Consider the following 238,129-nt stretch of genomic DNA (forward strand, 5'->3'; position numbering starts at 1 on the left):
TGGAAAATAAGCTATAGTCCTGGGCCGGATCACCCCTGGATGATCTGATAAAGGCTGTGTTCTGACCACACGAGGGGGAGCGCCAGACGGGCAGTGAACCAACCCCCAGGCCAGCGCGGTTTCCTGCCTGTATTTATCGTGCTTCAGTAGCCACGAATGAAAGGGAGAGAAATGAAATGCTCACCATTAAGATTTCAACGCTGAGAGGCTTTGGTGTCTTACTGCATTTCAGTACCACCCACAGAAACCCAGGCGGTGTTTAGACCCCAGGGAAAGCAAATGTCCCTTGGTCCCTATAAAACCTGGCAAATCCAGCAGCCGCCTTAGAGAAGACCTTGGCAAGTGTCTGCCTTCCCTGTTATAGCAGAACACTTCCCATCAAGCCCGTGGCGAGCTTTTGTTTTGTTAATTAATGGAACCTGTTGAGCCTTCTCAGGAACTTCTCAGAGGGTAGCGCTGCTTACTCTTCCCTCCTTAGGATTTCTGCCCTCAAACCCCCAACAAGCGGGCCGCTGCCCTGTGTCCCACATTGACACTTTCCCTGGCCACGCCCTCCATGGGGGTGGAGTCAGCAGGACCAAAGGGACACGCCCATTAGTGCTACCCCGTGCTCTGGAAATCCAGGACTCCGAATTTCCTGCCCCAACAGCTGCTGACCCACTTTTGGTGTCCGTGCAGCTTCTTCCCGGAGCTCATCTTCCCAAGGACTTGGAGCACGGCCAGAGCGTAGCTGTCTGCCCAGAGGGTGTGTACAGAGCCTGGACGTGAGGTCTAGGTGTCCCTACATGTGCACACAATGCCACTTGTGGCATGAACTGGACCCCACATTGGGAGCAAAAGGCTCAGACTAGTGGTTAGAGTCTGGGAATCATACGCCCCCCACCAGTGTCATTTTTGTGTGTGTCCCACTGGGGACTCCAGTGAGTCTTAAGAATTCTAAATTTGAACTTGGCCTTCCATCCTATTATGAATGTATATTTATAAAAGCAGGAATTTAGAATCAATTTAACTTAAAATGTTTAGCTATATAGGATGTGAGCTTCCAGTATACTCTGGCCTTGTACCCCAAACGTCCAGAGCAGTTACAGTGGTCAGGGAGGCCCCTTGTTGGCCCTGCAGAGATTGTAGGAGGCAAAGACCACTTTTAGAGAGGAGGGGCTCTGTTTCACTCTCTGAAATCAGGATCTTCTGAACGGATAAAACAATGGAAACTGAGGACATCGAGTTTATTTAGCATGATCCCAGAGGTGTGTGAGTGTGTGTGTGTGGTTGCTTTATGTGTGAAGGGTTATGTGGGGTTGAGTGTATTTCCCTGTGTGTTTGTGAGTGTGTCTCCATGCATTAGTTTCAAGAATAGTAGAAACTGTCCTTTAGAAGTCTGAGGTAGTGAAAATTTTATGGTGTCCCTCACTGTATGAGTCAAAATCACAAGTCACCCCAAATTAGTCCCCCCAAATTTTTTCATTTTAACAGATGTAGAAGCTGTTGCTTAGAGACGATGAGTGACTTGCCCAAGGGCACAGAGCTCATGAGCCCAGGGCCAGGATTCAGTCCAAGCAGTGTGATTCCAGGGCGGTGGGATCCTGCTCACTATTGTGGGTGGCCTCCTGGCCAGGAGAACAGGTTCTGATGAGTTGGGCCAACGTGCAGGCTGCCCAAAAGGTGTGGACTCCGGAAACCAGGCAGTGAGTACTAGATATTAATAAGTGTTAAGGGCTGCTCAGAAATCAATATCTTAGGTCTTTGATGAGTCAGGAGGCTCACTGCTCAACCCTGATTCCTTTGCTGTTGACTGAAGGGTACTAAAGCCCAAGACAGCACGGCTTGGGGCTGCCTGGCAAAACATGGAACAGTGCTGCTTGGAGCTGTTTCTTCATGGGAAGCCGAGAAAGGAAACGTCGCCTCCTAGTGGACATATTTGGTAGTGAGCATAGGAGACCTAGCAGACTGCAGTTATGGGGCGGGAGGAAAGGCAAGGTAGCGTTCTTGTTTTAGTGAATGATGATTTTCAAGTGTCTTAAAAATTCCTGTTTCATATATTTTATTCATTTCTTTTTGGGTTTTTTTAGGAAAGATAATTGTCTCTGTTACTCCATCTTAGCTGGATTCTTAATGATTCACTTTTTTTTTTTTAGGAAAGATAATTGTTACTCCATCTTAGCTGGATTCCTAATGATTCATTTTCTATTGTTATTTTTCTATTCAATAATTTGGAAGCTTATATGGCCTTTTAATGAAGACTATTTCTAAATTTTTATAAATCATCTCTAAGTTCATAACCTTATATGTAATTGAACCAGTATTTCCATAACGGTCTTAAAAATGAAATAACCTATTAGATCCCTTTCATCAATAATGATTAATTTAGCATATTGTACTTCTCTGATGTTCCAAGTGTGTGTTTGTGTGTGTGTGTGTATTCCAATAACTACTTTTTAAACAATTGCTTCCAGTTTGTTAAATTGACAATGGAATATTAGACTTAGGTATAAACTTATTTAATTGCTCACGACCATTTTTTAATCCCATGTCCTTCCATTCTTGAGTTATTTACTTGTACTAATTTCCCAATCAACTGGACACGATTGGCTAATTTTTTCTAATGCTGGACTTGGGATCCTTCCCTGTCTGAACACTATGCTTTCCTCATTCATTGATGATATTCAACCTTTGACTGCCCATGCCTCATTTTAGAATATGGCATTGTTTTTCATCATCAAAATTTATTTTTCTTGATTTAAAGTGCTCCCTTTTCATGACTGGCTGGTCTTCTCTAATAAGTGGATATTAATAAAGATTTTCTTAACCTCTTCCTGCTTTTTGTAGTAATTCAGCTTCACTGAGGAGTACATCTTCCCATTTCTCAGACTGGTTCCTGCATTTGAACTGCTAAATCACTACCACACTGTTATTCTCCCTGTTTATTGCTGGAAGAGTGAGATCTTAAGCTGATTAAAGACAGTCCCATCAGAGGTGCGTGGCTCTCTGTCCAAAGGTCCAAAGGAAGAGAAAAGGAAAGATTTTTGCATCTAAAGGTTACGTTTTGTCAGATTCGTGGTCTAGTTATCTGTGTGGCACAGTGGACCATGCAATAACTTGACTGAAAACTTCCTTTTTCATATTTATTAGGGTGGCCAGCACTAGCTGGGGTCCCAGCACTCTAACCCTTGTCAGGATCCTGGTTGAGGCATCTCTTCTTCCCTTGTTACTGAGACCTTGCAAATAGGGTTCCAGCTGTGTGAACCCTGGACCTGGCTCTCTGCCTTGAGGCCAGGTCCCCGGTCCCCTGTCCCCCGACCCCGGCCACATCTCCTCCTCCTGTGTCCTGGGCATCCCTCACTGCTGTCAGTTATCTGGCTTCCACTGTGGGTCCCTTCCCTCTCCTCAGCAGGCCGGTTCACCTTTCACACATGGTTGGTTAACCTTAAATCTTCCTTCTTGCACTTTGTTTCTTGTTGTTCAGTTGCTAAGTCATGTCTGACTCTTTCCAATCACATGGACTGCAGCATGACAGGCTCCTCTGTCTTCCACTGTCTCCCAGAGGCCACTGAAATTCATGTTGATTGAGTTGGTGATGCCATCCAACTGTCTCATCCTCTGCCACCCCCTTCTTTTGCCCTCAATCTTTCCCAGCATCAGGGCCTTTTCCAGAGAGTTGGCTTTTAGCATCAGGTGGCCAGAGTCTCGGAATTTCTGTATCAGTCCTTCCAGTGAATATTCAGGGTTGATTTCCTTTAGGATTGACTGGTTCGATCTCCTTGCAGTCCAAGGGACTCTCAAGAGTCTTCTGCAGCACCACAATTTGAAAGCATCAATTCTTTGACCCTCAGCCTTCTTTATGGTCCAACTCTCACATCCATACATGACTACTGGAAAAACTATAGCTTTGACTATATGGATCTTTGTTGGCAAAATGATGTCTCTGCTTTTTGACATGCTGTCTAGGTTTGTCATAGCTTTCCTTCCAAGGAGCAAGTATGTTTTCATTTCATGGTTGCAGTCACCATCCGCAGTGATTTTGGAGCCCAGGGAAATAAAATCTGTCACCGCTTTCACTTTTTCCCTATCTATTTGCTATGAAGTGATGGAACGGGATGCCATCTTAATTTTTTGAACATTGAGTTTTAAGTCAGCGTTTTCACTCTCCTTTTTCACCCTCATCATTAGTTCCTCTTTGCTTTCTACCATTAGAGTGGTATCATCTGCATATCTGAGGTTGAGGTTGTTGATATTTGAAGAAAATCCTCAGTGTTTCTAACTAGTGGAGGGCACTCTGCCCCCATGTTTGGATGCCTTTAGTCACCACAATGGAAATTTAGGAGGAGGAGGTGCTCATGGCTTTGGGCCAGGGGAGAGCCTCAGCTCCTGGGGGAAGCCCGTGGGGACTTTGGGGCACCTGGATAAAAAAGAGGCTGCGTTGTGGAAATAGTGGGCCTGAAGAGTGGTGATTGAGTCTGTCTCTGTGGAGGTCTCTTTGCTCAGGACACTGGGTAGTGAGCAGTGGGGAAGAACTTGGGTTACCTAGAAGAACTTGGTTTGCTTTTGAGCTTTACATATTTACCCATGGCCCAAAACAATTTCTGAGGCTGTTTCCTCATCTGTGTAATGGGTAATATTAATAGGATGGTGCTCTTATTTTATGGGGATTAAATGAGGTGCTATAAGTTGCTTAAACAGAACCTGACTGATGTGTGTGGACCTTCAACAAACACCGGGCCCCTTATTTGAGTAAAGATGAGCTGGGAGGGGCAAAACAGTTCTTCCCTCCTCTTCTTTTTCCCCTAGTATCTGTTCCCCTTTCACTCTTCAAGGTGACACATTAGCTCCCCCCCCCCACACCCTCACTGTCTCTGATTCTGGAACCTCTTTCTGTTCCAGCCTGTGAATTTGTTCCCTGCTTCCCTGTGGGGCCCACCCACAGGTTTGTTTCTGCCACTCCCTCCCATCCAATCCATCTGAATGGACTGTCCTCCACAGAGCTATTCACAAATCCACACGGCCTTTCCCTTCTCAGAAGACTGTAGCATTTTATCACCTCCCTCCCCAGTCAGAACTCAATGATTCATACATCCAACTTTCCACACAAGAGATCTCTGGGATAAAAGTTCCCACGTAGGGGAACTACGTAGCATCCCACGTAGCACCCCTCTGGCTTCTGAGCCCCACAGAGCCGGAAAAACTGGGTAGCCGACAGAGAGGGGTCACACACTGGGAAGCCAAGCATGGTAGATTTACTAGGGTAATATCTGCAGGTGAGAAAACAGCACATACATACAGAAATCCAGGGGCAGAGATATCACCCGGCACCACAAACACCAAAGCAGCGGGGGCTCAGCAAGTGGCTTTGGAAAGTTCTCTTGAAAATCCAAGGGCAGCTTTGGTGCTCAGAGATTCAAACAGAAAACTGTACAAAACCAACCCATAAATATATATATATTATATATGTGTGTGTGTATATATATAAAAATTGCAAAATAAAAGCCCAAGAAACTAGTCAATCTGCACACCAGTGGCTCAAAAAGTGTTAGCGTAAAGGCAAAACCCTTTGTGGGGAGGATGCACAATCCGGGGGCTGGCATTTCAGTAGCAGAAAGAGTATTTACATGGAACCCCTATTTGAAACCTCACAATACTAGGAAAAGCCAAACACAGACCAGGTATGTACAAGGGGAAGACGATTGTCAGACACAGACGTATCACCGAGACCATCCACAGCTTTAGAGAACACTGCACTCCGCCAGGGCCCCTGTGCCCTGCCAGGCCAGCCGGGCTCAGGACTAGTTCTGCACCCCTTCTCCCCGCACCGGGAGAGGGCTGGGCTCAGCGGTGTAGCATAGTTTATAGAAATTTAAAGGTGGAGCAGCCTGTGGAGATCAATCACCCACAAAGCAGGACTGATAGGCAGGGGGTAGAGTTGAAATGTAGGGGCTGGGGTCCCCAAAATCTATTCCCATTTTATGAAGGCTTTGATGTACTTAATGCAGCCCCTGTCCTTGGTCCACCTGTCTTCCTCCTTCTGGTTCACTTTCAAAGAGAAGATCTGGCCTTTGTATGTCTCCGAATTATACAAGATTCTGGGGAAAAGAGATTAGGGCTTTTCTTGCTATTCTCCTACCAACCCCCTCAAGGCCTCATTTTCTTCACACTACTAAGAGAGAGGGGGGTTTACCCATCACTGCTGCTTGGGAAGAGTGGGTGAGAAATGTCGGGGGCTGACTACCCGGGGGCAGCCACTGGTGCTTCCCCAGGCCAGCCTCGCCCAAGTCCCTCCTCACGTCAGTAATGGCGACCACTCCTCCTCTGCCTTCAGGCCCCAATGTCTCACAGTGATGACTCAACTCTGGGGGCAATCTTGAAGGCAAAGGTCACCAAATATCAATTTGGCAAAACTTCATACCACCTAAGTACAAACCAACACGAACCACAACTTCTACACTTCTAAGAAAACCCTAACCGAAGGTTCTCCCTCATCATTCCCAAAAGGAGAAGCCTGTCTGTATGAAAAGACTGCAAGGCGCTTTCTCGGGTCGAGAGGGACACCCCGCCTGAAACCCTCATACTGTGGGAGGCTGAAGAGGGATCGGTGCGCATGGGTGACAGGCCTCTACCTGTGCACTCAGTTCTGGTAAAAATGAGGTCACGTCCATGCCTAGACAGGACGTCTGGAGCTCATCACCCTCCTGTGTACTGTGCACATTTTTTCATATTGTGGCACCCGTGGACCTGCCCACAGACAAACAGCCAACGAGCACATGAGTCAGTTCAGGCCTCTGACACTCTAAAGCGCCCCTCTCAGAACAGATGTGGAGCTGTGGTGACAGAAAGTCCCTTCAGGTTTTGAACTGTGAGGATCCCTGTCGTTTCTGAGGAGGTGGAGAGCACAGATGTGTCCCCTCCTTCATTCCTTCTCAGACTCTTTGAATGTTATCATCTTAGGCTTGAGCTCATGTGGTACAGAAGATATAAAAGGACCTGCTGCTTCTGCGTTCAGAGAGACAACTGCAAAGTACAGCCACCTCGAGGGTTGCCACTGACCCATACGAGGATCCTGGGGGAAGGTAGTAACTTTTTTCATTTGTTCAATAGACAAAAACTGCATACTCCTGCCTGGAGCTACAGCATAAAATGTATCCTCATGCAAAAGATGGCACAGAGGCTGAGGGTGGGCTATGTGTCCATCGGCCCCTCTGCCTACCTCCGTGGAAAAATCCACCCTTCTTTTCCATCTTCTAGGCTTTCAGAAGTGAACTGTGCTGTTGGGTGAATGGTTCTCTCAAACCCACAGCAACCGGAGAAGTGGCCCCATGGCCCTTCTCCCTATGTTGATGGTAGGAGCCCTCTGTGATGACAGCCCCGAGCCACATGCATGACTGTCTTGCCCCATTCAGGAATGACCGACATACCACTGGGCAGGGGGCAGAGGCTGGGCTCCATGGACAATCAGTGGCATAAGAGTGATGCTCCCCAGTGGGGTTCCTACTGGACCAGGCTTCTTATCCAGCTCCCTCCCACCAAGTCCTTCAAAAAGAATTCATCTGTTTATAGAAGAACCCCATCTTCTTTACAGGAGCATAGAGGGAGGTTACTTTTATCTGTATAACCTGGCCAAAGTCGGACAGTGACTTGGGTCAGGTCTGGGGGTTCCTATGGAGCACAGATCTGGGCTGGTCTCTTGGCAGCGCTTTTTGCAAAGTTTCAGGAAAGTTTGCGCATGCTCTCACACATCACTGCTGGGTACCAGCCCGTGCACAGAGAGCCACTGGCGCTAAGCTTGTGTCTCTATAAGCATCTCTCCCTCCGCCTCCTCACTCCCACACCTGCCCATCTTCCCAAGGAAACAGGCTCAGAAACCATCCCGCTCCCCAGTTCAGCATCCAGACCACAGCTTGCTTGTCTACACTTTCTCATCCTTTTCCATGGTATAGCTATACTTTACTGGAAACTGTCCTATGGCCTAACAATTCTGAGCTCCCCATATGTACATTTTCTCCAGACAGACAACTGGTCAAAGTATTCAGCCAAACTTTTATTCAGAGCCAAAGAACATGTCCCTTCTTCTCATCCTAAGAGCCTGTGGTCTTGTTTGGACCCCACGCCTGCTTCTGTAGCACTCAGAGCATGGCCTCTGAGCCCCACCAGGCATTTCCTACACTCGTGAGGGGAGGAGAAAAGGACTGGGGGACGCGACGGCTCTCCTAGCAACTCTAGCCCGAGACAAAACAGAACCCAAAACTGCACTGAGCATTAGCTCTTTGACTATCCCTTCTCCTCACTGTAAAGTTCTCATCAGATGCCTTCGCCAGAGAATTTCATGGGAATGAATTCTGCACTACAAGCTCACTATCTGCTATAAAGATAAAGGCAGTGTAAGGCAGCTCACCACACCTGTTTCAGAAAGGCCTCCTCATGGAGCCCTCCCAATCCTCCAGCACTGTCCCCCCCGCCCTCCACTCCATTCTCCACTCAGCCACCAAAGGAATTTTTCTAAAATGCAACCTGCTCTTGATCTACTCTGACCACAGCCCTCAGCAGCGCCAGACACTGTACATGAGGAAGTCTAGCTCCCCCACACCTTCTACCAGTTTCTTTACAATCCACCTTGCTCACCCATGAACTGAAGCCCACCACCCACCTCACACTGTCTGTCCCAGCAACATTGAATCACTCCATGGACGCACCTGGCATTCCAAACTTCTAGGCCTTTGCACATGCACTTCAACTATCACCAATGTCCTGCTCATCCTCTTGTCCTCCTGGAAAATTTCTCTTTGTTCTGAAAACCTAACTCAAGCATCACTCCTTGCAGGAAGGTTTCTCTGGCCTGGAAGATAGTAAATTGATGCCTCCTTATGCCACCTCCACACCCTTGCCTATTCCGTAACATGCCTCCTAGACTCGGAGACCTCCTCTGGGCAGGGACAGTCCTCAGGCCTGGCCCATGACCCAAGCTCATGCATGGTTTTTGAACACATGAAGAAGGAATAGATGGATGGATATGAGGTGGCCCCATGGCATAAACTCCTGCAAGGCACGTTCATCTAAATGAGGCCTCCCTGTTGTAAAGAGAATAGAGAGAATTTGTTGAAAGCAAAGAGTCAGTCGAGATTATTTCTGAGCCACAGTCACTCAAACACAGAAAGCTGCACCAGTGGCTGTGTCCATCCTACCTTGCTCTTAACACCACCTGCCACTGACTATTCTAGTCACAACGATTATTTTCTTTTAATGTCAGCACAGTGCCTGCCGCTGAGTGGATCCTTAACAAATATCAGGATGAATGGATGGATGTGAAATAGTTTTCTTTAAAAGAAGGCATCAAAGGATTGGCTTTGAAAGGCATTTCCCACATCACAGACGTTTCTGACCTGGGTCGTCCATCCCAAGATCTGACTCAGAACTAAAACAGAGGAGTCTGGGCAGCAGTTAGGAATCTGCTCTAGGGACACTCAGTACTGGGCTTTCTTTAGTAATGTGTCAGTTTCATTTCTTCGCCTCATCCTTACCAACTATGGATGGTACTCCTGGCCCCAACCAGAAGGCTCTGGCCTCTCCTTTGTCAGAAGTCCACATTGGACAGCCACAGCCGACAGTCACCAGGAACTTACTTTGCACTGCAGTGGAGAACCAGTTGCAGAAACGAAACAGTCCTGGACTAAAACAACCACTCTTGGGAATTAAAGTTTTCTGATCATCACAGCTGCTAAGTGCAAAGGCTCTGATTCTGACAGACCTGGATTCAATCCAGGCTCTGGATCTTTCTAGCCAAGTCACTGAAACAAGTCAATTATCTTTTGGGGGTCTCAGTTTTCATACCCATAAAATGGGAATAATCTGACCCACATCACAGTACTGTCTCAAGAGTTAAAGGATATAGTGTATGTGAAGCCTGCATAGTGTGTGTGTATGTGTGTGAGTGTGTGTGTGTGTGTGTGTGCAGTAAGTGCTCAAAAGCGGAAAACTATGATTAAGAACTTTCAAAAATACTTTGACAATATTCAGGACAGAAAGGGAAAATATTCTTTGAAGACACTGTGCTTAAAAGAGAATGGATTGTCTATTTTTTAGGAGCCAACAATGCTCATAGATCAATGTCCCACTGAAAGGTATGAAAGATAGTGATGGCATTTCAAAAATAGCTGTGGCCCTTACAGGCCCTAGGATGGATGGACAGACAGTGACAAGACCAGGGACACCCAAGCCTTTCTCTGAAAGCTGATCCAAGAGGATTAATCCTGAAGAGCTCACCTCATTCTCCTCTGCTGGACCCATAACCCAGAGGAGTCAAGGTCAAGGGGCCAAGGGTAAGATGCCAGTTCCAGGCTATGAGCCAGGGTTTCTAGGTTTGAGGGAAAGTCAGGGGACCCCTAATGCTGGACCGGAGGCAAACCAGACAAGCAGTGTTGCTCAAGTGTCAGGAATGCTGGAAAGGCGTCACATATCCACACTGTCCTGATCCTCCTTGTACAACCCAAAGCTAACAGAAGATCAAAATTTCCCCAAATTTCAGCCCTGAGCATGAGATGAGTTTTTTTCTAAGCTAAATTTGGTTTTAGTTTTCAAGCGCCTGAGATGCACAATTCAAATGTGATAAGTCCCTGGCTTCTTATATTGATCAAACCATCCCCTGCTTTGTGGTTGACCTGGCTGCCCTCATGCCTGCCCACTCTTACAACTGTTCCGGCCATCATTCCAGAGGTTCCATGAAGAAAGCTCAGGGTTAGTGGTTGGGGAAGCACAAGCTAAGCCATCAGCCCTTGGGAACAGGGATTAACTTCTGGAGGAGGGGAGAGGTCCATTTGTCTGGGTACTGTGAGCAGCAGGGCCATTACCCTACAGGAAAGAGAAGAGAGATTTCTAAATATAGTGATAGCTCCATCAGCAAGAGACTGGGTTCCCACAAGGACAAGGACCTTGCTCTGGGAAGCCTCAGCCTGTCTGAATGGGGCCTGGTTGGTGAGAGCTAGCGGCCGGCTTTGGCCCCTTGCCCTGGGCTCAGATCAGGGGCAGCATCCTTGTGAGGGTGGCCCACGACTAGGCAGTGTTGTGTCTGGAAGGAGCACAGGACCGCGAGCCAGAAGACATGAATTCTAGTGCGAGCTCTGCCTTGAACTAGCTGAGTGACCTTGGGAAAGTCACCTGGTTTCTGTGGGGCAGAGGGACAATGAGGGGCTGGGGGGGACAATCTCTAAGTTCCCCATCGGAGTGTGATCCAGGGCCTATTCGATCCCTCCTCGGCCCCACGCCTCCAGGGTCAGAGATGGGAGAAGGCGGGGCAGGGGTAGGGGAGACACAGATGGGAGCCCCAGGGGACTGCGGATCAGGACTCCACTTTCTCCTTCTTTTTGCTCTTCTTCAGGAAGGATGGGGTGCGGAATTTCTTCTTCTTCTTTGAGGGAGACTTGGAAGGCGAGCCCTCTGGGGACATGGGGCCGCTGGTGACAGACTCGGTTTTGTCCTTGGAGGTATCGACATCCGTGTCAGCATTGGTGGTCATCTGGCTGAGGCCTTTGCTGAGGGTGTCCTCCACCGTCTGCTCGTCCTCTCTCCCGTTGACCACCACTCCTTCCGGCTGCGTCACTTCCGGTTCTGTGGTGGCTTTGCTCGTTTCCGTCAGTTTAGGCTCTTCTAGAAAGAGATCCAAACACATGACCCATTAGATTTCATTCAGACAAGAGCTTCTGTCTGGGGCTAACAGAACCATTTGCAGGCAATTCTATATGGGAAATCTAGAGCCAGGGGAGTGGCAGGCTGGCGTTGTCAGGGGAGGGAGTGGCAGGGCTCTCTCCCAGACAGTAGAGAACAGGCCCTTGGCGGGCTGGGGACTCTGGGCTCTTGTCTACAGATGTAAATGGGTCATGATGTCCAAATGTGCTCTTTATACTGTGTGAAACTGAGAGGTGTGAGTGTATCTGTGTGTGAGAGTCATGTGTGTGAGTGCACACCTGTGTATGTGTGCACATGAGTGCACATGTGTGACTGTGGATGTTAATGTGCATGTGTGTGCACGTGTGTGAGTGTACGCTTCTGTAAGTGTGCAAGTGTGTGTGAGAGTGCACGCGTGTGCATGTGCATTGTGCATGTTTGCACATGTGTCATGTGTCTGTATGTGAGTGCACATGAGTGCTTGTGTGTGCATGAGTGTACATGTGTGAAATGTGCACGTGTGCATGTGAGTATGCACGTTTGAGTGAACATGTGTATCTGTGTGAGTGTGCACGTGCATGTGTGTGAGTGCACACCTGTGTGAGTCTGTGCATGAGTGCACATTTGTGACTGTGGCTGGGTGTTAGTATTCACATGTGTGAGTGTGCACTTCTGTGAGTGTGCAAGTGTGTGTGTGAGAGTGCATGTGTGTGTGCATTATGCATATGTTTGCACATGTGTCTGTATGTGAGTGCACATGAGCACTTGTGTGTGTGTGAGTGTGCATGTATATGTGTGAAAGTGAACATGTGTGCTTGTGAGTATGCACATATGAGTGAGCATGTGTATCTAAGTGTGTGAGCGTGCACATGTATGTGAGTGTGCACGTGGTATGCATGTGTTAGTGTACATGTGTGAGTATGCATGTGTGATTGCACACAAGTGTGAGTGTGCATGTTGAACACACACATGTGTACATGTTAATGTGTATGACTGTATTGTGTGAATGTGAGTGTGCATGTGTGTAAGTAGAAGGGATAGCTAGGGAAGGTGGGGCAGGTCACTTACAGAGTGGGACAAAACAGACATCTTGGGAAAGGGCTAGGGTTCTTGACAGGGTAAAGACTGAAGAAATATCTGGTTACACAGAAGAGGTGGGTAAATTTGGGAACAGTTAGAAAGCAGCAGAATGGGCTAGTTTAACTCTCTGGGCAAACCAAAGTCTTCTCCAATGACTCCTGAGGACTGTCCTCTCTTAGTACTGAGGGTCTTGGCCATGCCTCCCATCTTCCTTCTGTCTGGCCCACATCCTGCCATCATCCACCTACCAAGTCCTCTAAATCCCTTGACACCTATGGTCCTTACAGCCCGCTCTCCCACCGTGCATTCCCATGGTCATCACTGGCCATGCTCTTGAACACAGGAAAGCAGTCCAGACACAACCTTCCCCCTGACCACTCTCCTCTCCTCTCCTCACCTGCTTTTGGCCTCATCAACCGTCTGTCCCTGGACCCCTCTCTGCCATCACAGCCTGTTTTCCTCTGCCTGGACCACCCTTCTCTATCTTCTCCATGTCCCCAACCTTCACCCACACAATGAATCAGCTTGAGTCTTACCCTCCCCTTAAACTCTTTCCTGATCCCATTCCTGCTTCCAGGTAGAATGTGTCACTCCTTTTGGCCCTTACTATACAAATTTCCATCACAGCAACTATAAAACAATCACTTCTTTTTAATGTCTAACCCCTCCCTCAAAACTGGAATAAATTAGACAAGACTGTGTTTAATTACCTATGTAACTAGCTCATAGGAGGTACTCAAAAAGTGATTGTGGAATCCATGAATGGTTGAATGCATCAGCAAACAAATGAACATGTGAATGGTTTTATTCCAACCAAGCCAACACCACACATTGTCATCTTTCTTACTTGTCACAGCCTGAGCCAACCGTGTAAACAAAGAACAGCCTGTGTGCCGGCCTTTACCTCCTGAACCTCCTCCTCTGTCCCCACTCTCAGTCTCCTGGACTTTTGTTCCTTTCATGGCCCCTCACTTAGGTGACCCACGAGGCCGTGTTTCTCAAGTCTCACCCTCTCAGATGACTTTGTTACCTGCTTTCTAGCTCCATGAACACAACTGTGGATTAGAGGGCTCCCCATTTCTGTCCATGTACCACTTCCTGCCCTAGTGGTAATAGGTATCCTCACTCCAACAGCACCGTTCACCCATGCCCACCCCAGCAGCCTCATCCACAGCTGCAGCCTCTGCTGTGTCTTGCTTTAGGAGCACACACCCAGGTTCTTCTCCATCCAGAAAATGAGACCATGCTGAGAGATGCTGAGACCAAAGCTGAGAGACGCTGGCAGTATACAGAGCTCTCTCATGATGAACTGCTCAGGGAGCAGCAGAAAATACAAAGTGGGGCTGGGAGGCGACAGGCCTCGGAGAAGTAAGGTTCCAAATTAAGGTCATCACTCCCTCACCTGGAGGAAACCAAAAATGCTGAAGGGTGTGTCTGACCAAGAAAAGGGGCAGCAGGACAGGGCTCTAGTAAGACTTATTGGGCCCCAGTAAGAAAAGCATCAAGGACCAGCTCTGAGAGTCCAGATCCCTCCTCTGTTAAAAGCCCAAAACAGGTAAGATCAGAACTTGATGGGTCTTCAGCTATTTGAAGACCAGGTTGTGAAGAGCCCCAGTAACTAGAAGCAAATGGAAACTCTCCTTCTCACATCCCCTAAGGAGAATCACTGGCTTTCTCTCCTAGATGGGGCACTTGGAGCTCTGGGAGTAGGAGACAGATGTGGGAGTGGGTGGAATGAAGTAGAGGCTGGAAAATGGGGGTGTCTATCCAAGGATGGTGGTCAGGAAGCAGGAGGAAGAGGAAAGAGAGTAGGGAGAGTGTCCTTTCTCTTTCAGAGAAAGACTGGGCTTGGCAGTCACGGACAATATCTACACCCTCATGGGTTGGAAAGAGCTGAAAGGCTTGCAGAGGCTGGAGGAGGAACAGAGGTGCTTTGGGAGGGAGATGGCAAGCTTGTTTGGGTACTTACCTCTCAGAGTGGATTTCTCACTTTCCCTCAGCATCCAAACACTTGTCTCTCAGTCCTCCAGTGTCCCTTCCCAGAAAAGCCCACTTGCTGGAAAGCTCACTATACTCTTGTCTGCCAATCCAAGCATATATCTCCCCATGGTCTGGTTCAAGCCTCCCTTGACATTTGACAATGATCTTGCCCTTTTCTAAACCTACTACCAATATATTAATTTTACACTTGAGTGTGGCCCCCTCCCACACTGAGTATGGAATGGCCCTGTGACTTGGAAGAAGCAACAGAATGCAGAGGAAGTGCCACTAGAGGAAATGCCATTAGAGGAAGTGCCACTAACCAGCCTCAGGCTGAAGAATTAAAAGGCCTGGCAGCTTCTGCTAGCTTCTGTTTGGGGAGCCCTGAGGCACCATGTATAAAGTCCAACAACCTTGATGGGAACATAGATGGAGAGGCCACATGAAGAGTACCTACAATCACATGGAGAGAGACAGAGACAGACAGACAAAGAGGCCCAGCCATTCCACTGTCCCAGCTGAGCCCAGCCTTCCAGCTATTCCTGCCAAGGCACCTGACAGGTGAGTGCATTATCTTGGAAATTCTAGTTCAGTCAGGCACCCCGATGACTGCAGCTCCAACTGACATCAGTGGAGCAGAAGAACCAACCCACTGAGCCTATCAACCCACAGAAGAACTAATTTCCATAAACCAGTTCTCATTAAGTGCTATGATTTAATAATTATCTACTGCTACATAACAAACCACCCCAAAACTTAGTGACTTAAAACAGCAAGCAGTATAGTATCTCTCACACCCCTGGGAACACAGAAAACAGTGAGAGCTCATTTATGAAAGCACAGTACAGGATCCTTTTATATTTAGGAGCTCCTTTTATCCTGATAATGATGCTGTGAATTAAGAAAAGAAAGGATTTATGTTAGTTCCCCATTCTTTAGTGTTTTTAAGCAACTTATTTGAGATGGCTAAATTAGTCAGTGACAAAGCTGAACTTCTAATGTCAAATGCAGGGCTATTTCTTTGCAGGGCTAGCCAGTGCTCCTGGGGGGATGGAGTTGGCAGGGACAGGGACAGTCAGGAGCTGGTCAAAGAGAAGGTGATGACAGAGATGATAGAGGTGAGGGAGGAGGACTTGAAAGCCTCTTTCAGAGAGACTGGGAGGTAGAAGTCAAGGAGACAGAGGAAGAGTGACGGTGAGGTGATTTAGCACAACAGGATTTGAGAGTATGGTGACAGATGGAGAAAAGCCATTCCTGACCCAATAGGTGAGCTACACGTCAAAGTGCAGATGCTGCTTGGAGGGTTAGCCCTGTCACCCTGAGAAGCTGGGCAAGCCATCAGGCAGCATGGCCAAGCCACCCAGCCCCACCTCACAATAGTCACCCTAGACAGCTCCAACTGGGCCTCATCACATGAGGTCAGCTCTAAAGAGGTCCACATTCCCCAACTCTGTCTATTTCAGAAAGTCTCTTTTCTAACCACTCAACTGGGATGTGCCTCTCCATGGAGCTCAGAGTTGGGTCAGAGAAAAGCAGGAATTCAGGCAGTGGGAAAGCAGTGATCCCATCCCTTACATCCTCCTCCTCCTGCCCTCTGTCCCACTGGACAGCAGAGCTTGCTCTAAGGGGCTCCCAAGAGCTGAAATGGAAGCCTCCTCTCAGTGGCATCGCCTTCCTGCAGTTGGCTGCAGGGATGCTGCAGACAGCAGTCGGGCTGGGTGCTCTCTGCATCCAGATCAGGCAGTTGTGCCCCCAGGTCATTCAGGCTCTGGCCTCCAGCCCTAGAAGACACCATAGGCTCCTTAAATAGGCCCATGCATTAGGAATGGGCTCCAGACGTGCTCCTGAGGCCACAGGAACAGCCAGAGGGGAGCACCCAGCAGCTGGTCCCACAGTTCATTCACTGTGGGGGCTTGTTGCTTGTGGGTGGTGTGCTCCACGTGAATACCAGAGTGTGCATGAGTGTATCTATCTTAGAGAGAGCCTAGTCCATGCACAGCACATGTGGAATTGGTCATGGCATTTACACTTAGGAAACCTCCCAAAGGCAAGGTTGTGAACTGCAAATTAAAAATTGAGGAGAAACCTATTTCCTTTGAAAAAGTCCTCCCTCCCCACATTGTGAGTGTTGGAGTAAGTTAGTAAACAGCATCTCTATACTTCCAACAGAGACAGGTATTCAGAATCAGAGGAAACTCCTTTGATGAAGGCACAAATGGGAAGAGAGAGGAAAACATCGTGCAGACAGGCCGGCAACACTGTGACGAGACAGAGTGAACAGTCATGGGACATCCCCTCAGGCTCTGGCCTCAAGCAGATGGGTTTCCTCTGGCAGCGCTAGGCCTGTGGTCAAGGCAACAACTCATTTACAGAAGGAGCTCAGGATTGCGGTATGCAAGCAGCATCCACATGTCTGGCCATTCTACCCAGCAAGGGGAAGGTTCCATCAGGCCACCCAGCTGGTACCATCTGCATGGGGTCCAGCCCTCCCTGGTAAGGGCCTCGGGGGACCCAGGGAGGAGCATTCATTCCCCACAGTGATTCCAGAAGCTCACTAAAGACACTTTCATGATCTAGGAGGTGTGGACTATATTATTATTATCTACAAACCTATATAATTAATCATAACTACAATCAGATCTTATATTTAAATCATGCTTTTGCTCTTTCCAAGTATGTTTTCATCTATACCTTCCATTATACATAAAAGAACCTTAAAAAGCAATATTAGTAGCCCCATTTGACAGACAAGGAAACTGAGGCATGGAGACTGATCTTCTAAAATCAGCAGTTGAGTTCTTATTAGTTAGCAGTTAAGTTGGGCCTAGAGCTCTGTTCTATAAGCTAGTATCTAATGATGCGGTTTTCAACCTGGGCTATGTATTAGACTCACCTGGAGAGAGATCTTAACACTTCAGGCTGCACTCCTCCGCCCCCACTCCTAGACCACTGAACTCAGAATCACTGGGGTAGGACTCTGGCAGGTGTCAGGAACTGTGAAGCTCCCCAGGTGATTCCAACACACAGTCAAGGTTGACGGGGACATCATCAGCCTTACCTGGGAGCTTGCTGGTCATGCAGGGCCTCAGGTCCCACCCCAGACTTACTGCATCTTAATTTTAACATTTTAATCTTCACTTAAACCAGATGCCTAGGTGAATCCTGTGCACAGTAGGGTCTAAGCACTGGGCTGCTGCATCTAGAAAAGCCCACCAGCCAGTCTGGCCTGAGTTGGAGACGAGGCGGCTATGGGCCAATCATTAACCTACTCAGCATTGCTTAGACCGGGCTATACCCGTAAGGTGTGTTGTCACAGCTTGTGAATGGAACAAGCTTAAAACTGGTAACCTCTATTTCAGGATCCCTAGGAACAGCAGAGGGGAAGGAGTTTCTGGTAGGAAGGCATCATGTGTGAAAAGGCGGGGGCATTGCAGTGCACAACCCCTTGCAGACCCCTTTCTCGGTCTGTGGAGGTGCCTCCTCCCTGCCAGCGGCTCAGCTCGACTCACCGTCCACAGATTTGGGGGGAGAGCCCACAGGGCTCTTCGGCTCGGACTTGGCCGGGCTCTGAGCTGGAGAAGCAGGTGCAGACTTCACCGGGGAGCCAGGTTCCTCTGGGGCAGGCTCCTTCTCTCCTGGAAACACAGACAAGCAACTCAGGACAGAGGCCAGGGAGATGAGAGATGCGCAGACAGAGTGCTTGAAGGCAATGCTTTCTTCTACGTGGTCCTCATTTCTCCTAACTGGAATTAGCTGCTTCCCCATCCCCTCCACCCCCACACCAACACACACACTTTTTAAAATGTCTGCTACACTCTGGGCGAGGCAAATGGGAGAAGTCAGAGTCCAGTTCTGTTTCCTCCATCAAGTCACATCCTCGGATGGATTATATTACCCCTGATGTGGATGCAAGACTGCAGGGGAATTCCCGCCCACCATTTGTATGCAGCTCATATACTATTTATGTAATTCACATGTTCAGCCCAAACAGTCTCTAGAGACAAAAAGCACTGTATTTTTCTATCTACTTCTTCGACTGGCACGTGAGAACTCCAAGCAAGCTGGCAAGGGTTCTTCTAGTGCCTTTGTGCGGAAGATGGCTGACTTTGGGTGGCGAGGGGATGTGGAAGAAGGTCCTTCCCTGAGGGAATAAAAGCCTTTGATACCATGCAGGGGCCTGTGGGACTCCTGGGCACAAGGCCTCTCTGTCCCCCATTTCTTTGATTATAGGAAGCTACCTTCATTCAACCTCCATGACCTTCCCTGAGTTCCAATGGGGAGATTCAAGCTGTTGTTAATTATAAAAGGGACAGGAGGTGAGACGAGGGAGAAACAAACAGCAAGAGCAGCCTTGGGGCAAGGCCCATCAGAGGAAACACACACCATATCTTTGAGCTATTTTGCAGATACTGAAATGCCTTCCAAGTGGAAGAAGGTAATGATTAATAATGATATGCTGCCCACAAGCATGTAGACCCCAGATCAGTTGGAACTGAAGGTTGACAATGCTGACTCCTACTTACCTCACCACTAACCCATCCAAAGAATGTCCACAAGCTGATCACCCCTTCTTTGGACAATTAATACAAAATTTCTCACTATCTTCCCCAAGTTGGAACATACAGTTGTGAAGGCATTAGCCCACCATTGCCCCCTTGGCCTGGCAAAGCAATAAAGCTATTCCCATCTACTTCACCCAAAACTCTGTCTCCGAGATTTGATTCTGCACCAGTGCAGAGAGAAGCTGAGCTTTCAGCATCATCCTGTCTGGTGGACAAAATCAAGAGCTAAGTCCTGTGTCTTAGACCCCAAGTGCATCTAGAGCAAAGAGAAGGGACAGCTCAAGAGGGGAACAGAGAGGGCTTCCTAGATGGAGAGAAGTTTGCCACGGAGCCTGAAGTATAGACAATATTGAATAAGGTAGCCAAGAAGGGAAACTCTGCCAGGAAGGGACAAAAGCATGAACATGCTCTCAAGAGTCAGTGTGGACAGATGGGCTTGACTGAGATTCTGACATAAAGGCCTTGGCTGCTGACAGTTCTGATTGCCAGGTTTATACCAAACCAGATAGATCCGTCAACAACAGTGATCACTATAATAATGATCATATCATTACAACTAGCATTTGTCTGGTGCTTACTGACCTAGGCCATATTTATAGGCCCTACTCTAAGCAAGCACCACACGGATTAACTCCTTCCCAGGTGAGAGCGTCAGTGGGGTCACGGCAGCACTGCCGTGGTATGAGCCATGAGGGGCATTACTGGGGATTACAGTATTATGCTCATAAGAATATTGCTTGGTGATGAGGCAGGGAGGTCAAATTGAAGACATGAGAGAGAGGAGACACAGAGAAGCAAATGAAGATTGAAAACAAAGCAGAGAAGCCTGGACGGAGCCCTGAGGGCTCTGGTGGGCAGGAAGGAGTGGGGTCCGGCTGCTTGGATGGGGGCAGGGGGTAGTGACGGCCTCAGTTGCTCTGCTGCCTCCCGGGTGCCCCAAGCTCTCCCCTCCCTCCGGCAGGTCCTGAAGCACTGGCCCCCCCCACCCCCCGGGGTTATTTACCCTCCAGTTCCAGCTTCTTCCTCTCCACCTCCTTCTTGTACTCCTCCAGCTCCTGGTCCGTGAGTTGGCTGAAGGGGTTGGGCGCCGTCTCCTCGGATTCGTCTTTGGCATCCGCCTGGCCCTGGGACATCAGCTGGCTGTCTGTGGACTGAAAGTTAACCACAGAGCGTGTTGCCCTCTGAACGCCGCGCTCGGGGCCCAGGCCCCAGCTTCCTTTCAGACTCATGTGGCTGCCCATGGTCTTGCTAGGGACAGCGTGGCAAGCAGCTCCTTGGCAACAGCTCACGGCCTTGGGGTGGGGTTGCTCACTCCTTCCCACAGCTGTCTCACCCCAAGACCTGGATTCTCTGCAACTGCCTGGATGAATGCAGGGGTACCTCCCTCTGCCCCAGAAATAAAATCAAAGGATGCTCCCAAAGAAAAGGAAGATGCACCTTTATTGCAATCTCTCCTGTGGACACTTGCAAGCTGTCACTATGCAAATACAGTCAGCGGCCCACAGTCAGCCAGCCAAAACCCAGCAAGCAAAGCGTTGGCTCAACCAGCTTCAAGCCAGCCACTCCCCACCCACCACCCCTCTTCCCCCAGCAGCAGGACAAGCCACGCAGCACACAGCAGTAAGTCATATGCAAAACACACAGTGACTCCAGCATCCTCAGTCCAAACTGTTAGCTCTGTTGTGCACACAGTCATAAATTCAAGGAAGTCAAGGTCTTGAATCTTGGATCTTCAACCTACCTGCTCTGCAGGTCCCTGCAGGGACACTGGCAAAATCACTGTGTTTCACCTCCTCTGGGGAGCCCCTGGCTCTGGAGAGCTCACCGCTGGGCCTTATGCGAGCTCTGGGAATCCTTTGACCCCTCTAGCCCAGGACAGGGACTAATATTCAGACCCCACAGCCCTTTATCCCTTTATCCTAACTCAGCATCCTCCTCTTGGCCTTTGGGGATACAGTGCTCTGGAGCTGAGAAGCCAAAGAAAGTGAAGCCCAAGGGAGGTGAGCCAGAGCAGCTGACCCACGCCATGCACTCTGGGCCGGCTGTTTCTGGCCCATCAGGTATTCTGATGATGGGCCCTGGGCTCCTACCAAAAGAAGGGCAGCACTGGGCCTATCTTAGGGAATTATGGGGTTCACAAGAGAGTCCAACACCAAGATCCCAAGATGAGGGACTCCAAGGAGAGCACTTGGTATAAATGGCAGAGTTTTTAATAATTTTGCTCATTGTATCAAACTCTCACCTCCCCCCAATGTCATGGGGTGGGTATGTCTATCCTTGACCCTGTAGCATATTTGATGTCCCTCCTCTTGGCTGAGCTGGGGTGGGGTGGAGGGGATGGCATGACCTTCACACTTCCCTTGCCAACGGACACCCATCTTGTGAGTTGCAGCCCCATCTGCAATCATGACATCAGTTTGCTCTGCAGAGAGGAATGGTCCCTGAATCCTCCACACACCCAGCTCCGGCCCTTACTGCTAAGGAAGATGCCACTGTGACTTTGCAATGAGCAGCAATGATTTCCAACACAAGCCAGAACTCTGACCTTTACCCCTTTCGCTAAGCACTACACAAACACTGTTCTATCTCAAGCATGGAAACAACTTTGAATTTTCTAACGCCATGTGGGTTTTGTAGGCAACTCACTGGCCCTCCCCCTCCTGTGGAGCACCCGTCCTTATATACATGTCTGCGCTCTGAGAGCACATGGGCATCCTCTCAGAGCTGTGGCCTGATGATGCCATATTCAAGCACAGAGGACAGAACCATTTGGAGCAGGCAGCTATAGAGCCGCTGGGAGCGGCCAGCCATGCTCCTACGAGCCCGCCCTGCGGAGCACTGGCAGAGGGCAGAGAGGAGTTCCACAGGAGAACCGGGCAAGCCTATCACTCCGGCGGGTGGGCGGCTTGGGCTGCTCCCCGCTCCCTCTCCCGCCCTCCCGGCGCCCACAGGGGGCGATAAGACACTGTCCTCAGTCCTCACAGCATCCGTTTTGCAGCAAAAGCACCAGCGCCCAAGATCACAGGGAAAGCTGAGCATATAGGGGCTCAGGGGTCCTGCCGCCCAGCCCCGGGCACTGCAGACCCAGAAAGCAAACTCGTTTCCCCTGCAGGCGGGGGCAGCGTCTGCTGTACCGGGCTTCGGCTCTTCTCCGCGATGACGCTGGCCAGCAGCTGGGACTGGGGCCCTGCCGACTTCACATCCTGTCGGTTTTGTTCTCGAATCTGTGTGGAAAGGGAGGGGAGAGTGAGCTAGCAGTCCAGAAGCAGGGCGTACTTAGTAGGCCGCCCAGTGTGGTGTGAACATACACAGTAACACATCACGTCCACTCTAAGACAGTCTCCATGGCTTTTGCAGGGAATGAGTAGCTGATGTAAAACACCAGATTCTCATGAATTCTAAGAAGATCATTGTAAGCGATGAAGAGTGAAACGAGGCATGGCAGATCCTTGAGGGGGATTCTCAATTTTCAATATTCCTATAAAGCCCCTGAGGAATTGGTTTAAACCACAGATTTCTGGGGGAGAGGGACACCTCATACATGTTAAATCTCAAACCCGTGGGAGGAGGGTTGGGGGTAGCTCAGGAATCTGCATTCCAGAGGCGCACACATTGAAACACTGCTCTGAGAGCATGCCTGGCCTCTTGGAGGTGGTTCTGTTACAACTTAGGTATTTAATGTAACATGAAGAAAATAAGTGAGTGAACTGTAAAGCCAAGGTAGAGAAATAAATATAAAGGGTTTTGCAATTTTGAAAATGAGCCAAAGGGAAACAGCATAAAATTTGTAAAAATTCAATTTGGGGGCCTCTTAGATGCATCTACTGTCTGAAGCTAGCACCCCTCTCTTAGATGTTCACACATGATGAAAAAAGCACAGCACTTAGCATGGTGCCTGGAATGTGGCCAATAAATGATCGCTTCTTTCCTGTGTGGGCTCAGTCAGTAAAGAATCTGCCTGCAATGCTGGAGACCTGGGTTCAACCCCCAGGTCAGGAAGATCCCTTGGAGAAGGGAATGGCAATCCACTCCAGGATTCTTACCTGGGGAATTCCATGAATAGAGGAACCTGGTGGGCTATATTCCATGGGGTCGCAAAGAGTTAAACATGACTTGAAGGACTAACACTTTCTTTTTTTCTTTCCCATAAGAGGCATCTAGGGTGAGTCGGGCACATCCTGCGGACGTCCCTTCCTTACACTCATGGGAGGAGAGATGGGAGGCAGTTAGCTACACCTTACCTTATTGCGCATGTCCAGCACTTCTTGGGGGTCAGTATAGAGAGGCACAAATTGGTTTGGGTTTTCGATCCGTATGGGCATGCCACTGCTGGATTTCTCCACCTCGTCAGCCTTCATCCACTGAACACACACAAGGCCCGGTGGGTAAGACAAAGACACACAGCTCACCATCCACCCCAGTGGTCCACCCCAGGAGAGCTGGGCTGACTGGCCTGCATGGAAGGTCAGCAAGCCCAGACAAACACATTCCCTCCTCTTGGGGCACTTGGATATCTGTCTCCCAGAGCAGAGATGGGCAGCAGATGACCCAGCAACCAAACTAAGCCCTTGATCAACAGCCCTAAAAAACACTTCGGAGGGACAGAGCCTCGGTGACCAGTTTTGACAGACAGGCGGCCCCTCGCGTATTAAGAGGACTTGTGGATAGTTTCAGTTTTTAAATGCAGAGCTATTCTATTTGGCTGCCAGCTACTTACAAAGTAAGTAGTGAAAATCAAATTAAGGGTCAGTGGTATTTGTGTGAGGGAGAAAGAGGGAAAGAGCATAAAATTTGTAAAATTTCAACCTCTGGGCAGGTCTCTTCAACACATCTAATGCCTAAAGCAAGTCCACAGAAGAGGGTATAATGGGAGAGGACAATGTCATAGAAGCAAGTACCCACCTCCCTCCTGGTTTTGCATTAGATGGTCAGTTCAAATGTTGGATACCCATCCCCCGAACTTCCTGGAAGCCCTTCCAGATGTGGGAGCAAAAAGTTTTCATGTGGCTGAGAGTGACCTGGTTCAGCCACCCTCTGGACCCAGAAACTCAGCACAGAGGTACAAGAAGCAGGTGATCTGCTCTGTAGGCATGAGCGGCTGCTCCCAGACGCCCAGTAGGAAGCCCTGACCCCGATCTCCCCAGCAGAGCCCCTCTGCCCTCCTTACTGTGGTCTTGGGCCGAGGGCTGCCCATGCTCCTCTGGACCTCGTCAGCCACGTTGACCCGCAGGTAGGTGTTGGGCGTGTTGAGCCAGCGGGTCTTCTCCTTCTGCTGCTTCTGGGCATGCTGCCGCAGAGCAGGCACTGGGGCGCCGTCCTCCTCAAACACGAAGGCAGTGACCGTGGCTGGAATCTCCACCTCACTTTTGTGTTTGGTTTTCTCTTGAACGAAGGGATAGCGGTAGGTGTAGCCTGTTCTGTAACCCTAAAAAGAACAAAAATAGAACCACTTGAGGTAGGGAAAATCGTCAATAACATGCCAGCTGGCCAGCCCACACACTTCACCCCCTTCCATCTAAAGGACTCAATTTAACCCAAAGCCTCCATAATAAAATACAACCCAGGCCTTGCCACACCTCTGGAAGAAAGTGAAATTGTTAGTTGCTCAGTCGTGTCTGACTCTTTGTGACCCCCATGGACTGCAGCCCGCCAGGTTCCTCAGTCCACGGGATTCTCCAGGCAAGAATACTGGAGTGGGTTGCTATTTCCTTCTCCAGGGGACCTTCCCCACCTAGGGACTGAACCCAGGTCTCGCGCATTGCAGGCAGATTCTCTACTTGTTTCCTGTCTTGGTCCCCCAACCCCTCCCTTCCTCCACTCCAACAAGCCCTTTGATCAGGGGTGAGAAAGTCACCAAAATCTTGTGGACCAGACAGAGCTCCAGCTTTGGGTCTGGTCCAGTAGTTGTCAACACACTGGAATCACAAAGGAGCTTTGAAAATATGGATACCTGGGCTCACCTCAGAGTTGCCCATTTCATTGGACATTGGTGCCATCTGGGCTACAGGACTTTAAAAAGCTTCCCAGCTGCTTTGAACAGTAGCCCTCCCTTCCTCAACTCTGAAGTTTCTTGGCTATTTCTCTCTTGGGAACCCCTGAATTTGACTCAAGAACATCCCTATCTCCTAAGAAGGGCCATATCCCTCAAAGGTGGGCTGTTACTTAGAATGAATATTCAGAAATCTTAGCAGCTGCTGGAATAATTCTCAGCTCTGCCAGTCATCTTTTTTTAAGTTAAAGTGGCATTAAAAATTATGCAGATTACAGAAAAATACATAGCCATGTAGAAAAATTAAGCAGTATGAAAAAAACATAAGGAAAATATGGGTTTTATGCAAAATCTCATCCTGAGAGACAACCACTAAAAATCCTTTCAGTCATCTCTCCAAGCATACATATATAAATGCACATATGTAAATATACAGACTATATAATTAATGTATAATATACATAAAATATATAAAACACTATATAAATGGGACTGTACCACATAAGCAGCCTTTTAAAAAACTAAGATATAACTGACATGTAACATTACATTAGTTTCAGGTGTACAACACAGTGATTCAATATTCGTATGTATTCTATGCATAACTGAATCACACCTGAAACTAACACAGCATTGTAAATCACCTATGTCATTGTTTAGTCGCTAAATTGTGTCCAGGTCTTTTGTGACTCCATGGACTGTAGCCCGCCAGGCTCCTCTGTCCATGGGATTTCCCAGGCAAGAATACTGGAGTGGCTAGTACACTTCTATTAAAAAGAAACTGTATGTATTGTGAAATGATCACCATGAATCTAGTTAACATCTGGCACCTTACATACTTAAAACTTTTTTTCTTGTGATGAGAACTTTTAAGATCTACTTACTCTTTTAGCAACTTTCAAATACACAACACAGAATAACTACAGTCACCACGCTGTACATTACACCCCCAGGATCACTTATTTTATATATGGAAGCTTTTACCTTTGATCCTGTACCCATTTCTCTCTGCCCCATACCTGGCAGCTACCAATCTGTTCTCTGCATCTCCGAGTTTGAACTTTTTGGTTTGGGGGTTTGTTTTTTTTTCAATTCCACATATAAATGAGATCACACAGTATTTGTCTTTCTCTGTTTGACTTATATCACAGCATAATCCCCTCAAGTTCCATCTACATTGTTTCAAATGGTTAGACTTCTTTCTTTCCATGGCTGAATAATATTCTATCATATATAGAGAGAGAGATGATATATATATATATGCACCACTTTTTCTTTATCCATTCTTCCATCAGTGGATACTTAGGTTGCTTCCATATCTTGGCTATTTTAAGTATTATTACATAACCAGCTTTATAAGTTGCTTCTTTAGTTCATCAATGTGTCTTGGAGATTTCCTCATGTTACTGAACATAGATACACAGCAACCCTTAAACAACTGCATAATATGCCAGTGAATGTACATATCACAATTTATCTAACCAACACTGGAAGACACTTTTGTTAATTTCAAAATATTATAAACAACCCTAAAATGAGTAATTTTACACATTTTTCTTTAAGCAGTTAACATAAATGCCTAGTAATGAAAATGACTGAGTCAAACGGTGCACAGTTTTTACATATTTATTTTAAAAGTTTTTATATATTTATCATGTCCATCTTCCCAAGACACTGAGCCAGTTTGTACTTCTGCCAATTGTGCTGGAGTTCCCAGTGCTCATCTCCTTTCCCCACACTGAATATTGTTGAGGTTTAAAAAAAATCATTGGCAGTTAGATGGGTTAAAAGTAAAACCTTCTACTTTTGTTTTGTTCTTTTTTAGATTACTAGTAAGACTGGATATTTAATTACATTTAATGGCCTCAAATATCTTCCCTTGTAAACTGTGTCCTCAGTTCATTTTCCTATTGTGATGTTTATCTTTTTCATATTATTTCTTTTACAGTAAAGATATGGATCTTTTGACTGTCAGAGATGTTGCAAATATTTTCCCCATACTTTGTCTTTAGTTTTGTTCATGGCGGGTAAGGTGGTTTTTAAAAATGTAAAATTTGAATTTTAATGTAATCATAAATGTCAATATTTGTCATCATGATTTCAGACTTTCCTGCCATGCTTGACAAGGTCTTTCCCAGCACAAGAGCATCAAAAACATTCATCTTTGTTTTTAAATACCTATATGAATTTCCTTTTCATGTTTAAATTTTTGGCGAATGAGGGATCTATCTTGTTGAAAGGATAAAGCAGCAAGCCACCCTAGGTTCATTTCCCACAGGGCTAGGAGTCTATCTTTCCCCACAGATTTATAAGATGGCTGTTTCTCCTGTTAAATTTTCATGTATTGGGGATCTATTTCTGGACTCTCTAAGCTGATTCTGGACTCTCTAGCTCTGATTGGCCCGTCCCTTCTGGACTAATGCCCCTTCCTTCAATGACTAAAGCCTTATCGCACTTTACCATGTGGTGGTAATCACTATAGAATTTTCCAAGCCATTCTGAATTTCACCTGAAAGAACATGTTGCTAAGTCCTTATATCTTGCTCCACTTTTGAGGAAATTACATTGAGTTTATTGATTAACTTGGAAGCCTCTTTACCCTATTGAAGCTTTTAACCAAGAATAAATTATTATTGTTTATATCTGTTGATGGACATATAGGCTGCTTTCACGTCCTAGCTGTTGTAAACAGTGCTGCAATGAACACTGGAGTACATGTGTCTTTTTCAACTATGATTTTCTCAGGGTATATGTACCCAGTAGTGGGATTGCTGGGTCATATGGTAGTTTTATTCCTAGTTTTTTTAAAGAAATTTCCGTACTGTTCTTCATAGTGGCTGTATCAATTTACATTCCCATCAACTGTGCAGGAATATCTCCTTTTCTCCACTTCCTCTCCAGCATTTATTACTTGTAGATTTTTTGATGATGGCCATTCTGACTGGTGTGAAGTGATTCCTCATTGTAGTTTTTATTTGCATTTCTCTAATAATGAGCAATTTTGAGCAATTCATGTTTTATTGGCCATTTATATGTCTTCGTTAGAGAAATGTCTGTTTAGGTCTTCTGCCCATTTTTTGATTGTTTTTTGTTTGTTTGTTTGTTTTTCTGATATTGAGCTGCATGAGCTGCTTGTATATTTTGGAGGTTAATCCTTTGTCAGTTGCTTCATTTGCAATTATTTTCTCCCATTCTAAAGGTTCAGAGAAGGCAATAGCACCCCACTCCAGTACTCTTGCCTGGAAAATCCCATGGACGGAGGAGCCTGGTAGGCTGCAGTCCATGGGGTTGCTAAGAGTCAGACACGACTGAGCGACTTCACTTTCACTTTCCACTTTCATGCATTGGAGAAGGAAATGGCATCCCACTCCAGTGTTCTTGCTTGGAGAATCCCAGGGACGGGGGAACCTAGTGGGCTGCCGTCTATGGGGTCGCACAGAATCGGACATGACTGAAGAGACTTAGCAGCAGCAGCAGCATTCTAAAGGTTGTCTTTTCATCTTGTTTATGGATTCTTTTGCTGTGCAAAAGCTTTTAATTTTAATTAGGTCTCATTTGTTTGTTTTCATTTTTATTTCCATTACTTTAGGAGGTGGATCATAGAGGATCTTGCTGCAATTTGTGTCCAAAAATGTTCTGCCTATGTTTTACTCTAAGAGTTTTATAGTTTCTGGTCTTCCATTTAGGTCTTTAATCCATTTTGAGTTTATCTGTGTTTATGGTGTTAGGACACGTTCTAATTTTATCCTTTTACAAGGAGCTGTCAGTTTTCCTAGCACCAGTTATTAAAGAGACGATCTTTTCTCCATTGCATATTTTTGCCTCCTTTGTCAAAAATAAAGTGCCCACAGGTGCATGGATTTATGGGCTTTCTATCTTGCTCCATCAGTCTATATTTCTCTTTTGTGCCAGTACCATACTGTCTTGATGACTATAGCTTTGTAGTATAGTCTGAAGTCAGGAAGGTTGATTTCTCCAGCTCCATTGTTCTTTCTCAAGATTGCTTTAGCTATTTGGGGTCCTTTGTGTTTCCATACAAACTGTAAAGTTTTCTGTTCCAGTTCTCTGAAAAATGCCATGGAAATTTGATAGGTATTGCATTGAATCTGTAGATGGCTTTGGATAGTATAGTCATTTTCACAATATTGAGTCTTATAACCCAAGAAAATAATATATCTCTCCATTTGTTAGTGTTATCTTTGATTTCTTTGATGAGTGTCTTATAGTTTTTGGTATACAGGTCTTTTGTCTCCTTAGGTAGGTTTATTCTTAGGTGTTTTATTCTCTCTCTCTCTTTTTTTTTTGCAATGGTGAATGTGATTGATTCCTTAATTTCTCTTTCTGATTTTTCATTGTTCATGTGTAGGAATGCAAGGTACTTCTGTGTATTGATTTTTTACCCTGTGACTTTACTAAATTTATTGATTAGCTCTAGTAACTTTCTGATGGTATCTCACAGGGTTTTCTATGTATAGTATCATGCCATCTGCAAACAGTGAGAGTTTTACTTCTTCTTTTCCAATCTGGATTCCTTTTATTTCTTTTTCTTCTCTGATTGCCATGGCTAGGACTTCCAAAACTATGCTGAATAAAAGTGATGAGAGTGGGCATCCTTGTCTTGTTCCTGATGTTAGAGGAAATGCTTACAGTTTTCTACCATTGAAAATAACGTTTGCTGTGGGTCTGTCATATATGGCCCTTATTAAGTTGAAGTAGGTTCTTTCCATGCCCATTTTCTGAAGTTTTTGTCATAACTGGATGCTGAATTTGGTTGAAAGCTTTTTCTGCATCCATTAAGATTATCAAATGATTTTTATCTTTAAATTTATTAATGTGGTGTATCACATTGATGGATTGGTGTACACTGAAGAATCCTTGCAACCCTGGGATTAAGTTGATTTGATCATGGTATAGGATCCTTTTAATGTGTTATTGGATTCTGTCTGCTAGAATTTTGTTGAGGATTTTTGCATATATGTAATTTTCTTTTTTAGTAATTTTCTTTTTGTGTGTGTGTTTTGGTATCAGGGTGATGGTGGTTTCATAGAATGAGTTTGGAAGTGTTCCTTCCTCTGCAATTTCTTGGAAAAGTTTGAGAAGGCTAGACATTAGCTCTTCTCTAAGTATTTGATAGAATTAACCTGTGAAGACATCTGGCCCTGGGCTTTTGTTTTTGGGGAGATATTTGAACAGAGTTTCTATTACAGTGCTTGTAATTGATCTGTTCATAATTTCTGTTTCTTCCTGTTCAGTCTTGGAAGGCTAAACTTTTCTAAGAATTTGTCCATTTCTTCCAGGTTGTCCATTTTATTGGCATATATTGCTCATAGTAGGTCTCTTATGATCCTTTGTATTTCTGCATTGTCTGTTGTGACCTCTCCTTTATCATTTCTAATTTTGTTGATCTGAGTCTTCTCCTTTTTTTTTTCTTGATATGCACTCATTATTTCTAATTTTTCTTGGTTGATTCTTTTGAACCTTAGAGGCAGATAGATGTACTAACTATAAAGAAGAGTAATTTTGTTTTCTTTACAACATGTACACCTCTTATTTTTAGATCTCACTGCCTTGAATTGATTTTCAATATTAGTCTTGAACAACATTAAATAATAGTGCTGAGACCAGAATCATTGTTCAGTTTCAAAATTTAATGGAAATTCTTCTAGTGTTTCACCATGAAACTGGTGTTTGTTTTGACAAAAAAAAAGCAATTTTAATCATATTAAATAAATGACTTCCTATCCTACTTAACAGCTATTATTTTTATAAATAGAGATTACATTTTTATCAAATACCTTTTGATCTCAAAGTGATCCATAGGTGTTTATCCTTTGACTCATTGATATCATGAAATATATTTAGATTTATAATATTAAACCATCCTTCAATACAAGGAATGAGCCCTCACTTCTTTATCATGTATTATTATTCTAATATTATGCCAGATACTATTTGCTAGTTTTCATGCAGCATTTTTCATCAACTCAGAGTGAGATTTGTCTGAATGTGTTATAATTGTTAGGACCTGGTTTCCTTCTTTCACTCTTCTCTGCCACAGTTTAAACAGCATAAGAATAGTCTATTTCTTAAAGGTTTGAGGGAATTTCTGCATGAAACCATTTGGTCCTGGTGCTTTATTCAGCCACAGATTACTCTACACACAAATGTTAATAGTTGTATTTTCATTGTGAATTATACCTTTCAGTACTATAAAGTTACCCTTGTGGTCAGACCTGTAATAAACTGGTGATGATTTGGAGGAACTGGAAGCAAAAAGGAAAGGATTAATTATTGCAATGACCCAGACATAATAACGAAAGGGTCCAAATTAGTAGCAGTGAGGAGGAGGGGGAAAAATACAGAAATGTTGCAAAAATAGGGCACATCTTCACTCTTCTGAGCAATCTGGGAAGCCATAGCCTCTTCTTGCCCTTAGATCCTCACTGTATATGCTTTCCTCTTATTCTTGAATTGTTTCCTGTTTATGTCATATATCATCAATTAAACTGTTAGTTCCAGAAGGAAGGATGTCTTATAATGCTTTTGGATCCTTTAAAGCCCACTCTAGTCACATATCAGTTAATTTTTCGCCTGATTGTTTGGTTGATTCATCACAATAGGAATAGGGCTATAATGCTGTTTATTGGAAATAGGGAAATCAAAGCTATTATGTTTTCTGCATTAAAATCATGAGATTAGAAGGAAACACAGAGCTAACTGCAAAAGAGGAGTAAGCCAAGCCACAATATGATAGAGGGTCTTGGTCCTGATTTTTGCTGGATTACCACCTCACATGCCAACCAGTAGCTTCCTACCCCTTCTCCAAAAGGCACCCAGCAGGTATGACATCCACAGCCCTTGGAAAGGGAGTGGCAAAGGCCATCGTTTGAGAAGTCTCAAGTACTTTAGAATGACCACAAATTCTTAGCCAAGTTGCCACTCAAGGGCCTTTAACAGCTGAACTGTGATGCTGGCAGTTCTAACATCCACCGAGTGCTTCACACTGACTGGTTTTGGGGGGCTAAGCCACAAAGGACTGGCCTGGAAGGACAATGGCAGGAGACTCACCAGATTGTCCAGCATCCTCATGAGGGCCTCGAACTCGTGCTCCCCCAGCCGACTCTTCTGCATGGGCCCGAAGGTGCTTCCTGCCCACTGCACAGATCCCACCTCATGAGGCCGGCGCTTCTCCTGCTCCAGCAGAATGAGGTTCTCCACACCCCCCGCGCTGGACAGAGCAGACACCTGTGGCAAAGAGCAGAAAGCCGTCAGCTCACACACACGTGTGTGTGTATACACCCACAACCCTGTACACATCTCTGCTCCTGTGCGTAACAGAGAATGGGGATCAGGGAAGGTTAGAAACAGAAATTTCTGGAAAACTGAGTTGTATCTGGTTTTTTCCTCCCAGAGGAAAGCTGCTCCAAACTTGTAGGGCATGTGCCCATTTCCAAGGAAGAGGTATTAGTATTTCTTTCCTAATGTCAGTTTTTAGGGAGACATACCCATAGCAAGGGTTAAATCTTGAGAATAAAACAGCGCAAAAGACTGAAAAGTTACTTGGCACAGAGGCCAACAGGGAACAAGGGAATTTGAAAAAAAGAGACTTCAATTCTCATCTATAATATTTTACTTCTCCAAGAAGAAAAGGCTGTTGATATTTGTTAAATCTGGTGGGTGGAGAGTGGGTATTGTATTATCCTCTGTATTTTTCTGTGTCTGAAATATCTCCCCTTAAAAAACAAGTCTCTTGAAAGAAATAAGCTGGCTTCTAGAGGCCAACAAAATATGAGTGTGGCCTGTTGGATGAATTAACAGGTCTAAAGGAAGAATATCCTCCATAATGGGTTTAGCCAGTCAAGGAAGCCCAGAAAAAGGAGACAGATGAACAGCTGACAGGCACAGGCAGGCCCTGTATAGGGCTTGGAGAACTTTCATCCACAGGCTTAGAGTGTTTGCTCCACTATCAAGGCTCCATGGGGAGACAACCATACAGATAACCAGAAGCAATGGACTTTGGGTTTTAGCACAAGAGGTGTGTGTATAAAACAGGCAGTTTTAGAATGATCCTAAAAACATTCATGAATCCAACTAATCTTATTTTCTAATTCCATGCTCATCTGAAAGTACATTCTATTTATTCCCCATATCTGCCACCCAGATACAACTGGCTATGATTTGGCTTCTTGGGTAAGTCCAGACACAGAGAGAGAAATGGTGGATTCCAAGTATTGTAAGTACTGAAGCTGAAGTTTTGTACTGCATATCAAGACCCTTCCCCAGCAGCTCAGCTGGTAAAGACACCGCCTGCAATGCAGGAGACTCCAGTTCGATTCCTGGGTCAGGAAGATCCCCTGGAGAAGGGACAGGACACCCACACCAGTATTCTCAGGCTTCCCTGGTGGCTCAGATGGTAAAGAATCCGCCTGAAATGCGGGAGACCTGGGTTTGAGTCCTGGGCTGGGAAGATGCCCTGGAGGAGGGCATGGAAACTCTCTCCAGTGTTCTTGTCTAGAGAATCCCCATGGATAGAGGAGCCTGGGAGGCTACAGTCCATAGCGTCACAAAGAGTCGGACACAACTGAGCAACTCAGCACGGCATCAAGACCCTGGTGTTCTGATTAATATCTGTTATCTCCTGTAAACCTGCATGCTGTGGGGGAACAGCTCCAATTATTTAAACTTTCAGTGTTCCAGTTTTTATGTCAGTTATTGTTTTATTGAAGATGGAAGAAATCGATGTAGCCTGATGAGAAACCCAGGCTGATGAAGCCCTGAGGATCCTGGACATATTCCAGAGAGTATCAGAGTCACCAGTGTAACATACAGCCCCATGAGACTTCCTGGAGGTCAGCCAGGCTTCAGTGACCCCCAACACTCTGTGAAGAGGAAGAAGAACAAGCAGTTTCCACACCCTCTTCATCCAAGGCATGTGTCCCATAGCAAGCCTCCATTTTTAGGTTAAAAAGATAAATCCACACCCTGCAAGTATAGACACCTAGAGGCCATTTATTCCATACTCTCACAAAAAATAAGAGTCCTTATGTAATATTCCTAGAAGGTGTCAGTTCCATGCTTGAAGAGGTAGCCTAAAGTATTATTGTCCAAATGTTAGAAGGGTTACAATGAGATGATAGAGATTACATTGAGTTGAAATCTACCTTTTTATTATGTTCATTCACTGGTCCCAGTTCTGCCCTCTGCTGCCCTGTTTTCTAATTCTGAAGTCCCTGAGGCTTCTGAGGCTGAGCATATGGGAATACACTCTCAAAGACAGCGAATCCTAGCTGGTTGATCAATTACCACATTCATCCTGGGCTCCTACCTGGTCAAGGCAGGCTTTAGCCCTGGGACCCTGAAACCTTGACTTGAAGTGCCAGCTCCCTGGGGAGAGGCCCCAGCCTGTCAGCTGACCTTTCCCACCAGCTTTTACTGCCCTGAGAAGCAGTGCAATGTAGTGTTTAAGACACAGAACTTGGGTACCAGGCTGCCCGAGTCTGGATCCTGGCTCTGCCACCTACTTGCCGTGTAACTTTGAGCAGCTATTTACCCTCCCTGTAAAATGCAAATAGTATATTTACCTCATGAGGCTGATTTAAGGTATTCCTAAAGCTCTTGGAACAGCACGTGGTGCATAAACAGTGCCATAGAAACACTTATGATAAACAAACTCTGAGGCTTTACCATGGAACGCTGAGAAGCAGTACCCCGGGGACTGGTCATTTGTGGAGGAGGAGAGAACTGCCCACTTCCTTGCAAGAGCTGCCTCCCACCACCTCCCTCTTCCCCTATGCGTTTCCATGGCAATGGGTAGCAGATGGAGAGTTGCCCGAGCTTCTTCTCATCTGTCTGTAAGCAGAGCAGGTAGCCGCCTCTGTGAATAGAGGATGACCCAGTTTCCTGGAACCCCAAATGGATGCAAAGCAAAGAGAATGTTGTCCCCAGGAGAGGGGAACAGGCTCTTAGCCTTGAACTACTGCAATGACCACAGATACATTTGCTTATTTACCAAGGTCATTGAGGGAGAAAATTAGTCCCATGATGCAAGCAGAACTCCAGGGCAGCTCATCCATCTGGAAATGTCCCTTTCAGAGGCTGTAGTCCCAACAGCTCTGCAGGCTGCCGGTACCTGGTCTCTTCTGAGCCTTCATCCACCCACACCCTTCATCTATCTCTCCTGTTTTTCTTCTACTCCTTCCAGTTCACTTCTCCCTCTAGAAGCCTTCCTGTTCCACTCACTGGAAAAAGACACTGGAGCCTTTCTTGGGGTTATCTGCCCCATTGCCTGATGCACTTTATAAAAGTCACATCGAACCAGTCCCAACTGAAAAGAACGTGACAGCAGGCAGGGCCAAGAGGAGCAGCAGGGGCTGTCCAGGAGAGTGGCGGGCAGCTCGGCCCTCCATCTAGCCGAAGGCCCAGCTAGATGGCTTTCCTCCCTTTGGTTAAATAGCACAGGGGCCCTTTCTGGGGATCTAGAGCCTATGGAGGCGTACTCTATCCATTCATTTTTAGGGCTGGGCTATCTTTGCAAGGAGATAAGGCTTTATTATGAGCTATTTTCTCATAGAAGCCTCCTTCTGCAGAAAAATGGGAAACTCTTCAGAGTTCAGATGTGGAGAAGAGAAAGTGGGCTTATCAGAAGCTCTGCCGGGTTCTAACATCATCCAGGGGTCAGAGTTCAGAGCCGGCATCATTGGATGGGGGGAGGGGTCATCTCTTCATCACTGTCCTCTCAACTTATCCTTTAAAAACCACTGAGAAAGGTCCCACTGTACAGCCTCCACTAGTGATGCTTTGGGGATTACTTCCATTCTTCCGGCATAGCGACCAAGAAAAGGATGAGCGGTCTTCCTGGGACACTGCTCTGCCCAGGCATGCCAGGAGAGGGCAGACGGGACACCACAAGGGCTGCAAAAGCGCTGACTCACCCTGGAGCAGCTGGCCTGCCCTGTCAACTGAGTCCTGAAAATACCACCAGCAACACCTCTCCTTGTCTGAGAGGCCATCCTCACAAGGTCTCTATAGACCCAGTTCTACAGTTGAGGAAACAGGAAATGGAGGCTTGCAGGGGGCAAGTCCCTGACCCAAGGGCACAGAACCCAGGGCTGGGAAGGATGGAGCCCAGTCAGTTGTGCAGGTACCCCCTACTCACCTCTGATAGCTTGCTGCACTGGAAGGAGCATGTGCTTGGCTTATCCAACACCATCTTATTTGATAAAACTGCAGGATGTGTGTTTTCCTATTGCTTCTCCACCCACCCTCTATCTCATCCTTTACCAGTTAGGAGGACCACCACAGGCTCCCCGAAATTCACCCTGGGGCTTCCCTGGTGCCAGGCCTGCCATACCAACACTCCACCTGGGCCTTCTCTCCATTTCTCTTTCTGGACTGGACCACATTCAGGGTTGTTGCAAACTACCCTCCTCCAAGCAAAGAAAAGCAGACCTACCTGGGTGGTGTTTGTGAGGGGACACCCCAGGTAACACAGGAGCATGGGACAGACCTCCCACTGTCCTACTGATGCGCCCAGGCATCTTCCTGCCCTCAACACTGACCCCCAAGAGTTGGGTGCTGGTTGTTGGACAAGGGTGATAAAAAATTTTAAAGCTACAAAACTAAGTGTGAAACTTTAGAAGAATAAGGCAGAGAAACAGGGTAAGGCTCCACTTAAAGGTCTCCTTAAGTCACAGCTCATGGGGCCACCACCATTATCCCTTGGCCCCGATCGGAGCCCCTCCTGGGTCCGCTGTCCAGAGGAACGTGCTTACCTGTATCTCACACGCAGCCTGTAGGTGGAAGATCTTATAAAATGCCTCCTCCACAGTATCACCCAGAGCAACCACTCCATGGTTTCGTAGCACCAGGATCTGTACAGGAGCAAACAGCCAATTGAAACTTTCAGCCTTCTAAACTTCAATTAAGAGGGAAAGATTTTTCATTTTATTCAGATCAATTTCCATATCCCATCCTGGAACACCTGCCCCCTAGTTCCTCACTCACTCTCCCTATGCAAAAACCCAATGCTACCCCCATGAGTTTTAATATCCACCCAAAAGAATGCTTAAGGTATATACCCGAAGAAATGGAAGATGCTTTTTAAAACAGACTGAATAGCTTGATGGATTTCTTTGGGCAAGGCTTGGGTTTTTAGGCCCTGCGAGCTTAAAAGTCTGAAAAATGAATGGTTATGTTAAAGTGAATAAGTGTATTTGCTGTACACTTAAATAAGTGTATTTAAGTGTATTTAAATACAAGGGTCCAACTTGTCCCCTGTGACTGGGTTGACTTGTGAGTCACATTCAAGGGAGTGATCCCCGAGAGGTGACCCTGCAGACACAGGTGAGTTGGGTCACCTCTCCGGCCCCAGGCTTCTTCCCCATGAACTCTGTGGGGCCTGGCAGCTCTAAGATCCTACAGTTCCATGAAAGAGGCCATAGCAACCTTCTACTCTATCTCATTAAAGGAAATAAAAGCTTAAAGAAATTGAAAGTCTCCCAGCTAATTAGGGGCAGAGTTGGAACCAGAACCCAGGCTGTCCCTGATGATGCAGTGTTTCTGACTCAGCCAGGGGCAGGCAGATCTAAATGGGGGAAAACAGAAATCAATTTACACCAAAGTCCAGGTGCACCCTCCCTTCTTGGTTGGTTTCATCCTTAAGGATGCTGTGAGTAATACCCAAGTGACACCCACCTGGGGGCTGGGACGCAATCCAAGCATCAGATTCGTCCTTCCAGTACCTGGGCTGAGGCCCAGTGGCCTAGTCCTCACACCTGTTCTTGTTGAAAACAGCTGGAATTTTTTTTTCCTCTTAAGAGCCACAGAGATGGGAAGAGACTATGACTCTCGCTCACAAAAGATTTTACAGATAGCGAACGCCTCCTGTCTTTTTGTAGCATTTCAGGGTTGTGAACATCACCCCTCTCCTGGCTCTGCTCATGAGGTTTCAGAGGATGGCAGGAGAGGGTAGCAGGCATTTCTGCTCCATGTTAGAGATGGGAAGACAGGGATTCTCAAGTGGGAGATGACTCCAGCAGCAGCAAGGAAGGGGGCAAAGCACCCATCAAGCCAGGCTTGGCTCTGAAACTTCCCCTTCTAAGCTCACCAGCCCTGATTATGTGCTGTTATAAAATAGATCTTCAGACTTAAATCAAGCAATAATAATGAGATTCTGTTCTGTCAAGTAAGAAAAAAAAAAAGGGATAATACTCAAGTTTGAGGAAACTATAGAAAAATGGCATTCTCATACATACTAGCCTCGTCTGGACGAGAGGGCAGTCTGTTACTATGCGGTAATAAGTTAAACTATGCATCCTTTAGAAATTTATCCTAAGGAAAGCATCCCAGGCAAACACAAAGGTGTAGCAGAAGGAATTTTCATCATGGAATTGTTTATATTAAAGGAAAATTCAGGGAGAAAAACGTTTTCAATGTCCAACCATAGAGGACTGTTCAGGTAAATGATGGAACAGTCATTCATTCGGTGACATGTAATTTAAAATAGTGATTAGAAAGTATTTTAATAACTTACAGAGGAGTTGACTGTATATTGCTAAGGGGAAAGCAGAGTTTTACAATCCTAGTTTTGCAAATCTACGTGAATAGATATGGGAGTGTGCATCAAAATCGAAGGGTAGGGTGAAAGATTATTTCCTTTCTTTTGTTGCTTTTGTTTATCTGCAACTTTTTCCAATGAATATTTATCCCTTTTGTGATGTGGGTTTTTGACAACCCCTCCCAGAGCATCTTCTTAGAACAGCTGAGCCGAACCTTGCAGGTGGGTCCAAGGCACTTCTGCAGGTTGATCCGATCAGCTTCCTGCTCCATCTCACCATTGAAGTCATAATACGCCATGTCCCCCACCAGAAGGGCATCATGGGACACAGGCAGGAGGCCCCACTTCATGGCTGACACCTTCAGTGAGATAAGGAATGGTTAGCGCAGCAACTCCACCCCCACCCCCCCAACCCCTGCCCCTCTGTCATAGTCCCCTCTCCTCAGATGGCCAGTCAAGCTCTATCTGGGGACAGGCAGCAGTGAAACAGTGTCCAGGGTCCAGGGGGTGGCTTGGTAGAGACCTTCACCCTTGGCTGCAGTAACAGTCACAACTCTTTGCTAACAGGGAGGCCCATTGAGAAGCTCCCATTTTTCTAGCAATGGGGCAATGCAAGTGCCAGGAAAGATGATTAAAACCCAGGCTGTAACCACCATGTGCCAACTCTTGGCCTTTATTAAAATCAAGGAACGTGGAGAGATTGGGAGAGCCTCTCACCTTCCTTCAGTCATCTTGTCCCCCACATCAGCCCCCGCTCTGCAGAGATGCATACTTGGCACAAATACATCACGTAGCCTCAGTCTAACTTTTGGAATGTCTGAGTGCTTATAAACCAGTGTGATTTTGCAGAGAAAAATCACAAGTCAGTGGCAGGTCTGCTCTGCCCGTGTAGGTGTGTGGCCAGGGGATTGGTAAGTTGGGGACTGGGTATCTGCTCGTTCCAGATGCACTGCAGCACCTCAGGTAGACATAGAGAAATGTCCAGAGACCCTCAGGGGAAGCCTGCTCCTTGACGGTCTTCCCTCTGTTCTCTCCCCGTTCTCTTTGCTCCTGCCCCAGCTCTCAGCCCATCCCGTATTGTGAAAAGTGGACACAGTACAGGTTCCCACCATCTGATCTCATAGCAAGATCTGTCCATGCCAGAGCCTGGGCTAGGGCGCAGGTGCCAGCCTGACCTAAGCAGAGGCTCAGAAGGTGGCATCACCCGGGCGAGTGGGGCCAGTTTGCGTATGCAGCAGTTGGGGGACACAGGGGGGCCGACAGTACACACCTTCACCTTATCTCCCCTCACCGAGACTTCCACAGTCAGAAAAAATGGAGAGGAGGAGATTCCCACATCGGGTGTCCCTCCTCACCTTGGCCTGAGTTCCAGGGAATCTTTCCAGAACTGCATTAAATGGTGAGTTTGCTCCTAGCTTGTGGGGGCTCCCCGTGGGGAGACTCTCAGAGAGACATGTGCCATGGGTCTGCTGCCATGGGGGCTGAAATGCTGGCTGAAGAGCTGACACTCACCGCGGCCGTGGCTGGAGTGTGCAGGTGGATGATGCAACGCACGTCAGGTCTGGCAGCGTAGATGGCCGAGTGCAGGCAGAAGCCCGTGGTGTCCACAGGGAAGCAGCTACTGCCCTTCTCCACCACCTCTCCCAGGATGTTCACTTTGATCTGGGCCAGGGTAGGGGTGAGGAGGAAGAGAGACTTCTGACCACTAGAAGGCAGAGGCCTCTCACTCCCCTCCCTGCAGGTAGGCCAGGCATATGCCCACCCACCAGTGTCTACTCTCCACCACACCACGGGCAATGGATGTGCCTGGTGGTGGGGTCAGGGGAAGAGTTCCTTCCCAAAGGGTGAGCACACAGACTACTGGGAAACAATGGCGATTTTAATTCAACACAAAAACTGCAAGAGTTTCTCAAACTTCACTATGCATGAGGATTACCTGGAGATCCTATCAAAATGCAGATTCGAATTTGATAGGCCAAGAACTCAGCCTGGGAGTCTGCACTTCCAAAAAGAGTCCAGTGATACCCCTGCTGTTGGTCCATGGACCACAGTTTGAGTATCAAGGTGCAAGGAGAGAGTCATTCACAGAATTCTCTAGAAGCAGATAGGATGAGTCTTTAATCCCAGTGGAAACAGGAGAGCAGAGAAGCCTTCCTGGAGGAAGTAGCATCTAAACTGAGCTTTTTTCTTTTTTTCCAGCTTATTATTTTGAAAAAATTTAATCCCACGCAAAGGTAAAGAGGATAGTATAATGAACATCCATTTACCAGTCACCCAAAAGCTAGGTCTTAAAAGACAAATGAGAGAGCAGTCCCTAGTCTCATAATCTGCTTTTGACTCCAAGGGGTTGTGGGTGTTACAGTGAAAACACATGCATGCCCGTGCATGTACGCACGCCTGCACGCACACACACACAACTTTTGGCAGCCGTTGCTGGCCTGGCACACAGCTAAGCCATAGCACTTCCTGCTTAACATAAACAATCTCACAGAACATCATCATCAGAGAAGACCACTTTTGACTGTGACACAGAAGACAAAAGCTACTCCTTAATCATGTCTAAACAAAGGCAAAAATAAGTTTGCACAAATGCAAAAATGACCAACACAAAGGATCATAAGAGACTACTACAAGCAACTATTAATACATGCCAATAAAATGGACAACCTGGGAGAAATGGACAAATTCGTAGAGATAAACAACCTTCTAGACTGAACCAGGAAGAAACAGAAAATATCAACCGATCAATCACAAGTACTGAAAGTGAAACTATGATTAAAAACTTCCAACAAACAAAAGTCCAAGAACAGGTGGCTTCAGGTGTGAATTCTATCAAACATTTAGAGAAGAGTTAATACCTATCTTTCTGAAACTCTTCCAAAAAAACTGCAGAGGAATGAACACTCCCAAACTCATTCTATGAGGCCACCATCATCATGATACCAAAACCACAAAAATATATCACAAAAAAAGAAAATCACAGATCAATATCACTGATGAATATGAATACAGATTGAAGAATTCTCAACAAAATACTAGCAAACTGAATCCAACAACACATTAAAAGGACCATACAGACAGAGGATGAGATGGTCGGAGGCATCACCGATGAAATTGACATGAATTTGGGCAAACTCTGGGAGATAGTGAGGGACAGGCAAGTCTGGTGTGCTGCAGTCCTTAGGGTTGCAAAGAGCTGGACATGACTTGGTGACTGAACAACACACCATGATCAAGTGGGATTTATCCCAGGAATACAAGGATGGTTCAATATATGAAAACTAATCAGTATGATACAACACATTAACAAAGTGAAGAATGAAAACCATATATCATCTCAGTAGAGGACCAAGACTTCCTCCTTACTGCACCAATAGCGGCTTTGGCCTCATTCTGTGGCCCCCCCACCCCACCCCACCGAGAACTGCCCCCGGGCGGACACTGCACCACACACCACCTCCTTCTGTGTGTTAGTCGCTCAGTCATGTCCAGCTCTTTGCCATCCAACAAACTGTAGCCCGCCAGGCTTCCCTGTCCATGGGATTCTCCAGGCAAGAATACTGGAATGGATTGCCATTCCCTTCTCCAGAGGATTTTCCCAACCCAGGGATTGAACCCTGGGCTCCTGCATTGCAGGCAGATTCTTTACCGCTCGAGCTATAGGGAAGTCCCCAACACCTCCTTCTTAGATGCCAAATCACTCAACACAACCTAACCCTGAAACAGGCCCCTCCAGACACCCTTAGGCTGAAAACACCTCCTGCTCCACGAGCAGTGTCCCAGCAGCTGGTAGGTAGTTAATTTAGCCTAACTTATTGACTAGAGGTGGTTGCTGGACATTAGCAGGCTAGATTTTTCCTTTCTAAAAATCATGACAGCTTTGACATGCAAAATCATGACATGCAACCCTTAAAACTGCGGCACGGGGAGAGGCCGAATGCAGCTCACAGGGCGGTTCACACACACCTACCACACCCAGCCAGGGGCCCAGGCAGGCAAGTGGCACCAAAGCTAGGAACACGCTACTGACAACACTAGTTCCAGCAGAAGCATAAGGTGGTCAACAAGCCCTCTCTTACAAAATGCTATTTTAAGTGAATTTTACAGGATGAACATGACTTTCGAGTGGCCTGACCCATGAAAGTGGCAGCAACCCTGCCAGCTCAGGAACTTAAACCTGCAAGGGTCTGATGCAGACCCTGGTTTCCCGTCAGCCCAGCTCCCCAACCTCCTCGGCTGCGTGGCCCGCTCAGGCTTCCCTCTCTGCGATGAGCTCTCTCTGCTCTCATGTGCTCCTTATCTCGGCCTTGGATATGTGACCTGTTGTCACGCGAGATCTCTACTGAGTAACAGGACAGTTACTGTCCCATGCAGTGCCTTTGTCCAGTGAGAAAACAGTCCCCCCTCTTGAGGACAGCTCCAGGGCCATAGGGTGTGTGGGTACTGCCATTGCACAAATTTGAAAACTCAGCCCGGAAAGGGGACCCAGAAGCTCTCTCTCACAGCACTAGAAGAGCCTTGCGTTGCTTTGGGACAAAGCACAGGCTATTGTTCTTTTGTACCCCTGAGCCAGGAAGGCTTCCTGACTCCCAGCCTTTGAAGTCCAGTCCTGGGCTCAGAGGCCTCTAGGCTCATCTTTCCTTCCCTCTCCCTCCTAGAGTACTTTCTGCCTTCACCTCCCATTTGGTCTCTTGGTCACATCATGCTCTGGGCACAGTTTGTTTTGGTGTCCACGTGATTTCTCTCTCCCACCAGGTTGCAAACTGCATGAAGGGCAAGATGGCAGTGGCTAGCGCGGAGCAAAGATGGTACTGTCATTTCAACAAGAATTTGGTAGTGAGATGTCACACTGTACTTACCAGGCTGGAGGCTGTGACTTCGCTGCAAGAGACTCCCTTAGGGCTGATCAGGAAGTGGTCCTGCTCCTTGCTGACTCTCAGCTGGAGGAAAGACATGTGTTCCCAGTGGTGAGGAGGGGGAGGGGCCACTTCCAACGATGCTGTGCTTGAATCACCTTTACCCCTGAATCCACTGCATACAAACCTCCCCCCACCCCAAGAATGCTTACTTCCTCCTGACCCATGAGAGATGAAGAAGACTCAGCCTTTATTTGGAGTCAGGGAAATGGAGCTATAAGAGGAATCTCCCAATGGTCAAGGGTGGCCCTAGAAATAGGATCCAGGAATTCCTGGCTCCACATCCAGAGAAGTACCTAAGGGGCAGGTTGTCTATTTCAGGTAGCCAGAAACCTTGGAAGAGCTCACGGCCAGCACTGTAACAGCCACGCCAAGGGTCAGGAGGTCTCCCTCTGGATTTGGTGGGGGCCATAGGCAGAGCCCCACCCAGCCCCAGATGCTGTCCTTACTGTCACGTAGGTATCACTCAGCTGGGCCCAGCCATACAGGTCCAGGAGGCGGTAGACACTGCTGATCTTGCACCGCATGAGCCGCTCCCCCTTGGCCAGGTTCAAGGAGTCGGCTGTGTGGAGGTCATTGATGGGCGTCATCATAGAGAAGTCTGAAGGGGGACAGGGCGGCTTTCAGGTCAGGAGCTCACGTCTGTGCTCCCCTGCCTTGCCCCCACCCTCTCCAAATTCTCCTGGGTGCTACATCCATACACAAGACTCCCGTGGGCAGGAAATTCAACATCCTTTGACCCTGACTCCAGAGGAGAAAACCGTCCACAGAATGGATAGTTGTGCCCAAGAAAATCCTCTGCTCCTTTAGAGAAGAAAGGCATTGCTTTGGGTCAAAACCCATGGCCAGACTCAAGGCCACAAATGAAAGGTTCTCAGCTCAAGCTGACTATAAACCCTAGAAATAGACATTGAATAAAAGCAAAAATAAATTTCTGAGTGGAAACATGGGTACATTTTAATAGTTATTTTTAATGAAGAAGTTACTAAGCATTATCCTATTGTTTTAACTAACTTTTTCTCTGATTTGGAAAAGGGCAAACAGAAACCCAAGTCAACCAGGAGGTAAATTCCTCAACTTTTTCTGACAAGTCATAAACCTCCAAAAGCCAGTGTGGCTGTGGTGGGCTGAAGGGCCGGAGGCTGAGGGTGGACCACTTCTGATCCCCTGCGGACATGCAGTCGCTTGGTTCTTTATGGCTCTTTCTGGGAATTTGGTAATACGGAAATGAACCTAGAGAGTTTGATAGTCTTCTACTCAGGGCACCCAAAAGGTCTAGTCTGTTCCATGAACCATGCTGACCACTGCCTGCATGCCTTGGGAAGCCAGAAGAGGGGATCTGAGCCCCAGCCCTCCAATTAATCAGTGTCTAGGAAACAATAAAAGAATCAATAGGAAAGGGTTCTGGCTTAAAATGATGTCTGGCTGGGAGCCTCCCGATGCTGCCTTCCCCAGCATCCCACTAAAACCTTTAATGGATGAAAATGCTCTTCGGAAGCTTCCAGCATCACTGCAAACCTCTCTGCCACACCACATGATGTATGCCCCGTATCAGGGTTGCCATTAGTTGAAATGATAAGGTCTGTGAATATGAAGGTGGACTGAGAGCATAAAGCAAGCAGAGCAAGCCTCAAACACCCCGTGTCAGGAAGATGCCCCCAGAGGGCTTGTGCCCACCAGTGGTGGTAGGCCTCTAGGGCATGGGTCCAGTACAGGAAGGTGACAGGGATATAAGTGGTCCAAAGACCTGGCTGAACTGGCAAGAAAAACAGCAACAAAATCTCAAAATTAAGGATTTCTATTTCAAGCTGAATAGTCGAGGATCCTTGCCTCCTTTCTAGTTCCCCAGACAAGTATTTGCCCCTGGCAGCACGAAGGGAGGCACATCAAAAGCATAAGGCCTCCAAGCAAAGCTGGAGATGGGGGAAGCTGTTGTTGGGAGAGTTCTTTGAACCTTTCTTTTAGAAATAACTGTGGAGTCCCCAGAGATGATCAGGAGGCCAGAAGAGGTCTGAAAACACTTGCTATCATGTCTTCTGTGTCCTGTATCCCCTAAAAGTCCCCCTCCCCAACCCTGTGGGGCTTCCCATGAGGACTACCCACCCACAGGCCCAGAAGAGACCCGAGGGCTCCACAGGAGTCCCTGGTCCTCTGTCCTCAGGGTCTTCTTGGAAAAGATGCTTATTCTGATCAGCCTCACCAAGTGAAGATCTAACTGGGCCATTATTTCAAAGTACCTAAGAAAACACCGAGATGAAAATCCACCAAACCCCCAGAAAGCTATCTACACAATCTACAGGAGAAAAAAAAAATGAAACAAACAAAACCCTAAGGCGAATGGAGCTGGACAAAGAACAACCTCTCTGGGCTTGGACTCATGACACCTGGAATTTTCCTTCTCCACATTCCCTGACTCAATTACTGTGGCATGCACCAACCAGATTTTCAGGCATCCAATAGTTTTCCTGGCAGATGCCGATCAGTAAAGCAATGGAAATGCTGGTCAGCCCTATTTCTTTCCAGAAGTAGAGTGTAAGATCAGAGATGTGAAAATGATGAGCAAGAATTTGACAGACATGGGACAAAGACCAGAAGCCCTGGCATCTAAGCATATAAGTAGTCAGTACTGATACAATAGAAGAAAAAATTTTGAGTTGAAAAAAGGCGTGTGTGTGTGTGTGTGTGTGTGTGTAAACTATAAGGACTTACTGCCTTCCATCAAAAGAAAAATAACCCACAATTAAATGCTTTCTGACAACATTTCTGAAATATGAGGGTAAGGGGGAAATTCCACAAGCATCTAGGAAAAAAAAAAGGTTGCCAACAAAGGAACAAACAATAGACTGTTTTAGATTTCTCTGTTATGGCAACAGATGCCAAAAGACAATACTATAGGAGATTTACAAAAACAAACACTAAAAGTGACACAAAGCAGGTAAAAATAAAGAGACCATCAAAAGTAGCCCAGCCAACTATAAACAAAAAATAAACAGAGGTCATAATATGATCAAAGTAGAAGCCAAGGAAAATAATACTCTTTTGAACAAAAAAAGCCATTTTGTAGGTCATTTTATATGGAGTAAAAGCATAATCCATAATGGAGCTATAGCTATAAAAACATTTATGCTTTGAAAAACATTTTATCAAGATATACAAAGCAAAAGCAGTCATAAATACAGAGAAATGAACAGAAATCAAATACAGTGGGAGACAACACAACATTAATTTTTTGTAAAATCAAAAATGATAAATGAAGGTATAAATTAAATACTATGCCCCAGGGATAGAGTCTACATCCATGTATCATTTAAATATGATATTAAGCCACAAAAAAAAATCTAATAAATCCCCAACACAGACAATAAGTAGGCTACATTTTCTAAACGTAATGCAATAAAACTAGACATTATCAATAAACCTTTAAAAGAATACAAATTCTACCACTAACAAATGAGAAAGCACACTCCCAGAGGGTACTTATTTTATTTTAGAATAAAAATAAAGCCAAAACAGCAACTGCAAGCCACCTAGAAATTAACAATAAAGAAAATTCTACATGTCAAAATTTATGGGACAAGATCAAATTTATACTCAGAAAAAAATTCATAGCCTTAAATATCTTTATTATTGTATTAAATATGAAAATAAGTCAAATCCATTTTATTCTGTTGTAGAAAAAGATAAAGACTAAAATAAACCAAACAAAAGATATGGAAAAGAATTGACGAGTATAAAAACAAAATCAATGAATCAGAATACAAGGAAATTAGAAGAATCAATATGTAAATCCAAGAACTGGCTTATGTGAGAAGATCTATGAATAAACCAGTCTCTGGATTTGCCAGTAAGAAGGAAGCAGAAATACATAGCACCAGGAATGAGAATGGGATGTCATATCCACAGCAGAAAGTTTAAATGATAAAAATAATATTGTAAATCACACTAGTAGTTTTTAAAGCCATGTGAAATGAATTATTTTATATAAATATGACCAAAATTTACTCAAGAAGCAGAAAAACAAAATTTTAAAGAACTTTAGATGAAACAGAAAAAAAGATGTTATCCAAGTATTTCAGATCTGGATAGCTTAACAAGTGATTAATAAGTCTTCAAAGAGCAGAGACTTCCTACCTAATTTTTTTTGCTCTGTTAGGGCAAAGAAGTGGAGAAGGAAATGGCAACCCACTCCAGCATTCTTGCCTGGAGAATCCCATGGACAGGGGGGCCTGGTGGGCTACAGTCCACGGGCTCACAGAGTCGGACACGAATGAGTGACTGAGCCGCGGCAGGGTAAAGAAGAGGGTGGGGATCACCCTGATTCATCTTAGGAAATTATAGCCTTAATACCAGTACTAAACAAAGGCTGCCCCAGAAGTTAACTGCTTTTCATCATGTGTAACTACGGATGTAAAAATTAATAAAATTCCAGCAAATCAAATCCAGAAGAGTAATTCTTAAAGACTGCATCAAAATCACAAATGATTTATTTCAGGAATGAAGAGTTCAATATTCAGAAATCTGTTAATATAATTCACCCACATCAAGGAAAGAAACATCAATAAATACCAAAAATGCATTTTATAAAATTCAATACCCATTTCTGAGAAAAACCCATATTGAACCAGAATACAAAGATATTTCCTCAACATGATAAAGAATAATTATCTCAAACTCTTGTGGTAAAAGAATTGCTATTAAAGTCAGAAAAAAGACAAAGATGATTACTCTCTGACCTATTATTAAACATTGCTCTGAGAGTTCTAATGGATGCAATGAGAAAACTGGAAAAATAAACCAAAGGGTAAAATGTTGAAGAATGCAAAATGACTATGTGATCTCTTCCTATATACAAAACCCAAAAGAATTCATTGAGAAGATATAGAATTTAAGAGCTTAATAAGGGATTAGTCTATATATATATACATATATATAAAAAAACTCCAATGATATATAATATATATAACTCCAATGATATGTATATAATGTATATAAACATAATATACATAAATACACACACAGTTACATATATATATAACTCCAGTGATTTCCCTAGGTGACAGCTATAACCAGAAAAAGATCTGAATGGAGAATCACTTAAAATGACAAATTACATAAAATTTCCAGAATAAATTTAACAAGAAATTAGTGTCAATGTATGTCAAAAACCACCACAATATTGTACTTATCTTCCAATTAAAATAAATAAATAAATTTAAAAAAAAAGAAATTAGCAAGCACTACATAAAATTGGGAAAGGAGTATGTCAAGGCTGTATATTGTCACCCTGCTTATTTAACTTATATACAGAGTACATCATGAGAAATGCTGGACTGGATGAAGCACAAGCTGGAATCAAGATTGCCAGGAGATATATCAATAACCTCAGATGTGCAGATGACACCACTCTTATGGCAGAAAGTGAAGAGGAACTAAAGAGCCTCTTGATGAAAGTGAAAGAGGAGAGTGAAAAAGTTGGCTTAAAGCTCAACATTCAGGAAACTAAGATCATGGCACCCAGTCCCATCACTTCATGGGAAATAGATGGGGCAGAGGTGGAAACAGTGAGAGACTTTATTTTTTGGGGTTCCAAAATCACTGCAGACGGTGACTGCAGCCATGAAATTAAAAGATGCTTGCTCCTTGGAAGAAAAGCTATGACAAACCTAGACAGCATATTAAAAAGCAGAGACATTACTTTGCCAACAAAGGTCCATCTAGTCAAAGCTATGGTTTTTCCAGTAGTCATGTATGGATGTGAGAGTTGGACTATAAAGAAAGCTGAGCACTGAAGAATTGATGCTTTTGAACTGTGGTGTTGGAGAAGACTCTTGAGAGTCCCTTGGACAGCAAGGAAACCCAACCTGTCCATCCTAAAGGAAATCAGTCCTGAATATTCACTGGAAGAACTGATGCTGAAGCTGAAGCTCCAATACGTTGGCCACCTGATGAGAAGAACTGACTCATTGGAAAAGACCCTGATGCTGGGAAAGATTAAAGGCAGGAAGAGAAGGGGACAACAGAGGACGAGATGGTTGGATGGCATCACCGACTCCATGGAAGTGAGTTCAAGTAAGCTCCGAGAGCTGATGATGGACAGGGGAGCCTGGTGTGCCTCAGTTCATGGGGTTGCAAAGAGTCAGACACAACTCAACAACTGAATTGAACTGAACATAAAAATAGCTACTATCTTTTCTGATGGACATTAAAGAATTAAATAATAAAAGACAAATCATTTCTGAAAAGATTTAAAATTCATTCATGCAGATATTTTGTAAGCACCTGTTACATGCCAGCTACTTTTCTAAGTTCAGGATACTACTCTAACAGTGAATGAAACATACAAATATCCTTTCCCCAATGGAGCTGACATTCTAATATAAAATTGAACATTTATAAAGTCTCCACCAAATTAATCTATTCATTTAATGCAACCCCATTCAAAATCCCAGAAGGAATTTTTTTGAGGTGAATGAAGAGACTTGACAAAATACTTCTAAAGTTATTTTAAAGAATCAACTTGTATGATGGCTGAGAAAAATTGCAAATGAATAATTAAAAGTATTTTATTGGATGATAAAACATAGGGAAGGTGTTTCTAAGCATACAATCAAAAGCAGACAACACAAAAGAAAATAATAACAGATTCAACTCCATGGAAATTATTCTACAACACAAAAATATGAAAAAATTAAAAAGCAAAGGAGACACTGGAAAAAGTCTGCAGTGTATTTGATAGGGAGTAGAGAAATAGCCTTACTTTATGAAGATTTTTAAATCTGTAAAAAAAGAATATGCGTGCTCAGTTGTGTCCGACTCTTTGCTTCACCATGAACTATAGGCCATAGGCTCCTCTGTCCACAGGATAGTCCAGGCAAGAATACTGGAGTGGGTTGCCATTTCCTCCTCCAGGGGATCTTCTCAATCCAGGGATCAAACCCTCATCTGCTATGTCTCCTCTATTGCAGGCAGATCCTTTACTGCTGAGTCACCAGAAAAGCCCAAGAAAAGAATGTGCAAGTAAAAAATTGGCAAAGGGTGTGACAGGCAATTTACTATTGATCTGTAGTCTGTTACTATATTTCACTCTGATGATATGATAGGTGATAAACAGCACTTTGTGTTTTAGGGTGCTTTTATTTGATTACTAATAAGATTGAATATTTTCATATACATATTGGGCATATTGGGTTTTCTTTCTGTCATGCCCAATATATATACAAAAATATTCAAGATCAGGGTGAAGGAAATGGGCACTCTTGCATTTCTGGTAGCAAAGTAAATTCGTTCCATCTTTCTCCAGGGTAATTTGGCATTATGCATGATAATCTTTAAAACACGCATATAATTCAATCTAGCAATTCTACTTCTAGCAATTTATCTTAAGAAAATAGTCATGGATTTAATCACAGATTTATTGACAAGAATGTTTTTTGAATTGTCATTCATAATAGCAAAAAGTTGGGAATGACCTAAAAGTCCAAAAATGGAAAACAGATTAAAATAAACTATGGCATATTCAACCATGCATAGAATAGCATACATCTACCAAAAAGTATGTTATATAACCAAATTTCTTACATGAAAAATTAAGTCAAGATACGATAAGGCTATAAATTTGTGTGTATAATGTGATTGCATTTTTCGCATAGTCTCCATGTATTAAGAAAAAAAGGCTGGAAGGACACACACCAAAACATTGATAATAAGAAATTCTTGGTTGTAAGGATACAGTTCAGTGATTTTTAATTCCCTTTCTTGATTATTTTCAACCATAATCCTGTATTTATTTTATTGAGGGAAGTATTTTTCAATGTTTGTTTCTCAAAGATTGCGGGCAGAGCTTCACAGCCAAAGAAGATGGGTTTGTATCTAGCCTTGGCTGCTCTTGGCCCTTGTCTATGGAGTCAGGTTGGCGTATCCAGTGGGGCGTGGAGACATCAGCTCCAAAGGCCTCCTTGCGTCCCCTCCCAACTCCATCTCCAAAGGAGTGACTCCAGGGGACTGAGGAAAGAGCCGCCTGAGAGCTGGATGCTAGGAGGACACTAGGATTTTCTTAGGTTCTGTACCCAAAGCTAGAGCGACAGGGAGCTGAATTCTCACTCTCCACTGTCCAAGCCTGGGCCTCAGGCAGAGGCCATCTTGGGTTACAAAGCTCTTTCTTTATGCTAATCCCCTTATGAGGGGTGGGGGTGGTGGGGTCACACCTAGGTTGCCCTGCCTCTCTGCAGTGTACTACCCCCTCCCCCAGCAGAACCAGGACCAAGTTCTCCCTTCAGTCTCCACCACCCCCTGCCCTCCTAGTTCTGGGCATGAGGGATCATTCTCCGTGGGCCTTTACATCACAGCAGCATTAGAAGCGGAGCCAGGTGCTTCTTTCCCTGCTGCCCAGATCCCCCAGGTCTGCTAAGGCAGCTGTACCACTCACTTTGTAGCCTGGCAACCGAGCTGCTTATTACTGTGCCTTCCCCCCACCCCCCCCCCACTTCCTCCACCTCTGCTCCTGGCAGCTCCCCAGTTCCCCACGTACTCATGGAAGATGTTGGGAAGACTGCGTGGGAGGTGCTGGCCATGAAGTCCGCAATCTGCCGCAGGGCCCAGATGTTGGAGGAGTTGTTCCCCTTCTTCATCTGCTCCTGGATGAGGCCTTCCAGCTCCTCCCTGAAAGACTGAAGCAGGCCCCCGAGGCGTCCTCCCAGTGTTTCTCAAGCGGGAGGGATACTGATGGCCCCTCTTCTAAGTACCCACCCATGGCCCCTGGGTCAGCTAGATCAGAGCCACATATCTGGGACCTCAGGAGCCTCCCCAAACTGCTGTGTGGGGAGCAGCAAGGAGATGCTGGGAATAGATCCTATTCCCTTTGCCCTGGGGACAATACTCCAGAATCCAGGTCCTTCTGATGTCTTAGTGATAGTCTAGACCCCTCCCTCCATCAGACATAGCAGGACTTCACTTTAGTAATTAAAAGACATTTTAAAAAGCAGAATTGAATGCAAAAGTATGCCATCTTTCCTGTCCATTAGTCAGGCTGATGGCTCTTCTGGACCTCCGTTTCCTTATGAGGGGTGGGGGTGGGGGTGGTGGGTCCTATACAGAAGGAGTTGATGACCTCAGAGGTCACTTCTGATGTCCTGCTACTCTAAGCCTGGCTTTTCAGACCATCAAGCCATGGATAGGGCATGCCAGCCTACCAGGTGACACTCAGGAGGAAATAGGGAGCCACTTAGGTGTTGAGCAATCTACAAAAAAGGACAGAAGCAGCAAGACTGCCTCTTGGCCCGGTCTCCTGCCTGAGAATAGTCCCATCCTTCTGGTTCCCAAACTTCAGTTAGTACTAACTCTGCCTCCGCTCCTACCACACAACGGCCACCCCTTCTGGTCTCACATAGGGTTTCTGTCATCCCAACGCATTCTCCTCCAGACCCCCCAGCTCACTGTCACCTGTCACCAAGACCTGGGGCCCATCGTCCTTAGCATTCACTGTGTGCCCTCAGCCGGGTCACACACAGCCCACTGCATGCCCTGGCTCTCCAATACCTTGGTAGGGACTGGGGCAGAGCCCATCCTGGCCAGTAACTGGAGATGCCACTCTACCCTGGGCTTACCAACACTTAGGATCATGTACTGTTTCCTGAGGACCGCCCAGCTCTATTCCCTGAGAGACCCATTGCCTCTGTCCACACTGCTCTTCCTCCAGCTCGGAGGGCCTGCATCACCGTCCTGCTTCACTGGGCCAGGAGACCCACCCTCCATCCTTCTCAACGCACCACCTGAGGAAGAGCACTGTGTCCATGCCAGGCAGGTGCCAACTGACCTCAAGACTCTGGCCAGGGCTGGGTGACCCGGACTTGCCCCTCTGCTCTCTACTCCCCGCCTCCTGGGGCTTTCAGGCCCACTTCACTCCTGCCTTGATGTGTCAAAGCCTTATGTGCCAGGACAGAGTTCATTGCGGTGTGCAGAAAAAGGAGCCCCAGACCTCCCACGTGGCGCCTCTCGCTGGCCCCTGGTTTACCGGAATTAAGTTTTTGGTGAAGAGCGAGAGGAAGACTGGAAAGTGAGGCTTAGAAGGGGCACAAGGAACTGAAGTGGGGCTCCTGCTTCTCAGACCCACCTTCCCCAACCAGGGAGTCAAACACAAGCCATAAACTGCACATAAGCCAGGTTTTGCCATCTGCCAGCGACTAGGGAGAGACTCAAATACCGACGCAGCCGGAGCATCTTGCTCAAAGCTGAAAACTGCTCCGTGAAGAGGAGCAATTTCACTTTCGGGTTCACCGGGTGCACCAGCGTCCTCCGCACCCCTCCCCGCCCTCCTCCCTCCTCCCCCGCCCGCGGGGATCAGACCCCCACTCACCGGGCTCTGCAGGATCATGGTGACGCGCTTCTTCTGCTCCATCAGGTTGAAGTCCTGCCGCAGGTCGGCCGCGCGGTTGCGAAGGCGCAGGTACTCGGGGTCGTCCTCAGAGAAGCGGTCGAAGTACTGCTGCCCCTGCGCGGGCGGCGGGGAGGCGGCCTCGGGGACGGCCTCTTCACTCATCGTCTTTGCGGGTTTGCAGTCCACTCCTGGATCCCTGCCGAGTAGAAAGGAGGGTGCTCCCAGTCGGGGTGCACGCTTCCTAGGCCGTAGGGCTTGGATTGGTGGTGGGGAGTGGGATGAGGCTATTCCCAGGAGAGGGTGAGCGGGGAGGCGGGTTGGAAGGCAGGGCGCCGCGGCTGCCGGCCTGTAGGGGGCGCTGATGCATCGTCCGACTAAGTGAAGGTCTGTCTGTCACAGGCTCCGCTCCCCAGCCCTTCCCCGCCTGACTCCGGGGGCTTGAGCGCCGCACTCCGGTTCGGGTAGACTGGTCCCCCAGTGCGAGCGCGACCTGCAAGGCTTTAGGGACGTTTTGTGATGCTTATCCACACAGTGTAAAGCTATTCACTGCGAGTTCGTACTTGATCTAAAATGTAAACCCTCTAAGAAGCCTCCTAAAACACATGCGGTGGGAAATCCACGAAACTGAGAAGAGAACGGGGAACTTCTAACAGGCTGAGCGGTGGGTGCTTTTTTCCCCCACAACTTTGACTTTGCTCCCGCCTCGGGAAAAGAATTACTGGTGAATCTGTTTCAGCAAAACGTGTCTCATTGGAGAATCATTTCTTGTTATGAATTGAAAGGAGGTGTTCAATTTTTATTAGTGGAAAATGAGTTTCTCTAAACCCCAGTAAATGAATATTGAGAAACAGTGAAAGAAGGAATACTGATTGAAGGGCACGATACGCCGGGCTGCCCAGAGGCCTGGGTATCTGGACCTGGAGTGAGAACTAGGGCCATCCTTGGAAGGTTGGGCTGGGGACAAGTCACTAATTTTTTCCACTAAAGCAGGCTTTTTAAAATGCCTAAATGGTGAGTGAATGAATGTCCTTATTGGAGTCCTGCTGAAGCTACTCAGCCTTGGCTTCCCAGCTGTGGGACTGTGGCCACCAGTCTCCCTTTGTGTCAGCGCTGCCAGGCCCTCAAGTCTGGGTTATCTTGCTCTTTCAACATGCGGAGGGTGTGGGGGCTTACAGAGCTTCAGCCTTCTCCCAAGTGGCTGAGCCCCTTCTCAGCAGAAGAAGGCAAGTGCCTTGACTGAACAATAACTAGTTTTTGAAGTCAAATAGGAAGATACCAACAAAAGAGCTTTACCTGAGATCAAGGTACAAGGTTCCTTAATCTGCCCCTCCCTCACTTTGCCTCTGGGGGCTCCCTTCCCGAAGGAGGTGGGGCTGCCATTGTTCGATCAAAGCAGCTCCTGGCCTCCCGAGACCAGATCTGCTCTGCCCTTTAGGCTCATCCTGTTAGCCCAAGCCTTGGCCTTCATTCCAGTCAGCAGCTCATTATGGAACAGGCCTTGTTGACCACCAGATAGCATATTCTTGTTGTCTATGAGAAGTCTGTGACTTCTTCTTCCATCTTCTGTCAGCACTTTACTCCTCTACCTTACAGTCCTTCCGAGTAGTGTAGGCAGGGGCACACAGGCAAGAGACGTAAGTGGGAGTCCATCCCATCAGCCCAGAACACTCAGGTGATTGATATTATTGTTATTTGCATTCTTGTTCTTTGGGGAAGGCAAATAGCAAGTCCAAGGGAAGACAGATGGACAAGGTCCTTCAAGGGTCAGCTGAAGCTCCGAACCCTTGGGGTTCTCAAGCTTGGGTGCACCTTGGAATCATCTGGAGAACTTTGAAAAATACTGACATCAGAGATTTTAATATTATTAATCTTGGGTGTGACCTGGCTATCAGGATTTTTTTTAAGTTCTCTGGGTGATTCTAATGGGCAGCCATGGTTGAAATACCACGGATAAATGTTTGTGGTTGTGGCATTTAACAGAAGGCATTCATTCCAGGGCTTCCCTGCTGGCTCAGCTTGTAAAGAATCCACCTGCAGTGTGGGAGACCTGAGTTCAATCCCTGGGTTAGGAAGATTCCCTGGAGAAGGGAACAACTACCCACTCCAGTACTCTGGCCTGGAGAATTCCATGGACTGTATAGTCCACGGGGTTGCAGAGTCTGACACAACTGAGAGACTTTAAAAAAAAAACTCATTCCAGGAGCTTACCATTTCTAGCAAGCATGCCAAGATGGCACAAAGCCTCTAACGCTAGTGTTATGTACCACTTCCCATGGCTGTCCAGGCCCCTTCCTGCCACTCTAACTATACCATCTACCACCATACTCTTGACCTGGGCAGCAAGAGTGGTCCAAATGCCACCACAACCCACTTTTGCAAGTCTACAAAGCCATGACCTCTGGTCTTAATTCTGTCACTAATTAGTCAGCTCCTTGTGAAAGCTCTCAACAGATCTCCCCCAGTTAGCACCATCCTTACCAGCCATGTCAATGAGATGGAGGTGGGAGGAAGGAGTGGCCTGGGAGTGGCAGCCAGAAACAAACATTCTCTAAAGAGACATTTTGAAACATATTTGGCAGGTTGCTAGAATGTTTGAGATTGTACTTAGTGACATTTTAAAGCCAGATTCTTCATCTCAGTAAAGAGTGATTGAGTTTGTCAGGGATGTTTCTGGCTGAATTAGCTCTAGACAAGAAGGCTGCAGTGTTGCCCCAGTTCTGACATTCTCTTGTTCATGGACTCAGGTAAGTAATTTCCCTCTTTGGATCTCATTTTGTCCATCCTTAAATGGGGGAACGAACAGAATGGACCTTGGGGCCCCATCCAGCTCTGACGCTGTAGGGAGGGAAACAGACTCGTGTAGAAAAAGGCAGAAGAATGGAGGATCTAGGTTTCCTGGAGCAAAAGACCTTCTACCCACATCTCCCCAGTGCCTCTTCCTCAAGCCAAATGCCAAAAGAGAAACATCTGCAAAGAATACACATGACCTGCTGATGACTGCCTTGCGGTTTCAAGGCAATCCCATGCACATGGGTTGAGTTAAGAACACTTCACCCGCTTCATGCTCCCAGCAAGCCTCATCTCTGGAACTTGGGAAGAAGAGAGCACAAGGTCAAACATCATGGGACTGCAGCAGAGCCATGCAGACTTGGGGTCACCACCCAGATTCTTCTGGGCAAACTGCAGCAGACCAAAATTCTTCCAGAGGCATTGCCCCCACATACACACACCTATCCATTTTCTTTCTCTTTGGCACCGTCACAACCCCAAATCTTTGATGTTATTTTTAAAATAGCAACAGGGAGTCCCTCAATGGGTACTCTGGATGTGGGCATGGAGATCCCTGTGTTCCTTGTAACACCAAGTCACCCTAGCTCCAGATGTGTCTGAACTGTCAGCTTCTCTGGGACTGGCACCATCTGGTACTGAACCTGCCTGGCCTAAGTCCTTCTCATTCAGGCAGGAAAAGGCTGGTCCTCTCCCTTCCTTTTGGAGTATCTGGATTTTCCGGGAATCGATCTGTGAAGTCTCTGAAGTAGCTCTCTCCCACAAAGCATGAGGAATGAAGACATTTGGGGCCCAATGGACAGGAACCCCTAGGCCGGCCTTCACTTGTTAGAGGCCAGTCCCACAGGGCTGCTCCACCACGGGGTGCTCCAGTGGGCGGGGAGGAAATGGAACCCTGACTCCCTTACCATGACAGCAGGAGCCAGAGGCATCCTTTTGTGCTCCTTCCTTCCCTTCTCAAAATGTTGGGAGGTGATCAAAGCTGTGGGCAGCAGAACTTAGTGGTTAAAAGCAGGACTCTGGAACCAGACCATAAGTTTAAATCTCAGCTATGCCCTTTTTTAGCTGTGTGATCTTGGGCAAGTTACCTAACCTCTCTGTGCCTCAGTTCCCCAGCTATTAAACAGAGATTGCAACTATTTAGGGATTTTCTGGTGGCTCAGACAGTAAAGTGTCTGTCCATAATGCGGGAGACCCAGGTTCGATCCCGGATCTAACTCCTCCTTAGGTTGTTGTGTGGACTGGGTGAGTTAATGTACGTGAAGTAGTTCAAACAGTGCTTGGTGCAGAGCAAGTGCTATTAGCGCTTATTATGTGTCATTTAGGGGCTAGAATCATCGTAGCATGAGGAACGTGAGTAATGAGAGGCTTATGATTAAATTGTAAACAGGTGCATGCCAAATAACTGTAATTATATGTTTTAGTCCCCAAACTGATTCAATCTCAAGCTACATTAACAAAAAGAAAAACCAGAAAAAGACTGATGAGAATGCTTTTTACTCTGACCAGATAGTGGGAACGTGTCAACCTGGAGAGCGCAATAAAAGCATGTAAGCAGGGTGCTGAAGATCACAGAAGGCTGGTGCTTACAGGGCCAGGAGTGGCATCATAAAGAGTATATGGGGCCTCTGGCTCCAGTTCCTGGCACTTGGGATTTCTAAAATGTCCAAAAGGCATTAGGAGTGTTTTGTTGGTCATAATGGGCCCCTTTCACCAAGCCTGAGCTTTTATGCAAATGGGGTGACATGTGGACACTTAGATATTTCAAGGGAGGGACTGGCCACTGAGAAAGATCGTGCATATAATTAAGGGATTGGAACTCAGCCCCATCCCAACCACAGAGGGAGGAGAGGAGAGGTGCTGGAGATTGCTTTCAATCAAGTGGCAAATGACTAAATCAATTTTGCCTAGCAACAATGCACACCCCTATTAAAGAACCCTGGACGTCGAGGTCTGGGGGAGCTTCCTGACTGGTGAGCACATTTCTGGGCTGGGTGGTGACAGATCCCACAAGGAGCAGGCGTGGAAGCTCTGCACCATGCCCTCATCCCCCAGACCCTGCGCTCTTTCTTTTGACTATTCCTGAGTTAGATCTTCTACAATAAAACTGCAATTGCAGTTGCAAGCACTTTCAGTGACTTCAGTGAACTATTCTAGGGGATCATAGAAACCGAGAGGGAGGTTGTGAAAACCCTCAAATTTATAGTCAAGTCGGTCAGAAGTGCAGGTGGTCAGAGACCCACACCTGCAGCTCGCCTCTGACGTGGGCGGAGTCTTGTCCATGACTTTGCTTTTTCTTATGTGCCCTTTTCACTCAGGGTAGTGTCAGAATTGAGTTGAATTGTAGGACATCTGGTTGGTGTCAGAGAATTGGTGATGAAACAAGCAACTTCAACTTGTGATTTATTTTCATTCCCAGGACAACTCTGTGAGACATTGTCCCCACTTTACAGATAAAAAGACTGAATCAGAGAGGTTAACTAATTTGCTGAAGATCACACAGTGGAGTTGGGGTTTCAACCAGGCCTGTCTCTGGACCCAGATTCTGCATTCCTCCTCTCCAAATATCTGCTGGACTGCCATGTGGAAGAGGGATTAAGCTGATTCCTGAGAACCTCAGGGGGCCGGAACCAGGAAACCAAGTGGTTATTGCAGGCAGGCAGATTCTAGCTAAGGGTGCGAGGGTGAAATTTCCACCAGCAGGAGCTTCTCAGTAAGGAGAAGACGGGACGGGCTGCCTCGTTAGGTGGTGAGCGCTCTCCTTGGAGCCAGCGTAACCACAGGGTGCTATAGAGGGGCTCTGCCCTGTTGGCGTGGGACCAGTGACCTCCGAGGTCCTTCTGATGCCATGATGGCTCTTTTTTTGTCGTTGAAGCATCGCTGATGATTGTTGTGCCAATCTGCACTGTACAGCGAAGTGACTCAGTTTTAGACATATCTGCATGATTCTCTCAATATTCTTTTCCATTATGGTTTGGAGATTGGCTATAGTTCCCTATGCTATACAGTAGTTCCCAGTCCATCCTTTTCCCCCAACCCTCACTCCCTTGGCAACCACAAGTCTGATCTCTTTGTCAGTGAGTCTGTTTCTGTTTTGTAGATAAGTTCATATGTGCCATATTTTAGATTCCACGTATAAGTGATATCATATGGTAATTGCCTTTTTCTGACTTCCTTCACTTAGTATGATAATCTCTAGTTGCACATGGTTGCTCTTGAGTCATTGAGATCAGGGGAGTTCATGGCAGTGACCTGAGTGTCTGGAAACTCACCCTGGTGAAATGGACCCAACCAAAAACTGTGTCTCACCCCTTCCCCCTCCCCCTCACAACCAAAAACTGTGTCTCACCCCTTCCCCCTCCCCTTCACCACCGGAAACTACTGACTGATTACCAGGAGGCAGGAGCAGCCTTGCCCCAGGCTGCCTCTTCTCAGCACTCAGCCTGCACACTCCGCTCCACTGCCCGGCTCGATGACATCTATAGGACCTCAAACATCCGGGTAGAAACTGGAAAACACAAACATGACAGACATCAGGGTGTTTTCTGTACCACCACAGCTCTTTGCCCTGTTTTTGCAGCACCGTTAGGTGCTGGTTGATTTTAAGAACTGTTGGGGAATTCTTGAAAATGAACTGAAGATGAATTTTTATTTTAAAAGCAGATTCTGTCTATTCAAAGGTAAAGAAAGCTTCATTATCTTTAAAATTGGGGTCAAAATTCCTTTCAAAAAGAGTTGTTGGAAAAATCCCTTTGCTGAATGTTGGCCAAGGGACCCCAGGCTTTCCCAGTAGCTTAGCTGGTAAAGAATCTGCCTGCCAATGTAGAAGAGGCCAGAGATGCAGAGTCAATCCCTGAGTCGGGAGGATCGCCTGGAGAAGGAAATGGCAACCCCCTTCGGTATTCTTGCCTGGGAAATCCCATGGATAGAGGAGCCTGGCAGGCTACAGCCCATGGGGCCGCAAAGAGTCAGACATGACTAAGCACGTATGTACATACTACCGCCAAGGGGCCGCAGGGGAGAGTGGCTGCTCTGCATGGTGGAGGGAGCTGAAGGTGGAACTCCGAGCAAGCCCAGAAGTGCAGACACAGCTGGGCTGGGAGGGACTGACCCCTTCCTGACAACCCACTCCCCCAAATACTTCACTAACAGCTCCTAAACCCACACGTGCTGGGGTGACTGATTTTTGGATGCAGCCCAAAGAGGCAGAAGAGGCCTGAAGAATATCACACCCTGGGAAAGTGGGAGGGTTTTGAAGTTGCACAGACCATGAATTGGTGGATTTAAGCCAAAGTCACCTAGAGTTCAAAGGGAAGGAAGGCCCCAGCTAATATCTAAGTAACAGGTCATAAAGGACTACTGAAGGAGGAATGTAAAGTAGTTAATGTCTTATAAACAATGGCGAATTACTGATCCAAAAATCCTAGTCACTAATCCAAAAATCCTGAAGATCAAGGTCATCAAAGGGTTAATCATCAATATACGTTTTTTTAAAAATGTGATAGTTATGGTTTTTGTTTTGTTTTTTTTTTTTACTTGGGGGTCTGTTGTTCAGACCCAGAGTTGCTTACCTCACCCAGAGTTGGCGTCATCCCCACCCCCAGATCCACTTCCCCCCGTGGGTCTGAGGACCTGTGCTGTCCTGCCGGTCTTGTCTCATCCGCCAGGAAAGGAGGGTGCAAGGAGAATTCATCTTGGGAGGTCTGATATGCCTGTGGGAGTTCGGGATGCTGAGCGACCCCTGAGGCACCACTGACCTCTCGGTCTGTCTGGGCAACCTGGGCTCAGCATTCCAGGGCTGAGAAGGCCCCTGATGGGTCCAGTCCTGATGTTCACCCCTCTAGTTAGGGTCTTGACAGTTGTTTCCAAAAGCTCTTCTCTATGCTCTGCATGTCCAGCTGCCAGCTGCAGTTCTCCTAACCATGGGTCTTATTTTTAGCTAGAAAACAGGGTCAGTGCCAGAACTTAAGGCCACTTCCACCCATTGCCTAACAATATGGGAGCCCTGCCTCCCGGGGTTTGCTGATAAAGCTCTGGATGTGCTTCTTCCTGCGGGCAGCCACTGGCCTGCCTTAAAGACCAATCCTGCAGCCAGGTAAGTTGTCTTCTGTGAAGTGCCAGCTTCCTCCCCTTCACCAGCAGCCCCTGGCACAGAGATGAGGTTGCCCAGCCCTGCTAAGGCTTGGATTTTCAGAGTCTGAACTATTACTTGTATCCACAGAGAGAATTAATGTCCCCCAAAGGGACCTGCTCCATTCATGTAAGAAGACAGACATCTGTCCCACAGACAAGTATACCCTGAACACTGACTAATACCCATCCTATCTCCATCAGTGTTGATATTCCACTGTTAGAGCTCCATTCCTTAGGGTATAGTATTAACCCTTGTTTACAATGAAAATAGCCCTGAGAGGTATTATAGGCAAATGTGTTATTTTAAACATTCTCCTCTGTTACCAAACCTGTCAGATCTCTGATTGCAGAGTCAGGCTGGGCGGGGCCAGGACAGGTACCCGATCAGCAAGTCTCAGTGAGGGAAAAGGAAGAGGTCTGATGCCAGGGTCACTCAGGAGAGTCCAACACCTGGGGCAGAGCTGGGCCTCAGGGGACCCTGGTCTCGGAGACAGAACCCTCTGAGCTGTGCCTGCTGTGGTTTCAAGGACAGGGTCACGATCCACTCCACTCAGCCTTTGGCGTCCCCAGCATCTGCTTTAAGGGCCAAGCTCACCCAGGCCCCGTGGGAAGAGCTAAGCAAGGAGCTCCCCATGTAGTGAGAAGGCCTGACACCTCCTGGGAGGCCGCCCCTGTCCCATCCCCCCCACCCTCACCCCAGGACCACCTGCTCCCTACTCTCAGGGTGTAGCTAAGCTGGCTGGGAGGCAGAACAAGTTAGGACACTGGATTTCAGCCCTAGCTGGCTGCTCGCTAGACTGTGGCCTCTGTCCACCCCACCCCTAGATGGCCCACAGCCACCTTGAAAATGACCTGTCCAAACAGACCATCAGTCTAGCCAGCCCTGCACCAGAGCCTCCCTCCTCCAGCCAGCATCCCCTCCCTGCCCCCCCACCCAGCTGGCCATCCACCAAGGGCCCCAGAAGGCAGCCTTGACTCCTCCCTCTTCATGCCCTGTGTCCCTACTGTCACCAGATTCTCTGGTTTTATGTTCTAAATATCTTCCCACCCAGAGCACCACACCCTGAATCAAGCCAGTGTCAGCCCCATCACATTCATCAGTTCAGTTCAGTTCAGTCACTCAGTCATGTCCGATTCTTTGTGACCCTATGGACTGCAGCACGCCACGTTTCCCTGTCCATCACCAACTCCCAGAGCTTATTCAAACTCATGTCCATTGAGCTGGTGATGCCATCCAACCATCTCATCCTCTGTCATCCCCTTCTCCTCCCGCCTTCAACCCTTCCCAGCAACAGGGTCTTTTTATTTTATTTTTTTTATTTATTTTTATTAGTTGGAGGCTAATTACTTTACAACAGAGTCTTTTTAAATGAGTCAGTTCTTTGCATTAGATGGCCAGAGTGTTGGAGCTTCAGCTTCAGTATCAGTCCTTCCAATGAATATTCAGGACTGATTTCCTTTAGGATGGACTGATTGGATCTCCTTGCAGTCTAAGGGACTCTCAAGAGTCTTCTCCAACATCACAGTTCAAAAGCATCAATGCTTCGGCACTCAGCTTTCTTTATAGTCCAACTCTCACATCTATACATGACTACTAGAAAAACCACTGCTTTAACCAAATGGACCTTTGTTGGCAAAGTAACATCTCTGCTTTTTAATATGCTGTCTAGGTTGATCATAGCTTTTCTTCCAAGGAGCAAGCATCTTTTAATTTCATGGCTTCAATCACCATCTGCAGTGATTTTGAAGCCCAAAAAAATAAAGTCTGTCACTGTTTCCATTGTTTCCCCATCTATTTGCTGTGAAGCGATGGACCCGATGTCATAATCTTAGTTTTCTGAATGTTGAGCTTTAAGCCAACTTATTCACTCTCCTCTTTCACTTTCATCAAGAGGCTTTTTAGTTCTTCTTCACTTTCTGCCATAAGGGTGGTGTCATCTGCATATCTGAGGCTATTGATATTTCTCCCGGCAATCTTGATTCCAACTTGTGCTTCATCCAGTCCAGCATTTCTCATGATGTACTCTGCATATAAGTGAAATAAGCAGGGTGACAAGATTTGGCCTTGATGTACTCCTTTCCCGATTTGGAACCAGTCTGTTGTTCCATGTCCAGTTTTAACTGCTGCTTCTTGACCTGCATACAGATTTCTCAGGAGACAGGTCAGGTGGTCTGGTATTCCCATCTCTTTAATAATTTTCCACAGTTTGTTGTGATCCACACAGTCAAAGGCTTTGGCATAGTCAATAAAGTAGAAGTAGATGTTTTTCTGTAACTCTCTCGCTTTTTCTATGATCCAGTGGATGTTGGCAATTTGATCTCTGGTTCCTCTGCCTTTTCTAAATCCAGCTTGGACATCTGAAAGTTCTTGGTTCATGTACAATTGAAGCCTGGCTTGGAGAATTTTGAGCATTACTTTGCTAGCAGGTGAGATGAGTGCAATTGTGTGGTAGTTTGAACATTCTTTGGCATTGCCTTTCTTTGGAACTGGAATGAAAACTGACCTTTTCCAGTCCTGTGGCCACTGCTGAGTTTTCCAAATTTGCTCACATATGTGACTTTCACAGTGTCGTCTTTTAGGATTTGAAATAGCTCAACTGGAATGCCATCCCCTCCACTAGCTTTGTTCATGGTGATGCTTTCTAAGGCCCACTTGACTTCGTATTCCAGGATGTCTGGCTCTAGGTGAGTGATCACACCATCATGATTATCTGGGTCATGAACATCTTTTTTTGTATAGTTCTTCTGTGTATTCTTGCCACCACTTAATATCTTCTGCTTCTGTCAGGTCCATACCATATCTGTCCTTTATTGTGCCCATCTTTGCATGAAATGTTCCCTTGGTATCTCTAATTTTCTTGAAGAGATCTCTAGTCTTTCCCATTCTATTGTTTTCTTCTATTTCTTTGCATTGATCACTGAGGAAGGCTTTCTTATCTCTCCTTGTTATTCTTTGGAACTCTGCATTCAAATGGGTGTACCTTTCCTTTTCTCCTTTGCCTTTCACTTCTCTTCTTTTCACAGCTATTTGTAAGGCCTCCTCAGACAACCATTTTGCTGCTTTGCATTTCTTTTTCTTGGGGACAGTCTTGATCCCTGCCTCTGTACAATGTCACGAACCTCCATCCATAGTTCATCAGGCTCTCTGTCTATCAGATTTAATTCCTTGAATCTATTTGTCACTTCCACTGTATAATCGTAAGGGATTTGATTTAGGTCATACCTGAATGGTCTAGTGGTTTTCCCTACTTTTCTTCAATTTACGTCTGAATTTGGCAATAAGGAGTTCATGATCTGAGTCACAGTCAGCTCCTGGTTTTGTTTTTGCGGACTGGATAGAGCTTCTCCATCTTTGGCTGCAAAGAATTGCATTCATGATCTCAGCCTAGTCTTTCCTTTCTCATACACCCCATCCAATCAGTAGCAAGAGTCGCTGTTCTAAAAATGCAAATCTGACCCACTGCCCTGCATCCCCCTCCCCACCCCCAGCCCATCCATGGCTCCCCGCCATCCGGGCAGCATTCTTGCACCTTTTTTTTTTTTTCTAATTTCTCGCCTCTAGCCAAAATTTAGATTGTATTACAAAAGTGACAGCTCTCCTCTTTATACTTATCAAATATAAAATTTTAATTCTGAATTTGCTTTTTCAAACCAAATGTATTCTCCGTGTTGGAAATTGAAACCCACCCATTCCCCACCAGGAGACTGACGATCATGCCTTTCTGTCTCTGGCCACTCCCTTCTTTGAGGACTGCACCCTCCAGAATGAGGTCCCTCTTGGCTCGTTGGCAAAGCCCCCTGGGCCTCCCAGTGCCTGCCCCCTCCCTCCCAGACTATCACGCTTGCTGGGCGGCTGTTCCCAGGACCTGGAAGGCACTCAGCCAGTCCCCACCTTTGTCCTTGCTGGTCTCTGCCCGGAGCACTCTCTTCTTTGCCTTTTCCTTTCAGCTCAGGTTGTCTGCTCCTCCCAGAAGCCTTCCCTCCACACCCCTGTCCTTTACACTCCCATCACCATTATGCTCCTCTTTCATTCCACTTACCATCCAACAGCAACAGTCTATCACCACAAGCTCCTAGCAGGCAGGGCCTGTGTCTTTGTTTGACATGTCTCTATTCTTTGTGTTGCTGTAGGGCTGGGGTCACGTAGATGCTTAATAAATAGTTGAACTGAAACTCCACGAGCAGTGAATTAGGAGTTAAAATTGCTCAGCAATGCAACACTGCCCAGGCCCCTGGGTCCCAGAGGTGAGTAAGGGCCCAGGGGAGCTCGGAACAGTGTGGGGAGACCTACCCCTGAGCAGCCCATTTCAGAGTATGGTGCTGAGTGATAATGGGGCATGTGTGGCAGGCACCCTAGCGCCTAAATCATCTTCTCTAAAATAACATATCCTCTTGTTATGTAATCCAAATGACTGGACCTCTCTGACAGCCACTCTTCTTGTCTATTTTAAGACAGAATTCCAGCAATTGGTTGCAGCTCTAACAAAGCCAACTCCACAATATAACACGGATTGTGGGGAGACAGAGGAGAAGGGAATAGACACCCTTGGGTCAGCCTCACCCCCTTATCCCCACCCCCAACCTCTTCCCTTCAGCTCCCTCTGGGCATCTCCAGTTTGCACCCTCACACTCTGGCGCCTACTCAGCAAAGACTCTACTGGGATTCGCCCTCCTTGGAGAGCAGCCAGGGATCACAATCCTGAAACGCGCTCCCTGTCACGGGTCATTTTTGTCTCTGTCCCACTGAAGACCAGGTAAATGTAACCACTGGAGTATGAAATCACATTTCTGTGGGTCGTTCCTTGTAGCTATAAAAGGAACAGAAGGTCTAGAAGAGAATGCTCAAGTTGTCTGACTTTCTGTTAACATCCGTTTAAGCCCTGTGCGCACACAGGGAGGCAGGTGCCTGTCTCCTTCCACTTCCAGTGGGAGGCGTCCAGACAGGAGCAGACAGTCGGCATCACCCGCACCCCGAGCCCACAGCGGAAAGACATGACAAGTGGTCATTTCCCATCTGCTTCAACGTCTGCCACGGGCACGGCCGCCCCCTGGGTGGGGGTGCCTCTAAAGCCCCAGGCTCCCAGCCCCATGGGTCAGCTCCAGACAAGGACAGCAGGGCATTTGCTTCAAGCCTGAGACTTGAAGTCAGAGCCCAAACTCACCGATTCCTGAATGAAGCTTCCAGAAGTGAGGGAGGAACTGGTCAAGGCCTTGCTGCTGTTACTTTGCAGAGTAAATGGAGACAGTTGAGTAAGAGGTGGGACCACACCCTGCCTGTTCCCTTCAGATAAAGAGAAAGCTCAAGCCCCTGGGTGATGGGATTATGGCTGAGGCTTATCATCAGCTTCTTCACCTACTTCTGAATTTTCCACAGTTCTGTGTAAGGGATTAACCATTTAGGATGAAAAGAGTGTCAAAGAAGAAAGGAGGAAGTGTCTCTCTCTGTCCTTCTCCAGAAACCCCCTTGGCTACAGGAACCCTTTAACCCCCTGACTGCTGCAGCCTCAGAAGGAAGACATTATTTGAACCAAAAAATTGGAGCTGTTAAACCCAGATAGGTATCAGGGCTGTGCCTGGCCCTTCTCATCAGTGCCATGGCGAAGGACCCCTCATCCTGCTTTTCAGGTGAGGAAACTGAGGTTAAGGAAATGGAGTGACTTGATCAGAGTCACAGAGCTACTGGGGATCATGGCGTTACTGAGACATGCACAGAGACAGCATTTCAACCCTGTGTAGGGGTGAGGGCAGTGTTCCAGCACAAGCTAGTGAACTGTGGGGTTCAGGGAGGCCCCAATCTCAAGGCTCCAGCACGAGTTTAACCCACTTGCCAGATACCTCTGCCACCATCACAAGACCATGTGGACTTCAGGCCTTCAGTGAAGGGAAAGAAAGGGGGTTCAGGAAACCCCAGTGATGCAGGGACAGTCCTGAACTAGCAGGAGGGCTGTGCTCAGCAAATACGCAGTTCCTTTCTTCGGTGAGGAGGTGCCAGACTTGCATACTATGTGGATAAAAGCCTGTCTAATTGAACTGACACGTCCTCTGATTCACTGTTTCACACCTCAGGTTGTCCTAGAATCCAGTCACAGGGAACTTTTAAGTGGCCATCTTATCTACCTTTTGCCTTCAGGCCAGACTGTACCTAAAAACCAATGGAGCTATATTTTGAAAGGTTTCACCTTGGTCAAGTTTGAACATAAAACGGTTGGTTCTGCTTTGGGACCTAATCTGAGAGTATTTATCCTTCGTGTGGCAAGACTACCCTTACCCCCAACTCCACCTCCAGCCAAGAAGTCCAGGGAACAGCTATTGGATGCTGTGTCCTTCTATGTCTAATAAACTATTTTCTCGGCCACAGAGGTAGAAATAAATATTCCTTTAGCATATTAAGGTCAAGATTGTTATGTTGGGCTTTAAAAACTGGTTTTGTTGGTTTTATTTTATTTTATTTTATTTGCTTACTGAGCACAAGAGGAAATGATAAGAACACTTTGCATCTAGGACTAAAGGGAGATCTGACACCATCCCCCCCCTCTCCAGACTGAGGAAACTATAGAACTTCATAGATTCAATGGGACGTGGTGATTTGGGGAGGGAGAGGAGAGTCAATAGGCCCAGAAAGAGGGGATGGCGGGAACTGGAAGGAATATGCCACGTTGTGACAGGGTCCAAAGGCTCATGTGGGGAACCTACTGCCCCTGGAACATGCATCAAAGACAGCCCAAAGCCCGAGCAGTCAGGCTCACAGTGTCACAGTGTGTGAAACAAGACAGAAGAAAATAGCAGGTCCGTTGTTTAACTTTCCACTCCTCTCTGTGATCCTCCCTGTGATCCGGTATGGTATGGATCGTATCACAATTAAGGAAAGAGCTGGTTAAACGTGTTTGTATGTGTGTCTGCATATCCATGTGTCAGGAACAATGCCATGGACTCACCAAACTCACTTCCTTTTCTCCCTGGGACCCACCTTTCCTACCTGTCTTCCCTCTGAATAGGGCCAATGAGATGTCAGCCAATGAGATTAAGCGGAAGTGACTTGCGTCACCTGTTGCCCAGACAGTTAAGAGCGGAACTGCCCTCCACACTGTCCTTCCTTGCCGCCCTGCTGGAGGCGGAGGGTCCGGTGGAAGCTCTGGGACCTTTGAGGGTGATGCAGCCACCAGACGGAAGGCGGTGGGGTGTCACTGAAGGCAGCCCACTGAGCTCTGGATCAGGGAGGCTGAGGTGGTGGTTACGGTAGCAGGTAGCCCACCCTGAAAAACACATTCACACGTTTTCTTTAGCACAGGGTTGACTGCCTTCTATTAGCTCGATGGTTGTTTCCTCCATTTCACTTATTTGAGTGTCTCCTTTAAGATCAGCGGTCACCCATACATTGAATCTTTGCTCTCTGATTTTTTTCTCATATTTTTTTCTCTCACCAGTTTCCTTACTGCTATTTTCCTGGCATTCTGAATGTTTGTCATTACTATCATCATCTCCAATTTCGCTAATTTTAATTCGGCAAAATAGTGTGAATTCTAATTCCCACATTGAACATTTTATCTTTTGCACACTTTTCTTACTGTGTCTCCATTTCACCTCTGACCTTTTCATCTTAGTCTATCTTCTCCTATGACTGCCCTCTCCTGTTTCTTAGAAGCCACGCCTTTTTGAACTATTTTAAGGCTACTAAGTTTGGGAAGATCCCCTGGAGAAGGGAATGGCTACCCACTCCAGTATTCTTGCCTGGAGAATCCCATGGACAGAGGAGTCTGGCGGGCTACCATCCATGGGATCACAGAGTTTGACATGACTGAGCAACTAACACATACATACACACAAGGCTACTAAATAGTTTTCTGACACTTTTCTTCTGGTTCCTACAGCAGAGTATTATGAGATAAGTACTTCTTTTGAGTCTTCCACATCATTTATCTTCTCTGCAGTGTCTTTTCTCAAAACACATTTAATTGTTTTTCTTTTCCTTTATTCTCAAATAAGGTGAAATCAAGTCTCCTAAGATCCAACCTACAGTGGAACCAGCTTTTAGCAAAAGGTGATCAGGAAACCAGATTTCTAGAAATCAAATATGGTGCACACATAATTAACAGTGACTTATATTACCTTCAGGCAACTTCTGCACTAAGCTGGCCATAAAAGCAACCTCAATAATCAGTCCACTTAAGATCAGAGATATACAAGGACGAATATCAAGAAAAGCAGCTCAATCTCACATCCAGGTTATAAAATGGGTGTTCTTTTTATATAAATTTAATGAAGTTCAATCAAGCTCATTTCTAGGCAGATGATTCTAGTCTCTTAACATCGGACTCAAAGAAACAAACAAGTGAACCTACACTTGTTAAAACATGACCCTCCACTTAATAACTTCCTGAGAGTTTGTAAAACTCTTGATAAGATTTAGGAAGGAGGAAATGAAAGGTAAACATCAGGACAACAATTTGAGGGCTCTCAGATTCTGGCAACGCAAGTCAGCCTACTTCCAGGATGTCTCCTGCTTAAAGAAATAACATGAGAGGCTAGTCACACAGCAAGCCCAAAGAAGACTTTTGATACAGGCCTCAGAAGTGAAGGCAGAGAGACAGAAGTGCAGGTATTGATTTTATACTGAGAGATAAAAATAAACATCGGTATCACTGCATTTCTCCAGATCTAGGATATCATTGTTAATTGACACGTCATTATTTTAAATATTACTGAGAAAACCACTGCTAGTTATAATTTTGCCATCATTAATTGGAGCACATATCCCAATATGAGATGTTGAAATGTGGGGAGAAAATGTGTGCTTTAGAATTGATGAAGTATGAGAACCCATCTTAGAAGTCAGTGTCACCAACTTTGAGATTGCCCTTCACATGGAGGAGATAGGTTGTCCACCAAATTGGGAAGCCAAGGGATGAGGCAAGAGAAACAGGCCATGGGGCTTTGGGAGAGCCCCTTGACACTGAATCAAGGCTTATCAGCAGACGAGGTTTGTCGGCTCTCTGTCCTGCTTCTGGCGGGTATGCTGTTCCAGGATCTATGGAGCGAGGCAGATTGACATGGCCGGCTCCCAATCAGCGCACATCCATGATCTGCTGAGGAGGCAATCTTCCTCCTCTGTGAAACAGGACCGTATTATCACAAGGCGGGACCAGACTAGGATGAGAAGGCCAAACATAAAAGACATCAAGATGAGACAGAACGGAAATAGATCCACCTGAATTTCTGACTCACTGAGCCAGTGAAAACCTCCATGGCTGGAAGTGCTCTCCAGGGGAACTAGCACACAGTAAGTGCTCGACCAGCCCCCGTATCCTTACTCTAAGAACCCTCCCAGATCGGCCTTGGGGTCTGCCTGGCCTCTTTCCCAATGTTGGGAGCAGAGAGAAAATTAAGAACTATTAAGGGGAGTGGGCATAGGGTGAGATGGTAACTTAACTCGAAAGGAGTTCGTGCTGTGCTAACCTGCTTCAGTCCTGTCTGACTCTCTGCGACCCGTGGACTGTAGCCCTCCAGGCTCCTCTGTCCGTGGGATTCTCCAGGCAAGAATACTGGAGTGGGTTGTCGTTTCCTTCTCCAGGGGATCTTTCTGACCCAGGGACCGAATCCGAGTCTCTTACATCTCCTGCCTTGGCAGGTGGGTTCTTTACCACTAGCGCCACCTAAAGCCATCTTAATACATTAAACGCCCAGGAAACTGACCCCTCCGTGCAGCATTGTGGCTGAAGACCCAGGCTCTGGAGAGCATTAAGGGACCAAAATTGAATTCAAGCTCTGCATCTCTCCAGCTGTTATTTAGTTTCTCTCAACCTCAGTTTCTTCATCTGTAAGATGAAGAGAGGAAGAGTACCTCCTCGGAGGATCATATGAGACAATATATGTAAGCACAGGCTTTGCAAAGAGCCTGGTAGATAAGTGCTCACTCAATAAATGTTACATGCTTGCTGGTCATGGGGAGGGAGGTGGGAGGGGGGTTCAGGATGGGGAACACATGTAAATCCATGGCTGATTCATGTCAATGTATGGCAAAAACCACTACAATATTGTAAAGTAATTAGCCTCCAACTAATAAAAATAAATGGAAAAAATAAATAAATAAATGTTACATGCTTGTTGGTCAATGAGTCCTCTTGTGGTCCAAGACAGTGCAACAACTGCGTCTTTAAATCACAGTCTGGGTACCATCTTCCAGCAAGTGTATATCTGGGCTGACTGCCCCATCAGATGTTCTCAAGGGAATGCCAAAGAATCTGTGAAACTGAGCTTAATAAAATTAGGCAGGTTGTGTCTGCTGCTGAATTTCTATACTAAAGAAACAAGTGGATTTGGGGCTGGTGCGTTTGTAAATGGTGGGCTCCACTTTCCCCTCTGAGCTACTCATCTGGAACTTCTACTATTAGTTTATGGAAGCGTGTCCAACTGTTTGCGACCCCATGGACTGCAGCACACCAGGCTTCCCTGTCCTTCACTATCTCCTGGAGTTTGCTCAAACACATGTCCATTGAGTTGGTGAGGCCATCCAACCATCTCATCTTCTGTGGCTCCCTTCTCCTCCTCCTTCAATCTTTCCCAGTATCAGGGTCTTTTCCAATGTGTCGGCTCTTCCCATCAGGTGGCCAAAGTATTGAAGCTTCAGCTTCAGCATCAGTCCTTCCAATGAATGTTCAGGGCTCATTTCCTTTAGGATTGACTGGTTTGGTATATATATTTGATATATATAGTGACTGCTATGCTCAGGCACTGTACTCAGCACTTCCCTGCCATGAGCCTGCCATTCCAGAGCCCATACTATGCTGAGGGGTGAGGGACTGAGCAGCCATGAGACCTTGGGCATTGTGTGCCTCATCTCTCAATGGTGGCTGTAGCAGTACTAATCTCACAAGAAGTATCTCACCTGCATTCTGGGGGGCCTTTTCACAAGGTATTCGGAGCGTGGCTCAGCTGCCAGCATCCTAGCAAAACCACGCACCTGTCCAGGCACAGATGCCTCTGTGCACCCTGCCCCCCACAAACATACTCCATGCACATGGGCCTTCCAGAGCTCAAGTCGGGCTGTGTGCTGCCTGGGATGCTCCCCTGAGCACACCTGGAGGCGGCCTAGTGACATCTCCCTTGTGGTTCTCCCCCCTGGGCTCTTGGATTTTGCTTCTGGGTCTTCTGGACTTGGAGCTCCATCTCAGAGTTGCGGGGCTCAATTCTGTCGCCTCTAGAGATCTGAGCATCCATCCTTGGCAGGGCCATGGAGAGAGGCCCCGCCAGTCCCTGCCCCGAGCAATGTCCCTGGCCATGGCTATGCAGTGCTCCTTTGACACAGATGGGATGCACTGTTTCAGTCACTCACTGAACAGTAAAATGTGCTCCCCATCCTCCAGACACCAACAACTGGGGGTCCCCCAACCTCCAGGCACTGTGGGGTGGGAGCAGGAAGGCTCACACTGTGTCTCGGCCTTCTTTGTGCTCTGCCTCCCAGAAAAGTGAGACCTGGTGCCGTCTCTCTCCACCACCTCTTGAACCTTCCATAATTTCAGAGGCACTCAATAATGCTTCTGAATGGTGAAGTATATTGTGAAGAGCACAGATTCTGGGACAGACTGCTGGGTTTGTAGCCCAAGTTCAACTCTACTAGCTATGAGAGCTTAGGTGAGTTCCTGAACTACTCTGTGCCTCAGTTTCCTCATCTATAAAATAGGGCTGGTAATTACAGTTGCAGCCCTGAGGGGTTGTTGCAGTCAAATGGATTCATCCATGTAAAATATGTAGGGCAAGGTCTGTCATAGGAAAGGCATCAATAACGCTGGTACTGTTTGGCAGTGTTCAGTGGGTAAATCAGAGCACCAGGCTGGACCAGCTCCAGAGGGTGAGCTATGGCAAGGGGCTGGAAGCAGGCTGCCTGGGACTGTTCTAAGGGGGTCTGTCGTGGGTTGAAGAGTGGCCCCTCCCCTCAAAAAACACGTTCATGCCCCAACACCCAGAACCTGCAAATGTGACCTTATTTGGAAGATGGATCTTTACTGATGTACTTAAACTGAGAATCTAAGATGAAATCATCCTGAGTTATCCTGGTGGGCCCTGAGCCCCATTACAACTATCTTCACAAGCCACATGGAGACAAGGAAGCAGAGATCAGAGTGAGGCAGCCACGAGGTAAGGAATGCCAGAAGCCACCAGAAGCTGAAAGAGGACTGAGAAGATTCTCCCTTAGAGCTCTGGGGGGAGTGCAGTCCTGCTGACCCCTTGAGCTCACACTTCCGACCTCCCCCAGCTGTTTCAGGCTTCTGCCACCCTAACGTGCATACACATTGCCCGAGAGTCTTGCTAACCTGCAGATGCTGATTCAATCAGTAGGTCTGGAGTGAAGCCTCCAGATTGTGTATTTCTCCGAAGCTCTCAGGTGAGGCTGATGCTCTCCCACTTTGAGTAGCAAGGGTACAAGAGCGTATTGTCATCAATAGCACCATGTTGGCAAGGGGGCCCCCAGAACAAAAGTTTGGAATTTGTAGATGCGATCAGTCACCATGCAGGACCACTGTGGGAGTGGAGGAGCCTAGCTTTCAGCTGCAGCATAAAGAGTGGATGCAAGTCATTGAACTCTGATGGGATGTCTCCCTGGGCTCAGTCGATGCTTCTAAATTGAACAACAGCTCACCGGGCCAATGCTAATGGCTTCTGACTGTTCCAGTCCATCACTCTCTAACAGGGTCAACCAAGAAGTGGTCTCATTCTTTTGGATGAAAAAAAGAAGAAAGGTTTCCTTAGCCCTGTCATGCAAAGAACCCAAAACTATTCCTGGGAGAATGGAAACTATCATGACAGAATCCAAGTTTTCTAATTTCAATGAGCTTGATGGAGACTTCTGCTTTGGTACTTTTGCCCTAATGTTTTTATAGAGTGAAAAACACTTGGTCCAAAGAAGATGAGAATGTGCCTGGAATCTAGTCTGAGCTCTTACATGACTGGGTAACTAGAAGTTCAGTTTGATAGAGAGGAGAGGCCATTGCATGGGTGCCCAGGATAAGGGTGGGAGTGGAGGAGATTTACCCCCTTAAAAAAGCCTAGGTTTAAAAATGAAAACAAAAAACGCTGGCCCACCAAGTCCAGTGTAGGAATGGGCAGAACACACAGATGTCATTTGGCCAGAAATCTCAACATATTTGTCTCCCCACTTAGCTCTCTTTTCAGCGCTCACTCCTTCCATCCAGTCCACACCCATGGTTACATGTCTAAAATGCTTCATAAGAACCATCCATGTCTCCCTGTCCATAGCCAGACAGTCCCCAGGCTTTATGTCACGTACCAACAGTGATGGATCAGTGGCGCTGCTTGTAGAGCTTGAATCCCCTTCTGCCTTCAGTCGGAAAGAACATGAGGACTGGTTTCCCATGTCTGCCATAAGCTGGGGACAGGAGTGTGACTCTATGCCATTTCTTTCTGGACAGCAGCATAAGGTCATCTTGGCTTTCAAGCTCCTCAGTCTGGGACCAAGGCATCATCTCCCTGCTCCTCCTATATGAAAGGCCCAGCCCAGCCTGACGGACAGGCCTGTCCTTCTGCCCCAACCCTGCACACGTGCCGCTGCCTCTGTGGCCTGACTCAGGCCAGCCTCTCCTCTTCCCCTAGGCAAGATCTTTCTATTCTCGCCCTCTTCTCAGCTCCAGGACCTCTCATTTGTCATCAGACTAACATCTTTTCCAGCTATTGCTCATCTCTGAATACAAGTCAGGACAAAAATGACTAATGCATGAGTGTCCCCAGCTCTCCCCTCCCTGAGCGTCAGAGCCTGCCTCCTTGGTTCTCTGGGCTTCGTAAAGCAGCAGAGACAGGAAGAGAGGTGGGGGGAGAATGAGAGGTAAGTCCTTGAACATTGTCGGTCAGTTTGAAGGCCTCGTGTTGGGCGAGGAGAGCGTGTGAGGCCTGAGGGCAGCAGGCAAAAGAGCCCAGATCCACGGGAAACGTTGCCGTGCTCCACATGCTCCTGGCCTTACGGTCAGGAGTTTTTACAAAGGGTTTCAGGTTACTTAGTCCCCTCTTGAGCCACAGCCGCGCTCTTGCCCTCGGTTCAGACCTCCTGGGATGTGATTGTATGGGTGTCCTCTTCCTGACCTGGTAGAAGGGCCACCGCCTGCCCCCGTCTGCCAGGGCCTGGGGTGGATCCCAGAGAGCAGATCTAGGGGCCCTGAAAGCACATACCGACCCCTCACTTCATAGGCAAAGGGCTGGGGGCCTGTCGGCACCTTAGACTCCACTGCGGCGGACACCTCCGAGAGGACAGAGCTGACATCACTTCCCTTCTATGGGAACAGAACACCTTAGGTGAGGGGATGTCCAGTCGGCCCAGTCTGATGGATCCTGATTGAAAAAGGTGCCTTGTATGAAAATCAGTTAAACACTCCAGGAAAGCCTGCCATGGACACTGCCCTGTGTGAGTTACTTTATGACCGGAAGCATACTTTTGCAGACAGCGACCATCACTGGTCATGGGTGAAGCCCTTTGACCCCTTTCCCTTTGGGTTCAGCTCTCTACCCACAGGTATGAACCCTTTTCTGTCTCCTCCTTCTCATCCTTTACCCTCTTGGACCTACCCCTCCTCCTCACATCCAAAACACCTTCCCTGAGGTCTTGCCTTTTCTTCTCTCCATAAAGGCAAGTCCAGGGCAGAACAGAGCAGGTTCACCCTGGAGACATTTGTTTCTGATGATGGGATGGGGAGTCTCAATAAAGACCAGTGTGACCTTCACATAGAAAGCTATATTCATAATACAAGTCATTTGTGTCTAATGTTTTATTTATTGTGTCCCAACATATCTTGAAGAGTAGAGTTACAGAAAAAATAAAGTTGGCTACTTCCAAATGAGTTCCCTTTGCAGTATCTAGAACATATCACTCTAATAAATATTTTTATAATTGAATTTTTTAAAAAAAAAGACTAGTGTGACCTTATTGGCCTGATTTTCCCATCAGCACACCCTTGAGGACACATAGAACTTTTCACTCTCATTGAGCGTCAATTACAGGGATACTCCAGCCTGACCACGCCACAGCCTTCTCTGCTGACCCTGGCAGCTTCCTGCTGGGTTGGGGACAATTGCAGACACTGACCCAAGATCAGTTGGGGTGTAGGGTGAGGGTGAAGGGGGATGGAGGGAGTAGGGGTGCCAAAGCATTTCTTCCCTGGCTCTTTGCATCAAGCGGTATTCCCTCCATGGCCCCAGCTCTTGCTTCCAGAGTGGCCCCGGGCCCTGGACTGGGGTGACATCACCTCCTCACCTTCTCCCTCCAGCCTCTAGGAAGAGAAGATGTCCTGCTGGGGCTAACCTTGGGGTACCTCCCCTTCACTCCCTCCCCTTTGCCCCGTCTGTTTTACCTCCTCCATTACTTGTATAAATGCCCTGCATTCAATTCCCTTTCTTGAGATACTTGAAGAATTTCCTATTTTCCTTGTTAGACTCCGACTGATATACAGTATAACCCTACTCTCCCACTTCATTAAACCAATGAGAAAACTGAGGCCAAGAGGGTGAGATGTGTCCAAAGAAAGACACACTAATATTTAGTTGTCAGTGACTGGACTGGGTTCCAGACTCTATCCTCCTCATCTCTGCAGAATATGGCAGGGAGTGCTTGCTTTTCACTTTCAAGCCCAAAGAATCACAAGTCACTGGGATCAAGTATGAAACATGAAACTTCAAAGGAACAACCACAGTTGTAATTCATTCACATTCTAAAGACCTTCTGGAAATTAAGAACAATTTAAATCTTCACTCTGGGAGATGGAGGCACATCAATTAGAATAGCCCAGGAGGGTTTCCCAGGTGGTGCTAGTGGTAAAGAGTCTGCCTGCCAATGCAGGAGACACAAGAAATGTGAGTCCAATCCCTGGATCGGGAAGATCTCCTTGAATAGGAAATGGCAACACACTCCAGTATTCTTGCCTAGAAAATTCCTTGGGCAGAGGAGCCAGGCGGGCTACAGTCCATGGGGCCACAAAGAGTCAGACACAACTGAGCACACACACGGAGGTGATCACAGCCAGGTCACCACCTGCTTCCTGTGCCTCAGCTTTCATGTCTGAGGAATCAAAAGTAACACAGAATGACCGTTTCCAGAAACATTTAAACATCTCTCTTAATAGATGCAGCAAAATTCATCTCCTTAGATTTTTGGACCACATGGTGTCTCAACTCTGTAAAGTAGGTTTAACTTAATCGTTTTTTAAATATGCCCACATATTTTAAATACACAGAGCTTCTGCTAATTAACACTTCATAATTTCTCCAGAGTCCCACAGGCAATTGTCACCATTCTTAACCGGTGAAAGATAGTGTCAAGAAAATGAACCCTATTTCCTTTCCAAATTGCAGCCCTGGAATACTTCATGTGCAGCATCTCATCTCTTCTACCTTGTGTGAATGGAGTGGGAAAAAATGAGCGTGATCCCCTGGGGTTGGATGATGGGGACATGTGAGCTGGGCATCACCTAAGGTGCTTTGAACACTGATGTACTTCAAAAGGGCCAATGGACCAGTGTTAGTTACTCATGCTAAATCAATTCAGTAATGTTCAACTCTTTGCGACCCTATGGACTGGAGCCTGCCAGGCTCCTCTGTCCATGGAATTCTCAGGCAAGAATATTGGAGTGGGTTGCCATGCCCTCCTCCAATGGGTCTTCCCAACCAAGGGATCAAACCCACATCTCTTAATGTCTCCTGCATTGGTAGGCAGATTCCTTACCACTAGCGCCACCTAGGAAGCCCTGTTAGTTACACAGATGCACCTAAGTTAAACAGTGACCATGGGGACTTCCCTGGTCATCCAGTGGTTAGGACTCCATGCTTCCACTGCAGGGGGCACAGGTTTGATCCCTGGTCAGGGAACTAAGATCCCACATGCCCCGAGGTATGGCCAAAAACAAAAAACAAAAACAAAAGCAGTGACCTAACAAGAAGAAATAAACATGGACACACACAGTGCTTGTATGAAAAAGTCAGTCACAGAGCAAAATGAGTCCTGTCTGTGTGTGGGGCCACCTAAGCCACAGGTTTAGAGTGGGGGAGAGGAGCACTCTGCCCCCAAATCTCAGTAGGCTGCCTCAATATCCTCACCCCACTCCTCTGTGCCTGAGGCCCATTACTTAGAGGTTTATTTGTCTAATATGTCTCCTCCTTTTAAAAAGTCAGCTCTTTTCCCAATTGGAAAGCCAGTCGGTTATTTGTTAATTCTGTCTTCATCACTGTGACCTAAGGAGATGGCTTTCTGCCTGGAGTTTGCAGACATCTGAGGTTCAAGGAACCCAAGGAGAACACAGCACACTTAGGGAGATACAGGCTGCCTTAACTTATTGTAACAGGGCTCCTGGGCACCTGTGAGTGGAGAAAAGGGGTGGCCTACAGTTTTCTGGGGCACCTAAAAGGGAGGAAGGAGGCCACGTCTGCTTACCCAGGGCTCTTCCCAGGACAGGCTCCCACCCGCCATGCCTACCACAGCCTCAGGATGCTGTGGCTTTGAGGGGAAAGGAAAAGACATGAGCAAAATTTGAAACTGAAGCAGGGGATAAAAATAACAGGAAAGACTGCATATGATAGAAGAAAAGCTCGTGTGGAAATGTCTTTCTTGAAAAATCTAAAAATAAAGAACTGGAACAGGCTTCCACCTGTCACGAGGGTGGAAGTTCTCAGACGGAAGGATGCCCTCTGATTTTGCTCCTCGTTGAAGGGTTCCATAGCATAATAGTGAGCACTCTGGACTCTGATTTTTCTCCTCACTGTATCCCAGCACCAAGGACAGTGTCTGAGAGATGGGAGGTGCCCTTTAGGAACTGGTTATGTGGTTACGTGGAAGTGGAACAGACCATTACACAATGAAGCTCCTCCAGGCCCTCCAATCCCGTATCTGAAGGCCCACCAACCATCCGTGGCTGCACCATCTCTTGCTAGAGTTATGGATGGGCCTCTGGGGAAGAGGAAGTCGCGCCACAGAGATGGATGCTGAGCTTTCTGATGTGCCCTAGGTTGCTGCATTCATTAGGCAGCGTCTGCTAAAGGGCCAGCCCACCTGTCACATCCAGCAGCCCAGGCATCTTCCTGCTAACACCTATGACAGGAGGTGTCAACCAACCTTCCATTTCCCTGAACCAGACCTGTGGTTCAACAGGCAGCAGGCTCTGCGCCCTCACAGACTGAAGGGAAATTCTTGGGGGCAGTTTCCACACTTCATCTTTAAGGCACCACAGGCATCATAACACTGTTGATATTCTGTTGGACCCAGTGCCCCCAAGTGGTGTTACAGCCATATTTTCAACCTTCCCTTCCCTTCACTGGGTTCAGAGGATTAAGTGGCACAGGTACCAGATGAGGACGTGGCCACAATTCTGGAGGAAGGTAGAACAAAGTTAATGCTTTGTAAACAAGCCATGAAGCAGTGCGAAAATATATAGTATGAAACTTAAGGGTCTTTACAATTTGCAAAACTCTATTGTCAGTCAATCAAAAATGGCACTGGATTCTAGCCAGGGACACTCCTACCTAAGGCTCATCTCTAAAAATCCAGGATCCACAAAGAAGAATCTTGTTCAATGCGAGGCTCACGGTAAGTTCTCAATTAATTTTTGTGCAATTTAGAAACTTCTGAATGCAATGTATATCTGGCTTCATCGCAATCACATATGCATGTATGAAACCGAAAGCCTCCCTGATCACTGGGCATACACCTGACGTGTACAACACGCTGAGGACCCAGGGTGATAGCGGACATTCCAGGGGCTGGGCTGGGGAAGGAGCAATGGACAGACTCAAGAGACCAGAGCCCTGGTCCTGGATCTCCAACTAACTCTGTGATGGACAGCAAGCCATGGAAACTCTCTGGGCTTCTATTTCCCCAGCAGCAAAATAGAGTTCAGAGTTCCTGCCAGTCCCGAGGGGCTCTTTTGAGTCTGTGATTCGAACACAAGCATGTGATTTGCTTGGTCCATATAGGGGAAGGGCTGAGGCAGGAAACACAGCCCCTGGCCTCACCTCCTCCCCAGCTACCCTTAGATGGCCCGCAGGGATGTGGGAGGGGGGGCCGGGAGGAGAATCCTGTGCCATCTAGAGTCAGAGCGGACTTGGTCCCAGGGGCCAGGGAGCCTCCAAACAAAGAACTCAGCCTAGGAAGAGCCCACAGTTTGCGCGAGGGAGGTAGTGTCTTTCCTCTCAGAAAGACAAGGAAACAAAGGAACTTGAGAAGGGCTTTAGAATGACACAGCTCATCCCCTGGCTCCTGGGGGAGGGGGACAGGCAGGAGCTAAATCTGAGACACAGAACTGCGAAACTCATGAGGAAAGAGTCCCTCATAGCAAGGTACCAGTTTCCGGCCTCCATCTGTCTGTTCATACATTTGTCTGAATCCACCTTCCCCTGTTAATTAATTCCCATCTTGTCACAGTCACTCTTGGCCCATAAGTCCCCACTCACAATTTCCCATCTATATTAGCAAGCATTCAAGAACTCCATTCTCTGACATAGATACACAAAAAAATAAGACACATTTGAACAAATTAACAGCTTTTATAAACTCAGGCAGGGTCTGAGGGCTATCTTTATTAGATCTGCCATCAGCTGTTTTGCAAAATCTTTTCTCTGAGTTTTCTTTAGCAGCAGATGTCACTTCTTGCAGGAGATGTGAAATCACTGCTGGCAGGCTTCTCCCCTGCAATCCATAGACGGCTTTTTAAAAAGAGGTTTTAATAATGCATAGGCAGGGAGGGGCGGTGCATGAATTAAACACCAAGCCTCCATCAAGACAGGACGTGCTGCTTGAAATCAGGCCTGGTGGGCAAAACAAATGGACCTGCTTTTAGCCTGAGTCCTCTGGTTTGCATCAAGAATGAGGGTTTAGATCCCAAAGCCTTTATGAGGATGCCATCTGACAAATGTAGGTTTGAGCCAACATCAGCTTTTCATTCCCTCCCAGCAGCCTGGTCACACAAAGCATCGCTAGCTGAAGAAACAACAAATGCTTTTCATTTAGCCTCCAAGAGTGCTAGGGGTGAGCCCATGTTCATCTGACATCCTAAAACGTTATCAAAAAGGTGTTGCAAGTCTGGTAAAATAAGGATCAGAGGCAACGCAGTGGAAAGGAAAGGAAGATTCTATATCTGGAGTCCCAATGTGCAGATTACATAACTGGTGTTACTGTGCGACCTAGGAAGTTTTTAATATTGTTAATAATGCAGGAAGAGTTGGCGAGTTCTCAGAAATGGGCTGCTATACTTATAAAGAAAGGGTCGCCTTTCTTGTCCCCAAGTCCCTGTGCTTTTCACACACACACAGAGCCCACCCTCAGGAACAGATGAGCAGACTTCATCCCTGTTGTCAAGGAAACCGGTCTGTTCTGAGCTCTAGATTTAGAAAGTCTGGGTCTGGTGTCAGCACTGCCTTCTGCCTGCTTCTTCTGGTGGGCCTGCCATCTCTTCCCCACTCAGGACACCCTTTCACAAAATCATTAGCATTGGGTGGTAGAGTTGGGGCTCCATCAACAGTCCAAACCAGTCAACTGGTGATGTACAGGCCACATGAGCAAATCTATGGGAAAATATTAGTTTATCCACATGGAAAGGGAGAGGACAATTGACAAGGGCCTGGGACAAGTGCCAAGTGATTGACCATGCTACCGGAATAGCTTCACAAAGCAGGATCAACCATCCAAAGCCAGCCCAGTACTTCTCCCTCCGAGACATCTACCCCCACGTTTCTATAAACAGAAGGGTCACCCCACTGGGGTCCACCAATGGTTTAAGCCTAGTGCTCTACCTGAAGCAGGGTGGGGGGCCTAGGGAAGCCATCTGGGGTAAGGGGACTGGGTAAAATACTCCTGGGTGGATGGGGGCATTTGGAGAGTCAGGGGAAGGACAAGGGTCTGGGAGGAAGGTGGAGAATCTCAATACTGCTGCCACCATGGGAGGGGCTGCTGAGATGCAAAGGAAACAGGGAAGGACAGGAGAGAACTGACAGCCAGCAAGACAGGGAAGAGATCTACCAGTGACTTTAGGGATGTTCTCTGTGAGAACCAAGCATGGGAGATAAATTAAAGGGCCCTGAGGTAACATCTGTTAAGGACAATCTTGTCCCCAAAACAACCCATTGGCTTGATCTTCTGCACTCTCTGAGCCAATGCTATGTCAGTATCCCTTTCAGAAATGAGCACCTCAGAAGACCTAAATAGACATTTCTCCAAAGAAGACATACAGATGGCCACTAGGCATATGAAAAGATGCTCATCATAGCTTATTATTAGAGAAATGCAAGTCAAAACTACAATGAGGTATTACCTCACACCAGTCAGAATGGCCATCATTAAAAAGTCTACAAATAACAAATGCTGGAGAGAGTATAGAGAAAAGATTTTCCTCCTACACTGTCATGGGAATGTAAACTGGTGCAGCAAAAAACTAAAAATAGAGCTACCATGTGATCCAGCAATCCCACTCCTAGGCATGCGTGTTAAGCTGCTTCAGTCACATCTGACTCTTGGCAACCCTATGGACTGGAGCCCGCAAGGCTCTGTCCATGGGATTCTCCAGGCAAGAATACCAGACTGGATTGCCATACCCTCCTCCAAGGATCTTCCTGACCCAGGGATCAAACCCGCAGCTCCTGCATTGCAAGCAGATTCTTTACCGCTGAGCCACTGGGAAAGCCCAGACTCCTAGGCATATGCCCAGACAAAACTATAATTCAAAAAGACACATGCAGCCCAATGTTCACGCAGCACTATTTACAATAACCAGGACATGGAAGCAAGTTAAATGTCCATTGACAGATGAATGGGTCACACACACACACACACAGAGTGGAATATTACTCAACCATAAAAGAATGAAATAATGTCACTTGCAGCTACATGGGTGGACCTAGAGATTATTATACTAAGTGAAGTAAGTTAGAGACAGAAAGACAGCTACCATATATATCACTTATATGTGTAATCTAAAATATGACACAAATGAACCTATCTATGAAACAGAAACAGATTCCCAGACATAGAGAATAGACTTGGTGGGGGAGGTTGGACTGGGAGTTTGGGATTAGCAGATGCAAACTATTACGCATAGGGTGGACTACAACAAGATCCTATTATACAGCAAAGGGAACTACATTCAACATCCCATAAAGCATAAGGGAAAAGAATATGAAAAAGAATACACAGACACACACATATATATATATACTTCTGAATCAATTTGCCAGAAACTAACATAACATTATCAATCAACTATACTTCAATTTTTAAAAAAAGGAAGTGAGCAGCCTCTACCTTGAACTATACCTCCTGGGTACATGGTTTATCTGTCCTTTCATACCAAAATCCCTGAGGTGAGGGACCCATTTCTGACACCTTTCTCCATCCTCCACGGCCCTGGAAGGACAGTTTGCACACACTAGGACTGATGAGGATCTGCTGAGTTTTCGTGGATGAATGAATTCGTACTCTAGATCCTGTGAAATTACCTACACAAAGTGTTCACAATTCTGAAGTGACTACAGGAAATAATTTTTTGATTTCTGTCTCGAGAGTTCAGAGTATTAGTTGGGTTTTCTTTTCTAGCGGTGCTTTATCTGGCTGTCCCAATGATTGTGATTGTCTTATAGTTATGAATAATGATGATGATGGTATAGATTCTTGTCAGCATGGGGAAGCTACAGGAAGACCCCTGCCCTGCCTTCATCCCCCACTCTTCATCACAGAAGCCAGAAGAACAGGACAGCGGCAGAACGAACAAAGCTAGCCCTTGCACGGTGGCTTACAAAAGCAGCTTATTTATTCAAACTTGTCTGCCTGGGCAGTCATGCCTTCCCCCCCAGGAGGGTACAAGATGGCAAGGGAAGAAGCCGTGTACACAGAACTACAGCGTCTTCTTCAGCTGCCAGGGGAGCAGAGAGATTGAGGACAGTCAGATGGTGATGACTGTTGTCCCCTCACCCAAGAAAGACTACATCAGGGGAAGGAGCATCAGAGAGGCACGAAGGCATCAAGGAGAGTGTCCCAGGGGCAGTAGCTGGAGTGAAGGTGGGCCAGCTGGGCAGATGCCTGGAGCACTTGTCACCAACCAGCATCGCAATACCACTGTCGTCATGTATGTAGAGACACAGTGCCAGTTTTAACCAGATCTTCATAGAAACATTACCAGTTAACTCAGGCTTCCGCACGTGACTCCTCACATTATGGTGAAATGTAAACTGATTCTGCTCCCCTGGAGCAGACAGAAGACTTATGACAGCTCCTCAGCTGTGCTGACCAACAATTTTTAAGTATTTTTCTAAAATGCCCCTCCAGGTCTCATGGTAGAAGCATGACAGTCCCCTGAAGTCTGTCACCGCATTCAGTTGACATTTCTAAATTAAAGAAGATGTGATAGAGTGCTCTGTACAGAGATAAGTTATTTAGCTTATTATATAACTTCAAGAAATTTTCATATGCCTTCAGAGAAGCTGTCCATTTCAGAAAATCTTAGTGTTTTCTTTATTTTGGACATGAAGAGAATTTAATTCTCTTCACTCCTCCTTTTTAAAAAAATTAAATGAATACTTAAATGATATCAACTTGGAAGGAGGCAGAATCATTTCTCCACCCAGGATGCTCATAAAGGTACAACTTAGGAGAGAGACCATCCCAATTGTAAACAGACTACTCCAGACTCAGTACTTTTGTGAAACATTGAGTTAATCCAAGTTTCCCTGTTTTGACTCCATCTCCCTAATAGTTCTTCTGATTGTGATTCAGCTTCTCAAATCCATATGAGGCCAAAAGAGAGCAAATTCTGGTAAACAGACCACAGATTGCCTCTGATTTTCACTACCACTTTCTAGTGTGAATATTATTATCCCCATTTTACAGAAAAGCAAACTGAGGTCCAGAGAGTTTAAGTCACTTGCCCAGGAACGCACAGCTAATTAGTGGCAGAACTGAACACTGGACCTGCATTCATATGATACCAGAGTCCAGGGTACTACATATTGAACTATTATGCATCACAAAACAGTATTGGACTATAGATATAAAGCAAAAACTATTGGGAATTGGTGAGAAAATAACGGGATCCCAGTAATAATGGATGATATTAATATGTGTCTCAATCATGACAAGTGAAAGAGGCTAAAAAAATGGGTGAGGAAGTAAAGAACCCGAATAGGTTGGTTAATCAAACTTAAAAGAATCCCTCACTATCCCCATTCTCACAATACAAACTGAGAAACCCAGTAGATTTAGGTGGCAAAATGTATATTGTATATTAACATTATAAAAAACAATTTCACTGCAAGCAGCTAGAGCAGGGTAAAATGCCAGTTAAAACAGACATTTCAGGCAAACTTTTCTTTATTCTAAGAGAAGCATCGTTTATTCAGCAAGATAGTGGAGAGGGTGGATAGTTTTGTTCTATTTTTTGGCTTTTTAGCCTAGGAAATTCTTTGATGGGATCCTTAAAATGTGAAAAGTGAGCTTCTGTCTCCCTTGCTGTGAAATAATAAGAAATATATACAGTAGTCAGCACCCCCAGTTCCTGACACAGACCTCCTAAAACCCTGGAGTTTCCTAAGCGATGGCGGTGGGAAAAACATCTTACACAGGGTTCCTAAATCCCTTGGAATTTCCTAGGTTATGGGAGCATCTTTTGTCCTAATGAGATGACTGCTGACGGGCTCCTGAATGGGGGCTGAGCGCCAGAAAGAGCAAGCTGCGATTAGAACTTGGAACTTTCAACCCCACCCTTTACCCTCTGAGGTGGGGGGAGGAGCTGGAGGTCGCGTGGACGATCAGTCGATCATGCCTATGTGAGGAAACCTCCATAAACATCCCTAAAGTACAGGGTTGGGAGAGCATGAACGGATCCATGTGCTGGGAGGGTGGTGTATCCCAACTCCACAGACAGAAACTCTGCACTTGAGACCTTTCCAGACCTCGCTAAGTACCTCTTCATCTGGGTGTTCATTTTACCCTTTATTATAGGATAAACTGAAGGACTAAGTAAGTGATTCCTCACATTCTGTGAGCTAGTCTAACAGGTTGTTGAACCCAAGGAGGGGGGCTGTGGGAACCACTGATTTACAGCCCGTCAATCATAAGATGCAAAGACCAGGACTCGCGATTGGTATCTGAAGTGGGGCCAACCCTGTGGGACTCAGCCCTTAACTTGTAGAATCTGATGCCTCCTACTTCAGATAAATAGAGCCAGAATTGAATTGAATTACAAGACACCCAGCCAGGGTTAGAGAATTGGTCAGCTAGGGAAAGAAAAAGTCAGACATTTAGTGTCAGAAATGTTGTTAGTAAAGGACACAAGTGTTTTTCTTTTATTTATCAATCCTTACCAGCAATGTGGTAGAAAAAGATGATGAAACAAAGGGATAAACGACCCTGCAGAGGAAGTAAGTAGTGCGTTAATAGCGAACGCAGAAAGATGGGCGATGCAGGGACAGGCAGGGGCACTGGGACAGAACACGGCAAAGAACAGAGGCCTAGAGAAATAAGCAGATAGTGACAAATTCCCTGTGGTGGAGGATGACAAATAAATGTTGACAATCGTTGATGTCTGACGTTGAATGTAAAACCTGTTTCCAGCCCCGTGCTATAAATGCCTTCTGCCTACCTCATTCTGTGATTAAAAGTCTGACATGCAGAAAAGCCTTGTGTTTAGTGGTGCTTTGGGACAATAAAGGGAGACAGGACAGTGTTTAGTGAGGGCAAATTATTAACGAAGAGGGCAGCTCCTCTGGGAGGCAGGCTCTCAAGTGTGATGCTCCCCAGTATCCGTTTCCTCTCTACCTTTCGGTATGGGAGAGGATGATAATCTCCACTCTCTTCCAGTTTGGCTTTGCCATGTCTTTTTGTGGTTAATAAACTATGGACAAGAGTTCATCTAGAAATAAATATTTCAGAACCCTTCCTCCTGCTGCAGCCACCAGCCATTTCCAGATGGTGACAACTCCATCAGCTTAAGTCTCTGAGTGAGGAAGTCATGGGGCAGGTCCCCCCACCTAAATTCAATGGACATGTACCAGTAGCAAGAGAGAGATGTCAGTCAATCCAGCAAGCGGTGGGTGGGGCAGGGAGCAGGGATGGGTGGAGGGGTAATAGGAGGAAGGGAAGAATATGTGCTATTACTAAACAATGGCCCATTTTAGAAAATGGCTGCTTATTTGCAATGGATGTTAGTATTTAATCTGGCAGCTTCTAGGGAGAGTCATAGCTCCAACAAGCCCCAGGGATAACTAATCTGCAAGAAGCACAATTCTCATCATAGAAAGCAATCCAGCTCTAGCTTCCCCAGGAGGGAAGGAACAGATCTGTTTTCTGACTGGTTCACACACATCCCCTGGCTCAGGACAGCTGCTTCACACTAGGGCTGGCGTACAAAGTGCCACTATTTACTGGAGAGGTGGGAAGGAGCCATGACCCACCTGGGGACCAACCTGCCCCCAAGATATGGTACCAAAGGGATGTGGCGCATCTTTGTGGGAAAGTGGGAGGGGTAGCTGGTAGCTCAGCAGGTAAAGAATCTGCCCGCAATGCAGGAGGCCTGGATTCAATCCCTGGGTCGAGAAGATCCCCTGGAGAAGGGAATGGCAGCCCACTCCAGTATTCTTGTCTGGAGAATTCCACAGACAGAGGAGCCTGGCAGGCTAGAGTCCATGGGGTCACAAAGAACTGGACATGACTGAGCGACTAACACTTTCGGCTTTCAGCAACACCTTTGTGGGTCATGACGGTCAAGGCCCTACCTCTCTTTCCAGGGCCGGGTGAAGCCCCTTCTCCCACCTGAACCTTTACTTAACGGGACTGAGTTCTGATGTAAACTACAGGCTTTGAGTGACAAAGATGAGTCACTTCATCAAGCTCATCGACTGTCACAAGTGCACCATGCTGGTTGGGCATGTTGATAAGAGGATGCTATGCATGTGCGGGCATGCTCAGCTGCTCAGTCCTGTCCAACTCTTTGCAGCCCCATAGACTGTAGCCCTCCAGGCTCCTCTGTCCGTGGGATTTCCCAGGCAAGAATACTGGAGGGAGTTGCCATTTCCTTCTCCAGGGGATCTTACTGACCCAGGGATTGAACCCGAGTCTCTTGAATTGATAGGCGGGTTCTTTACAACTGAGCCACCAGGGAAGCCCATGGATCTTATTATGCCTGTGTTAAAATGAGAAATCTGCTATAAAATTACTAGTATTGCTGTCAGATAGCAATTCACCTGAGAATCCAGAGCTGTGTACTTAAGGAATTAGTTAAGCAGGTCAAAATTATCACCTCAAGGACTTCCCTGGTGGTCCAGTGGTTAAGAATCCACTTGTCAATGCAGGGGATACAGGTTCAATCCCTAGTCTAGGAGGATCCCACACGCTCAGGTGCAACTAAGCTTGTGCTCCACAGCTACTGAGCCCATGTGCTGCAACTACTGAAGCCTGTTTGCCTAGATGCTGTGTCCCACAACAAGAGAAGCCACCACAACAAGAAGGCTTAGCTCCACAACGAGAGAAAGTCCACATGCAGCAATGAAGCTCCAATACAGCCAAAAATAAAAATTCATTAATTTTTTTAAAAACAACTGTGAGTCATAAAAGAAAAAAAAAAAAAGAATCCACGCTTCCACTGCAGTGGAGCACAGGTTCAATCCCTGGTCGGGGAACTAAGATCCCGTGTGCCATATTGCACAGACTAAAAAATAAAAATTATCACCTCAAACTCACAGGCTATAATCAGTTAGTTTCCAAAGTCTACCAGTCAGGTCGAAATTGGTTAACCAAAATTATCCTTGAAGGTCTTGATGGCCGTGAAGAATAGAGCAAGGTTTTGTATGCATTGCCTGACATAGTAACGTGTACGTGCAATTGTATAATACGTACATTGTATGTATGATTCATAAACAGGTATGGGAAAAGTAGAATCTGGTTGTATTTTTACCCTGTCTCTCTGGGAGTCAGATTACCATGAGATACATGTGAGCATGAGGCATCTCTGCTCTACAGAAAATGTTTAGTTTCATTGATGGTGGTACATTTTGGTTCTCTTTATGCTGCCGCTTTGTACATTACAATCATCGAGGTAATCACCGACTCAATGGACATGAGTTTGAGCAAGCTCCGGGAGTTGGTGATGGACAGGGAAACCTGGCGTGCCGCAGTCCATGGGGTCACAAAGAGTCACATACAACTGGGCGACTGAACTGAGGTCATTTATAAGAGAGGATGACCACTTCAAAACTGAACATTGATACAAGAAGAGGAGGAAGGGTTTTTTCTTCTCAGTAAGTGTGTAGAATTGCAAATAAGTCTGTAAAATTCAGAAAGATTTGCAAGGTTTATTTTTTTAAGAACTTGGTTTAAAAAACACAGAAGTAAGTCCTTCTGGAAGCCATGACTGTAGCTTGTTTAAAGTCATCTCTGTGTACAGAAGAGACAAGCACAAGTTATTAGAAAGGCTGCAGTGCCTTTCAAATAAAGATTTTAATGTGCCAAGAAAATGAAGACATTGTCTTTAAATACTCCCTTCTCAGAATTACTCATAATACCTTGGGGAGTGAACTCCAGAATACTGGTTTTTCATAACGAAGTTTAAGGCAAAGTACTGGTTTAAATATTTCAAATGAAGCAAGAAAGTATTCTAAGTTTATTTTTCTGGTAAGAAACTTAGCTAGATTCCTCTGAAACATAACAGGACTACCCGAGCTTACAGATCTTGTTGGTATTTTTAATAAATTGAATGAGCCTCATTTGGCAATTTAGAGTCACAATAGAACATGCTTACAAGTCATTTAGCATTGAAACTGAAAGCATGTGGACTAAACCTTCCAAACAAAATGCATTTGACTACTTTAAAACTCTGGGTAAGTATCTGCAGAAGTAAAGGCTAAAGAAAAATTTAATAGCACTGTCAAACATTTCATAATATTAAAAGCACACTGACAAAAATTTTCTACCAAACAGTGAAGATTTAAATTGGCTGAGTTGCTCATTCAATTATCCCCACACAAATTGAAAACTCTCGCAGAAAAGGGACAAGTGTTATTGTTAGATGCTGGGTAATTCAACTGAGGAAATAACATTCAGCAAACACTGTGTAAAAGGTAGATGGGAGAATAAAACCAGGCAACATCCTGGCAAGCATGGAAGGCGGAAGTTGGTGCAGGAAACAGGCAATGACTAGTAGCCACAGAAACAATTGAACCTATACCTATGCCAGTGGCCCTGCCGGAGAGACACTGGGCTGGGACTCCCTATCATTAGATAATTTGGCCTCCTAGTAAAGCAGGCCACAGACAGCTCAGTTTCTGAAGACATCTGTGCTGACAGTGTAGGGAAGAATAAGAATCAATAATGAAACAGGGAGGAGAAAGTATTCCAGGATAGGCTATTAGCATGTGCAAAGGTCCTGTGGTGGACCAGAGCATGGCTATTGCTGTTGATCATTCGCTAAGTCATGTCTGATTCTTCACAACCCCATGGACTGCAGCATGCCAGGCTTCCCTGTCCTTCACTATCTTCCGGAGCTTGCTCAAACTCATGTCCATTGAGTCAGTGATGCCATCTAACCATCTCATCCTCTGTCACCCCCTTCTCCTCCTGCCCTCAATCTTTGCCAACATCAGAGTCTTTTCCAATGAGTGATCTCTTCACATCAGATGGCCAAAGTATTGGCGCTTCAGCATCAGTCCTTCCAATGAATATTCAGGGTTGATTTCCTTTAGGATTGACAGGTTTGATCTCCTTGCTATCTAAGGAACTCTCAAGAGTCTTCTCCAGCACCACAGTTTGAAAGCATCAGCTCTCTTCAATGCTTAGCCTTCTTTATGGTCCAACTCTCACATCCACATATGACTACTGGAAAAACCATAGCTTTGACTAGAGGGACTTTTGTCAGCAAAGTGGTATCTCTGCTTTTTAATACACTGTCTAGGTTTGTCATAGCTATTCTTCCAAGGAGCAAGTGTCTTTTAATTTTGTGGCTGCAGTAACAGTTCACATTGATTTTGGAGCCCAGGAAAATGAAATCTTTCCCCATTTATTTTCCACATTTTCCCCATGTATTTGTCATGAGGTGATAGGACTAGATGCAATGATATTTGTTTTTTGAATGTTGAGTTTTAAGCCAGCTCTTTCACTCTTTTCTTTCACCTTCATCAAGAGGCTCTTTAGTTCCTCTTCACTTTCTACCATTAGAGTGGTATCATATGCATATCTGAAGTTGTTGATATTTCTCCCAGCAATCTTGATTCCAGCTTGTGCTTCATCCAGGCCAGCATTTTGCATGATGTACTTTGTGTATAAGTTAAATAAGCAGGGGACAATATATAGCCTTGAAGTACTATGAGGAATCAAAGGAACATTAATGTGGTCAGAGCAGAGTGGAGGAACCCGGAGAGGCCAGAGGGGGTAACATGGGGGAAGCCACATGCTGCTGAGTCATATTCCTCCATTCAGTCATTTACATTCACTCATTCATCAGTAAAGAGCCTCTTTAGTTTCTCTTTGCTTTCTGCCATAAGGGTGGTGCCATCTGCATATCTGAGGTTATTGATATTTCTCCCAGCAATCTTGATTCCTGCTTGTGTTTCATCCAGCCTGGCATTTTACATGATGTATTCTGCATGTAAGTTAAATAAGTAGGATGACAGTATATAGCCTTGATGTACTTCTTTCTCAATTTGGAACCAGTCCATTGTTCCATGTCCAGTTCTAACTGTTGCTTCTTGACCTGCATACAGGTTTCTCAGGAGGCAGGTGAGGTGGTCTGGTATTCCCATCTCTTGAAGAATTTTCCACAGTTTGTTGTGATCCACACAGTCAAAGGCTTTAGCATAGTCAACGAAGCAGAGGTAGATGTTTTTCTGGAATTCTCTTGCTTTTTCTATGATCCAGTGGATGTTGGCAATTTGATCTCAGGTTCCTTGGCCTTTCCTAAATCTAGCTTGAACATCTGGAAGTTCTCGGTGAAAAAGCTGGCTTAAAACTCAACATTCAAAAAACTAAAATCATGGCATCTGGTCCCATCACTTCATGGCAAATAGATGGGGAACAATGGAAACAGTGACAGACTTTATTTTCTTGGGCTCTAAAATCACTGCAGATGGTGACTACAGCCATGAAATTAAAAGACACTTGTTCCTTGGAAGAAAAGCTATGACCAACCTAGACAGCATATTAAAAAACAGAGACATTACTTTGCCAACAAAGGTCCATATAGTCAAAGCTATGGTTTTTCCAGTAGCAATGTATGCATGTGAGAGTTGGACCACAAAGAAGGCTGAGCATCAAAGAACTGATGCTTTTGAACTGTGGTGTTGGAGAAGACTCTTGAGAGTCCCTTGGTCTGCAAGAAGATCAAACCAGGCAATTCTAAAGGAAATCGACCCTGAATATTCATTGGAAGGACTGATGTTGAAGCTGAAGCACCAATACTTTGGCCACCTGATATGGAGAACTGACTCATTTGAAAAAACCCCGATGCTGGGAAAGATTGAAGGCGGGAGGAGAAGGGGATGACAGAGAATGAGATGGTTGGATGGCATCACCGACTCAATGGACATGAGTTTGAGCAAGCTCCAGGAGACGGTGAAGGACCGGGAAGCCTGGAGTGCTGCAGCCCACAGGGTTGCAAAGAGTTGGACACGACTGAGCGACTGAATAACGACAACATTCATCAGTCAATATTACTGACTAGGTGTCAGACAGTGTTCTAGGCACTAGGGGAGATATACTAGAGGACAAGTAACAAACCTCCTTTCAAGGAGTTTACATCCTAGATAGATAATAAATAACTACCTACTTAAGACTCAGAGAGCGGTAGAGGAAGGATGGATTGGGAGTTTGGGATTAGCAGATGCAAACTATTGTGTATAGAATAGGTAAATAACAAGTCCTATTGTATAGCACACAGAACGATTATATTCAATATCCTGTAAGAAACCATAATGGAAGAGAATATGAAAAATGTACATATATAACTGAAGCACAGCAATCGTATAACTGTATAACTATACAGCAGTAATTATCACAACATTGTAAATAATTACACCTCAGTAAAATAAATTTTTAAAAAATCAAGAGTGGTAAGAGCTAAAAGAGGGCAATCACTGAATTGTACACCTAAAAAGGATTAAGAGGGGATGTTATCTATATTTTATCAGAATAAAAATTTTGAAAAAAAATAGAAAATAGGCTCTAAAGAAACAAACAAAAAATAGGTTGATGTTTTCACCGTTTGGAAACTAACATGGTAATAATTGTTTCAAGTAAGAAACATCACTGAAGCTAAATCTATAGGGTAAAACGATGATGACAAACAGGATGTTTACACAGTCTCAGAGCACTTCCCCACAAGGTAATTAATAATTACAAGGAGTGGATAGTAACGTTACAGTAGAGAAGACTGGCAGAAAACACTGCAGGGTGAACCAGCTGGGAGGATGCGTGGAGAACACTGCACCTAGACCTGCCAAGAATGCACAGCCTGAACCTAATCATGAGAACACAGCTGACAGATCCAAACGGAAAAACATGCAGCCAAAGAACTGGCCTGGATCCTTAAAAAAAAGTCAAGGTTACAAAAGATACATGAAGACTGTGGAACTATTCCAGGCTGAAGAAGTCCAAACAGCCATGATCCTGCAGGGAATACTGGATCAGGAAAAAAATTGTTTTGTTTTGCATAAGAGAATATTAGTGGAACAATGACAAAATTTTAATAGAATTTGTAGATTCAATAATAGGATTATACCCATGTTAATTTCCTGGTTTTAATAATTGCATTTGGTTATATAAGAGAATGTCTTTGTTTTTAAGAAACACACACAGAAGTATTTAGAGATAGATGAATTATGTTTGCACTTTACTCTCAAATAGTTTAAAAAATTATGTGTGTGTATAGATATAAATATATATCTGTATATTATATATGTAAATACACATATATGGAGAGATAGATGCCCTCTGAAGAGGCAATACTTGGGCTGAGGTATAAATGACAAGAAGGAACTAGCCAAGAAAAACCCTGTGAAAGGGCATTTCAGGCAGAGGACACAGCTAGTGCAAAGGCCCTGAGGCTGGAAGGCACTTGCTGAGTGTAAGGGGCAGAAAGAAGTCTGGTGTGGCTGATGCTAAGTGGGCAAGGGAGCAAGTGCTATGAGATGGGAGCAGACAGGAGTTTCACCTTTTTTTCTAAGAATAACAGGGTGCACTAATGTGCTTTAAACAAGAGGATAGCAAGGTCCAATCTGCATCTTGAGAGTTCACATTGGATTTAGTGTGTAACACAGAGCAGGGGGTGGGGCACAAGTGGGTAGGGGGATACCAGTTGGACACTGGGGCAGACGTCCACAGTGAAGTGATGGGGAAGATGAGGATTGGACTCAGAGCATGGGGGCAATGGGGAAAGTGAAGTGAAATTGTGAAGTCAAAGTTGCTCAGATATGTCTGACTCTTTGCAGCCCCATGGACTATACAGTCCCTGGAATTCTCCAGGCCAGAATATTGGAGTGGGTAGCCTTTCCTTTCTCCAGGGGATCTTCCCAACCCAGGGATCGAACCCAGGTCTCCCGCACTGCAGGTGGATTCTTTACCAGCTGAGCCACCAGGGAAGCCCAGGGAAAAAAATGTAAAAAAGGGAAGTGATGGAGAAAAGTACATGCATTTGGCATGGTTTAGGAGACTAGCAAATTAAACAGGACAAGGTGGGGACCTGGATGTGTGCTCTGGGTCTTGTCTTTCAAACTTTGGATCTGAAAGGAACTGAACCAAGATTTCAAGTGAATTACAAAGTGCCCCTATGCCATCCTTGCTATAGGTTTGCTGTTGCTTTCTTTATTATTCCCACACCCCTTTTCCAGACAGGGCCCCCAAGCACAGACCAGAGACAGGACAGATTTTTGCTGCTATGGAAGGAGCCCTCAGGAGTATGAAAATTTTACTTAGATGCAAGGGTGTTGGTCTCTCCAGAGGCCCCATCTCCAAGGTTAGCATGGCATTTCTAACATCCCAGCACAAAAGCAGGGAAATGCCATATGCTGGAGATCAGATCCCCCTCCACAGCCAGACCACCGCCTTCAAACATTTCTGTCCAAGGAGAGCAGCTATCTGTGCCCACTAGGAGATCGCCTGCCCCTCCCTCTCGAGAAAGAGAGCAGATGCTTTTCGATAATATCCAATTACTCCAAGGAACGTCATCATTTTTATGATTAATCAGTTGCATACACCCAGGGACATATGTCTGGTGAGTATCCAAGGACAACAAAAAACCCTGCAGACAGGAGATAAAATAAGTCCAACCCTGTAGCTGATAGTTAGATTAACCAGGTACATTACACAAACATCTCTCCATGTAGACTATGGACAAAGCAAGAACTATTTTAACCTAAGTTCTCTATCAAACAAATCCATTTTTAAAACTTACAGGCTTTGGAAATGGTGGGGGAGAGTTGTAAATAATAAATATCCCCTTGACAGAACTCAAATAATAATGAGCTGGGGAGCCTACACCTGTGATTGTCACTCATGAAATAGCATCCGATAAATTAAAAAATAGCTTTTGTGTTTAAAAGGACTCTTTCAAGAAGGAATCAAATCAAGCAGGAGTATTCTACTTGTGTTTTGAGGCCCAGTTCAAATGTCAACCCCTTGTGAAGTTTCCTCTGATGTCTCAAGCAGGATGAACAGGCCTCTCCTCCAAGACATTCCAGCATCATCAGTGGGGAATGGAATTATTTATCATGGTAAGTCTCTCTGATGATGTTCTTCAGTACCTAGCATACTGTTCAGCTTCCTTCCCATTCCAGAGCCTTAAAGATGATGCAAAATGAAAAGAATTAGTAGTAACAGAGCTGGGATGCTAACACTTATGGACAGTTCGTGGAACCAGACACTAAATCCACACAATCATTCCTTTAATCCTCATGACATCTTGAATGATGTAGGTGCCACCAAAATGAAGAAACTGAGCAAGAAAAGTGAAGATGTGTCCAAGTTCATGCTGTTAGTAAGTAGGGACAAGTAGGATTCTAATTCAGGCATTCTTACTCTGTCATCTCCCAGACTGAGATGGGAAGTCGCTGGCCTGAGAGTCAAAATACCTGGGGCCACATCTTTATTTGGTAGTTTACTAGCTGTGTAGCCCTAGGATACCCGCTGAGCCCTGCTGGCCTCTGGAATGTCCCTGCAATCCAAGTTCCAGGTCTCATCTGCACCTACCAGCAAGGCACAACTGCCCCCCACCCCGGCAGGGCTTCCCACAGCGAGCACAGCCTGAGGCTTCTGGTTTAGCTTTGGAGCCAAATGTTTTTGATGAGACAAGTGTTTCTGGATCAATTTACTTGGGCATCACTGAGTGATGACTTTACTCATAGCTTTTATTTATTTATTTATTTACTCATAGCTTTTAAAGACTAAATGAGGCACTGGGCTAAGTGCTAAGAGGCAGCAAAGATATAGCCAGTGGTCTCTGCACCCCAGGAATGAAGAATTCAGCAGTAGATGCAAACAAGGAAGCCAAGCCTCAAGATTACAATATGGAAATCTACGGCATGTGCTCTCCTACCATGCCCCTGTTCTCCTATCATAACTCAGTGTTCTCCCAACATGCCTCATGTTCTCTCATCATGCCTCGAGTTTTCCCATCATGCCATGTCACTCAAGCAGAAGAAACTCATCCTATCTTCTGCAACATTACCCTTCTCTTTATACCTTCTACACACATTTCATGTTCCAAGGACAGAGTCTCTTTATGGGTTGGTGGCTTTGAGCCACTTACAGTTTCAGATTGACCCTTCTAAAACATTAATCAATGATAAACAAATTATTTCCTCTGTACTAAAGGGGATTACAATTTGAAATTCAATTTTTCTTTGTATAGTAAATCAACTGAGAAACTGGGACAAGGGCATTTGCTCCTTTCAGCCTCTGCCTTTGTATCACGCTGGCTATGAGGCCACTGTGACCTGTGTTTTCTTAGAAATTCATAATGGCATAAAATTTTTATGAGTTAAAATAAAATTGTGACATGCTTTTGCTGATAGGAAAAACAGGTGTTTGACATCCCAGATTGGTTACTTTCACTCAGAATGGAGAGAGCTTGTAATCATAGCAGAAAATAGAGGATTGCATAGCAATCTCTGACAGTTTTCCCCCCAGGCCACTAGGCCCTCACTCGTGAAGAACATTCCTCCGCCTCACCCATCTGCAGAGGTAAGATTAGAAATGTCACAGATTCAAGCAGAGATCAAAAGGAAACCCCTTTTGGGATCTGTTGTTTGTCTCTGTGTTTCTATCTTTGACATTACTGTTGGCTGTACTCATCAGGCTAAGTTAGGTTACGCTGCAGTAACTCGCCTCCTTCCCTGCCTGTGCACCGTCTGACCACATCAAGTAGAGGAGGAGGCTCCGTCTCCTACGGGAGGCTCCTCATTGCAGATCCGACCTGGAAAAGAAGGCATGCTCCCCTGATGATTAGAATGTGTGGCCACAATGCGGACTCTGCCACTGATGAGGTTTCTTGAGCCACAAGGCAGCATCTACTGTCTCTGAGAAGACAGAAGCCTCTGTCTGTTCACTGATTTAAATGTTGGCCAGAAGAATTGGCAATGCTTCTAGAGTGTGTTCAGAGTATATTACTTTAAACATGACAGCTATATACTTAAGGGACTTAGGCTTGTTAGAAACAGAAGTTCCAAAATCTATTAGACCACATAGAAGAAGATGAAATTAGCTTAGGAGTACAAATACACATCAAGTCATTTAATAATTTAAAAGTGTAGCATGGCGCCATATAATTACAGGTGCTCTGAAACTGCTTGAGTTGTCCTAAGTGAAAACGTTTGGTGGGATTAAACTTGGAGGCTCATGCTAAAAACCTGAAATTCCACAGAAAGCATTTTCTTGTGAAAGACAGTAGGGACAAATTTTTAGCAAGGGCAATCTCCTGGTCACTAATGCCATGGGGAGCTCTGTGTGTGGCAGTCATTGCCAGCTGCCCATGCAATGTTCACCCCTTCTTCCTTCCTAACAGAACTTCAGTTTTATCCAAGATACAACGTGCATGTGTGCTAAGTCACTTCAGTCCTGTCTGATTCCTTATGACCCTATGGACTGTAGCCCACCAGGCTCCTCTATCCATGGGATCCTCCAGACAGGAATACTGGAGTGGTTGCCATAGCCTTCTCCAAGGGACCTTCCTGACCCAGGGATCAAACCTGCATCTCCTGAGCCTTCTGTATTGCAGGCAGATTCTTTACTGCTGAGCCACCAGGGAAGCCCCCAAGATACAATGTGCCCTCCAAACCTGCATTTCTCAGCTTTCCCTGAAGCTAAAAGTAATTATTTGATACAGCCCGAGTCAATAATGTATAAGCAGAAATCTGCTGGGAATTTCTGGGCAAGTATAATTTCCTGATAGAAATGCTATCCCTTCTCCCTTACCACTTCCTCCTCCTTCTCTCTGTCTAGAAGGCAGTTGAGAGATTGGAAATGGAGTAGCTGATCTGTAAACTTTCAAGAAAAAGAATACCGCCATGACAGAGCAGAGAGACAGAAGGAGGCTGGCACGTTGGTGCCATGATGAGCCACTGAGCCACCCTGCGCTGCCAAACTCTGACCTTTCTCAGTGAGGGATATAAACCCCTATTGGACTAAGCTACTGCAGTTGGTGTCCTGTTCCATGAAGATGGAGGAAATACTCCATCAACATAGTGTGTTAAAACAAAGAACTCACTGTCCAATCAAATTTGGGATTGGAAGGGTAAACCCAAGTCTTTGTTACAGAAATTTTCCCAACAATGTGTATCCTAGATATGTGATGTTTTGAGAGGAGGATAAAATAGAGGGTCCTCCCAATTGTCTTGACCATGGAAACTTTTGTTTCATGTAACATTCCCCGAGAATAGTGATAGACCAGGTATACTTTGGGAAAAAGTGATCAAGGACATTCTTCCCCCTACTTCTCTCCCCCTCCCTCCCTCCTGGGCTAAGGAAACAACATGTCTTTGTGGGGCATCCAAGTATAAATTCTTAGCAAAAGTTAAGATATAAGATCATTTAACTTTGCATGCTGGGTTGAATAGTGAGTATCTCCCCCAAATTCTACGACTGTGACCTTATTTAGAAATAGGGCCTTTGCAGAAAGTTAACACAAAGTCATAATGGATTAGACTAAATCCACTAAATCCAGTGGTGGGATTGTTGAGAAGGAAAAGGAGATTTGGACACGTACAGGCACAAAGGACACACAGACACAGAGGAGAAGGCTACGTGATGATGGCGGCAGAGCTGGGATAGATGTAGCTGCAAGCCAAGGTGCACCACGGATTGTGGGCCCCCAGCAGGAGGCAGGAAGAGGCAAGCAAGGCTCCTTCCATTCGAGGCTTCAGAGGGAGCAGGGCCCAGCTGACAACTTGAGTTCAGACATCACCCTCCAGAACTATGAGAGAATAAATCTCTGTTGTTTTAAGGCATCCAGTTTGTAGTACTTTGTTAAAGCAGGAAACTAATCTACTTTGCAATATTATAACAAAGTTTAAATTGTCATAATTTTCCCCTGTCCCCCCCACCTCGGACAGGACTGAAAATTAAGGCTCAAGATGGCAGCCTGGCCATCTAGAAAGCCGGCCTCAGCCCCACCCATTTCCTCTACCGTATTTTAAAGATTCTTGAAATGGATTTATATTCTTCTTGTCTCTTTTCCTGGAAATCAACTAGCCTCTTGAAAACTCTGCCACTAAAAAAAAAAAAAAAAGGAGAAGCTGACATTTAGAAAAAAATGCCCTGAAGAGCAGCTTGTCAGGAACCTGGATTTGCAGTAATTACAGCTATGCCCTGGGTGAGTTCCTTGGCTTCTCTCAACTCCATCTGCCTGAACCAGTGACTTCTGGAAGGTACGGGGGTGGTGGGGTGGGGTCGTGAGGCAGGGAGAGTGGACTGGTAGACCTCCATGGCCCTTCCACCTTGATAGGCTGGAATTCCAGCCTCAATGTTTCATGAATGTGACATCTGACACAGGTTACTTGGAAACATAAAAGACAGCTGAGTTCATTTATATATAAGAGTCTTAATTCCTAGGGTATTTCTTTTAACTGAACTAGAGAAAGGAATGCAATTGTATGTTTGGGGTAATGTTTGCCTTGGCATATGGATTCTTTAGAGAAAGGTGTAATAGGAGCGGCTAGGTAATGAATGTGTGTCTTCTTTTCTCACCCTTAAAAGAAACTCACACTTAAAAAAAGAATTACTCAAAACATACAAAATATGTTGTTGTTTTGAAAACAAGTTTACTAAAGATTTCCTTTAAAAAAACAGAGCAAAATTGTAATTTAACCTGCTCTTTTCCAACCTAAACAACCCAAGATCCTTCAGACTGTCTTCACCTGAACTACTTTCCATCTACTTGACTATGTACATTGTTGTTTCCTGAACCCCAGCCGCTTTTCATCATACTTTGAAAGTGTGATAACCAACACAGAGAATGATACTCTCTAAACTGAACAAGGCACAGGAAACCTAGGAAAAGTATACACCTTGGAGCTTGAAGGTCATTTCCTCAATGTATCCCGCAGGTTACAGAAAATTCAGTGATATCATGAGAAACGAAATAACACAAGGACACATAAGACACAGTGTCTGCATAAGGTGCCTCATGATATTGTAATTATCAGACAAAAATATTTCAAAATGTTTTAAATGCAAATAGGCCTTGTCAGAAATGGTCTGAGGAAGTCAAAGAGACTATAAATTCTGTAACGTACACACCCTTTGGACACTTGCCTGTGCACGTTTGCAGTAAGATTTGTGCTTTACCAAGGACACAGACACCTTAAAATAAGACACTTTCTCCTAAGTACCTAACTATATCAATAGCACTGTTGGCTAGCATGTTGACAACAAGGAGAAAAATGAACTAAAATAATGAATTAGGTTTTTTAGAGTAATAAACTGCAGGTCTACATAGGGTTACCTAGTTTTAAGTTTTTCTTATCCAAAAAAATGCAATTAATAATCCCATCAACCATATAGGGTGGTCATGATAACTAGAATGGTGGTGGTGGTTTAGTCGCTAAGTCATATCTGACTCTTGCGACCCCATGGGCTGTAGCCGGCCAGGCTCCTTTGTCCATGGGATTCTCCAGGCAAGAATACTGGAGTGGGTTGCCATTTCCTTCTCCAGGGGATCTTCCTGACCCAGGTATTGAACCCAGGTCTCCTGCATTGCAGGCTATAAGTGTATGGCATTGTCTTAGTTCACTTGGGCTGCTTAGACTGGGTGGCTTAGAAACAGCAGAAATTTATTCCTCACAGTTCTCGAAACTGGGAAGCTCAAGGTCACAGCACCAGCAGATTCGGTGTCTGGTGAAGGCCCATTTCCTGGTTCATAGAGAGCTGTCTTCTCACTGTGTCCTCATACGAAGGAAGAGACAAGGGAGCTCTCTGAAGTCCCTCTGAGGTCTCTTTTTTAACAGCACTAATCCCCATGCACAAAGGCTCTGCCCATTTGACTTAATCACCTCCTAAAGGTCCTCCCCCTCCAAACATCACCACATAAGGGATTCGGTTTCAACATGAGGCTTCCTGGGTGTCATCAGTGGTAAAGAATCCGCCTGCCAAAGGAGATGCTACAAGAGATGCAGGTTCAATCCCTGGGTTGGACGATCCCCTGGAGCAGGAAATACAATCCAATCCTATATTCTTGCATGGAAATCTCATGGATAGAGGAGCTTGGTGGGCCACAGTTCATGGGGTTGCAAAGAGTCAGACCCAACTGAGAGCACATGTACACACATGTGCATATGAACATTGGGATGACATAAACATTCCTTCTATAGCAGTTATTAATAAAGTCCAATGTGTAGAATATACTCAACAAATGCCAGCTGCCACTAACATTGTGGAGCCAAATGTAAAGGTTCGGGATACATTTTAGAGGACTAGGCCAATGGCATTTTCTGATGGATTGGATAAGCAAGTGAAGGAAAGATAGAAACCAAGGACAATTCCAAGATTTTTGGCATGAGCAACTGGGAGGATGATATGATGCAGAGAAAAGTGGGTTTGAGGAAAGAACTCAAGAACTCTAACAGGGTCATGTGAGGTTTGGTCTGAGATGCCTGTAGGACATCCACGTGGAAATGTCAAGGAGGAGGGGGATTACAAGTCTGAAGCCTCACCACTCAATACCACTCAAAAGACCAGCAGTGCCAGCATCACACAGGAGCTTGTTGAAAATGCAGAATCTTAGGACTTCCCTGGTAGCTCAGCTGGTAAAGAATCTGCCTGCCATGCAGGAGACCCTGGTTCTATTCCTGGGTTGGGAAGATCCCCTGGAGAAGGGATAGGCTTACCCACTCCAGTATTCTTGGGCTTCCCTGGTGGCTAAGATGGCAAAAAATTCACCTGCAATGTGGGAGACCTGGGTTTGATCCCTGGGTTGGGGGGATCCCCTGGAGAAGGGAACAGCCACCCATTCCAGTATTCTTACCTGGAGAATTCCATGGACAAGAGAGCCTGGTGAGTTACAGTCCATGGGGTCACAAAGAGTCGGACATGACTAAGCGACTTTCACTTACACTTTCACTTTTTTCACTAGGCCTCAGACTAATGAAATCAGAATCTACATTTTAACAAACTCCCCCGGTGATCAGTATGCACCAGTATGCACGTTAAAGTTTGAGAAGCACTAAGCTAGAGCTCTGGGGAGAGAGAGACTTTGGAGTCATCAGCATTTAAATGGAGTCTGAAGCTAAGGCCTGAATGAACTCTCCTATGGAGAGTTTATAAGAAGACTAAGTGGCCCAGGGTAGAGCTATGGGGCTCTTTATATTTAGAGGTCTGATAGAGGGGTGAGGGGAACCACACCGAGGAAGAGGAGGAACAGTCAGTGAGACTAAAGGAAAACCAGGGGACAAAGGGTTCCTGAAGGCCAGAAAATAGAATGTTTCAAGACGTGGTCAACTGTGTTGAATGCTGCTGATGGGGCAGGTAAGATATGAACAGGGTAGAGGTGATTAGGTGCTTCCCTGGAGGCTCAGACAGTGAAGTCTCCTGCCTGCAATACAGGAGACTCGGGTTTGATCCCTAGGTTGGGAAGATCCCCTGGGGAAGGGAATGGCTACCCACTCCAGTATTCTTGCCTGGAGAGGTTTTTAGATATTGCAACACGGAGGTCATCAATGACCTTGACAAGAGCCATCTCAGTGGTATAGAGAGAGCAGGAACCTGTGTGCAGACAGTGCAGAAGAGGAAGCCAGACAGGGAGCAAAAGCAACTCTTGCAAATTTGCTGAGAACATAGAGAAATGGGGTAGTAGCTGAGATGCATAGGTAGGAGATACTGGAACATGCCTGAATGCCAAGGGGAGTGTTGTAACTGAGAGAGGGAGAGAGAGAGGAAAGGTGATGATTCAGAAAAGGGAAAGACCAATTGCTAGGGAGATATTTTGAGGTGAAAGGGAAGGGGCAGAACATGGAAGCCTCTGATAGAAGCAGGGCCGCTCAGCTTGTTTCTCCACGAAGTCAGAGGCACCCAGCAAGGTGGGTGGGGTGGGGAGGGAAGGCGATTTAAAGAAAGGAGGAATGAATTAGTCACTTTGGAGAGTGAGAAAGTAAGCGATTCAGGACTGCCAGGTAGTCAGGGTGCTTTTTTGAGACGCTTGGCTAAGCATTTAAAAAAAACCTCACGCTTTTCCATAACATGCTTCATTCCTCCAGAAAACTTCCTGCCCTAATGCATGAGCCATCAATTACGAGAAGGTGCATTTTCTCCATCCATTCTCATTATTCTCATGAGCATTTTATTACGTTAAAGGTCACCGTCAGCAGAGCAAGGCTAGACAGGAATCATTGCAGAGCTGCAGCAAGACAGTGATATAAAAGGACAGATGCTTTCTGTCCCCTCCGTGAGATTTATGGCTGGGGGTGACACAGGAATCAATGACATGAACACACGAGATGTTTCAAGAGAGGAAGTTTTTCCTCCTCATCTCACAATTCACAAGACGGTCTAGGAGATCCCTCACGAGACGAGGACATTGGTAAACAACACCAGCTACTGTTAATTGCCTTTAATTGAGTTTTGAACAAGCCCCAAGTCAATAATGCCTCCGTGGTTACCGCCTTTCCTGCTTGGAAACCAATCTCATTGAACACTGCATAGTTCTTTGCAGCACCCCGTAGTTCAGCTTCACATACCTCCCTTCCTGTGACCCCCAAATCCCAAATCGAAAACCTGCCTCTCCCCTGACCACACAGCTCTCACAACACACACCTCACACATTCAGGGTCTGTGCATAGTGTAGACAGCCTCCTCGCGCCTGACAGCCACCTCCACCTATTTCCAGGGCTTCAAACACCCCACTGCCTTGGGAGAAAACACCCGCCTACTAGACTTCCCATGGCCCCTCCCTTTGGCTACCCTCCATCCCTCTCCTGGTCACTCCCCTGATTCACGGACCACTTCAGCTCCTTCCCCCTGACGGTCTTCCCCTCCGATGCTATTCTTACTCATTACTGATTTCCGCTTCAGTCTCCCCAGCCATGCAGTGATCCACCCAACACCCCACCTCACATTTTCTTGACCTCTGATGCCAGTTATTTCTCCTTTCACCCCAGCCTCAGCCACCTACTCCCATGGGCACATACTTTAGATCTTGCTGCCACCAGCAAGAGCATCACCTCCAACATCTGCAGTTCACACCCTACTCCCTGGCCACCCCCTTCCAGTCCCAACTACTCAGATACCCCTCCACCGGGAACTCAGGGTCTCCAAGACCTCCCACTCACTTTCTCTCTATCCATCTACTCCCAAACTCCACCCTTCACATTCCTCCTTATCTTGCTTAAATGAACTACTCCAGCTGGGTGACCACACCTTTGCAAAATGCCTCTGTCCCTCTGTCCTCCACTAGTCTCACGTCACAGAGCCTCCCTTTTGGTCAAACCCTACACGACCTTGCTTCCTATGTGCATCTGGGCAGTTGACCCTTGCACACAACCAAGCGGACTGGACTCATTTCAAAATTCCCTCCACACCTTTGAAATGATTTCTTAACCTTGCCAGGCAACCTGCTCTTCCCCTGTGTAGACTCTTCAAGGGGATCGTTTCCCACCTTTTCACCTCTCCTCAATTCTTCCCCACACCCACTCTCAGACAATGGTGTCATCTCAAATAGCACAATGAAATGCTTGCAATCAGCCAGCATTTCCCCATTCTCCAACCCAATCCCACTAACTCCCGTGAGTCAGCTCAATATCTCCTCCCCAGAGGCCTTCGCTGGCCTCTCTGGCTAAAGCAGCCTCCTCTGGTCACTCCCTCTCTGGTTACCTGAATTTATCTTGTGCATAACAGTATCAGTGCCTGGGACCATTCACTTGTTTTGTTAGCAGGTTTAGCATCTCTCTTGCCTTCCTAGAGGGTGATCTTCTAGTTTGCCCCAGCATTCCCAACACCCAGAACAGCAGCTGTGCAGTGAGGGCATTCAGTAAACCCTTCTCAATTGACTGAGATTTATAGTTAAACCACACAAACCTACCTACAACTGTGATAAATTACTCATTGTTGCTAGTTTACCTCAATCACAGTTTAAAAAAAAAAAAAAGTGCATCACCGTAAGATGCCCATAACATAAAATGTACTATCTTAACTGACAGTTCTTAAGAGTAAATTTTGGTGATATTAAATACATTTATAATGTTGTGCAGCCATCACCACCATATACTCCATAAATCTTTTCGTCGTGTAAAACTGAAACTCTGCAGCCATTAAACAATAACCATCCATTTCCCCTACCCCAGCCTCTGGTCACCACTGTTCTATTTTCTGTCTCTGATTTCGACTGCTCTCAGTACTTCATATAAATGGGATCATAGAGTATTTGTCTTTCTGTGATTGACTTATTTCACTTAATGTATGTCCTCAAAACCATGTTATATGCCAGAATTTCTTTCTAAGACGGAACGCTATTCCACTGTATGTATACACCACATTTTTCTTGTCCTTTCATCCATAGACAGACACGTGGGTTGCTTCCAAGTTTTAGTTAATGTGACTAATGTTGCTATAAACATGAGTGTGTCAGTATCTTTTCAAGTCCTTATGTCAATCAAATTTAAATATCCATTTCCTTGAATACCTTTTATTTAACTCTCCCCTCTTCCCCCAGTTATCAGTAGGGCTGCCATCTGGGCTAAAAGTCTCTCTTTTAAAGAGGTATTTATTTAGTGACTAAAAATATAAAGACAAGAACTTGAAGTAAGCAAATTTTTTAAATGGAATCAATATGATGGCTTGTTATAACTGTCTTCTTCCCTTCCTCTCTCCCTCTCTAAGGAGCAGCCCCTCACAGTACAGACCATATCACCCTCCAGAGAAGAGTTCCAGAAGCAGCCTGTGGTGGAAGGGAGGATCAGGTACCCAGCTGACATCACTCCCTGGCATCACCTTTCTCTTAGTAGCTCTCCCCCCGCCCCCCATTCACGTCCCCTGTTAAGTCTCTGCTTCCCCTCACTTCCCTGCTTACCTTTGAATGGCAGAGCACTGCTGACATGTAAAAGACAAGATGAAACAAAAAAGAGATACTGTGGCATCTAAGCAAATGAAAAGATGTTTAGCAGCACTGATCATCAGGGAAATGCGAATTAAACACACAATGGGATACCACCCCACACCTATCATGATAGATAAAATTTTGTTAAAAAACTAACAATACCAGATGCAGAGCAACTAGAACTCCCGTAAGTTGCTGGTGGGGATACAAAACAGTACTGTCATTTTGTAAACCACTTGGCAATTTTTTTTAATAAAGTTAAGCATACACTTGGCATACTGCAACGGACTCCTAGGTATTTAACCAAGAGAGCTGAAATTTTATGTTTATACGAAGACCGATAGGCCAATATATACAGTGGCTTTATTCACAAACATCAAAAACTGGAAATATCCAAATGTCCTTCAATGGGTGAATGGTTAAACAAATTGTGGCACAGCCATCCAAACAAATATTACTCAGCAATCAAAAGAATGGACTACGAACATTTGTAATAACATGGATGAATCTCAAAAACATTACACAAAGTGAAAGAAGTCAGACACAAAAGGCTACACTGTATGATCTTATTTATATGACATTCTGGAAAGGGCAAAACCAAAAACAGATGCATGGCTGTTGGGGGTTATAGGTGAGAGGAGAAGATTCACTTCAAAGGGCATGAGGGAATGTTCTTATATGGTGACTGTGGTGGCAGCTACATGACTATATGCATTTACCAAAATTCACGGAAGTATACGTCTAAGGAAGAGAATTTTATTATCCATATATTATATATAACATATATAATACCTTAGTAAGCTTGCCTTTTTTTAAAAAAAGCACAAGTAAGTGAAGTAAAATGTGACCATCTGCATATCACTGGGAGACACAATAGGAAATAATCACAGCAACACAAACAGAGCAAGCCATTTTTAAAGAACTGGTTTCCAGTCCTACACTACAGCCTTCCAGCCTTGCAAGAACCCGAATATGATGCAGTGCTTTGCCTGGCATTTCTAGATTCCTTTCAAGGTGCCAGCTAGGAGCCAGGCAAGCATCCATTTCAGCCCCTCTTTGAAAAGGGCACAAAAGACCTCCTGATCCATAGCCACCTGGGCCCTCTGGTTGGCAGAGTCAAAGTGACTGACATCCTGGAAGGCAGAGCCCACCCTGCTGCTTTGCCCCGCACGCCTCCCCTACACCACCTCACAAGTACAGCGGTAGACACATGACTAATCTGTGTGATGGTGTACCGTGGGGATTACAGAGCAGGAATGGAGACCTTCTTCTCAAAATCTGAGTAAGTCTGAAAGATTATTTTAACAGGTTATGGAGAACCTCAAATAGGACATCAAGCTAGGTACAGATCGGATTGTGGACTTGCTCTGCAAATCAAAGCCCCGCTTTCCTGGCCCAGCTCCTCGTTTCCCAATGGACTTGACCTTTCTTGTGACTGCAGTCACCCATCCATAAAATCTTGATGAACCCAATTCACAGTAATAAAAACAAGGCTCCCTTGCATAACTAAGGCTATAGATCTGCTTTATAACATTGTCAGCTTAATTAAGGATTGCCTTCTGCATGTCCCAGTTGCAGAATTTATGGATTTTTGTCCCACTATTTTAAGTCAACTAATAAATTTGTCATTTAACAGTGTTCTCTAGCTATTTTCATTTTGTGTTTGAAGTTGATTAATGTTTAACATCATGATTAAGATGAAAGTTTCCAATTTTAATAAAAGAGCAAAAAAATAAAAGACTTATCACCTAGCTTCAGAGTAGACTGCGGTTTGCCCAGGAGACACCTGGATATGCCTCTTGTTCCCTTGTAATTATTAACAGCACCTCCTTTAGCTCTAAAAAGGGCCAGTTTAGGTGATTAGTTACATTCAACCTCAACACTTGTCAACTCATGGGCTACTTCCAACCCTACCTCCAACCCCACCATCTGCCACAAAAAAAAGATTCTGTTGAGACAAACCCTAGACATTGTATCACATCCCCCATAAATATGATAGGCTTTGAAAATGAGATTTTAATTTTTTGACAGCCTTAACTTAATATAGCTTCACTTCAGAATTAAATATAACAGATAGTGGCTTCAAAGCTGGTGACAGTTTTATGGCCTGTAACTTTAACAGAGTTAAGATAGATGAAGTAAAATTCCCAAAACTGTTTTCAGTCTTGATGTTCATTGCTAAGGCTGAAAAATGAAGCAACAATTTCCAAATTAAATGAACACATGGAGACAACTGGAATTTCTTATGTCTTATAACTAGATTTACTTTCCGAACAAAGAACTGTTGGTACCCCCAAGTCCTTCCTTCTCAACCAGGTAAAAAAAAAAAGCCAGCAGCCCCTCCCCTGTAAGACAACAACCTATTACTTTCACTAAAAGAAAGTTCATTTACTTTCTCTGTGACTTCTTTACTTTCTGGGTCTGTATCAAACGTACTGTCAACTCTGACCAATGGTCTTCCGTAGCACTTGGGCAACAATTGTGATACAGGTTCCTAGAAGAACTTTTCATCTTCTCTTCATTTTTACCCCAATCTCTTTTAGACTATTAGCCAAGGTCTTCTTTCTAATTTGCCATTTCCACTTTTCTGGAGTGGCTAAAAAGAAACAACTGCATTCATAAGAATTGTGTATAAATTAAATGCTAATCATCTTTGAATAGAAGAATGCATCAATGTTTCTGGACTGTTCTAGAGAGCAGAAAATATTGGAATTGAGTTGATAAGTACTGTACAGATTTGAAAACATTTCTATAACAAGGAAAAGCAAATCTCACCAGGGTTTGAATTTAAATCATGGCCATGCCAATAGTTTACTATGCATGACTTGATTGAAAATTAATGTCCTTGGCTTCTAATTCAAGATGGCAAGACTAATCCCACCCATGTTTCTCTCTTTTCTTGAACTCCTTAAATTGATCATAAGGGAATAAAAATACATAAAATCCACAATGACAAAGTAAAAGCATATCATTAACAGAGAAGAGATTTCAACAAGTTTCTGGAGGACAAAAAGCAGATGGAGAACTGGTGACTAATGGTTGAAGGCAGAAGCCTAGATTTCAGGCACAGGATATTGGCGCCAAGGAGGCAGATGATCTGTCTGGCAGAGCCCTAAAAGTGTTCTGGATTCTGAGGTGGCAGGTGATATGGAGGGGAGGAATTAAAAAAGAGACTAAACACAAGGGCACAAATGCAGTCTCTATATGGAAGAGCAGATCCTGCCCATCCCCTCTCCCATCCCCAACACACTGGTTCACAGCTAGTCACCCAGCTATAGTTACCTCTGTATGTCAAAACAGTATACACATACCTCTGTTTCTGAATTTATCAACTTGACCTCTGGGTGAGTCTTCTTAGGAAACTCTCTGCACTGCAGGAGGGGAACTAGAGCAGCTCTGATGGTACTGGTGCTCTCAGAGTAACAGAATCCATTTGAACTTCACCCTGGAAGCATTTTCCACTTAGTGGTCCAAGGGTTGAGATATTGGAGCCCGTGAGAAAGAGATGAAATCCTAGCATGTTACTTATCATGCAGTGAGCAGTATCAACCCAGTTAGAAAATGAACACTGTAACAGCTTTCATCTTTTAGAATTACCTAATAGACAAATCATAAAGACCAGCTATGATGATGGAACAGTCAGTTCAGTCACTCAGTCAGGTCCAACTCTTTGTGACCCCATGGACTGCAGCACACCAGGCCTCCCTGTCCACCACCATCTTCCAGAGATTGCTCAAACTCATGTCCACGGAGTCAGTGATGCTATCCAACCATCTCATCCTCTGTCATCCCCTTCTCCTCCCACCTTCAATCTTTCCCAGCATCAGGGTCTTTTCAAATGAGTTAGTTCTTCGCATCAGGTAGCCAAAGTATTGGAGCTTCAGCTTCAACATCAGTCCTTTCAATGAATATTCAGGACTGATTTCCTTTAGGATTGACTGGTTTGATCTTGCAGTCCAAGGGACTCTCAAGAGTCTTCTCCAACATCACAGTTCAAAAGCATTGATTCTTTGGCACTCAGCTCTCTCTATGGTCAAACTCTCACATCCATACATGCCCACTGGAAAAACCATAGCTTTGACTAGACAGACCTTTGTTGGCAAAGTAATGTCTCTGCTTTTTAATATGCTGTCTAGGTTGGTCAGGGGTTCCCTGATAGCTCAGTTGGTAAAGAATCCGCCTGCAATGCGGGAGACCTGGGTTCGATCCCTGGGTTGGGAAGATCGCCTGGAGAAGGGAAAGGCTCCCACTCCAGTATTCTGGCCTGGAGAATCCCATGGACTGTATAGTCCTCGGGTCACAAAGAGTTGGACACGACTGGGCAACTTGCACTTTCACTTTCACTTTCACTAGGTTGGTCATAGCTTTCCTTCCAAGGAGCGAGCGTCTTTTAATTTCATGGCTGCAGTCACCATTTGCAGTGATTTTGGAGTCCAAGAAAATAAAGTCTGTCACTGTTTCCATTGTTTCCCCATCTATTTGCCATGAAGTGATGGGACTGGAATGAACAATTTCTTGGTTTTGATAATGCAAGTAAATGCACAACTAGAGGGAAGGAAGAAGTGGGCAAAGAAAGATAGTGGTGATACCCTTATCTTACAGAGTAGAGAGTCAAGTGACCCAACCAACAGTCTGTGGAATGAGAAACCTGGTTTTAACAAATGCATTGTCTGTCTGGTGTGACAGGTATGATGAGAACAAAGCTAGAGAGATGTAGGTGTGGCCTTAACTACATCCCTGACTTTCACGGCAGAAATTCACTACATGATGATCAAAGCTGATAAATTCAGAAACAGCAGTATATGCATATTATTTTGAGATACCAAAGTAACTATAACAGAACAGAAAACACAGCTAAAATTGGTTTGCCTGTGGATAAAGGATTTGGGGCAGGGCAGGGATTGTTGCTCTCTGTTAGAAACTCTTCAGTTCTATTTGATTTCTTAACTGTACATATGCATTGCCTTAGAAACAATAAAAATTGGGGGACAGGTGACAAAGGGAAAATAGTGGTACGTTTCATGAAATACAAGAAAGGAAGTTTCACACAATATAATATGCAGTCAGAATTAGCATGGAATGGGTTAAGCTGGATGCGGCATAACTATGGTAACAGATGTAGCTAATTTAGGGCACAAATGAGGATGTCGGAAAGATCTAAGAGAAGTGTAGTGTGGAGAGGGAAGGAGAATAAATTCTAAATAAAGGAATGCTGAGAAAACCAGGATAGAGGTTCCGCCACCTGGCGCTAGTAAAGAGGAAAAGAACTGAAGCTGCCCCTATTTTTCAGATGTCTTTCACCATAGATGTTTAAAAGTAAAAGCCAACAGATTTTTATATGGGTGCCATGCAGAGTAAAGAAAGCAAGCATAATGGTATTATACTCGATAAAATAATATAGAAGAAAATCATGTCTGTTAAATAAAATTCTCTCTTCATAAAGTCCCCATGCATTTCAAAGTTTAATAACTTAATCTGTTCTTTGAGAAAAACAATTTATAAATGACATTTAAATGCACAAGGATTGGCTTTCCCTTCAATAAAATGATTCACAATTGAGCATATGCAGTTAACTACACCTTTCAAGATTCCAAAGAAAAATAAAAATAGGAACAAATTTGCATCACTTTTGGTTACCAGGAAGACTGCCATCCACGCAACAGAATCTGTGAGGAACTGACATCGTTCTAACATTGATTCTTCCCAACCAGGAACATGGCATTTGATTTCTGGAGTAAATATTAGTAGTTCATATTCTGTTTGAAAACTGTCCATTTCATCAAGATTTTCACATGTTAGGATATAATAATTCCTAGTGTTTTTATGATTTCAAATCTCTTTTTTCTTCCATAAATCCTTTCTAGTATTGTTCATGTTTTTCTTTTAATTAGGCTTGCTAGAAGTTGTGTGTTTGATTGGCTTTTAAAAAGAGCCAACTTGCCAGATAAAAAGTAGGAGGAGGGCACGTAAGGTGGAAGGAAGAGCCTGTGGGGGATGGGTGGAGAAGGGGAATGTCCAGAAAGTCCAGCCTGCATCTCCAAAGAAGGAGAAGGAAAGCAGTCCAGGTAGGTAAGGAGTTTGGGGTTCATCCTAAAGGAGTGACAAGATTGGATTTTTGCTTTGGAAAGATGGAGGGGAGGAGGTCAGGTTGTATGTGGGGAAGAGAAGTGGGAAGCTCTGAAGAAAGCCGGATTTCTAGCCGACAGCATGGCTGACTGAAACAGAAGCCCAGGCAAATTAGACCAGCAGGATGGAGGGCAGCCACATCAACGTAGGGACCAAAGTCTAGCTGGGCTTCATGGAAGTTACAGAATTGGAATCACTGTGGCCACCTCAAGACAGCCAAGTGGCTCCTTCTATAAACTGGTGAGGGGTGTAGGGGATGACCTGTGATCTCTTCTCACCCTGACCCTCTTTGGCCTAACATGGCTACCAGCCCTGAGGTTCCAGGTCCTCACAGGCCCATACCTGGTCCAACCAGCTCTCTGTGTGGGAAGATGCAGCGAAGGGGGTCAAATGGTCCTTAGTGCTTCTATTCACAGAAACCCAAGGAATTTGCTACTTGGCTTGATAAGTTTTTTCCCGACACTTCTAGGCTGAGCCCAGGGAAGACAATTCCAAATATGATAGTGCTCAGTCACTCAGGCATGTCCGACTCTCTGCAACCCCATGGACTGTAACTTTCCAGGTTCCTCTGTCCATGGGATTCCCCAGGCAAGAATACTGGAGTGGGTTGCCATTTCCTTCTCCAGGGGATCAGCACTGAAATTTTTTTTCTGGCAAACGACATCCTAAATTCTCTGGCCTCCAGGTCCTGCCTGGGTTGCTTGAGAGTTGAGGCCCTGGGGCAATCAACTAAGTTAGGGATATTTAGTGCTGGACCAAGTGGCATTTATCTATATATTTATGTATCTTAATTTTTAGCTGCAAGTGTGCGGTTGATGCAAACCAACCTGGTTTGAAGCTTTACTGGGGGCTCCCTTGGCACATGTCAAGACTGGACGCCCTGTCACTCAAGGTAGAAGGTGCAGATAACATTCTTAGAGCCTTTTGACTTACACCTCACTCTCTCCCTAACACCATAACCCCTCCAGGCCTGGCGCGTTGAGCCTGGGGACTATTCTAGGAGGTAACTGGGAGAACATACCTGCCTCTTCCCAGGAGGATGCCTTACTGAATCATGGGATGGATACTGCTGGTTGGCACCATCTGCACCGTATCTTCTGAAGAATCCTTAAAGAATCTGGGCCTATGGTCTGTTTTCTCCCTGTTCTCTAAAACTAAAATAGATCTGTCTTCCTTTGCCTGGCACTATCCCAGTGTTTGCACTGAAAATGTTCCATCCCAGGAAATCCATCAGTCCTAAGCAATCAGATTCTAAGTAACACACCATCAAATATAATTCTGTGTATGTGTCTGTATAAATGCATATGTCTTTGATATGTGTATATCAACAGGAAGGCTATCAAAAATATGATTATAGTGGGACACTAACATATTTCTTATAATCTTTGACAGATCATAGGTATGGAGAAAGTTTTAAAATAGATTTGAATATAACCAGTAAACTTGTTTTAATCCAAACAAACATTGTACTCCACAGAGAATAGACTTTCGTTTCACCTCACTCAATAATATTGACAAAGCTTTCATTTGTAGCTTATCCTGGAAGATAGACCAAGATGAATTTTTGCTGGAAGCTTACCATTCCATAGATGCTCTTTGAATTCAAAGGATTTTGATGCTGTTGTTGAAGACAGAGGCAAGCTTTGGTATTACTGCCTTAAAATTCTTTCAAGCTAAAACTATGTCAGTCAAGGTATATGGAGTCAAATTTGGGGCCACAATCTCTCTTCTAGAAACTCAAAATTCTATTCCAAGAATCTTGGGTCTGTCCTTGAACCCAATTCGAAATGCTTGAATTTTATAGAAACCCTTTTTGAAAAAAAATCTTATGAACCAAAGGTTGACCTAAATCACTTTATTAAAATATAACTTAAATATGCACGTTCAAAAAGACCAGTTCTAAATACTTGAACTTTGTAACTTTTATATAAGTAGAATGCAAAAATGAATGTGGAAATAAATACAACTATCCAACTTTAAAATGTCAAATTAATAAATTTTATTTACTGCAACAGATAATATTGTTTTGATGAAACTAAAATACCATTTGGGTTTAACATACAGAAAGATGCAGCTTCAGGTCTAGTTACTACACGTTTGCGCTCAATTGCTTCAGTCGTGTCTGGCTCTTTGTGACCCTATCGACTGTAGCCCACCAGGCTCCTCTGCCCACGGGGATTCTCCAGGCAAGACTACTGGAGTAGGTTGCCGTGCCCTCCTCCAGGGGATCTTCCCAACCCAGGGATCAAACCCACGTCTCTTATGTCTCCAGCATTGGCAGGCGGGTTCTTTACCATTAATCTTAACCACTGGACCACCAGGGAAGTCCTACTACATGTTACCACTACCTAAATATTTACTTCAATGTACTAATGCAGACAATACATAAACAATGCAAAGCAATATTAATAACCTCAAAAGTGTGTTTCCTACTTGAAGATAATCAGGTATCATAATTAAAAATTCTGGTATCAAAAAAGAATGGATAGGACTTCAGGGACCCAGTGGTTAGGAAACCACCTGCCAATGTAGAGGACACGGGTTGCCCGTACATGTCTTGGGGCAACTGAGCCCACAACTGCTGAACCCACACTCTAGAGCCCCTGAGCTGCAATAAGGGGAGCCACTGCAATGAGAAGCCCGCGCACCACAGCACACCCCACTCACTGCAAATACAGAAAGCCCAGGGGCAGCAATGAAGACCCAGTGCAGCCCTTTATAATAAATAATAAATTTTTTTAAAGGATGGATTTATATGTTTATGTATAACTGAATCACTTTGCTGCATACCTGAAACTAACACGACATTGTAAATCAACTATATTCTAATATAAAATAAAAATTAAATTAAAAAAATTCTGACACCAAACCATCCTGGCACACTTCCGTAAATGAAGTGCCACTTCATTAATAAAAATAGTATGAATGCTAACATCCATTGAACATAGTTTTTCACATGTAATACCTCCAGTCCTCACAGTCTTACTGTGAAATCAATGCTGCATATTTATCCACATATAATCATAGGCATAGAGAGGTTGAGTAACTTGTCCAAAGTCTCACAGCTAAGAAGTGGAAAAACGGATTTGAAGTCAGGCTGTCTGGCTCCTCTTAACCATTATACCAAATTGCTGGTCTCATTGCTTTGGACATAAGGTACTTATTGAGAAATTACTAAATCTGCATTAAATCAAGATCTAATCCAATTATTCTAAAACCAGCAACAGCAACTTTTTCCTTGCATTTTTACTGCAACACCTGCTGCTAATAAATTGCTGCAACTTGGTCCATGCCAAAGTGGAATTGGCAGGAGAACTTCATTCCTGGCCAGTACAGCAGTGGTCGCCAGGAGCTGTTCTTTTGAATCTAGCAAATCTGTGCCCTGTGTAGACTCACACACACACACACACACACACACACACACACACACACACACACACCCACACACACCCGTCTTAGTTTAAACTCCCCTCCCCCTCATCTATGCTGTGGCCCAGCCACCAGGCCTGCCCCTGGCCCACCTGGGAAGACGCAGAGGCAAACAAAGGCCCCAGCATTGTTTTGGGGGTTGCCATGAAGATCATCTAGAACACAGTTTTAATATTCATTATGTAAGATCATCACTGAAATAAAGCCACTACATTTTAGAGAATATACAAGTCCCTCAAAATACAATATTTTCAGAACCCCAGGGGTTCAAGAGATCTGTGGGGGTGGTATCAGGATCCCTCACACTAAGGGACACTCTAAAAATGGCAAAGTGAAACCCATCTGACAAGGACATTATTTCTAACACTGCTTCATACCTGGAAAATGTTCCTTTCTGCTCTTAGAGTTAAGAATGGTTATGCTTATCTGCAGAAGTTTTTATTCTGTGTTTTTATGTCTGGACATGTGACATTTTGTATTTCATGCTTTTCCTGCACAGCTCTTCTCACATCTTGTAACCAGATATTCATTTGAGAGACATCTTCATGAATGTCCATCTCTTGCATTTGGCTATAAGTGTTGTCAGGGTAGAAACCACATGTGTCTGCTTCACTCCTTTTTTCCCAGTGCCTCACAGAACCTGTGCGTAGTAGGTCCTCAGTGAATACTTGTTGAGTGAATGAGTCCATGAATAAACCAAGCCTGCGAACCATGGGCTTGTCGACTCCCCTTGTGGTATGAGTTGCTAGGAAGTTCAGGGTTGGATTTGTTTGCCCCTCACATGTTTGCCTGGTGGCTCAGACGGTAAAGAATCTGCCTGCAATGCAGGAGACCCAGGTTCAATCCCTGGGTCAGGAAGATCCCCTGGAGGAGGGAATAGCTATCTACTCCAGTATTCTTGCCTGGAGAATTCCACCGACAGAGGAGGCTGGCAGGCTATATAGTCCATGGGATCACAATGAGTCAGAAACAACTGAGCAATGAACACTTTTCCCTTTTCCCTTTCAAATGTTTTTATTTTCCCATTAGCCTCATTCTTAACACAGTCTTATGTCTCTACCATTAGTTTCCTTTTTCTTTCCCATCTACTTCTAAGTCTGTCTTACTGTACTTTATGAATCTCTGTAAAGCGTCTTAAATTCCATGTAGAACAAGATAGGTGATAAATATATTTATCAGAGTCTTTTTCATAAGTATTCAAAATCTTAATCCTAAACCCTCTGCCAACAAACACATTAGATCATCTGCAAACTCTTAAGAAAAGCTGAGTTTTACTAATTCCAGCACCATGTTGATATTTAAAGCAAATTCAACTCAAGCTTAAAAAACACATACAATGCGTCATTTCAGGCAGTTTTGTATATTTTGTATGTGACAAGAACATTTCTAATCAGGTGAGATAACTGGGTGGACAAGAAAGAACACAGGGCTTGCTACAGAAATGGTATGGATTGTAGATCAAAGGGTGATTTATCTGTAGTGGTTCTCCAAAATGTATTGACATCATACTAACAATGAAAAGCTTTCTTTTACTGTACCCTTTTAGGATGAGGGGATGGGGAGTGAAAGTAAATTGGGGTATCTGGGCAAGATTCTCGTCCACAGGCAGAATGAAGGTAGAACATTATAAAGTAGAAATGTTAAATGGCTTAAACCCCTTTTTAAAATCTCCAGCATATATTCTTCCTATGTCGGTGGGAGGGGTGACTTGCAAGTCTGAAACTTCACAGCTATTTTCCCTAGTCCTACTCATTTATAATTCAAAGCGCTTTCACTTCAAGTGTTACCAACTATTTTCCCCTTAAAATGAAACATCATTTTCAAATGCCATTTATTAAGATGTCCCTCATTGCACAAGTTCAACGTCTCCTGCATCTCCACTAGATCCACACCCTAGATGTGAAAGGAGGGTGTTCACCTTTCCCATCATTTGTTCCTGCCAGGACGCTGGAAATCCCTCATTCCAGGTTAACCAGAAAGCACAAAACGTTCGTTTAGGAAACTGATTTGATTTCTAGTATTTATAAGGCTCATTTGAGTCGTTGAATCTTAGCCAACAAACTGCAAGAGGAGGGAAGAGTGGGCGTGAAGAAACAGATGGGTAATAATCATGTGTCAAAGATAAATGACAATTTTCAGAAGAATTTGATAGGGTGTGGGCTTGGGGCTTTTTTCCCCTCCTTCTTTTCTTGTCTCTCTTTCTCTCAGTCCTCTCGGTCTCTCTCTCCCCATCCTACCCCCTTTTTGTTCTTTTTTTTTTTTTTGGTCTGGGGGTGGAGATTAGAGAAGAAAAGAAAGGGGGAGAAAAGGCAAGACAATAGGCTAGACCCGAGCGCCTGATCAGCATCCTAAAGCAATCTGCCCCTCCCTTCCTCCCCAACACCAGGTAGGCTGGCTGTGGTCGCGATTTCAAAACAAGCAGACGCTGGCCCCCGCCTCCGGGTGGAGCGTGGCCTCCTACTGGGCGCGGGAAGGGAGAGGAGGCAGGGGAGGGGATGGGAAGGAAGACAAACTGTAATAGATAATCTGACTGGCCCGATCTTCTCGGGGACAGTGGCCTTTTTTTCCCTCCAAAGTGGTGCGGTCGCGTAAAAATTCAAACCCATTGGAGTCGGCTCACGTTCCAGCGCCCCTGCTCCCAATGCAGGCAGCTGCCGACGCCGCACCTGCCGACCCCTCAGCTACAGCGGCGCCACGGCGTTGGCGAGGCCGGGGGAGCGCGCCCAGCCCTGCCGAACGCGCCGGGCGGCTCCGCGGAGGGCGGCGGCCCAGAGCTGCGAGAAGGGAGGGGCGGCCCCATGCGGCGAGGCTCGCAGCCCGCCAGCCCGGCTGGACCGAGAAGAAAGCCCCACCCGGCAGGCGCTGCGCTCGGGGCGCGTGGGTCCGATGGCCCCCGAGCAGAGGCCAGCGATGGGCATCCCGCTTCCCAAAGAACCTCCGATGTTACATCAGCAACGGAAACCTTTAGGCATAAAGCACAGCCGCGGGGAAGGGCTGCCTCGCAGACGCACTCACTGACAGACGCTCACCGATCTGGACCAACCTGCTCCCGCCCGGTGGAAGGATGCTGTAAGGGTCGCAAATTCGATTAAAATAAGCAAAACCAAGCCCAGCCCGCGGCGTCCACTCCCAAGACGGGCTTACCTCCTGCAAGGCATCTTCTCCATCTCTGGTCCTCGGCTGCGGGTGGTTGGGGGCTTGTTTTGTTGGCTGGCTTTCTTTGGGAGAGCTGCTTGATAAATGCACTCAGCTAATCTGCAGAGCACTGTTTTCTACCCATCCTGCGGCCGCGCACTGGCCAGAGCTGCCTGGAATTCCACCAGCAGCGCAGCTTCTCCGCGTCAGTGGTAATCACAGACAACAGAGGCTGCCACTCCTTGACAAAAGGCTTTCGTTCCCGCTCGTCCCTTACAGCTCTGCTGTCAGAATTAAATCCATTTCCCGCACGAGGCTGAGAGGAAATGAGAGCTCTCCCGGCCGAGTGCGCTGACAAAAGGACGCTCGGCGGTGCCCACAGCGCCCCCTCTAGCGGGCCGCTGCCCGGCCGCCCGAGGGCCGCGGTGCTGCAGTGCCCCCGCCCGCTCGCCTGCGCTGCCGCAGTCCCGCCGCCCAGGCCCTCTGCCCACGGCCACTCCTGCACCACGAGCTGCCCGGAACAGCGGAGCCAATGTGAAGATGCTGTTACTAGGAAGAAAATCTGAAACATGAGCTCCAATGGAGGTTGCATCCCTTGGGATTAAAAAGAAATACAGTCTTGTAATATTTTTTTGGTCCAGGAAGGACGTTTTGCTTTAGAAGATTAATTATATTCGTCATTTTAATAGCAAATGATTGACTGTTTGAATTCGAAGCCAAAATTATCCTACTGTAATGCTGACTCCATTTCCCACAAGGGCAAAATGTTTGTTCTTACCGGACCCTCGGGATGATGGGCGCACCTTCCTCCAATTCTCACCACTTCTTTTCCTCTCACTCCCCTCCCCAGCCTCCCACCCTAGGGGGAACAGGTGTTTGGTGAATGGGCAACTGGATGGAGAACAAGAATACTTGGTTACAGTCTCAGACCTGCCATTGACTAACTAGCTGTGTGACCTTGATGAAGGCACTCAACCTTTCTGGGCCTCTCTGGGTCTTACTCTGTAAGATGATAGTATAGAGCTAAGACACCTCCCACTGCTACTTTCTGACAGTGTTTCTCAATGCGCAGGCTTCAGAGAGTAGAGATGTCAAGACCTAGCTTGGGACTTAGACCCCCATAATCTCCATCAACTCCCCAAAGCGTCTGTCTGTGTGTGTGTGTGTGTGTGTGTGTGTGTGTAAGCTGCACCATGCGGCATGGATCTTTGTTCCCCAACCAGAGATGGAACTCATGCCCCCTGCACTGGGAAAGTAAAAGTGAAAGTTGCTCAGTCATATCCGACTCTTTGCGACCCCATGGGCTATACAGTCCATGGAATTCTCCAGGCCAGAATACTAGACTGGATAGCCTTTCCCTTCTTCAGGAGATCTTCCTAACCCAGGGATCAAACCCAGGTCTCCTGCACTGCAGGCAGATTCTTTACCAGCTGAGCTGCCAGGGAAGCCCACGGGAGCATGGAGTCTCTTCCTAGTGATTCTTTGAAGACTAACGTATAAGAAAAGACACTACATCAGCTGCTACTGACATAGAAAAGGAGAAAATGCCCACATAACAACTCAAGGACACCCGGCAGGCATTGCATTTCAGACAACAGAGTAAATTTTGTCTTTCTGCTCAGCTCATCCAGCCCCTCCAGCCCCTGGTCTCTACTTCTTCCCCATTCAGAGCTTCTCATCTATTCCCACTTCATTTTCAGAATCACTGAGTCACAAGCTCTCTTCCTATTCCATTCTCACATCAAAACCTGCTAGAATTACAAGCAGCTCAGCCACCAGGACCTGAGGTCTTTCTGGCCAGATCCAGGAAACAATATGTTTATTGAGACACTTCAGGCAACTGTGCACTATTGGTGCTGAGCAATAATATCTGGGAAGTTGAAAATGCCTTCTCTGGAGCCCTGGAATCACAGGTATGGTAGGCCCTTTTCTGAAATAGAGCCCAAAAAGGGAATAGAGAATTTTTGTTTAGTCCAGAAATAGCAGGTTTCATAAATCCCCTTGATCATTGCCATCACTCAAAAATTTCTCTTCCTGGTGTGTTAGTAAGCTTTCTCAAACTAATAATAGCAAACTCTTTTTGGCTCCTGCCATTGTTCTGAGAGGCTTTACATGCATTTTTGACTCACTTAATCCCCACAAGAATCCTGCAAGGGTGGAAATAGTGTTACCCTCTTTAGTAGATGAAGAAATTGAAGCTCAGAGAGGTTAGGTAACTCTCTCAAGGTTTCATAGCTAGTGGATGGCCAAGACAGGATGCAAACTCAGCAACATGGCTCTAGAGCTGAGCCCTAACTTCTATCTTGCACATGCACTCTCAGAGGGGGCAAAAATTTGACTTTAAAAAGCAGAACTAGTATAAGATACTGATAAAGTCCACAAGGCTGATTCACTCTCCTTCCACCCACCAAAAAAAAAAAAAAGATTCTGCTTTGATTCTGCTCTTCTAGCCATGAGAATCTTAAAAAAAAAAAAACCTCCAGTTTCTCCCAGATGGCATCTGAATATGATGAGTGCTAGTTCAAATGTCAGACTTCAAACAAGACTTCATTGTATTAATTTCCATATTAATAGCCTATATGGAAATGTTAGTTGAAGTTCCAGAAGTTCTCACTCAATTCCAAATTCACTTTGAAATCCAACAAAGGAAATCAGAACTACTTGGCTCCATCAAGTATCATCAAAATTCCAAGCTCTCACTTGCAGAAAGCTCAAGATGCCTGGCTCTTAATAAGGAACAGAAAAGTATAGGAGACTCCATGTCAAACCCAGAAAATTACATTTGGATAGCCTCCAGTAGCCAGATAAAATTAGACTTTCTAACTGATATGCAATAAAATTATTTCTAATCTTCAAGTCTCTTGATGAAAATGTTTCTAGCCAGCAGTAACTTGTAAAGAGAGTGGATGGCAGTGTAACAGACACTGCCGTGTCTAACAGACCTACATGGTAAGGAACCGAGGGTGATATCTGGCAAAAAAAGAAAAAAAAAAAAAGCTAGAAACTGAGGCCATGAGCCCAAACATTCTAGAGGAGATGAATTCTGTTGATAGTCACATCACCTTGAAAACAGGACCTTCCCCAGCCAAGCCTTCAGCTGAGACCCAAGCCCAGACTGACACCTTTATTTCTGCCTGAGAGAAACCTTGAAGCAGAGGGCCCAGCTAAGCCATGCCCAAGCACAACTTCTGACCCACAGAAACTGTTATAATGAATGTGTTATTTTAAGTTGCAAAGTTTAGGGGACTTGGTTGCTCAGCAATCTATAACTAATCCAGGACTTTAGCACTCTCTTGAGCACTTTAGGCATTCTATCAGTGGCCTTCTCCAGAGCATGCTGGGGGTGCTGGAGGAATTGACACCCCAGAGCATCGGCTCTCAAGCAGTGACCATCAGGATTTAGTGGATGAAGAGGCCGACTCCGTGCTCCGGAAGTGTGGGGGGGACCCCTCTGAGGCATACTGTGCACAGTCTCCCAGGGTGACTGAGCCCCTCGCTCAGTCATGCCCACAGCATCACCACTCAGCATGCAGCTTTTATAGTCTGGCTTTTCTTCTCTATATAATTTTCCCACTCCTTGACTGGTGTTTCCTGGAGTTGCCTCCCAAATAAACTATAAATTATGGCCTACTTTTAGAGAAATTGAATTTAAGATAGAAGAGAGCAGGGAAGACGGTGCTTTCAAAGCAAGATCAATGGTAAATTCTAAGTCTGGATCTCTTGAAGACAACACGCTCCCCACAAGAGTAAGTTCAGCCAACCCTGTGGCTGAAGCCTGCTGTGTAAAGAGAATGAAACTGGGGGTGCAGGGCCTGGGATGCCAATCCTGGTCCCATGGACTGTGTGGCCTCAGGTTAGACTCTGACCCTAGGGCCAAGCTATGAACTGAGGGTAACAGCACTTGCCCTCTTGTATGGGCTGACTCGTGCCCCCAAATTCCTGTGTTAAAACGCTAAGCCTTAGTACCTCAGAATGTGACTGTTTTTGGTGTTAGGGTCTTCAAAGAGACAAGGAGATAAATTAATGAAATAACTAAGATATAAAACTAGGTTGTATGAAAGTGAGAGTCACTCAGTCATGTCTGACTCTTTGCGGCCCCATGGACTATAGAGTCCATGGAGTTCTCCAGGTTAGAATGTTGGAGTGGGTAGCCCTTCCCTTCTCCAGGGAATCTTCCCAACCCAGGGATCAAACCCAGGTCTCCTGCATTGCAGGTAGATTCTTTACCAGCTGAGCCACAGGAGTGAGCCCTAATCCAATAGGATGCTGCCTTTTTAAGAAGAGGAAATGTGCATACAGACTAACACAGGGAGAAGACAGTCGTCTACAGTCAAGAAGAGAGGCATCCAGAAAACAACTCTGCTGACACCTCCATCTCTTGATCTCAGATGAATTTCTGTGGTTCAAGCCCCCCAGTCTGCAGTACTTTGTCACAGCAGCCCCAGAAAATGAAGTCTTCAGCCACCCGGGGTTGTCATGAAGATCAAATGGGACAACAAGTGAAACTACTTATAGTCTTATTACTGATGCTCAAACCTCTGCCTCTATGCGCCAGTGTCAAATCAAATCTTGGAGACAAGAGTTTTGCATGAAGCAGAAAATAATAGCTTTATTGCTTCACAAGGTAAAGGGTGACACAGCTCCTGCTCTTCCAAACTTATGTGTCCCAACCCAGGAGGATTTAGTGAGTTTTACAGCAATAGTTCAAAGGTAGGGTTGCTGACAGATTAAGTTGTGTGCAAGGCCTGCTCTTCTCTAATCTGGTCTCAGGTAATCTTGATGAGTTTCTCTAGTTCATTCAACCTGGCCTCAGGTGGTCTTCTCTTGTATGAAGAATGCTGTGTTGTTCAGTTGTTAAGTCATGCCCAACTCTTTGTGACTCCATGGACTGCAGCACGCCAGGCTTTCCTGTCCTTCACAATCTCCTGGAGCTTGCTCAAACTCATGTCCATTGAGTCGGTGATGCCATCCAACCATCTCATCCTCTGTCGTCCCCTTCTCCTCATACCTTCAATCTTTCCCAGCATCAGGGTCTTCTCCAGTGAGCTGGCTCTTCACATCAGGTGGCCAAATTATTGGAGCTTCAGCATCAGTCCTTCCAAAGAATATTCAGGGTTGATTTTCTTTAGGATTGACTGGTTTGACCACCTTGCTAGCCAAGGGACCCTCAAGAGTCTTCTCCAGCACTGTAATTCGAAAGCATTAATTCTTCGGTATTCAGCCTTCTTTGTGGTCCAACTCTCACATCTGTACATGTGTGCAATGCATGTGTCCTAAGTCTTTTCAGTTGTGTCTGACTCTTTGTGACACTATGGACTGAAGCCCTCCAGGCTCCTTTATCCATGGGATTCTCCAGGCAAGAATTCTGGAGTGGGTTGCCATGCCCTTCTCCAGAGGATCTTCCCAAACCATGGATTGAACCCATGTCTCTTGTGTCTCCTGCATGTGCCACCTGGGAGGCCCATCCATATATGACTATTGGAGAAATCATAGCTTTGACTAGACACACCTTTGCTGGCAAAATGATATCTCTGCTTTTTAACACACTGTCTAGATTTATCACATCTTTTCTTCCAAGGAGCAAGCATCTTTTAATTTTGTGGCTGCAGTTCAGTTCAGTCTCTCAGTCATGTCCGACTCTGCGACCCCATGAATCGCAGCACGCCAGGCCTCCCTGTCCATCACCAACTCCTGGAGCTTACTCAAACTCATGTCCATCCAGTCGGCGATGCCATCCAGCCATCTCATCCTCTGTCATCCCCTTCTCCTCTTGCCCCCAATCCCTCCCAGCATCAGGGTCTTTTCCAATGAATCAACTCTTCGCATGAGGTGGCCAAAGTATTGGAGCTGGAGCTTCAGCATCAGTCCTTCCAATGAACACCCAGGACTGATCTCCTTTAGGATGGATTGGTTGGATCTCCTTGCAGTCCAAGGGACTCTCAAGAGTCTTCTCCAACACCACAGTTCAAAAGCATCAATTTTTTGGTGCTCAGCTTTCTTCACAGTCCAACTCTCACATCCATACATGACCACTGGAAAAACCATAGCCTTGACTAGACGGACTTTTGTTGGCAAAGTTATGTCCTGCTTTTTAATATGCTATCTAGGTTGGTCATAACTTTCCTTCCAAGGAGTAAGCGTCTTTTAATTTCATGGCTGCAATCACCATCTGCAGTGATTTTTGAGCCCAGAAAAATAAAGTCTGACACTATTTCCACTGTTTCCCCATCTATTTCCCATGAAGTAATGGGACCAGATGCCGTGATCTTAGTTTTCTGAATGTTGAGCTTTAAGCCAACCTTTTCACTCTCTTCTTTCACTTTCATCAAGAGGGTTTTTAGTTCCTCTTCATTTTCTGCCATAAGGGTGGTGTCATCCGCATATCTGAAGTTATTGATATTTCTCCCGGCAATCTTGATTCCAGCTTGTGCTTGGCTGCAGTAACCATCCACAATGATTTTGGAGCCTAAGAAAATAAAATGTCACTGTTTCCACTTTTTCTCCATCTATTTGCCATGAAGTGATGGGACCAAAAGCCATGATCTTCATTTTTTGAATGTTGTTTTAGGCCATCTTTTTCACTCTCCTCTTTCACCCTCATCAATAGGCTCTTTAGTTTCTCTTTGCTGTCTGCCATTAGAGTGGTATCTGCATATCTGAGGTTGTTGATATTTCTCTTGGCAATCTTGATTCTAGCTTGTGATTCTTCCAGCCTGGCACTTTGCATGATGTACTCTACATGTAAGTTAAATAAGCAAGATGACAATAGACAACCTTGATGTACTCCTTTCCCAATCTGCAACCAGTCCATTGTTCCATGTCTGGTTCTAGCTGTTGCTTCTTGACCTGCATACAGGTTTCTCAGGAGGCAGGTAAGGTGGTCTGGTATTCCCAACTCTTGAAGAATTTTCCAAGTTTGTTGATATCCACACAAAGACTTATGAATAGTCAATGAAGCAGATGTTTTTCTGGAATTCCTTTGCATCTTGATGTTCCAGCAGATGTTGGCAGTTTGATCTCCGGATCCTCTGCCTTTTCTAAATCCAGCTTAGATATCTGGAAGTTCTTGGTTCATACACTGTGGAAGCCTAGCTTGAAGGATTTTGAGTATGGCCTTGCTAGCATGTGAAATGAGCACAAATATGCAGTAGTTTGAAAATTCTTTGGCATTGCCTTTCTTTGGGATGGGAATGAAGAATGCTAACATCTTCCATTTGTTGGGTTTTAGTTCTATAAAGAGCTTGAAGATACTGCTGTGTGTATCCCTTGAGGTGGAACCAGGACCCTGCCCCAAGTTTGCAGTATAGTTTCTTGACTGTTCCTCCTTTGTCCCTTCATCCCCTCCCTTCCCCAGTTACCAACTGTCTGAATCTGCCCTAGGAAGTCAGGGAAGGTCCAGGAGGCTGGAGTCTGTTCCCCACAAGAAACAGGGGACACAGAAGGCTACCATGCCCAGGTGGTCCACAGGGTCCTGCTCAGTTTCATTATTATAGATTAAAACAAGGCCACCAGCAACTGTAACCCCATCCACACGAGGGGAGAACCACACAGAGAGAAGTGGAACCATATATGATTGGTGTGGCGAGGCCCCAGACTCCAGAGGAAAGACGATTCTTACTATAAAGTGCAAACAACTTGGCTAAATTTTATTCTAGTGTTTGTCAAAGGTAGAACTTGCAAATAATGACCTTAGATACATAGCAGAGGAGACTTTTAGGCAAAGCACTGAAGGTGCAACCTGGGTCCTCCTTACTGCTTATACTAAAATGCAAGAGGTGAGAGATGAATTAAAGGAAGAATTGTTAAACAAAAAGGAACCAGACTTTAGAAACTTAGAAAATACTCAGTGTGTCTATATTGCAAAAAGTGAGAAAGCTTGCTCTGAAGAGAGCCCTAAGGGTGTAGGTGCACGATTGTTTAAGAGCTCGTGGATGCAACTCATAGACTTAACCATCTCAGCAGAGGCCAAGAAAAGAGACAGGATTATGTAGCAGAAACTAGTTGAGGCACCCCATTATGTTAGTCCTTGAAAGTGAAAGTCGTTCAGTCGTGTCCGACTCTTTGCGACCCCATACAGTCCATGGAATTTTCCAGGCCAGAATACTGGAGTGGGTAGCCTTTCCCTTCTCCAGGGGATCTTCCCAACCCAGGGATCGAACCCAGGTCTCCCTCATTGCCAGCAGATTCTTCTCTAAAATTTTCAAGACTGCTGAGTCAGCAGGGAAGCCCATGTTAGCCCTTACCCAGCCCTTATTCTCTCTACCCATTCAACCTACAGATACTTGTTCTCCCTTTCTTGCTTAATTGCACTCTGAAAATGATTGCCATCTAGCTACACCTGATGTTTACTCCTCTAAGACAACACTCCCTAACACTTCTTTCCTCTGGGAGTGTTCTTCACTCCAGAAAGCATGTCATGGAAGAATGACCAAAATTCATCCTCTTCACCGTGACTGTACTCAGAGACAGGGCTTTTAGATCATTAAGGTTAAATGAGGTTGTAAGGGTGGGGTCTTCATTGCAAAACAACTATCCTCCAATTAAAAATAAATTTTGTAAAAAAAAAAAAGGGTGGGGCCTTAATCTGATAGGATTGGTGTTCTCATGAGAGGAAAAGAGACCAGAGCCTGAGTGCTCTCTCCAACTTGTGAGGACACAGAGAGAAAGCAACTGTCAGCAAGCCAGGGAAAGCAAACTAAACCCTTTAGGCTTTGATCTTGGTCTTCCCAGCTCCCAGAAGTGTGAGAAATAAGTTTCCACTAAGCCACCCAGCCTGTGGTCTGTGTTATGGCAGCCTTTGTGGACTGTCCACTTTTTGTGCCTCAGTTTCCCCATCTGTAAAGCACGATTATCGTGCCCATCCTGTAGAATCATCATGAGAACAAGCTATCATAAGGGAAGTGTGGAGAAGAGACCCATTCATTACGCGCTAGGTCTCTGTTGAGCAGTCGCTACGAAGTCTGCCTCTGTGTTCCAGGAGCTTGTGTGTCTAACCTGCACAGAGGGGCCATACAGCCTTAGCTGGGGGAAGGGAACTGAGAAAGGAGAGTCAAGTGGCTCTGTGACAGTCAAGGACATTTAAAGGGTAATTGCTGCTCTTTGAATTATGACAATTTTTTAAGAAAAAGAGACTCTAAAACTTTTACGACTGTATTTATTCGTCTGTAGAAGGTAGCCCTGGGCCAGCCTTTTCACTTCTCATATTTGAAGGAACCTGAAACAGAAGAGAGCTCATTGTAAATGGTCAAAAGATAGAAACAGTTCAGAGACAAATAAGAAGATAAAAATTAATTAGTCATCAAAGATGTTTAAATTTAAAGATTGCATTTTTTGCGCATTAAAATTCTATCATTTTAATCAATCTCACTGTTGGCAAGGATATTACAGACTCAGCACTTTTATAAGCTGGTGATATTATTAATTGGCAAGATTATACCTACCTGTGACTCAGTTCTATGGGGAATCTATCCTAAAAACAAAACAAAATACAAAAAGAACTAAACACATCAGGTTGAGAACAAAAAACCAAAAACAAATGTCCAACAATTAGAAAATTATCCCATGGATAATTTAATGGACCATTAAAACTTGTTATAAAGACTTCATGGTAACCTCTAACATGTCAATGATAGAATAATAAAAAATATATACAATGTTATACACCTTATGATAATTTATTAATTCATAGGGAAAATTTTGCAAGCAGAGTGTCAATAGTATACTTCTATCTGTGGCTTAAGATAGTAAGATAACCTTGGTCTTCTCAATTTCTGAAGTCTCAACTTACATCCATGAGTTAAAAAAATAAAGACACTCAAATTGTGGTCCGACAGTTCAGAAACTGAAACCCAAAAGTATATTAGTATGAAATACTGTAATCAAAGACTTTAATTTAGCTTTAAAAAAGCATTTATTTACTTCCTAGCCCACTTATTTACAATTAAAGGGTGATCTTTGTTAGCATGAAAGGCCATTAAAAGGTTTAAGACTATTTCCCACATCTCACACCCCAACCCTTTGTTCACTCACTGGATACAGGGTGACTTAACTTCATTTCTTAGTTTCATGACATATAAAATGGACATAGCTGTTTGTACCTCACAGGGTGGTTATGAAAATTAAACAGGTTATTAGGTATAAACCGCCAGGAATAGTGCCTGGCACAAAATAAGTATCAATTTTTTCTGATCTTGAGCAAGTCTTTCCATGATACATGTCATCAACTTTCTTGAGTTCAAATTTAGCTTTAGAAGTTTTATTTTTAAAACTTTTAACTTTTTACGCAACCAGAATGTTCTAAACCTAGAAGACAAATTCATGGATTACTGTGTTCACCTAGAGGGTTAAAGGATAATTTCATTTTATCAGCCTACAGTTCAGCATATTATAGATTATTGTCTTAGTTTCTTTAAGTTAGCTGGAAAATTCCAGGAATGTAATATTTAAGTATTGGAATACAAAAACTTGAAGTTTATTGATGTTTATTGTCACAGTTCACTTAAAAATGTTGGGCCCATCTAAGTTAAGGAGTTGGAAGGTCCAAGAAGAGGGTAGTCTGAGGAATAAAACCCAGCCTGCCGATCAGCAACTTTAACAAGGCAGGTGTCCTCCTGCTGTTGGTTGCATCGCTCTATAATCTGACACATTTTCTGATGTACTCTTCCTTCCCCACTGAGTCAAGGCTGGGGAGTGGGGTGATGGGGAGGGGAGAAGTAAATAGACACCAGACCAGAAGTCCTCACTCACTGAGCTTCTTAGAGTTCAGTTCCAAGCTTCACAATAGTCTGAAAAGCAAGGCTCTTGTTGGGAAGAGGCCAACTTTATTCAAGGGGACAGGTCTGGTGGGCAGAGCTCAGCTGGCTGCTCACCCAGCAGTCACAGAGCAGAGAGGCAGCAAGATATGATGTGGGAAGACTTCCTACAACTGAAAGTGGAGATGAAACTGAAACAGGAGGAGGGGTGGGTCAGCATGTGGAAGCCGCCTGATCCCCGGGAAGGGCCCCTGTACTATGCCATCCCGGGCTTTGACCCAGGGATGGGGGACGGTTCCAGAGGCAAAGTAGAGTCTGAAGAAAGCAAGGATCTGTACCCACTTCTCAGGATACAGCCTCTCAGAGGAGTGGGTGAGCACTGGCTGAGGGGCATCTTCAGGACCACAGACCTGAGGGCAGCCACATAGCCTGTCTGGGAGTAGGAAGGCCAGGAGGACGAAAGAGGCCTGGGTTCTGAATGGCGTGGCTTAGAGAAAAGAAACCACAGGGGGGGCATGGACACCCACAGCCAATGTCAGCCCAACCACACCCAAGACCAGGGCCAGAGGATTAGATGGGTCAGAGGTGGAGAGACACACACGAGCGCCCCCACTGCAGCTCCACGCGGTACACTCCTCACTGTACCGGAGGACAGGGAGGAGGCAGACAGCGTAAGAGGCACAGGAGTCCCCAAAGGGGACATTCTGAACACTGAACTGATTCCGCATTTACTCAAAGAGGATAGACCTTCATAGAGCAAGAAAAAGAGCTTTCCCACCACTTGAGTGATAAGGGTCTTAATGGGTTCTCAAGAGCAAGTGGAGACCAGTGTAGGAAGTAAAGTGGCCTTTCTGCCCATCTAAACTGCTCTAATCGCTTATACAACTTCAGTGAGTGAAAGTCCAGCCAGGACCCCAAGACCAGAAGACAGCCTCATTGTCTCATGTCTGAGGGAGAACCATACAGATGATTCTTCCAATAAACGAAGCTCTTTAGAGTGAGCAGGGCTTTGGCCACTAAGCCCCATGTCTCCTCCCTTGGGGACCTGGCCTGAACAGCATGATGCTTGGGGGACTCTGCCCCATGGTTCCTCTCACCTCAGGGCACCCCAGGGAGGCAGACATCCAGGCCTGTCTTCTAGGCAAGAGCTGCCGCAAGGAAATTCCTGGAGGGAAAACTCTTCCAAAAAGGAAGAGAATGAGCCAAAGAGGACTGAAGAGTCCCGAAAAATACTTGTGTTGTATTTCTAACCCCTTTCCCTCCTGCTAGCAGATCTGCCATGAACACCGTGTCTCTGGAGTCCGTTTTATTCCTGATGTGCTCTGCAGAGCCCAGGGTTAGAACAGGGACAAGGTGGCGGGTGGAAGGATCCACTGGCCTCCCTCAGGGGCTGGCTCATGTGGTCAGGGGCTGAGCATTTGGTGGCTTCCTGCTGACCCAGAGCTGACCCAGGGAGGTCCCACAGCAGGTCAGAGAAGCTCTGCCTCTCAGGACCCTCTCAGCAAAGGGTCTTTAAGAGACCCTTCCGTCCAATTCTTGTCATTGTCTCCCACATTCATGTGGGACCAATGAGATGGACCTTTCATAAAACTCATATAAATGAGATTTCCCTGGCAGTCCAGTGGCTAAGAATCCACACTCCCAATGCTGGGGGCTGGGTTCAATCCCTGGTCAGGGAACTAGATCCCATAGGCTGCAACTAAGAAGTTCACATGCCACAGTTAACAAAAGATCCCACGTGCTGCAACTAAGACACAGCCAAAAAAATATTAGAAAAAACTCATATAAATAATCCCTCAAGAAGTTCATAAGAATAGATAAGAAATTACCTTAATTAATTTAACCACCATGCCCACGATATGTCAGAGAAACAGAAATTACTGGCTTTCTCAGAAGATGCTAAGCTCACTGACAGACTCAGGGGCACATAGCAGCTAGAGATCTCCTCAAACACACCAGGCTTCACGTCCACATGCTCACCTGCACACACACAGACAAAACCTGCTGCCATGACTGATTCAATCTTTTGTCCCCATGGAAAAATCCAATTTCCAACAAAAGACATCTCCCTCTCTTATTTTCATAAAGAAATAAGACTATGTCATCCCTGTAATATTTTCTTCTTACCTGATCAGATTGGGCCTTAAAAGTCTTCCATGGAAACCAGAATTGAAAGAGACACATGTACCCCGATGTTCATTGCAACACTGTTTACAATAATAGCTAAGACATGGAATTAGCCCACAAGTCCATCAGCAGATGAATGGAAAAGGAAGTTGTGGTACATATATACAATAAAATATTACTCAGCTATAAAAAAAAATGCATTTGAGTCAGTTCTAATGAGGTGGATGAAACTGAAGCCTATTATACAGAGTGAAGTAAGTCAGAAAGAAAAACAAAAAAATACAGCATATTAATGCATATATATGGAATTTAGAAAGACGGTAACAATGATCCTATATGCAAGACAGCAAAAGAAACACAGATGTAAAGAACAGACTTTTGGACTCTGTGGGAGAAGGCAAGGGTGGGATGATTTGAGAGAACAGCATTGAAACATGTATATTACCATATGTGAAATAGATGACCAGTGCAAGCTCAATGCATGAAGCAGGGCACTTAAAGCTGGTGCTCTGGGACAACCCAGAGGGATGGGGTGGGGAGGGGTGAGGGAGGCGGGTTCAGGACAGGGGACACATGTGCACCCGGGGCTGATTCATGTCAATATGCATGGCAAAAACCACCACAGTGTTGTAAAGTAGTTATCCTCCAATTAAAATTTAAAAAAAAAATTTTTTAAGAGTCTTCCTTGGGAATAAGACACTGTATAGCACAGGGAACTCAACTTAATGCACTATGGTAACCTGAATGGGAAGGAAGTCCAGAAGGGGATATATGGATACGTATGGCTGTCTCCACACAGTAACATCTAACACAAAGTTGTAAAGCAACTATACTCCAGTAAAAATTAGTTCAAAAATAAGATAGTCTTCCCAGGTTCTGGTTGGATCTCTTCCTCAGTAGCTGAAGCCTGGGGACCACTCCAACAGAGGTGGCTTGACTCCAAAGTTAAATGGATGCTGTCCTACATGCTACATCTCACCTTACCAAAGTTCAGGAGAGAATGACTAGCATTCATATCATTAGAGCACGTGTGCGTGCTAAGTCACTTCAGTCGTGTCTGACTCTGCAACCCTATGGACCATAGCACACCAGGCGCCTCTGTACAAGGGATTCTCCAGGCAAGAATACTGGAGTAGGTTGCCATGCCTTCCTCCAGGGGATCTTCCCATCCCAGGGATCAAACCCACATCTCTTCTATCTCTTGCATTGGCAGGCAGGTTCTTTACTACTACCAACCCCTAAACCTCCGAAGTTTAGAAAACAATAGCATCCCAGAGCCAAATGCAACCACTTGGGCAGCTTTCCTTCTGAGCTCAGTGCCCCTGGTCTGCAAAACTTAAATGCCTACATGGAGATGCAGGAAGGCGGGGGGGACTGACAAACCAAGGAGCACCCACCCCATCAAAAGGGAGGTTCGATCTTTTAAAATATTCTGCTGACTAAACTCATCTGCATATGCACACTAGGACACCAGTGAATACTGGGGAAGATCCCAGAGCCTCCTGCCCACCATCCCCACTGCTGTGGTGCTGTATGGAATCTTTGCTATCACACGTCACCACTACCTGGGGAAAACATGAGATGGAAGATAGAACAATAGACACTTCAAGGCCTTCCCAGGATGCTAATAAATTCATCCCAACTAGCCAGACCATCTGATTGCAGAGCTTAAATTGCTATTAGAAGAAATGTTCCCAGGGGTTAATTTCACACGCAGATTACCACAACCTGCGGTGTGGGGGGTGCGGGGGGCGGTTCAAGGAAATCTACCACCCACCAGGCTTCTTTCTTTCACAAACTCTTTCCAAGGACTGCTCCTATGACAGACCAAAATTGAGATGTGTAGGATGGCGGCACATCCAGATCCCACAACAGGCACTTATGTTCACACATGTATCCCTTTCCAGAGCCCCCCAGACCTCAGCACAACTGGTGTCTCACTTCAGCACTGAGGGTGGACTTTGTCCAGGGACACAGTCTCTACAGGATTACAGGAAACACTGAGCAACATTCAGAGCTTTGCCTGATGTGAAATGCCTAAGCCACAGCGACAAATAGAAGAGATAAACGTCATTAGTGAACATCATGCCACACAGTCTAATCCCCAAACAGTAAAATCCTATACCTTGAAAGCCCAGTTTAAACAAGCCTCCCCTGAACCTTGACATTAATGCCTCTCCCTCCCAAGGCCAGACGCTGTGGCTTCACATGGCCATGTCTGCTCCGTCCACACACACGAGCACTTGCTGATTCAGTCCCAAGTGAACCTGCTCTGGCCTGAGCAGCTCACCTCCTCCCTGCCTGCCATCAGCAGATTGTGTGCCTCACTAGGGCTCTGGCCTCAAGAATGTTGTTCATCTTGCACAGCTTCTTCCAACCCCAGCCCCCAAGTCTCCCCAAGTGCTGATCTCTGCCAGCACCAGATTCCACTCCTCAGAGATCCTCTCCAAGAGTGGAAAAATGGGTGCTGCTTCTGCAGACTGAAGTTGGAGGAGACCTGCCTCCCAGTTCCTAAGCCCCTCTAGACATGGACATTTCAGTCCAGTGAGCCACACTGGCTGTCCCCATGTCTCCAGTTAGGGTATCTGACTGGACTCTGAAACCTATGTATTAACAGTTGCCCTTTCAAGTAAACCAGAATACTCCCTGATGAGGATTCTTTGAGAAATCAAGGCCAACCTGAGCTTTGTTCCTCGGCCCCTTTATCTCTATCCCTCCTGGAGAGGTTTCCTGTGGAGGGGCAGCCTGTCACAGGTGCTGTTATGGGCTGAACCGTGGCCCCCAAAACGCATGTGGAAGTCCCAGCCCCCAGTACCTGGGACTGTATTTGGACTTAGGACCTCTAAAGAGGTGATTAAGCTAAAAAGAGGCCATTAGGGTGGGCCCTAATCCAATCTGACTGGTGTCCTTATAAGAGGAGGAAATTTGGATACATAGATACCAGGGGTAAGCCCACAATGAGGCAAGGCCATCTCCAGCCAAGGAGAGAGGCCAGAAGAAAACAAGCTCGCCAACACCTCAACTGTAAGACTTCCAGCCTCCAGAACTGTAAGAAACAAATGTGTGCTGTTTAAGCCACTTGGTCTGCGTGCTTTGCAGCTCTAGCAAACCAACTTTAGGTGCTAAAACCCAAGGAGAGGAGCCACAGAGGGAGGAGATGACATAGAGATGGCAGGAGGTGGGAGGTGAGCTAACCCATTGGACGTCCTTGATAAAAGGTTGATTCCAAGGCTGGGGCTGGAAAAGTACAAGATGCTTGAGCTTGGACCATCTGTTGCCAGAAAGGAAGTGATCAAAGGATGATGGTGATGGGATTTCCCTGGTGGGCCAGAGTTAAGAATCCACCTTGCAATACAGAGCACATAGGCCTGCTCTGTACCAGGCCCAAGGGGACTAGCAGGAAGGACCAGCCAGTCAGGTATCTCACCATGAGAATGACTCGGTGATGCCTACCTGATAAGGACCAGTGAAGATTAAATGCAAGCAGGATTCTTGCCTTAGCACCTAACACACGCAAACCATATTTGTGGACGCGTTACTGTTATTCACTTAGGCAGTCGGGTTCAAGCTTCTGTTCACTCTTTCCTTTGTTCTTAGTCATTCCCTATCAGCTCATAGAGTAGCAAGAGGAATTCTGTCTTCCTAAAAGTTGATGGGAGAGGGGAAGTTTTAAATCTCAAGTGGCCAGAACTGGAAAATCTAGACTGAGCATGTGCACAAGTAGAATCCTTAGAAAACAGTAATCGGATCAGAAATGAGGCCAGCCAATCAGCAGAAAGTCTGCCAGACCTCAAACCAGAGTGAAGCACCGGTGACAGCCACGTGAGGAAACCCAGACCACTTGTTACAGAGTGGCGATGCCTGGGGCCCACTGTTGACTGCTCACCCATCAATACTGATGGCTCACGGTGAGGCAAGCCGACTTCATGAAGTCCAAGTGAACGCTGACATGCCAGGTACTATGCTAGACACTCCACTGACATGATGTCATTTGAATCTCACAGGGACCTTGCTGCTGCTGCTAAGTCGCTTCAGTCATGTCCGACTCTGTGCGATCCCTTAAACGGCAGCCCACCAGGCTCCCCCGTCCCTGGGATTCTCCAGGCAAGAACACTGGAGTGGGTACCTTACATAGGTACAATTATCATTCCCATTCTATAGATGGGGAAATTGAGGGTTGGAAAACTTCAGCAACTCACCCAAGGTCACACTAACAAGTGCTAAAACCAGGGTTTGAACCTCAGCATTCTGTCCCCAGAGCCACCACTCAACTGTTCTCCTAAACCAGCTCCCACGACCAAGCATCATTTGTTACTCCATAGCCCCCACTGTTCCTTATACCACACTAAGCAACTTGCTTAGTTCCAGATTTCTGCAAGCCTTTCTAGTTTCAGTAGCAATAATGGAATAAGGGATCTCATCTATGTAACACTGAGACACAAGAGCAAAACCTCCACTTCCTAGATTTGGAGAAAAGCAGGCTGGTCCTTCCAACAGTTTCCTTAGTTTGGCGAAGTAATAAGCCATGATGTTTCAATAAACTCCTTTGTTATTATGAAAAACTGTCTTGCAACAAGGTCAACTTAAAAACAAATGTGCCTCTGAGTGTGCACGTGTGTACACAGGATCACCATGCAGCTTTATGAAGGGCAAGATACTTATTTCTTTTTTCTGGAGACCTCAGAATCCAGAAAACCTTTTAACATATTAATCAGGGTCATAAAAAATTAAGCTTAGGTCTCTACAGGGTGATTCTGGAGGAGCTCTGCCTTCCCCTTGAATTGCTTTCCAATGAACTTGGGAACATAATAATAGATCTTTCAAACTAGCAAACTCACCTGCCCACCTAGGTGCTTTCACACAGTGATCTTGTTTCCATCATGTTTTAACATGGAAAATACCTCATGCCCAAGGGATGTCTTATGAGTTTTTAGATATCAACATAACTATTCAAGAACAAACACTTTAGCAGACTGCTGGTTGGGGAGAGAATTCCCATCGTAGACACTGCCCTCTGGCGACAAGTATGTGCCAACTCACCACTGCCACCATCTGCCCAGGACCCTTCCTTCTCATTCTTCAAGCCCACAGCACAGCCGGCATGTTGTATAATGTCTCTCGATAGCTGTCTAGCTGAGGAAGTATGTGGCTCAGAAGTACTGCTGCTATAGCTCTGATGATCTGGGTCTCGTTTCTAGAAACCATATTTAGTTGTCAAACAGTATAATAGAACAGATTTTGACTATTTAAGCCAATATATTTCAAAGTTTTAACCTATGAAATTTTATTTAAGTGATGAGAGCAATGTTGAAGTTATTATGGAAAGAAAGATCTTGCTCAGCAGACTGGTTTCTGTTCTGCTATAACCTTAAAATGTTGTGTGATTGGAAACTACATTAAAAAGATTACAGCATGGAACAGATTCTGTATTTTATGTAACACCAAACAAAGCACTTCTGTTAAGCGATTCACGTGCAAGGAAAAACTAATGTAGCTGTCTGCATCTGTGCAAATATTGCAACCACTCTACAACCCAGCCATCCAATTTGTCCATCAGGACAACCCATCCCCCCTACCAATGCAGAATGTATCCTCCCAGTTGTCACGTAAATAGGACTAGCAGACAAGAGGAAGAAACCAAAATGTACCACTAAGCATTTGTCTGTTTCTGTCCCTGAGTATATTTCTCTCTCTCTGCTATCTGTCCTCTTCAGTCCCTAAACAGGATCGCATTGCTAATTAGAAAAGACCTTCATTGATCTAACAATTGTCATTGTTCTTCCATCCTTTTGAGCCTCTTTCCAGTCTCAGACTTTCAGATTGAATGGACTTGAAGCTTGCCACTTCCCTCTGTTTGGATTTCAGATATTTAACAGTAACATTCCATCACCCACCAAAGGCTGGCCTCCAGTCCACTCCTGTCCTTCACGTGCTGCGCCTGGTTGTCTTCCCGGCCCCACCTATAGCTCCACGCACAACTTCCCACACTTGGATCCCCAAGATTCCCCCTCCCTGATTGTAGGGCCCCATCTTGCTTCTCCGTCTGCCCCTCTCTGATAAGCCCCTCCTCCTCCTGTTCCTTAGGGCTCATTTCTAAGGCCTTTTCTCTCTTCATATCTTACCTCCTCTGATAACGAATACATCTTCAAGCATTCCAAATTTGCCCTTCCATGGAATGAGCTCATGAATCCAGTTCGTACCTTCCACTGATGGAGACCCCTGAACTATGTGTCCCAATAATCGTGGTGACATTACAGTGCTTCAGTTTACAAAACAGGTTCACCTATGTAGTCCCACTGAATTGTCACAAAATCCCATGAGATTGGCATCAAAGGAGATCAATGAGCTCTCCAGCAGGGTTGACCCCCAGGGAGGGCCTCTCCCAAGGGACACCCCTCTTCCTTTCTGCGCTTCCTGTCTGATGTGTGTTCTGCTGAAGAACAGCATTGCCACAGCGTGGCTTTAGGGACCCTCCTTTCATGTCCCTACTATCAAAATCCTATCAAAGGCTAAGCAATTCAGGGCTAGAGGCTCTGGACAGTGACAGGAGGTAAGGATACAGATGGTCAGAACTTGACTCCAAAGCTCACACAGACCTAGATTCAGACTCCAGTCCTGACATTCCTTAGCTGTAGGACCTTTACCTATATTTTGGTTTCTTCCTCGGTAAAAGTAGCATCCATACTAGGTCGGAGGATTGTATAAACCAACTAGCACAGACGCAGAAGTTGGCCTGCACCTAGAAAGAGCTCAATAAAATGGTGAGTGTCATTGTTCTAACTTCTTAAAACCTTTACCTCAGAGTCTTTGGCTTCTTCCAAAACATCAGTGAGAACTTGTATGTATTCGGTTGCACCTCTGAGGATATCAACTTTGCTAGGCTTCCTGTTTTGGGGAAGAAACGGCACCAATGCCTTCAGTTTGGCCAGACCATGGTTGAGATTTTTTATCTGGAAAGGAAGAAGGCTCAGTGACACACGGGAAGCTAATCTGTAAGGCAGCTCCCCAGACTACAGAAGGCGGTGGTGAGGGTTCATTTCCGCAGCTCCCGTCTGAGCCATGAAGCCGAGCAGGCTCGTGCCCAAGCACTGCCGCTCCACAGTGCAGTCCCTGGCAAGGGGAGCGGGAGCGGCATGAACCTGGCACCAGGCATGGGTGGGCTGGAAAGGGTGTCGAGGTCCACGCGGGCCTCTTCCTCCGAGAGCAGCCCCACTGCAAAGCAGAGGCAGTCTGGGTAGTGGCTAAAAGTTCTGAGTCAACACTTAAGGATTAAAATCCAGCTCTACCATTTAGCTTTGCAAAAGTCTGTAGGACACTTCATATTACCGAGCCTTGGTTTATTTGCAAAGTGGAAAATCCTCACCTTGTAGTGGTGTAGCTGCTGGTTAAGGAACATAATTACACATCAAACATTTCCCCCAGCACATAGAAAGTCCTCAATAAGTTGCCCTGACAATAATGAGTAAAATGTACAAACATTTGTCTATTCAAGTACTATGCCAACCATTCTTCAACCTCACTCCAATCTGAGTTGACGATACAGTCAAGTATTAGAGTCCAGAGAGTCTGCATATTGGGGAGACTTGAAAGGCAGAATGAAGTACCCTTTTTTCTTAATCTTCAGGGTCTAATTCCTTGGCTCTGGAGGCCTGGAATCCTGATTATCACTTGCCAGAGGACACAGGCCCTCAAAGAAAACTGGCTCTACACCATGAAACCACTCACTTATATTGAGAGCTCCCTCCTACCCCACATCAAACTGGGCAATGAACACAGGCCATTCACAGCAGAATACGATAACCAATAAACTTATGAAATGTCAAACTTTAATAATCAAAGAACTACAGACTAAAATAGAAATTATAGGTGGGTGGAAGGCTCAAGAGGGAGGGGATATATGTACACTTATAGCTGATTCATATTGATTTACAGCAGAAACCAACACAACATCATAAAGCAATTATCTTCCACTTAAAAATACAAAAAATAAAGCAGAAATTAGATACCATTTTTTGTGTACCAAGCTGGTAACATTTTTGTTTATCATACCGAGCATTGGGTATGATAGAAGAAGGGAACCATCCTATAGCCTGTAAAAGTGGATACAAATTAATTAATAAACTTTTCTAGAAAGCAACTGGGCAACCTGTATCAAAAGCCACAAGACTGCTTATATCCCAGTAATTCCACTTCTAATGTTTTGCTGGAAAGCAATTATCAGACATGGATATAGATCTTTGTACCAGTAAAAAGCTGCAAAAAAAAGCATATATGCCCAAGACTAGGAAGCTGGATAAGCAGTCGATTTATATGTTGGACTATAAAGTCAAAAGCTGTTCTGCTTAGAAATTTGAGGAAATGCTTTCGATAATGTTAAGTGAAAAAAAAGCACAAAAATATATACTAAGTGACCACAATTTTATAAAATTATTTTTATACATATATATGCTTCCAGGTGGCAATAGTAGTAAAGAACCTGCCTCCCAATGCAGGAGATGTAAGACACCCAGGTTTGATACCTGGGTCAGGTAGATCCCCTCGAAAAGGGCATGCAACCCACTCCAGTATTCTTGCCTGGAGAATCCCATGGACAGAGGAGCCTGACAGGCTTCAGTACATGGGATCACAAAGAGTTGGACAGGACTGAAGCGACTTAGCACACACATATATATGCACAAATATAAGTAGGAAAAAGACCAGGAAGATATAACAAGAACGACAGTTCATGGTCGTTATAGTTGCATTGTGGGTGTTTCCATTCCCTGTTTAGTCATTTCCCTATCTTCCAGGTGTACTAATTTCATCATTATAAAGAAGAATGAGGTCATTAGTTTTAAAATAGTGGATAACACCAGGACCGATTCTCTGCAGAAAGCGATTCCTCCCCAGTGGGGAAAGCCCAACTTAAAATGCCAAACACAGGAACAGAACCTTATTCGAGAACTACATCAACACATCAGATCACAGGGTTATCATAAAGGGCTCCCAACTTTCCCTGAAGTCTTCTACACTCATTAGGTTCTTTCTCCTCACACCTGAGCCCAAACAGAGCTCCGAGTTGGTTGACTGGAGCTGCGTTACTAAAGGGTCCAGGAGAGTGCATGAACACCCCCAGCAGGGCATCGAAGAGCATCCTCCTGGAGTCCCAGGTCAGAATGTGCGCCCTCCCTCTTCCATCGCTCAGATCCTTCCCTCTCTCAGATCCTCTCTGCAGCCAGGCAACCCAAAGACAGCAAAGGACAAAAGGAGACCGAATTTGACAAGTTTGGGGTCGGAGTTTAGCTAGAAATACTGAGGAGGAAATGCCGGCAGATGGCGCTCCGACTCCGCCCGCGGGACCATCCGGGTGGGTGATTTACCGCGTACCCGCCACTCTGGAAAATAGCCACTTTGAGTCGCCGGCCTGGGAGTTGAGTGAGAGCCTGGGTGCACACCGAGACGTTGTTTAAATTCTTCGTTGAAAGTAAGCAAAAGAGTAACTTCCATTAGGTCCCCTGTCCCACGCCCCATTTGGGCTTCGGCGCAGGGTAAAGGGGGCCCCGAGCACCCACTCAGCGCTGGGGGTAGGGAGATGTAAGCGCCCTGCCGCCTCCGAGGGTTTAAAGCATCTGCCAGCGGGAGGCGTTCCTGAAGCGGCCGGGGTTCCCCTCGGCCTCCCCAGACCTGCTTCCTGCTCGACTCCAGGTGGGTCACAGGTGAGGCGCCAGCCCCGCGCGGGTGGAGGGGAACCGGGTGGCCCTCGGGAGGTCCAAGCCGCTCCGGGCCCCCAAGGTGGGGGGTGGGCTCCCCGGACCCCCTAATGTCTGAAGTGGTAGCGGGCCTGGGGGGAGCCTGGAGGAAGGCGGCCGGGTTCCGGCGCGGGGAGCCGGCGGGGCCGGCCTGAGCTCACCCGCTCGCGCTCTTTGGCGTTGGCCACGCGCCGCCGCTCCAGCACCAACTGCACGTCCTGGGTGGACGACGGCAGCCGCTTGAGCCGGCAGATGGTGGCCTGCTGGGGCAGCGGCCCGAACTGCTCCCGCAGCACGTCGTCCAGCAGCTCGGCCGGCGGGACCCTCAGGAGCTCGGGCGCGGCGTCCATGGCTGAGCGCGGGGGCGGCGGGCAGCTGGGCCTTCCCCGGGGGCGCCGGGGCCCCTCGGGGGCGGGGCCCCGGGCACCTGCCAACATCCCCCTGCGCACCTGCGTGCCTGCCTGCTCCGGGGAAGCGGCTCCGGGACCCTCAATTTAACAAACTCCACACGTGATTCCCCTGAAGCCTGGATTGCAGCGCTGGCTCGCAAAGCGGCTGCATATCGGAGTCACCTGGGAAGTTTTTTAAAATGTACCTGCTGGGGTATCAGTCCCTCACATTCTGATTTAACCAATCTGAGTCGGGGCCTGAGCTACTGGATACATGTATGCGTGCATGCTAAGTCGCTTCAGTCGTGTCTGACTCTGTGCGACACTATGGACTGTAGCCCGCCAGGCTCCTCTGTCCTTGGATTCTCCAGGCAAGAAGACTGGAGTGGGTTGTCATGCCCTCCTCCAGGGAATCTTCCCGACCCAGAGATCGAAATCATGTCTCTTTAAGTCTCCTGCACGGGCAGACGGGCTCTTTATACCACCAGCACCATCTGGAAAGCCATATATGTCTACACGTGTAGGCAAATAAACATGAACACATATACGTTTACCAGGAAAAAAAATTGATGAATGCACAGACGACTTTCAAAAAATTCATTTTGAAACATGAGTTACAAGAGCAATAACACAAAGGTTCTGTATCCCCGTCACCTAGATCTCCACTTGTTAACTATTTTCACATTTGCTCCATCACTCCCCTTCTCTCTATGAATTGTATCATTTTCATTATTCTTTTTCTAAAGCGTTTTCTTTGTCTTGTCCTGTCTTCATGGCTTTGACAGTTTCAGAGAGTAGAAGACTTTCAGTCTGTAGGATGTCCCTCAACTGGGGTCAGTCCAATGTTTCCTCATGTCCAGGCCCCGGTCCTGACGTTATGGCTGGGATTCCACAGAGAAGATGCTGGACTTTCCTCAGTGCTTCATATCAGGAGGCATGTGGTATGGTCACCCAGTCAAGGGGGTGTCTGCCAGTCTTCTTCACATTAATTGACATTTTTTTCCTTTTAGTTGATAAATATTTTGTGAGGAGATACCCTTAGCATTCAATACTGACTCCTGCCTGAATTGACCACCACTCTGATAATTGCCAAATGATTACCAGCCTCCTGTGGAGAAGAGCTCTCCCTTCTCCCCAGTTTCTGATTCATTTTGTTATGTCACCAGGAGCTCATGAATTTCTATTTTATTCAGCAAGATGTAATTCATATTACTATTTATTTTAATGCTCATATTGTCCCAGATTTGGCCTGTGGGAGCCCCTTCAAGCTGGCTCCTCTGTCCTTTTAGCATGACTCCACCATTCTTTCAGCACTTACTTACTTGTGCCAAAAAGACAACACATTCCAGGCTCATCTCAAATTTTCCATGCCCTGCCCGGAAATTGATCAATTCTCCTTTTAGTGGAAAATGGGGTTTAGAAATCAAGTTTGGATATTCATTCCTTTTGGGATGTCATTGCTTCTAGGCTCTTTTTGGAGACAAGGTATAGATGTAAGCATGCACACAAGCAAACACAAGCATACACAAACATACAGCTTTGTCTATCTCTGTATGCAGATGGATAGACAGCTTTTAAAAGTAGTAGTTCACACTAATACCTCTAATTCCAATCCAACAGGTTTCTCTCTAGTTTTCCCCTTTCCTTATTTGTAATTCCCTTCTCCAACAGTGAGAAACTTGACTCTGGTTACTTATTTGCTCAATTCCCACATATAACTAATTTCCTAGTCACATCAACCACCTCCTCAGCCCCATCTCCATGGCAACTGCCTTCAAGGGCAGGGCAAGGAGGGAAAAAAGAGGATACACCAAGTGCTTAACTGCAGTTCTCCTGAGCAGTGGGCCTGGGAACTGAGAGTTTGATCTGTTCATCCCATCTTCTATATTGCTTGTGTTTCCATACTAGCATGAAATTACTTTTGTAATTTTTTAAATATATTTTTTGAAGAAGGAAAACAATTTTGTGTGTTATAGGTTCATTTGGTATTGTCTGCTGGGAGACAGAGAGAAGGCAGCAAGAGCCAAGTGTGTGGGAATGAAGCTTAAAATGGAGTTGGTTTACCTAGTTACTTATCTTTTCTTAGCATCAAAAAGCATATTGTTGACATTATTCTATTTTATTGCCAAACCCTTAGGCAGGCAAGCTGGTATGACCAGGAACCCAGTGTAAGAAACCCAGACTTTATTCCTTCAGACCTTCTTCCCTCCATCGACACCAACTATAATTTTCTGTCCCTTGGCTGTTTGATTCCTCAACTGAGCCATCTGTTCTGAAGGAGAGCAATAGCAAACTAGTTTGAGCTGAGAGGCTGACACCTTTCCATCATGCAATAATAACAAGAAAGTTTATTTCTCTTGCCTCTAACTGTGAAAGGTGTAGGTAAGCAGGGCGTCTCTGCTCCTCATGGTCACTCAAACACTTAGGTTCCTTCCAAATCATTGCTCCTCCATTATTGCTTTTTGGTGTCATTTCCCAAAATGAAGCTGTCCCGTTTGAGGCTTCTGCCATCACTGCCGTCCAGCAGGGGTCAACCTCACAGTAGCAAAGTCCTCAGGCCATGCGCCCAGTCAAGGTTCAGAAAACTCTTCTAATGGCAGAATCTCTTCGGGGTATTCCAAGCAGATGCCAAGGGGCTTAATTTAGGGACTTAGGTGCTTACACAGTCCTCCTGGAGAAGCAGGAGGAACTCTGAGTTCAAGGACACACCACCAAAGCCACAGCCAGGCAGTGGGAAGCCCTCACCCCTGAAGCTGCCACTCAACCCTCCAAAGGCAGGAGAGGGGCCCGGGACACTGTTGCCAAGAAACCCCAAGTCCCCTTACCCTGGCTTGTCCACGGGCACAGATCAAAGGAGGGGTGCTCTGCCTCAATTCCCTGCTGCCAGTCTCATACACCTGTTTCTAGCTAAGTCATCTTAACTGTGGACCAGAACTATGGGTACAAGGGGTCCTGGGAAATGGAGCTTGGGGTCTCCCTGACTCTGCAATGCAGAAAGGCATCTGGGGAAGGGAGCAAGGAAGGTCCACATTACCTGCCACCCCCAGACACAGAGAAATTGCCCCAACTAGTTCACCTCATCAGTCTTTGCCTGTCTATTACCCTGGGACCCAGCTGATGGGAACACCCATCCTGGGTGCTAGAAGCCCCCAGCACACCAATTAGATCATGGCTCCAACACAGTTCCTGTTAATCTCCTTAGCTCAGCCAAGACATGAGATAGCAGTTAGCAACAGCTTTAGTAAGGGAAAGCAAAGAATGATATTTTAAAAGGTTTCAAAGACTACATACCGTCATGTTGCTCAGCAGGTTAAGAATCTACCTGCAATGCAGGAGACCCCGGTTTGATTCCTGGGTTGCTCAGATCCCCTGGAGAAGGGATAGACTACCTACTCCAGTATTCTTGGGCTTCCTTGGTGACTCAGAGGGTAAAGAATCCACCTGCAAAGCGGGAGACCTGGGTTCGATCCCTGGGTTGGGAAGATCCTCCAGAGGAGGGCATGGCAACCCACTCAGGATTCTTGCCTGCAGAATCCCCATGGACAGAGGAGCCTGGCAGGTGATGGGGTCACAAAGAGTGGGACATGACCAAGCAACTTTCACTTTGCCTAGAATTGCTAGCCAAATCAATTTGGCAGTTTCATATTATTATTCACTTTCACATTAATGTGTATTAATATTATTACACGTTATTCATCACATAGTATGTATTATTTTATCTCACCATATTTCTGGGAATTAAACTTTACTCCCATGCTCAGACTTAAATTGAAAAAAGTAGGGAAAACCACCAGACCATTCAGGTATAACCTAAATCAAGTCCCTTACAGTTATACAGTGGAAGTGATAAATAGATTCAAGGGATTAGATCTGCTAGACAGAGTTCTATGTCTATTAGAACTCTGTTAGAGTTCTATTGTCACAGAGGTTCATGACATTATACAGGAGGAAGTGATCAAGACCATCACCAAGAAAAAGAAATGCAAAAAGGCAAAATGGTGGTCTGAGGAGGCCTTACAAATAGCTGTAAAAGGAAGAGAAGTGAAAGGCAAGGGAGAAAAGGAAAGATTTACCCATTTGATGCAGAGTTCCAAAGAACAGCAAGGAGAGATAAGAAAGCCTTTCCTCAGTGATCAATGCAAAGAAATAGAGGAAAACAATAGAATGGGAAAGACTAGAGATCTCTTCAAGAAAGTTAGAGATAACAAGGGAACATTTCATGCAAAAATGGGCTCAATAAAGGGCAGAAATGGTATGAACCTAACAGAAGCAGAAGAAATTAAGTGGTGGCAAGAATACACAGAAGAACTATACAAAAAAGATGTTCATGACCCAGATAATCACGATGGTGTGATCACTCACCTAGAGCCAGACATCCTGGAATGTGAAGTCAAGTGGGCCTTAGGAAACATTGCTACGAACATAGCTAGTGGAGGTGATGGAATTCCAGTTGAGCTATTTCAAATCCTAAAAGTTGATGCTGTGAAAGTGCTGCACTCAATATATATATGCCACCAAATTTGGAAAACTCAGCAGTGGCCACAGGACTGTAAAAGGTCAGTTTTCATTCCAGTCCCTAAGAAAGGCAATCCCAAAGAATGCTCAAAGTACCACACAATTGCACTCATCTCACATGCTAGTAAAGTAATGCTCAAAATTCTCCAAGCCAGGCTTCAACAGTACGTGAACCGTGAACTTCCAGATGTTCAAACTGGATTTAGAAAAGGCAGAGGAACCAGAGATCAAATTGCCAACATCCGCTGGATCATCGAAAAAGCAAGAGAGTTCCAGAAAAACATATACTTCTACTTTATGAACTATGCCAATACCTTTGACTGTGTGGATCACAACAAACTGTGGAAAATTATTAAAGAGATGGGAATACCAGACCACATTACCTGCCTCCTGAGAAATCTGTATGCAGGTCAAGAAGCAACAGTTAGAACTGGACATGGAACAACAGACTGGTTCCAAATAGGAAAAGGAGTATGTCAAGGCTGTATATTGTCACCCTGCTTATTTCGCTTATATGCAGAGTACATCATGAGAAATGCTGAACTGGATAAAACACAAGCTGGAATCAAGATTGCTGGGAGAAATATCAGTAACCTCAAATTGCAGATGACACCACACTTATGGAAGAAAGTGAAGAAGAACTAAGGAGCCTCTTAATTTAAGTGAAAGTGGAGAGTGAAAAAGTTGGCTTAAAGCTCAACATTCAGAAAACAAAGATCATGGCATCTTGTCCCATCACTTCATGGCAAATAGATGGAGAAGTGATGGAAACAGTGACAGACTTTATTTTGGGGGGCTCCAAAATCACTGCAGATGGTGACTGCAGCCATGAAATTTAAAGATGCTTGCTCCTTGGAAGAAAGGTTATGACCAACCTAGATAGCATATTAAAGAGCAGAGACATTGCTTTGCCAACAAAGGTCCATCTAGTCAAAGCTATGGTTTTTCCAGTAGTCATGTATAGATGTGAGAGTTGGACTATAAAGAATGCTGAGCACCAAAGAATTGATGCCTTTGAACTGTGGTGTTAGAGAAGACTCTTGAGAGTCCCTTGGACTGCAAAGAGATCCAACCAGTCCATCCTAAAGGAGATCAGTCCTGAATATTCATTGGAAGGACTGATGCTGAAGCTGAAACTCCAATTCTTTGGCCATCTAATGCAAAGAACTGACTCATTTGAAAAGACCCTGATGCTGAGAAAGATTGAAAGCAGGAGGAGAAGGGGAAAACAGCAGATGAGATGGCTGGATGGCATGACCGACTCAGTGGACATGAGTTTGAGTAAACTCCGGGAGTTGGTGATGGACAGGCAGGCCTGGCGTGCTGCAGTCCATGGGGTCACAAAGAGTTGGACACAGCTGAGTGACTGAACTGAACTGAACTTATAAATGGGAAAATTAATGCCAGAGAAGCTAAGTAACTAGCCAAGGTCATCCTGCTGGTCAGTGGCAGGTATGAGCCTACAGCTCAGGTTTGCTGTCTACACGGCAATCCTTTCTCCTCAAGGTCTCGGCCACCCCCATCCCAAGTCCTCTGGTCCAGCCCAGTGCCTCTGATTAACCTGGCCCACCAGCACCCAGGTCTTGCTCCTCTCTGGAATTACGGCTCCCTGTGCCCCACAGCTCACCTCCAGCCCCTGGCATGAGCTGAGGTTAATATCTTGGCCACATCCTCAGCAGAGGTAACAGTGGGTCAGAAGTGCTTCTCCACCAACAGCAGAGAAGAGGAACAGGCCCACAGGCTCCATCCCCAGGAAGCTGCTTCACGGTCATTCCCCCACAGGGACTCTCAGTTCGTGCCTTTCTCGTTTGTGCTTCTCTGCTTCGGCCACAGCCAGGAGCCTGGAGCTCTGACCTGATGCAGAAAGATGCCTGGCAGCCTCGCTAATGGGGTAGATGGAAGCTGAGGGCCTGTGGGGCCATATGGAAGAGCTGAGACTTCAGCAGGGCCTGAGGGTTCATTATGGTCAGAGGAGAGCTTCTGCAGCACAGGGGTTCCTAGGATTTTTGAGCAAGTTATCCAAACTCTAGGCCTCACCTTGCCATCTATAAAGCAGAGATTTTAATAGAAGCTTCCTCAGAGTTGTAGTGAGAAGTCCATCAGGCCATGGGTGTAAAAATTACAGCTAAGGCTTATACAGTGGGATCCAGGTCCCGTGCACCATTCTAAGTTCCTCATATGCAGTAACTTTCTAAATTCACACAACAGCCTCAAGACGGAGGGACTCTATTCACCGGAGAAGAAATTGAGACACAAAATCAGGTAACTGACTTTTCCAGCTAGAAAGGGGCAAAACTACATGCATGCTAAGTTGCTTCAGTTGTGTCCAGCTCTTTGTGACCCAATGGTCCATGGGATTCACCAGGCAAGAATACTAGAGTGGGTTGCCATGCCCTCTTCCAGGGAATCTTCCATGAACCAGGGATTGAACCCGCATCTTTTATGTCTCCTGCATTGTCAGGCAGATTCTTTACCACTAGCGCCACCTGGGAAGCCCCAGAGCCTGGATCTATAACCACAAACCTCTCCTGCCTCAGGTGACCCCCAACCCCTTGGAAGTGATTACAAGAACAGCAGTGATGATTCATGAACCCGAGGGAACAAACTTCTGGAAACTCGGCTGTTATACAGACAAATCCTCAGTGACAGAGGCAGAGGGATGTTCTGAGGAGTGCAGAAGCTGAGAGCAGAGCTGGTTGAAGGGTCCTGAGGTCCAGAGACCCTGCTGCGGAGGTGCCATGAGAAGCTGGGAGGGGCCACCTCGACCAGGGCATAGATTGCTGGTCTGGCATCTGTACAGCTGGGAGTGGAAAGTGCTCGTCAGCTCTAAGAAGGGTGAGATTGCAACACAAGTTGGGCTCTGGGAGGTGCAAGAGGAAGTGGGGGGCAGGCTGCTTTGAGGGAGCGTAAGGGGAGCTGAGAGGCACAGTTGTGCTGGGAATACTCTGCTGTGCGGGGCTTGTCCTGCAGGAGGAAGTCTAATTAGGCCCAGGTGGCAGCCCCTTGTTCTGTCCTAAGTCACCACCACCACCCCGAAAAGCAGCCCAGAGCTCCTCACTCTTCTGTGACTCTCGTGAGGCCTGGGGCTTTCATTGACAGTGCCTGGGATTGTTTGACTGGGAGCTGCAGAGGTTGCTATTAATAGTAGCAGATCCAGGTGGAGCTATTTATACCTGGTCCTTATAAGTGAAAGCAGCACAAAGGGCAAGGGTCTCCCCAGGAGGCATGGTGTAGGCATACAGGGGTGTCAGACCGAGGCCCAGGCCAGGATCTGGGCATGTGGGGCAAGTGTTATAAGAATTCTGGAGCATGAAGGGCTGAGACATCAGCTGGTAGAGGACACTTGGATTTTCCAACTATAATGAGGAGGGATACATTCTCCTCTAAACTAGTGACCTCATTATCTTCAAAAGGTGGTAATGTCTTCCTTCAGGATGCATTCTCTCTCCTGACTGAGAAATTATTCTAGAAAACCAGGCCTCAAAGGTCATTTCATGACAACCGAGAAGTCCAGGCCTTCTCCTCCCATGCCAGAGTCTGGCTCTCCCCTAAATGACGATGTGTAGACCCCAGCCTCCTCAGGTTGGGCCCTCATGCAGAGAAGGACTGGAAACCATGGCTCTGGGAGACAAGGCCGTGGGCACACCCCAGGTGGTGGTAATTGCCGGTCACAGCCCGCTGCTGCCATCTAGACCATCCGAGTGGCAGCTTCACAGGGTTCCCACGGGGGCGGCGGGGTGACAAGCTGACCACTTCCCCAGCGCATCTGCAGATTCCCTCTGCCTCCCCAGATGGCTCCACTCAGCTTAGAGAGAACTCCATTCCTCTGCCTTTCTCTTTCTCGGGGAAATTCCAGCCTTCAGAACCTTCTCTAGAGGAGAGAAAGGGCTCTCCTAGACATGAGAATTGACCCTGGAGAGGGAGCTGGGAAGAGTCCTTCACGTTTACCTGTTCCTGTTCTGTTAGCTCTAGGCAACAGACCCTTGGTGGGCTGGATGCCACTCCAGAAGGTCCTGAAATCCAGGTTTCAGGCATTGCAGGACTCCTTCCTCTGGCTCTGAGAAGGGAGCAGATGTCCTGACCACCACTCCTCCCTTCCTTACTAGAATGACAGCTCTAAAAGGACCAGAATTTTTATCCGTTTGGTTCCCTGTTGTATCCCCAAAACCTAAAAATGTGCTTGGTAGAAGCACTATGAATAACATAAGCACAATAAATAATCCTTGATTGAATGAATATTAATAAAAAGTAAAATTCTTCATAATTATGGTTATGAATCTTTAGACATTAAAGTAACATTGAAATACATAAAGCAAAAGCTATTAGAAATCAGAAAAAATGGTGTCATAGAGAAATGTTAAACATAAGAGATTTAAAATCCTCTTAGAAAAAGTGATAGGTTGAGTAGACAAAACATAAAAGAGGATATAGAATACCTGAATAATGAAAATTGCAAGCCTAAGCTAATAAATGTGCCTATGGAACATTTATAACTTGTGAACATACACTGGGTCACAAAGAAAATCTCAGTAAATTCCAAGAAAGGGGAACATATTTAATACTGGCTTCTACTTTGTGTAAGCTAGAAAAACCCTAAAACAAATAAGAGAAATACTTACAAAGAAAGCAATAAACCCATCTCTGTATACACACACACACACACACACACACACATAATATAGCCATTACTACAAAATACCTAGGAATCAACCAACAGGAAATCAAATCTAGCAATATAATAAAATAATATGGAGGAGCCAAGATGGCGGAGGAGTAGGAAGGGGAGACCACTTTCTCTCCTACAAATTCATCAAAAGAATAACTGAAAGCAGAGCAAACTTCACAAAACAACTTCTGATCGCTAGCTGAGGTCATCAGGCGCCCAGAAAAGCAGCCCATTGTCTTCGAAAGGAGGTAGGACAAAATATAAAAGATAAAAAGTGAGACAAAAGAGCTAAGGACGGAGATCCGTCCTGGGAAGGGAGTCTTAGGCGGCATTGCTTGGGGTAGGGTCCGGGCCTGAGTGCCCTGAGGACAATCGGAGGGAGCTTCTGTGAGGTGCCAACTTGAACTGTGGGAGACCAAAAGAGAGAGAGTAAATTAACCGGCCGGAACACACTGCCGGCCGTTCGCAGAACAAAGAGACCGAGAAAGTCCAGAGAAGAGCTCGCAGGCTGCGGACCGGCCCAGCCCCGCCGGAGGCAGGAGGCAGGGGGGAGGGGAAGGTCGCGGCGAGACACAGGGCGCAGGTAGCCGACCTGCGCGGGCGGGGACTGGGGCTGGGGACGCGGAGGGCGGAAGGCGCACGCACCCGACTGGCGCCAGGAAACTGAAACTGGGTCCGCGGAAGGGAGGGGGCGCGCCACACCTGGGTAGAGTGCGCCCACCGAGCCCCTGGCTGCCTGGACCGCTCTGACGGGAAAGGCACAGAGAGCAGGCGCAGCTTTTCCTTCCGCGCTTTTGTGGAACACCCGAGGGCTGGAACCTCGCGCAGCGCGGGGCGCGCTCCGTATAGAACAGCCGGGAGCCTGAGCAGCGCAGACGGAGAAAGCAGCGTCAGGCCCTCCCGGCAGCGCCAGCCCGTCCCCGCGGCACCAGCCCGTCCCCAAAGCGCCAGCCCCTCCCCGCAGCGCCAGCCCCTCCCCGCAGCGCTAGCCCCTCCCTGCAGAGCGACGGAACTAACTACCTGAATAAGAGTCCACCTCCGCCCGCCTGTGTCAGGGCGGAAATGAGGCTCTGAAGAGACTGGCAAACAGAAGCCAAATAAACAAAGGGAACCGCTTCAGAAGGGACTGGTGCAACAGATTAAAATCCCTCTAGGAAACACTGACTACACCGGAAGGGGCCTGTAGATATCGAGAAGTGTAAGCTGGAACGAGGAGCTATCTGAAACTGAGCTGAACCCACACTGACCGCAACAGCTCCAGAGAAACTCCTAGATATAATTTTACTTTTTTCTCTTTTTTTTCTTTTTTCTTTTTTCTCTTTTATTTTCCTTTAAAATTCCCTATTACTCCCCCATTACTCCTTAACTTTCATTTCCATAGATTTTTACGATTTTTTTAATTAGGGAAAAAAATTTTTTTTTTTCTTTCTTTTTTTTCTTTTTCTTTTTTTTTCTTTTTTCTTCTTTTTCTTTCCTGTTTCTCTTCTATTTTCTATTTTTCTTTTTCTCTTATTTCTTTTAAAGTCCTCTAGTACTCCTCTACTACTCCTTAATTTTCATTTTCAATACACTGTAACCTTACAAAAAAAAAAAAAGAAGAGAAGCCCTATTTTTAAACCGAAGATTATTCTCTCCCAATCTTGATGCTCTGTTTTCTACCTCAGAACACCTCTATTTCCTCCTTTCCCCTTCTCTTCCCAATCCAATTCTGTGAATCTTTGTAGGTGACTGGGCTACGGAGAACACTCTGGGAACAGACAGCTGCGTAGATCTGTCTCTCTCCTCTTGAGTCCCCCTTTTTCTCCTCCTGCTCATCTCTATCTCCCTCCTCCCTCTCCTCTTCTTCATGTAACTCTGTGAACCTCTCTGGGTGTCCCTAACGGGGGAGAATCTTTTCACCATTAACCTAGAAGTTTTCTTATCAGTGCTGTATAGTTGGAGAAGTCCTGAGACTACAGGAAGAATAAAACTGAAATCCAGAGGCAGGAGACTTAAGCCCAAAACCTGAGAACACCAGAAAACTCCTGACTACATGGAACTTTAAGTAATTAGTGACTGTCCAAAAGCCTCCATACCTACACTGAAACCAACCACCACCCAAGAGCCAATAAGTTTTAGAGCAAGACATACCACGCAAGTTCTCCAGCAACGCAGGAACATAGCCCTGAACGTCAACATACAGGCTGCCCAAGGTCACACCTAACACATAGACCCATCTCAAAACTCATTACTGGGCACTCCATTGCTCTCCAAAGAGAAGAAATCAAGTTCCAAGCACCAGAACACTGACACAAGCTTCCCTAGCCAGGAAACCTTGACAAGCCAATCGTCTAACCCCACCCACTGGGTAAATCCTCCACAATAAAAAGGAACCACAGACCTCCAGAATACAGAAAGCCCACTCCGGACACAGCAATCTAAACAAGATGAAAAGGCAAAGAAATAGCCAACAGGTAAAGGAACATGAAAAATGCCCACCAAGTCAAACAAAAGAGGAGGAGATAGGGAATCTACCTGAAAAAGAATTTAGAATAATGATAATAAAAATGATCCAAAATCTTGAAAACAAAATGGAGTTACAGATAAATAGCCTGGAAGCAAAGATTGAAAAGATACAAGAAATGTTTAATAAAGACCTAGAAGAAATAAAATAATACCATAACCAAATCAGTTTCTATTCAAAATCTGCAAGTATAATTGACCATTAGAAAATTATTAATGTAATTTATTATGCTAACAGTAAAGGGATAAGATTTTTATTAATATTTTGGTGTATTCTGAAAACCCATTTGACAAAAGTCTGTATTCATTCTTAATTTAGATTATCTCTGGTTATTTGGAATTAAAGCAAATTTCCTTTGCTTTATGAAAGGTAATTACCAGAAATCAATGACAAGCAACTTAGTGCAAAACTGGAAAGAGTCACATTAACGTCAGGAACAAGACAAGCATGCCGGCTATCACTACTATTGTATAGCATTATTCTGGAGGTCTTACCAATACAATAACAAAAGAAAAAGAAATACGGTATAAATTCCAGAAAAGTACAATTACAGTTATCATTACTTGCAAGTAATGTTGTTTATCCATAAAACCCAATGCAACTTACTAGGGGAAAAAATAAGAACCAGAGTTCTTATCTGTGTATTCAATAATATGTTTTATATATGATAAATATGCAAAATTAGTAGCTTTCCTTAATACCATAATATCTTATTAGAGAATATGAGTTTCCAGTTGAAAGGGGTAGATTCAATGCACACATTCATGTCTATTTGCTCTGAAAATCTACTATAATGACAGTAAAAAAAAATAAAAATAAGAAAAACCCATAGTGACAAAGAGAATGAAAGAAAAATCAACAGCAGGCAAGAAATTTCAACAAAACTTGGAAGCTGGTAATAGGTGGGTGAGTGGTAATTGACTTGTGTATGTGTGTGTTTATTGCTCACTCAGTGGCGTCTCTCTTCGTGACCCCATGGACTGTAGCCCACCAGGCTCCTCTGTCCATGGGGTTCCCCAGGCAAGAAAACTGGAGCGGGTATCCATTCCCTTCTCCAGGGGATCGTTGATCCTGGTTGCTTGTGGGAGGGGCTTGGTGATTGGTGGATTTCATCAATTTAAAAAAAGTGAATTTAGTACTTGAGAAAGTTGGGTTTTATTTTATTTTATTGATATATCATTGATTTACAATGCTGTATTCAATTTCTGTTGTAAAAAGTTGATTTTTCAAACAAGTGAAAAAGAGATAAAGAGATAAAGATATTTGAGACAAAGTAGATGCCGACCTCATACTGCAGGCAGCTTCTTTACCATCTGAGCTACTGAGAAAATGGAAGTCTAACTGGCAGAAGTGGGGAGAGTGAATAAACATCAGGACAACCCTGGTAACTTCACAACCTGAAAGTACTGAGTACCTCTAAATGCAGCGGTGCAGGGCAGGCTGAAGAATAGGAGAACCAGTTAAACTTTTCTCTTTCTCATTTAATGTTTGTTAATATTGAAGGTTAGTTGATTTATAATGTCATGTTGGTTTCAGGAGTACAGCAAAGTGATTCAGTTATAGGGGTGTGTGTGCGTGTCTGTGTGTGTGTGTGGGCGCGTGTGTGTGTGCATGTGTGTGTGCGTGGGTGCGTGTGTGTGGGTACGTGTGCGTGTGTGTGCATGTGTGTGTGTGTGGATGCATGTGCATGTGTGTGCGTGTGTGCGTGCGCATGTGTGTGTGCGTGGGTACGTGTGCGTGTGCGTGTGCATGTGTGTTCTTTTTGAGACTCTTTTCTCATATAGGTTATTACAGAACATTGAGTAGAGTTCCCTGTGTTATACAGTAAGTCCTTGTTGCTCATCTATTTTATATATGCGTGTGTGCTCAGTCAGTCAATCATGTCCAACTCTTTGTGACCTCGTGGGCTGTAGCCCACCAGGCTCCTCTGTCCATGGAATTTTCCAGGCAAGAATACTGGAGTGGGTTGCCATTTCCTATTCCAAAGGATCTTCCTGACCCAAGGATCAAACACATGTTTCTTGAGTCTCCTGCATTGGCAGGCAGATTCTTTACCACTGTACCACCTGTTGTTCAGGGCTCAGTCATGTCTGACTCTTTGTGACCCCATGGGCTGCAGCATGCCAGGCTTCCCTGTCCTTCACCATCTCCCAGAGCTTTCTCAAACTCATATTCATTGAGTCAGTGATGCTATCCAACCATCTTATCCTCTGTCATCCCCTTCTCCTCCTGCCTTCAATCTTTCCCAGCATCCAGGTCTTTTCCAATGACCTGGCTCTTTCACATCAGGTGGCCAAAGTATTGCACCACCTGGAAAGCCCCAATATGTATATATATAGTAGATATATATATATATATATACTATATTATATATTATATAGTAGAAATAGATGTTAATCCGAAATTCCTAATCTACCCCTCCCCCATACCTTTCCCCTTTGGTAACCATAAATTTGTTTTCTATGTTGTGAGTCTGTTTCTGTGTTGTAAATAACTTCATTTGTATCATTTTTTTAGATTCCACATATAACTGATATCATGTGACATTTGTCTTTGACTTACTTCACAAAGGATAATATTCTCTAAGTCCATCCATGTTGCTGTAAGTGGCAATATTTCATCCTTTTTTATGGCTGAGTAATATCCCATTATATATATATACCACATCTTCTTAAGTCATCATCTGTTGATGAGTAACTACAAGTTTATTGATTGTATTCCCATGAGCTCTATTTTTCCTTAATGAGAGCCACATTGCTTTAATTATTATAGTTTTATAATACATTTTGCTATCCAGTAGGGCAAGTCCCCCTTTAACTTTTTTCAAAAATTTTTAGATCTGTTTGTGGGAGGCGCTTGGTGATTGGTGGATTTCATCAATTTAAAAAAAGTGAACTTAGCATTTGAGAAAGTTGGGGTTTTTATAATTTTACTGACATATAGTTGATTTACAATGTATTTAATTTCTGTTGTAAAAAGTTGACTTTTCAAACAAGTGAAAAAGAGGGGCTATGATTTAATGATATTTGAGATAAAGTAGATGCCAACCTCATGATATTCTCAAAAATAAATTCCAGGTGGCTCAGTAATATAAATGTAAAAATAAAATTATGAAAGTCCCAAAAGAAATGTAGAAAATGTTATTTCAATCCTTCAATAGAGGAGGAGGGTCCAAGATTAATTAAAAAAAAAAACAACTTGGGAGCCACAAAAGAAAAAGGCCAAAGGAAAAGCAAAAAGGAAAAAAGTGAACACGAATAGGTTAAGGTCCAGTTCAGCCAAAGATATCATAAAAGATAGAACAGATTTCCAATTCCGGGCATGATGGAGTCACTGGACTAGCCATTCTGCTGTAAACAACCAGAAAACTGGACAAAACACATGAACTCTGTTGTTTTCAGAGATTGGATAACAGGCAGAGCAGAACTGGCATCTGATCGAATGAGCCCACGACCTTCCTGGGTTTCTTCCTGGAGGATATTTCCAGACAACTGGGCAGAGGGGGAGGGTCCACACAGGGTGTGGCAGTCTCAGTAGGCTGAGGAAAGAAAGATGTAAGTTTGGGGAGACTGAGCAGACATTCTAGAATTTGGGAGCAGAGTATAAAGTAATGCAGAGAAAGAACTCTATAAAGCATCCTGGCAGGTCCCAGGAAAGCCCTGGTTTGGGCCTGGGACTAGAGGTGGAGTGACTCCCCTGGGAAGAGAAGGAGTGTGTCTGGGGCTCTTTGGGGCCTGTGTGCAGGAAGGAGAGAAAGTCAGTGGGGTTCAGGTCACCCAGGAACTTACCCACAAAGAAGAGAGCCAGAAGACAGGAGACCATGAACACACCCAAAAAGGCCAGAGTATAAAGTAATGCAGGGTAAGGCAGAGAAAGAACTCTAGAAATGTGTCTTGGGTTCCCTGGGCACGTTAAGGATAGGACCCCAGTATTTGAGGCAAAACACTTGCTCTAGAAATTCTCATTCTAAGTTGAGCTGGCAGAAAGCTGAGTCCCTGGAAGGGTGAATGGGGGCAAGAAAAGTCAGAGAAACGTCCCTGAGAATTAACAGTCTGAAGACAGTAAAGCCAGCCACTCAGGAGAAATGAGTTTGGGGAGTGACTTTAAAGGGCTTGGAAAATTCCAGCTCCAGCCCCATCTCCAACAAAGGAGGTGCCGAGAACACCTGGGTGGCTATGAATTCTGGGAACATGTACGCTGCCCAGTCATTGTAGTTTGTGGTCAACCTCTGCTGTCTGCAACAAACCAACTGAAAGGGCCTAGCTATAAAGCCCTTAAACAAAGACATCCTTATCTCAGAACAGAAGGGACCCTGAGGGAAGGAGAACCAAAGCAGGGAGAAGCGAGCCTGGTGGCTGTTGCAGAGACAAGTCCAAACTTTGGTTCATCGGAGTATTTATTGAGGAGCCGCCATCTGACAGCCCTGCACTGGTTGCCGAGGGGATATAGAGACACAAGTCTTTTTTTCTTCCTTGAGAAGCTGCTGGTCGTGCTGGGTCACGTTAGGTGAACATGTTCCAAAGATTTATTTCAAAAGGACAGGTCAGGAAAAGCAAAGACTGAATGGAAGGCCCGAGCGAACCAGTTGATTGAGCGGCTCCCAAGGTGTCGTGGAGAAGGGCCTCAGTCCCACCTGCCCCTGGGCTACAGCTGGCCCACAGGCGTCTTGCAGATCCAGTTGCAGAGAGCAGAGCAGGATATGTCATTCCACTTCTGCTGCACTTGGACACAGTCTTCCGACCGCTCAATACCGTGTGGCCAGTTGTCCGGCTGATTCTGATCCCAAAACCTGGCAACAAGAGGGCTTCATTCTGCTTGATGAAGGAAGTGTCCCTTCCCCCTGCTTGTGGCATGAGGAGCTGAGGTGACATGGGTCCCTAGACCCCTGGTGGCCCCAGGTGCCCTGAGGGTGGCTTTGCTGAGGTTGTCCTCCATTACTGAGAATGGAGGGATGGTAAGTGTGTCTAAAGTTACAAGTCCCCCCCACCAGAATTCATATTTAGTGCCTTCAGATGGGGGCAAGGCTCCTCAGGCCCAGGCCTACGTGGTAGGGTATAGGATAGGCCAAAAGAAAATTCCAAAACAGCAATACCCCATCGCAGGGTGCCTGCCAGCCCCAGGACCTGTCTTATTCTGATGCCCCCGTGAAGGGATCCAGGCAAGGATCACAGCTATGCTGGTGTACACACACATTGTACACATACCACACACATCAACCACACAGTCAAATATACACACACCTTATACACACATCACACATGCACATCACACACATAGATCACACACAATGCTAACACTTCTTGGACAGGGATGCACACGCAGGACCGAGTCTCTAGACAGACCTGTCCCAGACAGTGCCTAAGACGGCACCAGACAGAGGCAGGACTCACGCTCTGCTCCCAGCATGATCGAATGGTGTGTCATCTGTCCAGCGCCAGCGGCCCTCCGTACCGCGGTCGGTGAGGCCAATCCAGTAGTAAACGGAACCCGTGAACCGTATCAGAAATGCCTGTGGAGAAAAGGCAGTGTCCTGTGAGCCCGTGTGAGGAGCTTGTTCACCAGGCCACGTGAAGAGGAATCCATGCCGTGCTCTCCCCAGTCCCAGCGGCATGAAGCCCCCGCTTCAGGAGCTGCACCCCACGCCATGGGCTCCCCGGTCTTCCAGAGCTAGGGCAGCAGACAGGTCACCTCAGGGAAGTTCAGCTTCTTCCATGTTTACCTGATGAGGAGTGTGGCTTTCCTGGGACAAAGACAGACCTGGCCATGGTTTTTTTAAGATGTGTTTTACAAAATAGCATGTCATTTGACAGACAGACAAGAACAGTCTCAGGAAAACCACAAGGGATGGGTAGGTCTGTAAGTTAAATCTGGCCAAATGTACAGTGGGGTCCTTGTCAGTAACTTTAGTAAATTCTGATAAAGAACATTTGGCATATGGGCCACTCTGGTGCCCTGGTGCCTTTGTTGTTGTTCAGTCAGTAAATTGTGTCTGACTCTTTGCAACCCCATCAACTGAAGCACACCAGGCCTCCTTGTCCTTCACTATCTCCCAGAGTTTGCTCAGATTCATGTCCGTTGAGTCAGTGATGCCATCCAACCATCTCACCCTCTGAGGTCCCCCTCTCCTTTGCCTTCTATCTTTCCCAGCATCACGGTCTTTTCCAATTGAGTTGGCTCTCTGCATCAGGTGGCCAAAGTATTGGAGCTTCAGCTTCCGCAACAGTCCTTCTGATGAATGTTCAGGGCTGATTTCCTTTAGGATTGACTGATTTGATCTCACAGTCCAGGGGACTCTCAAGAGTCTTCTCCAGCACCACAATTTGAAAGCATCAATTATTTGGTGCTCAGCTGTCTTTATGGCCTCAAACTCATATATTTGTCTGACCTTCCCAAGAAGCCTGCATTGTCTGCTTATGGGCCTTCCATAGCCATGAGATGAACTGACATTAAAGTCAAGATTGACAACTAGAGAGGAAGCCTGAGAGGAAGATGAGGGAATGGGGAGGGGGAAGGAGGCACCCAGCACATTGAGGGCAGTTACCTGGCGCCCCTCCCTCTGCCCTTCCTTTCTGCTGGCCCCCCTGGGGTCTCCCTCGTTCACTGAGGACATTGGGTTTGCTGTCAGTGCTTATACTTCCAGTGCAAGATGTTCATCAGAATTCAATAAATATTTGCTCCCTGACTGACAGAGGAGATGTGAAGGACTGCCACGCCCACTCCAAGAGGGGAAGGCCAAAGCACAAAGCCCCTGACCCCACATCAGTCCCAGAAGCAGCACCCCAAGCCCACAGCTCTGACCTGCTCCTCCTCCGAGGTCACCGAGGCCAGGTGGGCTCCATGGGACACACAGAACTGCTCAGCCTCCTGCCACGTCTTCTTGGCAGAAGAAAAGTAATACAAGTTCCCATTGTAGGACTTCCAGTCTTTCACCATCAGCTGGAGAAGTTGATCTGGAGCAAAGGTGGGGAAGGAGAGAGAACCAGGAGCTAGCTGCAGATCCTGCTCCCTCCAGGGACTGACCACTGAGGGTCACAAGACCCTGCAACACTTGATGCCCTCAGCTAAAGGGCCACAGTCTGGGAGGCTGCACCCCCAGCCCACTACCCCACAGAGCAGGGGAGCAGCTCGGGGTATCTGGCTCCATCACTCCAAGGGTATTCAGTCAGCTCTGCTACCCAGCCATACTCTTTCAAGGCTCTTGCTTCCTAGCTATACTACTCGCTTTCCCAACTCATTGCTATCACCTGCTTGTCCCCTGCATCTCAGTTCCCTTCATTTCTGGGAGAGTTAACAGCAATCCTGTATCTTCACTCATTCCCTTGACTTCATTCTCCATCTACTTCAGCTGTCCACACCAAGAACCACACTTGGGACCTTGTCAACCCCTGGTCTGCCTGACCTCACAATTTCAGACCCTAATGATTCATCCTATGAACACAAGCCCTGATTCCCTCAACTATTTCATCCCCCTCTGTCCTGACACTCTGTTCTTTAACAGCCTCCTAATCACAGCTTCTTCAAATGGTGCCAAAACAGATTCATTCATTCATGTTTTCTTTTATTCAATATACCTTAACTTCTATGAATCAGGAACCTTTATACAAAGGTCAATTAGACATGATTCATGCCCTCAAGGGAATTACTGTCCAGCAAATGAGATAGACATAAAAATGGTATTGAAGATGCATTAATTGGAAACCATGGCATGTTAGAGGCACAAAAGGGGGTGTGGTCTCCTTCAGCTGGGCTGAAAACAGGGCTCAGGAAGGACACTAGGTGAGGATTCACTTGAGCTGAGTCTTCAAAGACTGAGAAAGAGTTTGCCAGATGGGCAAGGGGGAATTCCAGGCAGGGGAGAGAGTCGTTGCAAAAGCACAAAGGTGTGAAACAGCATGGTGCAGCCTGATCTGTTCAAGTACTTTATGGCCAATGCACAGACTTCCCAGGTGGCACTATTGGTAAAGCACTTGTCTGCCAATGCAGGAGATGTAGGAGACACAAGTTCGATCCCTGGGTAGGGAAGATCCCCTAAAAGAAGGCATGGCAATCCACTCCAGTATTCTTGCCTGAAGAATCCCATGGACAGAGGAGCCTGAAGGGTTACAGTCCATAGGGTCACAAAGAGTTGAACACAAGTGAAGCAACTAGGCATGCACGCACACACGGTCAAAGCACAAAGGATGGGAGATGAACTTGGACAGGTTCACCAGTGCTAAATCATACATCCTGTGTGAAGGAGTTTGGGTTTTTTCCTGGGAACAGTGGGAAGCCCTGGAGGGTTTGAAGAAAGATCAAGATATGCTCAGATTTGCCTCGTGATGGAGTGGTTGCCGAACAGGAAGAAGGCAATCTTAATGGGACCAGAGACACCAGTTACAACGCAGTTACCAATGTTTGAATGATAGATGGTGAGTGTGTAAACCAGTGTTTTTCAAAGTGTGGTCCCAAGTACACCAGCATTAGCACCTGGGGCTTGGTAGAAATGCCAGTTCTCAGACTCATCCCAGCCTAGCTGAATTCAGAATTGTTTTTTGACAATCTTCATTTAACAAACTCTCCAGGTGATTCTGACACACTCCAAAGTCTGAGAAACAGCAGTCCAAACCAAGAATTGGCAGACTATAGTCTGCCAGCAGCTTCTTTTCACAAATGAAGTTTTTTTAATTTTAAACTTATTTATTTTTTAATTGAAGGGTAGTTACTTTACAGAATTTGTATACCTATGGAACACAACCATGCCCTTCAGTTGACAGATGGTCTTCGGCTACTTAATCATTACAACAGCAGAGATGTTGCAACAGAGGCTGTTCAGCCAGAAGCTCAACACATCAACTGTTTGGCCCTTTAAGAAAAAAAATTAAACTAATGGTTCTTAGCTCTAACTGACCATTAGAACCACCTAGGGAGTTTTTTTTTTGTTTGTTTGTTTGTTTAATTCTGATGCTAGGCTGCATCCCAGAATAAGCGCCTGCCCTCCCAAAGAAAAGTTCTAGAGTTCTAGAGGTGGGTTACAGGCTTCAGTTTTATAAAAACTCATGGGGTGATTCCAGTGTGTCCCCAAGGTGGAGAAACATTTGTTCCTACCAAAGCAGGAGCAAGGCGGAGGGAGTGAGGAGGACAGCAGGCGGGGCATAGGAGACATGTCAAGAAGGGAAGACTTCCAGGCTTCCAACAGACATATGGGGACAGAGGGAAACAGCAGAGCGGGTCCTTGCTGTCTTCCAAGCCCCTCATTTGTCAGCCACATATTTCAGCAGTTGCTCCAAATGGCCCCCTCCCTCACAGCGCTCTCCCTCTTCTGTCACCTTTGACCAGGGACCTCTTACTCCACAAAGACATCACTAAATATCTGCTCCCTCATTGTCTTGTACCCACATCTGCAAACCTGGGTGAACATCCACTTCCACACCTCCTCTGCCCCCAGCCTCAGAGGTTCATGTACTGTCCCAGCCCTTCAAGGACAATCACTCTGCTATGCTTTTCATTCTCTCCTCTCTCTCTCTCTCTGTCTCCCAGGTTCCAACACTGTCTCCCCAACCCCTCCCCCACTCTCTTTTTCTCTCTCCTTCAATCTTCTCTCTCTTTGCTGGTGCCTTTGTCTCACCCTCAGATCAAGCCTAGCCTAACCTAGACCAGCCCTCTCAAGGAATTTCACCAAAATATTAGCAGTGGGTTATTTTTTCAATAGACGTTTTACAGAAATGCAAGTTGTCTTATTTTCATCTTTCTCTTTTTCAATATTTGCCACATCTACAATTAATGTGTAGGTTTTGAGATATAAGTATGGATGGCACAGGTTGTTTTTTAACCCCTGCTTCTACCTTCCCATCTCCCTCACCTCAGCCTCATCTGTCTTCTCTTCTCAGCCAAGGCCCTTAAAGGACTGGGGCACTTTCATCTCTCACTTCCCACTGACTGTGGCCTGGCCTCCAGGCCACATACAACTCTCCACTGAGACTTTATTCCAATGACTTGCTAACTGCCCAGAGTTAGTGGGTGCTTATTGGTTTCTTTACCTGGGGCTCTTAGACATTTACCAGAACCAGCCACTCTGTTCATGAAATGCTCTCCTTCCTTGGCTTCCCCAACTGCACACTTCCGAATTCTCCTCCTGCCTCTGAGATTGCCTTCTCCAGTCTCCTTCAAAAACACTTCTTTCCCTTCTTGCCACCTAAAAGTTGACTTCCTGTTTCCACCCTCAGCTTCCTTCTCATGAAGCATCTCATCTCATGCAAGCTCCTGCATTCCCACTGCCACAACCAGAACCAACATACCCAGGGGTCCCGCATCTGTGTCTGCAGCAGGACTGCTCTCCTACACCCCCGACAGCCCCCAGGTGATGGCCGCTTGAATACCCCCATGGTATCTCAGATTCAGCATACCCAAACCTCACAGCTTGTCTTCTCCTTTTATTCCCTGTCTCAGTCTATAGACCCATCCAGTCAGCCTCCTTGAAATTCTTCGACAAATACTCATTTCCAAAAGGATGAAACCCGAACTCAGAGACATTCCACATGTAGCTGGTGTCTCTGCAGAGCTGCCTCCCTTTCTCACACAGTGTTTTTTCAACTGCCATCATCAACCCACTGGTGGATTTTGTTGAAGTTGTTGCGGGGAGAGGGAGTTTGGAGACTAGACAATAAAATATGAGTGCATTCATGTGGTAAAAGCTTTGCATTTTGAAATGTGTGTGTGAGAGAGAGAGACACATAATTATACTAGGGATGGTTGGATGGCGTCATTGACTCAATGGATATGAGTCTGAGCAAACTCTGGGAGACGGTGAAGGACAAGGAAGCCTGGCATGCTGCAGTCCATGGGGTCATAAAGAGTCAGATATGACTGAGCAACTGAACAACAAACATGATGTAAAATGAATTTTATGCTGTGATTACATGTTTGAAAGCCACTGCTCTGACCCTTACCTACTGTCTTTTTGGCCTGCGTCTCCTCAACTGCCCTCGTGGCCATGGTCCAGTCAGACAGACCTGCCAAAAGTTTCTTGAACCTCAAGATTCACATCTCCATGCCTGTGACCTGCTGTTCCCTTATCCTATCTGCTTGGAAAACACCTACTCATCCTTCAGGCCTCAGTTCAAAGGCCAAATTCCCACTGAAGCATCTTTGATCTTTTCTCCTCCAGAAAACTGCTTCCCTCCTTGGAAGATCCTTGTCTGCACCAAAGGACATCAGCCCTGAGAAGACCCCTTCTTGTCCTTTCTTTTGCTCCTCCCCACCCCACAGTTTTTAGACATACTCCCAACATTGCACCTCTCAGGCCTTTTGTGCAAGGCTGCTCCACCCGCCTATATGCTTCAAGGGCAGGCGTCACATTTTGTTAATCTTTATGATCCTGACACATCCTAGGGCCTCAGGAAATTTTTGTCAGATGTATACAGGAATGCTGTACTTTGTTAAATGCTTTATATGTGTTAAGTCATTTGATCCTCACTGGGGAGCAAGTATTATTTTCCCCACTTTGCAGGTGAAAAAAGGAAAGCTCAGAGAAGGTGAACAACTTGAGAAAAACCACAGCATCTGGGCTAGTCAGAAGTTGGAAATCAGGCTGTCTGGCCCTGCTAGCACACTCTGTCCCTATTATACACCAGACCGCGTTTGTTTCCCAGATGTAGGTTTTGTCACTCTGGTCAGAGAGTAAGCAGGGATTACATCACCTTTGGTTGGATCCGGCCCCTCTCCAGCACCCACACTCCTTCCCGGGGATGCATGTTGAAATAAGCAAAAGGCCGAAGAGACAGGAGACTCTGCCCTCCCCGGCCCCCTCGCTGCACTTACTGTGGGTCCTCTGGAGCTGCTGCTCCTGTGAAGCCAAGGCTGTGCGGAAGCCCTCCAGGCTTCTCTGCTGCTCCTGGATTGTTGTCGTCAGGGTTTTGGTGTTCCCCAAATCGTCCCTTAATGTCTTGATCTCAGTTCTGGCCTCCTGCAGACTTCTCTCTAACATTTGGGTCTGGGAATGTAAGGCTACAGCATCCTTCATTCCTTGTTTTAAGGTCTGTATCTCTTGGCTGGCATTTCTCAAAAGACCATTTAACACCTGAATCTTGGAACCTAAGGCAATGGCACTTTTCAGCTCTGTTTTTAATACTCTCATCTCAGCATCTGTCTGCTCCAGGAGACTGTTTGCTGTTTGGGTCTGGGCAGTGACATTTTCCAAATCTCTTTTTAACAAGTGAATCTCACCTCCAGCCCTTTCCAAATGACTTCTTAACACCTGGATCTGGGCACTGGTGTTGTCTAAACTGCCTCTTATAAAGGTCTGGGTCTGAGAGTTTAAAGCATTTGCATCTTGCAGACTTCCCTTTAACCTCTGCATCTCAGCAGTGGTGCTTTCCAAACTACTCCTTAAAACCTGATGGTGGGCCCTTAAATCACTGACACTATCCAGATTACCTCTTAAAACATGGATCTGGGCATTAACATTCTTTAAACTACTGTTTGCCAATCGGACCTCAGCGTTTGCCGTTTCTAATCCTGCCTTCAACACCTGGATCTCCGTGTTGGCATTTTCTAAGCCTCTGCTTAACACATGGAGCTCAATGCTAGTGTTTTCTAAACTGCTTTTAAAGAAACTCTGGATCTGGGAATTTGAAGCATTTGCCTCTTCTAGATCTCCCTGGAGCTTCTGAATCTCAGAAGTAGTCTCCTCCAAGGAACTCTTTAACAGCTGGGTCTGGAAACTCAAGGTACTGGTGTCCTTCAGGAGGCCTTTTAGCATCTGGATGTCAGCACTGGCACTTTCCAGATCACCGCCGAGCATCTGGATCTGAGAACTGACATTGTCCACTCTGCACGTCAATAGCTGGATCTCCATGCTCCAGGTGCTGGCGTTTTCCACATGTCCTTTAAACAGTCGGACAGCCTCTCGGAGGTCCACCACCCTGACTGAGTGGTAGGGATCTGGAGGGAGGAAATGGAGAAAGCAGCCAAAGAGGCCCATCATGTAGGGAAGCATTCTTAAATTCTCCAAGGTAAATGTCTGCAGCACAACCCTGAGCTCTCCTCAAGCAGCCTATAACCACCCAGGCCCTGGGGCTGGACCACCTGAGAATGTAAAGCCAAAAACGAAATAAAGGTCTGCTTAGTAAACCAGGAAGCAGAAGGATTGAAATACTTGCCTACTGGATTATTCTGCCATTGTAATTGAACTTGAAAATAACTGATTAGATCACTGAGAGCTGTTGATGTTTAATTCCACTGAAGTTTCACCATTAGATATTAATAGGTCATTATGGGAAGACAACAGTTATGAATCAAGCCCATGTTTAGTCGGATGTTATATTTATACACCAAGCATGAAGCCTCTTGATTCACAATTGTGACTTCCTAAAAACTATGTAGGCCACAAACATAGACATTTTCTGATCAAAAATCCATGGGGGGAAGAAAACAGAAACAAAATAAAACGGGTACCCGTGGAGGAAGTATTCTGCTCAATATACAGGCCATGTGGAAGTCCTCCAATGATACCAAACCCTGACCTGCAATGGCACCTCTAGTGCTACATAGTGCAAGGGTCCCTATCGAACCATTTGAAGATATGGGAGACCCTAGTGAAAGGCTTTGGTCGTTGGGTCATTCAAGGAAACTCTGCAGCATCCCATCCACCCCCCTGCAGCTAGCTGCACCCTCAGAGCACCCATGAGCTAAAATATGAGCTCAGACATTCACGGTGTGAGGTGCCCATTCCACCCTCCTTTCAGAAACAGGGAGAAGGACCCGAATAAGCAGAGACCCTTTCTGGAGGACTCCTGCCCTACTTCTAAAGCCCTACCTACGTAGGTATGTGAGACCTGAGCCACTGTGCTGAGGTAAGACCAGGAGGGCCTTAAATCAATGGGACAGAAGAGAGAATCCACACAAATATGGACAATTGGTTTCCAACAAAGATACAAAGGAGAAAGGATAACTTTTTCGACTGATGGTGCTGGAATGACTGTACACCCATTTGCAAAAAGAAAAAATGAACTTCAGTCCATATCTTGCATCAATATTCAAAACATTAACTCAAAATTAATCATAGACCTAAATGTAAAACCCCCAAACTACAAAAATTCCAGAAGCAAACTTGAGGGCATGTCTTTGTGACCTTGGTATAGGCAAAGATTTCTTAGATACCAGACCAAAAGGACAATCCATAAAAGAGATAAGATGGATAAATCAGACTTCACTAAAACTTAAATCTTGTTAAGAGAATGAAAAGAGAAGCCATAGACTTAAAAAAATGTTGGTAAATCACGTGACTGACAAAGGTCAAAAAAAGAGTACATACTCTAGATCTCTTTATATAAAACTCTAGAAAAAGTCAAGCCATCTGTATCCCAGCAAGCAGATCAGTGGTGGCCTGGGAACAATGGGAGGAGGAGAGAGGCAGGATGGCCAAGGGCAGGAGTGAACTTTGGGGGCAGAAGGTTGAGTATGTCCATTATCTTGATTGTGATGTTTCATGCATCTATATATTTGTCAAAACTTAGGTTGTACGCTTTAAATATGTATACTTTATTATGTGTCAATTGTACCTCAAAAAAAAAAAAAGCCATTTAAAAGAAAGATACTGGCTTTCTGTGAGGAGAACAGAAACCATTTAGGGGCCTGAGGACATTGAGGAGGAAGAAATGTGTCCTGGGGTCTGAGCACCCAGGGTTCTGGCTCCCTCCCCTCCCCCACTGCGGCTACTTACAGTCGGGTTCCTCGAGAAACTGCCCAGTATGGTTGTCCCCCAGAAGCTCTTGGAAGTAGGCGGATGTCTCCAGTGCAGGTCTTGGGTGCTGTAGAGCTGAGATACCCCATTCCCACATCGGCACAATCCCCAGGCTGCCCCACCCCGAGTCGGGGCTCCAGAAGGAGGTGGAGGAGATGGCGCCACGACCCCCTCAGAGTTCCCCTCACAGGCCTCATCCCTTGGGAACCTCCCCTTGGACAACGACCTTGGTTGGGTCCCGGGAAAGCCCTGGTTTGGGCCTGGGACTGGAGGTGGAGTGACCCCCCCCGGGAGTAGAAGGGGAGTGTCTAGGGCTCTTTGGGGCCTGTGTGCAGGAAGGAGAGAAAGCCAGAGGGGCTCAGGTCACCCAGGAGCTTACCCACAACGAAGAGAGTCACAAGACAGAAGACCATGAATACACCCAAAGAGGCCAGGGTGGCCTTCAAACGCATGGACATCTTGGGGGCTGCAGGAACCACTGCCACGGGGTCCAGTCCTGCGGAGAGAAGCCAGGATCCAGGAGGGGCTGCCGTGTGGGCTGGACAGCCGCAGCCCCTCAGCTTACTCTCCTGGCCTGTCCCATAGGACTGAGGACACTTGCCCCGCTCACCCTGCAGAAAGGCAACGAGCACTTGGGAATGTGCACCAGGGCTCGTGGAAGCTGTGGTAGCAACAGAAGGCTCAGAAAAGACCACCACCCGAGCCTGGAGGGTGCGCACAGGGCACGGACCTGGCGCAATGGAAGACAACAAAGGTATCGTTTGAACAAAAGCAGAAAGGAGGGAGGGAGTGGGGGAGGGAGGCTCACAGCAGGAACCCCGACCTCAGCGTCTCAGGGCCAGCTTTGCTGCGTGAATCCTGACCAGAGCGACACTCACAGCCCTGGGGGGCTGCTGCTGCTCCCACAAGCTGACGCGGGTGTCCTAAGCAGGGCTGTGCCTGGGAGTCTGGGGGCTGAGTATATAGAGAATGGAGAGATCACAGCCCAGCGCTCCCGAGGCCTCACGGGGCCAGCCCGGTGTGCAGAGATGGGGTTTCAAACCAGGTCCCCCTGAATTCATTGTTCACTCTCCTTCTCTGGCCAGGTTGCCAGCCCCCAGGGAAAAGAGTCAGGGGAGATTTCACGCGAAGCCTTGGCGTGGGCCACAGGCACTCTGCCCTTGCCTGACCCACCTTCAGCCCCACCTGTTTACTCGGGAAGCTGAGCCGGTGCTGAGCCTGCCAGGCAATGGCTGAGGAAGACGGCGGGGGGCCAGGGCCCAGCAGGCCGGACCCGCCCTGCTGAGGACAGGCTGAGGCCCCAGTCTTCTCACCTTGGGAGGACAGGGAGACACTCGGGTTGTCTGTGCAGAAGTGGACCTGGTCAACCCTCATCTCTGCTTCCTTCATTCTCCAGAGCAGCTCCCTGCCACGCTGTGAACCAGCAGTGGGGAAGTGGAGCCGCGATACGGGCTTATATGCTCCTGAGTCACTCCTTACAAACTCTGCCTTCCCCCGCTGCTGACTCTGCAGAAGTGCCCCATCTGGGCCCTTCCCCTCAAGGCTCCCAAGTGCCAGTCGCACCCCCCCCCCATCCTCCTTCTTCCCTCAGCCCCAACCTCCCCACCCCTGCACTCCAGGGTAGCCTCAAACACTAGCCTCGGCCCCAAAGTCACAGACACCTTTCACCAGCCACTTAGAAGGGAATTCAGGATTGCTTCTCAACTTTGCATAGGAAAACATCCTTGTGACCCATGTCTGAGTCTTAATTCCAGCCTCAGACTCTCTTAAGTAACAGGAGGCTAGTAAGGAGGAGGCTGGCTCGGCGCAGCAGGTGTCTGCAGGTCACGGGAAGGGCTAAGGTGACTCTCTGCCCACTCAGGACCTCACAGCGGGCGTGATGGGAAAGGGATTATAACAGAATAAAACACTTATTTGGTCTCTGTCCCAGTCCCTGGAACAGAGCTCCTAAAAGCCTTGGAGTTTTCTGAATGACAAGTATGTCTTTTGTTATCCAAAACTAACCCTTTTTAACCATATTTGCGTTCATGCTGATGAGGGGACTCAGACGACTAGATAGCTTCTAGATGGAGACAGTCTTAGAAAGACTAATCCCTCACCTCTCTCGTTGGGTTATAAGAGCTCATAAACGACAAGAGAGCATCAAGAAGTTTCCTGGCTGGTGAACAAGCCCACCTACCCAAAAGGCTACTGCACACGTACTCCATGGGGACAGAGACCCCCATGCTCTGGGTCCTTCACCTTGTCCCCTGTTCCTCCTCATCTGGCTCTTTGTTTTTATCCTCCGTCTAGCCTGTGATGGTAAGTACAGTGTTTTCACAAGTTCTGTGAGTCATTCTAGTGAATTATCAAGCTGGGAAGGGTCACGGGGTCCTCCAGATTTGTAGTCTGCTGGGCAGAAGTGTGGTTGCTTGGAGACCCTGCTTGCACGAGGTATCTGAAGTTCGGGCTGTCTTGTGGGACTGAGCCCCTAACTCACTCCATGGGTGAGTGTCAGAATTGAATTGAATTGTAGTCACTCACGGAGAAGGCAACGGCACCCCACTCCAGTGCTCTTGCCTGGAAAATCCCATGGACGGAGGAGTCTGGAAGGCTGCAGTCCATGGGCTCGCTGAGGGTCGGACACAACTGAGCGACTTCACTTCCATGCATTGGAGAAGGAAATGGCAACCCACTCCAGTGTTCTTGCCTGGAGAATCCCAGGGATGGGTGAGCCTGGTGGACTGCCGTCTATGGAGTCGTAGAGTCAGACACGACTGAAGTGACTTAGCAGCAGCAGTAGACACTCAGCTGATGTCAGAGAACTGGTTGGTCTCAGAAAACACCACATGTCTGGTGTCAGAAGTTATGTCAGAAAATACCAGACAGGACCCAGCTTGATCCAAGATCTCACCCCTAGGTGATTGGATTCATGCTCCCCTGAGCTGATCAGGCTCAGGACTGACTTCGCCAAAATTGCTCTATAAGCCAATGTGCCCCTTTACCATGAGACCTGTAACTCCCAGGAGAAACGAACACTGTGTCAGGGGGTGCCTGTGCTTGAGGACCAAGACCTGGGAGTGAGGTGTCCCAGGGGAGCTGTGCAGCCCCAAGTCCCCACCCTCATGGGGTGACCAATGAGGCAGAATCAATACCCACCCTGGCTGGTCAAGGCAGGCCTCCTGAAGTCAGCTCTGAGGATGACAGTAGATTTTCACTGCTCACTCCCCCATCACCTCAGAGGGTTACCATCTTACTGAAATGGATCACATTTTCTTTAACATATAAAAACCTAATTATGTATTTGTCCCCTATCTCACCAGTGGGCCATTTACGAGATGTCAGTTACCTTGTAAATGGACTGTTCCATCCCAATTGTGTTGCTTTTTCCCATTTTCACCTTCAGCCCTTGTATCCAGCTTCCATGGTAGAGAAGCCAGGCCGAACGTGCCTCCTCCTGTGGCCGGGCCGGGAGAGCAACTTGGGTCCAGCCTGTGTCATCAATGGCCAGTGTCCACACAGCCACAGCCAGCCAGGGGCACAGCCCGTCTGCAGGGTGAGGAGAGGAGGGCTTGCCTATGCCCAGCTCATGATGCCACAGTAATGTGGGGATGTGTGTGTGTGTGTATGATATGTGTGTTGTGTGAAATATGTGTGTATGTGTATATTTGTGTGTGTTTATGGGTGTGTGTATGTGTCTATACCTATGTGTGTTTAGGTGCATATGGACTTCCCAAGTGACTTCATGGTAAAGAATCCACCTGCCAATGCAGGAGCCACAGGAGACCCAGGTTCCATCCCTGGGTCAGGAAGATCCCCTGGAGGAGGCCGTGGGAACCCACTCTGGCAGTCTTGCCAGGATAATCCCATGGACCAAGGAGTCTAGCAAGATACCCATGGGGTCACAAATAGTCGGACGTGACTGAAGTGACTGATCACATATGTGTATATGCCTGTGAATATGTGTAGGTGATGTGTATGTATATGTGTATGTATGTTTATGTGTGTATATGTGTGCCGTGTGTGCATATGTATGTATATGTGTGTGTGTGTTTGGGTGGTGTATGTGTGAGTGAAGAATGCAGATCCATCATCCACCATCCTGCCACCTCCTGGCAGTTGAAAGCTGAGGAGAGAGGAGAAGACACGGGAAAATGTAAAGTCAGTCAACAGCTCTGCCTGAGACACCAGGAGTGTCCATGTGGGAGGGGGGCTGCTAGAGGTACCCTCAAGAGCCTTATTGGACATCCAGGGGTGGCAGTGGAAAAGAGAGGGCCTGCCTTGGTTTCTGTTTCCCCACATACAGGAAGGGCCCACATCAGCTAACTCAGGACCTGTTTCCTGGGACTGAGAAGCTGACAGAGCTTCCAAAGCAGAACTGTAGAGAACCCTTGCTCAGCTGTAAGGATGGAGACCGGGGTGGGAAGGGTCATAGTCCTCCAGGCCTGGTCAGCAGGACTCCTCCTCTCACCCCCTCCCCTGCGCCCAAGCCCTTCCCACTCCAGGCTCCCAGATTTCATTTCTCCTACAAGAGCATCATCTGCCAGCAGGAAGAAGCACCAAGAAGTTACTACATCCTTGCAGAGTATTTCTCTCTTTCTGGCCAGAAAAAGTCAAATGGCTATCTGATCCCTTAACACCAGAGCCACTCATCGGTGGGGACCTCTCACACTGGTTTTCCCTGTCTCTGCCGAGTGGTACGGGGCTGTCTTCCTGGAGATGCAGATCCTTAGCTTCAGATGCTCCAGAAGCTTTCTATCCTCCATATCAACCCCTGACAGCACAGGGTGATCAGCTGGGAGTGGTGGGCCCCTCCCAGAAGTGTCAGGCGGGCTGGCTGCCGCGAAGGTGGCGCCAGGAACCTCAGCAGCCAGGCTCTCCGGCCTTCACTCTGCTGCTCAACCCTCTGTGTCTCGCCTACCCTCACCTCTGCACCTTTCTCTTTTCTCTGCAAGATATATTCCCTGTGTGCTCCTCCTCTCTGCCTCACAGCCTCTGCGTATTCCGAGTTTCTGCAGCTGCCCCATGGTGATCCCGCCAGCCTTTCTCTAACTCAGGGCCTTCCAGCTTGACTTCTCTCTGTTAACTGCTTCAATCCCCAGGTGTTTCCAGGTTCAAATTCTCTCCTAGAAAAGTGGTCAGATAGTCCCACACCTCCCTTCACATCAGAACCAATCAGAGATTCCTCGCTAGCCTTGTTCTGATTGTTTCTTATTTACCCCAGTGGTGAGTGTCTCAGTCAACCCAGGCTGCTAAAACAAAAACATCATGAACTAAGAGGCTTACACAAGAGAAATTTCTTTCTCCCAGTTCTGGAGGCTGGGAAATCCAAGGTCAGGATGCTGTGGACACAGTTCCTGGGGAGGGCTCTCTTTCTCTTTTGCAGAGAGCCTTCTTACTGTAAATGCAGAAAGCAGAGAGAGGCAAGCTCTCAGTCTCTTCCTATAAGGGCACTAATCACATCGTGAGGACTTCACTCTGGTAACTTCAGTCAGTTCAGTCGCTCAGTCGTGTCCAACTCTTTGCGACCCCATGAATCGCAGCACACCAGGCCTGCCTGTCCATTACCAACTCCCGGAGCTTATTCAAACTCATGCCCATCGAGTCGGTGATGCCATCCAGCCATCTCATCCTCTGTCGTCCCCTTCTCCTCCTGCCCCCAATCCCTCCCAGCATCAGGGTCTTTTCCAAAGAGTCAAGTCTTCGCATGAGGTGGCCAAAGTATTGGAATTTCAGCTTCAGCATCAGTCCTTCCAATGAACACCCAGGACTGATCTCCTTTAGAATGGACTGGTTGGATCTCCTTGCAGTCCAAGGGACTCTCAAGAGTCTTCTCCAACACCATAGTTCAAAAACATCAATTTTTCGGCACTCAGCTTTCCTCACAGTCCAACTCTCACATCCATACAGGACCACTGGAAAAACCATAGCCTTGACCAGACGGACTTTTGTTGGTAAAGTAATGTCTCTGCTTTTTAATATGCTATCTAGGTTGGTCATAACTTAATTACCTCCAAAAGGCTCCATCTCCTAACATTATCCCATTGGGATTAGGATTTTAACATGAGAATTGTGAGGGAGTGGATTCAATCAGTCCATAGCAGTGAGGCAGGCATTTCTTGCCCCAGACAGTACAAGGTGGCCAAACGCATGGCATCTTACTCTGGACACATAAGACTCACAGCATCTTATTAGTCACACATAGTCACAGTCTGGAGGAGGACACTGGACACCATGCCAGGCCACACGGGGTTACACCTGAAACCAGAGGGAACCAGCAAGGGCTGTGGGAGGCAGGCTTTTCAGCAGCAAGACGATAAGGTGCCCCTGGTCCCTGCAAGAGGACATGACTGACTTGTTTGAATAATTTCTGTACTGGCAGGTTAGAGGAACCCAATAGGCTGAAAACTGGGTGGAGATCTGCTGGTCCAGTCAAGGGGAACTGGCCAGGTCAGGGAACACATCTGGTGAGAGTGGAGGAACCCATAGTTAGGCTTTGGGGGCCCTGTAAGGCCCCAAAAGTGGCAACCCACTCCAGTACTCTTGCCTGGAAACTCCCATGGACGGAGGAAGCTGGTAGGCTGCAGTCCATGGGTCGCTAAGAGTCGGACACGACTGAGCAACTTCACTTTCACTTTTCACTTTCATGCGTTGGAAAAGGAAACAGCAACCCACTCCAGTGATCTTGCCTGGAGAATCCCAGGGACGGGGGAGCCTGGTGGGCTGCCATCTATGAGGTCGCACAGAGTCGGACATGACTGAAGCGACTTAGCAGCAGCAACAGCAGCAGCAAGACCCAAAAAGTGTCATGGCAATAAGTGAAATTTTAGGTCTTATAATGCAAATCTTTGAATCCACTGCCCTAGTAACAAGTGCCTACCTTGGGGAGGAAGCTGGAGTGTGGGGCAGGGTCACACGCTACTCAACACAGCAGCTCAGGAACTTACTTGGTGATCCAGTGGTTGAGAATCTGCCTGCCAATGCAGGGCACACGGGTCCAATCCCTGGTCTGGGAAGATTCCACATGCTGCAGAGCAACTAAGCCCATACTCGGCAAACACTGAAGCCTTGGGCTTCCCTGGTAGCTCAGCTGATAAAGAATCTGCCTGCAGTGCAGGAGACCCCAGTTCAATTCCTGGGTTGGGAAGATCCCCTGGAGAAGGGATAGACTAGCCACTCTAGTATTCTTGGGTTTCCCTGGTGGCTCAGATGGTAAAGAATCGGACTGCAATGCAGAAGACCTGGGTTCGATTCCTGGGGTGGGAAGATCCCCTGGAGGAGGGCATGGCAACCCACTCTAGTGTTCTTGCCTGGAGAATCCCCATGGACAGAGGAGCCTGGCAGGTTACAGTCCATGGGGTCATACAGTCTATGACTGAGCGACTAAGCACAGCACAGTGGGCCTAGAACCCATGCTCCGCAAAAAGAAAAGCCACGGAATGAGAAGCGCACTCACCACAACCAGAGAGTAGGCCCCGCTCACCTAGAGAAAGCCTGTGTGCAGCAACAAAGACCCAGCACTGCCAAAAGTAAACAAATAAATAAAACATGTGTATTACCATTTGTAAAATAGATGACCAGTGCAGGTTCGACGCATGTAGCAAGGCACTCAAAACCAGTGCTCTGGGACAACCAAGAGGGGTAGGGTGGGGAGCGATGTGGGAGGGGCGTTCAGGATGGGGGACGCGTGTGCACCCATGGCTGATTCATGTCGATGTATGGCAAAAACCATCCCGATATTGTAAAGTAATTATCCTCCAATTAAAATAAATTAATTAAAAAATGAAATAAAACCACATCAAAAAGTGAATAAAAAGTAGTCATCCAGGAAATAATTTTAAAAAATTTTTAATTATAAAGAACACACAAAACATGGCAGCCCAGACATGGTGGCTGACAGGTCAGGCGTGACAGTAGGGTGGAGAGCAGAGTCGGGTTTGGAAGCACAATGGCATAGTTCCCTAGAGGCAGCTCTGAGCCTACAGCTTGTATTTCATTTCTCCATCAGCTAGTGCTGTGAGCAGGTAGTTGACACTGGGAAGAAGTAATATTCTCCTGTAATTTGCCACTTCAAATTATGAAGAGTAAGGACAGCCAAGTATTTCTTAGAGAAGATGCAGACACCTTCTGGGCCCGCACAGCCTAGCCTGTGTGATCACCGGTCTTCACTTCCCTGATGTGCCCCTACCCCCCAGACTTCAGACGTCCCTGGAGCTTTGGGCAAATGCTCTCATATGAGCCCCATCACTGACTGTTCATTCCTCATCATCACCACATTTTTTAAAAGCCCATATGCCCCCTGTTCCTTCAAGCTTCCTCCTAATATCCCTCCACTTCAGCCTCTTCACAACCACAACACCACTCTGCTGGTCACAGTCACTGAAGAAAAACATCCTCCCTGCCCAGGACCCTAAAGACGGCATCTAACGAGGACCCCAAGGAGAGGAGGGCCACTCTGCTGAGCCTGCCATGCATTCACAGAGCACCCCTTTCTGCTTCCTCTCTGCTCCACTCTGGTGCAGCCTGGATTCCTGCTTCGGCCCCTGGATGGCAGATTTGGACGTGGTGGCTGTGATCAGGGTCTCTGTGAAGAATGGGAGACCTGACGCATCTCCCCATCCAGTGCAAAGCCAGAGAACAGAAGCTGGTCTGCGAATGTCTAAGAAGAAAGACCATCCAGAGGGTGGTGACACGCCAGACACTGCAGTCCTATTCGGCTGCATTTCAGTAAAAACCAAAGATAAGTACTGCTCAAGTTTTATGGCATTTCCAGGGCTGGGACTTTCTGACTGTTATTTGAACCCGTAACTGTTTCCTGAGGACACCCCAGAACTTCATATCCAGTGGAGCAAATGTCCCCTCCGCCCCACACATCCACCTGTACCCCCAGGAAGAAAATGTTCCCAGGCAGCATTTTATTCTAATGAAGCTGGGGTACCCTCTCCACTGAAGGCCGCTTCCCCCGACCCCTGGGGAGAGAGGAGATGCAGAAGAAAGAGAAGGCCCAGGGACCAAGGCAGAGGAGCTGGGCAGACAGACTGGGACCCGGGGAGCAGCACCCAGCAAGTGATGGGTAGGGAGAAGCACGTGGATACTGGTCTAGGTCTGCAGAGACACGTTTCCATTCAGCCCGTGACCTGAACCAGTCAAGCCTATCCCAGGGAGGAAGGGGCTCAGGTCTCGGAGGATAAGGATGACGGGGGCCATGGGTACATGGCATGAACAGGGCCTACCAAGAGCAGAGCTCTTCCCACTGAGAACACTTAGGAAGACAACTGGGAATTCTGGGGTATCAGCTGGAAATGCCCAGAGTCTCAGTCTCTGGAGAATCGCTGGGATGGTCGTACACAAATTTCACCCAGTAAAGCTGAGGCTTCTCCAAAGGGACGGACCCCCCGCCCAGGGTGCTGCCCCAGATGGTGTATCATGGTCCATCTCACTGGGGCAGTGCAAACTCCTCATTCTCTCTACCCTCACCTCCACATTTTAACCCAAGATATCCTTTCCACTTCATCTGCCTTTGAAGCTGAAGTGGAAAGGATATCCACTATATCCTTTGGCCAGAGAATTCCCAGCCAAGACAGATGGACTCTGGGAAAGGATATCCACTGTGAGGCCAGAGAATTCCCAGCCAAGGCAGATGGACTCTGGGATGCCTTCAGGACAATTTTAAAGCATGAAAAATTAAGGTTCAAAATCACCTTGGAGGACAAGGGAGAGAGGAGCATTTCCTTGACTTCAATGAGCATTGGAGCTTAAAGTGCTAGCACAGGGGCCAGTCCGGTCATGGATCTGATGGTTTATAGGATCGCTTACAGATGAAAAGAAATGTATTATCACAGGAGGCATCATTCCATGACCGCAGTGCGGAAGTCTTTAGGTTGACACAGTGTTCGTTGTTCCCATAGTTGTTGGGCTCACCTGGAATCCAGAACCTACCAAAGGAAAAAACAAAGCAAAATGCATTTCCAGTGAGTGAATAAGAGACTTCAACCCCAGTTTTGGGCTGGGGTGGTAGGGTTGCAAGTTTTTTCATGCCTGAGAGGAAGAGGACCAGTCATCCGTCAACCTCTGAGCCTGCAATCTCCCTCCGGCTTAGGGCCACACCAGCCCGCCACCCTCAAGGCCCTAGAGGAACCCACAGTGCAAAGACCTAGATTTAGAATGAGGTCCCTGCCAAGGCTGAGTGGACGGCCATGCTGCCAAACCCCAGAGGGCATGGAGAAGCCGTGGATTTGTCCCCAGTTCTACAGCCAATCAGTGGCAGAGATCAGCTAGATCTCTGGTCAATGCTCCTGCTGATCAAGGACAGGAAGAAAGGCAAACCCTGGGCTCAGTGGGACTCTGCCCCCACTCTTTGTGCCCTGGACCCAGCCCAAGAAAGTCAGCCTGGGACAGCGGGTTCTGAGGACTTACTTCTCACTCTGGACCTTGTTGTACGGAGTGCCATCCACCCAGTGCCAGTCCCCCTCGCTCCCTGCCTTGGTCAGGCCGATCCAGTAGGGAAGTCCGCCTGCCGTCCTGTAGAGAAACTCCTGCAGGAAGACAGTAGGCAGAGACAAGGCGTCAGAGCGTCTGTCTCTCTGGGCATCTTCACCCTCGGCCACAGCCCCTGCACCCTCAGACACAGGGTTGGGACTCCATCCTGACTCTGACTCTGACCCGCTCTGCTGGCCCACTTAAGATGAAAGGATCTTGTTTAATATTCTGTCTCACCAGGTAGAAGATTTCTTGGGCTAGATGGTGTCATTAAGGCTATTCACAAATATTTCTATTTTTCTGGGCACATGGAAAGGCTGCACTATCCTGCCCTCTTTGAAGCTACAAATACTGCATCGTGTGTTTGGCCAATGAAATGTGTTGTTTCCAGGCTTTAAGGGCCAACATGTATCATGTTCCCTTTTCTCACCTCAGCAATTGTGGAAACGTGTGTTGATACGAAATCTGCTCTGGCCTAATCCCTTAAGTAGCCACAATGAGCAAAACCCCTTGCTGGCCCTTAGTGGACACGGAGTGTGTAAGTGAGAAGTGATTGTGAAGAATTACTGATATTTGGAAATATTTGTCAATGAAGCATCATATTGCCCATCCTGTCTGATACAGCTACCAATATACCCCCTTCCTAGTGCCCACGGGACAGCACTCACCTGTTCACTCTCTGAGGTCACCGAGGTCAGGTGGGAGTTCCTGGATATACAGATCTGCTGGGCACTGTACCAGGTCTTCGAGATTTGAGAAAAGTAATAGAAGTGCCCCCTGAAGTACTTCCAGCCTTGAGAAACCACCTGGAGAATGTCATCTGGGAACAAGGGTGAAATGTGAACTCTGGTGTTCCTGCTTTCTCTGGTGCTGGCTGGGTGGGAGTATTTGAGCAGGATCCCAGACATACAGTGAATGGGGCTGGGCTCTGGGGTCCGTTGGTCCTTGTGTAGGAGCTTGGGGACAGTCCCTCAGATCCTGAAAGTCTGAGATTGGTAGAGTCTCTGGGCTCAGAGAGAGGAGAGTGAGAGAGGATGGATCAAGAACCCGTCTCTCCATTGACCATCACAAGTGGCTGAGCCCCTGAGCCCTAGGCAGGAGCTGCTGGAAAATGGTGAGGTTTGGACCCAGACAGAGAGACTCCCTATGTCTTCATATTCTGTGGCTTGGTGTGGGAGCCCCGGCTGGTCCCTGGTCCCTTCTCTCCTGAACAGCCCCCAAGTCCTCCCCAACTCCAGTGCTGAGCCCCTCTCTTCTAAACTTTCCAGCCATGCCCATGCTTTCCTCCACACACACCAGCCCAATGGCATCATGCCTGAGATTAATAAGGTCCCACGGGCTACTGGCCAACTTGCAATGCTCTTTTCTGGGTCACTTACTTTGCTGTTGAAGCAATTTGCTGATACTCTCCAAACCGCTCTGGAGTTCCCGGACCTTTGCATTTAAAGCACTGGCTTTATCCAAATCTTGTTTTAGCTCTGGGATTTGGGCATTCAACTCATCGACTGCTTTCCAACTACTTGCTAGCACCTGCAGCTGTGCACTGGCTTCCTTCAAGCCTGTTTCCAACCTCCGGATCTGAGAACTTATGCGATCCAAGCTGGCATTCACCATCTGGACCTGAATGCCCACTGCCACCAGGCCACCTGTGTTCCTCTTGATCTCAGAACTCAGGGAGCTGATGTTGTCCACACGAGCTTTCAGCAACTGGGCATTGGTCTTGACATCTGATATTGTGCGCATGAACCAGGGATCTGAATTTGAGGAAGTCAAGAGGTCAGCTGCAGGGACCCTCAGGGACTGGAGTGGGGTGTTCCCAGGGTAACGAAAGGAAGGGGAGGGAAAGTATGGGCTCAAGCTTCCCAAGGACCCAGCCCAAGGAGCAGCTGCCTACCCTCTATTCAGTCACAATGTATTCATTCAACAAACATGGGATGGACACCTTCCATGTGCCAGGGACTCTGGCAGATGCAGATCATGCAAAGATTGGTAAATCATGGGATCTCTGTTTGAGGCTCTCATAGGTAAGCAGAAGAGGGGATTAGAATCCAGTCCTATATTTCCTTTGCATGTTCAAGGCACATTTGGTAATGAGATGTCTCCAGTCACCCCCTTGTCATCCTTCTCATGTCACGCTGGGTCCCATCACTTGACTCCCAGCCCTCTCTTTCCAGAGACCCCCACAGAGCCCATCAGCTAGGGAAGCACCGTCCCCACCATGACTGCCCATAGGTCCCTCATGGCCATCAGAGGGGCCAGCCATGAAGACTTCTTGTCTGGAGGTGATTTCTTCTCCAGAGGAAAACGAGAAGGGAGAATTATGAAACCACTTCTCCTCTTCCCTTGTCCTACCCCCCGTTACTGTCTGCTCAGGCTACAGGCTCAGGCCACAGAAGAAACCAAAAGTATACCAGTGGACTAAAAGCAGGGGAGATTCTATTCAGAGCCTCTAAGTCCAAGTCCAAATGTGTCCTGGGGCCTTGAAGGGAGAAGACAGATGTTCCCTCTGTCTGCTATCTGGAGACCTAATGAGAGGAAGAAGCTTCTACCAGCAGCAGAGGCCAAGCAGGCTTGGCAAAGCAGGAAGAAGAAGAAAGATAAGTCACACATCCAGTGAAGAAGTAGGGCATCTCCCTTGACATGATCTTTGTGGGAGCAGGAGAGTGAAAATAGCAAGAAAGGGTCCTGTGGGGTGGGGGGAGGTGTTCCCTAACCCTAACCTGGCCTAGTCAGTTGGGGATGAAGGTACAGTTGGGACCCCGCCCTTCATGGGGTCAGCAATCTTTATACTCACTGTTGGGGATTCACCACAAGGCTCTGAATCAAAGGGACACAGAGCTCGGAGAGGAAGGAGAAAAGTGACCCAGGATGAAGATGGGATGAACCTTTCCTGGGAACGAAAGAGCATACCTTTGAGCACAGGCATGCTGATCCCAGTGAGGAAAATCTCCCCAGAATTGGAAAGGAAGGAGAAGCAGCTGGTCTTACTGCCAACTCTCTGACTGCACATGGAAAGAGGAGGAAACAAGACACATGAAAAAGCCAGAGGCGGGAGAGCCCATCAGAGAGGGGAAGGACCCCTGGCCTTGGGGAAAGACCGAGCCCAGGTCAAAGCTGGGGACTTACAGAGAATGGCCTGCAGCAGGACAGAGGTGACCATGACCAGCGTCAGGAAGACGACCACAGCGCGGACCGTGAGGAGTCTCCCCAGAACCTGGGACGGACACGTCTTGGGAGGAGGGTCTGCAGGAAGCAGAGGAGAGTGTTTGGTGAAGGAGCAGCCAGCTGCAAGTTTGCCCACAGAGCCCTGAGCAGGCTCTGAGCAGAGGCTGATGCTTGCCTTGAGGCCAAAGGGAGACGTTCTGTTTGTCCACCGTGAAGTGCGCATCGAGGACCTCGCTGTTGGCAGTCTTCATCCTGCACGCTCACCCTGGTGGGACAGGTGCTCCCAGCCAGCTGTCTCCCCAAAGACCTTTTATCCAGACGAAAAGGGAAGTGACCCCCAGAGTTCATTATGTCATCCCAAAGTTCCCCATTCCTGGCTTAGGTACCTTGCCTCTCCTAGGCTACAGCCCCGTCCGCTCCTCAGAAGTCTGACTTCGCAAGAAGAGGCCATCATTTTCTCTGGGTATCTGTTACATGGATATTTTAACCATCTTGTCCTCAGACTAAGCTTTCTCTCTTATAAGACGGCCCTCATCCATCATCCATCCAGCCATCCTTTCACCTCACAAATACATGTTGAGTGCCTTCGATATACCAGGCACTGGACCGGGACTGAGCCACAAAGCTGAATAATCATGGCCCTTACACTCAAACAGTTCACCCATCTTCATCCTGTGTCCTTTTTCTCCTTCCTCTCTGAGTTCTGTTTCCCTTCGATTCTGTCTAGTAGAAAAGAAAGTGAAAGTGTCAGTTGCTCAGTCATGTCCAACTCTTTGGGACCCCACGAACTGTAGGCCACCAGGCTCCTCCGTCCATGGAATTCTCCAGGCAAGAGCACTGAAGAGGGTTGCCATTCCCTTCTCCAGGGATCTTCCTGATGCAGAGATCAAACCCCAGTCTCCTGCACTGTAGGCAGATTCATTACTGTCTCTGCCACCAGAGAAGCCAGAAAAGAAAGACCCGAACAAATAAATGACAATACTTCCCCTGTGGCTCAGTGGTAAAGAATCTGCCTGCAATGCAAGAGACACAAGAGATGCGGGTTGATCACTGGGTCAGGGAGATCCCCAGGAGGAAGGCATGGCAACCCACTCCAGTATTCTTGCCTGGAGAATCCCATGGACAGAGGAGCCTGGCGGGCTATGCTCCATAGGGTCACAAAGAGTCGTACACAACTGAACATGCTCACACACACAGGGTGATAAACTTACTGATAGAAGAATATGCACAAATCAAAGGAAGTACAGAGACTGGAGTAATGGTAAGACATTCCAAGTAGAGAGATTAGCACATTCAGAAGTATGGTGTGCCTGGTGAGTTGTAAGTGGTTTGGCACTGTTAGAGTGTAAAGTATATAACTAGAGTGGGGAGGGCATGGGCTAAGGGGGCACTTGGGGTCAGATCATAAGGACCCTTTTGGGTCCTGTTAAGGAGCTTTAACTCTGGCTTATGGGTGATGTGGAGCCAGTGAAGGACTTCAGGCAGTAGAGAGACAAGGACAGGAACATTGAAGAAAGATCACTCTGACTATGGTAAGAAGCAGAGATCAGGGTGTGGGGGGTCTGGAAGCAGGGAGACCAGTAAGGAGACCACTGCAATAAAATGTTCAACTTTCTGTTGTTAAGGCATCTTAGTTGATCTGTGCCAAGTCGCTTCAGTCATGTCCGACTCTGTGCGACCCTATGGACTGTAGCCTGCCAGGCTCCTTTGTCCATGGGATTCTCCAGGCAAGAATACTGGAGTGGGTTGCTAAGTCCTCCTCCAGGGGATCTTCTTGATCTAGGGATTGAACCAGCCTCTCTTAAGTCTCCTGCACTGGCGGACAGGTTCTTTACCACTAGCGCCACCTGGGAAGCCAGTATCCCTTTGTAAAATGGGATTTGAGATTCAAAAGTACATGGAAGAGTGGGGTTCTCCTCTCTGTTTCCTGCACTCTTGAGGGTCTCAGACAAAGTGGGGAGGATCAGCAACATCAGACCAGGAGCTGTTCTTTCATTCATGGGAGATGCCTAGGACAGAGAGCGTCTGATTCGGTGCCCCTCTCTGAGGGACTAAGTTTTCTTCTGGGAAGCCTCTCATACTTTGAAGAGGTCTGGCAAATCTGAGAAACCTGGTACAAAACATATTCTAAACAAATATTCCCTGGAAGATAGAAAAGAGAGGAGAGAAGAGACGAAGAGAAAGAAAAAAGGAAGGAAGTTCAGATAATTGGATGGATGGATGGTTGAATGGATGGACAGAAAATGGATGTAAGAAAGGATGGGTAGATGGATGGATGGGTGGGTGGAAGACGGATGGATGCATGAAAGAGAAATGAATGGAATAGGTGATGGCTAATCATGACTCAACTCTGAAATTCCAGACTGTGGACTGGAATCTCTCTCTTGGAAGCCACTGCATTTTTCTACAGCCTCCAACTGTAAAAGCATGAGTCAAGAGCGATTTTAAATCTTATCCAAATATGCCTACAACTCTGGCCACAGGACTAGAAAGCTGACCTGGCCTCGCTGACTCTGAGCCGGTGGAGTTGGAGAACAGGTTGGTGTCAGGGACCAAGGTTGGAAGTTAAATGATCAGGACCAAGGAAATAACTACTTGCAGGGGCTTCTGATGCCTTTGATATTTGAGAGGATCCCACCTCCCTGTCTGACCAGTTCATTGCACTTATAGGCCCCTTGCAGCTCCCTCTGCAGGCTGAGAAGGCCTCAAACGGGAGCTGTTTCTCTGACCAGTTGAGGGAACCCAAAGAGGACTCCACACCATACTTTCCAAGCGCTGGGAAGGAAGCTGAGTCACAGGATTGTGTCCCTATCATTCTGTTTCACTTCCTCCCTCTCCAAATAGCATCCAGGCCTGCCCTACTGTCTGCTCTAAGCTTTGACATTAGTTAACTCCCTGCCAGCCTCTGAACATTGATAACCATGCCCACTCTCTTAAAGTTGCTCATCTAGTTGAAGAGCCTTGGTTCTACCAGGGCTCAGCAGGAGTGAGAATGTTCTGTTTCTGGGCTCTCCTGCTTGTTCCCCAGTCTAATCCCAGAGTCCCCTGAGCCTTTCTGCTCCTGGTTCCTGGCCCCACATCCTCACCCCAGGGCCTGGAGATAGAGAGGAATCCAGGTTACTCAAGACCCTGGTAGAAAGTGCTCTTGGGGTCCTGGTCTCCTTCCCAGGCACTTGAGAGAGAGCAGCTACCACAGAACACTAGGGAATGTCTGACCATTTCTCTTTCTGTTGAGAAGTTGATTTCCCTCAAACCTCTGCTGGTACATAGCATGAGCTATTGATGGAACGCCCATGTGCCCTCCCAGTGGCCCCAGGAAAGGGTCTGGAAGCCTCGCCAAGATGGGACAGGACTCAGTATAGAAGAAGGGGCTGGGATTGGGGGCATCTACTCAGAGTGGTGGAAATGGAAGCCGCAGGTAGATGTTCTGCTGATTGCTAGACAAAAGGCTGATCCAGCATGAGGAAGCTGGGCAAGAAGCAACCACAACTTTGTGGGCCCTCTGGGGTTTCAGAGACAATTTCTGTAAAAGCCTGAGCCATAAGGAGTTTCATTTCTCATTTTGCAGGAAAGTTGCGGATCACGAGCTACCTTCCTCTAATCATGCTTATCCGCAGGTATTTCCTAAAGTCTCCCTGGGTGCCCTAAGTCTCTCCTGGCCTAACTGCCCAGAGGAGAAAAGAGGAAGAGAAAAGACCAAGCAGAAGGCAAGTGCCCCAGCCTCACTTTCCAGCCAGGAAAGAGGGCTGTTCTCCTGGACACTCAGGAGATCCCTGCTCTTCCAAACAGAGGAGGAGCTTTGGGTCAGGTCCAGAGCGACGAAAAATCACTGCAGTGATGAGAGACAGGAAGTCGGTGCTCAACTTTCTGTTTCCCCACTGCCATGCTCCCAGGGTTCTAAGACCTTCTCTGGATAAAAATGGAAGAAGGAAATAGTCTGATCACTTTCCCCTTCTCTGGCTGGGACTCTCCTTGTGCATGGAGGTGGACTGTGGGCATAATCAATGGGAGTAGAAAAGAGATTCGGGCCGTTTGACATGTCCCAGCAATGCTGATAGTCATCTCCAAGGCATGGTGATCCAAGTCCTTCCATCCGAGGCACAGAGGAAACTAGAGTGGACAACAAACCAGGGAGAGGGGATGGGGGAATAGAGGAGGGGTGGAGGAGAGGGGAGAATGAAGTGAGAAAGCAGATGGCTACAACAGCTGAGCAGACTGCTCCACGGGCTTCACAGGGGACTCCTGTGTGTAATGTGATGAGGGATCTGACCAGCTGACCCCAGATGCCAAAGGATGTCATGCCATCCTCTGGACATGTGCCCTGGGAACAGGGGATGGGACAGAGAAACCAAGAAGAAAGAAATGGAAGGGGGGCCCTTCATCCATCCTGTCCCCTAGAATGCCTGCTCTGCACCAGCTGCAAGGAGAAAGCCAGCCATGGACCCGTCCCTCAGAAGCAGTGCTTCTCTTGGGAAAACATAGCATCTGTCATCACAGGGAGAAAGGAAGAGTCTCTCAAGACTGAAAATGGCTGCAGACACTGCACAGGGCCTCCCCAGCTCCCCCCTGATGCTGGGAATGAGCTCCTCTTTTTTAGAACATTGGATGAGGGCACTGTTTCTCTGGCACAGTGACCATGGCTAGACCTCAGTAAGCAGACAGTTCCATCTGGCCCGATCATAATAGTGTGGTATGGGTATGGGTGAGCGGCCTGGCTGCTGGGAAGGATGACTGTGTTCCAGGCAGAGGAGGCTGCTCTCAACTACCCAGGTCAAAGAGCCCTTGCCTGTGACTTTAGTGAGAAGGACAAATTCAAAGCTATAAATGGCCTCTGGGGAAAAGTATGCAAATCTTATTTTTGTATCTTTTCTTTTTTAATGGTACTCATTATAGAAAATAAACCAGGTAAGCAAAAAGGGAAAAAAAAAATTATCTACCATACAGGAAAAAAACCATAGGTATACACACAGCTCATTCTTCATATCTACATGTATATGTATATTCATTTACATCTATATCCATGTTATTGTTGCTGTTCTTTCGTCATTGTGTCCGACTCTTTTGCAACCCCATGGACTGTAGCCTGCCAAGCTCCTCTGTCCATGGAATTCTCCAGGCAAGAATACTGGAGTGGGTTGCCCTTTCCTCCTCCAGGGGATCTTCCTGACCCAGGGATCGAACCCAAGTCTCTTATGTCTCTAGCATTGGCAGGCGGGTTCTTTACCACTAGCACCACCTAAGAAACCCTAATCTATATCCATAGTGATATCCAACTATAACTTGCATATATTTATATAATATTTATATATATATATATTTATATAGTATAGTATATATAGACAGCTCCTATGTCTTCTCCCCAGCGTTCTTCCCATCTCCATTTCTGATACGTAGAGTTAGTTCCCCCTCCTTTGGGAATCTATGCCTCCTTCTTAACCCCTACAATGCTTGGCTCAGAGCCAGCATCCATTGGCAGGTTGAGTTTTTATCACAATTCATTGCTCTGACATTGAGTCTTCTGTCTCCTGCTTCCATTTCTAAGACCTCTTACATTGGGCCCACTCAGATAACCCAGGATAGTCTCCCTGTCTTAAAGTCAGCTTATTTTTTATTATATTTATTTGGGGGGGTGAGGGCATGCAGCATGGCTTGCAGGATCTTAGTTCCCCAGCCAGAGACTGAACCCACACCCTAGGCAGTGAAAACGCCAGGTCCTAATCACCAGACCTCCAGGGAATTCCCAAAGCCAGCTCATTAGCAGCCATAGCTTCACTTTATCATGTAACTTAATATACTTCCCGTTTCTGAGATTGGGATGTGGACATTTTTGTGGCCATTACTGTACTTACCAAGCTTCCTCCCTCTATTAAGTTAGTGTGGCCTTAATAGAACCATTCAGAAAGTTTGGTATTTATCCCTGAAGTTTGAGAGATAGAGTCTGATACTTGACATGTGGATGAAAGGTCTAAGGCTTTCAGTGGGTGATAATAAATAGGTAAATAAACTGTGGTACTTCTAAACAATGAAATATTATTCAGCACTAAAAAGAAATGAGCGATCATGTTACTGGAAGGAAAATGATACATAGATCAATGAAACAGAAATGAGAGCCCAGAAATAAACTACACATATATGGACAATTAATTTATACAGAGAATCAAAGAACATATAAGAGAAAGAATGTGTGCTTAGTCTCTCAGTTGTATCCAACTCTTTGAGACCCCATGGACTGTAGGGGATTCTCCAGACAAGAATACTGGAGTAGGTTGCCATGCCCTCCTCCAGGGAATCTTCCCGACCCAGGGATCGAACCCAGGTCTCCCACATTACAGGCGGATTCTTTACCATCTAAGCCACCAGGGAAACCCAAGAACACTGAAGTGGGTAGTCTATACCAGGCGATAGTCTCTTCAATAAATGATATTGAGAAAACTGGACAGCCTCATACAAAAGAAAAAGAAAGAAAGAAACTAGACCACTATTTCACACTATAGGTAAAAATCAACTGAAACTGGATTAAAAGACTTAACTGTAAGCCATAAAATTCCTAGAAGAAAACATAAGCAGTACACACTTTGACTTCAGTCTTAGCAATATCTTTCCAGAAATGTTTCCTCAAACAAGGGAAACAAAAGCAAAAATAAACAAGTGGAACTACATCAAACTAAAAAACTTCTGCACAGCAAAGGAAATCATCAACAAAATGAAAAGATAGGTAACCAAATGGGAGGAGATATTTGTACATGATATATCTGATAAGGCATTAATATCCAAAATATATAAAGAACTTATACAACCCAAAAACAATAACAAAAATCAACTTGGTTAAAAAAAATGGGTAGAGTTGCTGAACAGACATTTTCCCAAATAAGACATACAGATGGACAACAGGCACATGAAAAGATGTTCAGCATCACTATTTGTCAGGGAAATGCAAATCAAAACTACAGTGAGGTATCACTTCATACCTGTTAAAATCAATCAATCAATCAATCAATTCAGTCGCTCAGTCATGTCCAACTCTTTGCGACCCCATGCCAGGCCTCCCTGTCCATCACCAACTCCCGGAGTCCACCCAAACCCATGTCCATTGAGTCGGTGATGCCGTCTAACCATCTCATCCTCTGTCATCCCCTTCTCCTCCTGCCCTCAATCTTTCCCAGCATCAGGCTCTTTTCAAATGAGTCAGGTCTTCACATCAGGTGGCCAAAGTATTGGAGTTTCAGCTTCAACATCAGTCCTTCCAGTGAACACCCAGGACTGATCTCCTTTAGGATGGACTGGTTGGATCTCCTTGAATGGCTATTATCAAAAAAAGCAAGAAATAACAAGTGTTGGTGAGGATAAGGAGAAAAGGGAATGCCAATAGGCTATTGGCAGGAATGTAAATTAGAGCAGTTATTACAGAAAACAATGTAGAGATTCCTCCAAAAACCAAGAATAGAATATCATGTGGCCCAGCTTTTCCACTACTGTGTATTTATCCAAAGAATTCAAAATCACTAATTCAAAAAGATATATGAGGACCTCCCTGGTGGTCTAGTGGTTAAGAATCCATCTGCCAATGCAGGGGACACAGGCTTATCCCTGGTCCAGGAAGATCCCACACGCCCCAAGGCGACTAAGCCTGTGTGCCCTAAGTACTGAGCCTGCACACCTAGAGCGCATGCTCTAGAAAAGCCACCCCAAGGAGAAGCCTGCATACCACAACAAAGAGTAGCCCCCATTCTCTGCAACTAGACAGAGCCCACACGCAGCAACTAAGACCCGGTACAGCCAAAAACAAATAAATAAAAATAAAATTATAAAAAGATATGCACACCCCTATGTTCACTGTAGCATCATTTACAATAGCCAAATTATGGAAACAACTTAACTGCCATCAATGGATAAAGCAGCTTCATGTGGTATAAATATATACATAATGGCATACTACTCAGCCAAATAAAAGATGAAATCTTGCCATTTCCAACAACATAGATGACACTAAGTGAAATAAGTGAGACGGTGAAAGAGAAATGCAATATGATGTCACTCATATGTGGGTGAAAAAAATAAACAAAAACAAAAAATAAATGAACAGACCAAACCAAAGGAAAACAAGCAAACAGACACAGAGAATAGAGTAGTGATTGCCAGAGAGGAAGGGCCAGGAGGGAGGATGAAATGGGTCAGGGGGGTCCACTGTATGGTGATGGATGGAAACTAAATTTTGAGTATTTTCCTTCCCATAAAAAATGTATATTATTTTTAATAGATCCCTAGGATTATAACTATAATGATTTATGTAACCAGTCCCTTGTTAGTAAACAATCAGAATGCTTTCCATCGCTCAGCACTATGAACAGCCTTACAGAGAATCTCCTTCAGTAATGTCTCGGTGCTATATCCATAATTTTTCCTTGGGATAAATTCTTGCAAGCATAGTTGCTGGACCAAAACATATATCTTTTAACAAATAAGATTTATGATAAGTTTTGACAAATAATGCTCTAAAAAATTTGTATATAATATTAACAGAACAGTTCATTTCCCCTGGACCGTCATCAACAGTGGGAATGAGTAATTCCTTTTTATGGACCAACATAATAGTCAATTTTTATACTGCATTTTCTTGATCACTAGTGAGACTACAGAAGACTTCATGTGTTTTCTCCGACATGTTATTGTCTTTTGTGGATGGAGTTTATTATTATTATCATCTTCATGATTTGTAAGCATGCTTGAAATATTGAGGCTATTAAACAATTGTCATATGCTAAAAAAAAACTTAGCTATGATGGAAAGCCACCAGTTACCGCCGTGAACAGAGAAAGGACAAGAAGTGAAAGTGGACGTAGCCTCAGCCTATGTGGAGAAAGAAGGAACACGCAGAAGGGAATCCACAGAACCGAAACTGTCCCCTTCACCACACGGACAAGGCATTAGCACTAGTAAATGAATCACCAGTCAGCACTAGTTAACTGGTCGCAAAGAGAAACTGAGGAACTGCGACGACAACAACAGCATAACTGTGGCACATATTTTATAGTTTATTCATCCATATTTCACACTGCTCCTGCCCAGGTCCCCTCCCCCAGAAGCGAGGGGGTATGGAATGAGAGCTGACCTTTCACCTCCATGAATAATACATAAGTAACTTGTACAATAATCATTTAGTACTTGACCTCATGGATCCTGCTTGGCCATTGGAGTAAAATCGCCAGTATCCAGAGTAAGTAAAATCCAGCAAGTGTCCAGTTCTGTCTTAATGGGACTTTTTTGTGCTGCATGAACTACCGAAACATATGCCCAAACCCACAAAAAAAGAACAAGACCTCCAAAAAACCAAAACTCCATGGTAATATCTCTAATACCACAAAGGGACATTTGTCCCCACAAACTAAAATCATTAAGCCAAGAAATGATAAAATCCCAATTTATGGCCCCATTCTCATAAATTGTAACACAGCTCACTTTATACACCAAGTTGGTTCCCTCCAACTTGCTTTTTCAACCTTAACTACAGGCTTCTTTTCCCAAATATTTCCATTCCGAAGGGCACTTTTCAGAAAGTAAACAAGATAACTGCTCTTGGCAGCAATTTTATACTTTTAGTTTCCTTTCCCATCTTACTGAGGTTACCAACTTCTTTTTCCCTCATTTAGCTCTCCAGCTGGCCCTTCAGCTGGGTCAGTCTCACCAAAAGAATCTAAAACTTTCATTTGCTTCCTGCTGCTCACTAGAGATGTCCCTGAAACTGCTACTTCAACCTAGAATGCTTAGAACAAGTGTCTTTCATCATATTTCTAAGGGGAACATCCCCAGAGAAGTGGCTAACCTTGCCTGTCATTCGTCCATTCAGGCATCCATTTATCCATCCAATGAAATGTATCGTGTGCCCCCTGTACGCCAAACTCTGTGATGGATGCTGAGAACTCAATCTTGAACAGAACAGCTATGGTACCTGCCCCGTAGGGGAGTGCAATTCTCTCTGGATAATTCTTGGTATCTTGCAAGTAAGAAAAATAAATTATATCCCTGATTAAGCCTGAAGCAGTGACAAAAGAAAAATGTAGCTTGAAATGGTGTAAAACATGGCATTTTTCCAAACTGCTTTTATTTAAAACATAGTATAAAGATATAGGTCCATGCTTGCATTTCCTACAAATAAATCTACTTCTCACTATATATCTGACTCTCAACCACAGGAGAACTGCATGCTCACTGCCCTCGCCCAGAGCTCTCTTCTGTAGGAGCGATGGAGGAAAAGGAGAGCTGTGCATCTGAGATCTAGGGCAATGGTCCCCACTCTCAGAGCATGTTTGTAAAGATGCAAGCACCCCACCTGCAGAGATCCTGGCTAAACTGGTCTGGGTTGGGACTCAGGCATCAATATCTTTATTAACTCGAAGTGAGTCCCACATGCAGCCAAGGCTTGAAAACCATCAATCCAGTGTAAAATCATGAGTCCTGGGATGAAACTCTGACTCTGCCACTTCCTAGTTGGGTGGGTGAGCTGGGACCCCCTCCATCACCTGTGCCAGTTCAAATCAAGTAAGATAATGCTGTGTGGAAACATCTTGCTTAGTGCCGCGTGACAAGAGCTGCCCAGTCTGAAACACTGTACGTTACCACTTACATTCAGGATCTAAAAAATATACAAACTAGTGAATATGACAAAAAAGCAGCAGACTCACAGATACAGAGAACAAGCTAGTGGTCACCAGTGGGGAGAAGGAGAAGGGGAGGGGCAATATAGGGGCAGGGGATTAAGAGGCACAAATCATTAGGTATAAAATAATCTACAAGGATATGTTGCACAACATGGGAAATATAGGCAATAGTTTATAACTATAGATGGAATATAACTTTTAAGTATTTTGAATAACTATATTGTACACCTGCAACTCATATAATATTGTACAGCAACTATGCTTAAATAAAAAAAACATAATAAAAAAGAAAATATACTTTAAAAAGAAAAAAGGAAGAGTTGCCCAGTCTGGATGATTATTGAATGAAGATGACTGGCAGCATTTGTCCAGAGGTAAGGGTCTTGAACCAGAAATGGAAAAAGAAGAGAGCCACCTTGTGGCCAAAAGAACCAACCTCTAGCCTCAGGAGTTTAACTGCTCTAAGGCTGCAAGGGTCTAGAGGACGCACGGCCTGTCAGTCACACACGGGGAGAAGAAAACAGGTGCCCTGAGAATCAAAAACACACACAGAACCTCTCACCAGAGCCAATCAGATACCACCACCGTGACTGAGACCATAATATGTGGTTTCAGAGATACGGGAGAGTCTTCAAGGGACATCTTGGGAGTCCTCTCATAGCCAACCTCCCTGATGCTGCCCCATTTTCCACATGTCGAATCTAAGAGCAAGGGGTTGTGAAAGTGAAAGTCGCTCGGTCGTGTCCAACTCTTTGCAACCCTGTGGACTATACAGTCCACGGAATTCTCCAGGCCAGGATACTGGAGTGGGTAGCCATTCCCTTCACCAGGGGATCTTCCCAACCCAGGGATTGAACCCAGGTCTCCTGCATTGCAGGTGGACTCTTTACCAGCTGAGCCACAAACATCCCATAAATTGCTGTGCTGTTAAAGTCTCTCAGTCGTGTCCACTCTGTGTGACCCCATGGACTATAGCCTGCCAGGCTCCTCTGTCCATGGAATTCTCCAGGCCAGAATACTGGAGTGGGTAGCCGTTCCCTTCTCCAGGGGATCTTCCCGACCCAGGAATAGAACTGAGGACTCCCGCACTGCTGGAGGATTCTTTACCAACTGAGCTATCAGGGGAGTCCTCCCTACCAGTAAATTCCTTTTCTGCTTAAATTATGTAAACATGGGCTTAAGTTTCCCATCAAGAACCCTGAGTGTCATACCCATCAAAATAGCTCCTTTCTTCCTAAGATGGATCCAGTTTTCCCAAAGTGTTGCAGAGAACACTAGCCCAGAAATATGTTTTGCCCAAAAAGGGATCCAAAATTAAGTAAGTTTGGTAAATATTCCATGCTCTGTGGCTTTCTTAGAGATTCATGGTAACTGTGATCTTATTAAAGATTCTGAGACACGATGTGTTAAGAAAAGCTGTTTAACATTGTTCATACCAGAATTTCCATTACCATTTTTCTTTTACACTTACTTGATGGATGACACTTCTCACTGAGAAACACTGCCCTGAAGCTATGAAAGGAAGATTCTGAAAGAGACTCCAGTTTCCTCAGATTTCCAAGTTCTAGTTTGCTCTGAGGTCTTGTCACCTCCCCAGTTTAATTACAGAAAGACTCATTAGCCCCTTCACAAGTGTCCATGCTAAGCAGAGAATATCTGCACCATTCTGTTGACTAATATGTACCTTCACCATTAATTTCAGATGCTTCCTGTGTTTGACATTAATAAAGTGTTTTATTCTGGGGTCTGTTGAGGGCCTCTCTAGTCTGTTTCATTCACCTAAGAATTCTTTCAATATACCAAACTAATCATTTCTTTACAAAATATTTTAAAATATGGCAGGCCCCCTTTATTAACATTTTTATTAGTTAAACTTTTCTTAGCCATTCTTAATTTGTTCTTTCAAATTATCTTTGGCAGGTTACAAAAACAAAGTCCTATTGAGAGTTTAAGCAAAGCTGAATTTTAGTAAATTCAGTAATTTTAGTAATACTGTAAAATAACTTAGGAAGATTTGGTATCCTTAAAAATAATCTTCATACTGAGATGTACATGAAGTTTCTCTATTCTCTTTATATCTGTCAGTGAACATTTTTCAGTTTTAATGGAAGTCCCAACTTTCTTTTAAGAGAAGACAGAATTATTATTTGCATGACATCATTTTTACCTATGAAATCGGAAAGAAGCATCTGGAAGAGTTATCTAAATTGAAAAGAGAGTTTAAAAATCATATGGACAAAAACAATCCACACGAATAACTTTCCTGTATGCCAAAAATAACCCATTGAAAATATGGCTATGCAGTAAAATTGAGAGCATTCCAGATATATTTAGGAACAGAATTAACAGAACTGGGTAATGGGCTTGGTATAGTGTGTGGCAGGATTAATGAAATTTTTCAGAATGCTGTATGGCCTGCCTTTGCCCTACCAACACTCTCCAGGAGAATCATGTTGGATTGTATAATCTCATTGCAATTTTAGAGTCCAAACTGTTGCCTCCAGATAACACTTTTAAAAGTTCTCGGCATTTCCTACTTTCAACACAGCTGGTGTGACCTTAGGCTACTTTTGTTCATTTTGGTTGGGTGACAGTGGGTTTGGTTAACTATTCGGCTCCTAGAAAACCACAAGTTTCTTTGTGACTATCTCTCACTCCTTTCTGTTTGTTAGATGAATTAGAAGGAAAAGATCATTTACTGGAACTAAGAAAGATCATCTGCTTGGATTTGAACACAGGAAACTTAGAGGCAGTTGAGTATTTACAATAGCATAGAGGAGAATGAGAGTTGGACCATAAAAAAAGCTGAGCACTGCCGAGTTGATGCTTTCTCATTGTGGTGCTGGAGCAGACTCTTGAGGGTCCCTTGGACAGCAAGGAGATCAAACCACCATCCTAAAGGAAATCAGCCCTGAATACTCATTGTAAAGACTGATGCTGAAGCTAAAGCTCCAATACTTTGGCCGCCTGACACAAAGAGCCGACTCATTGGAAAAAACCCTGGTGCTGGGAAAGATTGAAGGCAAAAGGCAAACAGGGCGGCAGAGGATGACATGGGTTAGATAGCATTACCAACTCAATGGACACGAGTTTGAGCAAACTCTGGGAGTTAATGAAGGACACGGAAGCCTGGCATGCTGCAGTCCATGGGGTGGCAAAGATTTGGACACAACTTAGTGACTGAACAACAACAGAGAAGAATGAAAGGGGAAATTCGTCAGAGACGAGGAAACGGAACAGCAAGCTCTGAGACCACATACTCATAACAGCCTATGATCCAAAGTGCTTCTGTAAATTTCATATGCTCTCAGATCCTCTGAATAAGGAACGTACACACGGAGGCAGGCAGGGAAATGCCAAAGGTCCTTCCCTGGACTAACTTAAAACCTTGCAAGTATGCACTCAGAAAAATATATATACGTATCAGTGTAAATATTGTTTTCAGGGCATCAAACTATTGAGTGACAACCAATTAGATAGTGGACTTTCAAGAGTTAAAGGTTAGGGCTTCCCTGGTGGCTCAGCGGTAAAGAATCCGCTTGCCATTGCAGGAAACACGTTTGATCCCTTACCCAGGAGGATCCCACATGCCTCAGAGCACCGAAGCCAGTAGACCACAACTGAGCCCAAGTTCTGGAGCCCGCATGCAGCACCTGCTGAAGCCGGCGCGCCCGCGAGCCCATGTTCCACAACAAGAGGAAGCCCGCGCACCACAAGTGCGGAGTAGTCTCCGCCCACCGCAACTAGAGAAAACGCCTGCATAGCGACATAGACCCAGCACGGCCAAAAATAAAAAGATAAATAAAAATAAAATTATCTTTTAAAAAGAGTTAAAGTACATAACAATCTCTGAAGTCCAGCGTCCTAAAAGACTCCTTTGTTACATGAAAACAGCATTCTACACTTTCAACAAGTCTTCTCACTGGCAGGAGGATAAATCCAATGCTCTTTGTGAATATTCTCAATACACCTCTTTATCAGGACTCACGTTAACTAGGTCTGCTTTCCTGTAGTTTTGTAGGAGGGAATATTGTCTCCTTAAATTTCCAAGATCTTTATTTTATGAGCACCATGCTCAAAGTTAAACTTATTGTCAAGGTTAAGTTCATTAGCCCAGGAGAAGAGGAAAATTCTAAGAAACTTCAATATTGAAGGGGGGAGGGTAAAAGAGAATTTCAAATGAATAGAATATACAATGTTGTGCTCATAGATGTTTAACAACTGATCCTCTGGTTATAGAGGAGAAACTCTCTTATATAATATTTGCCAGTTACTTTTGTAGATTGTTGTTGGACTTCAAGGAGATCAAACCAGTCAACCCTAAAGAACATGAACCTAAAGGAAATCAACCTTGAATATTCATTGGAAGGACTGTTGCTGAAGCTGAAGCTCCAATACTTTGGCCACCTGACGTGACGAGTTGACTCATTGGAAAAGACCCTGATGCTGGGAAAGATTGAAGACAAAAGGAGAAGGGCGTGGCAGAGGAGGAGATGGTTAGATAGCGTCATCGACTCAATGGACATTAATTTGAGCAAACTCTAGGAGATACTGGAGGACAGAGAAGATTGGCGGGCTTACAGTCCATGGGGTTGCAAACAGTCAGACCTGTCAGTCATTAAGTTTAGACTTAAACTTAGTCTAAACTTAATGACTGGAAAATTACAACAAACACCGCTACCTTATATGGCTTTCTCTAACCTTGCTTTCCAGGAAGGAAAAGAGGGGATTCAGATGTAGGTCTGACAGAACATCAGAGGTACTGTCAAATGTCATCAAGGAGACTCAGAGTGGGGAAAAGATGCAAAGACTCAGTATAAAATAGAGGAAACCAGTCCCCATTTTTAGAATTTATTTGTCCATTTATACCAATTTCCGCCAACAATGTGCTATTGCTTGTTTTAGGTTCTCTTTGTAGATTCCAGAAGAACCGTTTCTCTTCCCTGGCTGCACCTCCCCCTACCCTGACAACTGCCTGATGTGGGCATCTCTCCCTTTCCTTGGTGTGACGTCTGGTCACGTTCTCCAGAGACGGTGACCTGGCAGGGAAATCCCCTGGTTCCTGGGTGCTGGCTCCAGGAAAGCCCCTGGTTCCAGGGACAAGAACCATGAGGACCACAAAGGCCCCATGTTTGGTCACCAGAGAGATGGGTGAGGGACCAGATACACACTACAAGAAACAAAAACCCTTTCTGTGGGTGTGGCAACTTCAAGGGCCTGGGGACATTTCTGGGGTGTATGGGGAGTAATGAGATGCATAATGGGATTTTAAAACATAAATCTGACCAAGTCTGTTGCTTCAAAGGGATTCTCCCTTGATGCCCATTACCCTTAAAAGAAAATAAAAAATCTTTATCATCTCTAACAGATCCACTCAAGATCTGACACTTGTCTGTCTCTGCATTCCCATCTCTCACCATTCCTTCCCCCAGCCCTCTTTATGTTTTGAAACATGTCAAACCTGTTTCTTCCTTTTGGATTTGAATTGTATATGTTGATATGTATGCATAATATGCATGTGTGTGTGTGCGTGCTAAGTCGTGTCCAACTCTGCGACCCCCTGGACTGTGACTCGCCAGGCTCTTCTATCTATGGGATTCTCCAGGCAGGAATACTGAAGTGGGTTGTCATTTCCTTCTCCAAGGGATCTTCCCAACCCAGGGATCAGACCCTCATCTCATGCATTTCCTGCATTAGCAGGCAGATTCTTTGCCACTGCACCACCTGGGAAACCCATGTATGTATGTATATATACACATTTTCTCTTGCTGAACCATCTGAAAGTAAATTTCAGCCTTGTACTATTATTTAATACTTCAGTACTTATCTCCTAAAAATAAATACAATCTCTCTATAATCACAATACCATTGCCACACCCAAGGAATATAGCATGGCTGCAATATCTAAGCTGTATATGAATGTCTAAAATCAAAGTCCCTTGTACAGGGGAGCTTCCTGACTCTTGGATCCAGTTAAGGTTGGTTCATTGTGTTTGACTGTCATGCCTCTGTAGTTTCCTATAACATACAATAGCCTCACCACCCCCACCATCACTCACACACCTCTTTTGATCGTTCATGCCATTAACATTGTAGAAAGTTAAGGCCACTTGCTTATAGAGCACCACTGATTCTGGATGTGTCAGATTGTTTCCTCATGATTAGATTCAAGTTATGGCTTTCTTTTTTTAAAAAAATTCTGTCAGTGCAACTTGACAGCCCCTACTGGGGATGATGTTGAGAGGTGACTGAACCAGGACCCCAGGATGTGTGCATCAGCTGTGGCCTAGCCTGGCCTGCAGGTGTTCCCTGCAGGGCTCAACCCTGTAGCTGCTCCTAAACCCTCCCAGCTGGAACGAAAGAATTTTCCGGGCCAACAAGTGCTCCGGAGCTCCTGGGGCCAAGTGTTTACTGTCTTCTGACAGTGATACCTGAGCCCTGGGGCAAACATGTCTTGATGGAGGACATAGAAAGTAAGAAGCAGCTTTATACAAAAGCCCACATTCTGGGGACCCCCCACCAAGACCAAGAAGATGCCCCATTATTAGGTGAAGAGATTATTTCTTGCCAGTGTCAGCCCTGGGTGTATGCTTAAGGTCTCCATTGTGAGACCATGAACCAGCTATGTCACGTGCCTGTGATACCAACCACACCCAGCTGGTGTGCAGAGGATGATGCCTTCAGGTGTGACCTCTGAGGGGCTGGGTTCCAATCCACTGAGATGGCCCAGGATCTTCTAGTGGTGTCTTTAGCCATCCAGGAATTTGGCTAGGCCTAGTTCTAGACTAAAGTGGTTGAATGAAGTCTTCTGCTGCTGGTCAAGACAGAGTAACAGAATCCATGTTTACTCTCCTGCCTCTCCTGAGGAGAAGGGGTAGGGGGTGGGCAGAGAATCTTCAGGAAACACCAGCCTTTAAAACACTGGACATCAGGCAATGAAGGATGTGATCTGTGAGATGAAGGAAACAAGTGAAGTGAGCCTAAGGCTGCCCCAATTTACTGTCTTGAGAGTTTCCACAGCACAGGCAGAGCCAGCAGACTCCCTGGGTTGAGGAAACAGTTGTGAGTTCAGCAAGACTGAGGCCACCAGAGTTCACAGGCCAGAGCACCCAGGAGGAGAGGGCTACACAGACAGAGCTCGCCCGGCCTGCAGACCACCGACCCCCCGCAGCACCCAGCAGAGCACTAATCACGCACGCGGGAGGGAAGCCCACGGGGCTAGGGAGAGGCCAGGAGAAAGGATTAGAAGGAAAAGTGGGTGGTGCGCACACAAAACCTGTAACAGTGTCTGTTTCCACCAGCCAGACTGAAAAACTCCTAATTCACTGGGCCCTGGGGAGAGTTCTCAGGAAGTTGTGGTCTGAGCTGTAGAGATTGGACACGTCTCTGGACCTGCCTCACAAAGCACGACAGATAAATCTGAAAAGACCTGTTACCCAATAACTTTACTGCACCCCCAGAATAAAGCAAAGAAGACTCACAAGTATGTAAAAATATCCAGTGTCCACAAAGGAAAAATTCATAACGTCCAAGATCTAATCAAAGACTACTAGACGTGCAGAGAGGCAGAAAAACCAAACCCATAATGAGGAGAATAATCAACCCACTAAAATCAACCCAGGATTGATTATAATTAGCAGAGGAAGACATTAAGACAGACATGAAACTGTATTCCATATGTTTAAAAATGAAGTAGAAGGAATTCCCTGGTGTCTAGTGGTTAGGATTCCATGCTTCCACTGCAGGCGGCTTGGGTTTAATTCCTGATTGGTGAACTAAGATCCCATAAACCACAAGGCTTGGCCAAAAAAAAAAAAAAACCACAAAGTAAAGATCCAAATCAAACTTCTAGAGATGAAAACTCTAATGTCAAAGATTTAAACAAGCAAACAAACACACACACACACACACAAATAAGATGGGATTAACAAAGACTGGACATTGCAGAAGAGAAGATTAGTAAACCTGAAGGCATAGCAACAGAATCCCAAATGAAGTAGAGAGGAAAAAAAGAATTTCAAGAAATGAGAAGAGCATCAGTAGATTTTAGACTTTAAGCAGCCAACTGGATTTCCTGAGGAGAGTGGGGACAGAAAAAATTTTGAAGGAAAATAGCTGAGACCTTTCCAAACTTAAAAACTGTAACCCACAGGTCTAAGTTCAACAACCCCAAGCATAAGAAACATAAAGAAAGCTACACCAAGGCACATCAGAGTCAAATTGCTCAAATTAGCATGATCAACGTTATCAAGGGTTTTAAATACATCTTAGCCAAGGTGAAGATCCTTCCAAGATGCCGGTCAGGACAGCAGAGGAAGCCCTGGGGAGAAGTGAAAGAGATGACAGCATCCATGTAGACATGCCAGCCAGGTCACCACCAGGCAGTGGAGACAGGCAGTATTCTGTCTGGCCAGCCGGGCCCCCAGTGTGGCCAACGCTTTTACCAACACTTACTGTGCGACGTGAGCTCCACCCACCACGCCCAGCCTTGTGCCCCAGGTGCACTTTGTCATGAAAATCATCTTTCGGTCTTCTGTACTATTTAGGACATGTCCAATCTGCATTGAGAGCCTACCACACATTATTACATGGCCTCATCCATCCAAGGGCTTCCCTCGTGGCTCAGCTGTTAAAGAATCCGCCTGCAGTGCAGGAGACCTGGGTTTGATCCCTGGGTTGGGAAGAGCCCGTGGAGAAGGGAAAGGCTACCCACTCCAGTATTCTGGCCTGGAGAATTCCATGGACAGTATAGTCCATGGGGTCGCAAAGAGTTGGACATGGCTGAGCAACTTTCACTTTCACTTTTATCCATCCAAAACAACCTCTCAAAGCTGGACCCACTTAGGTCCCCTTGAACAAGTAAGGAAACTGAAGCAGAGTCCCAGTGGTCTGCCCAGGATAACAGGTAATATGTGACAGAGCAAAGGTTCAAACCCAGCCTGAGTCTGAAATCAATGATGTTCCTGGCAAAGACAGTAGGTGAAGCATAATAAAGCTTCAACTCTAAGTTCTATAAGCTCTGTAAGCCATTCCAATAAATATGTTAAATGAATAAGCAGCTCTGAAGTTAGACAAGTTTTGTTCAGATCTTGGCTCCAATCTCCCAGCTTTATGACATCAGAGCAAGTCATCTCAGCCAGGTGGGATTAATAATCAATAGTACCTATCTCCTGGACTTTAAAGCTTCATGGTGGAGACTGCAAAAATGACTAGCAGTGTCTAACACAATAGACATTCAAAAAATGTGTTAAAAATTAAAATAAGTGAATAAACGAAGCTAGTGAAGGCTCCCTGCTACCCATCATGGCTTTCCTCTTGTGGGAGAATTTCAGCCCTTCCCAGTTCTCTGCTTTCCCAGATATTGAGGCTACTTGAGTACTATCTTTCCTGTGAGGCCACAAAAGGGAAGCTGACCGTGGGGAAGGAGAGGCTGGGGAAGGAGTGCAGACACCACTGATAGCTCCTCCCTGTCTCTCATACACCTACCACCCAAAATGAGGCCATTTGGGAGGATGACTGACGTCCCAAGAGCAGTGAATGAGGGGAAGGCAGTGGCCAGTGTGAGCCAATGAACATCCCTGTCCTTCATGCACTGCTGATGCCATTCGGGGCCATGGCCATCACAGACTAGCTGTCTCACGGAATGGAGAATCTCCCGACTTTAGAGGTCCCAGTGAAGGAGGCTGGAGGGCAGGCCTCTGTTCTGGGGTACCAAGTACCTCAAAGGCCTCCCCTGATCCCTGTCTCCCCTCACTGCCAGCAGCTCAGTGACTATGGGCAACTCAGAAAGGAAGAGTCCAAATGGGGGTCCCCATTCTTTTTTATGTTCATTTGTTTACTTGGCTTTGTCAAGTCTTAGTTGCAGCACATTGGATCTTCGTTGCATCGTGAGGGATCTTTCACCATGGTGCACAGACTGGCTAGTTGTGGTGCGCAGGCTCAGTAGTTGCAGCTCTCAGGCTTAGTTACTCCTCAGCATGTGAGATCCCAGTCCCCCAACCAGGGATCGAACCCAAGTCCCCTGCATTGCAAGGCAGATTCTTAACTCCTGGACCACCAGGGAAGCCCCAGGGAGTTCCCACTTTGAGCAAGGGGAGTAGGTTAGAATGAGTTCTCCAAGAGGTAGATGTCAAAACAAAATGAAACAAGCAATAAATTTATTAGGGGAAATGCCCATGGGGTGAAATGTCTGTAGGAGGAAATCTGGAGGAGCTGGAAGAGGCTGAGGAGCCGTAAGACCCCAGTGAAGTAGAGAAGAGGGGAGGCTGGGTGAAATTATCCCAGGATGCTGGTCATCCAAGAGTGTTTGGCAAAGCCAATGGGCAATCCTGGAGCCAGTGACCCATCAAAGGAGACTCACATCTCCCAGGCATCCCCTTGGTGTCCTGCCTTAGTATCCCCAATGCACTCTGCCTTTGACTGGGAGCCACGGTGGGAAGCATGGCCTCAACACCAAGGAGGTGACAAATTCAGAGTACAGCAGCTGAGGACCTCCACCAATCACCCTCCTGGAGTTGAAGATCTGACAGGTGCATTTTCATGATCGCCATGGGCCAGGTCTAGCAGAGTGGAGCTTAAGGAGGAAAAGGGGTAAAATGGGTCTTGCAGAAACCTTCAAGGGCATGAAATTTCTCTGAAGGTTGCTGTGAGCTTCTCACCAAGCTGGTGACTCGAATCTTTCTGCCAAATTAAGATACCTCCTCGTTTTTCTTGAAGGTCTCATTTGTTTCAGATTTATGCTGCATGCAACAAAATGAGAAAAAGAAAGAGGAGAGATGATCGTTCCAGAAAGGACCTATGGGTCATCTCACCTGGCTCTCTGCCTGCAGGCCAGCAAGACGTTGCTGTGGCTATGCCCGAGGCAGGACAGACCCAGGTGCGTGGAGTCCATATTCCCCCGGAGACCAAAAGCACTTGACGAGGAAGCTCAGTCAGACGGTTGCCACCCTCAACTAGGCTCTATACCCTGGATGGGCAGAAGAGCCTCAAGAAAACCTACAAAAGGCCTTTTCCTCCGAATTCACCCCAGCTGCTGCTAGATCCTTCTTGAGGTCAGCAGCACCCTCCTCTCATGATCTTCCCGCTTCTCAGCACTCCTTGCTTCCTCTTCCTCTGCATCCCCAGCTGGACCCAGCACTAAGGTAGCAGCTGCTAAGATGCTTAACCAAAGACCCAGATCTTCCCCAGTGGGCTCCCCCAGAGCTGCAGGGGAGCAGATAACTACCGAGCAGAGAAGGGCTGAGAGAGAAAAGCTGTGTCCCAAAGGAAGGAACATGCCTTGGGAGCACTTTCAGGAAGGAGCAGGGAGACCTGACCAGACACCCCTCCTGAGTGTGGCCCCGTCCTGGTCTGCTGTACCCTGTACTGGGCTGCTCTGAGGAGGCCCCCACCCTAGTTCCCATTCCAAGATTAGAAAGACCAACAGGATCGTTTGCCTGGGGCTCTGCACTCTCTCAAGTGGGGTGTCCATGCTGAGTGGGGTGTCCACAGGACTAGGAGGTAAGGTACTCACTAGGATACCCAGCAGCCCTTGCCAGGAGGACATGCTCCATTGGGCAGGCCCTGCCCCCATCCCCTGCATCCCTAGTCAGCCACACGTGGGCGATGCACAAGTGGAATGGTGCATCTCCACTGAGCAGAACATCACCAGATCCCCCAACTCACTTACCGAGCACCTAGTCCTTCTTCCACTGAAACAAGATGGAGAATAGGCTCCAGGTGACGCTGTCTTCTGGAGCATGCTGGCAGAACAGTCACCTTAGGAGGCACTGGGGGCAGAGGACAGAGAGTGAGAGAGAAGATATCTGACTGCAGCTCACCTGGGTTCTTTCTGTTCTGCTTCTCCTCACTCACGAACCACCCCCCACAAACTGGTGCCAGGCCAGGAGACCACCCTGGATTCCTAGTCATTAGCAAATCTCCATGTCCATCACCCTTGGAGAAGACCTAAATTCATTTTTTAAAACCTAAATCAGACCATGGCACTACCCTGCTTAAAATTCTCCCATATTTTCCATCCCTTATGGGGTAAAGTCTAAAAAAAATAGACTCAAGAGCCCCGAAAGGCCTGTGGCTGGGGGCCACCCCTCAGCGGACCCTGGACTCAGTGCTGTATTAGTGCTGTCCTGGCTGATGAACACTTTAATCAAAACCAGCTTACGTTATGCTCCCCCTGCTCCCGTTTGAAAGGCAAGGAATGGGCAATGCATTCAGAATGATGTACAGCAGACGGCTCATTGGAAAAGTCCCCGATGATGGGGAAGATTGAGGGCAGAAGCAGAAGAGGGTGTCAGAGGAAGAGATGGCTGGACGGCATCACCAATGCAATGAACATGAACTTGGGAAAACTCTGAGAGATGGTGAGGGACAGGGAGGCCTGGCATGCTGCAGTCCACAGGGTCACAAAGAGTCAGACATGACTGGGCGACTGAACAACAACAGACGTTGGTGCAGACATCAAGGACACTGGACAATGCTGGAGCTGCAGTCTTGGTTTCCTCATGCTGTGTGTCTTTGGACAAGTTACCTAACCTCCCAGTGCTTTAATTCCTTTCTATATAATGGGAGCTAAGATATAATCAACCTCACAGGGTTGCTGTGAGGGTTAATACACATTTTGAGAATGTCTGGCACTTGGTAAGCAAGTATGGGGTATTATTAAGTAACTGAGCTGCACAGACTTGACTTCTCAGGCTGCATTTGATTGCATCCAGCCCTAGACTTCTCCCCAAGCTGTGATCCACTGCCTCTGCCCACACACCTACATACCCCATCTCCATCGCTTTTTTTTTTTTTTTGTCATATTCTGGAAAGAAAAACTTTAGCTCTACTTTTGCAGGGCACAGACATCCACAAGCTGGATCTTTCCCCTCCCTAATGCACACTCAGGCTCACATATTGGTCCATCCATCTCTTGTGTTTCTTTCAAACATCTGGTCATTAAACAAAAATCACACCTCTATAAAGTTCACTTCTCCTTAGTCAACAGAAGAGCATGGAATCGGGCTCCGGAGGGCCCTCCCGTTGATACTCCTTTTGTGTAATTACAATTATACCCAGGTGCACTCCTCCAGTGACCCATAGATGGCACTGGTACCTTTGGCTGGGCACAGCAGGACTGTCTGCTGTCTAGAGGAATATCTTAAGTGTGAATCTGGTCCTCCTTGCAATTCTGTGGGGCTGAGTGATAGATATGATGAAATTCTGGCTTTCCAGGGATTCCAGACCCCCTCAATAAATGTGGCCAGTAAGTCTATTAATCCCAAACCTCCCCTCCCTTCCTGGGGCGTAAATGAATTAAGACATCAGTAAAAGGATAGGGTTGCCAGATTCTTTGAACAGAGAGACAAATGCTGGCTTCATGGGAGACAAACAGCTGCTGGCCTTATCCCCAAGGAGCAGACACAGAGGATCAAGTCTCGGTTTTTGGGACCTAGCCAGAATGGAGGTGGCCTCTTTCCCACCAACTGTTAAAAGCACCAAGCCCTGGCAAGTTCAGTCCTGAGAATCTAGAACCTCTAGAAACAAAACACCAGGGCACCCTGTTGTGAGGATGTCCCCAAAATGGGAGTCAGGTGGCAATGGGACTACACACATCCTTGCTCCACCAAAGCTGTTCTTGCCAAGGTCCCAGTGAAAAACTGACCCATTTGTTTTTGTTATGGTCTGAATGTTGATGTCCCCCAAAATGCAAATGTTGAAATCCTAAGCCCTAGTGTTATGTTCTTGGCAGGTGGGCCCTTTTGGAGGCAATTGGGTCATGGGGTGGAGCCCCCATGAATGGAATTAGTGCCCTTATTAGAAGAAACATGCAAGATGATCCCCCTCTCCACCATGTGAGGGCCCAAAGAAACAACAGCTGTCTGTCAACAGGAAGAGGGCCTCTGCAGAACCTGACCTTGCTGGTACCCTGGACTCAGCCTCCCGGACTTCAAATAAATGTCTACTGATTGAGCTGCCCAGTCTGTGGTTTTCTGCTGCAGTAACCTGAGCAAAGGCAGCTTTGCGGCATTCCTTCTTGCCCCGCCCCACCCCCACCCCCTTTAAACTCCCTGTGCCCTCGGCCTTTGTGGCCCCAAGTACTCCTGCTTTTCTCCTGTTTCCCTGGCTGCTCCTACTCAGAAACTTCACAACTCTCTCTCCTTCACCTTTCCCCCACGTAGGTCTTCCATGTAGGTCTAATCTTGATGCTCTTCCCTGCTCTCCACACAAATCCTCCCTGAGTAAACTTCCTCTCTTCTCCCCTCACTCCCTGACTCTATCTAAATCTGAATCAGTTAGCCAGACTCGTGAATCCAGCCACCAAGGTTCCCTTCGCTTGCTTATCACACAGACTCTCTGAAGGCAGTAAAACCTGAATCAGACCTCAGCATCTGTCTACCGTGGCTCCTGTCCCCGCCCCAGCCACCAAGTCTGCCCCTGCCCTTATGTCCCACGTGTCACCTAAACCAGAAACCTGAGCACCACCCGACTCCTCTATTAGTTTCCTAGGGCTGCCAAAATTAAGTACCACTAACTGGGTGCCTTAAAGCAACGGAATCTTTTTCTCTCACAGTTCTGGAGGCCAGAAATCTGAAATCAAGATGTTGGCAGGGCCCCTCCCTCCAAAGGCTCTGAGGGCAAGATCCTTCCTTACATATTCCAGCTTTTTGTGGCTCCACGTGTTCCCCAGCTCATGGCAACATCACTTCAACCTCTGCTGTCTCTCTACTCATGGCCTTCTTTTCTGTGTCTCTCTGTGTTGTTTTCTCTTATAGGCAATCTTTCTCATTGGATTTAAGGCCACCCTAAATTAGGGTAATTTTTTTTTTATTAGTTGGAGGCTAATTACTTCACAACATTTCAGTGGGTTTTGTCATACATTGCCATGAATCAGCCAGGGAGTTACATGTATTCCCCATCCCAATCCCCCCTCCCACCTCCCTCTCCACCCGATTCCTCTGGGTCGTCCCAGTGCACCAGGCCCAAGCACTTGTCTCATGCATCCCACCTGGGCTGCTGATCTGTTTCACCATAGATAATATACATGCTGTTCTTTCGAAACATCCCACCCTCACCTTCTCCCACAGAGTTCAAAAGTCTGTTCTGTACTTCTGTGTCTCTTTTTCTGTTTTGCATATACGGTTATCATTACCATCTTTCTAAATTCCATATATATGTGTTAGTATGCTGTAATGGTCTTTATCTTTCTGGCTTACTTCACTCTGTATAATGGGCTCCAGTTTCATCCATCTCATTAGAACTGATTCAAATGAATTCTTTTTAACAGCTGAGTAATATTCCATGGTGTATATGTACCACAGCTTTCTTATCCATTCGTCTGCTGATGGGCATCTAGGTTGCTTCCATGTCCTGGCTATTATAAACAGTGCTGCGATGAACACTGGGGTGCACGCGTCTCTTTCAGATCTGGTTTCCTCAGTGTGTATGTCCAGGAGTGGGATTGCTGGGTCATATGGCAGTTCTATTTCCAGTTTTTTAAGGAATCTCCACCCTGTTCTCCATAGTGGCTGTACTAGTTTGCATTCCCACCAACAGTGTAAGAGGGTTCCCTTTTCTCCACACCCTCTCCAGCATTTATTGCTTGTAGACTTTCGGATAGCAGCCATCCTGACTGGCGTGTAATGGTACCTCATTGTGGTTTTGATTTGCATTTCTCTGATAATGAGTGATGTTGAGCATCTTTTCATGTGTTTGTTAGCCATCTATATGTCTTCTTTGGAGAAATGTCTGTTTAGTTCTTTGGCCCATTTTTTGATTGGGTCATTTATTTTTCTGGAATTGAGCTTCAGGAGTTGCTTGTATATTTTTGAGATTAATCCTTTGTCTGTTGCTTCATTTGCTATTATTTTCTCCCAACCTGAGGGCTGTCTTTTCACCTTACTTATAGTTTCCTTTGTTGTGCAAAAGCTTTTAAGTTTCATTAGGTCCCATTTGTTTATTTTTACTTTTATTTCCAATAAAAGCAATAAAATTTCCAATATTTCTGGGAGGTGGGTCATAGAGGATCTTGCTGTGATTTATGTCAGAGAGTGTTTTGCCTATGTTCTCCTCTAGGAGTTTTATAGTTTCTGGTCTTACATTTAGATCTTTAATCCATTTTGAGTTTATTTTTGTGTATGGTGTTAGAAAGAGTTCTAGTTTCATTCTTTTACAAGTGGTTGACCAGCTTTCCCAGCACCACTTGTTAAAGAGGTTGTCTTTTTTCCATTGTATATATCCTTGCCTCCTTTGCCAAAGAAAAGGTGTCCATAGGTTCGTGGATTTATCTCTGGGCTTTCTATTCTGTTCCATTGATCTATATTTCTGTCTTTGTGCCAGTACCATACTGTCTTGATGACTGTGGCTTTGTAGTATAGTCTGAAGTCAGGCAGGTTGATTCCTCCAGTTCCATTCTTCTTTCTCAAGATTACTTTGGCTATTCGAGGTTTTTTGTATTTCCACACAAATTGTGAAATTATTTGTTCTAGTTCTGTGAAAAATACCATTGGTAGCTTGATAGGGATTGCATTGAATCTATAGATTGCTTTGGGTAGAATAGCCATTTTGACAATATTGATTCTTCCAATCCATGAACACAGTATATTTCTCCATCTGTTTGTGTCCTCTTTGATTTCTTTCATCAGTGTTTTATAGTTTTCTATGTATAGGTCCTTTGTTTCTTTAGGTAGATATACTCCTAAGTATTTTATTCTTTTTGTTGCAATGGTGAATGGTATTGTTTCCTTAATTTCTCTTTCTGTTTTTTCATTGTTAGTATATAGGAATGCAAGGGATTTCTGTGTGTTAATTTTATATCCTGCAACTTTACTATATTCATTGATTAGCTCTAGTAATTTTCTGGAAGAGTCTTTAGGGTTTTCTATGTAGAGGATCATGTCATCTGCAAACAGCGAGAGTTTCACTTCTTCTTTTCCTATCTGGATTCCTTTTACTTCTTTTTCTGCTCTGATTGCTGTGGCCAAAACTTCCAACACTATGTTGAACAGTAGTGGTGAGAGTGGGCACCCTTGTCTTGTTCCTGATTTTAGGGGAAATGCTTTCAATTTTTCACCATTGAGGGTGATGCTTGCTGTGGGTTTGTCATATATAGCTTTAATTATGTTGAGGTACATTCCTTCTATTCCTGCTTTCTGGAGAGTTTTAATCATAAATGAGTGTTGAATTTTGTCAAAGGCTTTCTCTGCATCTATTGAGATAATCATATGGTTTTTATCTTTCAGTTTGTTAATGTGGTGTATTACATTGATTGATTTGTGGATAATAAAGAATCCTTGCATTCTGGGATAAAGCCCACTTGGTCATGGTGTATGATTTTTTTTAATATGTTGTTGGATTCTGTTTGCTAGAATTTTGTTAAGGATTTTTGCATCTATGTTCATCAGTGATATTGGCCTGTAGTTTTCTTTTTTTGTGGCATCTTTGTCTGGTTTTGGAATTAGGGTGATGGTGGCCTCATAGAATGAGTTTGGAAGTCTGCCTTCTTCTGCAATTTTCTGGAAGAGTTAGAGTAAGACAGGTGCTAGCTCTTCTCTAAGTTTTTGGTAGAATTCAGCTGTGAAGCCATCTGGTCCTGGGCTTTTGTTTGCTGGAAGATTTTTGATTACAGTTTCGATTTCCTTGCTTTTGATGGGTCTGTTAAGACCTTCTATTTCTTCCTGGTTCAGTTTTGGAAAGTTATACTTTTCTAAGAATTTCTCCATTTCATCCAAGTTGTCCATTTTATTGGCATAGAGCTGCTGGTAGTAGTCTCTTATGATCCTTTGTATTTCAGTGTTGTCTGTTGTGATCTCTCCATTTTCATTTCTAATTTTGTTAATTTGGTTCTTCTCTCTTTGTTTCTTAATGAGTCTTGCTAATGGTTTGTCAATTTTGTTTATTTTTTTTCAAAAAACCAGCTTTTAGCTTTGTTGATTTTTGGTATGGTCTCTTTAGTTTCTTTTGCATTTATTTCTGCCCTAATTTTTAAGATTTCTTTCCTTCTGCTAACCCTGGGGTTCTTCATTTCTTTCTTCTCTAATTGCTTTAGGTGTAGAGTTAGGTTATTTATTTGGCTTTTTTCTTGTTTCTTGATGTAAGCCTGTAATGCTATGAACCTTCCCCTTAGCACTGCTTTTACAGTGTCCCATAGGTTTTGGGTTGTTGTGTTTTCATTTTCATTCATTTCTATACATATTTTTATTTCTTTTTTGATTTCTTCTATGATTTGTTGGTTATTCAGACGCATGTTATTTAGCCTCCATATGTTTGAATTTTTAACAATTTTTTTCCTGTAATTGAGATCTAATCTTACTGCACTGTGGTCAGAAAAGATGACTGGAATGATTTCAATTTTTTTGAATTTTCCAAGACCAGATTTATGGCCCAGGATGTGATCTATTCTGGAGAAGGTTTCATGTGCACTTGAGAAAAAGGTGACGTTGACTGTTTTGGGGTGAAATGTCCTATAGATATCTATTAGGTCTAGCTGGTCCATTGTGTCATTTAAGGTTTGTGTTTCTTTGTTCATTTTCTGTTTAGTTGATCTATCCATAGTTGTGAGTGGGGTATTAAAGTCTCCCACTATTATTGTGTTACTATTAATTTCCTCTTTCATACTCGTTAGCGTTTGCCGTACATATTGCGGTGCTCCTATGTCGGGGGCATATATATTTATAATTGTTATATCTTCTTCTTGGATTGATCCTTTGATCATTATGTAGTGTCCTTCTTTGTCTCTTTTCACATCCTTTATTTGAAAGTCTATTTTATCTGATATGAGTATTGCGACTCCTGCTTTCTTTTGGTCTCCATTTGTGTGAAATATTTTTTTCCAGCCCTTCACTTTTAGTCTGTACGTGTCTCTTGTTTTGAGGTGTGTCTCTTGTAGACAGCATATATAGGGGTCTTGTTTTTGTATCCATTCAGCCAATCTGTCTTTTGGTTGGGGCATTCAACCCATTTACATTTAAGGTAATTATTGAATTCAGGGTGATTTGTCTTGATCCTTGCCTTAACTACATCTGCAAAGATCTTATTTCCAAAGAAGGTCACATTCTGAGGTTGAGGGTGGTCATGAATTTGGAAGGGACATTATTCAACTGACTGATATTCCTCCACTCCTCCATTCTGCCCACATTCTTTTTTTTTTTTTTTCATTTATTTTTATTAGTTGGAGGCTAATTACTTTACAATATTATAGTGGTTTTTGCCATACATTGACATGAATCAGCCATGGATTTACATGTGTTCCCCATCTGCCCACATTCTAACTTAATTCTACCTGCTTCACACAATGGACCCACTCACATCTCTCCATCCACAAGGTCAGGCCGCCACTTCCTGTCATAGCATCTGGTCCAGGTCTCCAGGCCTCCAGCCCTGCTTTCTATCCACTTTCTATACAGCAGCCAGAACAGGTCAAGTCCTGCTCCATACCTCACAGCTTTCAACACACACACACACACACACACACACACACACTCTCTCTGCACACACTGCCTGGGCCCCAGGTGCCTGGAGATGCTGTTCCCTCTGCCTGAAATGCCTCTTAGCCTCTGGCAGCCTAACCTCACTGCCCCACTTCACTACCTCACTGAATCATCCAAGTCTAAGGTTAGACACGGATGCCTCTGCTTAGATATTTCTAATCCTCATCAGGGCAGATTCCCCTTGGGGCTCTCCCATCTCCCAGGCCACCCCCAGCATGGCCCTGGTTGTACTGTACCACCTGCAACTCCCTCAGTCACTGGATCATGTTCACCATGTTGCTCTGCACTGGGCTCAGAGTGCAGTAACAACACAGTAACAAATATACTGTGAGTGCCCAGTGTAAGCATGGACTGTCCTCAGTATTTTACCTGCTTTAACGCATTACTCTTTATAACAGCCCTATACTATCAGCTAGTATTATTCCCGTTATCCTCTAGTCAAATATTTATGGAAATAATTAATTAGTTAAATTAGTTAGCTAATGTAAAATGGAGCCACTGAGGTCCAGAGAAGTTGCTCTTTTTTCCCAAGTTCACCAAGGGAGGTTAGTACTTTGACTTACGCTTCAGTAGTTGTGGCACATGGGCACAGCAGTTGTGGTTCACAGGCTCTAGAGTGCAGGCTCAGTAGTTGTGGCACATGGGCTTAGCTGCTTCAAGACACATGGAATCTTCCTGGACCAGGGATCAAATCTGTGTCTCCTGCATTGGCAGGCAGATTCTTTACCACTGAGCCACCAGGGAAACCTTAAGCTTATTTTAAATTATTGGTTGTCCATCTATTCTAATTTTTCAAAAGATGTATTGTCTAATTTGTTATTTTCTTTTGATTTAGTTGTTCTCCTCAGGTGTCCAGTAATTTTGACCTGTGAGCTCATCTTGCCTACATAATGCCAACTACTCCATCTGATAGTGAGTGTGGAAGAAGAACTGAAGCTCAGACCCTAGTTTCGGTCAGTCCTGTGAGCACAAAAAGGAAGCAGATGAGCCCTGAGTTCTGAGCACCAGAACCACAGGTAATCACGTCTGTTTTCTATCACCCCACCAGGAAACTGCTCAAGTCAAGGTTTGAACCTCAGACCCATGGAGAAGCAGCACTGGGCAAAAGCGGTCTCCCCTGAGACCAGGCAGTGCGAAGGAGGAGAAAAAAGTGAAAATTAGTCTCTCAGTTGTGTCCGATCCCCTGCAATTCCATGGACTGTAGCCCACCAGGCTCCTCTGTCCATGGAATTCTCCAGGTAAGAGTACTGGAGTGGGTGGCCATTCCCTTCTCCAGAGGATCTTCCCAACCCAGGGATTGAACCTGGGTCTCCTGCACTGCAGGGAGATTCTTTACCATTTGAGCTGAAATAGAGGATAAATGCAGGAGACCAGTCAGTTGCCAATGATTTTCCCCATTACTCCAGCAAGGTCTGTGTTCTGCCCTAACAGTACCCCTATGGACACTTGCCAAGACTTATGGGCTATTTTCACAGACCAAGGGAACAAACAGTGGTGTCCCAAAGCATCATGGTGGGGGCAGAGCAAATGGAAATTAAAATAATAGTCTGTCGAAGTTAAACTGACACCTCCACTCCCTTGCAGGTTTTTAATGTCAGGGTTTGAAGGAGTAGTTCCAGGTTCACTTCAAAAATCATACAGCCCTGTCTTTGGCTTCAGCAGGAATGCTCCCAGTGATCCTTAAGTCCAAGGCAGCTTTTCGTGTACTAATACAGAACCAACCTCAAAATATAAGTGAACAAGCAGGGTACAAAACAGTGCAGTGTGATGTTGTCTGTGTAAAGAGTGGATGCGTAGGTATATGTGCATTTACCTGTATATGTACCAGACACTCCTGGAAGGTTACACAAGAAAGTAACACTGAATGCCTCTGAGGAGGGTGTCTGAATGACTAACAACTGGGGTAGAGCATTTAAGCTGTTAAAACTTTTTTTTTGTAATTTTTTATTTTAAAATATGACTTTTTCAAGTTAATAAATATCTCAAGCACACACACAGTGTCTTACCTTTAGGTTCCAGGGATCGCCCAGCTTGCAACTAATGTCTCAATGAGTACAACACCACATCCTTCATTCAGCCTTCTCTGAACACAACAAGAAGAGTGCCTTTCTCCTGTGAACTCTCAGCTCCCTTTGGGGACAACTGTTTTAAAGGTCTTGGTCACTTTCTACTACCTGTTAGTTACCAGCGTATCTGTCATGGCCCTGCTCAGTCATTCGTTTGGCCCTGAGGAATACAGCATTCCATTTTATGCTAAAATGGGTCCTGGATGTAAAACACCACCAATTCCCAGCGGCATCCTCCAGGCTCAGTTTAGATGATTCCCACTCACACAAGCCACACATCTGGCCATACCACTGTCCCCTGGGAGCCACTGTCCTGGTCAGGGGCATACCACATCCCAGACCAGGGACCTGAGGACTGCCAGGCTTCCGTGTTCTGATATACCGACGAATTAATAGTCATGGGCCATGTCCTCCAATTCTGCACATACAAGATTGAGCCACAGAAAGCAACAGTCGAGGTGGCCAGATTGAGGGAAGACAGCAGCAGCCTCCGACTCCCCTCTGTGACTGTTCTGGACAACAGCCCACAGCCAGGAAAAGTCCTTCCCACAAGACAGGAGAAGGGTCTGGGAAAGCCTGTCCTCCTGATCCTTAAGGGGACCCACCTTCCCCTGACACATTCCTGCTGTCATGCTTTATCTGTTCAGGTGAAGGTAATGATTCTCTTAAGTTGGCAAACACAGTAGAGAACTGTCACCACACGGTCTTGAGGGACCTAATTGCCCACCCTGTGCCAAGATGTAAGACCGGAAGCTCTGGAAAGAAACAGGCGCTGCTACCGGGAACAAACAGAGCAGACCCAGATGTCAGAACTGCGCCCCACCATCTCTCTTTCCCCAGCCCTTCTGCATAGGGAAGGTCCACCTGGTGGGCCCCAATAGATGCTGCGGAGCTTTGCTCAGGTGCAACCTCTTGGTGACCCCGACCCTCCTAGCATCAAGTGTACTTTACACCCAGAATTATTCTCCTATATGTCATTCAGCCTCACTTACTGCGACGTCTACCTCCCCTCCTAAACACTCAAAATGGCCTCTAGTCCCTGAGAGGAGGAGGGCGGTGACGTCAGGCCACGGGGCGGCAGGGGGTGGGGGCTGCCATTGTTCACTACGTCACAGTGGGTGTTTCCATCATCCTTGGACCCTCAATACCCAGAACGAATATATGACGCTGCCCGCGGGGCCACAGACCTCTGGGCTCCGGGTCCTCAGCGGCCCCTGGTCGCGCCCCAAGCCTACCCCTCGGGAGGGACTGAAGCTGGGACAGTGGAGCCCGGCCCTGGGCAGAGTCAAGTAAACCAGACAGGAGACCAGCTGCTCGTGCCTGGCCCCTGTCCGAGCTATTCCCCCCACTCCCCGGCCCCCACCCGACACGGCTACCGTGGACCCAGGGCGAGGAGGGGGGTCCTGGGAAACCGAGAGGCAGGCGCCCACCACCTAGAGCGCAGGCGCAGGGAATCAGGCACTGGGGAAGCGCCGTCGTCGCTGTAAGTCTGCGGCCAGCAGGGGGCGCCACGAGGCCGCTTCCCTGGGGTGGCGACGGGCGTGCGGCTTCCGGCTGCGGGACCGGCTGCCACCTGACTGAGGCGGCGGGAGAAAGAGAGAAAGGGGGCCAGAGACAGCGCGGTGGTGTGCATGCTTGGCGCACGCCCGCATCACACATGGACCGGAGTAGTCAGTCACAAGCTGGCCCCGCTGTCACTAACGTATGGCATGAGATCCTGCGGCGCAGAGACGAAGGAAACAGCCCTGAGACTGAGAATTTCAGTCTCACTGTTCACCGTGAGGCTTCGGGCAAGTTATCGAACCTGTCTGAGCCTTGGCTTCCCCGTGTATTAAATCAGGGCGGTGGGGGCCATCTCACTCGGTCATTATGGAGCTCCCAAGCCTATGATGAGTGCTTATCATAATGTTAGCCCTTATCAGCACTTTTCTTATTGCATCATAACTGCCTGTCTGTGTTTCTGTCTCCTCCTCCACCCCTCACTAGACCCATCGCAGCAGCTCACACTGAGAGCTCCCCTGGGTAGGTGACAGGAGTCAGTCATCTTGGTATTACCTGGCCCAGCACCAGCGCTTGTAAAAAATAACCGCTCAGTTAAGCTAGTCAGAAGCCAAGCAGCTGAGTTGGGATGAAGTTACGGGGGTTCCGCATAGGGCCCTACAGAGTCCTGTCCAGACCTCAGTTCAAATCAGACAGACAGGCCCTAACACTCCGGTCCCACTGAGCTTTGTTCTATCCAGGCAGCCCAGCCTCCCTGCTGTGTGAAAGGATGGATGGTCTCTCCCCCAGCCCCCAGTGGTCCGTCTAGCCCACACTGGCTGTTTGGTCCACCTGAGAGGGCTCTGCCTGCACCTGAGTCTCCACACACTTCCGTCTCTGGCTCCACCTAACCCTGCCTGTGCTTATGTCTGTCACAGGCTGTGGATTCCAAAAAGATGAAGAGGAAGCACGCACCATCTCTAATTTCTAACTCAAGTGCCAGAGGTTGGTATATATAATCAGTCCTCCTTAACTCTGCCAAAGAAAGCAAGATGAAAGCTCCTAACCCAGTTGCCTCCTTCTGCAGCCTGTGAACATTCTCCTCCTTTCTTCATTGCACAGCCTTACTCAGGCCCCATGGGATGGGATCTCCCCCAGACAGCCTGGGCTGCCCTCACTTAGGGACTGCTGGGAAGGGACACACTCTTCAGGAAGAGATGGCTGGTGACAGAGAGGTCCTGGGACCCTCACCTGGACAATTTCATGTGTCTGGCCTGAGGCCATGGAGCCCTGGGCACTGGCTCTCTTGGCTCAGAGGCAGGTTCCCCTCTAACCCATGCAGCACCTCTGTGAAAATGAGCTTAGAACTGGTTTTCAGTCCCCATTTACTTTCTGGGCCAGGTGACCTTGTCCAGTGGACAAACTACCCCAATGCGTGGCAGAAAACTGCATCCTGCCAATCCCCATGGAGAAGAGAAATTCAGACTGTGAATATGTCTGTGATCAGGCAGATGTCTATCTTCTACCTTCACACTCCAGAGCCATGAAGGGAAGAGGGAAATGGGGAAGAGGGAAAATATAACATTTGTCACTTCCATCTGTGGGCCCCAACTCCCCATGGCTCTCTCCAGAGACTTTGACTCTGGACCTGATGGAGTCTACTGGGCAGTTTCAGGAAGCTTGTCAGGGGACCTCCTCCCCCACTGCCTGGCATACCCTGTCCAAGACGGTTGACTATGGCTATGTGCTCAGGTCTGTTTCCTGGGGACAGTTCTCACCACCTAACTCTTCAATGTCCCTTCACATTTCCCAAACCAGGAGCACTTCTCGTGACACCTTTCTTCCCAAACTCTTGTGTCTGACTGAGTCCCAAGTTTCTACTACAGACTTGAAGACACTGCTCTGTGTGTGTGTTAGTTGCTCAGTCATGTCTGACTCTTTGAGACCCCATGGCCTGTAGCCCAGCGGGCTCCTCTGTCCATGAGGATTCTCCAGGCAAGAATACTGGAGTGGGTTGCCATGCCCTTCTTCAAGGGATCTTTCCGACCCAGGGATCAAACCCAGGCCTCCTGCATTGCAGGTAGATTCCTTCTGAGCCACAAGGAAACCTTCACTAAATACGCTGTCTTCAAAAATGCATTCTAAATCAAAAGATTTCTAGAAAGTCATCTAAAAAAATTCTGCCACAGTGCAGAGATGTGTATTCAAGGATGGATATGGAAGCATTTGTTTGTGGAAACTCCTCAAAGAGCCCAGCTGCCCATTAATAAGGAAATGGCTTATCACTTCATAGGTCACCCAAGCTGGAGATCTTCATGCGGCTGATAAAAAGATTCTCAAGATATTTTAAGTGAAGGAAGAAAGCTGGAGAATAATATGAAGAGTCAGATCTATTTTGGTCTTAAGGGAAAAGAGAACCCACATAGCTAAATGCTTACAGACATACCTAGGAAAGTCAAAAGGCCAACAAGTACTAGGAGACATGTTCAAGATTACTGATAATCAGAGATATGAAGATCAAAACAAAATATCCCCTTATGTGTCATAGACTGGCAGCTAGAGAGTCAGACACGCTAGGTTAGAGGCAGAAGGGATATGTGGATACAGAAACCTGTGTGCCCTCCTCAGTGTGGACTGGAGCAGCCATCCAGACAGCAAGCTGCCAGTATTTAGGCAAGTTAGACGTTCTTGTCTTGTGACCCAGCAATTTCACTCATTGGTATCCAAGGGTATTTCCCATTGATGCTTAAGGGAAAGCTGCACAAAGGATGTTCACTGTGGCATTATTTGAGGTGGCAGGGGAGTTGGAGCCACCTGGCTGTCTTTCCCTGGAAGAGTAGATGACTAAAATGCGATGGTCACACACCACGGAGTGTTATGCAGCAGTCTGAAGCAACAGATTAAGTGTCCACAGAGCAACAGAGATGGATCTCTAAAACCATAATGTTGTGCTTCCTTCCTGAAAATTCTGCTCAAAAGCCATTAGATGGGGCCCAGAAAGACAAATGTCCACAGGCAGAGTGTGGGCTACAGTGATCCAGAGTGGGGTAGGGAGACTCAGTGGTTCAGTCCTGAGTATCTGAGCCCCCAAAGGGTGAGAAGGGCCCCTGTATTTGGACCAGGGGTGGGGAAAGGCAAGGTGGCAACAGGAAACTGGTTACACACCAGGGAAGTGATCAAATAAACAGATTGAGAGTACTAGGAGCCAGGTTTGTCATTTCAGAGAAGGGAGCTACAAATAAAGAAAATAAAACTAGAGAGAGCCCCATAATGTGGGGGTGAAATTGGAGCTATTGATGTGAACGTATAGGTCTCAATAAATCTAGGTGTAAAGGTGTTATAGTTACATTCAGGTATCCCCTGGTTCTGTCCACTAAGAGGGTCTTATAGCTACAACCCCCCAGTAGCAATGGCCATGACTAAGACCCAGATCTCAGCTTCTAAATGACATTTCCACTTAAAGAATCAGAACTCCTTGGGGAAATGGCTGATTCAAGAGCTAGAGCATGGAAAAGTACAAAGTGAAAATGAAGCATTTTAGGCTAGAAAGTAAGGAAATGCTCAGATAAGGACATGTTAAAAAGAAACAGGAACTTTTTGCCAAGAGTGCCAAGACAATTCAATGGAGAAAAAGTAGTCTTTTCCAAAAATAGTGCTCGAGTAACTGGATATCCGCAAGCAAAATAATGAAGTTGGATTCCTCCCTCACACCATATACAAAAATTGACTCAAAATGAATGAGATTTAAATATGAGCTAAAATTATAGGCCTAAATCTTCATGGCTTTTGATTTAGCAATGATTTCTTAACTACATTACCAAAAGTATATGCAGCAAAAGAAAAAATATAGATAAATTGGACTTTGGCAAAAGTAAACACCTTTGTGCTTCAAAGAACACTATCAGAAAAGTGAAAAGACAGCCCACAGAACCAGAAGAAATATTTGATAATGGGCTTACATCTAGATTATACAAACAACATTTACAATTCATTAATATAAATATAAATAGCCCAATTTAAAAATGGGCAAAGGATCTGAACAGACATTTTTCCAAAGATATGTGAATGGCCAATAAGCACATGAAAAGATAGTCAGCATCATTAGTCTTCAGAGAAACAAAAATCAAAACTTCAGTGAGACACCCTAAACACTGACTATATGGCTACAGACAAAAAGACAGGTAATTACAAGTGTTGGCCAGGATGTGAGAGACTGGGACCCTCATATACTGCTGGTGGGAATGCAAAATGGTGCGACCACTTTGGAAAATAGTGTGGCACTTGCTCAGAAAGTTAAAACAGGGTCATCTGTTTGATAGAGCAGTTCCACCCTCGATATATACCCAAGAGAAATTAAAACATACACTCACACAAAACCTTTTTTTTAATTGAAATACAGTTGATTTACAATGTTGTGTTAGTTTCTGGTGTACATCAAAGTCATATATGCTCTTTTTCAGATTCTTTCCCATTATAGTTTAATACAAGATATTGAATAGACAAAAACTTTTATGAAAATATCCATAACAGCAATACTCATAATAGCCAAAAAGTAGAAGCAACCCAAATGTCCATCAACTGATGTATGGGTAAACAAATTGTGGTATGTCCATCCAATGAAATATCCCTCAGCACTAAAAGTGAATAAAGTTTTTACCTAATATCTTGTATTAACCTATAATAGAATACAATCTGGAAAAAAAGAAAAAGAATCACTATGCTGTATACCTGAAACTAACATAATATTTTAAATCAACTATACTTCAAAATAAAATAAAAGCTATGGGACTCCAACTTGGGAGAGGCTTCCTAAAATTAAAATAGTGCTTCATGCTACAATGTGGATAAACTTTGAAAGCACTATGCTAAATGAAAGAGCCAGTCACAAAAGACTGTGCATATTGTACAATTCCATTTCTATTAAATTTCCAGAGTAGGCATATCTTATAGAGATAGAAAGTAATGTGCAGTTGCCTGGGGCCTTGGGACATGAGATGATTAGTAGTAGATAGCTAAAGGGTATGAGGTTTCTTTAGGGAATGATGAAAATGTTCTAGAACTGATTGTAGGGATGATTGCACAACTCTGTGACTATACTAAAAATCACTGAATTGTATAGTTTAAGGAGGTGACTTGTATAGTATATGAATTATATCTTATTAAACTGTTTAATAAAAAAGAAGAGGGCAGCTTGAAAGGACTCCCACAGATTGCATTTGGGACACTTTGCAAAGTAAGTAAATAATGAAGCAAATAATGATAGTAACAAATTATAATTAATTTAATACAATAAAATGCCATTGAATTTTTTCATAAACAAAGAATAGAGAATTTTATAAGTAGCAGAGTATATACATAGTCTCAAAGTTCCTCCCTGAAAAATATGTATTAATTACAATGGAAAAAAATTTTACAGGAAGAAACATAGCAGATACTACCTTACTCGTTTGATCAAAGTAATGGGATTAATCATTATACCCCACTTGGTAAAGATACAGTGAGAAGAATTCAGCATCACTTAAGTGATATTCTTGCCAACAATTCATAATCTGAATTGAATCATGAGGAAACATGAGACAAAACCACACTGTCAGACATTCTACAACATGATAACTGGCCATGGAAGTCAAGACAAGATGATCAATTACAGACTGAAAGAGACTGAATAGACAATGATGATTCAGTGCAACAAACAAACTCGACTGTATCCTTTTGCTATAGAGGCATTGTCAGGATGATTGATAAGCTTAATCTCAGCAGTTGATGGCAATAATGTTAATTTTATGGTTTTGATGATAGTATTGTGATTATTGGGGAGGATGTCCTTGTATTGGAAATACAAAATAAAGAATATGTCAGAAATTTATTCTCAAATTGGTCCTGGGTGCAGTAAGATCTTTATACTTGACAACTTCTGTGTAAGTTTCAGACTGTTTAAAATAAAACAAGAAACCATAATGTGTATAAAATGACTGGTCTGCATTCTTTAAAAAATCTATGTTACAAAAGGCAAAGAAAAGTTGATGAATTGTTCCCAGCTAAAGGAGACTAACCAGAACTTGAAACCTAAGTGTAATGGATGATATTGGATTAGATCCTGGAGCAGAAAAAAATAATAACATAAAGAACATTGGTGGGACAATTGGCAAATTTTGAATAAGACCTGAAGATTATATAATAGCATTGAATCAGTGTTAAATTTTCTGATTTTGACCATCATAGTGAGGTTATGTAGGTGAGGGTCTCCTTTCTTAGGAAATACTGCAGCGTTTAGGAATAAAGAGGCATAGTGTCTGTCACATTCTCAGATGCTTCAACAATATTTTTATAAGTACATAGGAAAAGAGAATAATAAAGCAAATGCAGCTAAGAAATGAGTATGCTGGAGCTATTTGTACTATTCTTGCAACTTTTCCATAAGTTTGAAATTATTTTAAAATAAAGGTTTAGAAAATAATGTAAAGACTCCACACTTCTGAGGAATGGAGTGGGATAGGCAAGTATGAAGAAGGGAAACATCAGAAAAAAGCCACATTGTTTCTTGTTTTATCTTTATATTCTGGCATTGTTTGATTTGTTTTATGATATAAAAGACATTCATGTATTATTTATCTAAGTTTCTAAGCAGAGGAAAAATGCTGAACAGCTATTAAAAATGAGATAGAGCTATGGTCCGCTGACATGTAAGAATGACACGGCCTATTGATAATTTTTTTAAGGGCAGTTTGTATAGTAGCAAGGATAATATGAATCATTGCCACAAAAAACTTACAGTTTGTATATGCAACACTGTAACTATCAGCCATACTACTTCTGAGGGAGGATTAAGGAGAGGAATCTGTATACACTTCAGTCTGTTTATTTTACAATAATTTTGTGTTAACTTATGATTTTCAATTAACCATATAATACATGTAATATTCTTATTATGGAAAAAATCAGGTAATATATTTATTGCTTTTAAGATACATATTACTGTGGCTAAGAGAAAGAATTGTTTCTTAAAGGATAATTGGTATTTTAAAATAAGGAAATGTGAACTCCTTTCAAAAACAGGCAATATCTAAATATAATGGTTATGTAAGTATGCCTCTCTTAATAGATGGCAACCCTTTAAAATAGTGCAAATGCCCAGCGATGAGGGTTTCCGATTCCGTTGGAGGGGTAGCGAGCTGCACCTTGCCGGACTCTCCCACCCACGCTCGACACTCTGGGCAAAACATAAGGCACCACTACCTCTCCAAACCCGCAAAGCTCTCCCACTGCCCAGAGGGTGCAGGCGAAGGTCACGCTGTCCTTCCCTCAATTTCTACTTGGCAAGCCCTATCTGAGACTATCGGCCCTCACCTCCACTGTGAGACCTTATCTGGCTTTTTCCAGGCAAGGGAAGGAACCCCGGTCTTCTCCCTAGCCCAGCGCTCCCATTCTTCACAGGGGAAAAGATCTAAGGCCTGATCGCCAGCACCACGACCAGCCCATAATGACCCGAAAATAAATGCCCGTACAGGTTGCTTTGGAAAGCGATTCGGCAATATATTAAGAGCAATGAAAATGTCCCTATCCTGTTGACCCAGTAAGGATCCTGAAAAAAGAATCCTCCCGGAATCAGGAAGCCATATATTTGGTCGTTTTGGTTTGAGCATTATTTTAATGCTGCAAAACTAGGCACGCTGAAATAGCTAGCAATTGAATGATTATTTTACACAGTAACATAACAATATTACTCGGCTATTGAAAAGCATATTATATGGGCTACAGCATCTGACAAATAATGTAGGAGACACCTGAAGTAGCAAAGGTTGAACACAAAATTACACATTCACCTTGACTAAAATTATGTAAATTAAGTGTGTAGTGAAAAAAAAACTTTCTCCCCTTTTCGTAAGGAACGAGGGTGATGATTTTAGGTTTGAGCACTTGGGATATTTTTTCCCTTCTTTCAATTCTATTATCGTTGCTCTAAACTTTTGAACAGGGTGCAGAGGTTGGAAGCCGCATTGAGAACACTCTCAGCATTGTTTATACGATTTCAATTCAGAAGTATTTTCAGCTGCAGGGACGTATTTTGCACCTCGATGGTCGAATAGGGGCCAGGGAGAGGGAGATGAGGTTCCCGGGGTCTTTCGGAACAAAGCTAGAGGCGTCGAGTGCACCTGGACGGAGGAAGGGGCCCCTCGCCCGCTGCCCACCTCCCCCGCGCGGGCGACCGCAGCCCGCCTGGGCGGAGCTGAATGCCGGCTGGCCTGGACCGATCTCCGGGGATCGGTCCCTTTAGACCGGCTTCCCCAGCCTGCACGGCCCCACCCGGACCAGCAGATCTGCCGACCCGATCTAAAGACGGGAGAAACCCGGGAAAGGCGCACGACTGCGGGCCGAGAGCCGGCGGCGCTTTGTTCGGGCGGCGGGCGGCCTCCGGGTTTCCGGCCCCGCCCCTTCCCCCTCTCGGCGACCCCGGCTCCAGCTCCCGGGCTCCGCGGACCCGGTTTTCTCCGCTTCTCTCTCCTTCCCACCGCCTCAGTCCCCGCTCAGCTCTTTCCCTTTCTGCCGTCTTCACTCTTGCCCCCCGCTCCCCATCACCACGACCCCCCGACCGGGCTCCACCACGACTTTCACCACCACCGTCACCCCAAGGACTGGCCAACTTTGCCCCGACAAGCGGACTCTTCAGGAGAGTTCCCCCGCGGAAAAGCAGAGGGGCCCAGTCCAGAGAGAGATCAAGACGGACGCCTGAGCATCCTGGCTCCCGCGCTCCCGACCGCGCCTGCCTCGACCCTGGGAGAGGGCAGGAGAAAGGCCGAGGCCGGGGAAGGGAAAAGCAGGACCCTGGGGAAGGAGTGACCGTGGGTGGGGACACCGGAGACGGCTACCCGGCGGGTCACCTCCGCCAAGTGACGCTGAGAGCCATCCGTGGTCTGCTTATCTATCAACGCCAGAATTCCAGAGTGGAGCACCCACTCCGCACCTTGCGATATTCCCACGATTGTTCCCCATCAGTATCGAGGAGCTCTTTCAAGAGAGCGAAGTAGTATATGAACACATTCTCATCCTCTAAAAAAGCCACTTCAAGTCAGAGGCTCACAGGACACACACCCCTGCCACACTCACTTCTTTCGGGGCAGCGCTGTCCCTCCTGCTCTCCCTTAATACATTTCAGGCTTCACAGAAGTGTGGGCTGTACGTGGTGGTTATCTCTGCACACTTGGCCTGACACTCCGCAATCGCCCCGGCAGCAGAGGCGACGGAAATCTTCCGCGGGGAAGGACAGAGCCCCGCAAGAAATTTCTTAGCACAGTTCCGCATACTTTGTCAAACTGTTGGCGTAAGAGATTTTCTTCCCTTGCCAGAAAGGGGGGAGGGGGAGTTCTTTTAAAAAATGAAGGGAAAGGACTTCCCCCGCGGCTCAGTTGTAAAGAATCTGCCTGCCAATGCATAAGACACCGGTTGGATCCCTGATCCCGGAAGATCCCACATGCCGTGGAGCGACTGAGTCCTTGTTCCACAACTACTCAGCCAGAGCTCTAGAGCCCCGGAGCCGCTACTGCCGAGTTGACCTGCCACAAAAAGTGAAGCCTGTGTTCCCTAAAGCCCGTGCTCCCCCAACAAGAGAAGTCCCCGCGACCAGAAGCCCGAGCACCTACTCTCTGTAGCCCCCACTCCCTGCAACTAGAGAAAAGCCTGAGCAGCAAGGAAGACCTAACACAGCCAAAAATATTTTTTTGAAAAAATTAAGGGAAAGAAACGGGATTAAAGTTTAAAAGAACAGATCTAAGAGAAAAGTAGGCTAATCCTGTTCCGCAGACACGTGCGCGCACAGAGAGCTCAGATACATTTGCTCTGTGTTCATTGACGCTGTCTCCGGCGGGTGCCTGGGTTCACCTCCCCGCCTTCACCTCTCCGCCGGCTCGTTCCCCGAGGCCCGGCCGCACACCACGGGGTGGGGGTCGGGGGGAGCTAGTCCAGCGGCCGCCCTAGAACGAGGCCAGCCCGCGGAAGGCTGTCCAGCCCCTCCGCGCTCCGACCTCAGCTTCCCGGTCTAGTCGGCCCGCGTGCGCAGTTCCCGCCCGCTGCCGTTCCCGCGCCCGGCCCGGAGCGCGCCTCTGCCGAGGACCTTGACCTCCCACGGACCTCGTCGCCTCACTTAGCTCTCTCTGACCTGCTTTTGAACCCGCTAATCCTGTCCTGAACTCTCGCCCAGCGGCGATCCCTCGCCCCGGCCCCGACGCGCTAATTCCCGCTGACCCAGCCGCCCAGCCGGCACACTCTGCTTGCCCGGCTTTGAAGCGCGCCAAGGGCTGCGAGCCTCCGATCGTCTGGGGCGGTGATGCGCGGGCCACCACCGCCCCGCATCGCTGGCACCCACGCTTACGCGCCCTCTGAACGCCACGGCCCGGTGTCGCGAGCATTTTTTTCCCCTTCTCTTGCTTTCCCTGTTTCCTCTTAGATTAATTCGTTTTTTGTTTTGTTTTGTTTTGTTTTGTTTTAGAAATCTACCAGACCTACAAAGATCAAAATCTCAGGTAACACCCCACACTGGCGACGCTGTAGGGAAGCCGGCACGTTCACATGAGGCTAGCAAGCAGAGGGCACAGAAAGGGTAAGGCGGACCCGGCTGCCAGGAGTTAGCGCCAAGGCACGGGCGAGAGCAAGAAAAGGCAGGATCTAGAACAGAGGACAGAGTGACTTCATTCCTATTTTAAGGGGAAGGAAGGAAGAAAGGAAGGGTTGATATTTGTCTCATACGGGGCTACAACTTGGGGCTTCGAACAGTGGGGTCTGGAAGACACCTGCTTGGCACTTCATAATCTTTTGTGCTGTTGTGAATTTTTTCCCCTCAGATTCATGTTTTCCTTTTAGGAAAAAAAAATAAAACTAATTGTTTAAAGAGTTAATGAAATTAGTGCACATCGTATGTGCTGACAAACCAAGGTGTGGGTCCGCATGTTTGGGGGGTTTTGTTTGTATGCTTATTTGTTGTTTTGTCAGCCAACTGAACCTAACAGGAGGCAATGTGTTCCCTTTTTGGCCCTCCGTTTAATGTAGTTGGGCCGCTGAGGCTGTGCTGCATCTCTTTAAGGAGAGTTATTTTCAGAGAGGGTTCTCTAGCCAAGAAAACAAATCTGTGGTTAGTCGCGCTGGCATACCCATCTCTGTGAACCACCAGGTGGACTGGCCCCGCAAATCAAACTCCAAGGTCCCCTACCTTGAGTTCGGGGACTTGGCCCTATTTGCTTCACAACTGTCCGCCAATACCTTGCACCATACCAGCATATAGTAGTAGCTCAGTAAATAGTTGTTGAATGAAGATACTCCTAAGAGTGTGACAGCAGCTCTCGGAAACTGTTCTTAGTAAGTATAAATTCCTGAGGAAATCTGGGAGTAGGGGAACAGGCTCCCTAAGGGACAGTCACGGGATCACGAGAGGATCTTAGCGAGTCGTCAGGACATTGCCAGCATCCCACCCCTCCGAACCCCAGCTCCAAGAATCCAATACCCACTGCCAGGCAGGTCCTATGTCCTGGCCCTGAGTCAGGTGATGGAGAATTCTAGCCTCCCCCTACCTCTCTGCCCAGTAAAGAATCTGCCTGTATTGCTGGAGACATGGGTTCAATCCCTGGGTTGGGAAGATCCCCTGGAGAAGGAAATGGCAACCCATTCCAGTATTCTTGCCTAGAGAATTCCACGCACAGAGGAGCCTGGCAGGCTACAGTCCATTGAGTCACAAAAGAGTCAGACTGGACTTGGCGACCAAACAACAAAACAATGCCTGGCGCTAGGTGATCCTGTCTTTCACGGCACTCCTGACTGGGCCCAACCTGACCCAAAGAGCAAGGAAGCCTTGGGCTCGCAAGGGAGGGGAGACTCCAGAACCAGGGTCACCACTGATGGGGTGCCAGCAGCACTGTGCTTCCTTGCTTCCCTACCAAGCTCAGCCTGGAGCCCCGCCTGCTGGTAATGCTGATCACAAATGACCACTCTGGGGTACAGCTTGACCCAAGATGCTCGGCTTTCCCTGTGCTGGGAACTGGGAACTGGGGTGGTTGATGACCTTGAATGTGCACTGTGGTGGAGGGCACAGTCAAGACAAAAAGAGCCACGTCAACTTGGTAAGTCACTGCCAACCAGCCAGCCACACGAGGCACAGACTTGGGGAGGGAAGATAGCAGCTGCCCTTGATGAAAGCAGGGAAACAAAATGCTTTCAAACCTATTCTAACAACAACATTTAAGAAGTTGTTTTTCTGGGTACGTTCTAATTGTGGCATCCCATAAATTGGAAAGATGTCAAAAGATATAAAAGGGAGCCCTGCCGGCACACTCTCCAAGGCACACCTCGTGGGAAATGCCTGGGGAAGGGGGAGGGCCTGAATCCTGCCCACCAGGAAGCCCCTGCCTCTGGGCAGGACTCTGAATCTTCAGTTCAGGCTACTGTTCCTCGCATCCTTGATTCTTTCTTCCCTAGGAAAGGCCACCAGGAGGCTGGTGATCCACAGAATCTGTCTTGGGAGCTAAGACATGGCACGACTGGAACTATAAATACGTAAAGCTCAGTAGTGTGGGCACCAGGACCCCCAGCGCTCTCAGCTTTAACTCTTAAATGATACAAGCGTCAGTATTGTTTCCTCCAGGACCCACAGAGTGCCAGATTCTGGATAAAGTGCTCACATGCACCAGATGACGACTCATAGCAGCTCCAGGAGGTTGGTACTAATGTTATCCCCATCTAAGAGATGAGGACACTGAAGCACAGTGAGATGAATCAACCCATTAGGAACTAGTCTCAGTAGAGCCAGGATTCCAGCCCTGCCTAGCAGAGAGCCAGGCTCTGAATCTTTCCTTCAGAGTCTGTAACTCCTACAAGCCTCCCAGTCCTGCTTGACAGAAGTGGAAAGGATGCACCCAGAAGGAAATGGATTCGGTGGGGACACACAGTCAATGGAAGCCTCTTCCCTGAGCTTCACCAGTTTCCCCCATCTGCTCTCAGAAAAATTCCTCTTTCTTCTGGCCAAGCAGGGAACCCTGAGCTAGGGGAGCCTCCACATTCTCACACAGGTAAAGTGAAAACAATCAGATGTCCATCAGTAATGAGTGGATAAACAAATGTAGTATAACCATACAATGGAATGTTATTTGACCATTTAGAAAAATGAAGTTCTGATACATGCTACAACATGAATGAAACTCAAATCATTAAGTGAAAGAAGCCAGACTCAAGATCATGTATTATATGATTCCATATATATGAAAGTTCCATAATAGCTAAATCCATAGAAACAAAAAGTAGATTTGTGGTTTCTTAGGGCTGAGGCGGGGATGGGAAGTTGTGGGTAATAGCTAAAGGGTACAAGTTTCTTTTCTTTTTTTTTTCATTTTTAAACTGAGATATAATTGACATATATTTGTTTCAGGTATAAAGACATGGTTCCATATTTGTATATATTGCAAAATGATCACCACATAAGTGTAGTTAACATCCATCATCATATATGGGTACAACTTTTTTCTTAGGATGGAAACTTTTAAGGTCGACTCTTAGGAACTTTCAAATATACAATACAGCTTCATTAATTATATACAAGGGCTCCCCCGGCGGCTCAGCGGTAAAGAATCTGCCTGCGATGCAGGAGATGCATTCTGTCCCTGGATTGGGAAGATCCCCTGAGGACGAAATGGCAATCCACTCCAGTATTCTTGGAAGGGGATCCCATGGACAGAGGAACCTGGCAGGCTACAATCCATAGTCCACAGGGTTGCAAAAAGTCAGACACAACTAAGCACATTATTAATTATAATCACCAACAAGTTTCTTTCTGAGGTGGTAAAAATATTCTAAAATTTACTGTGGTGATGGCTATATTGTATAGCTGTGCCTAAACTATGTATTTTGGTATACCTGTGAATGTACAAAAACAATTGAATTGTAAATGTATTGATGATATATTGATTATACCTCAATAAAGCTATTATTAAGAAACAGGAAAAACAAAATAACACATACACAGTTCTAGGCGGTAAGTCCACTGTCCACATCAGTTGAGGCTCTGCTCTTTCAAAGCCTGCGTCCTCCAAGTCTAGATTTCCTCCAGTCTCCACAGAGGCTAAGGCTTCCTGCGAGGGTGCTTTGCCTCTCAATCCAAAAGCACCTCCCCAGCTGCTGTGCTGGGGGATGGAAACCTTGAAACTCTGGCCCAGAGAGTACTTATTTATCTGTGTTTAAGGGGAGCCTGGTTCTCAGTGTGAAGGAAGAGTGAAGAGATTTTTGCCTTGGCAGAGCCCCAAGATCCAGCACCCAGGTTTGAATCCACTGTTTGATCTTGGTCTCCATTTCCTTCTCTTCAAAATGGAGCATCCGAGTCACCACGCTACGAGTTGTGACTACTTCATGAGAGTATGAACCTAGCACACCTTCAGAAGGTTAGCCGCATGTCCCTTGCTAGAAAACAAATGAAGGTGCAATCATCTTAGGGGATGATCCATATAAAATCAGGATGCAGTAGTAGGAGTGAAGGGATTTTTTAGGAAAGAAGTTTTTTGTTTTGTTTTTAGAAGATTCTCTCAAGTCTCTGGTGTCTTTTCATTGATTTTAACTCCGAGAGCATGTCAGGATCCTAATTTCCAAAGACAGACAAGAAGAAGAGGCAGGGGAGGAGTGAAGAGAAGAGGGAAAATAAGGGCTCTGGAGAGGGAAAGCAGGCAGGAGGGAGGATGAAGAGGGGATGGAGGGAGACTGCTGTGGTCCAGGGCTGGCCTGGTGGGGAGGAGAGCAGTGCAAGGAGCGATGACCCAGTGAGGGAAGAATGCTGGAGGACCTGAAGGAGAAGAGAAGCAAATGGAGAAGGAAAAGGCTGCAAAACCTTCAGGTTGGGGGTGGGGAGCAAGGAAGAGTCACAGAGAAATATCTGGGGAAGAGATGCAGGAAGTCAAGTAACCATTCTTGGTGGAATCTGCCCGGAAGAAAGCAGATGGGAAGAGAAGACCCCCAAATCCAGTTTTCTATCCTAGAACCTCGAGGCACCCATCCAGTCCTACCAGGTCCCCTCCCTCACCCCTGGGTGGCCTTACCCAAGAGAACCCTGAGTCTTACCAGTGGGGGAGTTTTCAGATCAGGTTGGACACTTCAGGTTGGGTCCAGCTGTGCCCTGTCTGGCCTGTTCACGCTCTCTGATCCCCTCCACAAAACTGCCCCCAGCACTGCTAACTCCCTTCCCCCACTTCACCAGAGGTCTTGGCAGAAACAACCATTTCTTACTCCCTGACCTGCTACTAGGGCTTCCCCATTGGCTCAGATGGGGAAGAATCCGCCTGCAATGCGGGAGACCTGGGTTGATCACTGGGTCAGGAAAATCCCCTGGAGGAGGACATGGCAACCCACTCCAGTATTCTTGCCTGAAGAATCCCATGGACAGAAGAGCCTTTGCGACCATGGGCTCAGACATGACTGAGCGACTAAGCATGGCACAGATCTGCAACAGAAAGACCAACCCAGACCTTTCCTCCTGCCTGTCTTTCAGCCTGCAGCCAACACCTGCTTCCCCCACTCTTGGCCCAGTTCAGTGGTTTACAAGAAGGCTTCACCTGGAAAACTTTCAAATAGAGGGAGCCCTCAGGGAACCAGATTTTAAGCCATTTGGTTCATGGCCAAGCACAAGTTTGCCTAAGTTTTCCAGGTAATTTAATACAGGACAGGTGTTGAGAACTCCTCTGCCTCCTCCCCTAAGCCTTCTTGGCCCTGGGCCAAGGCCTTCTTCAAGGCAGGAGCTCCCTGCTGGCACCAAACTGCCCTTCATGGTAGGTATCTGATGAGGGTCACTCCAGGGGGCCCTGCTTACATTCTGGCCAAACACACAGCTCCTCTTGAGCAGCTTTCCCAGATAGAACCTTGGTCTCACAGGCTCGGAATGGGCATCAGTGAGATATACCAGGACTGGGGTGGGTGGAAGATCCTGATGGCCCTGGAGCTCAGCAGCCTGGCTGGGGTCCCTGCCCAAGCAGAGGAGAGGACAGAGAGGAGTAGGACAGTGCTATCTTGAGGCGGGGAAGGGTCCAGGCTGTGCCTAGAAGGTGCTTTCAGGAGTGCAGGCCACACCCCAGGACTCCAAACTGGATGAGGCAGGGGTGGGGAAAAGGATTCAGCAGCCACCCTAGTGGCCTGGAACTGGCAGCAACCTGGTGCCAGGAAGAAAAATGCCAGTTGGCTGGACAGGCGCCCCCAGGAGGCGGTGCAGCAGCTGGAATCTCCGCCACCTCACCTTACTTCACCCCGGCCCAGCCCACTGGGGTCCCTCTTCTCCATACTGGGTGACCTCCACCCCTACGAAGGGCATCTCTAGCACCCTGAAGGTCCTGCTCCCTGCACAATTCTCAGAGTGCATCTAGCGCAGACAAGCCTCAGTCATCTTGCGTTGCCTGGAATAAGTCAATGACACTGCAGTGACTGATTCTGTGGGTGGTTACAGATCTAGGAGGGGCCTAAAGCATTAGAATATGAAGAGCCTCACTTTGCCCCCAGCACCTGTCCCAGCATCCTATCATTAGAACTGCCCTCCTTGGGTTTCAGCACTGCTGATCTCCTCAGAAAAGATACACTTGATTGTGTTACAAAAATAATAATCTCATTATTAGAAAAAAAAATCAACAAGAACATCCCATCTCTCTCATTTTAAAATGTCAATCCCTTTTACCTGACGGTGGACAGTGGCTCCCTCCTTCATGTGCAGGTGCAGAGGTCTGGCTCCCAGGTATGTAGGGTGGGGTACAGGTGGGTTCGGGGAAGGAAGCGATGAATGGGTTTTTTCTACAAGCTAGGTCTTGTGCTCCCCAGCTGAATGTGCAAGCAAATGCTCCTCCCTGTTCACCTCAGATTACCAGTGCCCTTCAGCTATAGGGGAACCCCTGTTCCAGCAGTGATGGCTGAGTAGATTCAATCACCTGTGTGACTGGATTCCCGAGGAGGCAGAGCAAGTGCTGCCCAGGATCTCCCACAAACCTTTGGGTAGGGCCCCCAAACCAGGAGGTAGGTGGAAAGGAGATCCAGACAGGGAAGAGGAACCCAGACCCCTTGAGCCTATAGGCACTGGGGAATGTGCTGGAGGGATGCACAGGCTGAGGGAGGGAAGTGGCTTGGTAGAGATGGGAAAGAAAGCCAGCTGGAGAAGGTACCTGAATTGGCTGCAAGCTCAACGAGGCTCCCCAGCACTCCTGGGGGAGTGGCCTGGCCCCAGCCTCAGCAAGGGCAAGGCCATAGGGAGTGGGATGAGCTGGGACCAGAGGTCCAGGCCTGGAGACCTGGCCTGTCCAGCTGCCAGAGCACCCAAGGGATATGAAAGATGGAGGAACAACCAGAGTCAGGACCAAACCTGTGAGGCTGCAGGCTCTGAGCACCAGAAGAGGATGTTGAATGCTCCTGCCAGAGTCCAGAGCTGCAGGCCAACTGGCATTGGAGGACCAGGGGCCTGGGCAGATAGGTATAAGTAGCTCCTGGGGGAACCCAGGCTCTGACTCCCACCCACCTACGTACACACCTTGTCTCCCCTAGAATCCCACTTCTGATCTAGAAAGCCTTGATGCTGAGCGTGGGTGCATGATTGTACATAGTCACTCAGTGGTGTCTGACTCTTTGAGACCCCTTGGACTATAGTCTATATGGCTCCTCCAGCCATGGATTTTTCAGGCAAGAATACTGAAGTGAGTTGCCATTTTCCTTCTCCAGGGATCTTCCTGACCAGGGATCAAATCTGCATCTCCCGTGTCTCCTGCATCGCAGGTGGATTCTTTAGCTGCTGGTGGGAAAGAACCACTATTTACCCACAGGTGACTGGGCCCCAGCTCTCTCAACACAGAGGCTCCAGAAGTCAGTCTCACCCACTGAGACACCAAAAGGCGAGGAGAAGGTGGATGGGGAGGGACTGAAATGTTCCTGAAGAAAGAGTAGAACAGGCTCACTCCCTGACACTGAGTGAGGCGTGGGAAGGAATTGGAGACTTATGGTACTGAGCCAGGCAAGGGGGTTCTTTTCCCAACTCAGGGGGTTCCTTGAAGAAATTCTCTGGAAACCTAGTCCTAAGAGGCATCTGAGGGGAGCTGGGGTTGGTGGCCCCTTCCTGAGGATCCTCTCCACACTCCATCTGTGAGTGGAGAACCTGAACCACCATGTTTCCCAGGAACTCCTAGTGGCAAGGTGTCACTTGTCTCCAGTCCAGGACTCAGCAGTTTGTGCCCAGACCTGCACATCCCCCAACACCCGAGGTCACTAATCCCCCAGATCTGCTGAGGCCGAAGGGAGACGGACAGTGTGAATTGAGCTGGGCCTTGAGTTGCCGGGGCCTTTTAGATCCCAGGAAGGGCTGGATCAGTACCTAGGGTTTGTCTGTGTTCAGCCATGGCAGAGCAAGAGCTCCTGAAAAAGCAGTTTAGGTCATCGCCCCGCCCTCTATCTTCTGAGCTCACCCCACACCTCCCAAGTTAAGGTTCTCTGATCACTTTACAAAAAGGGTGGGGGTGGGGGCAGAGAGGCAGAGTAAATTCTCAGGGTTCCTAGTGTCTTGGCCAGGACAAAATGGTCAGAGGGTGGTTGGAAACTAGCGGCGAGGGTGAAGGCAGCAGGCGCAGGACAGTGCCCCCCCCCCCCCACCCCGACCCCCACTGTCAAGTGAGGAATCCAGGATCCTTGAAAATTCCCACAAGGCAGACTCAGAACTTCTGGAGCTCTGCGTCCCACTTAGCCTGCAGGAGGGTCCCGGCAGAACCAGCGTTTCAACCTGCCTGCAGGCGTGCGCATGTGTACACACAGACACACATATACACACACGCAGCAAGGCCGATCTTACTGTATAGGATCCAACTGCGTGGTCCACACCTCCCGCGCGGAGCACTGGCGCTCCCAGCCTTCCTCCGCTGGGATTCCAGGCAGGCAGTCCAGCAGGGCACGAGTAGGCGCCCCGTGGCTCCGCAGGACTCGCTTCCTGGGCGGGCAGCTGGAGCCAGGGTGCTAGGCGGCCCCCGCTTCAAGAGCCTGAGTTTAGGGGCCGCCCAGGCTCTCGGCTCGGCTCGGCCAAGGTCTCTGCTGGTCTGGAGAGGAGGTTGGTGAGGAGATCCAGCCCACCCCCACCCCACACCCACACCCACACTCCCCCCCCACCACAACACAAACTGTGCCTCAGCGCGCAAAAGCTCTACGTTCCTCACTGAATCCCTGCGCACACAATCACGGAGGCCGGGACCCGACTTCCAAGGCCTGCAGTGTAGCGAGGGCCGGGACTCCTGCGGGATGCCAAACCTCAGACTGCCAAGAGGGAAGGAGAAAAAAGAAGAAAGAGCGGGAGCGGAAGACTGCGAACTCCCAAGAGTCGACTGGAGCTGGCCTGTAGCCCCCTCCCATGCTCCTTGCCGGGCTCCCCCCGCAGACAGGAAAGGGGAGTCGGCCCGACTTCCATGGACTCGGGATCACGGGACCCTTCGGGAAGCCACCGGCATCTCCGGGAGAAGGAGCCGGCTGCCCCGGGAGTGAGCGCATTCCCGAAAGCCCATCTACGGCCTTTGAAGAGGACGCCGGAACGGAGACCCGAATTACTGGCACAGAAAGCCACCATTCATGAAATACAATTTAGCGGAGTAAAGACAAACAAAACCCGGTACGATTCAGCAGGTGGCTGGCCCATTTTTCTTAGAACAGAAACCCGGGCCTCCTCCCACGAGGCCCCAGGGAACAGAGGGGATTTGCGGGCCGGGAAGATTCCCACCGAATGTTTGCTTTCTGCTTAGAATTTTTCTACACCGGACACGTCTTACTTGAATAATAAAAATAAACTTGAGAGAATCACGGAGGAGAAAGACTGACGTGCAGAACAAAGATGACGGACTGGATCAAGCGACCAGCGTGATCCGGGGGTGGGGAGGAAGGCGCCCTGGCCCATCGTGGGGAGGGGAGGGGAGGGGAGGGGAGGGGAGTTTGGCATCTCCTCTAGACACCAGGCTCCAGGGGACCAAGTGCAAGTGCAGGGCTCCGGTACCACGCGGCGTGCGTCCTTCCAGCGGGGTTGGGTCCGGCTGGGTTACGCTCCCCAGAGCCCTTCTGTAACTCTAACCCTCCTTTCTCCCTCTCTGAGAGTCTGTGCACCACAAATTCTCGGCCCGGCAGCGGGTGCGTGCTGCTCTCGCTCTGCGCACCCTGCCCTACACCCTGGGCTCCAGCCGCCGCTCCCCTCCCCCACCCAAATTACCTTGTAGCAGAGTTTCCTCCCTTCCTTCCATCCGTCCCTCCTTTCCGTTAGTAAGGACCAGCAGGCCTTTACCCCTGCCCGCCCCCTTTACCCTCCTTTTTTCCGTCCCAAACCCTGCCGGGAAGCGCCATTAGTCACCCAATTAAATAATTGGTGCGCCCCGCCCACTTCGCTTTCCGTTGGGGACTTTCGAGATTGGACACAGACACACACTCAACCGCTCACATGCACACTTGACATCCACTAAGGCACTGACTCACACGCTCACTCATTCACCCGCTCCTCTGGCTCCGGGAGTCCTGCAGGACGCGCGAGGAACGCACTCGGCTGCCCCACTGCCACTGGCCCCCTGCACATCCACGGGCGCGGCCCCCAGACGCTCTTGATCCGACCCCCCGGACACACCGACGCACCCTCGCTCACAGCAGCACGCGGCGCACAAAAGGGAAGCCGGCTGTTGTTCTAGCGTCTTAGGGGAGGGGTCAGGGCCCTCCCCCGCACGCGCACACACGTTTGCACACACATCTTTGCTACGGTCTCTCAATCTTTCTTCCAAGCCCCTTTCTGAGTCAAAGGAAGGGAAATCCGCCTGGCCTCTCCTGGCGCTGTCAAAAGAGAAGATGGACTCAGGAGAACCCTGGGAACCTCACAAAGCGCTTGGGACTCGGAGGGTCCAGGGACCCCACTGCTCGGCCTGAAGGCCAGCCCGGCTCCCAGTCGCGCTCACCTCCGCTTTTCCCCCTCTCCCCGGCCTAGCGAGGCGGGCCGGGACTCGGGACTGAGGAGGGGAGACCTCCGCGGGGCCGAGAATGGGGGAATGGAGAGGCCAGGGAGATTTTTCACCTTCTGTCCCAGTCTAGGGGTGCGATCCCGCTTCTGAAGGCCTCTGAGCCTCAGGGGCCAGGGGTCTTTGCAGCCTACCACAGTCTCAGCCTCACTCGACCCTCCCGGCTCCAGAACCCGGCTATGGGTCTGTAATCAGTCTTTTCTCCC

General features: G+C 46.3%; 4 protein-coding genes across 8 annotated transcripts; all 4 read right to left on the reverse strand.

Moving 5' to 3' along the window:
* Positions 1-5,209: 5,209 nt before the first annotated feature.
* ADD2 (adducin 2) lies at positions 5,210-120,686 on the reverse strand. 2 transcript variants are annotated; one of them, XM_043918326.1, is made up of 16 exons: positions 120,241-120,686; positions 60,278-60,392; positions 54,077-54,293; positions 52,253-52,391; positions 44,175-44,326; positions 43,669-43,749; positions 40,322-40,471; positions 39,025-39,168; positions 37,026-37,124; positions 32,323-32,499; positions 24,433-24,690; positions 23,507-23,626; positions 22,400-22,489; positions 20,269-20,416; positions 18,213-18,338; positions 5,210-11,625 (listed from the first exon to the last, which is right to left on the reverse strand). In XM_043918326.1, the coding sequence occupies exons 3-16, from the start codon at positions 54,257-54,259 to the stop codon at positions 11,318-11,320; spliced, it is 2,175 nt and encodes a 724-aa protein (XP_043774261.1). In that variant the 5' UTR covers positions 54,260-54,293; positions 60,278-60,392; positions 120,241-120,686; the 3' UTR covers positions 5,210-11,317. The 2 variants fall into 2 exon arrangements, with proteins under 2 accessions (XP_043774261.1, XP_043774262.1); XM_043918327.1 differs by having other exon boundaries at positions 60,271-60,392.
* An 8,681-nt stretch (positions 120,687-129,367) lies between these two features.
* On the reverse strand, positions 129,368-143,274 carry FIGLA (folliculogenesis specific bHLH transcription factor). Its single transcript, XM_043918481.1, has 4 exons — positions 142,999-143,274; positions 139,907-140,059; positions 138,150-138,303; positions 129,368-129,445 (listed from the first exon to the last, which is right to left on the reverse strand). The coding sequence occupies exons 1-4, from the start codon at positions 143,272-143,274 to the stop codon at positions 129,423-129,425; spliced, it is 606 nt and encodes a 201-aa protein (XP_043774416.1). The 3' UTR covers positions 129,368-129,422.
* Positions 143,275-159,270: 15,996 nt separating this feature from the next.
* On the reverse strand, positions 159,271-171,068 carry CLEC4F (C-type lectin domain family 4 member F). 3 transcript variants are annotated; one of them, XM_043916175.1, is made up of 7 exons: positions 170,815-170,908; positions 170,009-170,125; positions 169,609-169,704; positions 166,707-167,828; positions 161,709-161,860; positions 160,301-160,419; positions 159,271-159,699 (listed from the first exon to the last, which is right to left on the reverse strand). In XM_043916175.1, the coding sequence occupies exons 2-7, from the start codon at positions 170,085-170,087 to the stop codon at positions 159,555-159,557; spliced, it is 1,713 nt and encodes a 570-aa protein (XP_043772110.1). In that variant the 5' UTR covers positions 170,088-170,125; positions 170,815-170,908; the 3' UTR covers positions 159,271-159,554. The 3 variants fall into 3 exon arrangements, with proteins under 3 accessions (XP_043772110.1, XP_043772109.1, XP_043772108.1); XM_043916174.1 differs by lacking the exon at positions 170,815-170,908 and adding an exon at positions 170,438-170,565; XM_043916173.1 differs by lacking the exon at positions 170,815-170,908 and adding an exon at positions 170,943-171,068 and having other exon boundaries at positions 159,272-159,699.
* Positions 171,069-177,440: 6,372 nt separating this feature from the next.
* Positions 177,441-190,262, reverse strand: CD207 (CD207 molecule). 2 transcript variants are annotated; one of them, XR_006343286.1, is made up of 8 exons: positions 190,221-190,262; positions 183,428-183,559; positions 183,214-183,330; positions 181,467-181,841; positions 180,756-180,907; positions 180,025-180,143; positions 179,310-179,543; positions 177,441-178,267 (listed from the first exon to the last, which is right to left on the reverse strand). XR_006343286.1 is itself a non-coding variant. In XM_043916294.1 (7 exons), the coding sequence occupies exons 2-7, from the start codon at positions 183,501-183,503 to the stop codon at positions 179,393-179,395; spliced, it is 990 nt and encodes a 329-aa protein (XP_043772229.1). In that variant the 5' UTR covers positions 183,504-183,559; positions 190,221-190,262; the 3' UTR covers positions 177,441-179,392. The 2 variants fall into 2 exon arrangements, 1 of the variants encoding a protein (XP_043772229.1); XM_043916294.1 differs by having other exon boundaries at positions 177,441-179,543.
* Positions 190,263-238,129: the final 47,867 nt, after the last annotated feature.

The sequence above is a fragment of the Cervus elaphus genome, chromosome 11, assembly GCF_910594005.1.
Source record: "Cervus elaphus chromosome 11, mCerEla1.1, whole genome shotgun sequence".
NCBI lineage: Eukaryota > Metazoa > Chordata > Mammalia > Artiodactyla > Cervidae > Cervus > Cervus elaphus.

Coding starts and splice junctions, on each gene's coding strand:
- ADD2 (XM_043918326.1), bottom strand. CDS start 54,259: ATGAGTGAAGAGGCCGTCCCCGAGGCCGCCTCCCCGCCGCCCGCGCAG. Junction 43,750..44,174: donor TGAGTGATACCTACGTGACA/GTAAGGACAGCA, acceptor TCTTTCCTCCAG/CTGAGAGTCAGCAAGGAGCA. Junction 23,627..24,432: donor GCCCTCGGCCCAAGACCACA/GTAAGGAGGGCA, acceptor GTGTGTGTTCAG/TGGATGAAGGCTGACGAGGT.
- FIGLA (XM_043918481.1), bottom strand. CDS start 143,274: ATGTTGGCAGGTGCCCGGGGCCCCGCCCCCGAGGGGCCCCGGCGCCCC. Junction 138,304..139,906: donor AAGAAGCCAAAGACTCTGAG/GTAAAGGTTTTA, acceptor TATGGTTTCTAG/AAACGAGACCCAGATCATCA. Junction 129,446..138,149: donor CTGGGCAGATGGTGGCAGTG/GTGAGTTGGCAC, acceptor CTTCTGTTTCAG/GTTCCTTCAAATATGAGAAG.
- CLEC4F (XM_043916173.1), bottom strand. CDS start 171,018: ATGAAGGAAGCAGAGATGAGGGTTGACCAGGTCCACTTCTGCACAGAC. Junction 170,126..170,942: donor TGTCTCCCTGTCCTCCCAAG/GTGAGAAGACTG, acceptor TTCTCTCCGCAG/GACTGGACCCCGTGGCAGTG. Junction 160,420..161,708: donor TGACCTCGGAGGAGGAGCAG/GTCAGAGCTGTG, acceptor TTTTCTCCACAG/GCATTTCTGATACGGTTCAC.
- CD207 (XM_043916294.1), bottom strand. CDS start 183,503: ATGAAGACTGCCAACAGCGAGGTCCTCGATGCGCACTTCACGGTGGAC. Junction 181,842..183,213: donor CCTGCTGCAGGCCATTCTCT/GTAAGTCCCCAG, acceptor CCTCAAATTCAG/ATCCCTGGTTCATGCGCACA. Junction 180,144..180,755: donor TGACCTCAGAGAGTGAACAG/GTGAGTGCTGTC, acceptor GTCTTCCTGCAG/GAGTTTCTCTACAGGACGGC.